Source organism: Leiobunum rupestre, chromosome 11 (assembly GCF_980474605.1).
Source record: "Leiobunum rupestre chromosome 11, qqLeiRupe1.1.hap1, whole genome shotgun sequence".
Taxonomy (NCBI): Eukaryota; Metazoa; Arthropoda; class Arachnida; order Opiliones; family Sclerosomatidae; genus Leiobunum; species Leiobunum rupestre.
The window spans coordinates 21,540,780-21,829,137 of NC_143394.1; positions in this window are offsets into that span (position 1 = coordinate 21,540,780).

Sequence of the window (288,358 nt, forward strand, 5' to 3'; positions counted from 1 at the left end):
CTTATTTATATCAATAATTATTCAAGTTTATTGATTTGTTAATCAATTGCTAGTGTCAATGTTTTTTCAAAACCCTGTTTGACTGAAGAAATTTACCAAAATTTGGCATTTCAACACGGCAATCTGCCAAATAAATGGATTTTGGAGCTGGAATTAATTCAAATTTTTTATTTATTTTCTTAGTGTGGTTAAAAAAACAGAGCTGCCAGGCTTATTTATATCAATAATTATTCAAGTTTATTGATTTGTTAATCAATTGCTAGTGTCAATGTTTTTTCAAAACCGTGTTTGACTGAAGAAATTTACCAAAATTTGGCATTTCAACACGGCAATCTGCCAGATAAATGGATTTTGGAGCTGGAATTAATTCAAAATTTATATTTATTTTCTTAGTGTGATTAACAAAACAGAGCTGCCAGGCTTATTTATATCAATAATTATTCAAGTTTATTGATTTGTTAATCAATTGCTAGTGTCAATGTTTTTTCAAAACCCTGTTTGACTGAAGAAATTTACCAAAATTTGGCATTTCAAAACGGCAATCTGCCAGATAAATGGATTTTGGAGCTGGAATTAATTCAAAATTTATATATTTTTTTCTTAGTGTGGTTAACAAAACAGAGCTGCCAGGCTTATTTATTGCAATAATTATTCAAGTTTATTGATTTGTTAATCAATTGCTAGTGTCAATGTTTCTTCAAAACCATGTTTGACTGAAGAAATTTACCAAAATTTGGCATTTCAACACGGCAATCAGCCAGATAAATTGATTTTGGAGCTGGAATTAATTCAAAATTTATATTTATTTTCTTAGTGTGGTTAACAAAACAGAGCTGCCAGGCTTATTTATATCAATAATTAATCAAGATTATTGATTTGTTAATCAATTGCTAATGTCAATGTTTCTTCAAAACCCTGTTTGACTGAAGAAATTTACCAAAATTTGGCATTTCAACACGGCAATCTGCCAGATAAATGCATTTTGGAGCTGGAAATATTCATTATTCTTAAGAATTAATTCAAAATTTATATTTACTTTCTTAGTGTGGTTAACAAAACAGAGCTGCCAGGCTTATTTATATCAATAATTATTCAAGTTTATTGATTTGTTAATCAATTGCTAGTGTCAATTCTTTTTCAAAACCCTGTTTGACTGAAGAAATTTACCAAAATTTGGCATTTCAACACGGCAATCTGCCAGATAAATGGATTTTGGAGCTGGAATTAATTCAAAATTTATATTTATTTTCTTAGTGTGGTTAACAAAACAGAGCTGCCAGGCTTATTTATATCAATTATTATTCAAGTTTATTGATTTGTTAATCAATTGCTAGTGTCAATGTTTCTTCAAAACCCTGTTTGACTGAAGAAATTTACCAAAATTTGGCATTTCAACACGGCAATCTGCCAGATAAATGGATTTTGGGGCTGGAATTAATTCAAAATTTATATTTATTTTCTTAGTGTGGTTAACAAAACAGAGCTGCCAGGCTTATTTATATCAATAATTAATCAAGTTTATTGATTTGTTAATCAATTGCTAGTGTCAATGTTTTTTCAAAACCCTGTTTGACTGAAGAAATTTACCAAAATTTGGCATTTCAACACGGCAATCTGCCAGATAAATGGATTTTGGAGCTGGAATTAATTCAAAATTTATATTTATTTTCTTAGTGTGGTTAACAAAACAGAGCTGCCAGGCTTATTTATTGCAATAATTATTCAAGTTTATTGATTTGTTAATTAATTGCTAGTGTCAATGTTTCTTCAAAACCATGTTTGACTGAAGAAATTTACCAAAATTTGGCATTTCAACACGGCAATCAGCCAGATAAATTGATTTTGGAGCTGGAATTAATTCAAAATTTATATTTATTTTCTTAGTGTGGTTAACAAAACAGAGCTGCCAGGCTTATTTATATCAATAATTAATCAAGTTTATTGATTTGTTAATCAATTGCTAATGTCAATGTTTCTTCAAAACCCTGTTTGACTGAAGAAATTTACCAAAATTTGGCATTTCAACACGGCAATCTGCCAGATAAATGGATTTTGGAGCTGGAATTAATTCAAAATTTATATTTATTTTCTTAGTGTGATTAACAAAACAGAGCTGCCAGGCTTATTTATATCAATAATTAATCAAGTTTATTGATTTGTTAATCAATTGCTAGTGTCAATGTTTCTTCAAAACCCTGTTTGACTGAAGAAATTTACCAAAATTTGGCATTTCAACACGGCAATCTGCCAGATAAATGGATTTTGGAGCTGGAATTAATTCAAAATTTATATTTATTTTCTTAGTGTGGTTAACAAAACAGAGCTGCCAGGCTTATTTATTGCAATAATTATTCAAGTTTATTGATTTGTTAATCAATTGCTAGTGTCAATGTTTCTGCAAAACCATGTTTGACTGAAGAAATTTACCAAAATTTGGCATTTCAACACGGCAATCAGCCAGATAAATTGATTTTGGAGCTGGAATTAATTCAAAATTTATATTTATTTTCTTAGTGTGGTTAACAAAACAGAGCTGCCAGGCTTATTTATATCAATAATTAATCAAGTTTATTGATTTGTTAATCAATTGCTAGTGTCAATGTTTTTTCAAAACCCTGTTTGACTGAAGAAATTTACCAAAATTTGGCATTTCAACACGGCAATCTGTCAGATAAATGGATTTTGGAGCTGGAATTAATTCAAACTTTATATTTATTTTCTTAGTGTGGTTAACAAAACAGAGCTGCCAGGCTTATTTATTGCAATAATTATTCAAGTTTATTGATTTGTTAATTAATTGCTAGTGTCAATGTTTCTTCAAAACCATGTTTGACTGAAGAAATTTTCCAAAATTTGGCATTTCAACACGGCAATCAGCCAGATAAATTGATTTTGGAGCTGGAATTAATTCAAAATTTATATTTATTTTCTTAGTGTGGTTAACAAAACAGAGCTGCCAGGCTTATTTATATCAATAATTAATCAAGTTTATTGATTTGTTAATCAATTGCTAATGTCAATGTTTCTTCAAAACCCTGTTTGACTGAAGAAATTTACCAAAATTTGGCATTTCAACACGGCAATCTGCCAGATAAATGGATTTTGGAGCTGGAATTAATTCAAAATTTATATTTATTTTCTTAGTGTGATTAACAAAACAGAGCTGCCAGGCTTATTTATATCAATAATTAATCAAGTTTATTGATTTGTTAATCAATTGCTAGTGTCAATGTTTCTTCAAAACCATGTTTGACTGAAGAAATTTACCAAAATTTGGCATTTCAACACGGCAATCTGCCAGATAAATGCATTTTGGAGCTGGAAATATTCATTATTCTTAAGAATTAATTCAAAATTTATATTTACTTTCTTAGTGTGGTTAACAAAACAGAGCTGCCAGGCTTATTTATATCAATAATTATTCAAGTTTATTGATTTGTTAATCAATTGCTAGTGTCAATGTTTTTTCAAAACCCTGTTTGACTGAAGAAATTTACCAAAATTTGGCATTTCAACACGGCAATCTGCCAGATAAATGGATTTTGGAGCTGGAATTAATTCAAAATTTATATTTATTTTCTTAGTGTGGTTAACAAAACAGAGCTGCCAGGCTTATTTATATCAATAATTATTCAAGTTTATTGATTTGTTAATCAATTGCTAGTGTCAATGTTTCTACAAAACCCTGTTTGACTGAAGAAATTTACCAAAATTTGGCATTTCAACACGGCAATGGCAATCTGCCAGATAAATGGATTTTGGAGCTGGAATTAATTCAAAATTTATATTTATTTTCTTAGTGTGGTTAACAAAACAGAGCTGCCAGGCTTATTTATATCAATAATTAATCAAGTTTATTGATTTGTTAATCAATTGCTAGTGTCAATGTTTCTTCAAAACCCTGTTAGACTGAAGAAATTTACCAAAATTTGGCATTTCAACACGGCAATCTGCCAGATAAATGGATTTTGGAGCTGGAAATATTCATTATTCTTAAGAATTAATTCAAAATTTATATTTATTTTCTTAGTGTGATTAACAAAACAGAGCTGCCAGGCTTATTTATATCAATAATTATTCAAGTTTATTGATTTGTTAATCAATTGCTAGTGTCAATGTTTTTTCAAAACCCTGTTTAACTGAAGAAATTTACCAAAATTTGGCATTTCAACACGGCAAACTGCCAGATAAATGGATTTTGGAACTGGAATTAATTCAAAATTTATATTTACTTTCTTAGTGTGGTTAACAAAACAGAGCTGCCAGGCTTATTTATATCAATAATTATTCAAGTTTATTGATTTGTTAATCAATTGCTAGTGTCAATGTTTTTTCAAAACCCTGTTTGACTGAAGAAATTTACCAAAATTTGGCATTTCAACACGGCAATCTGCCATTTAAATGGATTTTGGAGCTGGAATTAATTCAAAATTTATATTTATTTTCTTAGTGTGATTAACAAAACAGAGCTCCCAGGCTTATTTATATCAATAATTAATCAAGTTTATTGATTTGTTAATCAATTGCTAGTGTCAATGTTTCTTCAAAACCATGTTTGACTGAAGAAATTTACCAAAATTTGGCATTTCAACACGGCAATCTGCCAGATAAATGGATTTTGGAGCTGGAAATATTCATTATTCTTAAGAAATAATTCAAAATTTATATTTACTTTCTTAGTGTGGTTAACAAAACAGAGCTGCCAGGCTTATTTATATCAATAATTATTCAAGTTTATTGATTTGTTAATCAATTGCTAGTGTCAATGTTTTTTCAAAACCCTGTTTGACTGAAGAAATTTACCAAAATTTGGCATTTCAACACGGCAATCTGCCAGATAAATGGATTTTGGAGCTGGAATTAATTCAAATTTTTTATTTATTTTCTTAGTGTGGTTAAAAAAACAGAGCTGCCAGGCTTATTTATATCAATAATTATTCAAGTTTATTGATTTGTTAATCAATTGCTAGTGTCAATGTTTTTTCAAAACCGTGTTTGACTGAAGAAATTTACCAAAATTTGGCATTTCAACACGGCAATCTGCCAGATAAATGGATTTTGGAGCTGGAATTAATTCAAAATTTATATTTATTTTCTTAGTGTGATTAACAAAACAGAGCTGCCAGGCTTATTTATATCAATAATTATTCAAGTTTATTGATTTGTTAATCAATTGCTAGTGTCAATGTTTTTTCAAAACCCTGTTTGACTGAAGAAATTTACCAAAATTTGGCATTTCAAAACGGCAATCTGCCAGATAAATGGATTTTGGAGCTGGAATTAATTCAAAATTTATATATTTTTTTCTTAGTGTGGTTAACAAAACAGAGCTGCCAGGCTTATTTATTGCAATAATTATTCAAGTTTATTGATTTGTTAATCAATTGCTAGTGTCAATGTTTCTTCAAAACCATGTTTGACTGAAGAAATTTACCAAAATTTGGCATTTCAACACGGCAATCAGCCAGATAAATTGATTTTGGAGCTGGAATTAATTCAAAATTTATATTTATTTTCTTAGTGTGGTTAACAAAACAGAGCTGCCAGGCTTATTTATATCAATAATTAATCAAGATTATTGATTTGTTAATCAATTGCTAATGTCAATGTTTCTTCAAAACCCTGTTTGACTGAAGAAATTTACCAAAATTTGGCATTTCAACACGGCAATCTGCCAGATAAATGCATTTTGGAGCTGGAAATATTCATTATTCTTAAGAATTAATTCAAAATTTATATTTACTTTCTTAGTGTGGTTAACAAAACAGAGCTGCCAGGCTTATTTATATCAATAATTATTCAAGTTTATTGATTTGTTAATCAATTGCTAGTGTCAATTCTTTTTCAAAACCCTGTTTGACTGAAGAAATTTACCAAAATTTGGCATTTCAACACGGCAATCAGCCAGATAAATTGATTTTGGAGCTGGAATTAATTCAAAATTTATATTTATTTTCTTAGTGTGGTTAACAAAACAGAGCTGCCAGGCTTATTTATATCAATAATTAATCAAGTTTATTGATTTGTTAATCAATTGCTAATGTCAATGTTTCTTCAAAACCCTGTTTGACTGAAGAAATTTACCAAAATAAGGCATTTCAACACGGCAATCTGCCAGATAAATGGATTTTGGAGCTGGAATTAATTCAAAATTTATATTTATTTTCTTAATGTGATTAACAAAACAGAGCAGCCAGGCTTATTTATATCAATAATTAATCAAGTTTATTGATTTGTTAATCAATTACTAGTGTCAATGTTTCTTCAAAACCATGTTTGACTGAAGAAATTTACCAAAATTTAGCATTTCAACACGGCAATCTGCCAGATAAATGCATTTTGGAGCTGGAAATATTCATTATTCTTAAGAATTAATTCAAAATTTATATTTACTTTCTTAGTGTGGTTAACAAAACAGAGCTGCCAGGCTTATTTATATCAATAATTATTCAAGTTTATTGATTTGTTAATCAATTGCTAGTGTCAATTCTTTTTCAAAACCCTGTTTGACTGAAGAAATTTACCAAAATTTGGCATTTCAACACGGCAATCTGCCAGATAAATGGATTTTGGAGCTGGAATTAATTCAAAATTTATATTTATTTTCTTAGTGTGGTTAACAAAACAGAGCTGCCAGGCTTATTTATATCAATAATTATTCAAGTTTATTGATTTGTTAATCAATTGCTAGTGTCAATGTTTCTTCAAAACCCTGTTTGACTGAAGAAATTTACCAAAATTTGGCATTTCAACACGGCAATCTGCCAGATAAATGGATTTTGGGGCTGGAATTAATTCAAAATTTATATTTATTTTCTTAGTGTGGTTAACAAAACAGAGCTGCCAGGCTTATTTATATCAATAATTAATCAAGTTTATTGATTTGTTAATCAATTGCTAGTGTCAATGTTTTTTCAAAACCCTGTTTGACTGAAGAAATTTACCAAAATTTGGCATTTCAACACGGCAATCTGTCAGATAAATGGATTTTGGAGCTGGAATTAATTCAAACTTTATATTTATTTTCTTAGTGTGGTTAACAAAACAGAGCTGCCAGGCTTATTTATTGCAATAATTATTCAAGTTTATTGATTTGTTAATTAATTGCTAGTGTCAATGTTTCTTCAAAACCATGTTTGACTGAAGAAATTTTCCAAAATTTGGCATTTCAACACGGCAATCAGCCAGATAAATTGATTTTGGAGCTGGAATTAATTCAAAATTTATATTTATTTTCTTAGTGTGGTTAACAAAACAGAGCTGCCAGGCTTATTTATATCAATAATTAATCAAGTTTATTGATTTGTTAATCAATTGCTAATGTCAATGTTTCTTCAAAACCCTGTTTGACTGAAGAAATTTACCAAAATTTGGCATTTCAACACGGCAATCTGCCAGATAAATGGATTTTGGAGCTGGAATTAATTCAAAATTTATATTTATTTTCTTAGTGTGATTAACAAAACAGAGCTGCCAGGCTTATTTATATCAATAATTAATCAAGTTTATTGATTTGTTAATCAATTGCTAGTGTCAATGTTTCTTCAAAACCATGTTTGACTGAAGAAATTTACCAAAATTTGGCATTTCAACACGGCAATCTGCCAGATAAATGCATTTTGGAGCTGGAAATATTCATTATTCTTAAGAATTAATTCAAAATTTATATTTACTTTCTTAGTGTGGTTAACAAAACAGAGCTGCCAGGCTTATTTATATCAATAATTATTCAAGTTTATTGATTTGTTAATCAATTGCTAGTGTCAATGTTTTTTCAAAACCCTGTTTGACTGAAGAAATTTACCAAAATTTGGCATTTCAACACGGCAATCTGCCAGATAAATGGATTTTGGAGCTGGAATTAATTCAAAATTTATATTTATTTTCTTAGTGTGGTTAACAAAACAGAGCTGCCAGGCTTATTTATATCAATAATTAATCAAGTTTATTGATTTGTTAATCAATTGCTAGTGTCAATGTTTCTTCAAAACCCTGTTTGACTGAAGAAATTTACCAAAATTTGGCATTTCAACACGGCAATCTGCCAGATAAATGGATTTTGGAGCTGGAATTAATTCAAAATTTATATTTATTTTCTTAGTGTGGTTAACAAAACAGAGCTGCCAGGCTTATTTATATCAATAATTATTCAAGTTTATTGATTTGTTAATCAATTGCTAGTGTCAATGTTTCTTCAAAACCCTGTTTGACTGAAGAAATTTACCAAAATTTGGCATTTCAACACGGCAATCTGCCAGATAAATGGATTTTGGAGCTGGAATTAATTCAAAATTTATATTTATTTTCTTAGTGTGGTTAACAAAACAGAGCTGCCAGGCTTATTTATATCAATAATTAATCAAGTTTATTGATTTGTTAATCAATTGCTAGTGTCAATGTTTTTTCAAAACCCAGTTTGACTGAAGAAATTTACCAAAATTTGGTATTTCAACACGGCAATCTGCCAGATAAATGGATTTTGGAGCTGGAATTAATTCAAAATTTATATTTATTTTCTTAGTGTGGTTAACAAAACAGAGCTGCCAGGCTTATTTATATCAATAATTAATCAAGTTTATTGATTTGTTAATCAATTGCTAGTGTCAAGGTTTCTTCAAAACCCTGTTAGACTGAAGAAATTTACCAAAATTTGGCATTTCAACACGGCAATCTGCTAGATAAATGGATTTTGGAGCTGGAAATATTCATTATTCTTAAGAATTAATTCAAAATTTATATTTATTTTCTAAGTGTGATTAACAAAACAGAGCTGCCAGGCTTATTTATATCAATAATTATTCAAGTTTATTGATTTGTTAATCAATTGCTAGTGTCAATGTTTTTTCAAAACCCTGTTTAACTGAAGAAATTTACCAAAATTTGGCATTTCAACATGGCAAACTGCCAGATAAATGGATTTTGGATCTGGAATTAATTCTTAATTTATATTTATTTTCTTAGTGTGGTTAACAAAACAGAGCTGCCAGGCTTATTTATTGCAATAATTATTCAAGTTTATTGATTTGTTAATCAATTGCTAGTGTCAATGTTTTTTCAAAACCCTGTTTGACTGAAGAAATTTACCAAAATTTGGCATTTCAACACGGCAATCTGCCAGATAAATGGATTTTGGAGCTGGAATTAATTCAAAATTTATATTTATTTTCTTAGTGTGGTTAACAAAACAGAGCTGCCAGGCTTATTTATATCAATAATTAATCAAGTTTATTGATTTGTTAATCAATTGCTAGTGTCAATGTTTCTTCAAAACCCTGTTTGACTGAAGAAATTTACCAAAATTTGGCATTTCAACACGGCAATCTGCCAGATAAATGGATTTTGGAGCTGGAATTAATTCAAAATTTATATTTATTTTCTTAGTGTGGTTAACAAAACAGAGCTGCCAGGCTTATTTATATCAATAATTATTCAAGTTTATTGATTTGTTAATCAATTGCTAGTGTCAATGTTTCTTCAAAACCCTGTTTGACTGAAGAAATTTACCAAAATTTGGCATTTCAACACGGCAATCTGCCAGATAAATGGATTTTGGAGCTGGAATTAATTCAAAATTTATATTTATTTTCTTAGTGTGGTTAACAAAACAGAGCTGCCAGGCTTATTTATATCAATAATTAATCAAGTTTATTGATTTGTTAATCAATTGCTAGTGTCAATGTTTTTTCAAAACCCAGTTTGACTGAAGAAATTTACCAAAATTTGGTATTTCAACACGGCAATCTGCCAGATAAATGGATTTTGGAGCTGGAATTAATTCAAAATTTATATTTATTTTCTTAGTGTGGTTAACAAAACAGAGCTGCCAGGCTTATTTATATCAATAATTAATCAAGTTTATTGATTTGTTAATCAATTGCTAGTGTCAAGGTTTCTTCAAAACCCTGTTAGACTGAAGAAATTTACCAAAATTTGGCATTTCAACACGGCAATCTGCTAGATAAATGGATTTTGGAGCTGGAAATATTCATTATTCTTAAGAATTAATTCAAAATTTATATTTATTTTCTAAGTGTGATTAACAAAACAGAGCTGCCAGGCTTATTTATATCAATAATTATTCAAGTTTATTGATTTGTTAATCAATTGCTAGTGTCAATGTTTTTTCAAAACCCTGTTTAACTGAAGAAATTTACCAAAATTTGGCATTTCAACATGGCAAACTGCCAGATAAATGGATTTTGGATCTGGAATTAATTCTTAATTTATATTTATTTTCTTAGTGTGGTTAACAAAACAGAGCTGCCAGGCTTATTTATTGCAATAATTATTCAAGTTTATTGATTTGTTAATCAATTGCTAGTGTCAATGTTTCTTCAAAACCATGTTTGACTGAAGAAATTTACCAAAATTTGGCATTTCAACACGGCAATCTGCCAGATAAATGGATTTTGGAGCTGGAAATATTCATTATTCTTAAGAATTAATTCAAAATTTATATTTATTTTCTTAGTGTGATTAACAAAACAGAGCTGCCAGGCTTATTTATATCAATAATTAATCAAGTTTATTGATTTGTTAATCAATTGCTAGTGTCAATGTTTCTTCAAAACCATGTTTGACTGAAGAAATTTACCAAAATTTGGCATTTCAACACGGCAATCTGCCAGATAAATGCATTTTGGAGCTGGAAATATTCATTATTCTTAAGAATTAATTCAAAATTTATATTTACTTTCTTAGTGTGGTTAACAAAACAGAGCTGCCAGGCTTATTTATATCAATAATTATTCAAGTTTATTGATTTGTTAATCAATTGCTAGTGTCAATGTTTCTTCAAAACCCTGTTTGACTGAAGAAATTTACCAAAATTTGGCATTTCAACACGGCAATCTGCCAGATAAATGGATTTTGGAGCTGGAATTAATTCAAAATTTATATTTATTTTCTTAGTGTGGTTAACAAAACAGAGCTGCCAGGCTTATTTATATCAATAATTAATCAAGTTTATTGATTTGTTAATCAATTGCTAGTGTCAATGTTTCTTCAAAACCCTGTTAGACTGAAGAAATTTACCAAAATTTGGCATTTCAACACTGCAATCTGCCAGATAAATGGATTTTGGAGCTGGAAATATTCATTATTCTTAAGAATTAATTCAAAATTTATATTTATTTTCTTAGTGTGGTTAACAAAACAGAGCTGCCAGGCTTATTTATATCAATAATTAATCAAGTTTATTGATTTGTTAATCAATTGCTAGTGTCAATGTTTTTTCAAAACCCAGTTTGACTGAAGAAATTTACCAAAATTTGGTATTTCAACACGGCAATCTGCCAGATAAATGGATTTTGGAGCTGGAATTAATTCAAAATTTATATTTATTTTCTTAGTGTGGTTAACAAAACAGAGCTGCCAGGCTTATTTATATCAATAATTAATCAAGTTTATTGATTTGTTAATCAATTGCTAGTGTCAAGGTTTCTTCAAAACCCTGTTAGACTGAAGAAATTTACCAAAATTTGGCATTTCAACACGGCAATCTGCTAGATAAATGGATTTTGGAGCTGGAAATATTCATTATTCTTAAGAATTAATTCAAAATTTATATTTATTTTCTAAGTGTGATTAACAAAACAGAGCTGCCAGGCTTATTTATATCAATAATTATTCAAGTTTATTGATTTGTTAATCAATTGCTAGTGTCAATGTTTTTTCAAAACCCTGTTTAACTGAAGAAATTTACCAAAATTTGGCATTTCAACATGGCAAACTGCCAGATAAATGGATTTTGGATCTGGAATTAATTCTTAATTTATATTTATTTTCTTAGTGTGGTTAACAAAACAGAGCTGCCAGGCTTATTTATTGCAATAATTATTCAAGTTTATTGATTTGTTAATCAATTGCTAGTGTCAATGTTTTTTCAAAACCCTGTTTGACTGAAGAAATTTACCAAAATTTGGCATTTCAACACGGCAATCTGCCAGATAAATGGATTTTGGAGCTGGAATTAATTCAAAATTTATATTTATTTTCTTAGTGTGGTTAACAAAACAGAGCTGCCAGGCTTATTTATATCAATAATTAATCAAGTTTATTGATTTGTTAATCAATTGCTAGTGTCAATGTTTCTTCAAAACCCTGTTTGACTGAAGAAATTTACCAAAATTTGGCATTTCAACACGGCAATCTGCCAGATAAATGGATTTTGGAGCTGGAATTAATTCAAAATTTATATTTATTTTCTTAGTGTGGTTAACAAAACAGAGCTGCCAGGCTTATTTATATCAATAATTATTCAAGTTTATTGATTTGTTAATCAATTGCTAGTGTCAATGTTTCTTCAAAACCCTGTTTGACTGAAGAAATTTACCAAAATTTGGCATTTCAACACGGCAATCTGCCAGATAAATGGATTTTGGAGCTGGAATTAATTCAAAATTTATATTTATTTTCTTAGTGTGGTTAACAAAACAGAGCTGCCAGGCTTATTTATATCAATAATTAATCAAGTTTATTGATTTGTTAATCAATTGCTAGTGTCAATGTTTTTTCAAAACCCAGTTTGACTGAAGAAATTTACCAAAATTTGGTATTTCAACACGGCAATCTGCCAGATAAATGGATTTTGGAGCTGGAATTAATTCAAAATTTATATTTATTTTCTTAGTGTGGTTAACAAAACAGAGCTGCCAGGCTTATTTATATCAATAATTAATCAAGTTTATTGATTTGTTAATCAATTGCTAGTGTCAAGGTTTCTTCAAAACCCTGTTAGACTGAAGAAATTTACCAAAATTTGGCATTTCAACACGGCAATCTGCTAGATAAATGGATTTTGGAGCTGGAAATATTCATTATTCTTAAGAATTAATTCAAAATTTATATTTATTTTCTAAGTGTGATTAACAAAACAGAGCTGCCAGGCTTATTTATATCAATAATTATTCAAGTTTATTGATTTGTTAATCAATTGCTAGTGTCAATGTTTTTTCAAAACCCTGTTTAACTGAAGAAATTTACCAAAATTTGGCATTTCAACATGGCAAACTGCCAGATAAATGGATTTTGGATCTGGAATTAATTCTTAATTTATATTTATTTTCTTAGTGTGGTTAACAAAACAGAGCTGCCAGGCTTATTTATTGCAATAATTATTCAAGTTTATTGATTTGTTAATCAATTGCTAGTGTCAATGTTTCTTCAAAACCATGTTTGACTGAAGAAATTTACCAAAATTTGGCATTTCAACACGGCAATCTGCCAGATAAATGGATTTTGGAGCTGGAAATATTCATTATTCTTAAGAATTAATTCAAAATTTATATTTATTTTCTTAGTGTGATTAACAAAACAGAGCTGCCAGGCTTATTTATATCAATAATTAATCAAGTTTATTGATTTGTTAATCAATTGCTAGTGTCAATGTTTCTTCAAAACCATGTTTGACTGAAGAAATTTACCAAAATTTGGCATTTCAACACGGCAATCTGCCAGATAAATGCATTTTGGAGCTGGAAATATTCATTATTCTTAAGAATTAATTCAAAATTTATATTTACTTTCTTAGTGTGGTTAACAAAACAGAGCTGCCAGGCTTATTTATATCAATAATTATTCAAGTTTATTGATTTGTTAATCAATTGCTAGTGTCAATGTTTCTTCAAAACCCTGTTTGACTGAAGAAATTTACCAAAATTTGGCATTTCAACACGGCAATCTGCCAGATAAATGGATTTTGGAGCTGGAATTAATTCAAAATTTATATTTATTTTCTTAGTGTGGTTAACAAAACAGAGCTGCCAGGCTTATTTATATCAATAATTAATCAAGTTTATTGATTTGTTAATCAATTGCTAGTGTCAATGTTTCTTCAAAACCCTGTTAGACTGAAGAAATTTAGCAAAATTTGGCATTTCAACACTGCAATCTGCCAGATAAATGGATTTTGGAGCTGGAAATATTCATTATTCTTAAGAATTAATTCAAAATTTATATTTATTTTCTTAGTGTGATTAACAAAACAGAGCTGCCAGGCTTATTTATATCAATAATTATTCAAGTTTATTGATTTGTTAATCAATTGCTAGTGTCAATGTTTCTTCAAAACCCTGTTAGACTGAAGAAATTTACCAAAATTTGGCATTTCAACACGGCAATCTGCCAGATAAATGGATTTTGGAGCTGGAAATATTCATTATTCTTAAGAATTAATTCAAAATTTATATTTATTTTCTAAGTGGGATTCACAAAACAGAGCTGCCAGGCTTATTTATATCAATAATTATTCAAGTTTATTGATTTGTTAATCAATTGCTAGTGTCAATGTTTTTTCAAAACCCTGTTTAACTGAAGAAATTTACCAAAATTTGGCATTTCAACACGGCAAACTGCCAGATAAATGGATTTTGGAGCTGGAATTAATTCAAAATTTATATTTATTTTCTTAGTGTGGTTAACAAAACAGAGCTGCCAGGCTTATTTATTGCAATAATTATTCAAGTTTATTGATTTGTTAATCAATTGCTAGTGTCAATGTTTCTTCAAAACCATGTTTGACTGAAGAAATTTACCAAAATTTGGCATTTCAACACGGCAATCTGCCAGATAAATGGATTTTGGAGCTGGAAATATTCATTATTCTTAAGAATTAATTCAAAATTTATATTTATTTTCTTAGTGTGATTAACAAAACAGAGCTGCCAGGCTTATTTATATCAATAATTAATCAAGTTTATTGATTTGTTAATCAATTGCTAGTGTCAATGTTTCTTCAAAACCATGTTTGACTGAAGAAATTTACCAAAATTTGGCATTTCAACACGGCAATCTGCCAGATAAATGCATTTTGGAGCTGGAAATATTCATTATTCTTAAGAATTAATTCAAAATTTATATTTACTTTCTTAGTGTGGTTAACAAAACAGAGCTGCCAGGCTTATTTATATCAATAATTATTCAAGTTTATTGATTTGTTAATCAATTGCTAATGTCAATGTTTCTTCAAAACCCTGTTTGACTGAAGAAATTTACCAAAATTTGGCATTTCAACACGGCAATCTGCCAGATAAATGGATTTTGGAGCTGGAATTAATTCAAAATTTATATTTATTTTCTTAGTGTGATTAACAAAACAGAGCTGCCAGGCTTATTTATATCAATAATTATTCAAGTTTATTGATTTGTTAATCAATTGCTAGTGTCAATGTTTCTTCAAAACCCTGTTAGACTGAAGAAATTTACCAAAATTTGGCATTTCAACACGGCAATCTGCCAGATAAATGGATTTTGGAGCTGGAATTAATTCAAAATTTATATTTTTTTTCTTAGTGTGGTTAACAAAACAGAGCTGCCAGGCTCATTTATTGCAATAATTATTCAAGTTTATTGATTTGTAAATCAATTGCTAGTGTCAATGTTTCTTCAAAACCCTGTTTGACTGAAGAAATTTACCAAAATTTGGCATTTCAACACGGCAATCTGCCAGATAAATGGATTTTGGAGCTGGAATTAATTCAAAATTTATATTTATTTTCTTAGTGTGATTAACAAAACAGAGCTGCCAGGCTTATTTATATCAATAATTATTCAAGTTTATTGATTTGTTAATCAATTGCTAGTGTCAATGTTTCTTCAAAACCATGTTTGACTGAAGAATTTTACCAAAATTTGGCATTTCAACACGGCAATCAGCCAGATAAATTGATTTTGGAGCTGGAATTAATTCAAAATTTATATTTATTTTCTTAGTGTGGTTAACAAAACAGAGCTGCCAGGCTTATTTATATCAATAATTAATCAAGTTTATTGATTTGTTAATCAATTGCTAATGTCAATGTTTCTTCAAAATCCTGTTTGACTGAAGAAATTTACCAAAATTTGGCATTTCAACACGGCAATCTGCCAGATAAATGGATTTTGGAGCTGGAATTAATTCAAAATTTATATTTATTTTCTTAGTGTGATTAACAAAACAGAGCTGCCAGGCTTATTTATATCAATAATTAATCAAGTTTATTGATTTGTTAATCAATTGCTAGTGTCAATGTTTCTTCAAAACCATGTTTGACTGAAGAAATTTACCAAAATTTGGCATTTCAACACGGCAATCTGCCAGATAAATGCATTTTGGAGCTGGAAATATTCATTATTCTTAAGAATTAATTCAAAATTTATATTTACTTTCTTAGTGTGGTTAACAAAACAGAGCTGCCAGGCTTATTTATATCAATAATTATTCAAGTTTATTGATTTGTTAATCAATTGCTAGTGTCAATGTTTCTTCAAAACCCTGTTTGACTGAAGAAATTTACCAAAATTTGGCATTTCAACACGGCAATCTGCCAGATAAATGGATTTTGGAGCTGGAATTAATTCAAAATTTATATTTATTTTCTTAGTGTGGTTAACAAAACAGAGCCTCCAGGCTTATTTATATCAATAATTAATCAAGTTTATTGATTTGTTAATCAATTGCTAGTGTCAATGTTTCTTCAAAACCCTGTTAGACTGAAGAAATTTACCAAAATTTGGCATTTCAACACTGCAATCTGCCAGATAAATGGATTTTGGAGCTGGAAATATTCATTATTCTTAAGAATTAATTCAAAATTTATATTTATTTTCTTAGTGTGATTAACAAAACAGAGCTGCCAGGCTTATTTATATCAATAATTATTCAAGTTTATTGATTTGTTAATCAATTGCTAGTGTCAATGTTTCTTCAAAACCATGTTTGACTGAAGAATTTTACCAAAATTTGGCATTTCAACACGGCAATCAGCCAGATAAATTGATTTTGGAGCTGGAATTAATTCAAAATTTATATTTATTTTCTTAGTGTGGTTAACAAAACAGAGCTGCCAGGCTTATTTATATCAATAATTATTCAAGTTTATTGATTTGTTAATCAATTGCTAGTGTCAATGTTTCTTCAAAACCCTGTTTGACTGAAGAAATTTACCAAAATTTGGCATTTCAACACGGCAATCTGCCAGATAAATGGATTTTGGAGCTGGAATTAATTCAAAATTTATATTTATTTTCTTAGTGTGGTTAACAAAACAGAGCTGCCAGGCTTATTTATATCAATAATTAATCAAGTTTATTGATTTGTTAATCAATTGCTAGTGTCAATGTTTCTTCAAAACCCTGTTAGACTGAAGAAATTTACCAAAATTTGGCATTTCAACACTGCAATCTGCCAGATAAATGGATTTTGGAGCTGGAAATATTCATTATTCTTAAGAATTAATTCAAAATTTATATTTATTTTCTTAGTGTGATTAACAAAACAGAGCTGCCAGGCTTATTTATATCAATAATTATTCAAGTTTATTGATTTGTTAATCAATTGCTAGTGTCAATGTTTCTTCAAAACCATGTTTGACTGAAGAATTTTACCAAAATTTGGCATTTCAACACGGCAATCAGCCAGATAAATTGATTTTGGAGCTGGAATTAATTCAAAATTTATATTTATTTTCTTAGTGTGGTTAACAAAACAGAGCTGCCAGGCTTATTTATATCAATAATTAATCAAGTTTATTGATTTGTTAATCAATTGCTAATGTCAATGTTTCTTCAAAACCCTGTTTGACTGAAGAAATTTACCAAAATTTGGCATTTCAACACGGCAATCTGCCAGATAAATGGATTTTGGAGCTGGAATTAATTCAAAATTTATATTTATTTTCTTAGTGTGATTAACAAAACAGAGCTGCCAGGCTTATTTATATCAATAATTAATCAAGTTTATTGATTTGTTAATCAATTGCTAGTGTCAATGTTTCTTCAAAACCATGTTTGACTGAAGAATTTTACCAAAATTTGGCATTTCAACACGGCAATCTGCCAGATAAATGGATTTTGGAGCTGGAATTAATTCAAAATTTATATTTATTTTCTTAGTGTGGTTAACAAAACAGAGCTGCCAGGCTAATTTATATCAATAATTAATCAAGTTTATTGATTTGTTAATCAATTGCTAGTGTCAATGTTTCTTCAAAACCCTGTTTGACTGAAGAAATTTACAAAAATTTGGCATTTCAACACGGCAATCTGCCAGATAAATGGATTTTGGAGCTGGAAATATTCATTATTCTTAAGAATTAATTCAAAATTTATATTTATTTTCTTAGTGTGGTTAACAAAACAGAGCTGCCAGGCTTATTTATATCAATAATTAATCAAGTTTATTGATTTGTTAATCAATTGCTAATGTCAATGTTTCTTGAAAACCCTGTTTTACTGAAGAAATTTACCAAAATTTGGCATTTCAACACGGCAATCTGCCAGATAAATGGATTTTGGAGCTGGAATTAATTCAAAATTTATATTTATTTTCTTAGTGTGATTAACAAAACAGAGCTGCCAGGCTTATTTATATCAATAATTAATCAAGTTTATTGATTTGTTAATCAATTGCTAGTGTCAATGTTTCTTCAAAACCATGTTTGACTGAAGAAATTTACCAAAATTTGGCATTTCAACACGGCAATCTGCCAGATAAATGGATTTTGGAGCTGGAAATATTCATTATTCTTAAGAATTAATTCAAAATTTATATTTATTTTCTTAGTGTGATTAACAAAACAGAGCTGCCAGGCTTATTTATATCAATAATTAATCAAGTTTATTGATTTGTTAATCAATTGCTAGTGTCAATGTTTCTTCAAAACCCTGTTTGACTGAAGAAATTTACCAAAATTTGGCATTTCAACACGGCAATCTGCAAGATAAATTGATTTTGGAGCTGGAATTAATTCAAAATTTATATTTATTTTCTTAGTGTGATTAACAAAACAGAGCTGCCAGGCTTATTTATATCAATAATTATTCAAGTTTATTGATTTGTTAATCAATTGCTAGTGTCAATGTTTCTTCAAAACCCTGTTAGACTGAAGAAATTTACCAAAATTTGGCATTTCAACACGGCAATCTGCCAGATAAATGGATTTTGGAGCTGGAATTAATTCAAAATTTATATTTATTTTCTTAGTGTGGTTAACAAAACAGAGCTGCCAGGCTTATTTATTGCAATAATTATTCAAGTTTATTGATTTGTTAATCAATTGCTAGTGTCAATGTTTCTTCAAAACCCTGTTTGACTGAAGAAATTTACCAAAATTTGGCATTTCAACACGGCAACTGCTAGATAAATTGATTTTGGAGCTGGAATTAATTCTAAATTTATATTTATTTTCTTAGTGTGGTTAACAAAACAGAGCTGCCAGGCTTATTTATATCAATAATTAATCAAGTTTATTGATTTGTTAATCAATTGCTAATGTCAATGTTTCTTCAAAACCCTGTTTGACTGAAGAAATTTACCAAAATTTGGCATTTCAACACGGCAATCTGCCAGATAAATGGATTTTGGAGATGGAAATATTCATTATTCTTAAGAATTAATTCAAAATTTATATTTATTTTCTTAGTGTGATTAACAAAACAGAGCTGCCAGGCTGATTTATATCAATAATTATTCAAGTTTATTGATTTGTTAATCAATTGCTAGTGTCAATGTTTTTTCAAAACCCTGTTAGACTGAAGAAATTTACCAAAATTTGGCATTTCATCACGGAAATCTGCCAGATAAATTGATTTTGGAGCAGGAATTAATTCAAAATTTATATTTATTTTCTTAGTGTGGTTAACAAAACAGAGCTGCCAGGCTTATTTATTGCAATAATTGTTCAAGTTTATTGATTTGTTAATCAATTGCTAGTGTCAATGTTTCTTCAAAACCCTGTTAGACTGAAGAAATTTACCAAAATTTGGCATTTCAACACGGCAATCAGCCAGATAAATTGATTTTGGAGCTGGAATTAATTCAAAATTTATATTTATTTTCTTGGTGTGGTTAACAAAACAGAGCTGCCAGGCTTATTTATATCAATAATTAATCAAGTTTATTAATTTGTTAATCAATTGCTAATGTCAATGTTTCTTCTAAACCCTGTTTGACTGAAGAAATTTACCAAAATTTGGCATTTCAACACGGCAATCTGCCAGATAAATGGATTTTGGAGCTGGAAATATTCATTATTCTTAAGAATTAATTCAAAATTTATATTTATTTTCTTAGTGTGATTAACAAAACAGAGCTGCCAGGCTTATTTATATCAATAATTATTCAAGTTTATTGATTTGTTAATCAATTGCTAGTGTCAATGTTTTTTCAAAACCCTGTTTGACTGAAGAAATTTACCAAAATTTACATTTCAACACGGCAATCTGCCAGATAAATGGATTTTGGAGCTGGAATTAATTCAAAATTTATATTTATTTTCTTAGTGTGGTTAACAAAACAGAGCTGCCAGGCTAATTTATATCAATAATTAATCAAGTTTATTGATTTGTTAATCAATTGCTAGTGTCAATGTTTCTTCAAAACCCTGTTTGACTGAAGAAATTTACAAAAATTTGGCATTTCAACACGGCAATCTGCCAGATAAATGGATTTTATAGCTGGAAATATTCATTATTCTTAAGAATTAATTCAAAATTTATATTTATTTTCTTAGTGTGGTTAACAAAACAGAGCTGCCAGGCTTATTTATATCAATAATTAATCAAGTTTATTGATTTGTTAATCAATTGCTAATGTCAATGTTTCTTGAAAACCCTGTTTGACTGAAGAAATTTACCAAAATTTGGCATTTCAACACGGCAATCTGCCAGATAAATGGATTTTGGAGCTGGAATTAATTCAAAATTTATATTTATTTTCTTAGTGTGATTAACAAAACAGAGCTGCCAGGCTTATTTATATCAATAATTAATCAAGTTTATTGATTTGTTAATCAATTGCTAGTGTCAATGTTTCTTCAAAACCATGTTTGACTGAAGAAATTTACCAAAATTTGGCATTTCAACACGGCAATCTGCCAGATAAATGGATTTTGGAGCTGGAATTAATTCAAAATTTATATTTATTTTCTTAGTGTGGTTAACAAAACAGAGCTGCCAGGCTTATTTATTGCAATAATTATTCAAGTTTATTGATTTTTTAATCAATTGCTAATGTCAATGTTTCTTGAAAACCCTGTTTGACTGAAGAAATTTACCAAAATTTGGCATTTCAACACGGCAATCTGCCAGATAAATGGATTTTGGAGCTGGAATTAATTCAAAATTTATATTTATTTTCTTAGTGTGATTAACAAAACAGAGCTGCCAGGCTTATTTATATCAATAATTAATCAAGTTTATTGATTTGTTAATCAATTGCTAGTGTCAATGTTTCTTCAAAACCATGTTTGACTGAAGAAATTTACCAAAATTTGGCATTTCAACACGGCAATCTGCCAGATAAATGGATTTTGGAGCTGGAATTAATTCAAAATTTATATTTATTTTCTTAGTGTGATTAACAAAACAGAGCTGCCAGGCTTATTTATATCAATAATTATTCAAGTTTATTAATTTGTTAATCAATTGCTAGTGTCAATGTTTCTTCAAAACCATGTTTGACTGAAGAAATTTACCAAAATTTGGCATTTCAACACGGCAATCAGCCAGATAAATTGATTTTGGAGCTGGAATTAATTCAAAATTTATATTTATTTTCTTAGTGTGGTTAACAAAACAGAGCTGCCAGGCTTATTTATATCAATAATTAATCAAGTTTATTAATTTGTTAATCAATTGCTAATGTCAATGTTTCTTCTAAACCCTGTTTGACTGAATAAATTTACCAAAATTGTGCATTTCAACACGGCAATCTGCCAGATAAATGGATTTTGGAGCTGGAAATATTCATTATTCTTAAGAATTAATTCAAAATTTATATTTATTTTCTTAGTGTGATTAACAAAACAGAGCTGCCAGGCTTATTTATATCAATAATTATTAAAGTTTATTGATTTGTTAATCAATTGCTATTGTCAATGTTTTTTCAAAACCCTGTTTGACTGAAGAAATTTACCAAAATTTACATTTCAACACGGCAATCTGCCAGATAAATGGATTTTGGAGCTGGAATTAATTCAAAATTTATATTTATTTTCTTAGTGTGGTTAACAAAACAGAGCTGCCAGGCTAATTTATATCAATAATTAATCAAGTTTATTGATTTGTTAATCAATTGCTAGTGTCAATGTTTCTTCAAAACCCTGTTTGACTGAAGAAATTTACAAAAATTTGGCATTTCAACACGGCAATCTGCCAGATAAATGGATTTTTGAGCTGGAAATATTCATTATTCTTAAGAATTAATTCAAAATTTATATTTATTTTCTTAGTGTGGTTAACAAAACAGAGCTGCCAGGCTTATTTATATCAATAATTAATCAAGTTTATTGATTTGTTAATCAATTGCTAATGTCAATGTTTCTTGAAAACCCTGTTTGACTGAAGAAATTTACCAAAATTTGGCATTTCAACACGGCAATCTGCCAGATAAATGGATTTTGGAGCTGGAATTAATTCAAAATTTATATTTATTTTCTTAGTGTGATTAACAAAACAGAGCTGCCAGGCTTATTTATATCAATAATTAATCAAGTTTATTGATTTGTTAATCAATTGCTAGTGTCAATGTTTCTTCAAAACCATGTTTGACTGAAGAAATTTACCAAAATTTGGCATTTCAACACGGCAATCTGCCAGATAAATGCATTTTGGAGCTGGAAATATTCATTATTCTTAAGAATTAATTCAAAATTTATATTTACTTTCTTAGTGTGGTTAACAAAACAGAGCTGCCAGGCTTATTTATATCAATAATTATTCAAGTTTATTGATTTGTTAATCAATTGCTAGTGTCAATGTTTCTTCAAAACCCTGTTAGACTGAAGAAATTTACCAAAATTTGGCATTTCAACACGGCAATCTGCAAGATAAATTGATTTTGGAGCTGGAATTAATTCAAAATTTATATTTATTTTCTTAGTGTGGTTAACAAAACAGAGCTGCCAGGCTTATTTATATCAATAATTAATCAAGTTTATTGATTTGTTAATCAATTGCTAATGTCAATGTTTCTTCAAAACCCTGTTTGACTGAAGAAATTTACCAAAATTTGGCATTTCAACACGGCAATCTGCCATTTAAATGGATTTTGGAGCTGGAATTAATTCAAAATTTATATTTATTTTCTTAGTGTGATTAACAAAACAGAGCTGCCAAGCTTATTTATATCAATAATTAATCAAGTTTATTGATTTGCTAATCAATTGCTAGTGTCAATGTTTCTTCAAAACCATGTTTGACTGAAGAAATTTACCAAAATTTGGCATTTCAACACGGCAATCTGCCAGATAAATGGATTTTGGAGCTGGAAATATTCATTATTCTTAAGAATTAATTCAAAATTTATATATACTTTCTTAGTGTGGTTAACAAAACAGAGCTGCCAGGCTTATTTATATCAATAATTATTCAAGTCTATTGATTTGTTAATCAATTGCTAGTGTCAATGTTTTTTCAAAACCCTGTTTGACTGAAGAAATTTACCAAAATTTGGCATTTTAACACGGCAATCAGCCAGATAAATTGATTTTGGAGCTGGAATTAATTCAAAATTTATATTTATTTTCTTAGTGTGGTTAACAAAACAGAGCTGCCAGGCTTATTTATATCAATAATTAATCAAGTTTATTGATTTGTTAATCAATTGCTAATGTCAATGTTTCTTGAAAACCCTGTTTGACTGAAGAAATTTACCAAAATTTGGCATTTCAACACGGCAATCTGCCAGATAAATGGATTTTGGAGCTGGAATTAATTCAAAATTTATATTTATTTTCTTAGTGTGATTAACAAAACAGAGCTGCCAGGCTTATTTATATCAATAATTAATCAAGTTTATTGATTTGTTAATCAATTGCTAGTGTCAATGTTTCTTCAAAACCATGTTTGACTGAAGAAATTTACCAAAATTTGGCATTTCAACACGGCAATCTGCCAGATAAATGCATTTTGGAGCTGGAAATATTCATTATTCTTAAGAATAATTTCAAAATTTATATTTACTTTCTTAGTGTGGTTAACAAAACAGAGCTGCCAGGCTTATTTATATCAATAATTATTCAAGTTTATTGATTTGTTAATCAATTGCTAGTGTCAATGTTTTTTCAAAACCCTGTTTGACTGAAGAAATTTACCAAAATTTGGCATTTCAACACGGCAATCTGCCAGATAAATGGATTTTGGAGCTGGAATTAATTCAAAATTTATATTTATTTTCTTAGTGTGGTTAACAAAACAGAGCTGCCAGGCTTATTTATATCAATAATTAATCAAGTTTATTGATTTGTTAATCAATTGCTAGTGTCAATGTTTCTTCAAAACCCTGTTAGACTGAAGAAATTTACCAAAATTTGGCATTTCAACACGGCAATCTGCAAGATAAATGGATTTTGGAGCTGGAATTAATTCAAAATTTATATTTATTTTCTTAGTGTGGTTAACAAAACAGAGCTGCCAGGCTTATTTATTGCAATAATTATTCAAGTTTATTGATTTGTTAATCAATTGCTAGTGTCAATGTTTCTTCAAAACCCTGTTTGACTGAAGAAATTTACCAAAATTTGGCATTTCAACACGGCAATCTGCCAGATAAATGGATTTTGGAGCTGGAATTAATTCAAAATTTATATTTATTTTCTTAGTGTGGTTAACAAAACAGAGCTGCCAGGCTTATTTATATCAATAATTAATCAAGTTTATTGATTTGTTAATCAATTGCTAATGTCAATGTTTCTTCAAAACCCTGTTTGACTGAAGAAATTTACCAAAATTTGGCATTTCAAAACGGCAATCTGCCATTTAAATGGATTTTGGAGCTGGAATTAATTCAAAATTTATATTTATTTTCTTAGTGTGATTAACAAAACAGAGCTGCCAGGCTTATTTATATCAATAATTTATCAAGTTTATTGATTTGTTAATCAATTGCTAGTGTCAATGTTTCTTCAAAACCATGTTTGACTGAAGAAATTTACCAAAATTTGGCATTTCAACACGGCAATCTGCCAGATAAATGGATTTTGGAGCTGGAAATATTAATTATTCTTAAGAATTAATTCAAAATTTATATTTACTTTCTTAGTGTGGTTAACAAAACAGAGCTGCCAGGCTTATTTATATCAATAATTATTCAAGTTTATTGATTTGTTAATCAATTGCTAGTGTCAATGTTTTTTCAAAACCCTGTTTGACTGAAGAAATTTACCAAAATTTGGCATTTTAACACGGCAATCAGCCAGATAAATTGATTTTGGAGCTGGAATTAATTCAAAATTTATATTTATTTTCTTAGTGTGGTTAACAAAACAGAGCTGCCAGGCTTATTTATATCAATAATTAATCAAGTTTATTGATTTGTTAATCAATTGCTAATGTCAATGTTTCTTGAAAACCCTGTTTGATTGAAGAAATTTACCAAAATTTGGCATTTCAACACGGCAATCTGCCAGATAAATGGATTTTGGAGCTGGAATTAATTCAAAATTTATATTTATTTTCTAAGTGTGATTAACAAAACAGAGCTGCCAGGCTTATTTATATCAATAATTAATCAAGTTTATTGATTTGTTAATCAATTGCTAGTGTCAATGTTTCTTCAAAACCATGTTTGACTGAAGAAATTTACCAAAATTTGGCATTTCAACACGGCAATCTGCCAGATAAATGGATTTTGGAGCTGGAATTAATTCAAAATTTATATTTATTTTCTTAGTGTGATTAACAAAACAGAGCTGCCAGGCTTATTTATATCAATAATTATTCAAGTTTATTAATTTGTTAATCAATTGCTAGTGTCAATGTTTCTTCAAAACCATGTTTGACTGAAGAAATTTACCAAAATTTGGCATTTCAACACGGCAATCAGCCAGATAAATTGATTTTGGAGCTGGAATTAATTCAAAATTTATATTTATTTTCTTAGTGTGGTTAACAAAACAGAGCTGCCAGGCTTATTTATATCAATAATTAATAAAGTTTATTAATTTGTTAATCAATTGCTAATGTCAATGTTTCTTCTAAACCCTGTTTGACTGAAGAAATTTACCAAAATTGTGCATTTCAACACGGCAATCTGCCAGATAAATGGATTTTGGAGCTGGAAATATTCATTATTCTTAAGAATTAATTCAAAATTTATATTTATTTTCTTAGTGTGATTAACAAAACAGAGCTGCCAGGCTTATTTATATCAATAATTATTAAAGTTTATTGATTTGTTAATCAATTGCTATTGTCAATGTTTTTTCAAAACCCTGTTTGACTGAAGAAATTTACCAAAATTTACATTTCAACACGGCAATCTGCCAGATAAATGGATTTTGGAGCTGGAATTAATTCAAAATTTATATTTATTTTCTTAGTGTGGTTAACAAAACAGAGCTGCCAGGCTAATTTATATCAATAATTAATCAAGTTTATTGATTTGTTAATCAATTGCTAGTGTCAATGTTTCTTCAAAACCCTGTTTGACTGAAGAAATTTACAAAAATTTGGCATTTCAACACGGCAATCTGCCAGATAAATGGATTTTGGAGCTGGAAATATTCATTATTCTTAAGAATTAATTCAAAATTTATATTTATTTTCTTAGTGTGGTTAACAAAACAGAGCTGCCAGGCTTATTTATATCAATAATTAATCAAGTTTATTGATTTGTTAATCAATTGCTAATGTCAATGTTTCTTGAAAACCCTGTTTGACTGAAGAAATTTACCAAAATTTGGCATTTCAACACGGCAATCTGCCAGATAAATGGATTTTGGAGCTGGAATTAATTCAAAATTTATATTTATTTTCTTAGTGTGATTAACAAAACAGAGCTGCCAGGCTTATTTATATCAATAATTAATCAAGTTTATTGATTTGTTAATCAATTGCTAGTGTCAATGTTTCTTCAAAACCATGTTTGACTGAAGAAATTTACCAAAATTTGGCATTTCAACACGGCAATCTGCCAGATAAATGCATTTTGGAGCTGGAAATATTCATTATTCTTAAGAATTAATTCAAAATTTATATTTACTTTCTTAGTGTGGTTAACAAAACAGAGCTGCCAGGCTTATTTATATCAATAATTATTCAAGTTTATTGATTTGTTAATCAATTGCTAGTGTCAATGTTTCTTCAAAACCCTGTTAGACTGAAGAAATTTACCAAAATTTGGCATTTCAACACGGCAATCTGCAAGATAAATTGATTTTGGAGCTGGAATTAATTCAAAATTTATATTTATTTTCTTAGTGTGGTTAACAAAACAGAGCTGCCAGGCTTATTTATATCAATAATTAATCAAGTTTATTGATTTGTTAATCAATTGCTAATGTCAATGTTTCTTCAAAACCCTGTTTGACTGAAGAAATTTACGAAAATTTGGCATTTCAACACGGCAATCTGCCATTTAAATGGATTTTGGAGCTGGAATTAATTCAAAATTTATATTTATTTTCTTAGTGTGATTAACAAAACAGAGCTGCCAAGCTTATTTATATCAATAATTAATCAAGTTTATTGATTTGCTAATCAATTGCTAGTGTCAATGTTTCTTCAAAACCATGTTTGACTGAAGAAATTTACCAAAATTTGGCATTTCAACACGGCAATCTGCCAGATAAATGGATTTTGGAGCTGGAAATATTCATTATTCTTAAGAATTAATTCAAAATTTATATATACTTTCTTAGTGTGGTTAACAAAACAGAGCTGCCAGGCTTATTTATATCAATAATTATTCAAGTCTATTGATTTGTTAATCAATTGCTAGTGTCAATGTTTTTTCAAAACCCTGTTTGACTGAAGAAATTTACCAAAATTTGGCATTTTAACACGGCAATCAGCCAGATAAATTGATTTTGGAGCTGGAATTAATTCAAAATTTATATTTATTTTCTTAGTGTGGTTAACAAAACAGAGCTGCCAGGCTTATTTATATCAATAATTAATCAAGTTTATTGATTTGTTAGTCAATTGCTAATGTCAATGTTTCTTGAAAACCCTGTTTGACTGAAGAAATTTACCAAAATTTGGCATTTCAACACGGCAATCTGCCAGATAAATGGATTTTGGAGCTGGAATTAATTCAAAATTTATATTTATTTTCTTAGTGTGATTAACAAAACAGAGCTGCCAGGCTTATTTATATCAATAATTAATCAAGTTTATTGATTTGTTAATCAATTGCTAGTGTCAATGTTTCTTCAAAACCATGTTTGACTGAAGAAATTTACCAAAATTTGGCATTTCAACACGGCAATCTGCCAGATAAATGCATTTTGGAGCTGGAAATTTTCATTATTCTTAAGAATAATTTCAAAATTTATATTTACTTTCTTAGTGTGGTTAACAAAACAGAGCTGCCAGGCTTATTTATATCAATAATTATTCAAGTTTATTGATTTGTTAATCAATTGCTAGTGTCAATGTTTTTTCAAAACCCTGTTTGACTGAAGAAATTTACCAAAATTTGGCATTTCAACACGGCAATCTGCCAGATAAATGGATTTTGGAGCTGGAATTAATTCAAAATTTATATTTATTTTCTTAGTGTGGTTAACAAAACAGAGCTGCCAGGCTTATTTATATCAATAATTAATCAAGTTTATTGATTTGTTAATCAATTGCTAGTGTCAATGTTTCTTCAAAACCCTGTTAGACTGAAGAAATTTACCAAAATTTGGCATTTCAACACGGCAATCTGCAAGATAAATGGATTTTGGAGCTGGAATTAATTCAAAATTTATATTTATTTTCTTAGTGTGGTTAACAAAACAGAGCTGCCAGGCTTATTTATTGCAATAATTATTCAAGTTTATTGATTTGTTAATCAATTGCTAGTGTCAATGTTTCTTCAAAACCCTGTTTGACTGAAGAAATTTACCAAAATTTGGCATTTCAACACGGCAATCTGCCAGATAAATGGATTTTGGAGCTGGAATTAATTCAAAATTTATATTTATTTTCTTAGTGTGGTTAACAAAACAGAGCTGCCAGGCTTATTTATATCAATAATTAATCAAGTTTATTGATTTGTTAATCAATTGCTAATGTCAATGTTTCTTCAAAACCCTGTTTGACTGAAGAAATTTACCAAAATTTGGCATTTCAAAACGGCAATCTGCCATTTAAATGGATTTTGGAGCTGGAATTAATTCAAAATTTATATTTATTTTCTTAGTGTGATTAACAAAACAGAGCTGCCAGGCTTATTTATATCAATAATTTATCAAGTTTATTGATTTGTTAATCAATTGCTAGTGTCAATGTTTCTTCAAAACCATGTTTGACTGAAGAAATTTACCAAAATTTGGCATTTCAACACGGCAATCTGCCAGATAAATGGATTTTGGAGCTGGAAATATTAATTATTCTTAAGAATTAATTCAAAATTTATATTTACTTTCTTAGTGTGGTTAACAAAACAGAGCTGCCAGGCTTATTTATATCAATAATTATTCAAGTTTATTGATTTGTTAATCAATTGCTAGTGTCAATGTTTTTTCAAAACCCTGTTTGACTGAAGAAATTTACCAAAATTTGGCATTTTAACACGGCAATCAGCCAGATAAATTGATTTTGGAGCTGGAATTAATTCAAAATTTATATTTATTTTCTTAGTGTGGTTAACAAAACAGAGCTGCCAGGCTTATTTATATCAATAATTAATCAAGTTTATTGATTTGTTAATCAATTGCTAATGTCAATGTTTCTTGAAAACCCTGTTTGATTGAAGAAATTTACCAAAATTTGGCATTTCAACACGGCAATCTGCCAGATAAATGGATTTTGGAGCTGGAATTAATTCAAAATTTATATTTATTTTCTAAGTGTGATTAACAAAACAGAGCTGCCAGGCTTATTTATATCAATAAATAATCAAGTTTATTGATTTGTTAATCAATTGCTAGTGTCAATGTTTCTTCAAAACCCTGTTAGACTGAATAAATTTACCAAAATTTGGCATTTCAACACGGCAATCTGCCAGATAAATGGATTTTGGAGCTGGAAATATTCATTATTCTTCAGAATTAATTCAAAATTGATATTTATTTTCTTAGTGTGATTAACAAAACAGAGCTGCCAGGCTTATTTATATCAATAATTATTCAAGTTTATTGATTTGTTAATCAATTGCTAGTGTCAATGTTTTTTCAAAACCCTGTTTGACTGAAGAAATTTACCAAAATTTGGCATTTCAACACGGCAAACTGCCAGATAAATGGATTTTGGAGCTGGAATTAATTCAAAATTTATATTTATTTTCTTAGTGTGGTTAACAAAACAGAGCTGCCAAGCTTATTTATATCAATAATTATTCAAGTTTATTGATTTGTTATCAATTGCTAGTGTCAATGTTTCTTCAAAACCCTGTTTGACGGAAAAAATTTACCAAAATTTGGCATTTCAACACGGCAATCTGCCAGATAAATGGATTTTGGAGCTGGAATTAATTCAAAATTTATATTTATTTTCTTAGTGTGGTTAACAAAACAGAGCTGCCAGGCTTATTTATTGCAATAATTATTCAAGTTTATTGATTTGTTAATCAATTGCTAGTGTCCATGTTACTTCAAAACCATGTTTGACTGAAGAAATTTACCAAAATTTGGCATTTCAACACGGCAATCTGCAAGATAAATGGATTTTGGAGCTGGAATTAATTCAAAATTTATATTTATTTTCTTAGTGTGATTAACAAAACAGAGCTGCCAGGCTTATTTATATCAATAATTAATCAAGTTTATTGATTTGTTAATCAATTGCTAGTGTCAATGTTTCTTCAAAACCATGTTTGACTGAAGAAATTTACCAAAATTTGGCATTTCAACACGGCAATCTGCCAGATAAATGCATTTTGGAGCTGGAAATATTCATTATTCTTAAGAATAATTTCAAAATTTATATTTACTTTCTTAGTGTGGTTAACAAAACAGAGCTGCCAGGCTTATTTATATCAATAATTATTCAAGTTTATTGATTTGTTAATCAATTGCTAGTGTCAATGTTTTTTCAAAACCCTGTTTGACTGAAGAAATTTACCAAAATTTGGCATTTCAACACGGCAATCTGCCAGATAAATGGATTTTGGAGCTGGAATTAATTCAAAATTTATATTTATTTTCTTAGTGTGGTTAACAAAACAGAGCTGCCAGGCTTATTTATATCAATAATTATTCAAGTTTATTGATTTGTTAATCAATTGCTAGTGTCAATGTTTCTTCAAAACCCTGTTTGACTGAAGAAATTTACCAAAATTTGGCATTTCAACACGGCAATCTGCCAGATAAATGGATTTTGGAGCTGGAATTAATTCAAAATTTATATTTATTTTCTTAGTGTGGTTAACAAAACAGAGCTGCCAGGCTTATTTATATCAATAATTAATCAAGTTTATTGATTTGTTAATCAATTGCTAGTGTCAATGTTTCTTCAAAACCATGTTTGACTGAAGAAATTTACCAAAATTTGGCATTTCAACACGGCAATCTGCCAGATAAATGGATTTTGGAGCTGGAAATATTCATTATTCTTAAGAATTAATTCAAAATTTATATTTACTTTCTTAGTGTGGTTAACAAAACAGAGCTGCCAGGCTTATTTATATCAATAATTATTCAAGTTTATTGATTTGTTAATCAATTGCTAGTGTCAATGTTTTTTCAAAACCCTGTTTGACTGAAGAAATTTACCAAAATTTGGCATTTTAACACGGCAATCAGCCAGATAAATTGATTTTGGAGCTGGAATTAATTCAAAATTTATATTTATTTTCTTAGTGTGGTTAACAAAACAGAGCTGCCAGGCTTATTTATATCAATAATTAATCAAGTTTATTGATTTGTTAATCAATTGCTAATGTCAATGTTTCTTGAAAACCCTGTTTGACTGAAGAAATTTACCAAAATTTGGCATTTCAACACGGCAATCTGCCAGATAAATGGATTTTGGAGCTGGAATTAATTCAAAATTTATATTTATTTTCTTAGTGTGATTAACAAAACAGAGCTGCCAGGCTTATTTATATCAATAATTAATCAAGTTTATTGATTTGTTAATCAATTGCTAGTGTCAATGTTTCTTCAAAACCATGTTTGACTGAAGAAATTTACCAAAATTTGGCATTTCAACACGGCAATCTGCCAGATAAATGCATTTTGGAGCTGGAAATATTCATTATTCTTAAGAATAATTTCAAAATTTATATTTACTTTCTTAGTGTGGTTAACAAAACAGAGCTGCCAGGCTTATTTATATCAATAATTATTCAAGTTTATTGATTTGTTAATCAATTGCTAGTGTCAATGTTTTTTCAAAACCCTGTTTGACTGAAGAAATTTACCAAAATTTGGCATTTCAACACGGCAATCTGCCAGATAAATGGATTTTGGAGCTGGAATTAATTCAAAATTTATATTTATTTTCTTAGTGTGGTTAACAAAACAGAGCTGCCAGGCTTATTTATATCAATAATTAATCAAGTTTATTGATTTGTTAATCAATTGCTAGTGTCCATGTTACTTCAAAACCATGTTTGACTGAAGAAATTTACCAAAATTTGGCATTTCAACACGGCAATCTGCAAGATAAATTGATTTTGGAGCTGGAATTAATTCAAAATTTATATTTATTTTCTTAGTGTGGTTAACAAAACAGAGCTGCCAGGCTTATTTATATAAATAATTAATCAAGTTTATTGATTTGTTAATCAATTGCTAATGTCCATGTTTCTTGAAAACCCTGTTTGACTGAAGAAATTTACCAAAATTTGGCATTTCAACACGGCAATCTGCCAGATAAATGGATTTTGGAGCTGGAATTAATTCAAAATTTATATTTATTTTCTTAGTGTGATTAACAAAACAGAGCTGCCAGGCTTATTTATATCAATAATTAATCAAGTTAATTGATTTGTTAATCAATTGCTAGTGTCAATGTTTCTTCAAAACCATGTTTGACTGAAGAAATTTACCAAAATTTGGCATTTCAACACGGCAATCTGCCAGATAAATGCATTTTGGAGCTGGAAATATTCATTATTCTTAAGAATAATTTCAAAATTTATATTTACTTTCTTAGTGTGGTTAACAAAACAGAGCTGCCAGGCTTATTTATATCAATAATTATTCAAGTTTATTGATTTGTTAATCAATTGCTAGTGTCAATGTTTTTTCAAAACCCTGTTTGACTGAAGAAATTTACCAAAATTTGGCATTTCAACACGGCAATCTGCCAGATAAATGGATTTTGGAGCTGGAATTAATTCAAAATTTATATTTACTTTCTTAGTGTGGTTAACAAAACAGAGCTGCCAGGCTTATTTATATCAATAATTAATCAAGTTTATTGATTTGTTAATCAATTGCTAATGTCAATGTTTCTTCAAAACCCTGTTTGACTGAAGAAATTTACCAAAATTTGGCATTTCAACACGGCAATCTGCCAGATAAATGGATTTTGGAGCTGGAATTAATTCTAAATTTATATTTATTTTCTTAGTGTGGTTAACAAAACAGAGCTGCCAGGCTTATTTATTGCAATAATTAATCAAGTTTATTGATTTGTTAATCAATTGCTAGTGTCAATGTTTCTTCAAAACCATGTTTGACTGAAGAAATTTACCAAAATTTGGCATTTCAACACGGCAATCTGCCAGATAAATGGATTTTGGAGCTGGAATTAATTCAAAATTTATATTTATTTTCTTAGTGTGGTTAACAAAACAGAGCTGCCAGGCTTATTTATATCAATAATTATTCAAGTTTATTGATTTGTTAATCAATTGCTAGTGTCAATGTTTTTTCAAAACCCTGTTTGACTGAAGAAATTTACCAAAATTTGGCATTTTAACACGGCAATCAGCCAGATAAATTGATTTTGGAGCTGGAATTAATTCAAAATTTATATTTATTTTCTTAGTGTGGTTAACAAAACAGAGCTGCCAGGCTTATTTATATCAATAATTAATCAAGTTTATTGATTTGTTAATCAATTGCTAATGTCAATGTTTCTTGAAAACCCTGTTTGACTGAAGAAATTTAATAAAATTTGGCATTTCAACACGGCAATCTGCCAGATAAATGGATTTTGGAGCTGGAATTAATTCAAAATTTATATTTATTTTCTTAGTGTGATTAACAAAACAGAGCTGCCAGGCTTATTTATATCAATAATTAATCAAGTTTATTGATTTGTTAATCAATTGCTAGTGTCAATGTTTCTTCAAAACCATGTTTGACTGAAAAAATTTACCAAAATTTGGCATTTCAACACGGCAATCTGCCAGATAAATGCATTTTGGAGCTGGAAATATTCATTATTCTTAAGAATAATTTCAAAATTTATATTTACTTTCTTAGTGTGGTTAACAAAACAGAGCTGCCAGGCTTATTTATATCAATAATTATTCAAGTTTATTGATTTGTTAATCAATTGCTAGTGTCAATGTTTTTTCAAAACCCTGTTTGACTGAAGAAATTTACCAAAATTTGGCATTTCAACACGGCAATCTGCCAGATAAATGGATTTTGGAGCTGGAATTAATTCAAAATTTATATTTATTTTCTTAGTGTGGTTAACAAAACAGAGCTGCCAGGCTTATTTATATCAATAATTATTCAAGTTTATTGATTTGTTAATCAATTGCTAGTGTCAATGTTTCTTCAAAATCCTGTTTGACTGAAGAAATTTACCAAAATTTGTCATTTCAACACGGCAATCTGCCAGATAAATGGATTTTGGAGCTGGAATTAATTCAAAATTTATATTTATTTTCTTAGTGTGGTTAACAAAACAGAGCTGCCAGGCTTATTTATATCAATAATTTATCAAGTTTATTGATTTGTTAATCAATTGCTAATGTCAATGTTTCTTCAAAACCCTGTTTGACTGAAGAAATTTACCAAAATTTGGCATTTCAACACGGCAATCTGCCATTTAAATGGATTTTGGAGCTGGAATTAATTCAAAATTTATATTTATTTTCTTAGTGTGATTAACAAAACAGAGCTGCCAAGCTTATTTATATCAATAATTAATCAAGTTTATTGATTTGTTAATCAATTGCTAGTGTCAATGTTTCTTCAAAACCATGTTTGACTGAAGAAATTTACCAAAATTTGGCGTTTCAACACGGCAATCTGCCAGATAAATGGATTTTGGAGCTGGAAATATTCATTATTCTTAAGAATTAATTCAAAATTTATATTTACTTTCTTAGTGTGGTTAACAAAACAGAGCTGCCAGGCTTATTTATATCAATAATTATTCAAGTCTATTGATTTGTTAATCAATTGCTAGTGTCAATGTTTTTTCAAAACCCTGTTTGACTGAAGAAATTTACCAAAATTTGGCATTTTAACACGGCAATCAGCCAGATAAATGGATTTTGGAGCTGGAATTAATTCAAAATTTATATTTATTTTCTTAGTGTGGTTAACAAAACAGAGCTGCCAGGCTTATTTATATCAATAATTAATCAAGTTTATTGATTTGTTAATCAATTGCTAATGTCAATGTTTCTTGAAAACCCTGTTTGACTGAAGAAATTTACCAAAATTTGGCATTTCAACACGGCAATCTGCCAGATAAATGGATTTTGGAGCTGGAATTAATTCAAAATTTATATTTATTTTCTTAGTGTGATTAACAAAACAGAGCTGCCAGGCTTATTTATATCAATAATTAATCAAGTTTATTGATTTGTTAATCAATTGCTAGTGTCAATGTTTCTTCAAAACCATGTTTGACTGAAGAAATTTACCAAAATTTGGCATTTCAACACGGCAATCTGCCAGATAAATGCATTTTGGAGCTGGAAATATTCATTATTCTTAAGAATAATTTCAAAATTTATATTTACTTTCTTAGTGTGGTTAACAAAACAGAGCTGCCAGGCTTATTTATATCAATAATTATTCAAGTTTATTGATTTGTTAATCAATTGCTAGTGTCAATGTTTTTTCAAAACCCTGTTTGACTGAAGAAATTTACCAAAATTTGGCATTTCAACACGGCAATCTGCCAGATAAATGGATTTTGGAGCTGGAATTAATTCAAAATTTATATTTATTTTCTTAGTGTGATTAACAAAACAGAGCTGCCAGGCTTATTTATATCAATAATTAATCAAGTTTATTGATTTGTTAATCAATTGCTAGTGTCAATGTTTCTTCAAAACCCTGTTAGACTGAAGAAATTTACCAAAATTTGGCATTTCAACACGGCAATCTGCAAGATAAATGGATTTTGGAGCTGGAATTAATTCAAAATTTATATTTATTTTCTTAGTGTGGTTAACAAAACAGAGCTGCCAGGCTTATTTATTGCAATAATTATTCAAGTTTATTGATTTGTTAATCAATTGCTAGTGTCAATGTTTCTTCAAAACCCTGTTTGACTGAAGAAATTTACCAAAATTTGGCATTTCAACACGGCAATCTGCCAGATAAATGGATTTTGGAGCTGGAATTAATTCAAAATTTATATTTATTTTCTTAGTGTGGTTAACAAAACAGAGCTGCCAGGCTTATTTATATCAATAATTAATCAAGTTTATTGATTTTTTAATCAATTGCTAATGTCAATGTTTCTTCAAAACCCTGTTTGACTGAAGAAATTTACCAAAATTTGGCATTTCAAAACGGCAATCTGCCATTTAAATGGATTTTGAAGCTGGAATTAATTGAAAATTTATATTTATTTTCTTAGTGTGATTAACAAAACAGAGCTGCCAGGCTTATTTATATCAATAATTAATCAAGTTTATTGATTTGTTAATCAATTGCTAGTGTCAATGTTTCTTCAAAACCATGTTTGACTGAAGAAATTTACCAAAATTTGGCATTTCAACACGGCAATCTGCCAGATAAATGGATTTGGGAGCTGGAAATATTAATTATTCTTAAGAATTAATTCAAAATTTATATTTACTTTCTTAGTGTGGTTAACAAAACAGAGCTGCCAGGCTTATTTATATCAATAATTATTCAAGTTTATTGATTTGTTAATCAATTGCTAGTGTCAATGTTTTTTCAAAACCCTGTTTGACTGAAGAAATTTACCAAAATTTGGCATTTTAACACGGCAATCAGCCAGATAAATTGATTTTGGAGCTGGAATTAATTCAAAATTTATATTTATTTTCTTAGTGTGGTTAACAAAACAGAGCTGCCAGGCTTATTTATATCAATAATTAATCAAGTTTATTGATTTGTTAATCAATTGCTAATGTCAATGTTTCTTGAAAACCCTGTTTGATTGAAGAAATTTACCAAAATTTGGCATTTCAACACGGCAATCTGCCAGATAAATGGATTTTGGAGCTGGAATTAATTCAAAATTTATATTTATTTTCTTAGTGTGATTAACAAAACAGAGCTGCCAGGCTTATTTATATCAATAATAAATCAAGTTTATTGATTTGTTAATCAATTGCTAGTGTCAATGTTTCTTCAAAACCATGTTTGACTGAAGAAATTTACCAAAATTTGGCATTTCAACACGGCAATCTGCCAGATAAATGCATTTTGGAGCTGGAAATATTCATTATTCTTAAGAATAATTTCAAAATTTATATTTACTTTCTTAGTGTGGTTAACAAAACAGAGCTGCCAGGCTTATTTATATCAATAATTATTCAAGTTTATTGATTTGTTAATCAATTGCTAGTGTCAATGTTTTTTCAAAACCCTGTTTGACTGAAGAAATTTACCAAAATTTGGCATTTCAACACGGCAATCTGCCAGATAAATGGATTTTGGAGCTGGAATTAATTCAAAATTTATATTTATTTTCTTAGTGTGGTTAACAAAACAGAGCTGCCAGGCTTATTTATATCAATAATTATTCAAGTTTATTGATTTGTTAATCAATTGCTAGTGTCAATGTTTCTTCAAAACCCTGTTTGACTGAAGAAATTTACCAAAATTTGGCATTTCAACACGGCAATCTGCCAGATAAATGGATTTTGGAGCTGGAATTAATTCAAAATTTATATTTATTTTCTTAGTGTGGTTAACAAAACAGAGCTGCCAGGCTTATTTATATCAATAATTAATCAAGTTTATTGATTTGTTAATCAATTGCTAGTGTCAATGTTTCTTCAAAACCATGTTTGACTGAAGAAATTTACCAAAATTTGGCATTTCAACACGGCAATCTGCCAGATAAATGGATTTTGGAGCTGGAAATATTCATTATTCTTAAGAATTAATTCAAAATTTATATTTACTTTCTTAGTGTGGTTAACAAAACAGAGCTGCCAGGCTTATTTATATCAATAATTATTCAAGTTTATTGATTTGTTAATCAATTGCTAGTGTCAATGTTTTTTCAAAACCCTGTTTGACTGAAGAAATTTACCAAAATTTGGCATTTTAACACGGCAATCAGCCAGATAAATTGATTTTGGAGCTGGAATTAATTCAAAATTTATATTTATTTTCTTAGTGTGGTTAACAAAACAGAGCTGCCAGGCTTATTTATATCAATAATTAATCAAGTTTATTGATTTGTTAATCAATTGCTAATGTCAATGTTTCTTGAAAACCCTGTTTGACTGAAGAAATTTAAAAAAATTTGGCATTTCAACACGGCAATCTGCCAGATAAATGGATTTTGGAGCTGGAATTAATTCAAAATTTATATTTATTTTCTTAGTGTGATTAACAAAACAGAGCTGCCAGGCTTATTTATATCAATAATTAATCAAGTTTATTGATTTGTTAATCAATTGCTAGTGTCAATGTTTCTTCAAAACCATGTTTGACTGAAGAAATTTACCAAAATTTGGCATTTCAACACGGCAATCTGCCAGATAAATGGATTTTGGAGCTGGAAATATTCATTATTCTTAAGAATTAATTCAAAATTTATATTTACTTTCTTAGTGTGGTTAACAAAACAGAGCTGCCAGGCTTATTTATATCAATAATAAATCAAGTTTATTGATTTGTTAATCAATTGCTAGTGTCAATGTTTCTTCAAAACCATGTTTGACTGAAGAAATTTACCAAAATTTGGCATTTCAACACGGCAATCTGCCAGATAAATGCATTTTGGAGCTGGAAATATTCATTATTCTTAAGAATAATTTCAAAATTTATATTTACTTTCTTAGTGTGGTTAACAAAACAGAGCTGCCAGGCTTATTTATATCAATAATTATTCAAGTTTATTGATTTGTTAATCAATTGCTAGTGTCAATGTTTTTTCAAAACCCTGTTTGACTGAAGAAATTTACCAAAATTTGGCATTTCAACACGGCAATCTGCCAGATAAATGGATTTTGGAGCTGGAATTAATTCAAAATTTATATTTATTTTCTTAGTGTGGTTAACAAAACAGAGCTGCCAGGCTTATTTATATCAATAATTATTCAAGTTTATTGATTTGTTAATCAATTGCTAGTGTCAATGTTTCTTCAAAACCCTGTTTGACTGAAGAAATTTACCAAAATTTGGCATTTCAACACGGCAATCTGCCAGATAAATGGATTTTGGAGCTGGAATTAATTCAAAATTTATATTTATTTTCTTAGTGTGGTTAACAAAACAGAGCTGCCAGGCTTATTTATATCAATAATTAATCAAGTTTATTGATTTGTTAATCAATTGCTAGTGTCAATGTTTCTTCAAAACCATGTTTGACTGAAGAAATTTTCCAAAATTTGGCATTTCAACACGGCAATCTGCCAGATAAATGGATTTTGGAGCTGGAAATATTCATTATTCTTAAGAATTAATTCAAAATTTATATTTACTTTCTTAGTGTGGTTAACAAAACAGAGCTGCCAGGCTTATTTATATCAATAATTATTCAAGTTTATTGATTTGTTAATCAATTGCTAGTGTCAATGTTTTTTCAAAACCCTGTTTGACTGAAGAAATTTACCAAAATTTGGCATTTTAACACGGCAATCAGCCAGATAAATTGATTTTGGAGCTGGAATTAATTCAAAATTTATATTTATTTTCTTAGTGTGGTTAACAAAACAGAGCTGCCAGGCTTATTTATATCAATAATTAATCAAGTTTATTGATTTGTTAATCAATTGCTAATGTCAATGTTTCTTGAAAACCCTGTTTGACTGAAGAAATTTACCAAAATTTGGCATTTCAACACGGCAATCTGCCAGATAAATGGATTTTGGAGCTGGAATAAATTCAAAATTTATATTTATTTTCTTAGTGTGATTAACAAAACAGAGCTGCCAGGCTTATTTATATCAATAATTAATCAAGTTTATTGATTTGTTAATCAATTGCTAGTGTCAATGTTTCTTCAAAACCATGTTTGACTGAAGAAATTTACCAAAATTTGGCATTTCAACACGGCATTCTGCCAGATAAATGCATTTTGGAGCTGGAAATATTCATTATTCTTAAGAATAATTTCAAAATTTATATTTACTTTCTTAGTGTGGTTAACAAAACAGAGCTGCCAGGCTTATTTATATCAATAATTATTCAAGTTTATTGATTTGTTAATCAATTGCTAGTGTCAATGTTTTTTCAAAACCCTGTTTGACTGAAGAAATTTACCAAAATTTGGCATTTCAACACGGCAATCTGCCAGATAAATGGATTTTGGAGCTGGAATTAATTCAAAATTTATATTTATTTTCTTAGTGTGGTTAACAAAACAGAGCTGCCAGGCTTATTTATATCAATAATTATTCAAGTTTATTGATTTGTTAATCAATTGCTAGTGTCAATGTTTCTTCAAAACCCTGTTTGACTGAAGAAATTTACCAAAATTTGGCATTTCAACACGGCAATCTGCCAGATAAATGGATTTTGGAGCTGGAATTAATTCAAAATTTATATTTATTTTCTTAGTGTGGTTAACAAAACAGAGCTGCCAGGCTTATTTATATCAATAATTAATCAAGTTTATTGATTTGTTAATCAATTGCTAGTGTCAATGTTTCTTCAAAACCATGTTTGACTGAAGAAATTTTCCAAAATTTGGCATTTCAACACGGCAATCTGCCAGATAAATGGATTTTGGAGCTGGAAATATTCATTATTCTTAAGAATTAATTCAAAATTTATATTTACTTTCTTAGTGTGGTTAACAAAACAGAGCTGCCAGGCTTATTTATATCAATAATTATTCAAGTTTATTGATTTGTTAATCAATTGCTAGTGTCAATGTTTTTTCAAAACCCTGTTTGACTGAAGAAATTTACCAAAATTTGGCATTTTAACACGGCAATCAGCCAGATAAATTGATTTTGGAGCTGGAATTAATTCAAAATTTATATTTATTTTCTTAGTGTGGTTAACAAAACAGAGCTGCCAGGCTTATTTATATCAATAATTAATCAAGTTTATTGATTTGTTAATCAATTGCTAATGTCAATGTTTCTTGAAAACCCTGTTTGACTGAAGAAATTTACCAAAATTTGGCATTTCAACACGGCAATCTGCCAGATAAATGGATTTTGGAGCTGGAATAAATTCAAAATTTATATTTATTTTCTTAGTGTGATTAACAAAACAGAGCTGCCAGGCTTATTTATATCAATAATTAATCAAGTTTATTGATTTGTTAATCAATTGCTAGTGTCAATGTTTCTTCAAAACCATGTTTGACTGAAGAAATTTACCAAAATTTGGCATTTCAACACGGCAATCTGCCAGATAAATGCATTTTGGAGCTGGAAATATTCATTATTCTTAAGAATAATTTCAAAATTTATATTTATTTTCTTAGTGTGGTTAACAAAACAGAGCTGCCAGGCTTATTTATATCAATAATTAATCAAGTTTATTGATTTGTTAATCAATTGCTAGTGTCCATGTTACTTCAAAACCATGTTTGACTGAAGAAATTTACCAAAATTTGGCATTTCAACACGGCAATCTGCAAGATAAATTGATTTTGGAGCTGGAATTAATTCAAAATTTATATTTATTTTCTTAGTGTGGTTAACAAAACAGAGCTGCCAGGCTTATTTATATCAATAATTAATCAAGTTTATTGATTTGTTAATCAATTGCTAATGTCAATGTTTCTTGAAAACCCTGTTTGACTGAAGAAATTTACCAAAATTTGGCATTTCAACACGGCAATCTGCCAGATAAATGGATTTTGGAGCTGGAATTAATTCAAAATTTATATTTATTTTCTTAGTGTGATTAACAAAACAGAGCTGCCAGGCTTATTTATATCAATAATTAATCAAGTTTATTGATTTGTTAATCAATTGCTAGTGTCAATGTTTCTTCAAAACCATGTTTGACTGAAGAAATTTACCAAAATTTGGCATTTCAACACGGCAATCTGCCAGATAAATGCATTTTGGAGCTGGAAATATTCATTATTCTTAAGAATAATTTCAAAATTTATATTTACTTTCTTAGTGTGGTTAACAAAACAGAGCTGCCAGGCTTATTTATATCAATAATTATTCAAGTTTATTGATTTGTTAATCAATTGCTAGTGTCAATGTTTTTTCAAAACCCTGTTTGACTGAAGAAATTTACCAAAATTTGGCATTTCAACACGGCAATCTGCCAGATAAATGGATTTTGGAGCTGGAATTAATTCAAAATTTATATTTATTTTCTTAGTGTGGTTAACAAAACAGAGCTGCCAGGCTTATTTATATCAATAATTAATCAAGTTTATTGATTTGTTAATCAATTGCTAGTGTCCATGTTACTTCAAAACCATGTTTGACTGAAGAAATTTACCAAAATTTGGCATTTCAACACGGCAATCTGCAAGATAAATTGATTTTGGAGCTGGAATTAATTCAAAATTTATATTTATTTTCTTAGTGTGGTTAACAAAACAGAGCTGCCAGGCTTATTTATATCAATAATTAATCAAGTTTATTGATTTGTTAATCAATTGCTAATGTCAATGTTTCTTCAAAACCCTGTTTGACTGAAGAAATTTACCAAAATTTGGCATTTCAACACGGCAATCTGCCAGATAAATGGATTTTGGAGCTGGAATTAATTCAAAATTTATATTTATTTTCTTAGTGTGGTTAACAAAACAGAGCTGCCAGGCTTATTTATTGCAATAATTAATCAAGTTTATTGATTTGTTAATCAATTGCTAGTGTCAATGTTTCTTCAAAACCATGTTTGACTGAAGAAATTTACCAAAATTTGGCATTTCAACACGGCAATCTGCCAGATAAATGGATTTTGGAGCTGGAAATATTCATTATTCTTAAGAATTAATTCAAAATTTATATTTACTTTCTTAGTGTGGTTAACAAAACAGAGCTGCCAGGCTTATTTATATCAATAATTAATCAAGTTTATTGATTTGTTAATCAATTGCTAATGTCAATGTTTCTTCAAAACCCTGTTTGACTGAAGAAATTTACCAAGATTTGGCATTTCAACACGGCAATCTGCCAGATAAATGGATTTTGGAGCTGGAATTAATTCAAAATTTATATTTATTTTCTTAGTGTGGTTAACAAAACAGAGCTGCCAGGCTTATTTATTGCAATAATTAATCAAGTTTATTGATTTGTTAATCAATTGCTAGTGTCAATGTTTCTTCAAAACCATGTTTGACTGAAGAAATTTACCAAAATTTGGCATTTCAACACGTCAATCTGCCAGATAAATGGATTTTGGAGCTGGAAATATTCATTATTCTTAAGAATTAATTCAAAATTTATATTTACTTTCTTAGTGTGGTTAACAAAACAGAGCTGCCAGGCTTATTTATATCAATAATTATTCAAGTTTATTGATTTGTTAATCAATTGCTAGTGTCAATGTTTTTTCAAAACCATGTTTGACTGAAGAAATTTACCAAAATTTGGCATTTTAACACGGCAATCAGCCAGATAAATTGATTTTGGAGCTGGAATTAATTCAAAATTTATATTTATTTTCTTAGTGTGGTTAACAAAACAAAGCTGCCAGGCTTATTTATATCAATAATTAATCAAGTTTATTGATTTGTTAATCAATTGCTAATGTCAATGTTTCTTGAAAACCCTGTTTGACTGAAGAAATTTAATAAAATTTGGCATTTCAACACGGCAATCTGCCAGATAAATGGATTTTGGAGCTGGAATTAATTCAAAATTTATATTTATTTTCTTAGTGTGATTAACAAAACAGAGCTGCCAGGCTTATTTATATCAATAATTAATCAAGTTTATTGATTTGTTAATCAATTGCTAGTGTCAATGTTTCTTCAAAACCATGTTTGACTGAAAAAATTTACCAAAATTTGGCATTTCAACACGGCAATCTGCCAGATAAATGCATTTTGGAGCTGGAAATATTCATTATTCTTAAGAATAATTTCAAAATTTATATTTACTTTCTTAGTGTGGTTAACAAAACAGAGCTGCCAGGCTTATTTATATCAATAATTAATCAAGTTTATTGATTTGTTAATCAATTGCTAGTGTCAATGTTTTTTCAAAACCCTGTTTGACTGAAGAAATTTACCAAAATTTGGCATTTCAACACGGCAATCTCTCAGATAAATGGATTTTGGAGCTGGAATTAATTCAAAATTTATATTTATTTTCTTAGTGTGGTTAACAAAACAGAGCTGCCAGGCTTATTTATATCAATAATTATTCAAGTTTATTGATTTGTTAATCAATTGCTAGTGTCAATGTTTTTTCAAAACCCTGTTTGACTGAAGAAATTTACCAAAATTTGGCATTTTAACACGGCAATCAGCCAGATAAATTGATTTTGGAGCTGGAATTAATTCAAAATTTATATTTATTTTCTTAGTGTGGTTAACAAAACAGAGCTGCCAGGCTTATTTATATCAATAATTAATCAAGTTTATTGATATGTTAATCAATTGCTAATGTCAATGTTTCTTGAAAACCCTGTTTGACTGAAGAAATTTAATAAAATTTGGCATTTCAACACGGCAATCTGCCAGATAAATGGATTTTGGAGCTGGAATTAATTCAAAATTTATATTTATTTTCTTAGTGTGGTTAACAAAACAGAGCTGCCAGGCTTATTTATATCAATAATTAATCAAGTTTATTGATTTGTTAATCAATTGCTAATGTCAATGTTTCTTGAAAACCCTGTATGACTGAAGAAATTTACCAAAATTTGGCATTTCAACACGGCAATCTGCAAGATAAATTGATTTTGGAGCTGGAATTAATTCAAAATTTATATTTATTTTCTTAGTGTGGTTAACAAAACAGAGCTGCCAGGCTTATTTATATCAATAATTAATCAAGTTTATTGATTTGTTAATCAATTGCTAATGTCAATGTTTCTTCAAAACCCTGTTTGACTGAAGAAATTTACCAAAATTTGGCATTTCAACACGGCAATCTGCCAGATAAATGGATTTTGGAGCTGGAAATATTCATTATTCTTAAGAATTAATTCAAAATTTATATTTACTTTCTTAGTGTGGTTAACAAAACAGAGCTGCCAGGCTTATTTATATCAATAATTATTCAAGTTTATTGATTTGTTAATCAATTGCTAGTGTCAATTTTTTTTCAAAACCCTGTTTGACTGAAGAAATTTACCAAAATTTGGCATTTCAACACGGCAATCAGCCAGATAAATTGATTTTGGAGCTGGAATTAATTAAAAATTTATATTTATTTTCTTAGTGTGGTTAACAAAACAGAGCTGCCAGGCTTATTTATATCAATAATTAATCAAGTTTATTGATTTGTTAATCAATTGCTAATGTCAATGTTTCTTCAAAACCCTGTTTGACTGAAGATATTTACCAAAATTTGGCATTTCAACACGGCAATCTGCCAGATAAATGGATTTTGGAGCTGGAATTAATTCAAAATTTATATTTATTTTCTTAGTGTGATTAACAAAACAGAGCTGCCAGGCTTATTTATATCAATAATTATTCAAGTTTATTGATTTGTTAATCAATTATTAGTGTCAATATTTCTTCAAAACCATGTTTGACTGAAGAAATTTACCAAAATTTGGCATTTCAACACGGCAATCTGCTAGATAAATGCATTTTGGAGCTGGAAATATTCATTATTCTTAAGAATTAATTCAAAATTTATATTTACTTTCTTAGTGTGGTTAACAAAACAGAGCTGCCAGGCTTATTTATATCAATAATTATTCAAGTTTATTGATTTGTTAATCAATTGCTAGTGTCAATGTTTTTTCAAAACCCTGTTTGACTGAAGAAATTTACCAAAATTTGGCATTTCAACACGGCAATCTGCCGGATAAATGGATTTTGGAGCTGGAATTAATTCAAAATTTATATTTATTTTCTTAGTGTGGTTAACAAAACAGAGCTGCCAGGCTTATTTATATCAATAATTATTCAAGTTTATTGATTTGTTAATCAATTGCTAGTGTCAATGTTTTTTCAAAACCCTGTTTGACTGAAGAAATTTACCAAAATTTCGCATTTCAACACGGCAAACTGCCAGATAAATGGATTTTGGAGCTGGAATTAATTCAAAATTTATATTGATTTTCTTAGTGTGGTTAACAAAACAGAGCTGCCAGGCTTATTTATATCAATAATTAATCAAGTTTATTGATTTGTTAATCAATTGCTAATGTCAATGTTTCTTCAAAACCCTGTTTGACTGAAGAAATTTACCAAAATTTGCCATTTCAACACGGCAATCTGCCAGATAAATGGATTTTGGAGCTGGAATTAATTCAAAATTTATATTTATTTTCTTAGTGTGGTTAACAAAACAGAGCTGCCAGGCTTATTTATTGCAATAATTAATCAAGTTTATTGATTTGTTAATCAATTGCTAATGTCAATGTTTCTTCAAAACCCTGTTTGACTGAAGAAATTTACCAAAATTTTGCATTTCAACACGGCAATCTGCCAGATAAATGGATTTTGGAGCTGGAAATATTCATTATTCTTAAGAATTAATTCAAAATTTATATTTACTTTCTTAGTGTGGTTAACAAAACAGAGCTGCCAGGCTTATTTATATCAATAATTATTCAAGTTTATTGATTTGTTAATCAATTGCTAGTGTCAATGTTTTTTCAAAACCCTGTTTGACTGAAGAAATTTACCAAAATTTGGCATTTCAACACGGCAATCAGCCAGATAAATTAATTTTGGAGCTGGAATTAATTCAAAATTTATATTTATTTTCTTAGTGTGGTTAACAAAACAGAGCTGCCAGGCTTATTTATATCAATAATTAATCAAGTTTATTGATTTGTTAATCAATTGCTAATGTCAATGTTTCTTCAAAACCCTGTTTGACTGAAGATATTTACCAAAATTTGGCATTTCAACACGGCAATCTGCCAGATAAATGGATTTTGGAGCTGGAATTAATTCAAAATTTATATTTATTTTCTTAGTGTGATTAACAAAACAGAGCTGCCAGGCTTATTTATATCAATAATTAATCAAGTTTATTGATTTGTTAATCAATTGTTAGTGTCAATATTTCTTCAAAACCATGTTTGACCGAAGAAATTTACCAAAATTTGGCATTTCAACACGGCAATCTGCTAGATAAATGCATTTTGGAGCTGGAAATATTCATTATTCTTAAGAATTAATTCAAAATTTATATTTATTTTCTTAGTGTGGTTAACAAAACAGAGCTGCCAAGCTTATTTATATCAATAATTATTCAAGTTTATTGATTTGTTATCAATTGCTAGTGTCAATGTTTCTTCAAAACCCTTTTTGACGGAAAAAATTTACCAAAATTTGGCATTTCAACACGGCAATCTGCCAGATAAATGGATTTTGGAGCTGGAATTAATTCAAAATTTATATTTATTTTCTTAGTGTGGTTAACAAAACAGAGCTGCCAGGCTTATTTATTGCAATAATTAATCAAGTTTATTGATTTGTTAATCAATTGCTAATGTCAATGTTTCTTCAAAACCCTGTTTGACTGAAGAAATTTACCAAAATTTTGCATTTCAACACGGCAATCTGCCAGATAAATGGATTTTGGAGCTGGAAATATTCATTATTCTTAAGAATTAATTCAAAATTTATATTTACTTTCTTAGTGTGGTTAACAAAACAGAGCTGCCAGGCTTATTTATATCAATAATTATTCAAGTTTATTGATTTGTTAATCAATTGCTAGTGTCAATGTTTTTTCAAAACCCTGTTTGACTGAAGAAATTTACCAAAATTTGGCATTTCAACACGGCAATCAGCCAGATAAATTGATTTTGGAGCTGGAATTAATTCAAAATTTATATTTATTTTCTTAGTGTGGTTAACAAAACAGAGCTGCCAGGCTTATTTATATCAATAATTAATCAAGTTTATTGATTTGTTAATCAATTGCTAATGTCAATGTTTCTTCAAAACCCTGTTTGACTGAAGATATTTACCAAAATTTGGCATTTCAACACGGCAATCTACCAGATAAATGGATTTTGGAGCTGGAATTAATTCAAAATTTATATTTATTTTCTTAGTGTGATTAACAAAACAGAGCTGCCAGGCTTATTTATATCAATAATTAATCAAGTTTATTGATTTGTTAATCAATTGTTAGTGTCAATATTTCTTCAAAACCATGTTTGACTGAAGAAATTTACCAAAATTTGGCATTTCAACACGGCAATCTCCTAGATAAATGCATTTTGGAGCTGGAAATATTCATTATTCTTAAGAATTAATTCAAAATTTATATTTATTTTCTTAGTGTGGTTAACAAAACAGAGCTGCCAAGCTTATTTATATCAATAATTATTCAAGTTTATTGATTTTTTATCAATTGCTAGTGTCAATGTTTCTTCAAAACCCTGTTTGACGGAAAAAATTTACCAAAATTTGGCATTTCAACACGGCAATCTGCCAGATAAATGGATTTTGGAGCTGGAATTAATTCAAAATTTATATTTATTTTCTTAGTGTGGTTAACAAAACAGAGCTGCCAGGCTTATTTATTGCAATAATTATTCAAGTTTATTGATTTGTTAATCAATTGCTAGTGTCCATGTTACTTCAAAACCATGTTTGACTGAAGAAATTTACCAAAATTTGGCATTTCAACACGGCAATCTGCAAGATAAATTGATTTTGGAGCTGGAATTAATTCAAAATTTATATTTATTTTCTTAGTGTGGTTAACAAAACAGAGCTGCCAGGCTTATTTATATCAATAATTAATCAAGTTTATTGATTTGTTAATCAATTGCTAATGTCAATGTTTCTTCAAAACCCTGTTTGACTGAAGAAATTTACCAAAATTTGGCATTTCAACACGGCAATCAGCCAGATAAATTGATTTTGGAGCTGGAATTAATTAAAAATTTATATTTATTTTCTTAGTGTGGTTAACAAAACAGAGCTGCCAGGCTTATTTATATCAATAATTAATCAAGTTTATTGATTTGTTAATCAATTGCTAATGTCAATGTTTCTTCAAAACCCTGTTTGACTGAAGATATTTACCAAAATTTGGCATTTCAACACGGCAATCTGCCAGATAAATGGATTTTGGAGCTGGAATTAATTCAAAATTTATATTTATTTTCTTAGTGTGATTAACAAAACAGAGCTGCCAGGCTTATTTATATCAATAATTATTCAAGTTTATTGATTTGTTAATCAATTGTTAGTGTCAATATTTCTTCAAAACCATGTTTGACTGAAAAAATTTACCAAAATTTGGCATTTCAACACGGCAATCTGCTAGATAAATGCATTTTGGAGCTGGAAATATTCATTATTCTTAAGAATTAATTCAAAATTTATATTTACTTTCTTAGTGTGGTTAACAAAACAGAGCTGCAAGGCTTATTTATATCAATAATTATTCAAGTTTATTGATTTGTTAATCAATTGCTAGTGTCAATGTTTTTTCAAAACCCTGTTTGACTGAAGAAATTTACCAAAATTTGGCATTTCAACACGGCAATCTGCCGGATAAATGGATTTTGGAGCTGGAATTAATTCAAAATTTATATTTATTTTCTTAGTGTGGTTAACAAAACAGAGCTGCCAGGCTTATTTATATCAATAATTAATCAAGTTTATTGATTTGTTAATCAATTGCTAATGTCAATGTTTCTTCAAAACACTGTTTGACTGAAGATATTTACCAAAATTTGGCATTTCAACACGGCAATCTGCCAGATAAATGGATTTTGGAGCTGGAATTAATTCAAAATTTATATTTATTTTCTTAGTGTGATTAACAAAACAGAGCTGCCAGGCTTATTTATATCAATAATTAATCAAGTTTATTGATTTGTTAATCAATTGTTAGTGTCAATATTTCTTCAAAACCATGTTTGACTGAAGAAATTTACCAAAATTTGGCATTTCAACACGGCAATCTGCTAGATAAATGCATTTTGGAGCTGGAAATATTCATTATTCTTAAGAATTAATTCAAAATTTATATTTACTTTCTTAGTGTGGTTAACAAAACAGAGCTGCCAGGCTTATTTATATCAATAATTATTCAAGTTTATTGATTTGTTAATCAATTGCTAGTGTCAATGTTTTTTCAAAACCCTGTTTGAGTGAAGAAATTTACCAAAATTTGGCATTTCAACACGGCAAACTGCCAGATAAATGGATTTTGGAGCTGGAATTAATTCAAAATTTATATTGATTTTCTTAGTGTGGTTAACAAAACAGAGCTGCCAAGCTTATTTATATCAATAATTATTCAAGTTTATTGATTTGTTATCAATTGCTAGTGTCAATGTTTCTTCAAAACCCTGTTTGACGGAAAAAATTTACCAAAATTTGGCATTTCAACACGGCAATCTGCCAGATAAATGGATTTTGGAGCTGGAATTAATTCAAAATTTATATTTATTTTCTTAGTGTGGTTAACAAAACAGAGCTGCCAGGCTTATTTATTGCAATAATTATTAAAGTTTATTGATTTGTTAATCAATTGCTAGTGTCCATGTTACTTCAAAACCATGTTTGACTGAAGAAATTTACCAAAATTTGGCATTTCAACACGGCAATCTGCAAGATAAATTGATTTTAAAGCTGGAATTAATTCAAAATTTATATTTATTTTCTTAGTGTGGTTAACAAAACAGAGCTGCCAGGCTTATTTATATCAATAATTAATCAAGTTTATTGATTTGTTAATCAATTGCTAATGTCAATGTTTCTTCAAAACCCTGTTTGACTGAAGAAATTTACCAAAATTTGGCATTTCAACACGGCAATCTGCCAGATAAATGGATTTTGGAGCTGGAAATATTCATTATTCTTAAGAATTAATTCAAAATTTATATTTACTTTCTTAGTGTGGTTAACAAAACAGAGCTGCCAGGCTTATTTATATCAATAATTATTCAAGTTTATTGATTTGTTAATCAATTGCTAGTGTCAATTTTTTTTCAAAACCCTGTTTGACTGAAGAAATTTACCAAAATTTGGCATTTCAACACGGCAATCAGCCAGATAAATTGATTTTGGAGCTGGAATTAATTAAAAATTTATATTTATTTTCTTAGTGTGGTTAACAAAACAGAGCTGCCAGGCTTATTTATATCAATAATTAATCAAGTTTATTGATTTGTTAATCAATTGCTAATGTCAATGTTTCTTCAAAACCCTGTTTGACTGAAGATATTTACCAAAATTTGGCATTTCAACACGGCAATCTGCCAGATAAATGGATTTTGGAGCTGGAATTAATTCAAAATTTATATTTATTTTCTTAGTGTGATTAACAAAACAGAGCTGCCAGGCTTATTTATATCAATAATTATTCAAGTTTATTGATTTGTTAATCAATTGTTAGTGTCAATATTTCTTCAAAACCATGTTTGACTGAAGAAATTTACCAAAATTTGGCATTTCAACACGGCAATCTGCCAGATAAATGGATTTTGGAGCTGGAAATATTCATTATTCTTAAGAATTAATTCAAAATTTATATTTACTTTCTTAGTGTGGTTAACAAAACAGAGCTGCCAGGCTTATTTATATCAATAATTATTCAAGTTTATTGATTTGTTAATCAATTGCTAGTGTCAATTTTTTTTCAAAACCCTGTTTGACTGAAGAAATTTACGAAAATTTGGCATTTCAACACGGCAATCAGCCAGATAAATTGATTTTGGAGCTGGAATTAATTAAAAATTTATATTTATTTTCTTAGTGTGGTTAACAAAACAGAGCTGCCAGGCTTATTTATATCAATAATTAATCAAGTTTATTGATTTGTTAATCAATTGCTAATGTCAATGTTTCTTCAAAACCCTGTTTGACTGAAGATATTTACCAAAATTTGGCATTTCAACACGGCAATCTGCCAGATAAATGGATTTTGGAGCTGGAATTAATTCAAAATTTATATTTATTTTCTTAGTGTGATTAACAAAACAGAGCTGCCAGGCTTATTTATATCAATAATTATTCAAGTTTATTGATTTGTTAATCAATTGTTAGTGTCAATATTTCTTCAAAACCATGTTTGACTGAAGAAATTTACCAAAATTTGGCATTTCAACACGGCAATCTGCTAGATAAATGCATTTTGGAGCTGGAAATATTCATTATTCTTAAGAATTAATTCAAAATTTATATTTACTTTCTTAGTGTGGTTAACAAAACAGAGCTGCCAAGCTTATTTATATCAATAATTATTCAAGTTTATTGATTTGTTATCAATTGCTAGTGTCAATGTTTCTTCAAAACCCTGTTTGACGGAAAAAATTTACCAAAATTTGGCATTTCAACACGGCAATCTGCCAGATAAATGGATTTTGGAGCTGGAATTAATTCAAAATTTATATTTATTTTCTTAGTGTGGTTAACAAAACAGAGCTGCCAGGCTTATTTATTGCAATAATAATTCAAGTTTATTGATTTGTTAATCAATTGCTAGTGTCCATGTTACTTCAAAACCATGTTTGACTGAAGAAATTTACCAAAATTTGGCATTTCAACACGGCAATCTGCCAGATAAATGGATTTTGGAGCTGGAAATATTCATTATTCTTAAGAATTAATTCAAAATTTATATTTACTTTCTTAGTGTGGTTAACAAAACAGAGCTGCCAGGCTTATTTATATCAATAATTATTCAAGTTTATTGATTTGTTAATCAATTGCTAGTGTCAATGTTTTTTCAAAACCCTGTTTGACTGAAGAAATTTACCAAAATTTGGCATTTTAACACGGCAATCAGCCAGATAAATTGATTTTGGAGCTGGAATTAATTCAAAATTTATATTTATTTTCTTAGTGTGGTTAACAAAACAGAGCTGCCAGGCTTATTTATATCAATAATTAATCAAGTTTATTGATTTGTTAATCAATTGCTAATGTCAATGTTTCTTGAAAACCCTGTTTGACTGAAGAAATTTAATAAAATTTGGCATTTCAACACGGCAATCTGCCAGATAAATGGATTTTGGAGCTGGAATTAATTCAAAATTTATATTTATTTTCTTAGTGTGATTAACAAAACAGAGCTGCCAGGCTTATTTATATCAATAATTAAGCAAGTTTATTGATTTGTTAATCAATTGCTAGTGTCAATGTTTCTTCAAAACCATGTTTGACTGAAGAAATTTACCAAAATTTGGCATTTCAACACGGCAATCTGCCAGATAAATGCATTTTGGAGCTGGAAATATTCATTATTCTTAAGAATAATTTCAAAATTTATATTTACTTTCTTAGTGTGGTTAACAAAACAGAGCTGCCAGGCTTATTTATATCAATAATTATTCAAGTTTATTGATTTGTTAATCAATTGCTAGTGTCAATGTTTTTTCAAAACCCTGTTTGACTGAAGAAATTTACCAAAATTTGGCATTTCAACACGGCAATCTGCCAGATAAATGGATTTTGGAGCTGGAATTAATTCAAAATTTATATTTATTTTCTTAGTGTGGTTAACAAAACAGAGCTGCCAGGCTTATTTATATCAATAATTATTCAAGTTTATTGATTTGTTAATCAATTGCTAGTGTCAAGGTTTCTTCAAAACCCTGTTTGACTGAAGAAATTTACCAAAATTTGGCATTTCAACACGGCAATCTGCCAGATAAATGGATTTTGGAGCTGGAATTAATTCAAAATTTATATTTATTTTCTTAGTGTGGTTAACAAAACAGAGCTGCCAGGCTTATTTATATCAATAATTAATCAAGTTTATTGATTTGTTAATCAATTGCTAGTGTCAATGTTTCTTCAAAACCCTGTTAGACTGAAGAAATTTACCAAAATTTGGCATTTCAACACGGCAATCTGCCAGATAAATGGATTTTGGAGCTGGAATTAATTCAAAATTTATATTTATTTTCTTAGTGTGATTAACAAATGAGAGCTGCCAGGCTTATTTATATCAATAATTATTCAAGTTTATTGATTTGTTAATCAATTGCTAGTGTCAATGTTTTTTCAAAACCCTGTTTGACTGAAGAAATTTACCAAAATTTGGCATTTCAACACGGCAAACTGCCAGATAAATGGATTTTGGAGCTGGAATTAATTCAAAATTTATATTTATTTTCTTAGTGTGGTTAACAAAACAGAGCTGCCAAGCTTATTTATATCAATAATTATTCAAGTTTATTGATTTGTTATCAATTGCTAGTGTCAATGTTTCTTCAAAACCCTGTTTGACGGAAAAAATTTACCAAAATTTGGCATTTCAACACGGCAATCTGCCAGATAAATGGATTTTGGAGCTGGAATTAATTCAAAATTTATATTTATTTTCTTAGTGTGATTAACAAAACAGAGCTGCCAGGCTTATTTATATCAATAATTAATCAAGTTTATTGATTTGTTAATCAATTGTTAGTGTCAATATTTCTTCAAAACCATGTTTGACTGAAGAAATTTACCAAAATTTGGCATTTCAACACGGCAATCTGCTAGATAAATGCATTTTGGAGCTGGAAATATTCATTATTCTTAAGAATTAATTCAAAATTTATATTTACTTTCTTAGTGTTGTTAACAAAACAGAGCTGCCAGGCTTATTTATATCAATAATTATTCAAGTTTATTGATTTGTTAATCAATTGCTAGTGTCAATGTTTTTTCAAAACCCTGTTTGACTGAAGAAATTTACCAAAATTTGGCATTTCAACACGGCAATCTGCCAGATAAATGGATTTTGGAGCTGGAATTAATTCAAAATTTATATTTATTTTCTTAGTGTGGTTAACAAAACAGAGCTGCCAGGCTTATTTATATCAATAATTAATCAAGTTTATTGATTTGTTAATCAATTGCTAATGTCAATGTTTCTTCAAAACCCTGTTTGACTGAAGATATTTACCAAAATTTGGCATTTCAACACGGCAATCTGCCAGATAAATGGATTTTGGAGCTGGAATTAATTCAAAATTTATATTTATTTTCTTAGTGTGATTAACAAAACAGAGCTGCCAGGCTTATTTATATCAATAATTATTCAAGTTTATTGATTTGTTAATCAATTGCTAGTGTCAATGTTTTTTCAAAACCCTGTTTGACTGAAGAAATTTACCAAAATTTGGCATTTCAACACGGCAATCTGACCGATAAATGGATTTTGGAGCTGGAATTAATTCAAAATTTATATTTATTTTCTTAGTGTGGTTAACAAAACAGAGCTGCCAGGCTTATTTATATCAATAATTAATCAAGTTTATTGATTTGTTAATCAATTGCTAATGTCAATGTTTCTTCAAAACCCTGTTTGACTGAAGAAATTTACCAAAATTTGGCTTTTCAACACGGCAATCTGCCATTTAAATGGATTTTGGAGCTGGAATTAATTCAAAATTTATATTTATTTTCTTAGTGTGATTAACAAAACAGAGCTGCCAGGCTTATTTTATCAATAATTAATCAAGTTTATTGATTTGTTAATCAATTGCTAGTGTCAATGTTTATTCAAAACCATGTTTGACTGAAGAAATTTACCAAAATTTGGCATTTCAACACGGCAATCTGCCAGATAAATGTATTTTGGAGCTGGAAATATTCATTATTCTTAAGAATTAATTCAAAATTTATATTTACTTTCTTAGTGTCGTTAACAAAACAGAGCTGCCAGGCTTATTTATATCAATAATTATTCAAGTTTATTGATTTGTTAATCAATTGCTAGTGTCAATGTTTTTTCAAAACCCTGTTTGACTGAAGAAATTTACCAAAATTTGGCATTTCAACACGGCAATCAGCCAGATAAATTGATTTTGGAGCTGGAATTAATTCAAAATTTATATTTATTTTCTTAGTGTGGTTAACAAAACAGAGCTGCCAGGCTTATTTATATCAATAATTAATCAAGTTTATTGATTTGTTAATCAATTGCTAATGTCAATGTTTCTTGAAAACCCTGTTTGACTGAAGAAATTTACCAAAATTTGGCATTTCAACACGGCAATCTGCCAGATAAATGGATTTTGGAGCTGGAATTATTTCAAAATTTATATTTATTTTATTAGTGTGATTAACAAAACAGAGCTGCCAGGCTTATTTATATCAATAATTATTCAAGTTTATTGATTTGTTAATCAATTGCTAGTGTCAATGTTTTTTCAAAACCCTGTTTGACTGAAGAAATTTACCAAAATTTGGCATTTCAACACGGCAATCAGCCAGATAAATTGATTTTGGAGCTGGAATTAATTCAAAATTTATATTTATTTTCTTAGTGTGGTTAACAAAACAGAGCTGCCAGGCTTATTTATATCAATAATTAATCAAGTTTATTGATTTGTTAATCAATTGCTAATGTCAATGTTTCTTGAAAACCCTGTTTGACTGAAGAAATTTACCAAAATTTGGCATTTCAACACGGCAATCAGCCAGATAAATGGATTTTGGAGCTGGAATTAATTCAAAATTTATATTTATTTTCTTAGTGTGATTAACAAAACAGAGCTGCCAGGCTTATTTATATCAATAAATAATCAAGTTTATTGATTTGTTAATCAATTGCTAGTGTCAATGTTTCTTCAAAACCATGTTTGACTGAAGAAATTTACCAAAATTTGGCATTTCAACACGGCAATCTGCCAGATAAATGCATTTTGGAGCTGGAAATATTCATTATTCTTAAGAATAATTTCAAAATTTATATTTACTTTCTTAGTGTGGTTAACAAAACAGAGCTGCCAGGCTTATTTATATCAATAATTATTCAAGTTTATTGATTTGTTAATCAATTGCTAGTGTCAATGTTTTTTCAAAACCCTGTTTGACTGAAGAAATTTACCAAAATTTGGCATTTCAACACGGCAATCTGACAGATAAATGGATTTTGGAGCTGGAATTAATTCAAAATTTATATTTATTTTCTTAGTGTGGTTAACAAAACAGAGCTGCCAGGCTTATTTATATCAATAATTAATCAAGTTTATTGATTTGTTAATCAATTGCTAGTGTCAATGTTTCTTCAAAACCCTGTTTGACTGAAGAAATTTACCAAAATTTGTCTTTTGAACACGGCAATCTGCCAGATAAATGGATTTTGGAGCTGGAAATATTCATTATTCTTAAGAATTAATTCAAAATTTATATTTATTTTCTTAGTGTGATTAACAAAACAGAGCTGCCAGGCTTATTTATATCAATAATTATTCAAGTTTATTGATTTGTTAATCAATTGCTAGTGTCAATGTTTTTTCATAACCCTGTTTGACTGAAGAAATTTACCAAAATTTGGCATTTCAACACGGCAATCTGACAGATAAATGGATTTTGGAGCTGGAATTAATTCAAAATTTATATTTATTTTCTTAGTGTGGTTAACAAAACAGAGCTGCCAGGCTTATTTATATCAATAATTAATCAAGTTTATTGATTTGTTAATCAATTGCTAATGTCAATGTTTCTTCAAAACCCTGTTTGACCTAAGAAATTTACCAAAATTTGGCATTTCAACACGGCAATCTGCCAGATAAATGCATTTTGGAGCTGGAAATATTCATTATTCTTAAGAATAATTTCAAAATTTATATTTACTTTCTTAGTGTGGTTAACAAAACAGAGCTGCCAGGCTTATTTATATCAATAATTATTCAAGTTTATTGATTTGTAAATCAATTGCTAGTGTCAATGTTTTTTCAAAACCCTGTTTGACTGAAGAAATTTACCAAAATTTGGCATTTCAACACGGCAATCTGACAGATAAATGGATTTTGGAGCTGGAATTAATTCAAAATTTATATTTATTTTCTTAGTGTGGTTAACAAAACAGAGCTGCCAGGCTTATTTATATCAATAATTAATCAAGTTTATTGATTTGTTAATCAATTGCTAGTGTCAATGTTTCTTCAAAACCCTGTTTGACTGAAGAAATTTACCAAAATTTGGCTTTTGAACACGGCAATCAGCCAGATAAATTGATTTTGGAGCTGGAATTAATTCAAAATTTATATTTATTTTCTTAGTGTGGTTAACAAAACAGAGCTGCCAGGCTTATTTATATCAATAATTAATCAAGTTTATTGATTTGTTAATCAATTGCTAATGTCAATGTTTCTTGAAAACCCTGTTTGACTGAAGAAATTTACCAAAATTTGGCATTTCAACACGGCAATCAGCCAGATAAATGGATTTTGGAGCTGGAATTAATTCAAAATTTATATTTATTTTCTTAGTGTGATTAACAAAACAGAGCTGCCAGGCTTATTTATATCAATAATTAATCAAGTTTATTGATTTGTTAATCAATTGCTAATGTCAATGTTTCTTCAAAACCCTGTTTGACCTAAGAAATTTACCAAAATTTGGCATTTCAACACGGCAATCTGCCAGATAAATGCATTTTGGAGCTGGAAATATTCATTATTCTTAAGAATAATTTCAAAATTTATATTTACTTTCTTAGTGTGGTTAACAAAACAGAGCTGCCAGGCTTATTTATATCAATAATTATTCAAGTTTATTGATTTGTAAATCAATTGCTAGTGTCAATGTTTTTTCAAAACCCTGTTTGACTGAAGAAATTTACCAAAATTTGGCATTTCAACACGGCAATCTGACAGATAAATGGATTTTGGAGCTGGAATTAATTCAAAATTTATATTTATTTTCTTAGTGTGGTTAACAAAACAGAGCTGCCAGGCTTATTTATATCAATAATTAATCAAGTTTATTGATTTGTTAATCAATTGCTAGTGTCAATGTTTCTTCAAAACCCTGTTTGACTGAAGAAATTTACCAAAATTTGGCTTTTGAACACGGCAATCTGCCAGATAAATGGATTTTGGAGCTGGAAATATTCATTATTCTTAAGAATTAATTCAAAATTTATATTTATTTTCTTAGTGTGATTAACAAAACAGAGCTGCCAGGCTTATTTATATCAATAATTATTCAAGTTTATTGATTTGTTAATCAATTGCTAGTGTCAATGTTTTTTCATAACCCTGTTTGACTGAAGAAATTTACCAAAATTTGGCATTTCAACACGGCAATCTGACAGATAAATGGATTTTGGAGCTGGAATTAATTCAAAATTTATATTTATTTTCTTAGTGTGGTTAACAAAACAGAGCTGCCAGGCTTATTTATATCAATAATTAATCAAGTTTATTGATTTGTTAATCAATTGCTAATGTCAATGTTTCTTCAAAACCCTGTTTGACCTAAGAAATTTACCAAAATTTGGCATTTCAACACGGCAATCTGCCATTTAAATGGATTTTGGAGCTGGAATTAATTCAAAATTTATATTTATTTTCTTAGTGTGATTAACAAAACAGAGCTGCCAGGCTTATTTATATCAATAATTAATCAAGTTAATTGATTTGTTAATCAATTGCTAGTGTCAATGTTTCTTCAAAACCATGTTTGACTGAAGAAATTTACCAAAATTTGGCATTTCAACACGGCAATCTGCCAGATAAATGGATTTTGGAGCTGGAAATATTCATTATTCTTAAGAATTAATTCAAAATTTATATTTACTTTCTTAGTGTGGTTAACAAAACAGAGCTGCCAGGCTTATTTATATCAATAATTATTCAAGTTTATTGATTTGTTAATCAATTGCTAGTGTCAATGTTTTTTCAAAACCCTGTTTGACTGAAGAAATTTACCAAAATTTGGCATTTCAACACGGCAATCAGCCAGATAAATTGATTTTGGAGCTGGAATTAATTCAAAATTTATATTTATTTTCTTAGTGTGGTTAACAAAACAGAGCTGCCAGGCTTATTTATATCAATAATTAATCAAGTTTATTGATTTGTTAATCAATTGCTAATGTCAATGTTTCTTGAAAACCCTGTTTGACTGAAGAAATTTACCAAAATTTGGCATTTCAACACGGCAATCTGCCAGATAAATGGATTTTGGAGCTGGAATTAATTCAAAATTTATATTTATTTTCTTAGTGTGATTAACAAAACAGAGCAGCCAGGCTTATTTATATCAATAATTAATCAAGTTTATTGATTTGTTAATCAATTGCTAGTGTCAATGTTTCTTCAAAACCATGTTTGACTGAAGAAATTTACCAAAATTTGGCATTTCAACACGGCAAACTGCCAGATAAATGGATTTTGGAGCTGGAATTAATTCAAAATTTATATTTATTTTCTTAGTGTGGTTAACAAAACAGAGCTGCCAGGCATATTTATATCAATAATTATTCAAGTTTATTGATTTGTTAATCAATTGCTAGTGTCAATGTTTTTTCAAAACCCTGTTTGACTGAAGAAATTTACAAAAATTTGGCATTTCAACACGGCAATCTGCCAGATAAATGGATTTTGGAGCTGGAATTAATTCAAAATTTATATTTATTTTCTTAGTGTGGTTAACAAAACAGAGCTGCCAGGCTTATTTATATCAATAATTAATCAAGTTTATTGATTTGTTAATCAATTGCTAGTGTCAATGTTTTTTCAAAACCCTGTTTGACTGAAGAAATTTACCAAAATTTGGCATTTCAACACGGCAATCTGCCAGATAAATGCATTTTGGAGCTGGAAATATTCATTATTCTTAAGAATAATTTCAAAATTTATATTTACTTTCTTAGTGTGGTTAACAAAACAGAGCTGCCAGGCTTATTTATATCAATAATTATTCAAGTTTATTGATTTGTAAATCAATTGCTAGTGTCAATGTTTTTTCAAAACCCTGTTTGACTGAAGAAATTTACCAAAATTTGGCATTTCAACACGGCAATCTGACAGATAAATGGATTTTGGAGCTGGAATTAATTCAAAATTTATATTTATTTTCTTAGTGTGGTTAACAAAACAGAGCTGCCAGGCTTATTTATATCAATAATTAATCAAGTTTATTGATTTGTTAATCAATTGCTAGTGTCAATGTTTCTTCAAAACCCTGTTTGACTGAAGAAATTTACCAAAATTTGGCTTTTGAACACGGCAATCTGCCAGATAAATGGATTTTGGAGCTGGAAATATTCATTATTCTTAAGAATTAATTCAAAATTTATATTTATTTTCTTAGTGTGATTAACAAAACAGAGCTGCCAGGCTTATTTATATCAATAATTATTCAAGTTTATTGATTTGTTAATCAATTGCTAGTATCAATGTTTTTTCAAAACCCTGTTTGACTGAAGAAATTTACCAAAATTTGGCATTTCAACACGGCAATCTGACAGATAAATGGATTTTGGAGCTGGAATTAATTCAAAATTTATATTTATTTTCTTAGTGTGGTTAACAAAACAGAGCTGCCAGGCTTATTTATATCAATAATTAATCAAGTTTATTGATTTGTTAATCAATTGCTAATGTCAATGTTTCTTCAAAACCCTGTTTGACTGAAGAAATTTACCAAAATTTGGCATTTCAACACGGCAATCTGCCATTTAAATGGATTTTGGAGCTGGAATTAATTCAAAATTTATATTTATTTTCTTAGTGTGATTAACAAAACAGAGCTGCCAGGCTTATTTATATCAATAATTAATCAAGTTAATTGATTTGTTAATCAATTGCTAGTGTCAATGTTTCTTCAAAACCATGTTTGACTGAAGAAATTTACCAAAATTTGGCATTTCAACACGGCAATCTGCCAGATAAATGGATTTTGGAGCTGGAAATATTCATTATTCTTAAGAATTAATTCAAAATTTATATTTACTTTCTTAGTGTGGTTAACAAAACAGAGCTGCCAGGCTTATTTATATCAATAATTATTCAAGTTTATTGATTTGTTAATCAATTGCTAGTGTCAATGTTTTTTCAAAACCCTGTTTGACTGAAGAAATTTACCAAAATTTGGCATTTCAACACGGCAATCAGCCAGATAAATTGATTTTGGAGCTGGAATTAATTCAAAATTTATATTTATTTTCTTAGTGTGGTTAACAAAACAGAGCTGCCAGGCTTATTTATATCAATAATTAATCAAGTTTATTGATTTGTTAATCAATTGCTAATGTCAATGTTTCTTGAAAACCCTGTTTGACTGAAGAAATTTACCAAAATTTGGCATTTCAACACGGCAATCTGCCAGATAAATGGATTTTGGAGCTGGAATTAATTCAAAATTTATATTTATTTTCTTAGTGTGATTAACAAAACAGAGCAGCCAGGCTTATTTATATCAATAATTAATCAAGTTTATTGATTTGTTAATCAATTGCTAGTGTCAATGTTTCTTCAAAACCATGTTTGACTGAAGAAATTTACCAAAATTTGGCATTTCAACACGGCAAACTGCCAGATAAATGGATTTTGGAGCTGGAATTAATTCAAAATTTATATTTATTTTCTTAGTGTGGTTAACAAAACAGAGCTGCCAGGCATATTTATATCAATAATTATTCAAGTTTATTGATTTGTTAATCAATTGCTAGTGTCAATGTTTTTTCAAAACCCTGTTTGACTGAAGAAATTTACAAAAATTTGGCATTTCAACACGGCAATCTGCCAGATAAATGGATTTTGGAGCTGGAATTAATTCAAAATTTATATTTATTTTCTTAGTGTGGTTAACAAAACAGAGCTGCCAGGCTTATTTATATCAATAATTAATCAAGTTTATTGATTTGTTAATCAATTGCTAATGTCAATGTTTCTTCAAAACCCTGTTTGACTGAAGAAATTTACCAAAATTTGGCATTTCAACACGGCAATCTGCCAGATAAATGGATTTTGGAGCTGGAAATATTCATTATTCTTAAGAATTAATTCAAAATTTATATTTACTTTCTTAGTGTGGTTAACAAAACAGAGCTGCCAGGCTTATTTATATCAATAATTATGCAAGTTTATTGATTTGTTAATCAATTGCTAGTGTCAATGTTTTTTCAAAACCCTGTTTGACTGAAGAAATTTACCAAAATTTGGCATTTCAACACGGCAATCAGCCAGATAAATTGATTTTGGAGCTGGAATTAATTCAAAATTTATATTTATTTTCTTAGTGTGGTTAACAAAACAGAGCTGCCAGGCTTATTTATATCAATAATTAATCAAGTTTATTGATTTGTTAATCAATTGCTAATGTCAATGTTTCTTGAAAACCCTGTTTGACTGAAGAAATTTACCAAAATTTGGCATTTCAACACGGCAATCTGCCAGATAAATGGATTTTGGAGCTGGAATTAATTCAAAATTTATATTTATTTTCTTAGTGTGATTAACAAAACAGAGCTGCCAGGCTTATTTATATCAATAATTAATCAAGTTTATTGATTTGTTAATCAATTGCTAGTGTCAATGTTTCTTCAAAACCATGTTTGACTGAAGAAATTTACCAAAATTTGGCATTTCAACACGGCAATCTGCCAGATAAATGGATTTTGGAGCTGGAAATATTCATTATTCTTAAGAATTAATTCAAAATTTATATTTATTTTCTTAGTGTGATTAACAAAACAGAGCTGCCAGGCTTATTTATATCAATAATTATTCAAGTTTATTGATTTGTTAATCAATTGCTAGTGTCAATGTTTTTTCAAAACCCTGTTTGACTGAAGAAATTTACCAAAATTTGGCATTTCAACACGGCAATCTGACATATAAATGGATTTTGGAGCTGGAATTAATTCAAAATTTATATTTATTTTCTTAGTGTGGTTAACAAAACAGAGCTGCCAGGCTTATTTATATCAATAATTAATCAAGTTTATTGATTTGTTAATCAATTACTAATGTCAATGTTTCTTCAAAACCCTGTTTGACTGAAGAAATTTACCAAAATTTGGCATTTCAACACGGCAATCTGCCATTTAAATGGATTTTGGAGCTGGAATTAATTCAAAATTTATATTTATTTTCTTAGTGTGATTAACAAAACAGAGCTGCCAGGCTTATTTATATCAATAATTAATCAAGTTTATTGATTTGTTAATCAATTGCTAGTGTCAATGTTTCTTCAAAACCATGTTTGACTGAAGAAATTTACCAAAATTTGGCATTTCAACACGGCAATCTGCCAGATAAATGGATATTGGAGCTGGAAATATTCATTATTCTTAAGAATTAATTCAAAATTTATATTTACTTTCTTAGTGTGGTTAACAAAACAGAGCTGCCAGGCTTATTTATATCAATAATTATTCAAGGTTATTGATTTGTTAATCAATTGCTAGTGTCAATGTTTTTTCAAAACCCTGTTTGACTGAAGAAATTTACCAAAATTTGGCATTTCAACACGGCAATCAGCCAGATAAATTGATTTTGGAGCTGGAATTAATTCAAAATTTATATTTATTTTCTTAGTGTGATTAACAAAACAGAGCTGCCAGGCTTATTTATATCAATAATTAATCAAGTTTATTGATTTGTTAATCAATTGCTAATGTCAATGTTTCTTGAAAACCCTGTTTGACTGAAGAAATTTACCAAAATTTGGCATTTCAACACGGCAATCTGCCAGATAAATGGATTTTGGAGCTGGAATTAATTCAAAATTTATATTTATTTTCTTAGTGTGATTAACAAAACAGAGCTGCCAGGCTTATTTATATCAATAATTAATCAAGTTTATTGATTTGTTAATCAATTGCTAGTGTCAATGTTTTTTCAAAACCCTGTTTGACTGAAGAAATTTACCAAAATTTGGCATTTCAACACGGCAAACTGCCAGATAAATGGATTTTGGAGCTGGAATTAATTCAAAATTTATATTTATTTTCTTAGTGTGGTTAACAAAACAGAGCTGCCAAGCTTATTTATATCAATAATTATTCAAGTTTATTGATTTGTTATCAATTGCTAGTGTCAATGTTTCTTCAAAACCCTGTTTGACTGAAGAAATTTACCAAAATTTGGCTTTTGAACACGGCAATCTGCCAGATAAATGGATTTTGGAGCTGGAAATATTCATTATTCTTAAGAATTAATTCAAAATTTATATTTATTTTCTTAGTGTGATTAACAAAACAGAGCTGCCAGGCTTATTTATATCAATAATTATTCAAGTTTATTGATTTGTTAATCAATTGCTAGTGTCAATGTTTTTTCAAAACCCTGTTTGACTGAAGAAATTTACCAAAATTTGGCATTTCAACACGGCAATCTGACAGATAAATGGATTTTGGAGCTGGAATTAATTCAAAATTTATATTTATTTTCTTAGTGTGGTTAACAAAACAGAGCTGCCAGGCTTATTTATATCAATAATTAATCAAGTTTATTGATTTGTTAATCAATTGCTAATGTCAATGTTTCTTGAAAACCCTGTTTGACTGAAGAAATTTACCAAAATTTGGCATTTCAACACGGCAATCTGCCAGATAAATGGATTTTGGAGCTGGAATTAATTCAAAATTTATATTTATTTTCTTAGTGTGGTTAACAAAACAGAGCTGCCAAGCTTATTTATATCAATAATTATTCAAGTTTATTGATTTGTTATCAATTCCTAGTGTCAATGTTTCTTCAAAACCCTGTTTGACGGAAAAAATTTACCAAAATTTGGCATTTCAACACGGCAATCTGCCAGATAAATGGATTTTGGAGCTGGAATTAATTCAAAATTTATATTTATTTTCTTAGTGTGGTTAACAAAACAGAGCTGCCAGGCTTATTTATATCAATAATTAATCAAGTTTATTGATTTGTTAATCAATTGCTAATGTCAATGTTTCTTCAAAACCCTGTTTGACTGAAGAAATTTACCAAAATTTGGCATTTCAACACGGCAATCTGCAAGATAAATTGATTTTGGAGCTGGAATTAATTCAAAATTTATATTTATTTTCTTAGTGTGATTAACAAAACAGAGCTGCCAGGCTTATTTATATCAATAATTAATCAAGTTTATTGATTTGTTAATCAATTGCTAGTGTCAATGTTTCTTCAAAACCATGTTTGACTGAAGAAATTTTCCAAAATTTGGCATTTCAACACGGCAAACTGCCAGATAAATGGATTTTGGAGCTGGAATTAATTCAAAATTTATATTTATTTTCTTAGTGTGGTTAACAAAACAGAGCTGCCAAGCTTATTTATATCAATAATTATTCAAGTTTATTGATTTGTTATCAATTCCTAGTGTCAATGTTTCTTCAAAACCCTGTTTGACGGAAAAAATTTACCAAAATTTGGCATTTCAACACGGCAATCTGCCAGATAAATGGATTTTGGAGCTGGAATTAATTCAAAATTTATATTTGTTTTCTTAGTGTGGTTAACAAAACAGAGCTGCCAGGCTTATTTATATCAATAATTAATCAAGTTTATTGATTTGTTAATCAATTGCTAGTGTCAATGTTTCTTCAAAACCATGTTTGACTGAAGAAATTTACCAAAATTTGGCATTTCAACACGGCAATCTGCCAGATAAATGGATTTTGGAGCTGGAAATATTCATTATTCTTAAGAATTAATTCAAATTTTATATTTACTTTCTTAGTGTGGTTAACAAAACAGAGCTGCCAGGCTTATTTATATCAATAATTATTCAAGTTTATTGATTTGTTAATCAATTGCTAGTGTCAATGTTTTTTCAAAACCCTGTTTGACTGAAGAAATTTACCAAAATTTGGCATTTCAACACGGCAATCAGCCACATAAATTGATTTTGGAGCTGGAATTAATTCAAAATTTATATTTATTTTCTTAGTGTGGTTAACAAAACAGAGCTGCCAGGCTTATTTATATCAATAATTAATCAAGTTTATTGATTTGTTAATCAATTGCTAATGTCAATGATTCTTCAAAACTCTGTTTGACTGAAGATATTTACCAAAATTTGGCATTTCAACACGGCAATCTGCCAGATAAATGGATTTTGGAGCTGGAATAATTTCAAAATTTATATTTATTTTCTTAGTGTGGTTAACAAAACAGAGCTGCCAGGCTTATTTATTGCAATAATTATTCAAGTTTATTGATTTGTTAATCAATTGCTAGTGTCAATGTTTCTTCAAAACCCTGTTTGACTGAAGAAATTTACCAAAATTTGGCATTTCAACACGGCAATCTGCAAGATAAATTGATTTTGGAGCTGGAATTTATTCAAAAATTTTATTTATTTTCTTAGTGTGGTTAACAAAACAGAGCTGCCAGGCTTATTTATATCAATAATTAATCAAGTTTATTGATTTGTTAATCAATTGCTAGTGTCAATGTTTCTTCAAAACCATGTTTGACTGAAGAAATTTACCAAAATTTGGCATTTCAACACGGCAATCTGCCAGATAAATGGATTTTGGAGCTGGAAATATTCATTATTCTTAAGAATTAATTCAAAATTTATATTTATTTTCTTAGTGTGGTTAACAAAACAGAGCTGCCAGGCTTATTTATATCAATAATTATTCAAGTTTATTGATTTGTTAATCAATTGCTAGTGTCAATGTTTTTTCAAAACCCTGTTTGACTGAAGAAATTTACCAAAATTTGGCTTTTCAACACGGCAATCTGCCAGATAAATGGATTTTGGAGCTGGAATTAATTCAAAATTTATATTTATTTTCTTAGTGTGGTTAACAAAACAGAGCTGCCAGGCTTATTTATATCAATAATTAATCAAGTTTATTGATTTGTTAATCAATTGCTAGTGTCAATGTTTCTTCAAAACCCTGTTTGACTGAAGAAATTTACCAAAATTTGGCTTTTGAACACGGCAATCTTCCAGATAAATGGATTTTGGAGCTGGAAATATTCATTATTCTTAAGAATTAATTCAAAATTTATATTTATTTTCTTAGTGTGGTTAACAAAACAGAGCTGCCAGGCTTATTTATATCAATAATTAATCAAGTTTATTGATTTGTTAATCAATTGCTAGTGTCAATGTTTTTTCAAAACCCTCTTTGACTGAAGAAATTTACCAAAATTTGGCATTTCAACACGGCAATCAGCCAGATAAATTGATTTTGGAGCTGGAATTAATTCAAAATTTATATTTATTTTCTTAGTGTGGTTAACAAAACAGAGCTGCCAGGCTTATTTATATCAATAATTAATCAAGTTTATTGATTTGTTAATCAATTGCTAATGTCAATGTTTCTTGAAAACCCTGTTTGACTGAAGAAATTTACCAAAATTTGGCATTTCAACACGGCCATCTGCCAGATAAATGGATTTTGGAGCTGGAATTAATTCAAAATTTATATTTATTTTCTTAGTGTGATTAACAAAACAGAGCTGCCAGGCTTATTTATATCAATAATTAATCAAGTTTATTGATTTGTTAATCAATTGCTAGTGTCAATGTTTCTTCAAAACCATGTTTGACTGAAGAAATTTACCAAAATTTGGCATTTCAACACGGCAATCTGCCAGATAAATGCATTTTGGAGCTGGAAATATTCATTATTCTTAAGAATTAATTCAAAATTTATATTTATTTTCTTAGTGTGGTTAACAAAACAGAGCTGCCAGGCTTATTTATATCAATAATTATTCAAGTTTATTGATTTGTTAATCAATTGCTAGTGTCAATGTTTTTTCAAAACCCTGTTTGACTGAAGAAATTTACCAAAATTTGGCATTTCAACACGGCAAACTGCCAGATAAATGGATTTTGGAGCTGGAATTAATTCAAAATTTATATTTATTTTCTTAGTGTGGTTAACAAAACAGAGCTGCCAAGCTTATTTATATCAATAATTATTCAAGTTTATTGATTTGTTATCAATTGCTAGTGTCAATGTTTCTTCAAAACCCTGTTTGACTGAAGAAATTTACCAAAATTTGGCTTTTGAACACGGCAATCTGCCAGATAAATGGATTTTGGAGCTGGAAATATTCATTATTCTTAAGAATTAATTCAAAATTTATATTTATTTTCTTAGTGTGATTAACAAAACAGAGCTGCCTGGCTTATTTATATCAATAATTATTCAAGTTTATTGATTTGTTAATCAATTGCTAGTGTCAATGTTTTTTCAAAACCCTGTTTGACTGAAGAAATTTACCAAAATTTGGCATTTCAACACGGCAATCTGACAGAGAAATGGATTTTGGAGCTGGAATTAATTCAAAATTTATATTTATTTTCTTAGTTTGGTTAACAAAACAGAGCTGCCAGGCTTATTTATATCAATAATTAATCAAGTTTATTGATTTGTTAATCAATTGCTAATGTCAATGTTTCTTCAAAACCCTGTTTGACTGAAGAAATTTACCAAAATTTGGCATTTCAACACGGCAATCTGCCAGATAAATGGATTTTGGAGCTGGAATTAATTCAAAATTTATATTTATTTTCTTAGTGTGGTTAACAAAACAGAGCTGCCAGGCTTATTTATATCAATAATTAATCAAGTTTATTGATTTGTTAATCAATTACTAGTGTCAATGTTTTTTTCAAAACCCTGTTTGACTGAAGAAATTTACCAAAATTTGTTATTTCAACACGGCAATCTGCCAGATAAATGGATTTTGGAGCTGGAATTAATTCAAAATTTATATTTATTTTCTTAGTGTGGTTAACAAAACAGAGTTGCCAGGCTTATTTATATCAATAATTAATCAAGTTTATTGATTTGTTAATCAATTGCTAGTGTCAATGTTTTTTCAAAACCCTGTTTGACTGAAGAAATTTACCAAAATTTGGCATTTCAACACGGCAATCTGCCAGATAAATGGATTTTGGAGCTGGAATTAATTCAAAATTTATATTTATTTTCTTAGTGTGGTTAACAAAACAGAGATGCCAGGCTTATTTATATCAATAATTAATCAAGTTTATTGATTTGTTAATCAATTGCTAGTGTCAATGTTTTTTCAAAACCCTGTTTGACTGAAGAAATTTACCAAAATTTGGCATTTCAACACGGCCATCTGCCAGATAAATGGATTTTGGAGCTGGAATTAATTCAAAATTTATATTTATTTTCTTAGTGTGATTAACAAAACAGAGCTGCCAGGCTTATTTATATCAATAATTAATCAAGTTTATTGATTTGTTAATCAATTGCTAGTGTCAATGTTTCTTCAAAACCATGTTTGACTGAAGAAATTTACCAAAATTTGGCATTTCAACACGGCAAACTGCCAGATAAATGGATTTTGGAGCTGGAATTAATTCAAAATTTATATTTATTTTCTTAGTGTGGTTAACAAAACAGAGCTGCCAAGCTTATTTATATCAATAATTATTCAAGTTTATTGATTTGTTATCAATTGCTAGTGTCAATGTTTCTTCAAAACCCTGTTTGACTGAAGAAATTTACCAAAATTTGGCATTTCAACACGGCAAACTGCCAGATAAATGGATTTTGGAGCTGGAATTAATTCAAAATTTATATTTATTTTCTTAGTGTGGTTAACAAAACAGAGCTGCCAGGCTTATTTATATCAATAATTATTCAAGTTTATTGATTTGTTAATCAATTGCTAGTGTCAATGTTTTTTCAAAACCCTGTTTGACTGAAGAAATTTACCAAAATTTGGCATTTCAACACGGCAAACTGCCAGATAAATGGATTTTGGAGCTGGAATTAATTCAAAATTTATATTTATTTTCTTAGTGTGGTTAACAAAACAGAGCTGCCAAGCTTATTTATATCAATAATTATTCAAGTTTATTGATTTGTTATCAATTGCTAGTGTCAATGTTTCTTCAAAACCCTGTTTGACTGAAGAAATTTACCAAAATTTGGCTTTTGAACACGGCAATCTGCCAGATAAATGGATTTTGGAGCTGGAAATATACATTATTCTTAAGAATTAATTCAAAATTTATATTTATTTTCTTAGTGTGATTAACAAAACAGAGCTGCCAGGCTTATTTATATCAATAATTATTCAAGTTTATTGATTTGTTAATCAATTGCTAGTGTCAATGTTTTTTCAAAACCCTGTTTGACTGAAGAAATTTACCAAAATTTGGCATTTCAACACGGCAATCTGCCAGATAAATGGATTTTGGAGCTGGAATTAATTCAAAATTTATATTTATTTTCTTAGTGTGGTTAACAAAACAGAGATGCCAGGCTTATTTATATCAATAATTAATCAAGTTTATTGATTTGTTAATCAATTGCTAGTGTCAATGTTTTTTCAAAACCCTGTTTGACTGAAGAAATTTACCAAAATTTGGCATTTCAACACGGCCATCTGCCAGATAAATGGATTTTGGAGCTGGAATTAATTCAAAATTTATATTTATTTTCTTAGTGTGATTAACAAAACAGAGCTGCCAGGCTTATTTATATCAATAATTAATCAAGTTTATTGATTTGTTAATCAATTGCTAGTGTCAATGTTTCTTCAAAACCATGTTTGACTGAAGAAATTTACCAAAATTTGGCATTTAAACACGGCAATCTGCCAGATAAATGCATTTTGGAGCTGGAAATATTCATTATTCTTAAGAATTAATTCAAAATTTATATTTATTTTCTTAGTGTGGTTAACAAAACAGAGCTGCCAGGCTTATTTATATCAATAATTATTCAAGTTTATTGATTTGTTAATCAATTGCTAGTGTCAATGTTTTTTCAAAACCCTGTTTGACTGAAGAAATTTACCAAAATTTGGCATTTCAACACGGCAAACTGCCAGATAAATGGATTTTGGAGCTGGAATTAATTCAAAATTTATATTTATTTTCTTAGTGTGGTTAACAAAACAGAGCTGCCAAGCTTATTTATATCAATAATTATTCAAGTTTATTGATTTGATATCAATTGCTAGTGTCAATGTTTCTTCAAAACCCTGTTTGACTGAAGAAATTTACCAAAATTTGGCTTTTGAACACGGCAATCTGCCAGATAAATGGATTTTGGAGCTGGAAATATACATTATTCTTAAGAATTAATTCAAAATTTATATTTATTTTCTTAGTGTGATTAACAAAACAGAGCTGCCAGGCTTATTTATATCAATAATTATTCAAGTTTATTGATTTGTTAATCAATTGCTAGTGTCAATGTTTTTTCAAAACCCTGTTTGACTGAAGAAATTTACCAAAATTTGGCATTTCAACACGGCAAACTGCCAGATAAATGTATTTTGGAGCTGGAATTAATTCAAAATTTATATTTATTTTCTTAGTGTGGTTAACAAAACAGAGCTGCCAAGCTTTGTTATATCAATAATTATTCAAGTTTATTGATTTGTTATCAATTGCTAGTGTCAATGTTTCTTCAAAACCCTGTTTGACTGAAGAAATTTACCAAAATTTGGCTTTTGAACACGGCAATCTGCCAGATAAATGGATTTTGGAGCTGGAAATATTCATTATTCTTAAGAATTAATTCAAAATTTATATTTATTTTCTTAGTGTGATTAACAAAACAGAGCTGCCAGGCTTATTTATATCAATAATTATTCAAGTTTATTGATTTGTTAATCAATTGCTAGTGTCAATGTTTTTTCAAAACCCTGTTTGACTGAAGAAATTTACCAAAATTTGGCATTTCAACACGGCAATCTGACAGATAAATGGATTTTGGAGCTGGAATTAATTCAAAATTTATATTTATTTTCTTAGTTTGGTTAACAAAACAGAGCTGCCAGGCTTATTTATATCAATAATTAATCAATTTTATTGATTTGTTAATCAATTGCTAATGTCAATGTTTCTTCAAAACCCTGTTTGACTGAAGAAATTTACCAAAATTTGGCATTTCAACACGGCAATCTGCCAGATAAATGGATTTTGGAGCTGGAATTAATTCAAAATTTATATTTATTTTCTTAGTGTGGTTAACAAAACAGAGCTGCCAGGCTTATTTATATCAATAATTAATCAAGTTTATTGATTTGTTAATCAATTGCTAGTGTCAATGTTTTTTCAAAACCCTGTTTGACTGAAGAAATTTACCAAAATTTGGTATTTCAACACGGCAATCTGCCAGATAAATGGATTTTGGAGCTGGAATTAATTCAAAATTTATATTTATTTTCTTAGTGTGGTTAACAAAACAGAGCTGCCAGGCTTATTTATATCAATAATTAATCAAGTTTATTGATTGGTTAATCAATTGCTAGTGTCAATGTTTTTTCAAAACCCTGTTTGACTGAAGAAATTTACCAAAATTTGGCATTTCAACACGGCAATCTGCCAGATAAATGGATTTTGGAGCTGGAATTAATTCAAAATTTATATTTATTTTCTTAGTGTGGTTAACAAAACAGAGATGCCAGGCTTATTTATATCAATAATTAATCAAGTTTATTGATTTGTTATCAATTGCTAGTGTCAATGTTTCTTCAAAACCCTGTTTGACTGAAGAAATTTACCAAAATTTGGCTTTTGAACACGGCAATCTGCCAGATAAATGGATTTTGGAGCTGGAAATATTCATTATTCTTAAGAATTAATTCAAAATTTATATTTTTTTTTTAGTGTGATTAACAAAACAGAGCTGCCTGGCTTATTTATATCAATAATTATTCAAGTTTATTGATTTGTTAATCAATTGCTAGTGTCAATGTTTTTTCAAAACCCTGTTTGACTGAAGAAATTTACCAAAATTTGGCATTTCAACACGGCAATCTGACAGATAAATGGATTTTGGAGCTGGAATTAATTCAAAATTTATATTTATTTTCTTAGTTTGGTTAACAAAACAGAGCTGCCAGGCTTATTTATATCAATAATTAATCAAGTTTATTGATTTGTTAATCAATTGCTAATGTCAATGTTTCTTCAAAACCCTGTTTGACTGAAGAAATTTACCAAAATTTGGCATTTCAACACGGCAATCTGCCAGATAAATGGATTTTGGAGCTGGAATTAATTCAAAATTTATATTTATTTTCTTAGTGTGGTTAACAAAACAGAGCTGCCAGGCTTATTTATATCAATAATTAATCAAGTTTATTGATTTGTTAATCAATTGCTAGTGTCAATGTTTTTTCAAAACCCTGTTTGACTGAAGAAATTTACCAAAATTTGGTATTTCAACACGGCAATCTGCCAGATAAATGGATTTTGGAGCTGGAATTAATTCAAAATTTATATTTATTTTCTTAGTGTGGTTAACAAAACAGAGCTGCCAGGCTTATTTATATCAATAATTATACAAGTTTATTGATTTGTTAATCAATTGCTAGTGTCAATTTTTTTTCAAAACCCTGTTTGACTGAAGAAATTTACCAAAATTTGGCATTTCAACACGGCCATCTGCCAGATAAATGGATTTTGGAGCTGGAATTAATTCAAAATTTATATTTATTTTCTTAGTGTGATTTACAAAACAGAGCTGCCAGGCTTATTTATATCAATAATTAATCAAGTTTATTGATTTGTTAATCAATTGCTAGTGTCAATGTTTCTTCAAAACCATGTTTGACTGAAGAAATTTACCAAAATTTGGCATTTCAACACGGCAATCTGCCAGATAAATGCATTTTGGAGCTGGAAATATTCATTATTCTTAAGAATTAATTCAAAATTTATATTTATTTTCTTAGTGTGGTTAACAAAACAGAGCTGCCAGGCTTATTTATATCAATAATTATTCAAGTTTATTGATTTGTTAATCAATTGCTAGTGTCAATGTTTTTTCAAAACCCTGTTTGACTGAAGAAATTTACCAAAATTTGGCATTTCAACACGGCAAACTGCCAGATAAATGGATTTTGGAGCTGGAATTAATTCAAAATTTATATTTATTTTCTTAGTGTGGTTAACAAAACAGAGCTGCCAAGCTTATTTATATCAATAATTATTCAAGTTTATTGATTTGTTATCAATTGCTAGTGTCAATGTTTCTTCAAAACCCTGTTTGACTGAAGAAATTTACCAAAATTTGGCTTTTGAACACGGCAATCTGCCAGATAAATGGATTTTGGAGCTGGAAATATTCATTATTCTTAAGAATTAATTCAAAATTTATATTTATTTTCTTAGTGTGATTAACAAAACAGAGCTGCCAGGCTTATTTATATCAATAATTATTCAAGTTTATTGATTTGTTAATCAATTGCTAGTGTCAATGTTTTTTCAAAACCCTGTTTGACTGAAGAAATTTACCAAAATTTGGCATTTCAACACGGCAAACTGCCAGATAAATGTATTTTGGAGCTGGAATTAATTCAAAATTTATATTTATTTTCTTAGTGTGGTTAACAAAACAGAGCTGCCAAGCTTTGTTATATCAATAATTATTCAAGTTTATTGATTTGTTAATCAATTGCTAGTGTCAATGTTTTTTCAAAACCCTGTTTGACTGAAGAAATTTACCAAAATTTGGCATTTCAACACGGCAATCTGACAGATAAATGGATTTTGGAGCTGGAATTAATTCAAAATTTATATTTATTTTCTTAGTTTGGTTAACAAAACAGAGCTGCCAGGCTTATTTATATCAATAATTAATCAAGTTTATTGATTTGTTAATCAATTGCTAATGTCAATGTTTCTTCAAAACCCTGTTTGACTGAAGAAATTTACCAAAATTTGGCATTTCAACACGGCAATCTGCCAGATAAATGGATTTTGGAGCTGGAATTAATTCAAAATTTATATTTATTTTCTTAGTGTGGTTAACAAAACAGAGCTGCCAGGCTTATTTATATCAATAATTAATCAAGTTTATTGATTTGTTAATCAATTGCTAGTGTCAATGTTTTTTCAAAACCCTGTTTGACTGAAGAAATTTACCAAAATTTGGTATTTCAACACGGCAATCTGCCAGATAAATGGATTTTGGAGCTGGAATTAATTCAAAATTTATATTTATTTTCTTAGTGTGGTTAACAAAACAGAGCTGCCAGGCTTATTTATATCAATAATTAATCAAGTTTATTGATTGGTTAATCAATTGCTAGTGTCAATGTTTTTTCAAAACCCTGTTTGACTGAAGAAATTTACCAAAATTTGGCATTTCAACACGGCAATCTGCCAGATAAATGGATTTTGAAGCTGGAATTAATTCAAAATTTATATTTATTTTCTTAGTGTGGTTAACAAAACAGAGATGCCAGGCTTATTTATATCAATAATTAATCAAGTTTATTGATTTGTTAATCAATTGCTAGTGTCAATGTTTTTTCAAAACCCTGTTTGACTGAAGAAATTTACCAAAATTTGGTATTTCAACACGGCAATCTGCCAGATAAATGGATTTTGGAGCTGGAATTAATTCAAAATTTATATTTATTTTCTTAGTGTGGTTAACAAAACAGAGCTGCCAGGCTTATTTATATCAATAATTAATCAAGTTTATTGATTTGTTAATCAATTGCTAGTGTCAATGTTTTTTCAAAACCCTGTTTGACTGAAGAAATTTATAAAAATTTAGCATTTCAACACGGCAATCAGCCAGATAAATTGATTTTGGAGCTGGAATTAATTCAAAATTTATATTTATTTTCTTAGTGTGGTTAACAAAACAGAGCTGCCAGGCTTATTTATATCAATAATTAATCAAGTTTATTGATTTGTTAATCAATTGCTAGTGTCAATGTTTTTTCAAAACCCTGTTTGACTGAAGAAATTTACCAAAATTTGGCATTTCAACACGGCAAACTGCCAGATAAATGGATTTTGGAGCTGGAATTAATTCAAAATTTATATTTATTTTCTTAGTGTGATTAACAAAACAGAGCTGCCAGGCTTATTTATATCAATAATTATTCAAGTTTATTGATTTGTTAATCAATTGCTAGTGTCAATGTTTCTACAAAACCCTGTTTGACTGAAGAAATTTACCAAAATTTGGCATTTCAACACGGCAATCTGACAGATAAATGGATTTTGGAGCTGGAATTAATTCAAAATTTATATTTATTTTCTTAGTGTGGTTAACAAAACAGAGCTGCCAGGCTTATTTATATCAATAATTAATCAAGTTTATTGATTTGTTAATCAATTGCTAGTGTCAATGTTTTTTCAAAACCCTGTTTGACTGAAGAAATTTACCAAAATTAGGTATTTCAACACGGCAATCTGCCAGATAAATGGATTTTGGAGCTGGAATTAATTCAAAATTTATATTTATTTTCTTAGTGTGGTTAACAAAACAGAGCTGCCAGGCTTATTTATATCAATAATTAATCAAGTTTATTGATTTGTTAATCAATTGCTAGTGTCAATGTTTTTTCAAAACCCTGTTTGACTGAAGAAATTTACCAAAATTTGGTATTTCAACACGGCAATCTGCCAGATAAATGGATTTTGGAGCTGGAATTAATTCAAAATTTATATTTATTTTCTTAGTGTGGTTAACAAAACAGAGCTGCCAGGCTTATTTATATCAATAATTAATCAAGTTTATTGATTGGTTAATCAATTGCTAGTGTCAATGTTTTTTCAAAACCCTGTTCGACTGAAGAAATTTACCAAAATTTGGCATTTCAACACGGCAATCTGCCAGATAAATGGATTTTGAAGCTGGAATTAATTCAAAATTTATATTTATTTTCTTAGTGTGGTTAACAAAACAGAGATGCCAGGCTTATTTATATCAATAATTAATCAAGTTTATTGATTTGTTAATCAATTGCTAGTGTCAATGTTTTTTCAAAACCCTGTTTGACTGAAGAAATTTACCAAAATTTGGTATTTCAACACGGCAATCTGCCAGATAAATGGATTTTGGAGCTGGAATTAATTCAAAATTTATATTTATTTTCTTAGTGTGGTTAACAAAACAGAGCTGCCAGGCTTATTTATATCAATAATTAATCAAGTTTATTGATTTGTTAATCAATTGCTAGTGTCAATGTTTTTTCAAAACCCTGTTTGACTGAAGAAATTTATAAAAATTTAGCATTTCAACACGGCAATCAGCCAGATAAATTGATTTTGGAGCTGGAATTAATTCAAAATTTATATTTATTTTCTTAGTGTGGTTAACAAAACAGAGCTGCCAGGCTTATTTATATCAATAATTAATCAAGTTTATTGATTTGTTAATCAATTGCTAGTGTCAATGTTTTTTCAAAACCCTGTTTGACTGAAGAAATTTACCAAAATTTGGCATTTCAACACGGCAAACTGCCAGATAAATGGATTTTGGAGCTGGAATTAATTCAAAATTTATATTTATTTTCTTAGTGTGATTAACAAAACAGAGCTGCCAGGCTTATTTATATCAATAATTATTCAAGTTTATTGATTTGTTAATCAATTGCTAGTGTCAATGTTTCTACAAAACCCTGTTTGACTGAAGAAATTTACCAAAATTTGGCATTTCAACACGGCAATCTGACAGATAAATGGATTTTGGAGCTGGAATTAATTCAAAATTTATATTTATTTTCTTAGTGTGGTTAACAAAACAGAGCTGCCAGGCTTATTTATATCAATAATTAATCAAGTTTATTGATTTGTTAATCAATTGCTAGTGTCAATGTTTTTTCAAAACCCTGTTTGACTGAAGAAATTTACCAAAATTAGGTATTTCAACACGGCAATCTGCCAGATAAATGGATTTTGGAGCTGGAATTAATTCAAAATTTATATTTATTTTCTTAGTGTGGTTAACAAAACAGAGCTGCCAGGCTTATTTATATCAATAATTAATCAAGTTTATTGATTTGTTAATCAATTGCTAGTGTCAATGTTTTTTCAAAACCCTGTTTGACTGAAGAAATTTACCAAAATTTGGCATTTCAACACGGCAATCAGCCAGATAAATTGATTTTGGAGCTGGAATTAATTCAAAATTTATATTTATTTTCTTAGTGTGGTTAACAAAACAGAGCTGCCACGCTTATTTATATCAATAATTAATCAAGTTTATTGATTTGTTAATCAATTGCTAATGTCAATGTTTCTTGAAAACCCTGTTTGACTGAAGAAATTTACCAAAATTTGGCATTTCAACACGGCCATCTGCCAGATAAATGGATTTTGGAGCTGGAATTAATTCAAAATTTATATTTATTTTCTTAGTGTGGTTAACAAAACAGAGCTGCCAGGCTTATTTATATCAATACTTAATCAAGTTTATTGATTTGTTAATCAATTGCTAGTGTCAATGTTTCTTCAAAACCCTGTTTGACTGAAGAAATTTACCAAAATTTGGCTTTTGAACACGGCAATTTGCCAGATAAATGGATTTTGGAGCTGGAAATATTCATTATTCTTAAGAATTAATTCAAAATTTATATTTATTTTCTTAGTGTGATTAACAAAACAGAGCTGCCAGGCTTATTTATATCAATAATTATTCAAGTTTATTGATTTGTTAATCAATTGCTAGTGTCAATGTTTTTTCAAAACCCTGTTTGACTGAAGAAATTTACCAAAATTTGGCATTTCAACACGGCAATCTGACAGATAAATGGATTTTGGAGCTGGAATTAATTCAAAATTTATATTTATTTTCTTAGTGTGGTTAACAAAACAGAGCTGCCAGGCTTATTTATATCAATAATTAATCAAGTTTATTGATTTGTTAATCAATTGCTAATGTCAATGTTTCTTCAAAACCCTGTTTGACTAAAGAAATTTACCAAAATTTGGCATTTCAACACGGCAATCTGCCATTTAAATGGATTTTGGAGCTGGAATTAATTCAAAATTTATATTTATTTTCTTAGTGTGATTAACAAAACAGAGCTGCCAGGCTTATTTATATCAATAATTAATCAAGTTTATTGATTTGTTAATCAATTGCTAATGTCAATGTTTCTTCAAAACCATGTTTGACTGAAGAAATTTACCAAAATTTGGCATTTCAACACGGCAATCTGCCAGATAAATGGATTTTGGAGCTGGAAATATTCATTATTCTTAAGAATTAATTCAAAATTTATATTTACTTTCTTAGTTTGGTTAACAAAACAGAGCTGCCAGGCTTATTTATATCAATAATTATTCAAGTTTATTGATTTGTTAATCAATTGCTAGTGTCAATGTTTTTTCAAAACCCTGTTTGACTGAAGAAATTTACCAAAATTTGGCATTTCAACACGGCAATCAGCCAGATAAATTGATTTTGGAGCTGGAATTAATTCAAAATTTATATTTATTTTCTTAGTGTGGTTAACAAAACAGAGCTGCCAGGCTTATTTATATCAATAATTAATCAAGTTTATTGATTTGTTAATCAATTGCTAATGTCAATGTTTCTTGAAAACCCTGTTTGACTGAAGAAATTTACCAAAATTTGGCATTTCAACACGGCAATCTGCCAGATAAATGGATTTTGGAGCTGGAATTAATTCAAAATTTATATTTATTTTCTTAGTGTGATTAACAAAACAGAGCTGCCAGGCTTATTTATATCAATAATTAATCAAGTTTATTGATTTGTTAATCAATTGCTAGTGTCAATGTTTCTTCAAAACCATGTTTGACTGAAGAAATTTACCAAAATTTGGCATTTCAACACGGCAATCTGCCAGATAAATGCATTTTGGAGCTGGAAATATTCATTATTCTTAAGAATAATTTCAAAATTTATATTTACTTTCTTAGTGTGGTTAACAAAACAGAGCTGCCAGGCTTATTTATATCAATAATTATTCAAGTTTATTGATTTGTTAATCAATTGCTAGTGTCAATGTTTCTTCAAAACCCTGTTTGACTGAAGAAATTTACCAAAATTTTGCTTTTGAACACGGCAATCTGCCAGATAAATGGATTTTGGAGCTGGAAATATTCATTATTCTTAAGAATTAATTCAAAATTAATATTTATTTTCTTAGTGTGATTAACAAAACAGAGCTGCCAGGCTTATTTATATCAATAATTATTCAAGTTTATTGATTTGTTAATCAATTGCTAGTGTCAATGTTTTTTCAAAACCCTGTTTGACTGAAGAAATTTACCAAAATTTGGCATTTCAACACGGCAATCTGACAGATAAATGGATTTTGGAGCTGGAATTAATTCAAAATTTATATTTATTTTCTTAGTGTGGTTAACAAAACAGAGCTGCCAGGCTTATTTATATCAATAATTAATCAAGTTTATTGATTTGTTAATCAATTGCTAATGTCAATGTTTCTTCAAAACCCTGTTTGACTAAAGAAATTTACCAAAATTTGGCATTTCAACACGGCAATCTGCCATTTAAATGGATTTTGGAGCTGGAATTAATTCAAAATTTATATTTATTTTCTTAGTGTGATTAACAAAACAGAGCTGCCAGGCTTATTTATATCAATAATTAATCAAGTTTATTGATTTGTTAATCAATTGCTAGTGTCAATGTTTCTTCAAAACCATGTTTGACTGAAGAAATTTACCAAAATTTGGCATTTCAACACGGCAATCTGCCAGATAAATGGATTTTGGAGCTGGAAATATTCATTATTCTTAAGAATTAATTCAAAATTTATATTTACTTTCTTAGTGTGGTTAACAAAACAGAGCTGCCAGGCTTATTTATATCAATAATTATTCAAGTTTATTGATTTGTTAATCAATTGCTAGTGTCAATGTTTTTTCAAAACCCTGTTTGACTGAAGAAATTTACCAAAATTTGGCATTTCAACACGGCAATCAGCCAGATAAATTGATTTTGGAGCTGGAATTAATTCAAAATTTATATTTATTTTCTTAGTGTGGTTAACAAAACAGAGCTGCCAGGCTTATTTATATCAATAATTAATCAAGTTTATTGATTTGTTAATCAATTGCTAATGTCAATGTTTCTTGAAAACCCTGTTTGACTGAAGAAATTTACCAAAATTTGGCATTTCAACACGGCAATCTGCCAGATAAATGGATTTTGGAGCTGGAATTAATTCAAAATTTATATTTATTTTCTTAGTGTGATTAACAAAACAGAGCTGCCAGGCTTATTTATATCAATAATTAATCAAGTTTATTGATTTGTTAATCAATTGCTAGTGTCAATGTTTCTTCAAAACCATGTTTGACTGAAGAAATTTACCAAAATTTGGCATTTCAACACGGCAATCTGCCAGATAAATGCATTTTGGAGCTGGAAATATTCATTATTCTTAAGAATAATTTCAAAATTTATATTTACTTTCTTAGTGTGGTTAACAAAACAGAGCTGCCAGGCTTATTTATATCAATAATTATTCAAGTTTATTGATTTGTTAATCAATTGCTAGTGTCAATGTTTCTTCAAAACCCTGTTTGACTGAAGAAATTTACCAAAATTTTGCTTTTGAACACGGCAATCTGCCAGATAAATGGATTTTGGAGCTGGAAATATTCATTATTCTTAAGAATTAATTCAAAATTTATATTTATTTTCTTAGTGTGATTAACAAAACAGAGCTGCCAGGCTTATTTATATCAATAATTATTCAAGTTTATTGATTTGTTAATCAATTGCTAGTGTCAATGTTTTTTCAAAACCCTGTTTGACTAAAGAAATTTACCAAAATTTGGCATTTCAACACGGCAATCTGACAGATAAATGGATTTTGGAGCTGGAATTAATTCAAAATTTATATTTATTTTCTTAGTGTGGTTAACAAAACAGAGCTGCCAGGCTTATTTATATCAATAATTAATCAAGTTTATTGATTTGTTAATCAATTGCTAATGTCAATGTTTCTTCAAAACCCTGTTTGACTGAAGAAATTTACCAAAATTTGGCATTTCAACACGGAAATCTGCCATTTAAATGGATTTTGGAGCTGGAATTAATTCAAAATTTATATTTATTTTCTTAGTGTGATTAACAAAACAGAGCTGCCAGGCTTATTTATATCAATAATTAATCAAGTTTATTGATTTGTTAATCAATTGCTAGTGTCAATGTTTCTTCAAAACCATGTTTGACTAAAGAAATTTACCAAAATTTGGCATTTCAACACGGCAATCTGCCAGATAAATGGATTTTGGAGCTGGAAATATTCATTATTCTTAAGAATTAATTCAAAATTTATATTTACTTTCTTAGTGTGGTTAACAAAACAGAGCTGCCAGGCTTATTTATATCAATAATTATTCAAGTTTATTGATTTGTTAATCAATTGCTAGTGTCAATGTTTTTTCAAAACCCTGTTTGACTGAAGAAATTTACCAAAATTTGGCATTTCAACACGGCAAACTGCCAGATAAATGGATTTTGGAGCTGGAATTAATTCAAAATTTATATTTATTTTCTTAGTGTGGTTAACAAAACAGAGCTGCCAAGCTTATTTATATCAATAATTATTCAAGTTTATTGATTTGTTATCAATTGCTAGTGTCAATGTTTCTTCAAAACCCTGTTTGACGGAAAAAATTTACCAAAATTTGGCATTTCAACACGGCAATCTGCCAGATAAATGGATTTTGGAGCTGGAATTAATTCAAAATTTATATTTATTTTCTTAGTGTGGTTAACAAAACAGAGCTGCCAGGCTTATTTATATCAATAATTAATCAAGTTTATTGATTTGTTAATCAATTGCTAATGTCAATGTTTCTTCAAAACCCTGTTTGACTGAAGAAATTTACCAAAATTTGGCATTTCAACACGGCAATCTGCCAGATAAATGGATTTTGGAGCTGGAATTAATTCAAAATTTATATTTATTTTCTTAGTGTGGTTAACAAAACAGAGCTGCCAGGCTTATTTATTGCAATAATTATTCAAGTTTATTGATTTGTTAATCAATTGCTAGTGTCAATGTTTCTTCAAAACCCTGTTTGACTGAAGAAATTTACCAAAATTTGGCATTTCAACACGGCAATCTGCAAGATAAATTGATTTTGGAGCTGGAATTAATTCAAAATTTATATTTATTTTCTTAGTGTGGTTAACAAAACAGAGCTGCCAGGCTTATTTATATCAATAATTAATCAAGTTTATTGATTTGTTAATCAATTGCTAGTGTCAATGTTTCTTCAAAACCATGTTTGACTGAAGAAATTTACCAAAATTTGGCATTTCAACACGGCAATCTGCCAGATAAATGGATTTTGGAGCTGGAAGTATTCATTATTCTTAGGAATTAATTCAAAATTTATATTTACTTTCTTAGTGTGGTTAACAAAACAGAGCTGCCAGGCTTATTTATATCAATAATTATTCAAGTTTATTGATTTGTTAATCAATTGCTAGTGTCAATGTTTTTTCAAAACCCTGTTTGACTGAAGAAATTTACCAAAATTTGGCATTTCAACACGGCAATCAGCCACATAAATTGATTTTGGAGCTGGAATTAATTCAAAATTTATATTTATTTTCTTAGTGTGGTTAACAAAACAGAGCTGCCAGGCTTATTTATATCAATAATTAATCAAGTTTATTGATTTGTTAATCAATTGCTAATGTCAATGTTTCTTCAAAACCCTGTTTGACTGAAGATATTTACCAAAATTTGGCATTTCAAAACGGCAATCTGCCAGATAAATGGATTTTGGAGCTGGAATTAATTCAAAATTTATATTTATTTTCTTAGTGTGGTTAACAAAACAGAGCTGCCAGGCTTATTTATTGCAATAATTATTCAAGTTTATTGATTTGTTAATCAATTGCTAGTGTCAATGTTTCTTCAAAACCCTGTTTGACTGAAGAAATTTACCAAAATTTGGCATTTCAACACGGCAATCTGCAAGATAAATTGATTTTGGAGCTGGAATTAATTTAAAATTTATATTTATTTTCTTAGTGTGGTTAACAAAACAGAGCTGCCAGGCTTATTTATATCAATAATTAATCAAGTTTATTGATTTGTTAATCAATTGCTAGTGTCAATGTTTCTTCAAAACCATGTTTGACTGAAGAAATTTACCAAAATTTGGCATTTCAACACGGCAATCTGCCAGATAAATGGATTTTGGAGCTGGAAATATTCATTATTCTTAAGAATTAATTCAAAATTTATATTTATTTTCTTAGTGTGGTTAACAAAACAGAGCTGCCAGGCTTATTTATATCAATAATTATTCAAGTTTATTGATTTGTTAATCAATTGCTAGTGTCAATGTTTTTTCAAAACCCTGTTTGACTGAAGAAATTTACCAAAATTTGGCATTTCAACACGGCAATCAGCCACATAAATTGATTTTGGAGCTGGAATTAATTCAAAATTTATATTTATTTTCTTAGTGTGGTTAACAAAACAGAGCTGCCAGGCTTATTTATATCAATAATTATTCAAGTTTATTGATTTGTTAATCAATTGCTAGTGTCAATGTTTTTTCAAAACCCTGTTTGACTGAAGAAATTTACCAAAATTTGGCATTTCAACACGGCAATCTGACAGATAAATGGATTTTGGAGCTGGAATTAATTCAAAATTTATATTTATTTTCTTAGTGTGGTTAACAAAACAGAGCTGCCAGGCTTATTTATATCAATAATTAATCAAGTTTATTGATTTGTTAATCAATTGCTAATGTCAATGTTTCTTCAAAACCCTGTTTGACTGAAGATATTTACCAAAATTTGGCATTTCAACACGGCAATCTGCCAGATAAATGGATTTTGGAGCTGGAATTAATTCAAAATTTATATTTATTTTCTTAGTGTGGTTAACAAAACAGAGCTGCCAGGCTTATTTATTGCAATAATTATTCAAGTTTATTGATTTGTTAATCAATTGCTAGTGTCAATGTTTCTTCAAAACCCTGTTTGACTGAAGAAATTTACCAAAATTTGGCATTTCAACACGGCAATCTGCAAGATAAATTGATTTTGGAGCTGGAATTAATTTAAAATTTATATTTATTTTCTTAGTGTGGTTAACAAAACAGAGCTGCCAAGCTTATTTATATCAATAATTATTCAAGTTTATTGATTTGTTATCAATTGCTAGTGTCAATGTTTCTTCAAAACCCTGTTTGACGGAAAAAATTTACCAAAATTTGGCATTTCAACACGGCAATCTGCCAGATAAATGGATTTTGGAGCTGGAATTAATTCAAAATTTATATTTATTTTCTTAGTGTGGTTAACAAAACAGAGCTGCCAGGCTTATTTATATCAATAATTAATCAAGTTTATTGATTTGTTAATCAATTGCTAATGTCAATGTTTCTTCAAAACCCTGTTTGACTGAAGAAATTTACCAAAATTTGGCATTTCAACACGGCAATCTGCCAGATAAATGGATTTTGGAGCTGGAATTAATTCAAAATTTATATTTATTTTCTTAGTGTGGTTAACAAAACAGAGCTGCCAGGCTTATTTATTGCAATAATTATTCAAGTTTATTGATTTGTTAATCAATTGCTAGTGTCAATGTTTCTTCAAAACCCTGTTTGACTGAAGAAATTTACCAAAATTTGGCATTTCAACACGGCAATCTGCAAGATAAATTGATTTTGGAGCTGGAATTAATTCAAAATTTATATTTATTTTCTTAGTGTGGTTAACAAAACAGAGCTGCCAGGCTTATTTATATCAATAATTAATCAAGTTTATTGATTTGTTAATCAATTGCTAGTGTCAATGTTTCTTCAAAACCATGTTTGACTGAAGAAATTTACCAAAATTTGGCATTTCAACACGGCAATCTGCCAGATAAATGGATTTTGGAGCTGGAAGTATTCATTATTCTTAGGAATTAATTCAAAATTTATATTTACTTTCTTAGTGTGGTTAACAAAACAGAGCTGCCAGGCTTATTTATATCAATAATTATTCAAGTTTATTGATTTGTTAATCAATTGCTAGTGTCAATGTTTTTTCAAAACCCTGTTTGACTGAAGAAATTTACCAAAATTTGGCATTTCAACACGGCAATCAGCCACATAAATTGATTTTGGAGCTGGAATTAATTCAAAATTTATATTTATTTTCTTAGTGTGGTTAACAAAACAGAGCTGCCAGGCTTATTTATATCAATAATTAATCAAGTTTATTGATTTGTTAATCAATTGCTAATGTCAATGTTTCTTCAAAACCCTGTTTGACTGAAGATATTTACCAAAATTTGGCATTTCAAAACGGCAATCTGCCAGATAAATGGATTTTGGAGCTGGAATTAATTCAAAATTTATATTTATTTTCTTAGTGTGGTTAACAAAACAGAGCTGCCAGGCTTATTTATTGCAATAATTATTCAAGTTTATTGATTTGTTAATCAATTGCTAGTGTCAATGTTTCTTCAAAACCCTGTTTGACTGAAGAAATTTACCAAAATTTGGCATTTCAACACGGCAATCTGCAAGATAAATTGATTTTGGAGCTGGAATTAATTTAAAATTTATATTTATTTTCTTAGTGTGGTTAACAAAACAGAGCTGCCAGGCTTATTTATATCAATAATTAATCAAGTTTATTGATTTGTTAATCAATTGCTAGTGTCAATGTTTCTTCAAAACCATGTTTGACTGAAGAAATTTACCAAAATTTGGCATTTCAACACGGCAATCTGCCAGATAAATGGATTTTGGAGCTGGAAATATTCATTATTCTTAAGAATTAATTCAAAATTTATATTTATTTTCTTAGTGTGGTTAACAAAACAGAGCTGCCAGGCTTATTTATATCAATAATTATTCAAGTTTATTGATTTGTTAATCAATTGCTAGTGTCAATGTTTTTTCAAAACCCTGTTTGACTGAAGAAATTTACCAAAATTTGGCATTTCAACACGGCAATCAGCCACATAAATTGATTTTGGAGCTGGAATTAATTCAAAATTTATATTTATTTTCTTAGTGTGGTTAACAAAACAGAGCTGCCAGGCTTATTTATATCAATAATTATTCAAGTTTATTGATTTGTTAATCAATTGCTAGTGTCAATGTTTTTTCAAAACCCTGTTTGACTGAAGAAATTTACCAAAATTTGGCATTTCAACACGGCAATCTGACAGATAAATGGATTTTGGAGCTGGAATTAATTCAAAATTTATATTTATTTTCTTAGTGTGGTTAACAAAACAGAGCTGCCAGGCTTATTTATATCAATAATTAATCAAGTTTATTGATTTGTTAATCAATTGCTAATGTCAATGTTTCTTCAAAACCCTGTTTGACTGAAGATATTTACCAAAATTTGGCATTTCAACACGGCAATCTGCCAGATAAATGGATTTTGGAGCTGGAATTAATTCAAAATTTATATTTATTTTCTTAGTGTGGTTAACAAAACAGAGCTGCCAGGCTTATTTATTGCAATAATTATTCAAGTTTATTGATTTGTTAATCAATTGCTAGTGTCAATGTTTCTTCAAAACCCTGTTTGACTGAAGAAATTTACCAAAATTTGGCATTTCAACACGGCAATCTGCAAGATAAATTGATTTTGGAGCTGGAATTAATTTAAAATTTATATTTATTTTCTTAGTGTGGTTAACAAAACAGAGCTGCCAGGCTTATTTATATCAATAATTAATCAAGTTTATTGATTTGTTAATCAATTGCTAGTGTCAATGTTTCTTCAAAACCATGTTTGACTGAAGAAATTTACCAAAATTTGGCATTTCAACACGGCAATCTGCCAGATAAATGGATTTTGGAGCTGGAAATATTCATTATTCTTAAGAATTAATTCAAAATTTATATTTATTTTCTTAGTGTGGTTAACAAAACAGAGCTGCCAGGCTTATTTATATCAATAATTATTCAAGTTTATTGATTTGTTAATCAATTGCTAGTGTCAATGTTTTTTCAAAACCCTGTTTGACTGAAGAAATTTACCAAAATTTGGCATTTCAACACGGCAATCAGCCACATAAATTGATTTTGGAGCTGGAATTAATTCAAAATTTATATTTATTTTCTTAGTGTGGTTAACAAAACAGAGCTGCCAGGCTTATTTATATCAATAATTATTCAAGTTTATTGATTTGTTAATCAATTGCTAGTGTCAATGTTTTTTCAAAACCCTGTTTGACTGAAGAAATTTACCAAAATTTGGCATTTCAACACGGCAATCTGACAGATAAATGGATTTTGGAGCTGGAATTAATTCAAAATTTATATTTATTTTCTTAGTGTGGTTAACAAAACAGAGCTGCCAGGCTTATTTATATCAATAATTAATCAAGTTTATTGATTTGTTAATCAATTGCTAATGTCAATGTTTCTTCAAAACCCTGTTTGACTGAAGAAATTTACCAAAATTTGGCATTTCAACACGGAAATCTGCCATTTAAATGGATTTTGGAGCTGGAATTAATTCAAAATTTATATTTATTTTCTTAGTGTGATTAACAAAACAGAGCTGCCAGGCTTATTTATATCAATAATTAATCAAGTTTATTGATTTGTTAATCAATTGCTAGTGTCAATGTTTCTTCAAAACCATGTTTGACTAAAGAAATTTACCAAAATTTAGCATTTCAACACGGCAATCTGCCAGATAAATGGATTTTGGAGCTGGAAATATTCATTATTCTTAAGAATTAATTCAAAATTTATATTTACTTTCTTAGTGTGGTTAACAAAACAGAGCTGCCAGGCTTATTTATATCAATAATTATTCAAGTTTATTGATTTGTTAATCAATTGCTAGTGTCAATGTTTTTTCAAAACCCTGTTTGACTGAAGAAATTTACCAAAATTTGGCATTTCAACACGGCAAACTGCCAGATAAATGGATTTTGGAGCTGGAATTAATTCAAAATTTATATTTATTTTCTTAGTGTGGTTAACAAAACAGAGCTGCCAAGCTTATTTATATCAATAATTATTCGAGTTTATTGATTTGTTATCAATTGCTAGTGTCAATATTTCTTCAAAACCCTGTTTGACGGAAAAAATTTACCAAAATTTGGCATTTCAACACGGCAATCTGCCAGATAAATGGATTTTGGAGCTGGAATTAATTCAAAATTTATATTTATTTTCTTAGTGTGGTTAACAAAACAGAGCTGCCAGGCTTATTTATATCAATAATTAATCAAGTTTATTGATTTGTTAATCAATTGCTAATGTCAATGTTTCTTCAAAACCCTGTTTGACTAAAGAAATTTACCAAAATTTGGCATTTCAACACGGCAATCTGCCAGATAAATGGATTTTGGAGCTGGAAATATTCATTATTCTTAAGAATTAATTCAAAATTTATATTTACTTTCTTAGTGTGGTTAACAAAACAGAGCTGCCAGGCTTATTTATATCAATAATTATTCAAGTTTATTGATTTGTTAATCAATTGCTAGTGTCAATGTTTTTTCAAAACCCTGTTTGACTGAAGAAATTTACCAAAATTTGGCATTTCAACACGGCAAACTGCCAGATAAATGGATTTTGGAGCTGGAATTAATTCAAAATTTATATTTATTTTCTTAGTGTGGTTAACAAAACAGAGCTGCCAAGCTTATTTATATCAATAATTATTCAAGTTTATTGATTTGTTATCAATTGCTAGTGTCAATGTTTCTTCAAAACCCTGTTTGACGGAAAAAATTTACCAAAATTTGGCATTTCAACACGGCAATCTGCCAGATAAATGGATTTTGGAGCTGGAATTAATTCAAAATTTATATTTATTTTCTTAGTGTGGTTAACAAAACAGAGCTGCCAGGCTTATTTATATCAATAATTAATCAAGTTTATTGATTTGTTAATCAATTGCTAATGTCAATGTTTCTTCAAAACCCTGTTTGACTGAAGAAATTTACCAAAATTTGGCATTTCAACACGGCAATCTGCCAGATAAATGGATTTTGGAGCTGGAATTAATTCAAAATTTATATTTATTTTCTTAGTGTGGTTAACAAAACAGAGCTGCCAGGCTTATTTATTGCAATAATTATTCAAGTTTATTGATTTGTTAATCAATTGCTAGTGTCAATGTTTCTTCAAAACCCTGTTTGACTGAAGAAATTTACCAAAATTTGGCATTTCAACACGGCAATCTGCAAGATAAATTGATTTTGGAGCTGGAATTAATTCAAAATTTATATTTATTTTCTTAGTGTGGTTAACAAAACAGAGCTGCCAGGCTTATTTATATCAATAATTAATCAAGTTTATTGATTTGTTAATCAATTGCTAATGTCAATGTTTCTTCAAAACCCTGTTTGACTGAAGAAATTTACCAAAATTTGGCATTTCAACACGGCAATCTGCCAGATAAATGGATTTTGGAGCTGGAATTATTCATTATTCTTAAGAATTAATTCAAAATTTATATTTACTTTCTTAGTGTGGTTAACAAAACAGAGCTGCCAGGCTTATTTATATCAATAATTATTCAAGTTTATTGATTTGTTAATCAATTGCTAGTGTCAATGTTTTTTCAAAACCCTGTTTGACTGAAGAAATTTACCAAAATTTGGCATTTCAACACGGCAATCAGCCACATAAATTGATTTTGGAGCTGGAATTAATTCAAAATTTATATTTATTTTCTTAGTGTGGTTAACAAAACAGAGCTGCCAGGCTTATTTATATCAATAATTAATCAAGTTTATTGATTTGTTAATCAATTGCTAATGTCAATGTTTCTTCAAAACCCTGTTTGACTGAAGATATTTACCAAAATTTGGCATTTCAACACGGCAATCTGCCAGATAAATGGATTTTGGAGCTGGAATTAATTCAAAATTTATATTTATTTTCTTAGTGTGGTTAACAAAACAGAGCTGCCAGGCTTATTTATTGCAATAATTATTCAAGTTTATTGATTTGTTAATCAATTGCTAGTGTCAATGTTTCTTCAAAACCCTGTTTGACTGAAGAAATTTACCAAAATTTGGCATTTCAACACGGCAATCTGCAAGATAAATTGATTTTGGAGCTGGAATTAATTTAAAATTTATATTTATTTTCTTAGTGTGGTTAACAAAACAGAGCTGCCAGGCTTATTTATATCAATAATTATTCAAGTTTATTGATTTGTTAATCAATTGCTAGTGTCAATGTTTTTTCAAAACCCTGTTTGACTGAAGAAATTTACCAAAATTTGGCATTTCAACACGGCAATCAGCCACATAAATTGATTTTGGAGCTGGAATTAATTCAAAATTTATATTTATTTTCTTAGTGTGGTTAACAAAACAGAGCTGCCAGGCTTATTTATATCAATAATTATTCAAGTTTATTGATTTGTTAATCAATTGCTAGTGTCAATGTTTTTTCAAAACCCTGTTTGACTGAAGAAATTTACCAAAATTTGGCATTTCAACACGGCAATCTGACAGATAAATGGATTTTGGAGCTGGAATTAATTCAAAATTTATATTTATTTTCTTAGTGTGGTTAACAAAACAGAGCTGCCAGGCTTATTTATATCAATAATTAATCAAGTTTATTGATTTGTTAATCAATTGCTAATGTCAATGTTTCTTCAAAACCCTGTTTGACTGAAGAAATTTACCAAAATTTGGCATTTCAACACGGAAATCTGCCATTTAAATGGATTTTGGAGCTGGAATTAATTCAAAATTTATATTTATTTTCTTAGTGTGATTAACAAAACAGAGCTGCCAGGCTTATTTATATCAATAATTAATCAAGTTTATTGATTTGTTAATCAATTGCTAGTGTCAATGTTTCTTCAAAACCATGTTTGACTAAAGAAATTTACCAAAATTTGGCATTTCAACACGGCAATCTGCCAGATAAATGGATTTTGGAGCTGGAAATATTCATTATTCTTAAGAATTAATTCAAAATTTATATTTACTTTCTTAGTGTGGTTAACAAAACAGAGCTGCCAGGCTTATTTATATCAATAATTATTCAAGTTTATTGATTTGTTAATCAATTGCTAGTGTCAATGTTTTTTTCAAAACCCTGTTTGACTGAAGAAATTTACCAAAATTTGGCATTTCAACACGGCAAACTGCCAGATAAATGGATTTTGGAGCTGGAATTAATTCAAAATTTATATTTATTTTCTTAGTGTGGTTAACAAAACAGAGCTGCCAGGCTTATTTATATCAATAATTATTCAAGTTTATTGATTTGTTAATCAATTGCTAGTGTCAATGTTTTTTCAAAACCCTGTTTGACTGAAGAAATTTACCAAAATTTGGCATTTCAACACGGCAATCTGACAGATAAATGGATTTTGGAGCTGGAATTAATTCAAAATTTATATTTATTTTCTTAGTGTGGTTAACAAAACAGAGCTGCCAGGCTTATTTATATCAATAATTAATCAAGTTTATTGATTTGTTAATCAATTGCTAATGTCAATGTTTCTTCAAAACCCTGTTTGACTGAAGAAATTTACCAAAATTTGGCATTTCAACACGGAAATCTGCCATTTAAATGGATTTTGGAGCTGGAATTAATTCAAAATTTATATTTATTTTCTTAGTGTGATTAACAAAACAGAGCTGCCAGGCTTATTTATATCAATAATTAATCAAGTTTATTGATTTGTTAATCAATTGCTAGTGTCAATGTTTCTTCAAAACCATGTTTGACTAAAGAAATTTACCAAAATTTGGCATTTCAACACGGCAATCTGCCAGATAAATGGATTTTGGAGCTGGAAATATTCATTATTCTTAAGAATTAATTCAAAATTTATATTTACTTTCTTAGTGTGGTTAACAAAACAGAGCTGCCAGGCTTATTTATATCAATAATTAATCAAGTTTATTGATTTGTTAATCAATTGCTAATGTCAATGTTTCTTCAAAACCCTGTTTGACTGAAGAAATTTACCAAAATTTGGCATTTCAACACGGAAATCTGCCATTTAAATGGATTTTGGAGCTGGAATTAATTCAAAATTTATATTTATTTTCTTAGTGTGATTAACAAAACAGAGCTGCCAGGCTTATTTATATCAATAATTAATCAAGTTTATTGATTTGTTAATCAATTGCTAGTGTCAATGTTTCTTCAAAACCATGTTTGACTAAAGAAATTTACCAAAATTTGGCATTTCAACACGGCAATCTGCCAGATAAATGGATTTTGGAGCTGGAAATATTCATTATTCTTAAGAATTAATTCAAAATTTATATTTACTTTCTTAGTGTGGTTAACAAACAGAGCTGCCAGGCTTATTTATATCAATAATTAATCAAGTTTATTGATTTGTTAATCAATTGCTAATGTCAATGTTTCTTCAAAACCCTGTTTGACTGAAGAAATTTACCAAAATTTGGCATTTCAACACGGCAATCTGCCAGATAAATGGATTTTGGAGCTGGAATTAATTCAAAATTTATATTTATTTTCTTAGTGTGGTTAACAAAACAGAGCTGCCAGGCTTATTTATTGCAATAATTATTCAAGTTTATTGATTTGTTAATCAATTGCTAGTGTCAATGTTTCTTCAAAACCCTGTTTGACTGAAGAAATTTACCAAAATTTGGCATTTCAACACGGCAATCTGCAAGATAAATTGATTTTGGAGCTGGAATTAATTCAAAATTTATATTTATTTTCTTAGTGTGGTTAACAAAACAGAGCTGCCAGGCTTATTTATATCAATAATTAATCAAGTTTATTGATTTGTTAATCAATTGCTAGTGTCAATGTTTCTTCAAAACCATGTTTGACTGAAGAAATTTACCAAAATTTGGCATTTCAACACGGCAATCTGCCAGATAAATGGATTTTGGAGCTGGAAGTATTCATTATTCTTAAGAATTAATTCAAAATTTATATTTACTTTCTTAGTGTGGTTAACAAAACAGAGCTGCCAGGCTTATTTATATCAATAATTATTCAAGTTTATTGATTTGTTAATCAATTGCTAGTGTCAATGTTTTTTCAAAACCCTGTTTGACTGAAGAAATTTACCAAAATTTGGCATTTCAACACGGCAATCAGCCACATAAATTGATTTTGGAGCTGGAATTAATTCAAAATTTATATTTATTTTCTTAGTGTGGTTAACAAAACAGAGCTGCCAGGCTTATTTATATCAATAATTAATCAAGTTTATTGATTTGTTAATCAATTGCTAATGTCAATGTTTCTTCAAAACCCTGTTTGACTGAAGATATTTACCAAAATTTGGCATTTCAACACGGCAATCTGCCAGATAAATGGATTTTGGAGCTGGAATTAATTCAAAATTTATATTTATTTTCTTAGTGTGGTTAACAAAACAGAGCTGCCAGGCTTATTTATTGCAATAATTATTCAAGTTTATTGATTTGTTAATCAATTGCTAGTGTCAATGTTTCTTCAAAACCCTGTTTGACTGAAGAAATTTACCAAAATTTGGCATTTCAACACGGCAATCTGCAAGATAAATTGATTTTGGAGCTGGAATTAATTTAAAATTTATATTTATTTTCTTAGTGTGGTTAACAAAACAGAGCTGCCAGGCTTATTTATATCAATAATTAATCAAGTTTATTGATTTGTTAATCAATTGCTAGTGTCAATGTTTCTTCAAAACCATGTTTGACTGAAGAAATTTACCAAAATTTGGCATTTCAACACGGCAATCTGCCAGATAAATGGATTTTGGAGCTGGAAATATTCATTATTCTTAAGAATTAATTCAAAATTTATATTTATTTTCTTAGTGTGGTTAACAAAACAGAGCTGCCAGGCTTATTTATATCAATAATTATTCAAGTTTATTGATTTGTTAATCAATTGCTAGTGTCAATGTTTTTTCAAAACCCTGTTTGACTGAAGAAATTTACCAAAATTTGGCATTTCAACACGGCAATCAGCCACATAAATTGATTTTGGAGCTGGAATTAATTCAAAATTTATATTTATTTTCTTAGTGTGGTTAACAAAACAGAGCTGCCAGGCTTATTTATATCAATAATTAATCAAGTTTATTGATTTGTTAATCAATTGCTAATGTCAATGTTTCTTCAAAACCCTGTTTGACTGAAGAAATTTACCAAAATTTGGCATTTCAACACGGCAATCTGCCAGATAAATGGATTTTGGAGCTGGAAATATTCATTATTCTTAAGAATTAATTCAAAATTTATATTTACTTTCTTAGTGTGGTTAACAAAACAGAGCTGCCAGGCTTATTTATATCAATAATTAATCAAGTTTATTGATTTGTTAATCAATTGCTAATGTCAATGTTTCTTCAAAACCCTGTTTGACTGAAGAAATTTACCAAAATTTGGCATTTCAACACGGAAATCTGCCATTTAAATGGATTTTGGAGCTGGAATTAATTCAAAATTTATATTTATTTTCTTAGTGTGATTAACAAAACAAAGCTGCCAGGCTTATTTATATCAATAATTAATCAAGTTTATTGATTTGTTAATCAATTGCTAGTGTCAATGTTTCTTCAAAACCATGTTTGACTAAAGAAATTTACCAAAATTTGGCATTTCAACACGGCAATCTGCCAGATAAATGGATTTTGGAGCTGGAAATATTCATTATTCTTAAGAATTAATTCAAAATTTATATTTACTTTCTTAGTGTGGTTAACAAAACAGAGCTGCCAGGCTTATTTATATCAATAATTAATCAAGTTTATTGATTTGTTAATCAATTGCTAATGTCAATGTTTCTTCAAAACCCTGTTTGACTGAAGAAATTTACCAAAATTTGGCATTTCAACACGGCAATCTGCCAGATAAATGGATTTTGGAGCTGGAATTAATTCAAAATTTATATTTATTTTCTTAGTGTGGTTAACAAAACAGAGCTGCCAGGCTTATTTATTGCAATAATTATTCAAGTTTATTGATTTGTTAATCAATTGCTAGTGTCAATGTTTCTTCAAAACCCTGTTTGACTGAAGAAATTTACCAAAATTTGGCATTTCAACACGGCAATCTGCAAGATAAATTGATTTTGGAGCTGGAATTAATTCAAAATTTATATTTATTTTCTTAGTGTGGTTAACAAAACAGAGCTGCCAGGCTTATTTATATCAATAATTAATCAAGTTTATTGATTTGTTAATCAATTGCTAGTGTCAATGTTTCTTCAAAACCATGTTTGACTGAAGAAATTTACCAAAATTTGGCATTTCAACACGGCAATCTGCCAGATAAATGGATTTTGGAGCTGGAAGTATTCATTATTCTTAAGAATTAATTCAAAATTTATATTTACTTTCTTAGTGTGGTTAACAAAACAGAGCTGCCAGGCTTATTTATATCAATAATTATTCAAGTTTATTGATTTGTTAATCAATTGCTAGTGTCAATGTTTTTTCAAAACCCTGTTTGACTGAAGAAATTTACCAAAATTTGGCATTTCAACACGGCAATCAGCCACATAAATTGATTTTGGAGCTGGAATTAATTCAAAATTTATATTTATTTTCTTAGTGTGGTTAACAAAACAGAGCTGCCAGGCTTATTTATATCAATAATTAATCAAGTTTATTGATTTGTTAATCAATTGCTAATGTCAATGTTTCTTCAAAACCCTGTTTGACTGAAGATATTTACCAAAATTTGGCATTTCAACACGGCAATCTGCCAGATAAATGGATTTTGGAGCTGGAATTAATTCAAAATTTATATTTATTTTCTTAGTGTGGTTAACAAAACAGAGCTGCCAGGCTTATTTATTGCAATAATTATTCAAGTTTATTGATTTGTTAATCAATTGCTAGTGTCAATGTTTCTTCAAAACCCTGTTTGACTGAAGAAATTTACCAAAATTTGGCATTTCAACACGGCAATCTGCAAGATAAATTGATTTTGGAGCTGGAATTAATTTAAAATTTATATTTATTTTCTTAGTGTGGTTAACAAAACAGAGCTGCCAGGCTTATTTATATCAATAATTAATCAAGTTTATTGATTTGTTAATCAATTGCTAGTGTCAATGTTTCTTCAAAACCATGTTTGACTGAAGAAATTTACCAAAATTTGGCATTTCAACACGGCAATCTGCCAGATAAATGGATTTTGGAGCTGGAATTAATTCAAAATTTATATTTATTTTCTTAGTGTGGTTAACAAAACAGAGCTGCCAGGCTTATTTATATCAATAATTAATCAAGTTTATTGATTTGTTAATCAATTGCTAGTGTCAATGTTTCTTCAAAACCCTGTTAGACTGAAGAAATTTACCAAAATTTGGCATTTCAACACGGCAATCTGCCAGATAAATGGATTTTGGAGCTGGAATTAATTCAAAATTTATATTTATTTTCTTAGTGTGATTAACAAAACAGAGCTGCCAGGCGTATTTATATCAATAATTATTCAAGTTTATTGATTTGTTAATCAATTGCTAGTGTCAATGTTTTTTCAAAACCCTGTTTGACTGAAGAAATTTACCAAAATTTGGCATTTCAACACGGCAAACTGCCAGATAAATGGATTTTGGAGCTGGAATTAATTCAAAATTTATATTTATTTTCTTAGTGTGGTTAACAAAACAGAGCTGCCAAGCTTATTTATATCAATAATTATTCAAGTTTATTGATTTGTTATCAATTGCTAGTGTCAATGTTTCTTCAAAACCCTGTTTGACTGAAGAAATTTACCAAAATTTGGCATTTCAACACGGCAATCTGCCAGATAAATGGATTTTGGAGCTGGAATTAATTCAAAATTTATATTTATTTTCTTAGTGTGGTTAACAAAACAGAGCTGCCAGGCTTATTTATTGCAATAATTATTCAAGTTTATTGATTTGTTAATCAATTGCTAGTGTCAATGTTTCTTCAAAACCCTGTTTGACTGAAGAAATTTACTAAATTTGGCATTTCAACACGGCAATCAGCCACATAAATTGATTTTGGAGCTGGAATTAATTCAAAATTTATATTTATTTTCTTAGTGTGGTTAACAAAACAGAGCTGCCAGGCTTATTTATATCAATAATTAATCAAGTTTATTGATTTGTTAATCAATTGCTAATGTCAATGTTTCTTCAAAACCCTGTTTGACTGAAGAAATTTACCAAAATTTGGCATTTCAACACGGCAATCTGCCAGATAAATGAATTTTGGAGCTGGAATTAATTCAAAATTTATATTTATTTTCTTAGTGTGATTAACAAAACAGAGCTGCCAGGCTTATTTATATCAATAATTAATCAAGTTTATTGATTTGTTAATCAATTGCTAGTGTCAATGTTTCTTCAAAACCATGTTTGACTGAAGAAATTTACCAAAATTTGATATTTCAACACGGCAATCTGCCAGATAAATGCATTTTGGAGCTGGAAATATTCATTATTCTTAAGAATAATTTCAAAATTTATATTTACTTTCTTAGTGTGGTTAACAAAACAGAGCTGCCAGGCTTATTTATATCAATAATTATTCAAGTTTATTGATTTGTTAATCAATTGCTAGTGTCAATGTTTTTTCAAAACCCTGTTTGACTGAAGAAATTTACCAAAATTTGGCATTTTAACACGGCAAACTGCCAGATAAATGGATTTTGGAGCTGGAATTAATTCAAAATTTATATTTATTTTCTTAGTGTGGTTAACAAAACAGAGCTGCCAAGCTTATTTATATCAATAATTATTCAAGTTTATTGATTTGTTATCAATTGCTAGTGTCAATGTTTCTTCAAAACCCTGTTTGACGGAAAAAATTTACCAAAATTTGGCATTTCAACACGGCAATCTGCCAGATAAATGGATTTTGGAGCTGGAATTAATTCAAAATTTATATTTATTTTCTTAGTGTGGTTAACAAAACAGAGCTGCCAGGCTTATTTATATCAATAATTAATCAAGTTTATTGATTTCTTAATCAATTGCTAATGTCAATGTTTCTTCAAAACCCTGTTTGACTGAAGAAATTTACCAAAATTTGGCATTTCAACACGGCAATCTGCCAGATAAATGGATTTTGGAGCTGGAATTAATTCAAAATTTATATTTATTTTCTTAGTGTGGTTAACAAAACAGAGCTGCCAGGCTTATTTATTGCGATAATTATTCAAGTTTATTGATTTGTTAATCAATTGCTAGTGTCAATGTTTCTTCAAAACCCTGTTTGACTGAAGAAATTTACCAAAATTTGGCATTTCAACACGGCAATCTGCAAGATAAATTGAATTTGGAGATGGAATTAATTCAAAATTTATATTTATTTTCTTAGTGTGGTTAACAAAACAGAGCTGCCAGGCTTATTTATATCAATAATTAATCAAGTTTATTGATTTGTTAATCAATTGCTAATGTCAATGTTTCTTCAAAACCCTGTTTGACTGAAGAAATTTACCAAAATTTGGCATTTCAACACGGCAATCTGCCAGATAAATGGATTTTGGAGCTGGAATTAATTCAAAATTTATATTTATTTTCTTAGTGTGGTTAACAAAACAGAGCTGCCAGGCTTATTTATTGCAATAATTATTCAAGTTTATTGATTTGTTAATCAATTGCTAGTGTCAATGTTTCTTCAAAACCATGTTTGACTGAAGAAATTTAACAAAATTTGGCATTTCAACACGGCAATCTGCCAGATAAATGGATTTTGGAGCTGGAAATATTCATTATTCTTAAGAATTAATTCAAAATTTATATTTACTTTCTTAGTGTGGTTAACAAAACAGAGCTGCCAGGCTTATTTATATCAATAATTATTCAAGTTTATTGATTTGTTAATCAATTGCTAGTGTCAATGTTTTTTCAAAACCCTGTTTGACTGAAGAAATTTACCAAAATTTGGCATTTCAACACGGCAAACTGCCAGATAAATGGATTTTGGAGCTGGAATTAATTCAAAATTTATATTTATTTTCTTAGTGTGGTTAACAAAACAGAGCTGCCAAGCTTATTTATATCAATAATTATTCAAGTTTATTGATTTGTTATCAATTGCTAGTGTCAATGTTTCTTCAAAACCCTGTTTGACGGAAAAAATTTACCAAAATTTGGCATTTCAACACGGCAATCTGCCAGATAAATGGATTTTGGAGCTGGAATTAATTCAAAATTTATATTTATTTTCTTAGTGTGGTTAACAAAACAGAGCTGCCAGGCTTATTTATATCAATAATTAATCAAGTTTATTGATTTGTTAATAAATTGCTAATGTCAATGTTTCTTCAAAACCCTGTTTGACTGAAGAAATTTACCAAAATTTGGCATTTCAACACGGCAAACTGCCAGATAAATGGATTTTGGAGCTGGAATTAATTCAAAATTTATATTTATTTTCTTAGTGTGGTTAACAAAACAGAGCTGCCAGGCTTATTTATTGCGATAATTATTCAAGTTTATTGATTTGTTAATCAATTGCTAGTGTCAATGTTTCTTCAAAACCCTGTTTGACTGAAGAAATTTACCAAAATTTGGCATTTCAACACGGCAATCTGCCAGATAAATGGATTTTGGAGCTGGAAATATTCATTATTCTTAAGAATTAATTCAAAATTTATATTTACTTTCTTAGTGTGGTTAACAAAACAGAGCTGCCAGGCTTACTTATATCAATAATTAATCAAGTTTATTGATTTGTTAATCAATTGCTAGTGTCAATGTTTCTTCAAAACCCTGTTTGACTGAAGAAATTTACCAAAATTTGGCATTTCAACACGGCAATCTGCAAGATAAATTGATTTTGGAGCTGGAATTAATTCAAAATTTATATTTATTTTCTTAGTGTGGTTAACAAAACAGAGCTGCCAGGCTTATTTATATCAATAATTAATCAAGTTTATTGATTTGTTAATCAATTGCTAGTGTCAATGTTTCTTCAAAACCATGTTTGACTGAAGAAATTTACCAAAATTTGGCATTTCAACACGGCAATCTGCCAGATAAATGGATTTTGGAGCTGGAAATATTCATTATTCTTAAGAATTAATTCAAAATTTATATTTACTTTCTTAGTGTGGTTAACAAAACAGAGCTGCCAGGCTTATTTATATCAATAATTATTCAAGTTTATTGATTTGTTAATCAATTGCTAGTGTCAATGTTTTTTCAAAACCCTGTTTGACTGAAGAAATTTACCAAAATTTGGCATTTCAACACGGCAATCAGCCACATAAATTGATTTTGGAGCTGGAATTAATTCAAAATTTATATTTATTTTCTTAGTGTGGTTAACAAAACAGAGCTGCCAGGCTTATTTATATCAATAATTAATCAAGTTTATTGATTTGTTAATCAATTGCTAATGTCAATGTTTCTTCAAAACCCTGTTTGACTGAAGATATTTACCAAAATTTGGCATTTCAACACGGCAATCTGCCAGATAAATTGATTTTGGAGCTGGAATTAATTCAAAATTTATATTTATTTTCTTAGTGTGATTAACAAAACAGAGCTGCCAGGCTTATTTATATCAATAATTAATCAAGTTTATTGATTTGTTAATCAATTGCTAGTGTCAATGTTTCTTCAAAACCATGTTTGACTGAAGAAATTTACCAAAATTTGGCATTTCAACACGGCAATCTGCCAGATAAATGGATTTTGGAGCTGGAAATATTCATTATTCTTAAGAATTAATTCAAAATTTATATTTATTTTCTTAGTGTGGTTAACAAAACAGAGCTGCCAGGCTTATTTATATCAATAAGTATTCAAGTTTATTGATTTGTTAATCAATTGCTAGTGTCAATGTTTTTTCAAAACCCTGTTTGACTGAAGAAATTTACCAAAATTTGGCATTTCAACACGGCAATCAGCCACATAAATTGATTTTGGAGCTGGAATTAATTCAAAATTTATATTTATTTTCTTAGTGTGGTTAACAAAACAGAGCTGCCAGGCTTATTTATATCAATAATTAATCAAGTTTATTGATTTGTTAATCAATTGCTAATGTCAATGTTTCTTCAAAACCCTGTTTGACTGAAGAAATTTACCAAAATTTGGCATTTCAACACGGCAATCTGCCAGATAAATGGATTTTGGAGCTGGAATTAATTCAAAATTTATATTTATTTTCTTAGTGTGATTAACAAAACAGAGCTGCCAGGCTTATTTATATCAATAATTAATCAAGTTTATTGATTTGTTAATCAATTGCTAGTGTCAATGTTTCTTCAAAACCATGTTTGACTGAAGAAATTTACCAAAATTTGATATTTCAACACGGCAATCTGCCAGATAAATGCATTTTGGAGCTGGAAATATTCATTATTCTTAAGAATAATTTCAAAATTTATATTTACTTTCTTAGTGTGGTTAACAAAACAGAGCTGCCAGGCTTATTTATATCAATAATTATTCAAGTTTATTGATTTGTTAATCAATTGCTAGTGTCAATGTTTTTTCAAAACCCTGTTTGACTGAAGAAATTTACCAAAATTTGGCATTTCAACACGGCAATCTGCCAGATAAATGGATTTTGGAGCTGGAATTAATTCAAAATTTATATTTATTTTCTTAGTGTGGTTAACAAAACAGAGCTGCCAGGCTTATTTATATCAATAATTAATCAAGTTTATTGATTTGTTAATCAATTGCTAATGTCAATGTTTCTTCAAAACCCTGTTTGACTGAAGAAATTTACCAAAATTTGGCATTTCAACACGGCAATCTGCCAGATAAATGGATTTTGGAGCTGGAATTAATTCAAAATTTATATTTATTTTCTTAGTGTGGTTAACAAAACAGAGCTGCCAGGCTTATTTATTGCAATAATTATTCAAGTTTATTGATTTGTTAATCAATTGCTAGTGTCAATGTTTCTTCAAAACCCTGTTTGATTGAAGAAATTTACCAAAATTTGGCATTTCAACACGGCAATCAGCCACATAAATTGATTTTGGAGCTGGAATTAATTCAAAATTTATATTTATTTTCTTAGTGTGGTTAACAAAACAGAGCTGCCAGGCTTATTTATATCAATAATTAATCAAGTTTATTGATTTGTTAATCAATTGCTAATGTCAATGTTTCTTCAAAACCCTGTTTGACTGAAGAAATTTACCAAAATTTGGCATTTCAACACGGCAATCTGCCAGATAAATGGATTTTGGAGCTGGAATTAATTCAAAATTTATATTTATTTTCTTAGTGTGATTAACAAAACAGAGCTGCCAGGCTTATTTATATCAATAATTAATCAAGTTTATTGATTTGTTAATCAATTGCTAGTGTCAATGTTTCTTCAAAACCATGTTTGACTGAAGAACTTTACCAAAATTTGATATTTCAACACGGCAATCTGCCAGATAAATGCATTTTGGAGCTGGAAATATTCATTATTCTTAAGAATAATTTCAAAATTTATATTTACTTTCTTAGTGTGGTTAACAAAACAGAGCTGCCAGGCTTATTTATATCAATAATTATTCAAGTTTATTGATTTGTTAATCAATTGCTAGTGTCAATGTTTTTTCAAAACCCTGTTTGACTGAAGAAATTTACCAAAATTTGGCATTTCAACACGGCAAACTGCCAAATAAATGGATTTTGGAGCTGGAATTAATTCAAAATTTATATTTATTTTCTTAGTGTGGTTAACAAAACAGAGCTGCCAAGCTTATTTATATCAATAATTATTCAAGTTTATTGATTTGTTATCAATTGCTAGTGTCAATGTTTCTTCAAAACCCTGTTTGACGGAAAAAATTTACCAAAATTTGGCATTTCAACACGGCAATCTGCCAGATAAATGGATTTTGGAGCTGGAATTAATTCAAAATTTATATTTATTTTCTTAGTGTGGTTAACAAAACAGAGCTGCCAGGCTTATTTATATCAATAATTAATCAAGTTTATTGATTTGTTAATCAATTGCTAATGTCAATGTTTCTTCAAAACCCTGTTTGACTGAAGAAATTTACCAAAATTTGGCATTTCAACACGGCAATCTGCCAGATAAATGGATTTTGGAGCTGGAATTAATTCAAAATTTATATTTATTTTCTTAGTGTGGTTAACAAAACAGAGCTGCCAGGCTTATTTATTGCGATAATTATTCAAGTTTATTTATTTGTTAATCAATTGCTAGTGTCAATGTTTCTTCAAAACCCTGTTTGACTGAAGAAATTTACCAAAATTTGGCATTTCAACACGGCAATCTGCAAGATAAATTGAATTTGGAGATGGAATTAATTCAAAATTTATATTTATTTTCTTAGTGTGGTTAACAAAACAGAGCTGCCAGGCTTATTTATATCAATAATTAATCAAGTTTATTGATTTGTTAATCAATTGCTAATGTCAATGTTTCTTCAAAACCCTGTTTGACTGAAGAAATTTACCAAAATTTGGCATTTCAACACGGCAATCTGCCAGATAAATGGATTTTGGAGCTGGAATTAATTCAAAATTTATATTTATTTTCTTAGTGTGGTTAACAAAACAGAGCTGCCAGGCTTATTTATTGCGATAATTATTCAAGTTTATTGATTTGTTAATCAATTGCTAGTGTCAATGTTTCTTCAAAACCCTGTTTGACTGAAGAAATTTACCAAAATTTGGCATTTCAACACAGCAATCTGCAAGATAAATTGAATTTGGAGATGGAATTAATTCAAAATTTATATTTATTTTCTTAGTGTGGTTAACAAAACAGAGCTGCCAGGCTTATTTATATCAATAATTATTCAAGTTTATTGATTTGTTAATCAATTGCTAGTGTCAATGTTTCTTCAAAACCATGTTTGACTGAAGAAATTTAACAAAATTTGGCATTTCAACACGGCAATCTGCCAGATATATGGATTTTGGAGCTGGAAATATTCATTATTCTTAAGAATTAATTCAAAATTTATATTTACTTTCTTAGTGTGGTTAACAAAACAGAGCTGCCAGGCTTATTTATATCAATAATTATTCAAGTTTATTGATTTGTTAATCAATTGCTAGTGTCAATGTTTTTTCAAAACCCTGTTTGACAGAAGAAATTTACCAAAATTTGGCATTTCAACACGGCAAACTGCCAGATAAATGGATTTTGGAGCTGGAATTAATTCAAAATTTATATTTATTTTCTTAGTGTGGTTAACAAAACAGAGCTGCCAAGCTTATTTATATCAATAATTATTCAAGTTTATTGATTTGTTATCAATTGCTAGTGTCAATGTTTCTTCAAAACCCTGTTTGACGGAAAAAATTTACCAAAATTTGGCATTTCAACACGGCAATCTGCCAGATAAATGGATTTTGGAGCTGGAATTAATTCAAAATTTATATTTATTTTCTTAGTGTGGTTAACAAAACAGAGCTGCCAGGCTTATTTATATCAATAATTAATCAAGTTTATTGATTTGTTAATCAATTGCTAATGTCAATGTTTCTTCAAAACCCTGTTTGACTGAAGAAATTTACCAAAATTTGGCATTTCAACACGGCAATCTGCCAGATAAATGGATTTTGGAGCTGGAATTAATTCAAAATTTATATTTATTTTCTTAGTGTGGTTAACAAAACAGAGCTGCCAGGCTTATTTATTGCGATAATTATTCAAGTTAATTGATTTGTTAATCAATTGCTAGTGTCAATGTTTCTTCAAAACCCTGTTTGACTGAAGAAATTTACCAAAATTTGGCATTTCAACACGGCAATCTGCAAGATAAATTGATTTTGGAGATGGAATTAATTCAAAATTTATATTTATTTTCTTAGTGTGGTTAACAAAACAGAGCTGCCAGGCTTATTTATATCAATAATTAATCAAGTTTATTGATTTGTTAATCAATTGCTAATGTCAATGTTTCTTCAAAACCCTGTTTGACTGAAGAAATTTACCAAAATTTGGCATTTCAACACGGCAATCTGCCAGATAAATGGATTTTGGAGCTGGAAATATTCATTATTCTTAAGAATTAATTCAAAATTTATATTTACTTTCTTAGTGTGGTTAACAAAACAGAGCTGCCAGGCTTACTTATATCAATAATTAATCAAGTTTATTGATTTGTTAATCAATTGCTAGTGTCAATGTTTCTTCAAAACCCTGTTTGACTGAAGAAATTTACCAAAATTTGGCATTTCAAGACGGCAATCTGCAAGATAAATTGATTTTGGAGCTGGAATTAATTCAAAATTTATATTTATTTTCTTAGTGTGGTTAACAAAACAGAGCTGCCAGGCTTATTTATATCAATAATTAATCAAGTTTATTGATTTGTTAATCAATTGCTAGTGTCAATGTTTCTTCAAAACCATGTTTGACTGAAGAAATTTACCAAAATTTGGCATTTCAACACGGCAATCTGCCAGATAAATGGATTTTGGAGCTGGAAATATTCATTATTCTTAAGAATTAATTCAAAATTTATATTTACTTTCTTAGTGTGGTTAACAAAACAGAGCTGCCAGGCTTATTTATATCAATAATTATTCAAGTTTATTGATTTGTTAATCAATTGCTAGTGTCAATGTTTTTTCAAAACCCTGTTTGACTGAAGAAATTTACCAAAATTTGGCATTTCAACACGGCAATCAGCCACATAAATTGATTTTGGAGCTGGAATTAATTCAAAATTTATATTTATTTTCTTAGTGTGGTTAACAAAACAGAGCTGCCAGGCTTATTTATATCAATAATTAATCAAGTTTATTGATTTGTTAATCAATTGCTAATGTCAATGTTTCTTCAAAACCCTGTTTGACTGAAGATATTTACCAAAATTTGGCATTTCAACACGGCAATCTGCCAGATAAATGGATTTTGGAGCTGGAATTAATTCAAAATTTATATTTATTTTCTTAGTGTGATTAACAAAACAGAGCTGCCAGGCTTATTTATATCAATAATTAATCAAGTTTATTGATTTGTTAATCAATTGCTAGTGTCAATGTTTCTTCAAAACCATGTTTGACTGAAGAAATTTACCAAAATTTGATATTTCAACACGGCAATCTGCCAGATAAATGCATTTTGGAGCTGGAAATATTCATTATTCTTAAGAATAATTTCAAAATTTATATTTACTTTCTTAGTGTGGTTAACAAAACAGAGCTGCCAGGCTTATTTATATCAATAATTATTCAAGTTTATTGATTTGTTAATCAATTGCTAGTGTCAATGTTTTTTCAAAACCCTGTTTGACTGAAGAAATTTACCAAAATTTGGCATTTCAACACGGCAATCTGCCAGATAAATGGATTTTGGAGCTGGAATTAATTCAAAATTTATATTTATTTTCTTAGTGTGGTTAACAAAACAGAGCTGCCAGGCTTATTTATATCAATAATTAATCAAGTTTATTGATTTGTTAATCAATTGCTAATGTCAATGTTTCTTCAAAACCCTGTTTGACTGAAGAAATTTACCAAAATTTGGCATTTCAACACGGCAATCTGCCAGATAAATGGATTTTGGAGCTGGAATTAATTCAAAATTTATATTTATTTTCTTAGTGTGGTTAACAAAACAGAGCTGCCAGGCTTATTTATTGCAATAATTATTCAAGTTTATTGATTTGTTAATCAATTGCTAGTGTCAATGTTTCTTCAAAACCATGTTTGACTGAAGAAATTTAACAAAATTTGGCATTTCAACACGGCAATATGCCAGATAAATGGATTTTGGAGCTGGAAATATTCATTATTCTTAAGAATTAATTCAAAATTTATATTTACTTTCTTAGTGTGGTTAACAAAACAGAGCTGCCAGGCTTATTTATATCAATAATTATTCAAGTTTATTGATTTGTTAATCAATTGCTAGTGTCAATGTTTTTTCAAAACCCTGTTTGACTGAAGAAATTTACCAAAATTTGGCATTTCAACACGGCAAACTGCCAGATAAATGGATTTTGGAGCTGGAATTAATTCAAAATTTATATTTATTTTCTTAGTGTGGTGAACAAAACAGAGCTGCCAAGCTTATTTATATCAATAATTATTCAAGTTTATTGATTTGTTATCAATTGCTAGTGTCAATGTTTCTTCAAAACCCTGTTTGACGGAAAAAATTTACCAAAATTTGGCATTTCAACACGGCAATCTGCCAGATAAATGGATTTTGGAGCTGGAATTAATTCAAAATTTATATTTATTTTCTTAGTGTGGTTAACAAAACAGAGCTGCCAGGCTTATTTATATCAATAATTAATCAAGTTTATTGATTTGTTAATCAATTGCTAATGTCAATGTTTCTTCAAAACCCTGTTTGACTGAAGAAATTTACCAAAATTTGGCATTTCAACACGGCAATCTGCCAGATAAATGGATTTTGGAGCTGGAATTAATTCAAAATTTATATTTATTTTCTTAGTGTGGTTAACAAAACAGAGCTGCCAGGCTTATTTATTGCGATAATTATTCAAGTTTATTGATTTGTTAATCAATTGCTAGTGTCAATGTTTCTTCAAAACCCTGTTTGACTGAAGAAATTTACCAAAATTTGGCATTTCAACACGGCAATCTGCAAGATAAATTGATTTTGGAGATGGAATTAATTCAAAATTTATATTTATTTTCTTAGTGTGGTTAACAAAACAGAGCTGCCAGGCTTATTTATATCAATAATTAATCAAGTTTATTGATTTGTTAATCAATTGCTAATGTCAATGTTTCTTCAAAACCCTGTTTGACTGAAGAAATTTACTAAAATTTGGCATTTCAACACGGCAATCTGCCAGATAAATGGATTTTGGAGCTGGAAATATTCATTATTCTTAAGAATTAATTCAAAATTTATATTTACTTTCTTAGTGTGGTTAACAAAACAGAGCTGCCAGGCTTACTTATATCAATAATTAATCACGTTTATTGATTTGTTAATCAATTGCTAGTGTCAATGTTTCTTCAAAACCCTGTTTGACTGAAGAAATTTACCAAAATTTGGCATTTCAAGACGGCAATCTGCAAGATAAATTGATTTTGGAGCTGGAATTAATTCAAAATTTATATTTATTTTCTTAGTGTGGTTAACAAAACAGAGCTGCCAGGCTTATTTATATCAATAATTAATCAAGTTTATTGATTTGTTAATCAATTGCTAATGTCAATGTTTCTTCAAAACCCTGTTTGACTGAAGAAATTTACCAAAATTTGGCATTTCAACACGGCAATCTGCCAGATAAATGGATTTTGGAGCTGGAAATATTCATTATTCTTAAGAATTAATTCAAAATTTATATTTACTTTCTTAGTGTGGTTAACAAAACAGAGCTGCCAGGCTTATTTATATCAATAATTATTCAAGTTTATTGATTTGTTAATCAATTGCTAGTGTCAATGTTTTTTCAAAACCCTGTTTGACTGAAGAAATTTACCAAAATTTGGCATTTCAACACGGCAATCAGCCACATAAATTGATTTTGGAGCTGGAATTAATTCAAAATTTATATTTATTTTCTTAGTGTGGTTAACAAAACAGAGCTGCCAGGCTTATTTATATCAATAATTAATCAAGTTTATTGATTTGTTAATCAATTGCTAATGTCAATGTTTCTTCAAAACCCTGTTTGACTGAAGATATTTACCAAAATTTGGCATTTCAACACGGCAATCTGCCAGATAAATGGATTTTGGAGCTGGAATTAATTCAAAATTTATATTTATTTTCTTAGTGTGATTAACAAAACAGAGCTGCCAGGCTTATTTATATCAATAATTAATCAAGTTTATTGATTTGTTAATCAATTGCTAGTGTCAATGTTTCTTCAAAACCATGTTTGACTGAAGAAATTTACCAAAATTTGATATTTCAACACGGCAATCTGCCAGATAAATGGATTTTGGAGCTGGAATTAATTCAAAATTTATATTTACTTTCTTAGTGTGGTTAACAAAACAGAGCTGCCAGGCTTATTTATATCAATAATTATTCAAGTTTATTGATTTGTTAATCAATTGCTAGTGTCAATGTTTTTTCAAAACCCTGTTTGACTGAAGAAATTTACCAAAATTTGGCATTTCAACACGGCAAACTGCCAGATAAATGGATTTTGGAGCTGGAATTAATTCAAAATTTATATTTATTTTCTTAGTGTGATTAACAAAACAGAGCTGCCAGGCTTATTTATATCAATAATTAATCAAGTTTATTGATTTGTTAATCAATTGCTAGTGTCAATGTTTCTTCAAAACCATGTTTGACTGAAGAAATTTACCAAAATTTGATATTTCAACACGGCAATCTGCCAGATAAATGCATTTTGGAGCTGGAAATATTCATTATTCTTAAGAATAATTTTAAAATTTATATTTACTTTCTTAGTGTGGTTAACAAAACAGAGCTGCCAGGCTTATTTATATCAATAATTAATCAAGTTTATTGATTTGTTAATCAATTGCTAATGTCAATGTTTCTTCAAATTCCTGTTTGACTGAAGAAATTTACCAAAATTTGGCATTTCAACACGGCAATCTGCCAGATAAATGGATTTTGGAGCTGGAATTAATTCAAAATTTATATTTATTTTCTTAGTGTGGTTAACAAAACAGAGCTGCCAGGCTTATTTATTGCAATAATTATTCAAGTTTATTGATTTGTTAATCAATTGCTAGTGTCAATGTTTCTTCAAAACCATGTTTGACTGAAGAAATTTAACAAAATTTGGCATTTCAACACGGCAATCTGCCAGATAAATGGATTTTGGAGCTGGAAATATTCATTATTCTTAAGAATTAATTCAAAATTTATATTTACTTTCTTAGTGTGGTTAACAAAACAGAGCTGCCAGGCTTATTTATATCAATAATTATTCAAGTTTATTGATTTGTTAATCAATTGCTAGTGTCAATGTTTTTTCAAAACCCTGTTTGACTGAAGAAATTTACCAAAATTTGGCATTTCAACACGGCAAACTGCCAGATAAATGGATTTTGGAGCTGGAATTAATTCAAAATTTATATTTATTTTCTTAGTGTGGTTAACAAAACAGAGCTGCCAAGCTTATTTATATCAATAATTATTCAAGTTTATTGATTTGTTATCAATTGCTAGTGTCAATGTTTCTTCAAAACCCTGTTTGACGGAAAAAATTTACCAAAATTTGGCATTTCAACACGGCAATCTGCCAGATAAATGGATTTTGGAGCTGGAATTAATTCAAAATTTATATTTATTTTCTTAGTGTGGTTAACAAAACAGAGCTGCCAGGCTTATTTATATCAATAATTAATCAAGTTTATTGCTTTGTTAATCAATTGCTAATGTCAATGTTTCTTCAAAACCCTGTTTGACTGAAGAAATTTACCAAAATTTGGCATTTCAACACGGCAATCTGCCAGATAAATGGATTTTGGAGCTGGAATTAATTCAAAATTTATATTTATTTTCTTAGTGTGGTTAACAAAACAGAGCTGCCAGGCTTATTTATTGCGATAATTATTCAAGTTTATTGATTTGTTAATCAATTGCTAGTGTCAATGTTTCTTCAAAACCCTGTTTGACTGAAGAAATTTACCAAAATTTGGCATTTCAACACGGCAATCTGCAAGATAAATTGATTTTGGAGATGGAATTAATTCAAAATTTATATTTATTTTCTTAGTGTGGTTAACAAAACAGAGCTGCCAGGCTTATTTATATCAATAATTAATCAAGTTTATTGATTTGTTAATCAATTGTTAATGTCAATGTTTCTTCAAAACCCTGTTTGACTGAAGAAATTTACCAAAATTTGGCATTTCAACACGGCAATCTGCCAGATAAATGGATTTTGGAGCTGGAAATATTCATTATTCTTAAGAATTAATTCAAAATTTATATTTACTTTCTTAGTGTGGTTAACAAAACAGAGCTGCCAGGCTTACTTATATCAATAATTAATCAAGTTTATTGATTTGTTAATCAATTGCTAGTGTCAATGTTTCTTCAAAACCCTGTTTGACTGAAGAAATTTACCAAAATTTGGCATTTCAAGACGGCAATCTGCAAGATAAATTGATTTTGGAGCTGGAATTAATTCAAAATTTATATTTATTTTCTTAGTGTGGTTAACAAAACAGAGCTGCCAGGCTTATTTATATCAATAATTAATCAAGTTTATTGATTTGTTAATCAATTGCTAGTGTCAATGTTTTTTCAAAACCCTGTTTGACTGAAGAAATTTACCAAAATTTGGCATTTCAACACGGCAATCTGCAAGATAAATTGATTTTGGAGCTGGAATTAATTCAAAATTTATATTTATTTTCTTAGTGTGGTTAACAAAACAGAGCTGCCAGGCTTATTTATATCAATAATTAATCAAGTTTATTGATTTGTTAATCAATTGCTAGTGTCAATGTTTCTTCAAAACCATGTTTGACTGAAGAAATTTACCAAAATTTGATATTTCAACACGGCAATCTGCCAGATAAATGCATTTTGGAGCTGGAAATATTCATTATTCTTAAGAATAATTTTAAAATTTATATTTACTCTCTTAGTGTGGTTAACAAAACAGAGCTGCCAGGCTTATTTATATCAATAATTATTCAAGTTTATTGATTTGTTAATCACTTGCTAGTGTCAATGTTTTTTCAAAACCCTGTTTGACTGAAGAAATTTACCAAAATTTGGCATTTCAACACGGCAATCTGCCAGATAAATGGATTTTGGAGCTGGAATTAATTTAAAAATTTATATTTATTTTCTTAGTGTGGTTAACAAAACAGAGCTGCCAGGCTTATTTATATCAATAATTAATCAAGTTTATTGATTTGTTAATCAATTGCTAATGTCAATGTTTCTTCAAATTCCTGTTTGACTGAAGAAATTTACCAAAATTTGGCATTTCAACACGGCAATCTGCCAGATAAATGGATTTTGGAGCTGGAATTAATTCAAAATTTATATTTATTTTCTTAGTGTGGTTAACAAAACAGAGCTGCCAGGCTTATTTATTGCAATAATTATTCAAGTTTATTGATTTGTTAATCAATTGCTAGTGTCAATGTTTCTTCAAAACCATGTTTGACTGAAGAAATTTAACAAAATTTGGCATTTCAACACGGCAATCTGCCAGATAAATGGATTTTGGAGCTGGAAATATTCATTATTCTTAAGAATTAATTCAAAATTTATATTTACTTTCTTAGTGTGGTTAACAAAACAGAGCTGCCAGGCTTATTTATATCAATAATTATTCAAGTTTATTGATTTGTTAATCAATTGCTAGTGTCAATGTTTTTTCAAAACCCTGTTTGACTGAAGAAATTTACCAAAATTTGGCATTTCAACACGGCAAACTGCCAGATAAATGGATTTTGGAGCTGGAATTAATTCAAAATTTATATTTATTTTCTTAGTGTGGTTAACAAAACAGAGCTGCCAAGCTTATTTATATCAATAATTAATCAAGTTTATTGCTTTGTTAATCAATTGCTAATGTCAATGTTTCTTCAAAACCCTGTTTGACTGAAGAAATTTACCAAAATTTGGCATTTCAACACGGCAATCTGCCAGATAAATGGATTTTGGAGCTGGAATTAATTCAAAATTTATATTTATTTTCTTAGTGTGGTTAACAAAACAGAGCTGCCAGGCTTATTTATTGCGATAATTATTCAAGTTTATTGATTTGTTAATCAATTGCTAGTGTCAATGTTTCTTCAAAACCCTGTTTGACTGAAGAAATTTACCAAAATTTGGCATTTCAACACGGCAATCTGGAAGATAAATTGATTTTGGAGATGGAATTAATTCAAAATTTATATTTATTTTCTTAGTGTGGTTAACAAAACAGAGCTGCCAGGCTTATTTATATCAATAATTAATCAAGTTTATTGATTTGTTAATCAATTGCTAATGTCAATGTTTCTTCAAAACCCTGTTTGACTGAAGAAATTTACCAAAATTTGGCATTTCAACACGGCAATCTGCCAGATAAATGGATTTTGGAGCTGGAAATATTCATTATTCTTAAGAATTAATTCAAAATTTATATTTACTTTCTTAGTGTGGTTAACAAAACAGAGCTGCCAGGCTTACTTATATCAATAATTAATCAAGTTTATTGATTTGTTAATCAATTGCTAGTGTCAATGTTTCTTCAAAACCCTGTTTGACTGAAGAAATTTACCAAAATTTGGCATTTCAAGACGGCAATCTGCAAGATAAATTGATTTTGGAGCTGGAATTAATTCAAAATTTATATTTATTTTCTTAGTGTGGTTAACAAAACAGAGCTGCCAGGCTTATTTATATCAATAATTAATCAAGTTTATTGATTTGTTAATCAATTGCTAATGTCAATGTTTCTTCAAAACCCTGTTTGACTGAAGATATTTACCAAAATTTGGCATTTCAACACGGCAATCTGCCAGATAAATGGATTTTGGAGCTGGAATTAATTCAAAATTTATATTTATTTTCTTAGTGTGATTAACAAAACAGAGCTGCCAGGCTTATTTATATCAATAATTAATCAAGTTTATTGATTTGTTAATCAATTGCTAGTGTCAATGTTTCTTCAAAACCATGTTTGACTGAAGAAATTTACCAAAATTTGATATTTCAACACGGCAATCTGCCAGATAAATGCATTTTGGAGCTGGAAATATTCATTATTCTTAAGAATAATTTCAAAATTTATATTTACTTTCTTAGTGTGGTTAACAAAACAGAGCTGCCAGGCTTATTTATATCAATAATTATTCAAGTTTATTGATTTGTTAATCAATTGCTAGTGTCAATGTTTTTTCAAAACCCTGTTTGACTGAAGAAATTTACCAAAATTTGGCATTTCAACACGGCAATCTGCCAGATAAATGGATTTTGGAGCTGGAATTAATTCAAAATTTATATTTATTTTCTTAGTGTGGTTAACAAAACAGAGCTGCCAGGCTTATTTATATCAATAATTAATCAAGTTTATTGATTTGTTAATCAATTGCTAATGTCAATGTTTCTTCAAAACCCTGTTTGACTGAAGAAATTTACCAAAATTTGGCATTTCAACACGGCAATCTGCCAGATAAATGGATTTTGGAGCTGGAATTAATTCAAAATTTATATTTATTTTCTTAGTGTGGTTAACAAAACAGAGCTGCCAGGCTTATTTATTGCAATAATTATTCAAGTTTATTGATTTGTTAATCAATTGCTTGTGTCAATGTTTCTTCAAAACCCTGTTTGACTGAAGAAATTTACCAAAATTTGGCATTTCAACACGGCAATCAGCCACATAAATTGATTTTGGAGCTGGAATTAATTCAAAATTTATATTTATTTTCTTAGTGTGGTTAACAAAACAGAGCTGCCAGGCTTATTTATATCAATAATTAATCAAGTTTATTGATTTGTTAATCAATTGCTAATGTCAATGTTTCTTCAAAACCCTGTTTGACTGAAGAAATTTACCAAAATTTGGCATTTCAACACGGCAATCTGCCAGATAAATGGATTTTGGAGCTGGAATTAATTCAAAATTTATATTTATTTTCTTAGTGTGGTTAACAAAACAGAGCTGCCAGGCTTATTTATTGCAATAAATATTCTAGTTTATTGATTTGTTAATCAATTGCTAGTGTCAATGTTTCTTCAAAACCATGTTTGACTAAAGAAATTTACCAAAATTTGGCATTTCAACACGGCAATCTGCCAGATAAATGGATTTTGGAGCTGGAAATATTCATTATTCTTAAGAATTAATTAAAAATTTATATTTACTTTCTTAGTGTGGTTAACAAAACAGAGCTGCCAGGCTTACTTATATCAATAATTAATCAAGTTTATTGATTTGTTAATCAATTGCTAGTGTCAATGTTTCTTCAAAACCCTGTTTGACTGAAGAAATTTACCAAAATTTGGCATTTCAACACGGCAATCTGCAAGATAAATTGATTTTGGAGCTGGAATTAATTCAAAATTTATATTTATTTTCTTAGTGTGGTTAACAAAACAGAGCTGCCAGGCTTATTTATATCAATAATTAATCAAGTTTATTGATTTGTTAATCAATTGCTAGTGTCAATGTTTCTTCAAAACCATGTTTGACTGAAGAAATTTACCAAAATTTGATATTTCAACACGGCAATCTGCCAGCTAAATGCATTTTGGAGCTGGAAATATTCATTATTCTTAAGAATAATTTCAAAATTTATATTTACTTTCTTAGTGTGGTTAACAAAACAGAGCTGCCAGGCTTATTTATATCAATAATTATTCAAGTTTATTGATTTGTTAATCAATTGCTAGTGTCAATGTTTTTTCAAAACCCTGTTTGACTGAAGAAATTTACCAAAATTTGGCATTTCAACACGGCAATCTGCCAGATAAATGGATTTTGGAGCTGGAATTAATTCAAAATTTATATTTATTTTCTTAGTGTGGTTAACAAAATAGAGCTGCCAGGCTTATTTATTGCAATAATTATTCAAGTTTATTGATTTGTTAATCAATTGCTAGTGTCAATGTTTCTTCAAAACCCTTTTTGACTGAAGAAATTTACCAAAATTTGGCATTTCAACACGGCAATCTGCAAGATAAATTGATTTTGGAGCTGGAATTAATTCAAAATTTATATTTATTTTCTTAGTGTGGTTAACAAAACAGAGCTGCCAGGCTTATTTATATCAATAATTAATCAAGTTTATTGATTTGTTAATCAATTGCTAATGTCAATGTTTCTTCAAAACCCTGTTTGACTGAAGAAATTTACCAAAATTTGGCATTTCAACACGGCAATCTGCCAGATAAATGGATTTTGGAGCTGGAATTAATTCAAAATTTATATTTATTTTCTTAGTGTGGTTAACAAAACAGAGCTGCCAGGCTTATTTATTGCAATAATTATTCAAGTTTATTGATTTGTTAATCAATTGCTAGTGTCAATGTTTCTTCAAAACCCTTTTTGACTGAAGAAATTTACCAAAATTTGGCATTTCAACACGGCAATCTGCAAGATAAATTGATTTTGGAGCTGGAATTAATTCAAAATTTATATTTATTTTCTTAGTGTGGTTAACAAAACAGAGCTGCCAGGCTTATTTATATCAATAATTAATCAAGTTTATTGATTTGTTAATCAATTGCTAATGTCAATGTTTCTTCAAAACCCTGTTTGACTGAAGAAATTTACCAAAATTTGGCATTTCAACACGGCAATCTGCCAGATAAATGGATTTTGGAGCTGGAATTAATTCAAAATTTATATTTATTTTCTTAGTGTGGTTAACAAAACAGAGCTGCCAGGCTTATTTATTGCAATAATTAATCAAGTTTATTGATTTGTTAATCAATTGCTAGTGTCAATGTTTCTTCAAAACCCTGTTTGACTGAAGAAATTTACCAAAATTTGGCATTTCAACACGGCAATCTGCAAGATAAATTGATTTTGGAGCTGGAATTAATTCAAAATTTATATTTATTTTCTTAGTGTGGTTAACAAAACAGAGCTGCCAGGCTTATTTATATCAATAATTAATCAAGTTTATTGATTTGTTAATCAATTGCTAGTGTCAATGTTTCTTCAAAACCATGTTTGACTGAAGAAATTTACCAAAATTTGATATTTCAACACGGCAATCTGCCAGATAAATGCATTTTGGAGCTGGAAATATTCATTATTCTTAAGAATAATTTCAAAATTTATATTTACTTTCTTAGTGTGGTTAACAAAACAGAGCTGCCAGGCTTATTTATATCAATAATTATTCAAGTTTATTGATTTGTTAATCAATTGCTAGTGTCAATGTTTTTTCAAAACCCTGTTTGACTGAAGAAATTTACCAAAATTTGGCATTTCAACACGGCAATCTGCCAGATAAATGGATTTTGGAGCTGGAATTAATTCAAAATTTATATTTATTTTCTTAGTGTGGTTAACAAAACAGAGCTGCCAGGCTTATTTATATCAATAATTAATCAAGTTTATTGATTTGTTAATCAATTGCTAATGTCAATGTTTCTTCAAAACCCTGTTTGACTGAAGAAATTTACCAAAATTTGGCATTTCAACACGGCAATCTGCCAGATAAATGGATTTTGGAGCTGGAATTAATTCAAAATTTATATTTATTTTCTTAGTGTGGTTAACAAAACAGAGCTGCCAGTTTTATTTATTGCAATAATTATTCAAGTTTATTGATTTGTTAATCAATTGCTAGTGTCAATGTTTCTTCAAAACCCTGTTTGACTGAAGAAATTTACCAAAATTTGGCATTTCAACACGGCAATCAGCCACATAAATTGATTTTGGAGCTGGAATTAATTCAAAATTTATATTTATTTTCTTAGTGTGGTTAACAAAACAGAGCTGCCAGGCTTATTTATATCAATAATTAATCAAGTTTATTGATTTGTTAATCAATTGCTAATGTCAATGTTTCTTCAAAACCCTGTTTGACTGAAGAAATTTACCAAAATTTGGCATTTCAACACGGCAATCTGCCAGATAAATGGATTTTGGAGCTGGAATTAATTCAAAATTTATATTTATTTTCTTAGTGTGGTTAACAAAACAGAGCTGCCAGGCTTATTTATTGCAATAATTATTCAAGTTTATTGATTTGTTAATCAATTGCTAGTGTCAATGTTTCTTCAAAACCCTGTTTGACTGAAGAAATTTACCAAAATTTGGCATTTCAACACGGCAATCTGCAAGATAAATTGATTTTGGAGCTGGAATTAATTCAAAATTTATATTTATTTTCTTAGTGTGGTTAAAAAAACAGAGCTGCCAGGCTTATTTATATCAATAATTAATCAAGTTTATTGATTTGTTAATCAATTGCTAATGTCAATGTTTCTTCAAAACCCAGTTTGACTGAAGAAATTTACCAAAATTTGGCATTTCAACACGGCAATCTGCCAGATAAATGGATTTTGGAGCTGGAATTAATTCAAAATTTATATTTATTTTCTTAGTGTGGTTAACAAAACAGAGCTGCCAGGCTTATTTATTGCAATAATTATTCAAGTTTATTGATTTGTTAATCAATTGCTAGTGTCAATGTTTCTTCAAAACCATGTTTGACTGAAGAAATTTACCAAAATTTGGCATTTCAACACGGCAATCTGCCAGATAAATGGATTTTGGAGCTGGAAATATTCATTATTCTTAAGAATTAATTCAAAATTTATATTTACTTTCTTAGTGTGGTTAACAAAACAGAGCTGCCAGGCTTACTTATATCAATAATTAATCAAGTTTATTGATTTGTTAATCAATTGCTAGTGTCAATGTTTCTTCAAAACCCTGTTTGACTGAAGAAATTTACCAAAATTTGGCATTTCAACACGGCAATCTGCAAGATAAATTGATTTTGGAGCTGGAATTAATTCAAAATTTATATTTATTTTCTTAGTGTGGTTAACAAAACAGAGCTGCCAGGCTTATTTATATCAATAATTAATCAAGTTTATTGATTTGTTAATCAATTGCTAGTGTCAATGTTTCTTCAAAACCATGTTTGACTGAAGAAATTTACCAAAATTTGGCATTTCAACACGGCAATCTGCCAGATAAATGGATTTTGGAGCTGGAAATATTCATTATTCTTAAGAATTAATTCAAAATTTATATTTACTTTCTTAGTGTGGTTAACAAAACAGAGCTGCCAGGCTTATTTATATCAATAATTATTCAAGTTTATTGATTTGTTAATCAATTGCTAGTGTCAATGTTTTTTCAAAACCCTGTTTGACTGAAGAAATTTACCAAAATTTGGCATTTCAACACGGCAATCAGCCACATAAATTGATTTTGGAGCTGGAATTAATTCAAAATTTATATTTATTTTCTTAGTGTGGTTAACAAAACAGAGCTGCTAGGCTTATTTATATCAATAATTAATCAAGTTTATTGATTTGTTAATCAATTGCTAATGTCAATGTTTCTTCAAAACCCTGTTTGACTGAAGATATTTACCAAAATTTGGCATTTCAACACGGCAATCTGCCAGATAAATGGATTTTGGAGCTGGAATTAATTCAAAATTTATATTTATTTTCTTAGTGTGATTAACAAAACAGAGCTGCCAGGCTTATTTATATCAATAATTAATCAAGTTTATTGATTTGTTAATCAATTGTTAGTGTCAATATTTCTTCAAAACCATGTTTGACTGAAGAAATTTACCAAAATTTGGCATTTCAACACGAAAATCTGCTAGATAAATGCTTTTTGGAGCTGGAAATATTCATTATTCTTAAGAATTAATTCAAAATTTATATTTACTTTCTTAGTGTGGTTAACAAAACAGAGCTGCCAGGCTTACTTATATCAATAATTATTCAAGTTTATTGATTTGTTAATCAATTGCTAGTGTCAATGTTTTTTTCAAAACCCTGTTTGACTGAAGAAATTTACCAAAATTTGGCATTTCAACACGGCAATCTGCCAGATAAATGGATTTTGGAGCTGGAATTAATTCAAAATTTATATTTATTTTCTTAGTGTGGTTAACAAAACGGAGCTGCCAGGCTTATTTATATCAATAATTAATCAAGTTTATTGATTTGTTAATCAATTGCTAGTGTCAATGTTTCTTCAAAACCCTGTTAGACTGAAGAAATTTACCAAAATTTGGCATTTCAACACGGCAATCTGCCAGATAAATGGATTTTGGAGCTGGAAATATTCATTATTCTTAAGAATTAATTCAAAATTTATATTTATTTTCTTAGTGTGATTAACAAAACAGAGCTGCCAGGCTTATTTATTGCAATAATTATTCAAGTTTATTGATTTGTTAATCAATTGCTAGTGTCAATGTTTCTTCAAAACCATGTTTGACTGAAGAAATTTACCAAAATTTGGCATTTCAACACGGCAATCTGCCAGATAAATGGATTTTGGAGCTGGAATTAATTCAAAATTTATATTTATTTTCTAAGTGTGGTTAACAAAACAGAGCTGCCAGGCTTATTTATTGCAATAATTAATCAAGTTTATTGATTTGTTAATCAATTGCTAATGTCAATGTTTCTTCAAAACCCTGTTTGACTGAAATATTTACCAAAATTTGGCATTTCAACACGGCAATCTGCCAGATAAATGGATTTTGGAGCTGGAATTAATTCAAAATTTATAATTATTTTCTTAGTGTGATTAACAAAACAGAGCTGCCAGGCTTATTTATATCAATAATTAATCAAGTTTATTGATTTGTTAATCAATTGTTAGTGTCAATATTTCTTCAAAACCATGTTTGACTGAAGAAATTTACCAAAATTTGGCATTTCAACACGGCAATCTGCTAGATAAATGCTTTTTGGAGCTGGAAATATTCATTATTCTTAAGAATTAATTCAAAATTTATATTTACTTTCTTAGTGTGGTTAACAAAACAGAGCTGCCAGGCTTACTTATATCAATAATTATTCAAGTTTATTGATTTGTTAATCAATTGCTAGTGTCAATGTTTTTTTCAAAACCCTGTTTGACTGAAGAAATTTACCAAAATTTGGCATTTCAACACGGCAATCTGCCAGATAAATGGATTTTGGAGCTGGAATTAATTCAAAATTTATATTTATTTTCTTAGTGTGGTTAACAAAACGGAGCTGCCAGGCTTATTTATATCAATAATTAATCAAGTTTATTGATTTGTTAATCAATTGCTAGTGTCAATGTTTCTTCAAAACCCTGTTAGACTGAAGAAATTTACCAAAATTTGGCATTTCAACACGGCAATCTGCCAGATAAATGGATTTTGGAGCTGGAAATATTCATTATTCTTAAGAATTAATTCAAAATTTATATTTATTTTCTTAGTGTGATTAACAAAACAGAGCTGCCAGGCTTATTTATTGCAATAATTATTCAAGTTTATTGATTTGTTAATCAATTGCTAGTGTCAATGTTTCTTCAAAACCATGTTTGACTGAAGAAATTTACCAAAATTTGGCATTTCAACACGGCAATCTGCCAGATAAATGGATTTTGGAGCTGGAATTAATTCAAAATTTATATTTATTTTCTAAGTGTGGTTAACAAAACAGAGCTGCCAGGCTTATTTATTGCAATAATTAATCAAGTTTATTGATTTGTTAATCAATTGCTAATGTCAATGTTTCTTCAAAACCCTGTTTGACTGAAATATTTACCAAAATTTGGCATTTCAACACGGCAATCTGCCAGATAAATGGATTTTGGAGCTGGAATTAATTCAAAATTTATATTTACTTTCTTAGTGTGGTTAACAAAACAGAGCTGCCAGGCTTATTTATATCAATAATTATTCAAGTTTATTGATTTGTTAATCAATTGCTAGTGTCAATGTTTTTTCAAAACCCTGTTTGACTGAAGAAATTTACCAAAATTTGGCGTTTCAACACGGCAATCTGCCAGATAAATGGATTTTGGAGCTGGAATTAATTCAAAATTTATATTTATTTTCTTAGTGTGGTTAACAAAACGGAGCTGCCAGGCTTATTTATATCTATAATTAATCAAGTTTATTGATTTGTTAATCAATTGCTAGTGTCAATGTTTCTTCAAAACCCTGTTAGACTGAAGAAATTTACCAAAATTTGGCATTTCAACACGGCAATCTGCCAGATAAATGGATTTTGGAGCTGGAAATATTCATTATTCTTAAGAATTAATTCAAAATTTATATTTATTTTCTTAGTGTGATTAACAAAACAGAGCTGCCAGGCTTATTTATATCAATTATTATTCAAGTTTATTGATTTGTTAATCAATTGCTAGTGTCAATGTTTTTTCAAAACCCTGTTTGACTGAAGAAATTTACCAAAATTTGGCATTTCAACACGGCAATCTGCCAGATAAATGGATTTTGGAGCTGGAATTAATTCAAAATTTATATTTATTTTCTTAGTGTGGTTAACAAAACGGAGCTGCCAGGCTTATTTATATCAATAATTAATCAAGTTTATTGATTTGTTAATCAATTGCTAGTGTCAATGTTTCTTCAAAACCCTGTTAGACTGAAGAAATTTACCAAAATTTGGCATTTCAACACGGCAATCTGCCAGATAAATGGATTTTGGAGCTGGAAATATTCATTATTCTTAAGAATTAATTCAAAATTTATATTTATTTTCTTAGTGTGATTAACAAAACAGAGCTGCCAGGCTTATTTATATCAATAATTATTCAAGTTTATTGATTTGTTAATCAATTGCTAGTGTCAATGTTTTTTCAAAACCCTGTTTGACTGAAGAAATTTACCAAAATTTGGCATTTCAACACGGCAATCTGCCAGATAAATGGATTTTGGAGCTGGAATTAATTCAAAATTTATATTTATTTTCTTAGTGTGGTTAACAAAACAGAGCTGCCATGCTTATTTATATCAATAATTAATCAAGTTTATTGATTTGTTAATCAATTGCTAGTGTCAATGTTTCTTCAAAACCCTGTTTGACTGAAGAAATTTACCAAAATTTGGCATTTGAACACGGCAATTTGCCAGATAAATGGATTTTGGAGCTGGAAATATTCATTATTCTTAAGAATTAATTCAAAATTTATATTTATTTTCTTAGTGTGATTAACAAAACAGAGCTGCCAGGCTTATTTATATCAATAATTATTCAAGTTTATTGATTTGTTAATCAATTGCTAGTGTCAATGTTTTTTCAAAACCCTGTTTGACTGAAGAAATTTACCAAAATTTGGCATTTCAACACGGCAATCTGACAGATAAATGGATTTTGGAGCTGGAATTAATTCAAAATTTATATTTATTTTCTTAGTGTGGTTAACAAAACAGGGCTGCCAGGCTTATTTATATCAATAATTTATCAAGTTTATTGATTTGTTAATCAATTGCTAGTGTCAATGTTTCTTCAAAACCCTGTTAGACTGAAGAAAATTACCAAAATTTGGCATTTCAACACGGCAATCTGCCAGATAAATGGATTTTGGAGCTGGAATTATTTCAAAATTTATATTTATTTTCTTAGTGTGGTTAACAAAACAGAGCTGCCAGGCTTATTTATATCAATAATTATTCAAGTTTATTGATTTGTTATCAATTGCTAGTGTCAATGTTTCTTCAAAACCCTGTTTGACTGAAGAAATTTACCAAAATTTGGCATTTCAACACGGCAATCTGCCAGATAAATGGATTTTGGAGCTGGAATTAATTCAAAATTTATATTTATTTTCTTAGTGTGATTAACAAAACAGAGCTGCCAGGCTTATTTATATCAATAATTAATCAAGTTTATTGATTTGTTAATCAATTGTTAGTGTCAATATTTCTTCAAAACCATGTTTGACTGAAGAAATTTACCAAAATTTGGCATTTCAACACGGCAATCTGCTAGATAAATGCTTTTTGGAGCTGGAAATATTCATTATTCTTAAGAATTAATTCAAAATTTATATTTACTTTCTTAGTGTGGTTAACAAAACAGAGCTGCCAGGCTTACTTATATCAATAATTATTCAAGTTTATTGATTTGTTAATCAATTGCTAGTGTCAATGTTTTTTTCAAAACCCTGTTTGACTGAAGAAATTTACCAAAATTTGGCATTTCAACACGGCAATCTGCCAGATAAATGGATTTTGGAGCTGGAATTAATTCAAAATTTATATTTATTTTCTTAGTGTGGTTAACAAAACGGAGCTGCCAGGCTTATTTATATCAATAATTAATCAAGTTTATTGATTTGTTAATCAATTGCTAGTGTCAATGTTTCTTCAAAACCCTGTTAGACTGAAGAAATTTACCAAAATTTGGCATTTCAACACGGCAATCTGCCAGATAAATGGATTTTGGAGCTGGAAATATTCATTATTCTTAAGAATTAATTCAAAATTTATATTTATTTTCTTAGTGTGATTAACAAAACAGAGCTGCCAGGCTTATTTATTGCTATAATTATTCAAGTTTATTGATTTGTTAATCAATTGCTAGTGTCAATGTTTCTTCAAAACCATGTTTGACTGAAGAAATTTACCAAAATTTGGCATTTCAACACGGCAATCTGACAGATAAATGGATTTTGGAGCTGGAATTAATTCAAAATTTATATTTATTTTCTTAGTGTGGTTAACAAAACAGAGCTGCCAGGCTTATTTATATCAATAATTATTCAAGTTTATTGATTTGTTATCAATTGCTAGTGTCAATGTTTCTTCAAAACCCTGTTTGACTGAAGAAATTTACCAAAATTTGGCATTTCAACACGGCAATCTGCCAGATAAATGGATTTTGGAGCTGGAATTAATTCAAAATTTATATTTATTTTCTTACTGTGATTAACAAAACAGAGCTGCCAGGCTTATTTATATCAATAATTAATCAAGTTTATTGATTTGTTAATCAATTGTTAGTGTCAATATTTCTTCAAAACCATGTTTGACTGAAGAAATTTACCAAAATTTGGCATTTCAACACGGCAATCTGCTAGATAAATGCTTTTTGGAGCTGGAAATATTCATTATTCTTAAGAATTAATTCAAAATTTATATTTACTTTCTTAGTGTGGTTAACAAAACAGAGCTGCCAGGCTTACTTATATCAATAATTATTCAAGTTTATTGATTTGTTAATCAATTGCTAGTGTCAATGTTTTTTTCAAAACCCTGTTTGACTGAAGAAATTTACCAAAATTTGGCATTTCAACACGGCAATCTGCCAGATAAATGGATTTTGGAGCTGGAATTAATTCAAAATTTATATTTATTTTCTTAGTGTGGTTAACAAAACGGAGCTGCCAGGCTTATTTATATCAATAATTAATCAAGTTTATTGATTTGTTAATCAATTGCTAGTGTCAATGTTTCTTCAAAACCCTGTTAGACTGAAGAAATTTACCAAAATTTGGCATTTCAACACGGCAATCTGCCAGATAAATGGATTTTGGAGCTGGAAATATTCATTATTCTTAAGAATTAATTCAAAATTTATATTTATTTTCTTAGTGTGATTAACAAAACAGAGCTGCCAGGCTTATTTATTGCAATAATTATTCAAGTTTATTGATTTGTTAATCAATTGCTAGTGTCAATGTTTCTTCAAAACCATGTTTGACTGAAGAAATTTACCAAAATTTGGCATTTCAACACGGCAATCTGCCAGATAAATGGATTTTGGAGCTGGAATTAATTCAAAATTTATATTTATTTTCTAAGTGTGGTTAACAAAACAGAGCTGCCAGGCTTATTTATTGCAATAATTAATCAAGTTTATTGATTTGTTAATCAATTGCTAATGTCAATGTTTCTTCAAAACCCTGTTTGACTGAAATATTTACCAAAATTTGGCATTTCAACACGGCAATCTGCCAGATAAATGGATTTTGGAGCTGGAATTAATTCAAAATTTATATTTATTTTCTTAGTGTGATTAACAAAACAGAGCTGCCAGGCTTATTTATATCAATAATTAATCAAGTTTATTGATTTGTTAATCAATTGTTAGTGTCAATATTTCTTCAAAACCATGTTTGACTGAAGAAATTTACCAAAATTTGGCATTTCAACACGGCAATCTGCTAGATAAATGCTTTTTGGAGCTGGAAATATTCATTATTCTTAAGAATTAATTCAAAATTTATATTTACTTTCTTAGTGTGGTTAACAAAACAGAGCTGCCAGGCTTACTTATATCAATAATTATTCAAGTTTATTGATTTGTTAATCAATTGCTAGTGTCAATGTTTTTTTCAAAACCCTGTTTGACTGAAGAAATTTACCAAAATTTGGCATTTCAACACGGCAATCTGCCAGATAAATGGATTTTGGAGCTGGAATTAATTCAAAATTTATATTTATTTTCTTAGTGTGGTTAACAAAACGGAGCTGCCAGGCTTATATATATCAATAATTAATCAAGTTTATTGATTTGTTAATCAATTGCTAGTGTCAATGTTTCTTCAAAACCCTGTTAGACTGAAGAAATTTACCAAAATTTGGCATTTCAACACGGCAATCTGCCAGATAAATGGATTTTGGAGCTGGAAATATTCATTATTCTTAAGAATTAATTCAAAATTTATATTTATTTTCTTAGTGTGATTAACAAAACAGAGCTGCCAGGCTTATTTATTGCAATAATTATTCAAGTTTATTGATTTGTTAATCAATTGCTAGTGTCAATGTTTCTTCAAAACCATGTTTGACTGAAGAAATTTACCAAAATTTGGCATTTCAACACGGCAATCTGCCAGATAAATGGATTTTGGAGCTGGAATTAATTCAAAATTTATATTTACTTTCTTAGTGTGGTTAACAAAACAGAGCTGCCAGGCTTATTTATATCAATAATTATTCAAGTTTATTGATTTGTTAATCAATTGCTAGTGTCAATGTTTTTTCAAAACCCTGTTTGACTGAAGAAATTTACCAAAATTTGGCGTTTCAACACGGCAATCTGCCAGATAAATGGATTTTGGAGCTGGAATTAATTCAAAATTTATATTTATTTTCTTAGTGTGGTTAACAAAACGGAGCTGCCAGGCTTATTTATATCTATAATTAATCAAGTTTATTGATTTGTTAATCAATTGCTAGTGTCAATGTTTCTTCAAAACCCTGTTAGACTGAAGAAATTTACCAAAATTTGGCATTTCAACACGGCAATCTGCCAGATAAATGGATTTTGGAGCTGGAAATATTCATTATTCTTAAGAATTAATTCTAAATTTATATTTATTTTCTTAGTGTGATTAACAAAACAGAGCTGCCAGGCTTATTTATATCAATTATTATTCAAGTTTATTGATTTGTTAATCAATTGCTAGTGTCAATGTTTTTTCAAAACCCTGTTTGACTGAAGAAATTTACCAAAATTTGGCATTTCAACACGGCAATCTGCCAGATAAATGGATTTTGGAGCTGGAATTAATTCAAAATTTATATTTATTTTCTTAGTGTGGTTAACAAAACGGAGCTGCCAGGCTTATTTATATCAATAATTAATCAAGTTTATTGATTTGTTAATCAATTGCTAGTGTCAATGTTTCTTCAAAACCCTGTTAGACTGAAGAAATTTACCAAAAGTTGGCATTTCAACACGGCAATCTGCCAGATAAATGGATTTTGGAGCTGGAAATATTCATTATTCTTAAGAATTAATTCAAAATTTATATTTATTTTCTTAGTGTGATTAACAAAACAGAGCTGCCAGGCTTATTTATATCAATAATTATTCAAGTTTATTGATTTGTTAATCAATTGCTAGTGTCAATGTTTTTTCAAAACCCTGTTTGACTGAAGAAATTTACCAAAATTTGGCATTTCAACACGGCAATCTGCCAGATAAATGGATTTTGGAGCTGGAATTAATTCAAAATTTATATTTATTTTCTTAGTGTGGTTAACAAAACAGAGCTGCCATGCTTATTTATATCAATAATTAATCAAGTTTATTGATTTGTTAATCAATTGCTAGTGTCAATGTTTCTTCAAAACCCTGTTTGACTGAAGAAATTTACCAAAATTTGGCATTTGAACACGGCAATTTGCCAGATAAATGGATTTTGGAGCTGGAAATATTCATTATTCTTAAGAATTAATTCAAAATTTATATTTATTTTCTTAGTGTGATTAACAAAACAGAGCTGCCAGGCTTATTTATATCAATAATTATTCAAGTTTATTGATTTGTTAATCAATTGCTAGTGTCAATGTTTTTTCAAAACCCTGTTTGACTGAAGAAATTTACCAAAATTTGGCATTTCAACACGGCAATCTGACAGATAAATGGATTTTGGAGCTGGAATTAATTCAAAATTTATATTTATTTTCTTAGTGTGGTTAACAAAACAGGGCTGCCAGGCTTATTTATATCAATAATTTATCAAGTTTATTGATTTGTTAATCAATTGCTAGTGTCAATGTTTCTTCAAAACCCTGTTAGACTGAAGAAAATTACCAAAATTTGGCATTTCAACACGGCAATCTGCCAGATAAATGGATTTTGGAGCTGGAATTATTTCAAAATTTATATTTATTTTCTTAGTGTGGTTAACAAAACAGAGCTGCCAGGCTTATTTATATCAATAATTATTCAAGTTTATTGATTTGTTATCAATTGCTAGTGTCAATGTTTCTTCAAAACCCTGTTTGACTGAAGAAATTTACCAAAATTTGGCATTTCAACACGGCAATCTGCCAGATAAATGGATTTTGGAGCTGGTATTAATTCAAAATTTATATTTTTTTTCTTAGTGTGGTTAACAAAACAGAGCTGCCAGGCTTATTTATTGCAATAATTATTCAAGTTTATTGATTTGTTAATCAAATGCTAGTGTCAATGTTTCTTCAAAACCATGTTTGACTGAAGAAATTTACCAAAATTTGGCATTTCAACACGGCTATCAGCCAGATAAATTGATTTTGGAGCTGGAATTAATTCAAAATTTATATTTATTTTCTTAGTGTGGTTAACAAAACAGAGCTGCCAGGCTTATTTATATCAATAATTAATCAAGTTTATTGATTTGTTAATCAATTGCTAATGTCAATGTTTCTTCAAAACCCTGTTTGACTGAAGAAATTTACCAAAATTTGGCATTTCAACACGGCAATCTGCCAGATAAATGGATTTTGGAGCTGGAATTAATTCAAAATTTATATTTATTTTCTTAGTGTGATTAACAAAACAGAGCTGCCAGGCTTATTTATATCAATAATTAATAAGGTTTATTGATTTGTTAATCAATTGCTAGTGTCAATGTTTCTTCAAAACCATGTTTGACTGAAGAAATTTACCAAAATTTGGCATTTCAACACGGCAATCTGCCAGATAAATGCATTTTGGAGTTGGAAATATTCATTATTCTTAAGAATTAATTCAAAATTTATATTTATTTTCTTAGTGTGATTAACAAAACAGAGCTGCCAGGCTTATTTATATCAATAATTATTCAAGTTTATTGATTTGTTAATCAATTGCTAGTGTCAATGTTTTTTCAAAACCCTGTTTGACTGAAGAAATTTACCAAAATTTGGCATTTCAACACGGCAATCTGACAGATAAATGGATTTTGGAGCTGGAATTAATTCAAAATTTATATTTATTTTCTTAGTGTGGTTAACAAAACAGAGCTGCCAGGCTTATTTATTGCAATAATTATTCAAGTTTATTGATTTGTTATCAATTGCTAGTGTCAATGTTTCTTCAAAACCCTGTTTGACTGAAGAAATTTACCAAAATTTGGCATTTCAACACGGCAATCTGCCAGATAAATGGATTTTGGAGCTGGAATTAATTCAAAATTTATATTTTTTTTCTTAGTGTGGTTAACAAAACAGAGCTGCCAGGCTTATTTATTGCAATAATTATTCAAGTTTATTGATTTGTTAATCAAATGCTAGTGTCAATGTTTCTTCAAAACCATGTTTGACTGAAGAAATTTACCAAAATTTGGCATTTCAACACGGCTATCAGCCAGATAAATTGATTTTGGAGCTGGAATTAATTCAAAATTTATATTTATTTTCTTAGTGTGGTTAACAAAACAGAGCTGCCAGGCTTATTTATATCAATAATTAATCAAGTTTATTGATTTGTTAATCAATTGCTAATGTCAATGTTTCTTCAAAACCCTGTTTGACTGAAGAAATTTACCAAAATTTGGCATTTCAACACGGCAATCTGCCAGATAAATGGATTTTGGAGCTGGAATTAATTCAAAATTTATATTTATTTTCTTAGTGTGATTAACAAAACAGAGCTGCCAGGCTTATTTATATCAATAATTAATAAGGTTTATTGATTTGTTAATCAATTGCTAGTGTCAATGTTTCTTCAAAACCATGTTTGACTGAAGAAATTTACCAAAATTTGGCATTTCAACACGGCAATCTGCCAGATAAATGCATTTTGGAGTTGGAAATATTCATTATTCTTAAGAATTAATTCAAAATTTATATTTATTTTCTTAGTGTGATTAACAAAACAGAGCTGCCAGGCTTATTTATATCAATAATTATTCAAGTTTATTGATTTGTTAATCAATTGCTAGTGTCAATGTTTTTTCAAAACCCTGTTTGACTGACTGAAGAAATTTACCAAAATTTGGCATTTCAACACGGCAATCTGCCAGATAAATGGATTTTGGAGCTGGAATTAATTCAAAATTTATATTTATTTTCTTAGTCTGGTTAACAAAACGGAGCTGCCAGGCTTATTTATATCAATATTTAATCAAGTTTATTGATTTGTTAATCAATTGCTAGTGTCAATGTTTCTTCAAAACCCTGTTAGACTGAAGAAATTTACCAAAATTTGGCATTTCAACACGGCAATCTGCCAGATAAATGGATTTTGGAGCTGGAAATATTCATTATTCTTAAGAATTAATTCAAAATTTATATTTATTTTCTTAGTGTGATTAACAAAACAGAGCTGCCAGGCTTATTTATATCAATAATTATTCAAGTTTATTGATTTGTTAATCAATTGCTAGTGTCAATGTTTTTTCAAAACCCTGTTTGACTGAAGAAATTTACCAAAATTTGGCATTTCAACACGGCAATCTGCCAGATAAATGGATTTTGGAGCTGGAATTAATTCAAAATTTATATTTATTTTCTTAGTGTGGTTAACAAAACAGAGCTGCCAGGCTTATTTATATCAATAATTAATCAAGTTTATTGATTTGTTAATCAATTTCTAGTGTCAATGTTTCTTCAAAACCCTGTTTGACTGAAGAAATTTACCAAAATTTGGCATTTGAACACGGCAATCTGCCAGATAAATGGTTTTTGGAGCTGGAAATATTCATTATTCTTAAGAATTAATTCAAAATTTATATTTATTTTCTTAGTGTGATTAACAAAACAGAGCTGCCAGGCTTATTTATATCAATAATTATTCAAGTTTATTGATTTGTTAATCAATTGCTAGTGTCAATGTTTTTTCAAAACCCTGTTTGACTGAAGAAATTTACCAAAATTTGGCATTTCAACACGGCAATCTGACAGATAAATGGATTTTGGAGCTGGAATTATTTCAAAATTTATATTTATTTTCTTAGTGTGGTTAACAAAACAGAGCTGCCAGGATTATTTATATCAATAATTATTCAAGTTTATTGATTTGTTAATCAATTGCTAATGTCAATGTTTCTTCAAAACCCTGTTTGACTGAAGAAATTTACCAAAATTTGGCATTTCAACACGGCAATCTGCCAGATAAATGGATTTTGGAGCTGGAATTAATTCAAAATTTATATTTATTTTCTTAGTGTGATTAACAAAACAGAGCTGCCATGCTTATTTATATCAATAATTAATCAAGTTTATTGATTTGTTAATCAATTGCTATTGTCAATATTTCTTCAAAACCATGTTTGACTGAAGAAATTTACCAAAATTTGGCATTTCAACACGGCAATCTGCCAGATAAATGCATTTTGGAGCTGGAAATATTCATTATTCTTAAGAATTAATTCAAAATTTATATTTACTTTCTTAGTGTGGTTAACAAAACAGAGCTGCCAGGCTTATTTATATCAATAATTAGTCAAGTTTATTGATTTGTTAATCAATTGCTAGTGTCAATGTTTTTTCAAAACCCTGTTTGACTGAAGAAATTTACCAAAATTTGGCATTTCAACACGGCAATCTGCCAGATAAATGGATTTTGGAGCTGGAATTAATTCAAAATTTATATTTATTTTCTTAGTGTGGTTAACAAAACGGAGCTGCCAGGCTTATTTATATCAATAATTAATCAAGTTTATTGATTTGTTAATCAATTGCTAGTGTCAATGTTTCTTCAAAACCCTGTTAGACTGAAGAAATTTACCAAAATTTGGCATTTCAACACGGCAATCTGCCAGATAAATGGATTTTGGAGCTGGAAATATTCATTATTCTTAAGAATTAATTCAAAATTTATATTTATTTTCTTAGTGTGGTTAACAAAACAGAGCTGCCAGGCTTATTTATATCAATAATTATTCAAGTTTATTGATTTGTTAATCAATTGCTAGTGTCAATGTTTTTTCAAAACCCTGTTTGACTGAAGAAATTTACCAAAATTTGGCATTTCAACACGGCAATCTGCCAGATAAATGGATTTTGGAGCTGGAATTAATTCAAAATTTATATTTATTTTCTTAGTCTGGTTAACAAAACGGAGCTGCCAGGCTTATTTATATCAATATTTAATCAAGTTTATTGATTTGTTAATCAATTGCTAGTGTCAATGTTTCTTCAAAACCCTGTTAGACTGAAGAAATTTACCAAAATTTGGCATTTCAACACGGCAATCTGCCAGATAAATGGATTTTGGAGCTGGAAATATTCATTATTCTTAAGAATTAATTCAAAATTTATATTTATTTTCTTAGTGTGATTAACAAAACAGAGCTGCCAGGTTTATTTATATCAATAATTATTCAAGTTTATTGATTTGTTAATCAATTGCTAGTGTCAATGTTTTTTCAAAACCCTGTTTGACTGAAGAAATTTACCAAAATTTGGCATTTCAACACGGCAATCTGCCAGATAAATGGATTTTGGAGCTGGAATTAATTCAAAATTTATATTTATTTTCTTAGTGTGGTTAACAAAACAGAGCTGCCAGGCTTATTTATATCAATAATTAATCAAGTTTATTGATTTGTTAATCAATTTCTAGTGTCAATGTTTCTTCAAAACCCTGTTTGACTGAAGAAATTTACCAAAATTTGGCATTTGAACACGGCAATCTGCCAGATAAATGGATTTTGGAGCTGGAAATATTCATTATTCTTAAGAATTAATTCAAAATTTATATTTATTTTCTTAGTGTGATTAACAAAACAGAGCTGCCAGGCTTATTTATATCAATAATTATTCAAGTTTATTGATTTGTTAATCAATTGCTAGTGTCAATGTTTTTTCAAAACCCTGTTTGACTGAAGAAATTTACCAAAATTTGGCATTTCAACACGGCAATCTGACAGATAAATGGATTTTGGAGCTGGAATTATTTCAAAATTTATATTTATTTTCTTAGTGTGGTTAACAAAACAGAGCTGCCAGGATTATTTATATCAATAATTATTCAAGTTTATTGATTTGTTAATCAATTGCTAATGTCAATGTTTCTTCAAAACCCTGTTTGACTGAAGAAATTTACCAAAATTTGGCATTTCAACACGGCAATCTGCCAGATAAATGGATTTTGGAGCTGGAATTAATTCAAAATTTATATTTATTTTCTTAGTGTGATTAACAAAACAGAGCTGCCATGCTTATTTATATCAATAATTAATCAAGTTTATTGATTTGTTAATCAATTGCTATTGTCAATATTTCTTCAAAACCATGTTTGACTGAAGAAATTTACCAAAATTTGGCATTTCAACACGGCAATCTGCCAGATAAATGCATTTTGGAGCTGGAAATATTCATTATTCTTAAGAATTAATTCAAAATTTATATTTACTTTCTTAGTGTGGTTAACAAAACAGAGCTGCCAGGCTTATTTATATCAATAATTAGTCAAGTTTATTGATTTGTTAATCAATTGCTAGTGTCAATGTTTTTTCAAAACCCTGTTTGACTGAAGAAATTTACCAAAATTTGGCATTTCAACACGGCAATCTGCCAGATAAATGGATTTTGGAGCTGGAATTAATTCAAAATTTATATTTATTTTCTTAGTGTGGTTAACAAAACGGAGCTGCCAGGCTTATTTATATCAATAATTAATCAAGTTTATTGATTTGTTAATCAATTGCTAGTGTCAATGTTTCTTCAAAACCCTGTTAGACTGAAGAAATTTACCAAAATTTGGCATTTCAACACGGCAATCTGCCAGATAAATGGATTTTGGAGCTGGAAATATTCATTATTCTTAAGAATTAATTCAAAATTTATATTTATTTTCTTAGTGTGGTTAACAAAACAGAGCTGCCAGGCTTATTTATATCAATAATTAATCAAGTTTATTGATTTGTTAATCAATTGCTAGTGTCAATGTTTCTTCAAAACCCTGTTTGACTGAAGAAATTTACCAAAATTTGGCATTTGAACACGGCAATCTGCCAGATAAATGGATTTTGGAGCTGGAATTAATTCAAAATTTATATTTATTTTCTTAGTGTGGTTAACAAAACAGAGCTGCCAGGCTTATTTATATCAATAATTAATCAAGTTAATTGATTTGTTAATTGCTAGTGTCAATGTTTTTTCAAAACCCTGTTTGACTGAAGAAATTTACCAAAATTTGGCATTTCAACACGGCAATCTGACAGATAAATGGATTTTGGAGCTGGAATTAATTCAAAATTTATATTTATTTTCTTAGTGTGGTTAACAAAACAGAGCTGCCAGGCTTATTTATATCAATAATTATTCAAGTTTATTGATTTGTTAATCAATTGCTAGTGTCAATGTTTCTTCAAAACCCTGTTTGACTGAAGAAATTTACCAAAATTTGGCATTTCAACACGGCAATCTGCCAGATAAATGGATTTTGGAGCTGGAATTAATTCAAAATTTATATTTATTTTCTTAGTGTGATTAACAAAACAGAGCTGCCAGGCTTATTTATATCAATAATTAATCAAGTTTATTGATTTGTTAATCAATTGCTAGTGTCAATATTTCTTCAAAACCATGTTTGACTGAAGAAATTTACCAAAATTTGGCATTTCAACACGGCAATCTGAAAGATAAATGCATTTTGGAGCTGGAAATATTCATTATTCTTAAGAATTAATTCAAAATTTATATTTATTTTCTTAGTGTGATTAACAAAACAGAGCTGCCAGGCTTATTTATATCAATAATTATTCAAGTTTATTGATTTGTTAATCAATTGCTAGTGGCAATGTTTTTTCAAAACCCTGTTTGACTGAAGAAATTTACCAAAATTTGGCATTTCAACACGGCAATCTGCCAGATAAATGGATTTTGGAGCTGGAATTAATTCAAAATTTATATTTATTTTCTTAGTGTGGTTAACAAAACAGAGCTGCCAGGCTTATTTATATCAATAATTAATCAAGTTTATTGATTTGTTAATCAATTGCTAATGTCAATGTTTCTTCAAAACCCTGTTTGACTGAAGAAATTTACCAAAATTTGGCATTTCAACACGGCAATCTGCCAGATAAATGGATTTTGGAGCTGGAATTAATTCAAAATTTATATTTATTTTCTTAGTGTGGTTAACAAAACAGAGCTGCCAGGCTTATTTATTGCAATAATTATTCAAGTTTATTGATTTGTTAATCAATTGCTAGTGTCAATGTTTCTTCAAAACCCTGTTTGACTGAAGAAATTTACCAAAATTTGGCATTTGAACACGGCAATCAGCCACATAAATTGATTTTGGAGCTGGAATTAATTCAAAATTTATATTTATTTTCTTAGTGTGGTTAACAAAACAGAGCTGCCAGGCTTATTTATATCAATAATTAATCAAGTTTATTGATTTGTTAATCAATTGCTAATGTCAATGTTTCTTCAAAACCCTGTTTGACTGAAGAAATTTACCAAAATTTGGCATTTCAACACGGCAATCTGCCAGATAAATGGATTTTGGAGCTGGAATTAATTCAAAATTTATATTTATTTTCTTAGTGTGGTTAACAAAACAGAGCTGCCAGGCTTATTTATTGCAATAATTATTCAAGTTTATTGATTTGTTAATCAATTGCTAGTGTCAATGTTTCTTCAAAACCCTGTTTGACTGAAGAAATTTACCAAAATTTGGCATTTCAACACGGCAATCTGCAAGATAAATTGATTTTGGAGCTGGAAATATTCATTATTCTTAAGAATTAATTCAAAATTTATATTTACTTTCTTAGTGTGGTTAACAAAACAGAGCTGCCAGGCTTATTTATATCAATAATTATTCAAGTTTATTGATTTGTTAATCAATTGCTAGTGTCAATGTTTTTTCAAAACCCTGTTTGACTGAAGAAATTTACCAAAATTTGGCATTTCAACACGGCAATCAGCCACATAAATTGATTTTGGAGCTGGAATTAATTCAAAATTTATATTTATTTTCTTAGTGTGGTTAACAAAACAGAGCTGCTAGGCTTATTTATATCAATAATTAATCAAGTTTATTGATTTGTTAATCAATTGCTAATGTCAATGTTTCTTCAAAACCCTGTTTGACTGAAGATATTTACCAAAATTTGGCATTTCAACACGGCAATCTGCCAGATAAATGGATTTTGGAGCTGGAATTAATTCAAAATTTATATTTATTTTCTTAGTGTGATTAACAAAACAGAGCTGCCAGGCTTATTTATATCAATAATTAATCAAGTTTATTGATTTGTTAATCAATTGTTAGTGTCAATATTTCTTCAAAACCATGTTTGACTGAAGAAATTTACCAAAATTTGGCATTTCAACACGGCAATCTGCTAGATAAATGCTTTTTGGAGCTGGAAATATTCATTATTCTTAAGAATTAATTCAAAATTTATATTTACTTTCTTAGTGTGGTTAACAAAACAGAGCTGCCAGGCTTACTTATATCAATAATTATTCAAGTTTATTGATTTGTTAATCAATTGCTAGTGTCAATGTTTTTTTCAAAACCCTGTTTGACTGAAGAAATTTACCAAAATTTGGCATTTCAACACGGCAATCTGCCAGATAAATGGATTTTGGAGCTGGAATTAATTCAAAATTTATATTTATTTTCTTAGTGTGATTAACAAAACAGAGCTGCCAGGCTTATTTATTGCAATAATTATTCAAGTTTATTGATTTGTTAATCAATTGCTAGTGTCAATGTTTCTTCAAAACCATGTTTGACTGAAGAAATTTACCAAAATTTGGCATTTCAACACGGCAATCTGCCAGATAAATGGATTTTGGAGCTGGAATTAATTCAAAATTTATATTTATTTTCTAAGTGTGGTTAACAAAACAGAGCTGCCAGGCTTATTTATTGCAATAATTAATCAAGTTTATTGATTTGTTAATCAATTGCTAATGTCAATGTTTCTTCAAAACCCTGTTTGACTGAAATATTTACCAAAATTTGGCATTTCAACACGGCAATCTGCCAGATAAATGGATTTTGGAGCTGGAATTAATTCAAAATTTATATTTACTTTCTTAGTGTGGTTAACAAAACAGAGCTGCCAGGCTTATTTATATCAATAATTATTCAAGTTTATTGATTTGTTAATCAATTGCTAGTGTCAATGTTTTTTCAAAACCCTGTTTGACTGAAGAAATTTACCAAAATTTGGCGTTTCAACACGGCAATCTGCCAGATAAATGGATTTTGGAGCTGGAATTAATTCAAAATTTATATTTATTTTCTTAGTGTGGTTAACAAAACGGAGCTGCCAGGCTTATTTATATCTATAATTAATCAAGTTTATTGATTTGTTAATCAATTGCTAGTGTCAATGTTTCTTCAAAACCCTGTTAGACTGAAGAAATTTACCAAAATTTGGCATTTCAACACGGCAATCTGCCAGATAAATGGATTTTGGAGCTGGAAATATTCATTATTCTTAAGAATTAATTCAAAATTTATATTTATTTTCTTAGTGTGATTAACAAAACAGAGCTGCCAGGCTTATTTATATCAATTATTATTCAAGTTTATTGATTTGTTAATCAATTGCTAGTGTCAATGTTTTTTCAAAACCCTGTTTGACTGAAGAAATTTACCAAAATTTGGCATTTCAACACGGCAATCTGCCAGATAAATGGATTTTGGAGCTGGAATTAATTCAAAATTTATATTTATTTTCTTAGTGTGGTTAACAAAACGGAGCTGCCAGGCTTATTTATATCAATAATTAATCAAGTTTATTGATTTGTTAATCAATTGCTAGTGTCAATGTTTCTTCAAAACCCTGTTAGACTGAAGAAATTTACCAAAATTTGGCATTTCAACACGGCAATCTGCCAGATAAATGGATTTTGGAGCTGGAAATATTCATTATTCTTAAGAATTAATTCAAAATTTATATTTTTTTCTTAGTGTGATTAACAAAACAGAGCTGCCAGGCTTATTTATATCAATAATTATTCAAGTTTATTGATTTGTTAATCAATTGCTAGTGTCAATGTTTTTTCAAAACCCTGTTTGACTGAAGAAATTTACCAAAATTTGGCATTTCAACACGGCAATCTGCCAGATAAATGGATTTTGGAGCTGGAATTAATTCAAAATTTATATTTATTTTCTTAGTGTGGTTAACAAAACAGAGCTGCCATGCTTATTTATATCAATAATTAATCAAGTTTATTGATTTGTTAATCAATTGCTAGTGTCAATGTTTCTTCAAAACCCTGTTTGACTGAAGAAATTTACCAAAATTTGGCATTTGAACACGGCAATTTGCCAGATAAATGGATTTTGGAGCTGGAAATATTCATTATTCTTAAGAATTAATTCAAAATTTATATTTATTTTCTTAGTGTGATTAACAAAACAGAGCTGCCAGGCTTATTTATATCAATAATTATTTAAGTTTATTGATTTGTTAATCAATTGCTAGTGTCAATGTTTTTTCAAAACCCTGTTTGACTGAAGAAATTTACCAAAATTTGGCATTTCAACACGGCAATCTGACAGATAAATGGATTTTGGAGCTGGAATTAATTCAAAATTTATATTTATTTTCTTAGTGTGGTTAACAAAACAGGGCTGCCAGGCTTATTTATATCAATAATTTATCAAGTTTATTGATTTGTTAATCAATTGCTAGTGTCAATGTTTCTTCAAAACCCTGTTAGACTGAAGAAAATTACCAAAATTTGGCATTTCAACACGGCAATCTGCCAGATAAATGGATTTTGGAGCTGGAATTATTTCAAAATTTATATTTATTTTCTTAGTGTGGTTAACAAAACAGAGCTGCCAGGCTTATTTATATCAATAATTATTCAAGTTTATTGATTTGTTATCAATTGCTAGTGTCAATGTTTCTTCAAAACCCTGTTTGACTGAAGAAATTTACCAAAATTTGGCATTTCAACACGGCAATCTGCCAGATAAATGGATTTTGGAGCTGGAATTAATTCAAAATTTATATTTTTTTTCTTAGTGTGGTTAACAAAACAGAGCTGCCAGGCTTATTTATTGCAATAATTATTCAAGTTTATTGATTTGTTAATCAAATGCTAGTGTCAATGTTTCTTCAAAACCATGTTTGACTGAAGAAATTTACCAAAATTTGGCATTTCAACACGGCTATCAGCCAGATAAATTGATTTTGGAGCTGGAATTAATTCAAAATTTATATTTATTTTCTTAGTGTGGTTAACAAAACAGAGCTGCCAGGCTTATTTATATCAATAATTAATCAAGTTTATTGATTTGTTAATCAATTGCTAATGTCAATGTTTCTTCAAAACCCTGTTTGACTGAAGAAATTTACCAAAATTTGGCATTTCAACACGGCAATCTGCCAGATAAATGGATTTTGGAGCTGGAATTAATTCAAAATTTATATTTATTTTCTTAGTGTGATTAACAAAACAGAGCTGCCAGGCTTATTTATATCAATAATTAATAAGGTTTATTGATTTGTTAATCAATTGCTAGTGTCAATGTTTCTTCAAAACCATGTTTGACTGAAGAAATTTACCAAAATTTGGCATTTCAACACGGCAATCTGCCAGATAAATGCATTTTGGAGTTGGAAATATTCATTATTCTTAAGAATTAATTCAAAATTTATATTTATTTTCTTAGTGTGATTAACAAAACAGAGCTGCCAGGCTTATTTATATCAATAATTATTCAAGTTTATTGCTTTGTTAATCAATTGCTAGTGTCAATGTTTTTTCAAAACCCTGTTTGACTGAAGAAATTTACCAAAATTTGGCATTTCAACACGGCAATCTGACAGATAAATGGATTTTGGAGCTGGAATTAATTCAAAATTTATATTTATTTTCTTAGTGTGGTTAACAAAACAGGGCTGCCAGGCTTATTTATATCAATAATTTATCAAGTTTATTGATTTTTTAATCAATTGCTAGTGTCAATGTTTCTTCAAAACCCTGTTAGACTGAAGAAAATTACCAAAATTTGGCATTTCAACACGGCAATCTGCCAGATAAATGAATTTTGGAGCTGGAATTATTTCAAAATTTATATTTATTTTCTTAGTGTGGTTAACAAAACAGAGCTGCCAGGCTTATTTATATCAATAATTATTCAAGTTTATTGATTTGTTATCAATTGCTAGTGTCAATGTTTCTTCAAAACCCTGTTTGACTGAAGAAATTTACCAAAATTTGGCATTTCAACACGGCAATCTGCCAGATAAATGGATTTTGGAGCTGGAATTAATTCAAAATTTATATTTATTTTCTTAGTCTGGTTAACAAAACGGAGCTGCCAGGCTTATTTATATCAATATTTAATCAAGTTTATTGATTTGTTAATCAATTGCTAGTGTCAATGTTTCTTCAAAACCCTGTTAGACTGAAGAAATTTACCAAAATTTGGCATTTCAACACGGCAATCTGCCAGATAAATGGATTTTGGAGCTGGAAATATTCATTATTCTTAAGAATTAATTCAAAATTTATATTTATTTTCTTAGTGTGATTAACAAAACAGAGCTGCCAGGCTTATTTATATCAATAATTATTCAAGTTTATTGATTTGTTAATCAATTGCTAGTGTCAATGTTTTTTCAAAACCCTGTTTGACTGAAGAAATTTACCAAAATTTGGCATTTCAACACGGCAATCTGCCAGATAAATGGATTTTGGAGCTGGAATTAATTCAAAATTTATATTTATTTTCTTAGTGTGGTTAACAAAACAGAGCTGCCAGGCTTATTTATATCAATAATTAATCAAGTTTATTGATTTGTTAATCAATTTCTAGTGTCAATGTTTCTTCAAAACCCTGTTTGACTGAAGAAATTTACCAAAATTTGGCATTTGAACACGGCAATCTGCCAGATAAATGGATTTTGGAGCTGGAAATATTCATTATTCTTAAGAATTAATTCAAAATTTATATTTATTTTCTTAGTGTGATTAACAAAACAGAGCTGCCAGGCTTATTTATATCAATAATTATTCAAGTTTATTGATTTGTTAATCAATTGCTAGTGTCAATGTTTTTTCAAAACCCTGTTTGACTGAAGAAATTTACCAAAATTTGGCATTTCAACACGGCAATCTGACAGATAAATGGATTTTGGAGCTGGAATTATTTCAAAATTTATATTTATTTTCTTAGTGTGGTTAACAAAACAGAGCTGCCAGGATTATTTATATCAATAATTATTCAAGTTTATTGATTTGTTAATCAATTGCTAGTGTCAATGTTTCTTCAAAACCCTGTTTGACTGAAGAAATTTACCAAAATTTGGCATTTCAACACGGCAATCTGCCAGATAAATGGATTTTGGAGCTGGAATTAATTCAAAATTTATATTTATTTTCTTAGTGTGGTTAACAAAACAGAGCTGCCAGGCTCATTTATTGCAATAATTATTCAAGTTTATTGATTTGTTAATCAATTGCTAGTGTCAATGTTTCTTCAAAACCCTGTTTGACTGAAGAAATTTACCAAAATTTGGCATTTCAACACGGCAATCAGCCAGATAAATTGATTTTGGAGCTGGAATTAATTCAAAATTTATATTTATTTTCTTAGTGTGGTTAACAAAACAGAGCTGCCAGGCTTATTTATATCAATAATTAATCAAGTTTATTGATTTGTTAATCAATTGCTAGTGTCAATGTTTCTTCAAAACCATGTTTGACTGAAGAAATTTACCAAAATTTGGCATTTCAACACGGCAATCAGCCAGATAAATGGATTTTGGAGCTGGAATTAATTCAAAATTTATATTTATTTTCTTAGTGTGATTAACAAAACAGAGCTGCCAGGCTTATTTATATCAATAATTAATCAAGTTTATTGATTTGTTAATCAATTGCTAGTGTCAATATTTCTTCAAAACCATGTTTGACTGAAGAAATTTACCAAAATTTGGCATTTCAACACGGCAATCTGCCAGATAAATGCATTTTGGAGCTGGAAATATTCATTATTCTTAAGAATTAATTCAAAATTTATATTTACTTTCTTAGTGTGGTTAACAAAACAGAGCTGCCAGGCTTATTTATATCAATAATTATTCAAGTTTATTGATTTGTTAATCAATTGCTAGTGTCAATGTTTTTTCAAAACCCTGTTTGACTGAAGAAATTTACCAAAATTTGGCATTTCAACACGGCAATCTGCCAGATAAATGGATTTTGGAGCTGGAATTAATTCAAAATTTATATTTATTTTCTTAGTGTGGTTAACAAAACAGAGTTGCCAGGCTTATTGATATCAATAATTAATCAAGTTTATTGATTTGTTAATCAATTGCTAATGTCAATGTTTCTTCAAAACCCTGTTTGACTGAAGAAATTTACCAAAATTTGGCATTTCAACACGGCAATCTGCCAGATAAATGGATTTTGGAGCTGGAATTAATTCAAAATTTATATTTATTTTCTTAGTGTGATTAACAAAACAGAGCTGCCATGCTTATTTATATCAATAATTAATCAAGTTTATTGATTTGTTAATCAATTGCTATTGTCAATATTTCTTCAAAACCATGTTTGACTGAAGAAATTTACCAAAATTTGGCATTTCAACACGGCAATCTGCCAGATAAATGCATTTTGGAGCTGGAAATATTCATTATTCTTAAGAATTAATTCAAAATTTATATTTACTTTCTTAGTGTGGTTAACAAAACAGAGCTGCCAGGCTTATTTATATCAATAATTATTCAAGTTTATTGATTTGTTAATCAATTGCTAGTGTCAATGTTTTTTCAAAACCCTGTTTGACTGAAGAAATTTACCAAAATTTGGCATTTCAACACGGCAATCTGCCAGATAAATGGATTTTGGAGCTGGAATTAATTCAAAATTTATATTTATTTTCTTAGTGTGGTTAACAAAACGGAGCTGCCAGGCTTATTTATATCAATAATTAATCAAGTTTATTGATTTGTTAATCAATTGCTAGTGTCAATGTTTCTTCAAAACCCTGTTAGACTGAAGAAATTTACCAAAATTTGGCATTTCAACACGGCAATCTGCCAGATAAATGGATTTTGGAGCTGGAAATATTCATTATTCTTAAGAATTAATTCAAAATTTATATTTATTTTCTTAGTGTGGTTAACAAAACAGAGCTGCCAGGCTTATTTATATCAATAATTAATCAAGTTTATTGATTTGTTAATCAATTGCTAGTGTCAATGTTTCTTCAAAACCCTGTTTGACTGAAGAAATTTACCAAAATTTGGCATTTGAACACGGCAATCTGCCAGATAAATGGATTTTGGAGCTGGAAATATTCATTATTCTTAAGAATTAATTCAAAATTTATATTTATTTTCTTAGTGTGATTAACAAAACAGAGCTGCCAGGCTTATTTATATCAATAATTATTCAAGTTTATTGATTTGTTAATCAATTGCTAGTGTCAATGTTTTTTCAAAACCCTGTTTGACTGAAGAAATTTACCAAAATTTGGCATTTCAACACGGCAATCTGACAGATAAATGGATTTTGGAGCTGGAATTAATTCAAAATTTATATTTATTTTCTTAGTGTGGTTAACAAAACAGAGCTGCCAGGCTTATTTATATCAATAATTATTCAAGTTTATTGATTTGTTAATCAATTGCTAGTGTCAATGTTTCTTCAAAACCCTGTTTGACTGAAGAAATTTACCAAAATTTGGCATTTCAACACGGCAATCTGCCAGATAAATGGATTTTGGAGCTGGAATTAATTCAAAATTTATATTTATTTTCTTAGTGTGGTTAACAAAACAGAGCTGCCAGGCTTATTTATATCAATAATTAATCAAGTTAATTGATTTGTTAATTGCTAGTGTCAATGTTTTTTCAAAACCCTGTTTGACTGAAGAAATTTACCAAAATTTGGCATTTCAACACGGCAATCTGACAGATAAATGGATTTTGGAGCTGGAATTAATTCAAAATTTATATTTATTTTCTTAGTGTGGTTAACAAAACAGAGCTGCCAGGCTTATTTATATCAATAATTATTCAAGTTTATTGATTTGTTAATCAATTGCTAGTGTCAATGTTTCTTCAAAACCCTGTTTGACTGAAGAAATTTACCAAAATTTGGCATTTCAACACGGCAATCTGCCAGATAAATGGATTTTGGAGCTGGAATTAATTCAAAATTTATATTTATTTTCTTAGTGTGATTAACAAAACAGAGCTGCCAGGCTTATTTATATCAATAATTAATCAAGTTTATTGATTTGTTAATCAATTGCTAGTGTCAATATTTCTTCAAAACCATGTTTGACTGAAGAAATTTACCAAAATTTGGCATTTCAACACGGCAATCTGAAAGATAAATGCATTTTGGAGCTAGAAATATTCATTATTCTTAAGAATTAATTCAAAATTTATATTTATTTTCTTAGTGTGATTAACAAAACAGAGCTGCCAGGCTTATTTATATCAATAATTATTCAAGTTTATTGATTTGTTAATCAATTGCTAGTGGCAATGTTTTTTCAAAACCCTGTTTGACTGAAGAAATTTACCAAAATTTGGCATTTCAACACGGCAATCTGCCAGATCAATGGATTTTGGAGCTGGAATTAATTCAAAATTTATATTTATTTTCTTAGTGTGGTTAACAAAACAGAGCTGCCAGGCTTATTTATATCAATAACTAATCAAGTTTATTGATTTGTTAATCAATTGCTAGTGTCAATGTTTCTTCAAAACCATGTTTGACTGAAGAAATTTACCAAAATTTGGCATTTCAACACGGCAATCTGCCAGATAAATGGATTTTGGAGCTGGAATTATTTCAAAATTTATATTTATTTTCTTAGTGTGGTTAACAAAACAGAGCTGCCAGGCTTATTTATATCAATAATTAATCAAGTTTATTGATTTGTTAATCATTTGCTAGTGTCAATATTTCTTCAAAACCATGTTTGACTGAAGAAATTTACCAAAATTTGGCATTTCAAAACGGCAATCTGCCAGATAAATGGATTTTGGAGCTGGAATTAATTCAAAATTTATATTTATTTTCTTAGTGTGATTAACAAAACAGAGCTGCCATGCTTATTTATATCAATAATTAATCAAGTTTATTGATTTGTTAATCAATTGCTATTGTCAATATTTCTTCAAAACCATGTTTGACTGAAGAAATTTACCAAAATTTGGCATTTCAACACGGCAATCTGCCAGATAAATGCATTTTGGAGCTGGAAATATTCATTATTCTTAAGAATTAATTCAAAATTTATATTTACTTTCTTAGTGTGGTTAACAAAACAGAGCTGCCAGGCTTATTTATATCAATAATTATTCAAGTTTATTGATTTGTTAATCAATTGCTAGTGTCAATGTTTTTTCAAAACCCTGTTTGACTGAAGAAATTTACCAAAATTTGGCATTTCAACACGGCAATCTGCCAGATAAATGGATTTTGGAGCTGGAATTAATTCAAAATTTATATTTATTTTCTTAGTGTGGTTAACAAAACGGAGCTGCCAGGCTTATTTATATCAATAATTAATCAAGTTTATTGATTTGTTAATCAATTGCTAGTGTCAATGTTTCTTCAAAACCCTGTTAGACTGAAGAAATTTACCAAAATTTGGCATTTCAACACGGCAATCTGCCAGATAAATGGATTTTGGAGCTGGAAATATTCATTATTCTTAAGAATTAATTCAAAATTTATATTTATTTTCTTAGTGTGGTTAACAAAACAGAGCTGCCAGGCTTATTTATATCAATAATTAATCAAGTTTATTGATTTGTTAATCAATTGCTAGTGTCAATGTTTCTTCAAAACCCTGTTTGACTGAAGAAATTTACCAAAATTTGGCATTTGAACACGGCAATCTGCCAGATAAATGGATTTTGGAGCTGGAAATATTCATTATTCTTAAGAATTAATTCAAAATTTATATTTATTTTCTTAGTGTGATTAACAAAACAGAGCTGCCAGGCTTATTTATATCAATAATTATTCAAGTTTATTGATTTGTTAATCAATTGCTAGTGTCAATGTTTTTTCAAAACCCTGTTTGACTGAAGAAATTTACCAAAATTTGGCATTTCAACACGGCAATCTGACAGATAAATGGATTTTGGAGCTGGAATTAATTCAAAATTTATATTTATTTTCTTAGTGTGGTTAACAAAACAGAGCTGCCAGGCTTATTTATATCAATAATTATTCAAGTTTATTGATTTGTTAATCAATTGCTAGTGTCAATGTTTCTTCAAAACCCTGTTTGACTGAAGAAATTTACCAAAATTTGGCATTTCAACACGGCAATCTGCCAGATAAATGGATTTTGGAGCTGGAATTAATTCAAAATTTATATTTATTTTCTTAGTGTGGTTAACAAAACAGAGCTGCCAGGCTTATTTATATCAATAATTAATCAAGTTAATTGATTTGTTAATTGCTAGTGTCAATGTTTTTTCAAAACCCTGTTTGACTGAAGAAATTTACCAAAATTTGGCATTTCAACACGGCAATCTGACAGATAAATGGATTTTGGAGCTGGAATTAATTCAAAATTTATATTTATTTTCTTAGTGTGGTTAACAAAACAGAGCTGCCAGGCTTATTTATATCAATAATTATTCAAGTTTATTGATTTGTTAATCAATTGCTAGTGTCAATGTTTCTTCAAAACCCTGTTTGACTGAAGAAATTTACCAAAATTTGGCATTTCAACACGGCAATCTGCCAGATAAATGGATTTTGGAGCTGGAATTAATTCAAAATTTATATTTATTTTCTTAGTGTGATTAACAAAACAGAGCTGCCAGGCTTATTTATATCAATAATTAATCAAGTTTATTGATTTGTTAATCAATTGCTAGTGTCAATATTTCTTCAAAACCATGTTTGACTGAAGAAATTTACCAAAATTTGGCATTTCAACACGGCAATCTGAAAGATAAATGCATTTTGGAGCTAGAAATATTCATTATTCTTAAGAATTAATTCAAAATTTATATTTATTTTCTTAGTGTGATTAACAAAACAGAGCTGCCAGGCTTATTTATATCAATAATTATTCAAGTTTATTGATTTGTTAATCAATTGCTAGTGGCAATGTTTTTTCAAAACCCTGTTTGACTGAAGAAATTTACCAAAATTTGGCATTTCAACACGGCAATCTGCCAGATCAATGGATTTTGGAGCTGGAATTAATTCAAAATTTATATTTATTTTCTTAGTGTGGTTAACAAAACAGAGCTGCCAGGCTTATTTATATCAATAACTAATCAAGTTTATTGATTTGTTAATCAATTGCTAGTGTCAATGTTTCTTCAAAACCATGTTTGACTGAAGAAATTTACCAAAATTTGGCATTTCAACACGGCAATCTGCCAGATAAATGGATTTTGGAGCTGGAATTATTTCAAAATTTATATTTATTTTCTTAGTGTGGTTAACAAAACAGAGCTGCCAGGCTTATTTATATCAATAATTAATCAAGTTTATTGATTTGTTAATCATTTGCTAGTGTCAATATTTCTTCAAAACCATGTTTGACTGAAGAAATTTACCAAAATTTGGCATTTCAAAACGGCAATCTGCCAGATAAATTGATTTTGGAGCTGGAATTAATTCAAAATTTATATGTATTTTCTAAGTGTGATTAACAAAACAGAGCTGCCAGGCTTATTTATATCAATAATTAATCAAGTTTATTGATTTGTTAATCATTTGCTAGTGTCAATATTTCTTCAAAACCATGTTTGACTGAAGAAATTTACCAAAATTTGGCATTTCAAAACGGCAATCTGCCAGATAAATGGATTTTGGAGCTGGAATTAATTCAAAATTTATATGTATTTTCTTAGTGTGATTAACAAAACAGAGCTGCCAGGCTTATTTATATCAATAATTAATCAAGTTTATTGATTTGTTAATCAATTGCTAGTGTCAATATTTCTTCAAAACCATGTTTGACTGAAGAAATTTACCAAAATTTGGCATTTCAACACGGCAATCTGCCAGATAAATGCATTTTGGAGCTGGAAATATTCATTATTCTTAAGAATTAATTCAAAATTTATATTTACTTTCTTAGTGTGGTTAACAAAACAGAGCTGCCAGGCTTATTTATATCAATAATTATTCAAGTTTATTGATTTGTTAATCAATTGCTAGTGTCAATGTTTTTTCAAAACCCTGTTTGACTGAAGAAATTTACCAAAATTTGGCATTTCAACACGGCAAACTGCCAGATAAATGGATTTTGGAGCTGGAATTAATTCAAAATTTATATTTATTTTCTTAGTGTGGTTAACAAAACAGAGCTGCCAAGCTTATTTATATCAATAATTATTCAAGTTTATTGATTTGTTATCAATTGCTAGTGTCAATGTTTCTTCAAAACCCTGTTTGACTGCAGAAATTTACCAAAATTTGGCATTTCAACACGGCAATCTGCCAGATAAATGGATTTTGGAGCTGGAAATATTCGTTATTCTTAAGAATTAATTCAAAATTTATATTTACTTTCTTAGTCTGGTTAACAAAACAGAGCTGCCAGGCTTATTTATATCAATAATTATTCAAGTTTATTGATTTGTTAATCAATTGCTAGTGTCAATGTTTTTTCAAAACCCTGTTTGACTGAAGAAATTTACCAAAATTTGGCATTTCAACACGGCAATCTGCCAGATAAATGGATTTTGGAGCTGGAATTAATTCAAAATTTATATTTATTTTCTTAGTGTGGTTAACAAAACAGAGCTGCCAGGCTTATTTATATCAATAATTATTAAAGTTTATTTATTTGTTAATCAATTGCTAGTGTCAATGTTTCTTCAAAACCCTGTTTGACTGAAGAAATTTACCAAAATTTGGCATTTCAACACGGCAATCTGCCAGATAAATGGATTTTGGAGCTGGAATTAATTCAAAATTTATATTTTTTTTCTTAGTGTGGTTAACAAAACAGAGCTGCCAGGCTTATTTATATCAATAATTAATCAAGTTATTTGATTTGTTAATCCATTGCTAAGGTCAATGTTTCTTCAAAGTCATGTTTGACTGAAGAAATTTACCAAAATTTGACATTTCAACACGGCAATCTGCCAGATAAATGGATTTTGGAGCTGGAAATATTCATTATTCTTACGAATTAATTCAAAATTTATATTTACTTTCTTAGTGTGGTTAACAAAACAGAGCTGCCAGACTTATTTATATCAATAATTATTCAAGTTTATTGATTTGTTAATCAATTGCTAGTGTCAATGTTTTTTCAAAACCCTGTTTGACTGAAGAAATTTACCAAAATTTGGCATTTGAACACGGCAATCTGCCAGATAAATGGATTTTGGAGCTGGAAATATTCATTATTCTTAAGAATTAATTCAAAATTTATATTTATTTTCTTAGTGTGGTTAACAAAACAGAGCTGCCAGGCTTATTTATATCAATAATTAATCAAGTTTATTGATTTGTTAATCAATTGCTAGTGTCAATGTTTCTTCAAAACCCTGTTTGACTGAAGAAATTTACCAAAATTTGGCATTTGAACACGGCAATCTGCCAGATAAATGGATTTTGGAGCTGGAAATATTCATTATTCTTAAGAATTAATTCAAAATTTATATTTATTTTCTTAGTGTGATTAACAAAACAGAGCTGCCAGGCTTATTTATATCAATAATTATTCAAGTTTATTGATTTGTTAATCAATTGCTAGTGTCAATGTTTTTTCAAAACCCTGTTTGACTGAAGAAATTTACCAAAATTTGGCATTTCAACACGGCAATCTGACAGATAAATGGATTTTGGAGCTGGAATTAATTCAAAATTTATATTTATTTTCTTAGTGTGGTTAACAAAACAGAGCTGCCAGGCTTATTTATATCAATAATTATTCAAGTTTATTGATTTGTTAATCAATTGCTAGTGTCAATGTTTCTTCAAAACCCTGTTTGACTGAAGAAATTTACCAAAATTTGGCATTTCAACACGGCATTCTGCCAGATAAATGGATTTTGGAGCTGGAATTAATTCAAAATTTATATTTATTTTCTTAGTGTGGTTAACAAAACAGAGCTGCCAGGCTTATTTATATCAATAATTAATCAAGTTAATTGATTTGTTAATTGCTAGTGTCAATGTTTTTTCAAAACCCTGTTTGACTGAAGAAATTTACCAAAATTTGGCATTTCAACACGGCAATCTGACAGATAAATGGATTTTGGAGCTGGAATTAATTCAAAATTTATATTTATTTTCTTAGTGTGGTTAACAAAACAGAGCTGCCAGGCTTATTTATATCAATAATTATTCAAGTTTATTGATTTGTTAATCAATTGCTAGTGTCAATGTTTCTTCAAAACCCTGTTTGACTGAAGAAATTTACCAAAATTTGGCATTTCAACACGGCAATCTGCCAGATAAATGGATTTTGGAGCTGGAATTAATTCAAAATTTATTTTTATTTTCTTAGTGTGATTAACAAAACAGAGCTGCCAGGCTTATTTATATCAATAATTAATCAAGTTTATTGATTTGTTAATCAATTGCTAGTGTCAATATTTCTTCAAAACCATGTTTGACTGAAGAAATTTACCAAAATTTGGCATTTCAACACGGCAATCTGAAAGATAAATGCATTTTGGAGCTGGAAATATTCATTATTCTTAAGAATTAATTCAAAATTTATATTTATTTTCTTAGTGTGATTAACAAAACAGAGCTGCCAGGCTTATTTATATCAATAATTATTCAAGTTTATTGATTTGTTAATCAATTGCTAGTGGCAATGTTTTTTCAAAACCCTGTTTGACTGAAGAAATTTACCAAAATTTGGCATTTCAACACGGCAATCTGCCAGATAAATGGATTTTGGAGCTGGAATTAATTCAAAATTTATATTTATTTTCTTAGTGTGGTTAACCAAACAGAGCTGCCAGGCTTATTTATATCAATAATTATTCAAGTTTATTGATTTGTTAATCAATTGCTAGTGTCAATGTTTCTTCAAAACCCTGTTTGACTGAAGAAATTTACCAAAATTTAGCATTTCAACACGGCAATCAGCCACATAAATTGATTTTGGAGCTGGAATTAATTCAAAATTTATATTTATTTTCTTAGTGTGGTTAACAAAACAGAGCTGCCAGGCTTATTTATATCAATAATTAATCAAGTTTATTGATTTGTTAATCAATTGCTAATGTCAATGTTTCTTCAAAACCCTGTTTGACTGAAGAAATTTACCAAAATTTGGCATTTCAACACGGCAATCTGCCAGATAAATGCATTTTGGAGCTGGAAATATTCATTATTCTTAAGAATTAATTCAAAATTTATATTTACTTTCTTAGCGTGGTTAACAAAACAGAGCTGCCAGGCTTATTTATATCAATAATTATTCAAGTTTATTGATTTGTTAATCAATTGCTAGTGTCAATGTTTTTTCAAAACCCTGTTTGACTGAAGAAATTTACCAAAATTTGGCATTTCAACACGGCAATCTGCCAGATCAATGGATTTTGGAGCTGGAATTAATTCAAAATTTATATTTATTTTCTTAGTGTGGTTAACAAAACAGAGCTGCCAGGCTTATTTATATCAATAACAAATCAAGTTTATTGATTTGTTAATCAATTGCTAGTGTCAATGTTTCTTCAAAACCATGTTTGACTGAAGAAATTTACCAAAATTTGGCATTTCAACACGGCAATCTGCCAGATAAATGGATTTTGGAGCTGGAATTATTTCAAAATTTATATTTATTTTCTTAGTGTGGTTAACAAAACAGAGCTGCCAGGCTTATTTATATCAATAATTAATCAAGTTTATTGATTTGTTAATCAATTGCTAGTGTCAATATTTCTTCAAAACCATGTTTGACTGAAGAAATTTACCAAAATTTGGCATTTCAAAACGGCAATCTGCCAGATAAATGGATTTTGGAGCTGGAATTAATTCAAAATTTATATGTATTTTCTTAGTGTGATTAACAAAACAGAGCTGCCAGGCTTATTTATATCAATAATTAATCAAGTTTATTGATTTGTTAATCAATTGCTAGTGTCAATATTTCTTCAAAACCATGTTTGACTGAAGAAATTTACCAAAATTTGGCATTTCAACACGGCAATCTGCCAGATAAATGCATTTTGGAGCTGGAAATATTCGTTATTCTTAAGAATTAATTCAAAATTTATATTTACTTTCTTAGTCTGGTTAACAAAACAGAGCTGCCAGGCTTATTTATATCAATAATTATTCAAGTTTATTGATTTGTTAATCAATTGCTAGTGTCAATGTTTTTTCAAAACCCTGTTTGACTGAAGAAATTTACCAAAATTTGGCATTTCAACACGGCAATCTGCCAGATAAATGGATTTTGGAGCTGGAATTAATTCAAAATTTATATTTATTTTCTTAGTGTGGTTAACAAAACAGAGCTGCCAGGCTTATTTATATCAATAATTATTAAAGTTTATTTATTTGTTAATCAATTGCTAGTGTCAATGTTTCTTCAAAACCCAGTTTGACTGAAGAAATTTACCAAAATTTGGCATTTCAACACGGCAATCTGCCAGATAAATGGATTTTGGAGCTGGAATTAATTCAAAATTTATATTTTTTTTCTTAGTGTGGTTAACAAAACAGAGCTGCCAGGCTTATTTATATCAATAATTAATCAAGTTATTTGATTTGTTAATCCATTGCTAAGGTCAATGTTTCTTCAAAGTCATGTTTGACTGAAGAAATTTACCAAAATTTGACATTTCAACACGGCAATCTGCCAGATAAATGGATTTTGGAGCTGGAAATATTCATTATTCTTACGAATTAATTCAAAATTTATATTTACTTTCTTAGTGTGGTTAACAAAACAGAGCTGCCAGACTTATTTATATCAATAATTATTCAAGTTTATTGATTTGTTAATCAATTGCTAGTGTCAATGTTTTTTCAAAACCCTGTTTGACTGAAGAAATTTACCAAAATTTGGCATTTGAACACGGCAATCTGCCAGATAAATGGATTTTGGAGCTGGAAATATTCATTATTCTTAAGAATTAATTCAAAATTTATATTTATTTTCTTAGTGTGGTTAACAAAACAGAGCTGCCAGGCTTATTTATATCAATAATTAATCAAGTTTATTGATTTGTTAATCAATTGCTAGTGTCAATGTTTCTTCAAAACCCTGTTTGACTGAAGAAATTTACCAAAATTTGGCATTTGAACACGGCAATCTGCCAGATAAATGGATTTTGGAGCTGGAAATATTCATTATTCTTAAGAATTAATTCAAAATTTATATTTATTTTCTTAGTGTGATTAACAAAACAGAGCTGCCAGGCTTATTTATATCAATAATTATTTAAGTTTATTGATTTGTTAATCAATTGCTAGTGTCAATGTTTTTTCAAAACCCTGTTTGACTGAAGAAATTTACCAAAATTTGGCATTTCAACACGGCAATCTGACAGATAAATGGATTTTGGAGCTGGAATTAATTCAAAATTTATATTTATTTTCTTAGTGTGGTTAACAAAACAGAGCTGCCAGGCTTATTTATATCAATAATTAATCAAGTTTATTGATTTGTTAATCAATTGCTAGTGTCAATATTTCTTCAAAACCATGTTTGACTGAAGAAATTTACCAAAATTGGGCATTTCAAAACGGCAATCTGCCAGATAAATGGATTTTGGAGCTGGAATTAATTCAAAATTTATATGTATTTTCTTAGTGTGATTAACAAAACAGAGCTGCCAGGCTTATTTATATCAATAATTAATCAAGTTTATTGATTTGTTAATCAATTGCTAGTGTCAATATTTCTTCAAAACCATGTTTGACTGAAGAAATTTACCAAAATTTGGCATTTCAACACGGCAATCTGCCAGATAAATGCATTTTGGAGCTGGAAATATTCATTATCCTTAAGAATTAATTCAAAATTTATATTTACTTTCTTAGTGTGGTTAACAAAACAGAGCTGCCAGGCTTATTTATATCAATAATTATTCAAGTTTATTGATTTGTTAATCAATTGCTAGTGTCAATGTTTTTTCAAAACCCTGTTTGACTGAAGAAATTTACCAAAATTTGGCATTTGAACACGGCAATCTGCCAGATAAATGGATTTTGGAGCTGGAAATATTCATTATTCTTAAGAATTAATTCAAAATTTATATTTATTTTCTTAGTGTGATTAACAAAACAGAGCTGCCAGGCTTATTTATATCAATAATTATTTAAGTTTATTGATTTGTTAATCAATTGCTAGTGTCAATGTTTTTTCAAAACCCTGTTTGACTGAAGAAATTTACCAAAATTTGGCATTTCAACACGGCAATCTGACAGATAAATGGATTTTGGAGCTGGAATTAATTCAAAATTTATATTTATTTTCTTAGTGTGGTTAACAAAACAGAGCTGCCAGGCTTATTTATATCAATAATTAATCAAGTTTATTGATTTGTTAATCAATTGCTAGTGTCAATATTTCTTCAAAACCATGTTTGACTGAAGAAATTTACCAAAATTGGGCATTTCAAAACGGCAATCTGCCAGATAAATGGATTTTGGAGCTGGAATTAATTCAAAATTTATATGTATTTTCTTAGTGTGATTAACAAAACAGAGCTGCCAGGCTTATTTATATCAATAATTAATCAAGTTTATTGATTTGTTAATCAATTGCTAGTGTCAATATTTCTTCAAAACCATGTTTGACTGAAGAAATTTACCAAAATTTGGCATTTCAACACGGCAATCTGCCAGATAAATGCATTTTGGAGCTGGAAATATTCATTATCCTTAAGAATTAATTCAAAATTTATATTTACTTTCTTAGTGTGGTTAACAAAACAGAGCTGCCAGGCTTATTTATATCAATAATTATTCAAGTTTATTGATTTGTTAATCAATTGCTAGTGTCAATGTTTTTTCAAAACCCTGTTTGACTGAAGAAATTTACCAAAATTTGGCATTTCAACACGGCAAACGGCCAGATAAATGGATTTTGGAGCTGGAATTAATTCAAAATATATATTTATTTTCTTAGTGTGGTTAACAAAACAGAGCTGCCAAGCTTATTTATATCAATAATTATTCAAGTTTATTGATTTGTTATCAATTGCTAGGGTCAATGTTTCTTCAAAACCCTGTTTGACTGCAGAAATTTACCAAAATTTGGCATTTCAACACGGCAATCTGCCAGATAAATGGATTTTGGAGCTGGAAATATTCGTTATTCTTAAGAATTAATTCAAAATTTATATTTACTTTCTTAGTCTGGTTAACAAAACAGAGCTGCCAGGCTTATTTATATCAATAATTATTCAAGTTTATTGATTTGTTAATCAATTGCTAGTGTCAATGTTTTTTCAAAACCCTGTTTGACTGAAGAAATTTACCAAAATTTGGCATTTCAACACGGCAATCTGCCAGATAAATGGATTTTGGAGCTGGAATTAATTCAAAATTTATATTTATTTTCTTAGTGTGGTTAACAAAACAGAGCTGCCAGGCTTATTTATATCAATAATTATTCAAGTTTATTTATTTGTTAATCAATTGCTAGTGTCAATGTTTCTTCAAAACCCTGTTTGACTGAAGAAATTTACCAAAATTTGGCATTTCAACACGGCAATCTGCCAGATAAATGGATTTTGGAGCTGGAATTAATTCAAAATTTATATTTATTTTCTTAGTGTGGTTAACAAAACAGAGCTGCCAGGCTTATTTATATCAATAATTAATCAAGTTTATTGATTTGTTAATCAATTGCTAGTGTCAATGTTTCTTCAAAACCCTGTTTGACTGAAGAAATTTACCAAAATTTGGCATTTCAACACGGCAATCTGCCAGATAAATGAATTTTGGAGCTGGAATTAATTCAAAATTTATATTTTTTTTCTTAGTGTGGTTAACAAAACAGAGCTGCCAGGCTTATTTATATCAATAATTAATCAAGTTATTTGATTTGTTAATCCATTGCTAAGGTCAATGTTTCTTCAAAGTCATGTTTGACTGAAGAAATTTACCAAAATTTGACATTTCAACACGGCAATCTGCCAGATAAATGGATTTTGGAGCTGGAAATATTCATTATTCTTACGAATTAATTCAAAATTTATATTTACTTTCTTAGTGTGGTTAACAAAACAGAGCTGCCAGGCTTATTTATATCAATAATTATTCAAGTTTATTGATTTGTTAATCAATTGCTAGTGGCAATGTTTTTTCAAAACCCTGTTTGACTGAAGAAATTTACCAAAATTTGGCATTTCAACACGGCAATCTGCCAGATAAATGGATTTTGGAGCTGGAATTAATTCAAAATTTATATTTATTTTCTTAGTGTGGTTAACAAAACAGAGCTGCGAAGCTTATTTATATCAATAATTATTCAAGTTTATTGATTTGTTATCAATTGCTAGTGTCAATGTTTCTTCAAAACCCTGTTTGACTGCAGAAATTTACCAAAATTTGGCATTTCAACACGGCAATCTGCCAGATAAATGGATTTTGGAGCTGGAATTAATTCAAAATTTATATTTATTTTCTTAGTGTGGTTAACAAAACAGAGCTGCCAGGCTTATTTATATCAATAATTAATCAAGTTTATTGATTTGTTAATCAATTGCTAATGTCAATGTTTCTTCAAAACCCTGTTTGACTGAAGAAATTTACCAAAATTTGGCATTTCAACACGGCAATCTGCCAGATAAATGCATTTTGGAGCTGGAAATATTCATTATTCTTAAGAATTAATTCAAAATTTATATTTACTTTCTTAGTGTAATTAACAAAACAGAGCTGCCAGGCTTATTTATATCAATAATTATTCAAGTTTATTGATTTGTTAATCAATTGCTAGTGTCAATGTTTTTTCAAAACCCTGTTTGACTGAAGAAATTTACCAAAATTTGGCATTTCAACACGGCAATCTGCCAGATAAATGGATTTTGGAGCTGGAATTAATTCAAAATTTATATTTATTTTCTTAGTGTGGTTAACAAAACAGAGCTGCCAGGCTTATTTATATCAATAATTATTCAAGTTTATTTATTTGTTAATCAATTGCTAGTATCAATGTTTCTTCAAAACCCTGTTTGACTGAAGAAATTTACCAAAATTTGGCATTTCAACACGGCAATCTGCCAGATAAATGGATTTTGGAGCTGGAATTAATTCAAAATTTATATTTATTTTCTTAGTGTGGTTAACAAAACAGAGCTGCCAGGCTTATTTATATCAATAATTAATCAAGTTTATTGATTTGTTAATCAATTGCTAGTGTCAATGTTTCTTCAAAACCCTGTTTGACTGAAGAAATTTACCAAAATTTGGCATTTCAACACGGCAATCTGCCAGATAAATGGATTTTGGAGCTGGAATTAATTCAAAATTTATATTTTTTTTCTTAGTGTGGTTAACAAAACAGAGCTGCCAGGCTTATTTATATCAATAATTAATCAAGTTATTTGATTTGTTAATCCATTGCTAAGGTCAATGTTTCTTCAAAGTCATGTTTGACTGAAGAAATTTACCAAAATTTGACATTTCAACACGGCAATCTGCCAGATAAATGGATTTTGGAGCTGGAAATATTCATTATTCTTACGAATTAATTCAAAATTTATATTTACTTTCTTAGTGTGGTTAACAAAACAGAGCTGCCAGGCTTATTTATATCAATAATTATTCAAGTTTATTGATTTGTTAATCAATTGCTAGTTTCAATGTTTTTTCAAAACCCTGTTTGACTGAAGAAATTTACCAAAATTTGGCATTTCAACACGGCAATCTGCCAGATAAATGGATTTTGGAGCTGGAATTAATTCAAAATTTATATTTATTTTCTTAGTGTGGTTAACAAAACAGAGCTGCCAAGCTTATTTATATCAATAATTATTCAAGTTTATTGATTTGTTATCAATTGCTAGTGTCAATGTTTCTTCAAAACCCTGTTTGACTGCAGAAATTTACCAAAATTTGGCATTTCAACACGGCAATCTGCCAGATAAATGGATTTTGGAGCTGGAATTAATTCAAAATTTATATTTATTTTCTTAGTGTGGTTAACAAAACAGAGCTGCCAGGCTTATTTATATCAATAATTAATCAAGTTTATTGATTTGTTAATCAATTGCTAATGTCAATGTTTCTTCAAAACCCTGTTTGACTGAAGAAATTTACCAAAATTTGGCATTTCAACACGGCAATCTGCCAGATAAATGCATTTTGGAGCTGGAAATATTCATTATTCTTAAGAATTAATTCAAAATTTATATTTACTTTCTTAGTGTGGTTAACAAAACAGAGCTGCCAGGCTTATTTATATCAATAATTATTCAAGTTTATTGATTTGTTAATCAATTGCTAGTGTCAATGTTTTTTCAAAACCCTGTTTGACTGAAGAAATTTACCAAAATTTGGCATTTCAACACGGCAATCTGCCAGATAAATGGATTTTGGAGCTGGAATTAATTCAAAATTTATATTTATTTTCTTAGTGTGGTTAACAAAACAGAGCTGCCAGGCTTATTTATATCAATAACTAATCAAGTTTATTGATTTGTTAATCAATTGCTAGTGTCAATGTTTCTTCAAAACCATGTTTGACTGAAGAAATTTACCAAAATTTGGCATTTCAACACGGCAATCTGCAAGATAAATTGATTTTGGAGCTGGAATTAATTCAAAATTTATATTTATTTTCTTAGTGTGGTTAACAAAACAGAGCTGCCAGGCTTATTTATATAAATAATTAATCAAGTTTATTGATTTGTTAATCAATTGCTAATGTCAATGTTTCTTCAAAACCCTGTTTGACTGAAGAAATTTAACAAAATTTGGCATTTCAACACGGCAATCTGCCAGATGAATGGATTTTGGAGCTGGAATTAATTCAAAATTTATATTTATTTTCTTAGTGTGATTAACAAAACAGAGCTGCCAGGCTTATTTATATCAATAATTAATCAAGTTTATTGATTTTTTAATCAATTGCTAGTGTCAATATTTCTTCAAAACCATGTTTGACTGAAGAAATTTACCAAAATTTGGCATTTCAACACGGCAATCTGCCAGATAAATGCATTTTGGAGCTGGAAATATTCATTATTCTTAAGAATTAATTCAAAATTTATATTTACTTTCTTAGTTTGGTTAACAAAACAGAGCTGCCAGGCTTATTTATATCAATAATTATTCAAGTTTATTGATTTGTTAATCAATTGCTAGTGTCAATGTTTTTTCAAAACCCTGTTTGACTGAAGAAATTTACCAAAATTTGGCATTTCAACACGGCAAACTGCCAGATAAATGGATTTTGGAGCTGGAATTAATTCAAAATTTATATTTATTTTCTTAGTGTGGTTAACAAAACAGAGCTGCCAAGCTTATTTATATCAATAATTATTCAAGTTTATTGATTTGTTATCAATTGCTAGTGTCAATGTTTCTTCAAAACCCTGTTTGACTGCAGAAATTTACCAAAATTTGGCATTTCAACACGGCAATCTGCCAGATAAATGGATTTTGGAGCTGGAAATATTCGTTATTCTTAAGAATTAATTCAAAATTTATATTTACTTTCTTAGTCTGGTTAACAAAACAGAGCTGCCAGGCTTATTTATATCAATAATTATTATGTTTATTGATTTGTTAATCAATTGCTAGTGTCAATGTTTTTTCAAAACCCTGTTTGACTGAAGAAATTTACCAAAATTTGGCATTTCAACACGGCAATCTGCCAGATAAATGGATTTTGGAGCTGGAATTAATTCAAAATTTATATTTATTTTCTTAGTGTGGTTAACAAAACAGAGCTGCCAGGCTTATTTATATCAATAATTATTCAAGTTTATTTATTTGTTAATCAATTGCTAGTGTCAATGTTTCTTCAAAACCCTGTTTGACTGAAGAAATTTACCAAAATTTGGCATTTCAACACGGCAATCTGCCAGATAAATGGATTTTGGAGCTGGAATTAATTCAAAATTTATATTTATTTTTTTAGTGTGGTTAACAAAACAGAGCTGCCAGGCTTATTTATATCAATAATTAATCAAGTTTATTTTGTTTTGTTAATCAATTGCTAGTGTCAATGTTTCTTCAAAACCCTGTTTGACTGAAGAAATTTACCAAAATTTGGCATTTCAACACGGCAATCTGCCAGATAAATGGATTTTGGAGCTGGAATTAATTCAAAATTTATATTTTTTTTCTTAGTGTGGTTAACAAAACAGAGCTGCCAGGCTTATTTATATCAATAATTAATCAAGTTATTTGATTTGTTAATCAATTGCTAGTGTCAATGTTTCTTCAAAGTCATGTTTGACTGAAGAAATTTACCAAAATTTGACATTTCAACACGGCAATCTGCCAGATAAATGGATTTTGGAGCTGGAAATATTCATTATTCTTAAGAATTAATTCAAAATTTATATTTACTTTCTTAGTGTGGTTAACAAAACAGAGCTGCCAGGCTTATTTATATCAATAATTATTCAAGTTTATTTATTTGTTAATCAATTGCTAGTGTCAATGTTTCTTCAAAACCCTGTTTGACTGAAGAAATTTACCAAAATTTGGCATTTCAACACGGCAATCTGCCAGATAAATGGATTTTGGAGCTGGAATTAATTCAAAATTTATATTTATTTTTTTAGTGTGGTTAACAAAACAGAGCTGCCAGGCTTATTTATATCAATAATTAATCAAGTTTATTGATTTGTTAATCAATTGCTAGTGTCAATGTTTCTTCAAAACCCTGTTTGACTGAAGAAATTTACCAAAATTTGGCATTTCAACACGGCAAACTGCCAGATAAATGGATTTTGGAGCTGGAATTAATTCAAAATTTATATTTATTTTCTTAGTGTGGTTAACAAAACAGAGCTGCCAAGCTTATTTATATCAATAATTATTCAAGTTTATTGATTTGTTATCAATTGCTAGTGTCAATGTTTCTTCAAAACCCTGTTTGACTGCAGAAATTTACCAAAATTTGGCATTTCAACACGGCAATCTGCCAGATAAATGGATTTTGGAGCTGGAAATATTCGTTATTCTTAAGAATTAATTCAAAATTTATATTTACTTTCTTAGTCTGGTTAACAAAACAGAGCTGCCAGGCTTATTTATATCAATAATTATTATGTTTATTGATTTGTTAATCAATTGCTAGTGTCAATGTTTTTTCAAAACCCTGTTTGACTGAAGAAATTTACCAAAATTTGGCATTTCAACACGGCAATCTGCCAGATAAATGGATTTTGGAGCTGGAATTAATTCAAAATTTATATTTATTTTCTTAGTGTGGTTAACAAAACAGAGCTGCCAGGCTTATTTATATCAATAATTATTCAAGTTTATTTATTTGTTAATCAATTGCTAGTGTCAATGTTTCTTCAAAACCCTGTTTGACTGAAGAAATTTACCAAAATTTGGCATTTCAACACGGCAATCTGCCAGATAAATGGATTTTGGAGCTGGAATTAATTCAAAATTTATATTTATTTTTTTAGTGTGGTTAACAAAACAGAGCTGCCAGGCTTATTTATATCAATAATTAATCAAGTTTATTTTGTTTTGTTAATCAATTGCTAGTGTCAATGTTTCTTCAAAACCCTGTTTGACTGAAGAAATTTACCAAAATTTGGCATTTCAACACGGCAATCTGCCAGATAAATGGATTTTGGAGCTGGAATTAATTCAAAATTTATATTTTTTTTCTTAGTGTGGTTAACAAAACAGAGCTGCCAGGCTTATTTATATCAATAATTAATCAAGTTATTTGATTTGTTAATCAATTGCTAGTGTCAATGTTTCTTCAAAGTCATGTTTGACTGAAGAAATTTACCAAAATTTGACATTTCAACACGGCAATCTGCCAGATAAATGGATTTTGGAGCTGGAAATATTCATTATTCTTAAGAATTAATTCAAAATTTATATTTACTTTCTTAGTGTGGTTAACAAAACAGAGCTGCCAGGCTTATTTATATCAATAATTATTCAAGTTTATTTATTTGTTAATCAATTGCTAGTGTCAATGTTTCTTCAAAACCCTGTTTGACTGAAGAAATTTACCAAAATTTGGCATTTCAACACGGCAATCTGCCAGATAAATGGATTTTGGAGCTGGAATTAATTCAAAATTTATATTTATTTTTTTAGTGTGGTTAACAAAACAGAGCTGCCAGGCTTATTTATATCAATAATTAATCAAGTTTATTGATTTGTTAATCAATTGCTAGTGTCAATGTTTCTTCAAAACCCTGTTTGACTGAAGAAATTTACCAAAATTTGGCATTTCAACACGGCAATCTGCCAGATAAATGGATTTTGGAGCTGGAATTAATTCAAAATTTATATTTTTTTTCTTAGTGTGGTTAACAAAACAGAGCTGCCAGGCTTATTTATATCAATAATTAATCAAGTTATTTGATTTGTTAATCAATTGCTAGTGTCAATGTTTCTTCAAAGTCATGTTTGACTGAAGAAATTTACCAAAATTTGACATTTCAACACGGCAATCTGCCAGATAAATGGATTTTGGAGCTGGAAATATTCATTATTCTTAAGAATTAATTCAAAATTTATATTTACTTTCTTAGTGTGGTTAACAAAACAGAGCTGCCAGGCTTATTTATATCAATAATTATTCAAGTTTATTGATTTGTTAATCAATTGCTAGTGGCAATGTTTTTTCAAAACCCTGTTTGACTGAAGAAATTTACCAAAATTTGGCATTTCAACACGGCAATCTGCCAGATAAATGGATTTTGGAGCTGGAATTAATTCAAAATTTATATTTATTTTCTTAGTGTGGTTAACAAAACAGAGCTGCCAAGCTTATTTATATCAATAATTATTCAAGTTTATTGATTTGTTATCAATTGCTAGTGTCAATGTTTCTTCAAAACCCTGTTTGACTGCAGAAATTTACCAAAATTTGGCATTTCAACACGGCAATCTGCCAGATAAATGGATTTTGGAGCTGGAATTAATTCAAAATTTATATTTATTTTCTTAGTGTGGTTAACAAAACAGAGCTGCCAGGCTTATTTATATCAATAATTAATCAAGTTTATTGATTTGTTAATCAATTGCTAATGTCAATGTTTCTTCAAAACCCTGTTTGACTGAAGAAATTTACCAAAATTTGGCATTTCAACACGGCAATCTGCCAGATAAATGCATTTTGGAGCTGGAAATATTCATTATTCTTAAGAATTAATTCAAAATTTATATTTACTTTCTTAGTGTGGTTAACAAAACAGAGCTGCCAGTCTTATTTATATCAATAATTATTCAAGTTTATTGATTTGTTAATCAATTGCTAGTGTCAATGTTTTTTCAAAACCCTGTTTGACTGAAGAAATTTACCAAAATTTGGCATTTCAACACGGCAATCTGCCAGATAAATGGATTTTGGAGCTGGAATTAATTCAATATTTATATTTATTTTCTTAGTGTGGTTAACAAAACAGAGCTGCCAGGCTTATTTATATCAATAACTAATCAAGTTTATTGATTTGTTAATCAATTGCTAGTGTCAATGTTTCTTCAAAACCATGTTTGACTGAAGAAATTTACCAAAATTTGGCATTTCAACACGGCAATCTGCAAGATAAATTGATTTTGGAGCTGGAATTAATTCAAAATTTATATTTATTTTCTTAGTGTGGTTAACAAAACAGAGCTGCCAGGCTTATTTATATCAATAATTAATCAAGTTTATTGATTTGTTAATCAATTGCTAATGTCAATGTTTCTTCAAAACCCTGTTTGACTGAAGAAATTTACCAAAATTTGGCATTTCAACACGGCAATCTGCCATTTAAATGGATTTTGGAGCTGGAATTAATTCAAAATTTATATTTATTTTCTTAGTGTGATTAACAAAACAGAGCTGCCAGGCTTATTTATATCAATAATTAATCAAGTTTATTGATTTGTTAATCAATTGCTAGTGTCAATGTTTCTTCAAAACCATGTTTGACTGAAGAAATTTACCAAAATTTGGCATTTCAACACGGCAATCTGCCAGATAAATGGATTTTGGAGCTGGAAATATTCATTATTCTTAAGAATTAATTCAAAATTTATATTTACTTTCTTAGTGTGGTTAACAAAACAGAGCTGCCAGGCTTATTTATATCAATAATTATTCAAATTTATTGATTTGTTAATCAATTGGTAGTGTCAATGTTTTTTCAAAACCCTGTTTGACTGAAGAAATTTACCAAAATTTGGCATTTCAACACGGCAATCTGCCAGATAAATGGATTTTGGAGCTGGAATTAATTCAAAATTTATATTTATTTTCTTAGTGTGGTTAACCAAACAGAGCTGCCAGGCTTATTTATATCAATAATTATTCAAGTTTATTGATTTGTTAATCAATTGCTAGTGTCAATGTTTCTTCAAAACCCTGTTTGACTGAAGAAATTTACCAAAATTTAGCATTTCAACACGGCAATCAGCCAGATAAATTGATTTTGGAGCTGGAATTAATTCAAAATTTATATTTATTTTCTTAGTGTGGTTAACAAAACAGAGCTGCCAGGCTTATTTATATCAATAACTAATCAAGTTTATTGATTTGTTAATCAATTGCTAGTGTCAATGTTTCTTCAAAACCATGTTTGACTGAAGAAATTTACCAAAATTTGGCATTTCAACACGGCAATCTGCAAGATAAATTGATTTTGGAGCTGGAATTAATTCAAAATTTATATTTATTTTCTTAGTGTGGTTAACAAAACAGAGCTGCCAGGCTTATTTATATCAATAATTAATCAAGTTTATTGATTTGTTAATCAATTGCTAGTGTCAATGTTTCTTCAAAACCATGTTTGACTGAAGAAATTTACCAAAATTTGGCATTTCAACACGGCAATCTGCCAGATAAATGGATTTTGGAGCTGGAAATATTCATTATTCTTAAGAATTAATTCAAAATTTATATTTACTTTCTTAGTGTGGTTAACAAAACAGAGCTGCCAGGCTTATTTATATCAATAATTATTCAAATTTATTGATTTGTTAATCAATTTTTTTTTTTTTTTTTTTTACAATAATTAATCAAGTTTATTGATTTGTTAATCAATTGCTAGTGTCAATGTTTCTTCAAAACCATGTTTGACTGAAGAAATTTACCAAAATTTGGCATTTCAACACGGCAATCTGCCAGATAAATGGATTTTGGAGCTGGAAATATTCATTATTCTTAAGAATTAATTCAAAATTTATATTTACTTTCTTAGTGTGGTTAACAAAACAGAGCTGCCAGGCTTATTTATATCAATAATTATTCAAATTTATTGATTTGTTAATCAATTGGTAGTGTCAATGTTTTTTCAAAACCCTGTTTGACTGAAGAAATTTACCAAAATTTGGCATTTCAACACGGCAATCTGCCAGATAAATGGATTTTGGAGCTGGAATTAATTCAAAATTTATATTTATTTTCTTAGTGTGGTTAACAAAACAGAGCTGCCAGGCTTATTTATATCAATAACTAATCAAGTTTATTGATTTGTTAATAAATTGCTAGTGTCAATGTTTCTTCAAAACCATGTTTGACTGAAGAAATTTACCAAAATTTGGCATTTCAACACGGCAATCTGCAAGATAAATTGATTTTGGAGCTGGAATTAATTCAAAATTTATATTTATTTTCTTAGTGTGGTTAACAAAACAGAGCTGCCAGGCTTATTTATATCAATAATTAATCAAGTTTATTGATTTGTTAATCAATTGCTAGTGTCAATGTTTCTTCAAAACCATGTTTGACTGAAGAAATTTACCAAAATTTGGCATTTCAACACGGCAATCTGCAAGATAAATTGATTTTGGAGCTGGAATTAATTCAAAATTTATATTTATTTTCTTAGTGTGGTTAACAAAACAGAGCTGCCAGGCTTATTTATATCAATAATTAATCAAGTTTATTGATTTGTTAATCAATTGCTAGTGTCAATGTTTCTTCAAAACCATGTTTGACTGAAGAAATTTACCAAAATTTGGCATTTCAACACGGCAATCTGCCAGATAAATGGATTTTGGAGCTGGAAATATTCATTATTCTTAAGAATTAATTCAAAATTTATATTTACTTTCTTAGTGTGGTTAACAAAACAGAGCTGCCAGGCTTATTTATATCAATAATTATTCAAATTTATTGATTTGTTAATCAATTGCTAGTGTCAATGTTTCTTCAAAACCCTGTTTGACTGAAGAAATTTACCAAAATTTGGCATTTCAACACGGCAATCTGCAAGATAAATTGATTTTGGAGCTGGAAATATTCATTATTCTTAAGAATTAATTCAAAATTTATATTTACTTTCTTAGTGTGGTTAACAAAACAGAGCTGCCAGGCTTATTTATATCAATAATTATTCAAGTTTATTGATTTGTTAATCAATTGCTAATGTCAATGTTTCTTCAAAACCCTGTTTGACTGAAGAAATTTAACAAAATTTGGCATTTCAACACGGCAATCTGCCATTTAAATGGATTTTGGAGCTGGAATTAATTCAAAATTTATATTTATTTTCTTAGTGTGATTAACAAAACAGAGCTGCCAGGCTTATTTATATCAATAATTAATCAAGTTTATTGATTTGTTAATCAATTGCTAGTGTCAATGTTTCTTCAAAACCATGTTTGACTGAAGAAATTTACCAAAATTTGGCATTTCAACACGGCAATGTTTCTTCAAAACCATGTTTGACTGAAGAAATTTACCAAAATTTGGCATTTCAACACGGCAATCTGCCAGATAAATGGATTTTGGAGCTGGAAATATTCATTATTCTTAAGAATTAATTCAAAATTTATATTTACTTTCTTAGTGTGGTTAACAAAACAGAGCTGCCAGGCTTATTTATATCAATAATTATTCAAATTTATTGATTGGTTAATCAATTTTTTTTTTATTTTTTTTTTACAATAATTAATCAAGTTTATTGATTTGTTAATCAATTGCTAATGTCAATGTTTCTTCAAAACCCTGTTTGACTGAAGAAATTTACCAAAATTTGGCATTTCAACACGGCAATCTGCCATTTAAATGGATTTTGGAGCTGGAATTAATTCAAAATTTATATTTATTTTCTTAGTGTGATTAACAAAACAGAGCTGCCAGGCTTATTTATATCAATAATTAATCAAGTTTATTGATTTGTTAATCAATTGCTAGTGTCAATGTTTCTTCAAAACCATGTTTGACTGAAGAAATTTACCAAAATTTGGCATTTCAACACGGCAATCTGCCAGATAAATGGATTTTGGAGCTGGAAATATTCATTATTCTTAAGAATTAATTCAAAATTTATATTTACTTTCTTAGTGTGGTTAACAAAACAGAGCTGCCAGGCTTATTTATATCAATAATAATTCAAATTTATTGATTTGTTAATCAATTGGTAGTGTCAATGTTTTTTCAAAACCCTGTTTGACTGAAGAAATTTACCAAAATTTGGCATTTCAACACGGCAATCTGCCAGATAAATGGATTTTGGAGCTTGAATTAATTCAAAATTTATATTTATTTTCTTAGTGTGGTTAACCAAACAGAGCTGCCAGGCTTATTTATATCAATAATTATTCAAGTTTATTGATTTGTTAATCAATTGCTAGTGTCAATGTTTCTTCAAAACCCTGTTTGACTGAAGAAATTTACCAAAATTTAGCATTTCAACACGGCAATCAGCCAGATAAATTGATTTTGGAGTTGGAATTAATTCAAAATTTATATTTATTTTCTTAGTGTGATTAACAAAACAGAGCTGCCAGGCTTATTTATATCAATAATTAATCAAGTTTATTGATTTGTTAATCAATTGCTAGTGTCAATGTTTCTTCAAAACCATGTTTGACTGAAGAAATTTACCAAAATTTGGCATTTCAACACGGCAATCTGCCAGATAAATGCATTTTGGAGCTGGAAATATTCATTATTCTTAAGAATTAATTCAAAATTTATATTTACTTTCTTAGTGTGGTTAACAAAACAGAGCTGCCAGGCTTATTTATATCAATAATTATTCAATTTTATTGATTTGTTAATCAATTGCTAGTGTCAATGTTTTTTCAAAACCCTGTTTGACTGAAGAAATTTACCAAAATTTGGCATTTCAACACGGCAATCTGCCAGATAAATGGATTTTGGAGCTGGAATTAATTCAAAATTTATATTTATTTTCTTAGTGTGGTTAACAAAACAGAGCTGCCAGGCTTATTTATATCAATAATTATTCAAGTTTATTGATTTGTTAATCAATTGCTAGTGTCATGGTTTCTTCAAAACCCTGTTTGACTGTAGAAATTTACCAAAATTTGGCATTTCAACACGGCAATCTGCCAGATAAATGGATTTTGGAGCTGGAATTAATTCAAAATTTATATTTATTTTCTTAGTGTGGTTAACAAAACAGAGCTGCCAGGCTTATTTATATCAATAATTAATCAAGTTTATTGATTTGTTAATCAATTGCTAATGTCAATGTTTCTTCAAAACCCTGTTTGACTGAAGAAATTTACCAAAATTTGGCATTTCAACACGGCAATCTGCCATTTAAATGGATTTTGGAGCTGGAATTAATTCAAAATTTATATTTATTTTCTTAGTGTGATTAACAAAACAGAGCTGCCAGGCTTATTTATATCAATAATTAATCAAGTTTATTGATTTGTTAATCAATTGCTAGTGTCAATGTTTCTTCAAAACCATGTTTGACTGAAGAAATTTACCAAAATTTGGCATTTCAACACGGCAATCTGCCAGATAAATGGATTTTGGAGCTGGAATTAATTCAAAAATTATATTTATTTTCTTAGTGTGGTTAACAAAACAGAGCTGCCAGGCTTATTTATATCAATAATTAATCAAGTTTATTGATTTGTTAATCAATTGCTAGTGTCAATGTTTCTTCAAAACCATGTTTGACTGAAGAAATTTACCAAAATTTGGCATTTCAACACGGCAATCTGCCAGATAAATGCATTTTGGAGCTGGAAATATTCATTATTCTTAAGAATTAATTCAAAATTTATATTTATTTTCTTAGTGTGATTAACAAAACAGAGCTGCCAGGCTTATTTATATCAATAATTATTCAAGTTTATTGATTTGTTAATCAATTGCTAGTGTCAATGTTTTTTCAAAACCCTGTTTGACTGAAGAAATTTACCAAAATTTGGCATTTCAACACGGCAATCTGCCAGATAAATGGATTTTGGAGCTGGAATTAATTCAAAATTTATATTTATTTTCTTAGTGTGGTTAACAAAACAGAGCTGCCAGGCTTATTTATATCAATAATTATTCAAGTTTATTGATTTGTTAATCAATTGCTAGTGTCAATGTTTCTTCAAAACCATGTTTGACTGAAGAAATTTACCAAAATTTGGCATTTCAACACGGCAATCAGCCAGATAAATTGATTTTGGAGCTGCAATTAATTCAAAATTTATATTTATTTTCTTAGTGTGGTTAACAAAACAGAGCTGCCAGGCTTATTTATATCAATAATTATTCAAGTTTATTTATTTGTTAATCAATTGCTAGTGTCAATGTTTCTTCAAAACCCTGTTTGACTGAAGAAATTTACCAAAATTTGGCATTTCAACATGGCAATCTGCCAGATAAATGGATTTTGGAGCTGGAATTAATTCAAAATTTATATTTATTTTCTTAGTGTGGTTAACAAAACAGAGCTGCCAGGCTTATTTATATCAATAATTAATCAAGTTTATTGATTTGTTAATCAATTGCTAGTGTCAATGTTTCTTCAAAACCCTGTTTGACTGAAGAAATTTACCAAAATTTGGCATTTCAACACGGCAATCTGCCAGATAAATGGATTTTGGAGCTGGAATTAATTCAAAATTTATATTTTTTTTCTTAGTGTGGTTATCAAAACAGAGCTGCCAGGCTTATTTATATCAATAATTAATCAAGTTATTTGATTTGTTAATCAATTGCTCGTGTCAATGTTTCTTCAAAGTCATGTTTGACTGAAGAAATTTACCAAAATTTGGCATTTCAACACGGCAATCTGCCAGATAAATGGATTTTGGAGCTGGAAATATTCATTATTCTTAAGAATTAATTCAAAATTTATATTTACTTTCTTAGCGTGGTTAACAAAACAGAGCTGCCAGGCTTATTTATATCAATAATTATTCAAGTTTATTGATTTGTTAATCAATTGCTAGTGTCAATGTTTTTTCAAAACCCTGTTTGACTGAAGAAATTTACCAAAATTTGGCATTTCAACACGGCAATCTGCCAGATCAATGGATTTTGGAGCTGGAATTAATTCAAAATTTATATTTATTTTCTTAGTGTGGTTAACAAAACAGAGCTGCCAGGCTTATTTATATCAATAACTAATCAAGTTTATTGATTTGTTAATCAATTGCTAGTGTCAATGTTTCTTCAAAACCATGTTTGACTGAAGAAATTTACCAAAATTTGGCATTTCAACACGGCAATCTGCCAGATAAATGGATTTTGGAGCTGGAATTAATTCAAAATTTATATTTATTTTCTTAGTGTGGTTAACAAAACAGAGCTGCCAGGCTTATTTATATCAATAATTAATCAAGTTTATTTATTTGTTAATCAATTGCTAGTGTCAATGTTTCTTCAAAACCCTGTTTGACTGAAGAAATTTACCAAAATTTGGCATTTCAACACGGCAATCTGCCAGATAAATGGATTTTGGAGCTGGAATTAATTCAAAATTTATATTTATTTTCTTAGTGTGGTTAACAAAACAGAGCTGCCAGGCTTATTTATATCAATAATTAATCAAGTTTATTGATTTGTTAATCAATTGCTAGTGTCAATGTTTCTTCAAAACCCTGTTTGACTGAAGAAATTTACCAAAATTTGGCATTTCAACACGGCAATCTGCCAGATAAATGGATTTTGGAGCTGGAATTAATTCAAAATTTATATTTTTTTTCTTAGTGTGGTTAACAAAACAGAGCTGCCAGGCTTATTTATATCACTAATTAATCAAGTTATTTGATTTGTTAATCAATTGCTAGTGTCAATGTTTCTTCAAAGTCATGTTTGACTGAAGAAATTTACCAAAATTTGACATTTCAACACGGCAATCTGCCAGATAAATGGATTTTGGAGCTGGAAATATTCATTATTCTTAAGAATTAATTCAAAATTTATATTTACTTTCTTAGTGTGGTTAACAAAACAGAGCTGCCAGGCTTATTTATATCAATAATTATTCAAGTTTATTGATTTGTTAATCAATTGCTAGTGGCAATGTTTTTTCAAAACCCTGTTTGACTGAAGAAATTTACCAAAATTTGGCATTTCAACACGGCAATCTGCCAGATAAATGGATTTTGGAGCTGGAATTAATTCAAAATTTATATTTATTTTCTTAGTGTGGTTAACAAAACAGAGCTGCCAGGCTTATTTATATCAATAATTAATCAAGTTTATTGATTTGTTAATCAATTGCTAGTGTCAATATTTCTTCAAAACCATGTTTGACTGAAGAAATTTACCAAAATTTGGCATTTCAAAACGGCAATCTGCCAGATAAATGGATTTTGGAGCTGGAATTAATTCAAAATTTATATGTATTTTCTTAGTGTGATTAACAAAACAGAGCTGCCAGGCTTATTTATATCAATAATTAATCAAGTTTATTGATTTGTTAATCAATTGCTAGTGTCAATATTTCTTCAAAACCATGTTTGACTGAAGAAATTTACCAAAATTTGGCATTTCAACACGGCAATCTGCCAGATAAATGCATTTTGGAGCTGGAAATATTCATTATTCTTAAGAATTAATTCAAAATTTATATTTACTTTCTTAGTTTGGTTAACAAAACAGAGCTGCCAGGCTTATTTATATCAATAATTATTCAAGTTTATTGATTTGTTAATCAATTGCTAGTGTCAATGTTTTTTCAAAACCCTGTTTGACTGAAGAAATTTACCAAAATTTGGCATTTCAACACGGCAAACTGCCAGATAAATGGATTTTGGAGCTGGAATTAATTCAAAATTTATATTTATTTTCTTAGTGTGGTTAACAAAACAGAGCTGCCAAGCTTATTTATATCAATAATTATTCAAGTTTATTGATTTGTTATCAATTGCTAGTGTCAATGTTTCTTCAAAACCCTGTTTGACTGCAGAAATTTACCAAAATTTGGCATTTCAACACGGCAATCTGCCAGATAAATGGATTTTGGAGCTGGAAATATTCGTTATTCTTAAGAATTAATTCAAAATTTATATTTACTTTCTTAGTCTGGTTAACAAAACAGAGCTGCCAGGCTTATTTATATCAATAATTATTCAAGTTTATTGATTTGTTAATCAATTGCTAGTGTCAATGTTTTTTCAAAACCCTGTTTGACTGAAGAAATTTACCAAAATTTGGCATTTCAACACGGCAATCTGCCAGATAAATGGATTTTGGAGCTGGAATTAATTCAAAATTTATATTTATTTTCTTAGTGTGGTTAACAAAACAGAGCTGCCAGGCTTATTTATATCAATAATTATTCAAGTTTATTTATTTGTTAATCAATTGCTAGTGTCAATGTTTCTTCAAAACCCTGTTTGACTGAAGAAATTTACCAAAATTTGGCATTTCAACACGGCAATCTGCCAGATAAATGGATTTTGGAGCTGGAATTAATTCAAAATTTATATTTATTTTCTTAGTGTGGTTAACAAAACAGAGCTGCCAGGCTTATTTATATCAATAATTAATCAAGTTTATTGATTTGTTAATCAATTGCTAGTGTCAATGTTTCTTCAAAACCCTGTTTGACTGAAGAAATTTACCAAAATTTGGCATTTCAACACGGCAATCTGCCAGATAAATGGATTTTGGAGCTGGAATTAATTCAAAATTTATATTTTTTTTCTTAGTGTGGTTAACAAAACAGAGCTGCCAGGCTTATTTATATCAATAATTAATCAAGTTATTTGATTTGTTAATCAATTGCTAGTGTCAATGTTTCTTCAAAGTCATGTTTGACTGAAGAAATTTACCAAAATTTGACATTTCAACACGGCAATCTGCCAGATAAATGGATTTTGGAGCTGGAAATATTCATTATTCTTAAGAATTAATTCAAAATTTATATTTACTTTCTTAGTGTGGTTAACAAAACAGAGCTGCCAGGCTTATTTATATCAATAATTATTCAAGTTTATTGATTTGTTAATCAATTGCTAGTGGCAATGTTTTTTCAAAACCCTGTTTGACTGAAGAAATTTACCAAAATTTGGCATTTCAACACGGCAATCTGCCAGATAAATGGATTTTGGAGCTGGAATTAATTCAAAATTTATATTTATTTTCTTAGTGTGGTTAACAAAACAGAGCTGCCAAGCTTATTTATATCAATAATTATTCAAGTTTATTGATTTGTTATCAATTGCTAGTGTCAATGTTTCTTCAAAACCCTGTTTGACTGCAGAAATTTACCAAAATTTGGCATTTCAACACGGCAATCTGCCAGATAAATGGATTTTGGAGCTGGAATTAATTCAAAATTTATATTTATTTTCTTAGTGTGGTTAACAAAACAGAGCTGCCAGGCTTATTTATATCAATAATTAATCAAGTTTATTGATTTGTTAATCAATTGCTAATGTCAATGTTTCTTCAAAACCCTGTTTGACTGAAGAAATTTACCAAAATTTGGCATTTCAACACGGCAATCTGCCAGATAAATGCATTTTGGAGCTGGAAATATTCATTATTCTTAAGAATTAATTCAAAATTTATATTTACTTTCTTAGTGTGGTTAACAAAACAGAGCTGCCAGGCTTATTTATATCAATAATTATTCAAGTTTATTGATTTGTTAATCAATTGCTAGTGTCAATGTTTTTTCAAAACCCTGTTTGACTGAAGAAATTTACCAAAATTTGGCATTTCAACACGGCAATCTGCCAGATAAATGGATTTTGGAGCTGGAATTAATTCAAAATTTATATTTATTTTCTTAGTGTGGTTAACAAAACAGAGCTGCCAGGCTTATTTATATCAATAACTAATCAAGTTTATTGATTTGTTAATCAATTGCTAGTGTCAATGTTTCTTCAAAACCATGTTTGACTGAAGAAATTTACCAAAATTTGGCATTTCAACACGGCAATCTGCAAGATAAATTGATTTTGGAGCTGGAATTAATTCAAAATTTATATTTATTTTCTTAGTGTGGTTAACAAAACAGAGCTGCTAGGCTTATTTATATCAATAATTAATCAAGTTTATTGATTTGTTAATCAATTGCTAATGTCAATGTTTCTTCAAAACCCTGTTTGACTGAAGAAATTTACCAAAATTTGGCATTTCAACACGGCAATCTGCCATTTAAATGGATTTTGGAGCTGGAATTAATTCAAAATTTATATTTATTTTCTTAGTGTGATTAACAAAACAGAGCTGCCAGGCTTATTTATATCAATAATTAATCAAGTTTATTGATTTGTTAATCAATTGCTAGTGTCAATGTTTCTTCAAAACCATGTTTGACCGAAGAAATTTACCAAAATTTGGCATTTCAACACGGCAATCTGCCAGATAAATGGATTTTGGAGCTGGAAATATTCATTATTCTTAAGAATTAATTCAAAATTTATATTTACTTTCTTAGTGTGGTTAACAAAACAGAGCTGCCAGGCTTATTTATATCAATAATTATTCAAATTTATTGATTTGTTAATCAATTGGTAGTGTCAATGTTTTTTCAAAACCCTGTTTGACTGAAGAAATTTACCAAAATTTGGCATTTCAACACGGCAATCTGCCAGATAAATGGATTTTGGAGCTGGAATTAATTCAAAATTTATATTTATTTTCTTAGTGTGGTTAACCAAACAGAGCTGCCAGGCTTATTTATATCAATAATTATTCAAGTTTATTGATTTGTTAATCAATTGCTAGTGTCAATGTTTCTTCAAAACCCTGTTTGACTGAAGAAATTTACCAAAATTTGGCATTTCAACACGACAATCTGCCAGATAAATAAATTTTGGAGCTGGAATTAATTCAAAATTTATATTTATTTACTTAATGTGGTTAACAAAACAGAGCTGCCAGGCTTATTTATATCAATAATTATTCAAGTTTATTGATTTGTTAATCAATTGCTAGTGTCAATGTATCTTCAAAACCCTGTTTGACTGAAGAAATTTACCAAAATTTGGAATTTTAACACGGCAATCTGCCAGATAAATGGATTTTGGAGCTGGAAATATTCATAATTCTTAAGAATTAATTAAAAATTTATATTTATTTTCATAGTGTGGTTAACAAAACAGAGCTGCCAGGCTTATTTATATCAATAATTAATCAAGTTAATTGATTTGTTAATCTATTGCTAGTGTCAATGTTTCTTCAAAACCCTGTTTGACTGAAGAAATTTACCAAAATTTGGCATTTCAACACGGCAAACTGCCAGATAAATGGATTTTGGAGCTGGAATTAATTCAAAATTTATATTTATTTTCTTAGTGTGGTTAACAAAACAGAGCTGCCAAGCTTATTTATATCAATAATTATTCAAGTTTATTGATTTGTTATCAATTGCTAGTGTCAATGTTTCTTCAAAACCCTGTTTGACTGCAGAAATTTACCAAAATTTGGCATTTCAACACGGCAATCTGCCAGATAAATGGATTTTGGAGCTGGAAATATTCGTTATTCTTAAGAATTAATTCAAAATTTATATTTACTTTCTTAGTCTGGTTAACAAAACAGAGCTGCCAGGCTTATTTATATCAATAATTATTCAAGTTTATTGATTTGTTAATCAATTGCTAGTGTCAATGTTTTTTCAAAACCCTGTTTGACTGAAGAAATTTACCAAAATTTGGCATTTCAACACGGCAATCTGCCAGATAAATGGATTTTGGAGCTGGAATTAATTCAAAATTTATATTTATTTTCTTAGTGTGGTTAACAAAACAGAGCTGCCAGGCTTATTTATATCAATAATTATTCAAGTTTATTTATTTGTTAATCAATTGCTAGTGTCAATGTTTCTTCAAAACCCTGTTTGACTGAAGAAATTTACCAAAATTTGGCATTTCAACACGGCAATCTGCCAGATAAATGGATTTTGGAGCTGGAATTAATTCAAAATTTATATTTATTTTCTTAGTGTGGTTAACAAAACAGAGCTGCCAGGCTTATTTATATCAATAATTAATCAAGTTTATTGATTTGTTAATCAATTGCTAGTGTCAATGTTTCTTCAAAACCCTGTTTGACTGAAGAAATTTACCAAAATTTGGCATTTCAACACGGCAATCTGCCAGATAAATGGATTTTGGAGCTGGAATTAATTCAAAATTTATATTTTTTTTCTTAGTGTGGTTAACAAAACAGAGCTGCCAGGCTTATTTATATCAATAATTAATCAAGTTATTTGATTTGTTAATCAATTGCTAGTGTCAATGTTTCTTCAAAGTCATGTTTGACTGAAGAAATTTACCAAAATTTGACATTTCAACACGGCAATCTGCCAGATAAATGGATTTTGGAGCTGGAAATATTCATTATTCTTAAGAATTAATTCAAAATTTATATTTACTTTCTTAGTGTGGTTAACAAAACAGAGCTGCCAGGCTTATTTATATCAATAATTATTCAAGTTTATTGATTTGTTAATCAATTGCTAGTGGCAATGTTTTTTCAAAACCCTGTTTGACTGAAGAAATTTACCAAAATTTGGCATTTCAACACGGCAATCTGCCAGATAAATGGATTTTGGAGCTGGAATTAATTCAAAATTTATATTTATTTTCTTAGTGTGGTTAACAAAACAGAGCTGCCAAGCTTATTTATATCAATAATTATTCAAGTTTATTGATTTGTTATCAATTGCTAGTGTCAATGTTTCTTCAAAACCCTGTTTGACTGCAGAAATTTACCAAAATTTGGCATTTCAACACGGCAATCTGCCAGATAAATGGATTTTGGAGCTGGAATTAATTCAAAATTTATATTTATTTTCTTAGTGTGGTTAACAAAACAGAGCTGCCAGGCTTATTTATATCAATAATTAATCAAGTTTATTGATTTGTTAATCAATTGCTAATGTCAATGTTTCTTCAAAACCCTGTTTGACTGAAGAAATTTACCAAAATTTGGCATTTCAACACGGCAATCTGCCAGATAAATGCATTTTGGAGCTGGAAATATTCATTATTCTTAAGAATTAATTCAAAATTTATATTTACTTTCTTAGTGTGGTTAACAAAACAGAGCTGCCAGGCTTATTTATATCAATAATTATTCAAGTTTATTGATTTGTTAATCAATTGCTAGTGTCAATGTTTTTTCAAAACCCTGTTTGACTGAAGAAATTTACCAAAATTTGGCATTTCAACACGGCAATCTGCCAGATAAATGGATTTTGGAGCTGGAATTAATTCAAAATTTATATTTATTTTCTTAGTGTGGTTAACAAAACAGAGCTGCCAGGCTTATTTATATCAATAACTAATCAAGTTTATTGATTTGTTAATCAATTGCTAGTGTCAATGTTTCTTCAAAACCATGTTTGACTGAAGAAATTTACCAAAATTTGGCATTTCAACACGGCAATCTGCAAGATAAATTGATTTTGGAGCTGGAATTAATTCAAAATTTATATTTATTTTCTTAGTGTGGTTAACAAAACAGAGCTGCTAGGCTTATTTATATCAATAATTAATCAAGTTTATTGATTTGTTAATCAATTGCTAATGTCAATGTTTCTTCAAAACCCTGTTTGACTGAAGAAATTTACCAAAATTTGGCATTTCAACACGGCAATCTGCCATTTAAATGGATTTTGGAGCTGGAATTAATACAAAATTTATATTTATTTTCTTAGTGTGATTAACAAAACAGAGCTGCCAGGCTTATTTATATCAATAATTAATCAAGTTTATTGATTTGTTAATCAATTGCTAGTGTCAATGTTTCTTCAAAACCATGTTTGACCGAAGAAATTTACCAAAATTTGGCATTTCAACACGGCAATCTGCCAGATAAATGGATTTTGGAGCTGGAAATATTCATTATTCTTAAGAATTAATTCAAAATTTATATTTACTTTCTTAGTGTGGTTAACAAAACAGAGCTGCCAGGCTTATTTATATCAATAATTATTCAAATTTATTGATTTGTTAATCAATTGGTAGTGTCAATGTTTTTTCAAAACCCTGTTTGACTGAAGAAATTTACCAAAATTTGGCATTTCAACACGGCAATCTGCCAGATAAATGGATTTTGGAGCTGGAATTAATTCAAAATTTATATTTATTTTCTTAGTGTGGTTAACCAAACAGAGCTGCCAGGCTTATTTATATCAATAATTATTCAAGTTTATTGATTTGTTAATCAATTGCTAGTGTCAATGTTTCTTCAAAACCCTGTTTGACTGAAGAAATTTACCAAAATTTAGCATTTCAACACGGCAATCAGCCAGATAAATTGATTTTGGAGCTGGAATTAATTCAAAATTTATATTTATTTTCTTAGTGTGGTTAACAAAACAGAGCTGCCAGGCTTATTTATATCAATAACTAATCAAGTTTATTGATTTGTTAATCAATTGCTAGTGTCAATGTTTCTTCAAAACCATGTTTGACTGAAGAAATTTACCAAAATTTGGCATTTCAACACGGCAATCTGCAAGATAAATTGATTTTGGAGCTGGAATTAATTCAAAATTTATATTTATTTTCTTAGTGTGGTTAACAAAACAGAGCTGCCAGGCTTATTTATATCAATAATTAATCAAGTTTATTGATTTGTTAATCAATTGCTAATGTCAATGTTTCTTCAAAACCCTGTTTGACTGAAGAAATTTACCAAAATTTGGCATTTCAACACGGCAATCTGCCATTTAAATGGATTTTGGAGCTGGAATTAATTCAAAATTTATATTTATTTTCTTAGTGTGATTAACAAAACAGAGCTGCCAGGCTTATTTATATCAATAATTAATCAAGTTTATTGATTTGTTAATCAATTGCTAGTGTCAATGTTTCTTCAAAACCATGTTTGACTGAAGAAATTTACCAAAATTTGGCATTTCAACACGGCAATCTGCCAGATAAATGGATTTTGGAGCTGGAAATATTCATTATTCTTAAGAATTAATTCAAAATTTATATTTACTTTCTTAGTGTGGTTAACAAAACAGAGCTGCCAGGCTTATTTATATCAATAATTATTCAAATTTATTGATTTGTTAATCAATTGGTAGTGTCAATGTTTTTTCAAAACCCTGTTTGACTGAAGAAATTTACCAAAATTTGGCATTTCAACACGGCAATCTGCCAGATAAATGGATTTTGGAGCTGGAATTAATTCAAAATTTATATTTATTTTCTTAGTGTGGTTAACCAAACAGAGCTGCCAGGCTTATTTATATCAATAATTATTCAAGTTTATTGATTTGTTAATCAATTGCTAGTGTCAATGTTTCTTCAAAACCCTGTTTGACTGAAGAAATTTACCAAAATTTAGCATTTCAACACGGCAATCAGCCAGATAAATTGATTTTGGAGCTGGAATTAATTCAAAATTTATATTTATTTTCTTAGTGTGGTTAACAAAACAGAGCTGCCAGGCTTATTTATATCAATAATTAATCAAGTTTATTGATTTGTTAATCAATTGCTAATGTCAATGTTTCTTCAAAACCCTGTTTGACTGAAGAAATTTACCAAAATTTGGCATTTCAACACGGCAATCTGCCAGATAAATGGATTTTGGAGCTGGAATTAATTCAAAATTTATATTTATTTTCTTAGTGTGATTAGCAAAACAGAGCTGCCAGGCTTATTTATATCAATAATTAATCAAGTTTATTGATTTGTTAATCAATTGCTAGTGTCAATGTTTCTTCAAAACCATGTTTGACTGAAGAAATTTACCAAAATTTGGCATTTCAACACGGCAATCTGCCAGATAAATGCATTTTGGAGCTGGAAATATTCATTATTCTTAAGAATTAATTCAAAATTTATATTTACTTTCTTAGTGTGGTTAACAAAACAGAGCTGCCAGGCTTATTTATATCAATAATTATTCAAGTTTATTGATTTGTTAATCAATTGCTAGTGTCAATGTTTTTTCAAAACCCTGTTTGACTGAAGAAATTTACCAAAATTTGGCATTTCAACACGGCAATCTGCCAGATAAATGGATTTTGGAGCTGGAATTAATTCAAAATTTATATTTATTTTCTTAGTGTGGTTAACAAAACAGAGCTGCCAGGCTTATTTATATCAATAATTATTCAAGTTTATTGATTTGTTAATCAATTGCTAGTGTCATTGTTTCTTCAAAACCCTGTTTGACTGTAGAAATTTACCAAAATTTGGCATTTCAACACGGCAATCTGCCAGATAAATGGATTTTGGAGCTGGAATTAATTCAAAATTTATATTTATTTTCTTAGTGTGGTTAACAAAACAGAGCTGCCAGGCTTATTTATATCAATAATTAATCAAGTTTATTGATTTGTTAATCAATTGCTAATGTCAATGTTTCTTCAAAACCCTGTTTGACTGAAGAAATTTACCAAAATTTGGCATTTCAACACGGCAATCTGCCATTTAAATGGATTTTGGAGCTGGAATTAATTCAAAATTTATATTTATTTTCTTAGTGTGATTAACAAAACAGAGCTGCCAGGCTTATTTATATCAATAATTAATCAAGTTTATTGATTTGTTAATCAATTGCTAGTGTCAATGTTTCTTCAAAACCATGTTTGACTGAAGAAATTTACCAAAATTTGGCATTTCAACACGGCAATCTGCCAGATAAATGGATTTTGGAGCTGGAATTAATTCAAAATTTATATTTATTTTCTTAGTGTGATTAACAAAACAGAGCTGCCAGGCTTATTTATATCAATAATTAATCAAGTTTATTGATTTGTTAATCAATTGCTAGTGTCAATGTTTCTTCAAAACCATGTTTGACTGAAGAAATTTACCAAAATTTGGCATTTCAACACGGCAATCTGCCAGATAAATGCATTTTGGAGCTGGAAATATTCATTATTCTTAAGAATTAATTCAAAATTTATATTTACTTTCTTAGTGTGGTTAACAAAACAGAGCTGCCAGGCTTATTTATATCAATAATTATTCAAGTTTATTGATTTGTTAATCAATTGCTAGTGTCAATGTTTTTTCAAAACCCTGTTTGACTGAAGAAATTTACCAAAATTTGGCATTTCAACACGGCAATCTGCCAGATAAATGGATTTTGGAGCTGGAATTAATTCAAAATTTATATTTATTTTCTTAGTGTGGTTAACAAAACAGAGCTGCCAGGCTTATTTATATCAATAATTAATCAAGTTTATTGATTTGTTAATCAATTGCTAGTGTCAATGTTTTTTCAAAACCCTGTTTGACTGAAGAAATTTACCAAAATTTGGCATTTCAACACGGCAATCTGCCATTTAAATGGATTTTGGAGCTGGAATTAATTCAAAATTTATATTTATTTTCTTAGTGTGATTAACAAAACAGAGCTGCCAGGCTTATTTATATCAATAATTAATCAAGTTTATTGATTTGTTAATCAATTGCTAGTGTCAATGTTTCTTCAAAACCATGTTTGACTGAAGAAATTTACCAAAATTTGGCATTTCAACACGGCAATCTGCCAGATAATTGGATTTTGGAGCTGGAATTAATTCAAAATTTATATTTATTTTCTTAGTGTGATTAACAAAACAGAGCTGCCAGGCTTATTTATATCAATAATTAATCAAGTTTATTGATTTGTTAATCAATTGCTAGTGTCAATGTTTCTTCAAAACCCTGTTAGACTGAAGAAATTTACCAAAATTTGGCATTTCAACACGGCAATCTGCAAGATAAATTGATTTTGGAGCTGGAATTAATTCAAAATTTATATTTATTTTCTTAGTGTGATTAACAAAACAGAGCTGCCAGGCTTATTTATATCAATAATTATTCAAGTTTATTAATTTGTTAATCAATTGCTAGTGTCAATGTTTCTTCAAAACCCTGTTTGACTGTAGAAATTTACCAAAATTTGGCATTTCAACACGGCAATCTGCCAGATAAATGGATTTTGGAGCTGGAATTAATTCAAAATTTATATTTATTTTCTTAGTGTGGGTAACAAAACAGAGCTGCCAGGCTTATTTATATCAATAATTATTCAAGTTTATTGATTTGTTAATCAATTGCTAGTGTCAATGTTTCTTCAAAACCCTGTTTGACTGAAGAAATTTACCAAAATTTGGCATTTCAACACGGCAATCTGCCAGATAAATGGATTTTGGAGCTGGAATTAATTCAAAATTTATATTTATTTTCTTAGTGTGATTAACAAAACAGAGCTGCCAGGCTTATTTATATCAATAATTAATCAAGTTTATTGATTTGTTAATCAATTGCTAGTGTCAATATTTCTTCAAAACCATGTTTGACTGAAGAAATTTACCAAAATTTGGCATTTCAACACGGCAATCTGCCAGATAAATGCATTTTGGAGCTGGAAATATTCATTATTCTTAAGAATTAATTCAAAATTTATATTTATTTTCTTAGTGTGATTAACAAAACAGAGCTGCCAGGCTTATTTATATCAATAATTATTCAAGTTTATTGATTTGTTAATCAATTGCTAGTGTCAATGTTTTTTCAAAACCCTGTTTGACTGAAGAAATTTACCAAAATTTGGCATTTCAACACGGCAATCTGCCAGATAAATGGATTTTGGAGCTGGAATTAATTCAAAATTTATATTTATTTTCTTAGTGTGGTTAACAAAACAGAGCTGCCAGGCTTATTTATATCAATAATTATTCAAGTTTATTGATTTGTTAATCAATTGCTAGTGTCAATGTTTCTTCAAAACCATGTTTGACTGAAGAAATTTACCAAAATTTGGCATTTCAACACGGCAATCAGCCAGATAAATTGATTTTGGAGCTGGAATTAATTCAAAATTTATATTTATTTTCTTAGTGTGGTTAACAAAACAGAGCTGCCAGGCTTATTTATATCAATAATTATTCAAGTTTATTTATTTGTTAATCAATTGCTAGTGTCAATGTTTCTTCAAAACCCTGTTTGACTGAAGAAATTTACCAAAATTTGGCATTTCAACACGGCAATCTGCCAGATAAATGGATTTTGGAGCTGGAATTAATTCAAAATTTATATTTATTTTCTTAGTGTGGTTAACAAAACAGAGCTGCCAGGCTTATTTATATCAATAATTAATCAAGTTTATTGATTTGTTAATCAATTGCTAGTGTCAATGTTTCTTCAAAACCCTGTTTGACTGAAGAAATTTACCAAAATTTGGCATTTCAACACGGCAATCTGCCAGATAAATGGATTTTGGAGCTGGAATTAATTCAAAATTTATATTTTTTTTTCTTAGTGTGGTTATCAAAACAGAGCTGCCAGGCTTATTTATATCAATAATTAATCAAGTTATTTGATTTGTTAATCAATTGCTCGTGTCAATGTTTCTTCAAAGTCATGTTTGACTGAAGAAATTTACCAAAATTTGGCATTTCAACACGGCAATCTGCCAGATAAATGGATTTTGGAGCTGGAAATATTCATTATTCTTAAGAATTAATTCAAAATTTATATTTACTTTCTTAGCGTGGTTAACAAAACAGAGCTGCCAGGCTTATTTATATCAATAATTATTCAAGTTTATTGATTTGTTAATCAATTGCTAGTGTCAATGTTTTTTCAAAACCCTGTTTGACTGAAGAAATTTACCAAAATTTGGCATTTCAACACGGCAATCTGCCAGATCAATGGATTTTGGAGCTGGAATTAATTCAAAATTTATATTTATTTTCTTAGTGTGGTTAACAAAACAGAGCTGCCAGGCTTATTTATATCAATAACTAATCAAGTTTATTGATTTGTTAATCAATTGCTAGTGTCAATGTTTCTTCAAAACCCTGTTTGACTGAAGAAATTTACCAAAATTTGGCATTTCAACACGGCAATCTGCCAGATAAATGGATTTTGGAGCTGGAATTAATTCAAAATTTATATTTATTTTCTTAGTGTGGTTAACAAAACAGAGCTGCCAGGCTTATTTATATCAATAATTAATCAAGTTTATTTATTTGTTAATCAATTGCTAGTGTCAATGTTTCTTCAAAACCCTGTTTGACTGAAGAAATTTACCAAAATTTGGCATTTCAACACGGCAATCTGCCAGATAAATGGATTTTGGAGCTGGATTTAATTCAAAATTTATATTTATTTTCTTAGTGTGGTTAACAAAACAGAGCTGCCAGGCTTATTTATATCAATAATTAATCAAGTTTATTGATTTGTTAATCAATTGCTAGTGTCAATGTTTCTTCAAAACCCTGTTTGACTGAAGAAATTTACCAAAATTTGGCATTTCAACACGGCAATCTGCCAGATAAATGGATTTTGGAGCTGGAATTAATTCAAAATTTATATTTTTTTTCTTAGTGTGGTTAACAAAACAGAGCTGCCAGGCTTATTTATATCACTAATTAATCAAGTTATTTGATTTGTTAATCAATTGCTAGTGTCAATGTTTCTTCAAAGTCATGTTTGACTGAAGAAATTTACCAAAATTTGACATTTCAACACGGCAATCTGCCAGATAAATGGATTTTGGAGCTGGAAATATTCATTATTCTTAAGAATTAATTCAAAATTTATATTTACTTTCTTAGTGTGGTTAACAAAACAGAGCTGCCAGGCTTATTTATATCAATAATTATTCAAGTTTATTGATTTGTTAATCAATTGCTAGTGGCAATGTTTTTTCAAAACCCTGTTTGACTGAAGAAATTTACCAAAATTTGGCATTTCAACACGGCAATCTGCCAGATAAATGGATTTTGGAGCTGGAATTAATTCAAAATTTATATTTATTTTCTTAGTGTGGTTAACAAAACAGAGCTGCCAGGCTTATTTATATCAATAATTAATCAAGTTTATTGATTTGTTAATCAATTGCTAGTGTCAATATTTCTTCAAAACCATGTTTGACTGAAGAAATTTACCAAAATTTGGCATTTCAAAACGGCAATCTGCCAGATAAATGGATTTTGGAGCTGGAATTAATTCAAAATTTATATGTATTTTCTTAGTGTGATTAACAAAACAGAGCTGCCAGGCTTATTTATATCAATAATTAATCAAGTTTATTGATTTGTTAATCAATTGCTAGTGTCAATATTTCTTCAAAACCATGTTTGACTGAAGAAATTTACCAAAATTTGGCATTTCAACACGGCAATCTGCCAGATAAATGCATTTTGGAGCTGGAAATATTCATTATTCTTAAGAATTAATTCAAAATTTATATTTACTTTCTTAGTTTGGTTAACAAAACAGAGCTGCCAGGCTTATTTATATCAATAATTATTCAAGTTTATTGATTTGTTAATCAATTGCTAGTGTCAATGTTTTTTCAAAACCCTGTTTGACTGAAGAAATTTACCAAAATTTGGCATTTCAACACGGCAAACTGCCAGATAAATGGATTTTGGAGCTGGAATTAATTCAAAATTTATATTTATTTTCTTAGTGTGGTTAACAAAACAGAGCTGCCAAGCTTATTTATATCAATAATTATTCAAGTTTATTGATTTGTTATCAATTGCTAGTGTCAATGTTTCTTCAAAACCCTGTTTGACTGCAGAAATTTACCAAAATTTGGCATTTCAACACGGCAATCTGCCAGATAAATGGATTTTGGAGCTGGAAATATTCGTTATTCTTAAGAATTAATTCAAAATTTATATTTACTTTCTTAGTCTGGTTAACAAAACAGAGCTGCCAGGCTTATTTATATCAATAATTATTCAAGTTTATTGATTTGTTAATCAATTGCTAGTGTCAATGTTTTTTCAAAACCCTGTTTGACTGAAGAAATTTACCAAAATTTGGCATTTCAACACGGCAATCTGCCAGATAAATGGATTTTGGAGCTGGAATTAATTCAAAATTTATATTTATTTTCTTAGTGTGGTTAACAAAACAGAGCTGCCAGGCTTATTTATATCAATAATTATTCAAGTTTATTTATTTGTTAATCAATTGCTAGTGTCAATGTTTCTTCAAAACCCTGTTTGACTGAAGAAATTTACCAAAATTTGGCATTTCAACACGGCAATCTGCCAGATAAATGGATTTTGGAGCTGGAATTAATTCAAAATTTATATTTATTTTCTTAGTGTGGTTAACAAAACAGAGCTGCCAGGCTTATTTATATCAATAATTAATCAAGTTTATTGATTTGTTAATCAATTGCTAGTGTCAATGTTTCTTCAAAACCCTGTTTGACTGAAGAAATTTACCAAAATTTGGCATTTCAACACGGCAATCTGCCAGATAAATGGATTTTGGAGCTGGAATTAATTCAAAATTTATATTTTTTTTCTTAGTGTGGTTAACAAAACAGAGCTGCCAGGCTTATTTATATCAATAATTAATCAAGTTATTTGATTTGTTAATCAATTGCTAGTGTCAATGTTTCTTCAAAGTCATGTTTGACTGAAGAAATTTACCAAAATTTGACATTTCAACACGGCAATCTGCCAGATAAATGGATTTTGGAGCTGGAAATATTCATTATTCTTAAGAATTAATTCAAAATTTATATTTACTTTCTTAGTGTGGTTAACAAAACAGAGCTGCCAGGCTTATTTATATCAATAATTATTCAAGTTTATTGATTTGTTAATCAATTGCTAGTGGCAATGTTTTTTCAAAACCCTGTTTGACTGAAGAAATTTACCAAAATTTGGCATTTCAACACGGCAATCTGCCAGATAAATGGATTTTGGAGCTGGAATTAATTCAAAATTTATATTTATTTTCTTAGTGTGGTTAACAAAACAGAGCTGCCAGGCTTATTTATATCAATAATTAATCAAGTTTATTGATTTGTTAATCAATTGCTAATGTCAATGTTTCTTCAAAACCCTGTTTGACTGAAGAAATTTACCAAAATTTGGCATTTCAACACGGCAATCTGCCAGATAAATGCATTTTGGAGCTGGAAATATTCATTATTCTTAAGAATTAATTCAAAATTTATATTTACTTTCTTAGTGTGGTTAACAAAACAGAGCTGCCAGGCTTATTTATATCAATAATTATTCAAGTTTATTGATTTGTTAATCAATTGCTAGTGTCAATGTTTTTTCAAAACCCTGTTTGACTGAAGAAATTTACCAAAATTTGGCATTTCAACACGGCAATCTGCCAGATAAATGGATCTTGGAGCTGGAATTAATTCAAAATTTATATTTATTTTCTTAGTGTGGTTAACAAAACAGAGCTGCCAGGCTTATTTATATCAATAATTAATCAAGTTTATTGATTTGTTAATCAATTGCTAGTGTCAATGTTTCTTCAAAACCCTGTTAGACTTAAGAAATTTACCAAAATTTGGCATTTCAACACGGCAATCTGCAAGATAAATTGATTTTGGAGCTGGAATTAGTTCAAAATTTATATTTATTTTCTTAGTGTGGTTAACAAAACAGAGCTGCCAGGCTTATTTATATCAATAATTAATCAAGTTTATTGATTTGTTAATCAATTGCTAATGTCAATGTTTCTTCAAAACCCTGTTAGACTGAAGAAATTTACCAAAATTTGGCATTTCAACACGGCAATCTGCCATTTAAATGGATTTTGGAGCTGGAATTAATTCAAAATTTATATTTATTTTCTTAGTGTGATTAACAAAACAGAGCTGCCAGGCTTATTTATATCAATTATTAATCAAGTTTATTGATTTGTTAATCAATTGCTAGTGTCAATGTTTCTTCAAAACCATGTTTGACTGAAGAAATTTACCAAAATTTGGCATTTCAACACGGCAATCTGCCAGATAAATGGATTTTGGAGCTGGAAATATTCATTATTCTTAAGAATTAATTCAAAATTTATATTTACTTTCTTAGTGTGGTTAACAAAATAGAGCTGCCAGGCTTATTTATATCAATAATTATTCAAGTTTATTGATTTGTTAATCAATTGCTAGTGTCAATGTTTTTTCAAAACCCTGTTTGACTGAAGAAATTTACCAAAATTTGGCATTTCAACACGGCAATCTGCCAGATAAATGGATTTTGGAGCTGGAATTAATTCAAAATTTATATTTATTTTCTTAGTGTGGTTAACAAAACAGAGCTGCCAGGCTTATTTATATCAATAATTAATCAAGTTTATTGATTTGTTAATCAATTTCTAGTGTCAATGTTTCTTCAAAACCCTGTTAGACTGAAGAAATTTACCAAAATTTGGCATTTCAACACGGCAATCTGCAAGATAAATTGATTTTGGAGCTGGAATTAATTCAAAATTTATATTTATTTTCTTAGTGTGGTTAACAAAACAGAGCTGCCAGGCTTATTTATATCAATAACTAATCAAGTTTATTGATTTGTTAATCAATTGCTAGTGTCAATGTTTCTTCAAAACCATGTTTGACTGAAGAAATTTACCAAAATTTGGCATTTCAACACGGCAATCTGCAAGATAAATTGATTTTGGAGCTGGAATTAATTCAAAATTTATATTTATTTTCTTAGTGTGGTTAACAAAACAGAGCTGCCAGGCTTATTTATATCAATAATTAATCAAGTTTATTGATTTGTTAATCAATTGCTAATGTCAATGTTTCTTCAAAACCCTGTTTGACTGAAGAAATTTACCAAAATTTGGCATTTCAACACGGCAATCTGCCATTTAAATGGATTTTGAAGCTGGAATTAATTCAAAATTTATATTTATTTTCTTAGTGTGATTAACAAAACAGAGCTGCCAGGCTTATTTATATCAATAATTAATCAAGTTTATTGATTTGTTAATCAATTGCTAGTGTCAATGTTTCTTCAAAACCATGTTTGACTGAAGAAATTTACCAAAATTTGGCATTTCAACACGGCAATCTGCCAGATAAATGGATTTTGGAGCTGGAAATATTCATTATTCTTAAGAATTAATTCAAAATTTATATTTACTTTCTTAGTGTGGTTAACAAAACAGAGCTGCCAGGCTTATTTATATCAATAATTATTCAAATTTATTGATTTGTTAATCAATTGGTAGTGTCAATGTTTTTTCAAAACCCTGTTTGACTGAAGAAATTTACCAAAATTTGGCATTTCAACACGGCAATCTGCCAGATAAATGGATTTTGGAGCTGGAATTAATTCAAAATTTATATTTATTTTCTTAGTGTGGTTAACCAAACAGAGCTGCCAGGCTTATTTATATCAATAATTATTCAAGTTTATTGATTTGTTAATCAATTGCTAGTGTCAATGTTTCTTCAAAACCCTGTTTGACTGAAGAAATTTACCAAAATTTAGCATTTCAACACGGCAATCAGCCAGATAAATTGATTTTGGAGCTGGAATTAATTCAAAATTTATATTTATTTTCTTAGTGTGGTTAACAAAACAGAGCTGCCAGGCTTATTTATATCAATAATTAATCAAGTTTATTGATTTGTTAATCAATTGCTAATGTCAATGTTTCTTCAAAACCCTGTTTGACTGAAGAAATTTACCAAAATTTGGCATTTCAACACGGCAATCTGCAAGATAAATTGATTTTGGAGCTGGAATTAATTCAAAATTTATATTTATTTTCTTAGTGTGGTTAACAAAACAGAGCTGCCAGGCTTATTTATATCAATAACTAATCAAGTTTATTGATTTGTTAATCAATTGCTAGTGTCAATGTTTCTTCAAAACCATGTTTGACTGAAGAAATTTACCAAAATTTGGCATTTCAACACGGCAATCTGCAAGATAAATTGATTTTGGAGCTGGAATTAATTCAAAATTTATATTTATTTTCTTAGTGTGGTTAACAAAACAGAGCTGCCAGGCTTATTTATATCAATAATTAATCAAGTTTATTGATTTGTTAATCAATTGCTAATGTCAATGTTTCTTCAAAACCCTGTTTGACTGAAGAAATTTACCAAAATTTGGCATTTCAACACGGCAATCTGCCATTTAAATGGATTTTGAAGCTGGAATTAATTCAAAATTTATATTTATTTTCTTAGTGTGATTAACAAAACAGAGCTGCCAGGCTTATTTATATCAATAATTAATCAAGTTTATTGATTTGTTAATCAATTGCTAGTGTCAATGTTTCTTCAAAACCATGTTTGACTGAAGAAATTTACCAAAATTTGGCATTTCAACACGGCAATCTGCCAGATAAATGGATTTTGGAGCTGGAAATATTCATTATTCTTAAGAATTAATTCAAAATTTATATTTACTTTCTTAGTGTGGTTAACAAAACAGAGCTGCCAGGCTTATTTATATCAATAATTATTCAAATTTATTGATTTGTTAATCAATTGGTAGTGTCAATGTTTTTTCAAAACCCTGTTTGACTGAAGAAATTTACCAAAATTTGGCATTTCAACACGGCAATCTGCCAGATAAATGGATTTTGGAGCTGGAATTAATTCAAAATTTATATTTATTTTCTTAGTGTGGTTAACCAAACAGAGCTGCCAGGCTTATTTATATCAATAATTATTCAAGTTTATTGATTTGTTAATCAATTGCTAGTGTCAATGTTTCTTCAAAACCCTGTTTGACTGAAGAAATTTACCAAAATTTAGCATTTCAACACGGCAATCAGCCAGATAAATTGATTTTGGAGCTGGAATTAATTCAAAATTTATATTTATTTTCTTAGTGTGGTTAACAAAACAGAGCTGCCAGGCTTATTTATATCAATAATTAATCAAGTTTATTGATTTGTTAATCAATTGCTAATGTCAATGTTTCTTCAAAACCCTGTTTGACTGAAGAAATTTACCAAAATTTGGCATTTCAACACGGCAATCTGCCAGATAAATGGATTTTGGAGCTGGAATTAATTCAAAATTTATATTTATTTTCTTAGTGTGATTAGCAAAACAGAGCTGCCAGGCTTATTTATATCAATAATTAATCAAGTTTATTGATTTGTTAATCAATTGCTAGTGTCAATGTTTCTTCAAAACCATGTTTGACTGAAGAAATTTACCAAAATTTGGCATTTCAACACGGCAATCTGCCAGATAAATGCATTTTGGAGCTGGAAATATTCATTATTCTTAAGAATTAATTCAAAATTTATATTTACTTTCTTAGTGTGGTTAACAAAACAGAGCTGCCAGGCTTATTTATATCAATAATTATTCAAGTTTATTGATTTGTTAATCAATTGCTAGTGTCAATGTTTTTTCAAAACCCTGTTTGACTGAAGAAATTTACCAAAATTTGGCATTTCAACACGGCAATCTGCCAGATAAATGGATTTTGGAGCTGGAATTAATTCAAAATTTATATTTATTTTCTTAGTGTGGTTAACAAAACAGAGCTGCCAGGCTTATTTATATCAATAATTATTCAAGTTTATTGATTTGTTAATCAATTGCTAGTGTCATTGTTTCTTCAAAACCCTGTTTGACTGTAGAAATTTACCAAAATTTGGCATTTCAACACGGCAATCTGCCAGATAAATGGATTTTGGAGCTGGAATTAATTCAAAATTTATATTTATTTTCTTAGTGTGGTTAACAAAAAAGAGCTGCCAGGCTTATTTATATCAATAATTAATCAAGTTTATTGATTTGTTAATCAATTGCTAATGTCAATGTTTCTTCAAAACCCTGTTTGACTGAAGAAATTTACCAAAATTTGGCATTTCAACACGGCAATCTGCCATTTAAATGGATTTTGGAGCTGGAATTAATTCAAAATTTATATTTATTTTCTTAGTGTGATTAACAAAACAGAGCTGCCAGGCTTATTTATATCAATAATTAATCAAGTTTATTGATTTGTTAATCAATTGCTAGTGTCAATGTTTCTTCAAAACCATGTTTGACTGAAGAAATTTACCAAAATTTGGCATTTCAACACGGCAATCTGCCGGATAAATGGATTTTGGAGCTGGAATTAATTCAAAATTTATATTTATTTTCTTAGTGTGATTAACAAAACAGAGCTGCCAGGCTTATTTATATCAATAATTAATCAAGTTTATTGATTTGTTAATCAATTGCTAGTGTCAATGTTTCTTCAAAACCATGTTTGACTGAAGAAATTTACCAAAATTTGGCATTTCAACACGGCAATCTGCCAGATAAATGCATTTTGGAGCTGGAAATATTCATTATTCTTAAGAATTAATTCAAAATTTATATTTACTTTCTTAGTGTGGTTAACAAAACAGAGCTGCCAGGCTTATTTATATCAATAATTATTCAAGTTTATTGATTTGTTAATCAATTGCTAGTGTCAATGTTTTTTCAAAACCCTGTTTGACTGAAGAAATTTACCAAAATTTGGCATTTCAACACGGCAATCTGCCAGATAAATGGATTTTGGAGCTGGAATTAATTCAAAATTTATATTTATTTTCTTAGTGTGGTTAACAAAACAGAGCTGCCAGGCTTATTTATATCAATAATTATTCAAGTTTATTGATTTGTTAATCAATTGCTAGTGTCATTGTTTCTTCAAAACCCTGTTTGACTGTAGAAATTTACCAAAATTTGGCATTTCAACACGGCAATCTGCCAGATAAATGGATTTTGGAGCTGGAATTAATTCAAAATTTATATTTATTTTCTTAGTGTGGTTAACAAAACAGAGCTGCCAGTTTTATTTATATCAATAACTAATCAAGTTTATTGATTTGTTAATTAATTGCTAGTGTCAATGTTTCTTCAAAACCATGTTTGACTGAAGAAATTTACCAAAATTTGGCATTTCAACACGGCAATCTGCAAGATAAATTGATTTTGGAGCTGGAATTAATTCAAAATTTATATTTATTTTCTTAGTGTGGTTAACAAAACAGAGCTGCCAGGCTTATTTATATCAATAATTAATCAAGTTTATTGATTTGTTAATCAATTGCTAATGTCAATGTTTCTTCAAAACCCTGTTTGACTGAAGAAATTTACCAAAATTTGGCATTTCAACACGGCAATCTGCCATTTAAATGGATTTTGGAGCTGGAATTAATTCAAAATTTATATTTATTTTCTTAGTGTGATTAACAAAACAGAGTTGCCAGGCTTATTTATATCAATAATTAATCAAGTTTATTGATTTGTTAATCAATTGCTAGTGTCAATGTTTCTTCAAAACCATGTTTGACTGAAGAAATTTACCAAAATTTGGCATTTCAACACGGCAATCTGCCAGATAAATGGATTTTGGAGCTGGAAATATTCATTATTCTTAAGAATTAATTCAAAATTTATATTTACTTTCTTAGTGTGGTTAACAAAACAGAGCTGCCAGGCTTATTTATATCAATAATTATTCAAGTTTATTGATTTGTTAATCAATTGCTAGTGTCAATGTTTTTTCAAAACCCTGTTTGACTGAAGAAATTTACCAAAATTTGGCATTTCAACACGGCAATCAGCCAGATAAATTGATTTTGGAGCTGGAATTAATTCAAAATTTATATTTATTTTCTTAGTGTGGTTAACAAAACAGAGCTGCCAGGCTTATTTATATCAATAATTATTCAAGTTTATTGATTTGTTAATCAATTGCTAGTGTCAATGTTTTTTCAAAACCCTGTTTGACTGAAGAAATTTACCAAAATTTGGCATTTCAACACGGCAATCTGCCAGATAAATGGATTTTGGAGCTGGAATTAATTCAAAATTTATATTTATTTTCTTAGTGTGGTTAACAAAACAGAGCTGCCAGGCTTATTTATATCAATAATTAATCAAGTTTATTGATTTGTTAATCAATTGCTAATGTCAATGTTTCTTCAAAACCCTGTTTGACTGAAGAAATTTACCAAAATTTGGCATTTCAACACGGCAATCTGCCATTTAAATGGATTTTGGAGCTGGAATTAATTCAAAATTTATATTTATTTTCTTAGTGTGATTAACAAAACAGAGCTGCCAGGCTTATTTATATCAATAATTAATCAAGTTTATTGATTTGTTAATCAATTGCTAGTGTCAATGTTTCTTCAAAACCATGTTTGACTGAAGAAATTTACCAAAATTTGGCATTTCAACACGGCAATCTGCCAGATAAATGGATTTTGGAGCTGGAATTAATTCAAAATTTATATTTATTTTCTTAGTGTGATTAACAAAACAGAGCTGCCAGGCTTATTTATATCAATAATTAATCAAGTTTATTGATTTGTTAATCAATTGCTAGTGTCAATGTTTCTTCAAAACCCTGTTAGACTGAAGAAATTTACCAAAATTTGGCATTTCAACACGGCAATCTGCAAGATAAATTGATTTTGGAGCTGGAATTAATTCAAAATTTATATTTATTTTCTTAGTGTGATTAACAAAACAGAGCTGCCAGGCTTATTTATATCAATAATTATTCAAGTTTATTGATTTGTTAATCAATTGCTAGTGTCAATGTTTCTTCAAAACCCTGTTTGACTGTAGAAATTTACCAAAATTTGGCATTTCAACACGGCAATCTGCCAGATAAATGGATTTTGGAGCTGGAATTAATTCAAAATTTATATTTATTTTCTTAGTGTGGTTAACAAAACAGAGCTGCCAGGCTTATTTATATCAATAATTAATCAAGTTTATTGATTTGTTAATCAATTGCTAATGTCAATGTTTCTTCAAAACCCTGTTTGACTGAAGAAATTTACCAAAATTTGGCATTTCAACACGGCAATCTGCCATTTAAATGGATTTTGGAGCTGGAACTAATTCAAAATTTATATTTATTTTCTTAGTGTGATTAACAAAACAGAGCTGCCAGGCTTATTTATATCAATAATTAATCAAGTTTATTGATTTGTTAATCAATTGCTAGTGTCAATGTTTCTTCAAAACCATGTTTGACTGAAGAAATTTACCAAAATTTGGCATTTCAACACGGCAATCTGCCAGATAAATGGATTTTGGAGCTGGAATTAATTCAAAATTTATATTTATTTTCTTAGTGTGATTAACAAAACAGAGCTGCCAGGCTTATTTATATCAATAATTAATCAAGTTTATTGATTTGTTAATCAATTGCTAGTGTCAATGTTTCTTCAAAACCATGTTTGACTGAAGAAATTTACCAAAATTTGGCATTTCAACACGGCAATCTGCCAGATAAATGCATTTTGGAGCTGGAAATATTCATTATTCTTAAGAATTAATTCAAAATTTATATTTTCTTTCTTAGTGTGGTTAACAAAACAGAGCTGCCAGGCTTATTTATATCAATAATTATTCAAGTTTATTGATTTGTTAATCAATTGCTAGTGTCATTGTTTCTTCAAAACCCTGTTTGACTGTAGAAATTTACCAAAATTTGGCATTTCAACACGGCAATCTGCCAGATAAATGGATATTGGAGCTGGAATTAATTCAAAATTTATATTTATTTTCTTAGTGTGGTTAACAAAACAGAGCTGCCAGTTTTATTTATATCAATAACTAATCAAGTTTATTGATTTGTTAATTAGTTGCTAGTGTCAATGTTTCTTCAAAACCATGTTTGACTGAAGAAATTTACCAAAATTTGGCATTTCAACACGGCAATCTGCAAGATAAATTGATTTTGGAGCTGGAATTAATTCAAAATTTATATTTATTTTCTTAGTGTGATTAACAAAACAGAGCTGCCAGGCTTATTTATATCAATAATTAATCAAGTTTATTGATTTGTTAATCAATTGCTAGTGTCAATGTTTCTTCAAAACCATGTTTGACTGAAGAAATTTACCAAAATTTGGCATTTCAACACGGCAATCTGCCAGATAAATGGATTTTGGAGCTGGAAATATTCATTATTCTTAAAAATTAATTCAAAATTTATATTTACTTTCTTAGTGTGGTTAACAAAACAGAGCTGCCAGGCTTATTTATATCAATAATTATTCAAGTTTATTGATTTGTTAATCAATTACTAGTGTCAATGTTTTTTCAAAACCCTGTTTGACTGAAGAAATTTACCAAAATTTGGCATTTCAACACGGCAATCTGCCAGATAAATGGATTTTGGAGCTGGAATTAATTCAAAATTTATATTTATTTTCTTAGTGTGGTTAACCAAACAGAGCTGCCAGGCTTATTTATATCAATAATTATTCAAGTTTATTGATTTGTTAATCAATTGCTAGTGTCAATGTTTCTTCAAAACCCTGTTTGACTGAAGAAATTTACCAAAATTTAGCATTTCAACACGGCAATCTGCCAGATAAATGGATTTTGGAGCTGGAATTAATTCAAAATTTATATTTATTTTCTTAGTGTGGTTAACAAAACAGAGCTGCCAGGCTTATTTATATCAATAATTAATCAAGTTTATTGATTTGTTAATCAATTGCTAATGTCAATGTTTCTTCAAAACCCTGTTTGACTGAAGAAATTTACCAAAATTTGGCATTTCAACACGGCAATCTGCCAGATAAATGGATTTTGGAGCTGGAATTAAGTCAAAATTTATATTTATTTTCTTAGTGTGGTTAACAAAACAGAGCTGCCAGGCTTATTTATATCAATACTTAATCAAGTTTATTGATTTGTTAATCAATTGCTAGTGTCAATGTTTCTTCAAAACCCTGTTAGACTGAAGAAATTTACCAAAATTTGGCATTTCAACACGGCAATCTGCCAGATAAATGGATTTTGGAGCTGGAAATATTCATTATTCTTAAGAATTAATTCAAAATTTATATTTATTTTCTTAGTGTGATTAACAAAACAGAGCTGCCAGGCTTATTTATATCAATAATTATTCAAGTTTATTGATTTGTTAATCAATTGCTAGTGTCAATGTTTTTTCAAAACCCTGTTTGACTGAAAAAATTTACCAAAATTTGGCATTTCAACACGGCAAACTGCCAGATAAATGAATTTTGGAGCTGGAATTAATTCAAAATTTATATTTATTTTCTTAGTGTGGTTAACAAAACAGAGCTGCCAGGCTTATTTTATCAATAATTAATCAAGTTTATTGATTTGTTAATCAATTGCTAATGTCAATGTTTCTTCAAAACCCTGTTTGACTGAAGAAATTTACCAAAATTTGGCATTTCAACACGGCAATCTGCCAGATAAATGGATTTTGGAGCTGGAAATATTCATTATTCTTAAGAATTAATTCAAAATTTATATTTACTTTCTTAGTGTGGTTAACAAAACAGAGCTGCCAGGCTTATTTATTGCAATAATTATTCAAGTTTATTGATTTGTTACTCAATTGCTAGTATCAATGTTTTTTCAAAACCCTGTTTGACTGAAGAAATTTACCAAAATTTGGCATTTCAACACGGCAATCTACCAGATAAATGGATTTTGGAGCTGGAATTAATTCAAAATTTTTATTTATTTTCTTAGTGTGGTTAACAGAACAGAGCTGCCAGGCTTATTTATATCAATAATTATTCAAGTTTATTGATTTGTTAATCAATTGCTAGTTTCAATGTTTTTTCAAAACCCTGTTTGACTGAAGAAATTTACCAAAATTTGGCATTTCAACACGGCAATTAGCCAGATAAATTGATTTTGGAGATGGAATTAATTCAAAATTTATATTTATTTTCTTAGTGTGGTTAACAAAACAGAGCTGCCAGGCTTATTTATATCAATAATTAATCAAGTTTATTGATTTGTTAATCAATTGCTAATGTCAATGTTTCTTCAAAACCCTGTTTGACTGAAGAAATTTAACAAAATTTGGCATTTCAACACGGCAATCTGCCAGATGAATGGATTTTGGAGCTGGAATTAATTCAAAATTTATATTTATTTTCTTAGTGTGATTAACAAAACAGAGCTGCCAGGCTTATTTATATCAATAATTAATCAAGTTTATTGATTTTTTAATCAATTGCTAGTGTCAATATTTCTTCAAAACCATGTTTGACTGAAGAAATTTACCAAAATTTGGCATTTCAACACGGCAATCTGCCAGATAAATGCATTTTGGAGCTGGAAATATTCATTATTCTTAAGAATTATTTCAAAATTTATATTTACTTTCTTAGTGTGGTTAACAAAACAGAGCTGTTAGGCTTATTTATATCAATAATTATTCAAGTTTATTGATTTGTTAATCAATTGCTAGTGTCAATGTTTTTTCAAAACCCTGTTTGACTGAAGAAATTTACCAAAATTTGGCATTTCAACACGGCAATCTGCCAGATAAATGGATTTTGGAGCTGGAATTAATTCAAAATTTATATTTATTTTCTTAGTGTGGTTAACCAAACAGAGCTGCCAGGCTTATTTATATCAATAATTATTCAAGTTTATTGATTTGTTAATCAATTCCTAGTGTCAATGTTTCTTCAAAACCCTGTTTGACTGTAGAAATTTACCAAAAATTTAGCATTTCAACACGGCAATCTGCCAGATAAATGGATTTTGGAGCTGGAATTAATTCAAAATTTATATTTATTTTCTTAGTGTGGTTAACAAAACAGAGCTGCCAGGCTTATTTATTGCAATAATTATTCAAGTTTATTGATTTGTTAATCAATTGCTAGTGTCAATGTTTCTTCAAAACCATGTTTGACTGAAGAAATTTACCAAAATTTGGCATTTCAACACGGCAATCAGCCAGATAAATTGATTTTGGAGCTGGAATTAATTCAAAATTTATATTTATTTTCTTAGTGTGGTTAACAAAACAGAGCTGCCAGGCTTATTTATATCAATAATTAATCAAGTTTATTGATTTGTTAATCAATTGCTAATGTCAATGTTTCTTCAAAACCCTGTTTGACTGAAGAAATTTACCAAAATTTGGCATTTCAACACGGCAATCTGCCAGATAAATGGATTTTGGAGCTGGAATTAATTCAAAATTTATATTTATTTTCTTAGTGTGGTTAACAAAACAGAGCTGCCAGGCTTATTTATATCAATACTTAATCAAGTTTATTGATTTGTTAATCAATTGCTAGTGTCAATGTTTCTTCAAAACCCTGTTAGACTGAAGAAATTTACCAAAATTTGGCATTTCAACACGGCAATCTGCCAGATAAATGGATTTTGGAGCTGGAAATATTCATTATTCTTAAGAATTAATTCAAAATTTATATTTATTTTCTTAGTGTGATTAACAAAACAGAGCTGCCAGGCTTATTTATATCAATAATTATTCAAGTTTATTGATTTGTTAATCAATTGCTAGTGTCAATGTTTTTTCAAAACCCTGTTTGACTGAAGAAATTTACCAAAATTTGGCATTTCAACACGGCAAACTGCCAGATAAATGAATTTTGGAGCTGGAATTAATTAAAAATTTATATTTATTTTCTTAGTGTGGTTAACAAAACAGAGCTGCCAGGCTTATTTTATCAATAATTAATCAAGTTTATTGATTTGTTAATAAATTGCTAATGTCAATGTTTCTTCAAAACCCTGTTTGACTGAAGAAATTTACCAAAATTTGGCATTTCAACACGGCAATCTGCCAGATAAATGGATTTTGGAGCTGGAAATATTCATTATTCTTAAGAATTAATTCAAAATTTATATTTACTTTCTTAGTGTGGTTAACAAAACAGAGCTGCCAGGCTTATTTATTGCAATAATTATTCAAGTTTATTGATTTGTTAATCAATTGCTAGTGTCAATGTTTTTTCAAAACCCTGTTTGACTGAAGAAATTTACCAAAATTTGGCATTTCAACACGGCAATCTACCAGATAAATGGATTTTGGAGCTGGAATTAATTCAAAATTTATATTTATTTTCTTAGTGTGGTTAACAAAACAGAGCTGCCAGGCTTATTTATATCAATAATTATTCAAGGTTATTGATTTGTTAATCAATTGCTAGTGTCAATGTTTTTTCAAAACCCTGTTTGACTGAAGAAATTTACCAAAATTTGGCATTTCAACACGGCAATCAGCCAGATAAATTGATTTTGGAGCTGGAATTAATTCAAAATTTATATTTATTTTCTTAGTGTGGTTAACAAAACAGAGCTGCCAGGCTTATTTATATCAATAATTAATCAAGTTTATTGATTTGTTAATCAATGGCTAATGTCAATGTTTCTTCAAAACCCTGTTTGACTGAAGAAATTTAACAAAATTTGGCATTTCAACACGGCAATCTGCCAGATAAATGGATTTTGGAGCTGGAATTAATTCAAAATTTATATTTATTTTCTTAGTGTGATTAACAAAACAGAGCTGCCAGGCTTATTTATATCAATAATTAATCAAGTTTATTGATTTTTTAATCAATTGCTAGTGTCAATATTTCTTCAAAACCATGTTTGACTAAAGAAATTTACCAAAATTTGGCATTTCAACACGGCAATCTGCCAGATAAATGCATTTTGGAGCTGGAAATATTCATTATTCTTAAGAATTAATTCAAAATTTATATTTACTTTCTTAGTGTGGTTAACAAAACAGAGCTGCCAGGCTTATTTATATCAATAATTATTCAAGTTTATTGATTTGTTAATCAATTGCTAGTGTCAATGTTTTTTCAAAACCCTGTTTGACTGAAGAAATTTACCAAAATTTGGCATTTCAACACGGCAATCTGCCAGATAAATGGATTTTGGAGCTGGAATTAATTCAAAATTTATATTTATTTTCTTAGTGTGGTTAACAAAACAGAGCTGCCAGGCTTATTTATATCAATAATTAATCAAGTTTATTGATTTGTTAATCAATTGCTAGTGTCAATGTTTTTTCAAAACCCTGTTTGACTGAAGAAATTTACCAAAATTTGGCATTTCAACACGGCAAACTGCCAGATAAATGGATTTTGGAGCTGGAATTAATTTAAAATTTATATTTATTTTCTTAGTGTGGTTAACAAAACAGAGCTGCCAGGCTTATTTATATCAATAATTAATCAAGTTTATTGATTTGTTAATCAATTGCTAATGTCAATGTTTCTTCAAAACCCTGTTAGACTGAAGAAATTTACCAAAATTTGGCATTTCAACACGGCAATCTGCCAGATAAATGGATTTTGGAGCTGGAAATATTCATTATTCTTAAGAATTAATTCAAAATTTATATTTACTTTCTTAGTGTGGTTAACAAAACAGAGCTGCCAGGCTTATTTATATCAATAATTATTCAAGTTTATTGATTTGTTAATCAATTGCTAGTGTCAATGTTTTTTCAAAACCCTGTTTGACTGAAGAAATTTACCAAAATTTGGCATTTCAACACGGCAATCTGCCAGATAAATGGATTTTGGAGCTGGAATTAATTCAAAATTTATATTTATTTTCTTAGTGTGGTTAACAAAACAGAGCTGCCAGGCTTATTTATATCAATAATTATTCAAGGTTATTGATTTGTTAATCAATTGCTAGTGTCAATGTTTTTTCAAAACCCTGTTTGACTGAAGAAATTTACCAAAATTTGGCATTTCAACACGGCAATCAGCCAGATAAATTGATTTTGGAGCTGGAATTAATTCAAAATTTATATTTATTTTCTTAGTGTGGTTAACAAAACAGAGCTGCCAGGCTTATTTATATCAATAATTAATCAAGTTTATTGATTTGTTAATCAATGGCTAATGTCAATGTTTCTTCAAAACCCTGTTTGACTGAAGAAATTTAACAAAATTTGGCATTTCAACACGGCAATCTGCCAGATAAATGGATTTTGGAGCTGGAATTAATTCAAAATTTATATTTATTTTCTTAGTGTGATTAACAAAACAGAGCTGCCAGGCTTATTTATATCAATAATTAATCAAGTTTATTGATTTTTTAATCAATTGCTAGTGTCAATATTTCTTCAAAACCATGTTTGACTAAAGAAATTTACCAAAATTTGGCATTTCAACACGGCAATCTGCCAGATAAATGCATTTTGGAGCTGGAAATATTCATTATTCTTAAGAATTAATTCAAAATTTATATTTACTTTCTTAGTGTGGTTAACAAAACAGAGCTGCCAGGCTTATTTATATCAATAATTATTCAAGTTTATTGATTTGTTAATCAATTGCTAGTGTCAATGTTTTTTCAAAACCCTGTTTGACTGAAGAAATTTACCAAAATTTGGCATTTCAACACGGCAATCTGCCAGATAAATGGATTTTGGAGCTGGAATTAATTCAAAATTTATATTTATTTTCTTAGTGTGGTTAACAAAACAGAGCTGCCAGGCTTATTTATATCAATAATTAATCAAGTTTATTGATTTGTTAATCAATTGCTAGTGTCAATGTTTTTTCAAAACCCTGTTTGACTGAAGAAATTTACCAAAATTTGGCATTTCAACACGGCAAACTGCCAGATAAATGGATTTTGGAGCTGGAATTAATTTAAAATTTATATTTATTTTCTTAGTGTGGTTAACAAAACAGAGCTGCCAGGCTTATTTATATCAATAATTAATCAAGTTTATTGATTTGTTAATCAATTGCTAATGTCAATGTTTCTTCAAAACCCTGTTAGACTGAAGAAATTTACCAAAATTTGGCATTTCAAAACGGCAATCTGCCAGATAAATGGATTTTGGAGCTGGAAATATTCATTATTCTTAAGAATTAATTCAAAATTTATATTTACTTTCTTAGTGTGGTTAACAAAACAGAGCTGCCAGGCTTATTTATATCAATAATTATTCAAGTTTATTGATTTGTTAATCAATTGCTAGTGTCAATGTTTTTTCAAAACCCTGTTTGACTGAAGAAATTTACCAAAATTTGGCATTTCAACACGGCAATCTGCCAGATAAATGGATTTTGGAGCTGGAATTAATTCAAAATTTATATTTATTTTCTTAGTGTGGTTAACAAAACAGAGCTGCCAGGCTTATTTATATCAATAATTAATCAAGTTTATTGATTTGTTAATCAATTGATAGTGTCAATGTTTCTTCAAAACCCTGTTAGACTGAAGAAATTTACCAAAATTTGGCATTTCAACACGGCAATCTGCCAGATAAATGGATTTTGGAGCTGGAAATATTCGTTATTCTTAAGAATTAATTCAAAATTTATATTTACTTTCTTAGTCTGGTTAACAAAACAGAGCTGCCAGGCTTATTTATATCAATAATTATTCAAGTTTATTGATTTGTTAATCAATTGCTAGTGTCAATGTTTTTTCAAAACCCTGTTTGACTGAAGAAATTTACCAAAATTTGGCATTTCAACACGGCAAACTGCCAGATAAATGGATTTTGGAGCTGGAATTAATTCAAAATTTATATTTACTTTCTTAGTCTGGTTAACAAAACAGAGCTGCCAGGCTTATTTATATCAATAATTATTCAAGTTTATTGATTTGTTAATCAATTGCTAGTGTCAATGTTTTTTCAAAACCCTGTTTGACTGAAGAAATTTACCAAAATTTGGCATTTCAACACGGCAATCTGCCAGATAAATGGATTTTGGAGCTGGAATTAATTCAAAATTTATATTTATTTTCTTAGTGTGGTTAACAAAACAGAGCTGCCAGGCTTATTTATATCAATAATTAATCAAGTTTATTGATTTGTTAATCAATTGCTAATGTCAATGTTTCTTCAAAACCCTGTTTGACTGAAGAAATTTACCAAAATTTGGCATTTCAACACTACAATCTGCAAGATAAATTGATTTTGGAGCTGGAATTAATTCAAATTTATATTTATTTTCTTAGTGTGATTAACAAAACAGAGCTGCCAGGCTTATTTATATCAATAATTATTCAAGTTTATTGATTTGTTAATCAATTGCTAGTGTCAATGTTTTTTCAAAACCCTGTTTGACTGAAGAAATTTACCAAAATTTGGCATTTCAACACGGCAATCTGCCAGATAAATGGATTTTGGAGCTGGAATTAATTCAAAATTTATATTTATTTTCTTAGTGTGGTTAACAAAACAGAGCTGCCAGGCTTATTTATTGCAATAATTATTCAAGTTTATTGATTTGTTAATCAATTGCTAGTGTCAATGTTTCTTCAAAACCCTGTTTGACTGAAGAAATTTACCAAAATTTGGCATTTCAACACGGCAATCTGCAAAATAAATTGATTTTGGAGCTGGAATTAATTCAAAATTTATATTTATTTTCTTAGTGTGATTAACAAAACAGAGCTGCCAGGCTTATTTATATCAATAATTATTTAAGTTTATTGATTTGTTAATCAATTGCTAGTGTCAATGTCTCTTCAAAACCATGTTTGACTGAAGAAATTTACCAAAATTTGGCATTTCAACACGGCAATCTGCAAAATAAATTGATTTTGGAGCTGGAATTAATTCAAAATTTATATTTATTTTCTTAGTGTGATTAACAAAACAGAGCTGCCAGGCTTATTTATATCAATAATTATTCAAGTTTATTGATTTGTTAATCAATTGCTAGTGTCAATGTTTTTTCAAAACCCTGTTTGACTGAAGAAATTTACCAAAATTTGGCATTTCAACACGGCAATCTGCAAGATAAATTGATTTTGGAGCTGGAATTAATTCAAAATTTATATTTATTTTCTTAGTGTGATTAACAAAACAGAGCTGCCAGGCTTATTTATATCAATAATTATTCAAGTTTGTTGATTTGTTAATCAATTGCTAGTGTCAATGTATCTTCAAAACCATGTTTGACTGAAGAAATTTACCAAAATTTGGCATTTCAACACGGCAATCTGAAAGATAAATGGATTTTGGAGCTGGAAATATTCGTTATTATTAAGAATTAATTCAAAATTTATATTTACTTTCTTAGTGTGATTAACAAAACAGAGCTGCCAGGCTTATTTATATCAATAATTATTCAAGTTTATTGATTTGTTAATCAATTGCTAGTGTCAATGTTTTTTCAAAACCCTGATTGACTGAAGAAATTTACCAAAATTTGGCATTTCAACACGGCAATCTGCAAGATAAATGGATTTTGGAGCTGGAATTAATTCAAAATTTATATTTATTTTCTTAGTGTGGTTAACAAAACAGAGCTGCCAGGCTTATTTATATCAATAATTAATCAAGTTTATTGATTTGTTAATCAATTGCTAGTTTCAATGTCTCTTCAAAACCATGTTTGACTGAAGAAATTTACCAAAATTTGGCATTTCAACACGGCAATCTGCCAGATAAATGGATTTTGGAGCTGGAAATATTCGTTATTCTTAAGAATTAATTCAAAATTTATATACTTTCTTAGTCTGGTTAACAAAACAGAGCTGCCAGGCTTTTTTATATCAATAATTATTCAAGTTTATTGATTTGTTAATCAATTGCTAGTGTCAATTTTTTTTCAAAACCCTGTTTGACTGAAGAAATTTACCAAAATTTGGCATTTCAACACGGCAATCTGCCAGATAAATGGATTTTGGAGCTGGAATAAATCAAAATTTATATTTATTTTCTTAGTGTGGTTAACAAAACAGAGCTGCCAATCTTATTTATATCAATAATTAATCAAGTTTATTGATTTGTTAATCAATTGCTAGTGTCAATGTTTCTTCAAAACCCTGTTTGACTGAAGAAATTTACCAAAATTTGGCATTTCAACACGGCAATCTGCCATTTAAATGGATTTTGGAGCTGGAATTAATTCAAAATTTATATTTATTTTCTTAGTGTGATTAACAAAACAGAGCTGCCAGGCTTATTTATATCAATAATTAATCAAGTTTATTGATTTGTTAATCAATTGCTAGTGTCAATGTTTCTTCAAAACCATGTTTGACTGAAGAAATTTACCAAAATTTGGCATTTCAACACGGCAATCTGCCAGATAAATGGATTTTGGAGCTGGAAATATTCGTTATTCTTAAGAATTAATTTAAAATTTATATTTACTTTCTTAGTCTGGTTAACAAAACAGAGCTGCCAGGCTTATTTATATCAATAATTATTCAAGTTTATTGATTTGTTAATCAATTGCTAGTGTCAATGTTTTTTCAAAACCCTGTTTGACTGAAGAAATTTACCAAAATTTGGCATTTCAACACGGCAATCTGCAAGATAAATTGATTTTGGAGCTGGAATTAATTCAAAATTTATATTTATTTTCTTAGTGTGATTAACAAAACAGAGCTGCCAGGCTTATTTATATCAATAATTATTCAAGTTTGTTGATTTGTTAATCAATTGCTAGTGTCAATGTATCTTCAAAACCATGTTTGACTGAAGAAATTTACCAAAATTTGGCATTTCAACACGGCAATCTGAAAGATAAATGGATTTTGGAGCTGGAAATATTCGTTATTATTAAGAATTAATTCAAAATTTATATTTACTTTCTTAGTGTGATTAACAAAACAGAGCTGCCAGGCTTATTTATATCAATAATTATTCAAGTTTATTGATTTGTTAATCAATTGCTAGTGTCAATGTTTTTTCAAAACCCTGATTGACTGAAGAAATTTACCAAAATTTGGCATTTCAACACGGCAATCTGCAAGATAAATGGATTTTGGAGCTGGAATTAATTCAAAATTTATATTTATTTTCTTAGTGTGGTTAACAAAACAGAGCTGCCAGGCTTATTTATATCAATAATTAATCAAGTTTATTGATTTGTTAATCAATTGCTAGTTTCAATGTCTCTTCAAAACCATGTTTGACTGAAGAAATTTACCAAAATTTGGCATTTCAACACGGCAATCTGCCAGATAAATGGATTTTGGAGCTGGAAATATTCGTTATTCTTAAGAATTAATTCAAAATTTATATTTACTTTCTTAGTCTGGTTAACAAAACAGAGCTGCCAGGCTTTTTTATATCAATAATTATTCAAGTTTATTGATTTGTTAATCAATTGCTAGTGTCAATTTTTTTTCAAAACCCTGTTTGACTGAAGAAATTTACCAAAATTTGGCATTTCAACACGGCAATCTGCCAGATAAATGGATTTTGGAGCTGGAATAAATCAAAATTTATATTTATTTTCTTAGTGTGGTTAACAAAACAGAGCTGCCAATCTTATTTATATCAATAATTAATCAAGTTTATTGATTTGTTAATCAATTGCTAGTGTCAATGTTTCTTCAAAACCCTGTTTGACTGAAGAAATTTACCAAAATTTGGCATTTCAACACGGCAATCTGCCATTTAAATGGATTTTGGAGCTGGAATTAATTCAAAATTTATATTTATTTTCTTAGTGTGATTAACAAAACAGAGCTGCCAGGCTTATTTATATCAATAATTAATCAAGTTTATTGATTTGTTAATCAATTGCTAGTGTCAATGTTTCTTCAAAACCATGTTTGCTGAAGAAATTTACCAAAATTTGGCATTTCAACACGGCAATCTGCCAGATAAATGGATTTTGGAGCTGGAAATATTCGTTATTCTTAAGAATTAATTCAAAATTTATATTTACTTTCTTAGTCTGGTTAACAAAACAGAGCTGCCAGGCTTATTTATATCAATAATTATTCAAGTTTATTGATTTGTTAATAAATTGCTAGTGTCAATGTTTCTTCAAAACCATGTTTGACTGAAGAAATTTACCAAAATTTGGCATTTCAACACGGCAATCTGCCAGATAAATGGTTTTTGGAGCTGGAAATATTCGTTATTCTTAAGAATTAATTCAAAATTTATATTTACTTTCTTAGTCTGGTTAACAAAACAGAGCTGCCAGGCTTATTTATATCAATAATTATTCAAGTTTATTGATTTGTTAATCAATTGCTAGTGTCAATGTTTTTTCAAAACCCTGTTTGACTGAAGAAATTTACCAAAATTTGGCATTTCAACACGGCAATCTGCAAGATAAATTGATTTTGGAGCTGGAATTAATTCAAAATTTATATTTATTTTCTTAGTGTGATTAACAAAACAGAGCTGCCAGGCTTATTTATATCAATAATTATTCAAGTTTATTGATTTGTTAATCAATTGCTAGTGTCAATGTATCTTCAAAACCATGTTTGACTGAAGAAATTTACCAAAATTTGGCATTTCAACACGGCAATCTGAAAGATAAATGGATTTTGGAGCTGGAAATATTCGTTATTATTAAGAATTAATTCAAAATTTATATTTACTTTCTTAGTCTGGTTAACAAAACAGAGCTGCCAGGCTTATTTATATCAATAATTATTCAAGTTTATTGATTTGTTAATCAAATGCTAGTGTCAATGTTTTTTCAAAACCCTGTTTGACTGAAGAAATTTACCAAAATTTGGCATTTCAACACGGCAATCTGCCAGATAAATGGATTTTGGAGCTGGAATTAATTCAAAATTTATATTTATTTTCTTAGTGTGATTAACAAAACAGAGCTGCCAGGCTTATTTATATCAATAATTATTCAAGTTTATTGATTTGTTAATCAATTGCTAGTGTCAATGTATCTTCAAAACCATGTTTGACTGAAGAAATTTACCAAAATTTGGCATTTCAACACGGCAATCTGCCAGATAAATGGATTTTGGAGCTGGAATTAATTCAAAATTTATATTTACTTTCTTAGTCTGGTTAACAAAACAGAGCTGCCAGGCTTATTTATATCAATAATTATTCAAGTTCATTGATTTGTTAATCAAATGCTAGTGTCAATGTTTTTTCAAAACCCTGTTTGACTGAAGAAATTTACCAAAATTTGGCATTTCAACACGGCAATCTGCCAGATAAATGGATTTTGGAGCTGGAATTAATTCAAAATTTATATTTATTTTCTTAGTGTGGTTAACAAAACAGAGCTTCCAGGCTTATTTATATCAATAATTAATCAAGTTTATTGATTTGTTAATCAATTGCTAGTGTCAATGTTTCTTCAAAACCCTGTTAGACTGAAGAAATTTACCAAAATTTGGCATTTCAACACGGCAATCTGCAAGATAAATTGATTTTGGAGCTGGAATTAATTCAAAATTTATATTTATTTTCTTAGTGTGATTAACAAAACAGAGCTGCCAGGCTTATTTATATCAATAATTATTCAAGTTTATTGATTTGTTAATCAATTGCTAGTGTCAATGTTTTTTCAAAACCCTGTTTGACTGAAGAAATTTACCAAAATTTGGCATTTCAACACGGCAATCTGCAAGATAAATGGATTTTGGAGCTGGAATTAATTCAAAATTTATATTTATTTTCTTAGTGTGGTTAACAAAACAGAGCTGCCAGGCTTATTTATATCAATAATTAATCAAGTTTATTGATTTGTTAATCAATTGCTAGTTTCAATGTCTCTTCAAAACCATGTTTGACTGAAGAAATTTACCAAAATTTGGCATTTCAACACGGCAATCTGCCAGATAAATGAATTTTGGAGCTGGAAATATTCGTTATTCTTAAGAATTAATTCAAAATTTATATTTACTTTCTTAGTCTGGTTAACAAAACAGAGCTGCCAGGCTTATTTATATCCATAATTAATCAAGTTTATTGATTTGTTAATCAATTGCTAGTGTCAATGTTTCTTCAAAACCCTGTTAGACTGAAGAAATTTACCAAAATTTGGCATTTCAACACGGCAATCTGCAAGATAAATTGATTTTGGAGCTGGAATTAATTCAAAATTTATATTTATTTTCTTAGTGTGATTAACAAAACAGAGCTGCCAGGCTTATTTATATCAATAATTATTCAAGTTTATTGATTTGTTAATCAATTGCTAATGTCAATGTTTCTTCAAAACCCTGTTTGACTGAAGAAATTTACCAAAATTTGGCATTTCAACACGGCAAACTGCCAGATAAATGGATTTTGGAGCTGGAATTAATTTAAAATTTATATTTATTTTCTTAGTGTGGTTAACAAAACAGAGCTGCCAGGCTTATTTATATCAATAATTAATCAAGTTTATTGATTTGTTAATCAATTGCTAATGTCAATGTTTCTTCAAAACCCTGTTAGACTGAAGAAATTTACCAAAATTTGGCATTTCAAAACGGCAATCTGCCAGATAAATGGATTTTGGAGCTGGAAATATTCATTATTCTTAAGAATTAATTCAAAATTTATATTTACTTTCTTAGTGTGGTTAACAAAACAGAGCTGCCAGGCTTATTTATATCAATAATTATTCAAGTTTATTGATTTGTTAATCAATTGCTAGTGTCAATGTTTTTTCAAAACCCTGTTTGACTGAAGAAATTTACCAAAATTTGGCATTTCAACACGGCAATCTGCCAGATAAATGGATTTTGGAGCTGGAATTAATTCAAAATTTATATTTATTTTCTTAGTGTGGTTAACAAAACAGAGCTGCCAGGCTTATTTATATCAATAATTAATCAAGTTTATTGATTTGTTAATCAATTGCTAGTGTCAATGTTTCTTCAAAACCCTGTTAGACTGAAGAAATTTACCAAAATTTGGCATTTCAACACGGCAATCTGCAAGATAAATTGATTTTGGAGCTGGAATTAATTCAAAATTTATATTTATTTTCTTATTGTGGTTAACAAAACAGAGCTGCCAGGCTTATTTATATCAATAATTAATCAAGTTTATTGATTTGTTAATCAATTGCTAATGTCAATGTTTCTTCAAAACCCTGTTTGACTGAAGAAATTTACCAAAATTTGGCATTTCAAAACGGCAATCTGCCATATAAATGGATTTTGGAGCTGGAATTAATTCAAAATTTATATTTATTTTCTTAGTGTGGTTAACAAAACAGAGCTGCCAGGCTTATTTATTGCAATAATTATTCAAGTTTATTGATTTGTTAATCAATTGATAGTGTCAATGTTTCTTCAAAACCATGTTTGACTGAAGAAATTTACCAAAATTTGGCATTTCAACACGGCAATCTGCCAGATAAATGGATTTTGGAGCTGGAAATATTCGTTATTCTTAAGAATTAATTCAAAATTTATATTTACTTTCTTAGTCTGGTTAACAAAACAGAGCTGCCAGGCTTATTTATATCAAAAATTATTCAAGTTTATTGATTTGTTAATCAATTGCTAGTGTCAATGTTTTTTCAAAACCCTGTTTGACTGAAGAAATTTACCAAAATTTGGCATTTCAACACGGCAATCTGCCAGATAAATGGATTTTGGAGCTGGAATTAATTCAAAATTTATATTTATTTTCTTAGTGTGGTTAACAAAACAGAGCTGCCAGGCTTATTTATATCAATAATTAATCAAGTTTATTGATTTGTTAATCAATTGCTAATGTCAATGTTTCTTCAAAACCCTGTTTGACTGAAGAAATTTACCAAAATTTGGCATTTCAACACTACAATCTGCAAGATAAATTGATTTTGGAGCTGGAATTAATTCAAAATTTATATTTATTTTCTTAGTGTGATTAACAAAACAGAGCTGCCAGGCTTATTTATATCAATAATTATTCAAGTTTATTGATTTGTTAATCAATTGCTAGTGTCAATGTTTTTTCAAAACCCTGTTTGACTGAAGAAATTTACCAAAATTTGGCATTTCAACACGGCAATCTGCCAGATAAATGGATTTTGGAGCTGGAATTAATTCAAAATTTATATTTATTTTCTTAGTGTGGTTAACAAAACAGAGCTGCCAGGCTTATTTATTGCAATAATTATTCAAGTTTATTGATTTGTTAATCAATTGCTAGTGTCAATGTTTCTTCAAAACCCTGTTTGACTGAAGAAATTTACCAAAATTTGGCATTTCAACACGGCAATCTGCAAGATAAATTGATTTTGGAGCTGGAATTAATTCAAAATTTATATTTATTTTCTTAGTGTGATTAACAAAACAGAGCTGCCAGGCTTATTTATATCAATAATTATTTAAGTTTATTGATTTGTTAATCAATTGCTAGTGTCAATGTCTCTTCAAAACCATGTTTGACTGAAGAAATTTACCAAAATTTGGCATTTCAACACGGCAATCTGCCAGATAAATGGATTTTGGAGCTGGAAATATTCGTTATTCTTAAGAATTAATTCAAAATTTATATTTACTTTCTTAGTGTGGTTAACAAAACAGAGCTGCCAGGCTTATTTATATCAATAATTATTCAAGTTTATTGATTTGTTAATCAATTGCTAGTGTCAATGTTTTTTCAAAACCCTGTTTGACTGAAGAAATTTACCAAAATTTGGCATTTCAACACGGCAATCTGCAAGATAAATTGATTTTGGAGCTGGAATTAATTCAAAATTTATATTTATTTTCTTAGTGTGATTAACAAAACAGAGCTGCCAGGCTTATTTATATCAATAATTATTCAAGTTTGTTGATTTGTTAATCAATTGCTAGTGTCAATGTATCTTCAAAACCATGTTTGACTGAAGAAATTTACCAAAATTTGGCATTTCAACACGGCAATCTGAAAGATAAATGGATTTTGGAGCTGGAAATATTCGTTATTATTAAGAATTAATTCAAAATTTATATTTACTTCCTTAGTGTGATTAACAAAACAGAGCTGCCAGGCTTATTTATATCAATAATTATTCAAGTTTATTGATTTGTTAATCAATTGCTAGTGTCAATGTTTTTTCAAAACCCTGATTGACTGAAGAAATTTACCAAAATTTGGCATTTCAACACGGCAATCTGCAAGATAAATGGATTTTGGAGCTGGAATTAATTCAAAATTTATATTTATTTTCTTAGTGTGGTTAACAAAACAGAGCTGCCAGGCTTATTTATATCAATAATTAATCAAGTTTATTGATTTGTTAATCAATTGCTAGTTTCAATGTCTCTTCAAAACCATGTTTGACTGAAGAAATTTACCAAAATTTGGCATTTCAACACGGCAATCTGCCAGATAAATGGATTTTGGAGCTGGAAATATTCGTTATTCTTAAGAATTAATTCAAAATTTATATTTACTTTCTTAGTCTGGTTAACAAAACAGAGCTGCCAGGCTTTTTTATATCAATAATTATTCAAGTTTATTGATTTGTTAATCAATTGCTAGTGTCATTTTTTTTCAAAACCCTGTTTGACTGAAGAAATTTACCAAAATTTGGCATTTCAACACGGCAATCTGCCAGATAAATGGATTTTGGAGCTGGAATAAATCAAAATTTATATTTATTTTCTTAGTGTGGTTAACAAAACAGAGCTGCCAATCTTATTTATATCAATAATTAATCAAGTTTATTGATTTGTTAATCAATTGCTAGTGTCAATGTTTCTTCAAAACCATGTTTGACTGAAGAAATTTACCAAAATTTGGCATTTCAACACGGCAATCTGCCAGATAAATGGATTTTGGAGCTGGAAATATTCGTTATTCTTAAGAATTAATTCAAAATTTATATTTACTTTCTTAGTCTGGTTAACAAAACAGAGCTGCCAGGCTTATTTATATCAATAATTATTCAAGTTTATTGATTTGTTAATCAATTGCTAGTGTCAATGTTTTTTCAAAACCCTGTTTGACTGAAGAAATTTACCAAAATTTGGCATTTCAACACGGCAATCTGCCAGATAAATGGATTTTGGAGCTGGAATTAATTCAAAATTTATATTTATTTTCTTAGTGTGGTTAACAAAATAGAGCTGCCAGGCTTATTTATATCAATAATTAATCAAGTTTATTGATTTGTTAATCAATTGCTAGTGTCAATGTTTCTTCAAAACCATGTTTGACTGAAGAAATTTACCAAAATTTGGCATTTCAACACGGCAATCTGAAAGATAAATGGATTTTGGAGCTGGAAATATTCGTTATTATTAAGAATTAATTCAAAATTTATATTTACTTTCTTAGTCTGGTTAACAAAACAGAGCTGCCAGGCTTATTTATATCAATAATTATTCAAGTTTATTGATTTGTTAATCAAATGCTAGTGTCAATGTTTTTTCAAAACCCTGTTTGACTGAAGAAATTTACCAAAATTTGGCATTTCAACACGGCAATCTGCCAGATAAATGGATTTTGGAGCTGGAATTAATTCAAAATTTATATTTATTTTCTTAGTGTGGTTAACAAAACAGAGCTGCCAGGCTTATTTATATCAATAATTAATCAAGTTTATTGATTTGTTAATCAATTGCTAGTGTCAATGTTTCTTCAAAACCCTGTTAGACTGAAGAAATTTACCAAAATTTGGCATTTCAACACGGCAATCTGCAAGATAAATTGATTTTGGAGCTGGAATTAATTCAAAATTTATATTTATTTTCTTAGTGTGATTAACAAAACAGAGCTGCCAGGCTTATTTATATCAATAATTATTCAAGTTTATTGATTTGTTAATCAATTGCTAGTGTCAATGTTTTTTCAAAACCCTGTTTGACTGAAGAAATTTACCAAAATTTGGCATTTCAACACGGCAATCTGCCATTTAAATGGATTTTGGAGCTGGAATTAATTCAAAATTTATATTTATTTTCTTAGTGTGATTAACAAAACAGAGCTGCCAGGCTTATTTATATCAATAATTAATCAAGTTTATTGATTTGTTAATCAATTGCTAGTGTCAATGTTTCTTCAAAACCATGTTTGACTGAAGAAATTTACCAAAATTTGGCATTTCAACACGGCAATCTGCCAGATAAATGGATTTTGGAGCTGGAAATATTCGTTATTCTTAAGAATTAATTCAAAATTTATATTTACTTTCTTAGTCTGATTAACAAAACAGAGCTGCCAGGCTTATTTATATCAATAATTATTCAAGTTTATTGATTTGTTAATCAATTGCTAGTGTCAATGTTTTTTCAAAACCCTGTTTGACTGAAGAAATTTACCAAAATTTGGCATTTCAACACGGCAATCTGCCAGATAAATGGATTTTGGAGCTGGAATTAATTCAAAATTTATATTTATTTTCTTAGTGTGGTTAACAAAATAGAGCTGCCAGGCTTATTTATATCAATAATTAATCAAGTTTATTGATTTGTTAATCAATTGCTAGTGTCAATGTTTCTTCAAAACCATGTTTGACTGAAGAAATTTACCAAAATTTGGCATTTCAACACGGCAATCTGCCAGATAAATGGATTTTGGAGCTGGAAATATTCGTTATTCTTAAGAATTAATTCAAAATTTATATTTACTTTCTTAGTCTGGTTAACAAAACAGAGCTGCCAGGCTTATTTATATCAATAATTATTCAAGTTTATTGATTTGTTAATCAATTGCTAGTGTCAATGTTTTTTCAAAACCCTGTTTGACTGAAGAAATTTACCAAAATTTGGCATTTCAACACGGCAATCTGCAAGATAAATTGATTTTGGAGCTGGAATTAATTCAAAATTTATATTTATTTTCTTAGTGTGATTAACAAAACAGAGCTGCCAGGCTTATTTATATCAATAATTATTCAAGTTTATTGATTTGTTAATCAATTGCTAGTGTCAATGTATCTTCAAAACCATGTTTGACTGAAGAAATTTACCAAAATTTGGCATTTCAACACGGCAATCTGAAAGATAAATGGATTTTGGAGCTGGAAATATTCGTTATTATTAAGAATTAATTCAAAATTTATATTTACTTTCTTAGTCTGGTTAACAAAACAGAGCTGCCAGGCTTATTTATATCAATAATTATTCAAGTTTATTGATTTGTTAATCAAATGCTAGTGTCAATGTTTTTTCAAAACCCTGTTTGACTGAAGAAATTTACCAAAATTTGGCATTTCAACACGGCAATCTGCCAGATAAATGGATTTTGGAGCTGGAATTAATTCAAAATTTATATTTATTTTCTTAGTGTGGTTAACAAAACAGAGCTGCCAGGCTTATTTATATCAATAATTAATCAAGTTTATTGATTTGTTATTCAATTGCTAGTGTCAATGTTTCTTCAAAACCCTGTTAGACTGAAGAAATTTACCAAAATTTGGCATTTCAACACGGCAATCTGCAAGATAAATTGATTTTGGAGCTGGAATTAATTCAAAATTTATATTTATTTTCTTAGTGTGATTAACAAAACAGAGCTGCCAGGCTTATTTATATCAATAATTATTCAAGTTTATTGATTTGTTAATCAATTGCTAGTGTCAATGTTTTTTCAAAACCCTGTTTGACTGAAGAAATTTACCAAAATTTGGCATTTCAACACGGCAATCTGCAAGATAAATGGATTTTGGAGCTGGAATTAATTCAAAATTTATATTTATTTTCTTAGTGTGGTTAACAAAACAGAGCTGCCAGGCTTATTTATATCCATAATTAATCAAGTTTATTGATTTGTTAATCAATTGCTAGTGTCAATGTTTCTTCAAAACCCTGTTAGACTGAAGAAATTTACCAAAATTTGGCATTTCAACACGGCAATCTGCAAGATAAATTGATTTTGGAGCTGGAATTAATTCAAAATTTATATTTATTTTCTTAGTGTGATTAACAAAACAGAGCTGCCAGGCTTATTTATATCAATAATTATTCAAGTTTATTGATTTGTTAATCAATTGCTAATGTCAATGTTTCTTCAAAACCCTGTTTGACTGAAGAAATTTACCAAAATTTGGCATTTCAACACGGCAATCTGCCAGATAAATGGATTTTGGAGCTGGAATTAATTCAAAATTTATATTTATTTTCTTAGTGTGGTTAACAAAACAGAGCTGCCAGGCTTATTTATATCAATAATTAATCAAGTTTATTGATTTGTTAATCAATTGCTAGTGTCAATGTTTCTTCAAAACCCTGTTAGACTGAAGAAATTTACCAAAATTTGGCATTTCAACACGGCAATCTGCAAGATAAATTGATTTTGGAGCTGGAATTAATTCAAAATTTATATTTATTTTCTTAGTGTGATTAACAAAACAGAGCTGCCAGGCTTATTTATATCAATAATTATTCAAGTTTATTGATTTGTTAATCAATTGCTAGTGTCAATGTTTTTTCAAAACCCTGATTGACTGAAGAAATTTACCAAAATTTGGCATTTCAACACGGCAATCTGCAAGATAAATGAATTTTGGAGCTGGAAATATTCGTTATTATTAAGAATTAATTCAAAATTTATATTTACTTTCTTAGTCTGGTTAACAAAACAGAGCTGCCAGGCTTATTTATATCAATATTTATTCAAGTTTATTGATTTGTTAATCAAATGCTAGTGTCAATGTTTTTTCAAAACCCTGTTTGACTGAAGAAATTTACCAAAATTTGGCATTTCAACACGGCAATCTGCCAGATAAATGGATTTTGGAGCTGGAATTAATTCAAAATTTATATTTATTTTCTTAGTGTGGTTAACAAAACAGAGCTGCCAGGCTTATTTATATCAATAATTAATCAAGTTTATTGATTTGTTAATCAATTGCTAGTGTCAATGTTTCTTCAAAACCCTGTTAGACTGAAGAAATTTACCAAAATTTGGCATTTCAACACGGCAATCTGCAAGATAAATTGATTTTGGAGCTGGAATTAATTCAAAATTTATATTTATTTTCTTAGTGTGATTAACAAAACAGAGCTGCCAGGCTTATTTATATCAATAATTATTCAAGTTTATTGATTTGTTAATCAATTGCTAGTGTCAATGTTTTTTCAAAACCCTGTTTGACTGAAGAAATTTACCAAAATTTGGCATTTCAACACGGCAATCTGCAAGATAAATGGATTTTGGAGCTGGAATTAATTCAAAATTTATATTTATTTTCTTAGTGTGGTTAACAAAACAGAGCTGCCAGGCTTATTTATATCAATAATTAATCAAGTTTATTGATTTGTTAATCAATTGCTAGTTTCAATGTCTCTTCAAAACCATGTTTGACTGAAGAAATTTACCAAAATTTGGCATTTCAACACGGCAATCTGCAAGATAAATTGATTTTGGAGCTGGAATTAATTCAAAATTTATATTTATTTTCTTAGTGTGGTTAACAAAATAGAGCTGCCAGGCTTATTTATATCAATAATTATTCAAGTTTATTGATTTGTTAATCAATTGCAAATGTCAATGTTTCTTCAAAACCCTGTTTGACTGAAGAAATTTACCAAAATTTGGCATTTCAACACGGCAATCTGCCATTTAAATGGATTTTGGAGCTGGAATTAATTCAAAATTTATATTTATTTTCTTAGTGTGATTAACAAAATAGAGCTGCCAGGCTTATTTATATCAATAATTATTCAAGTTTATTGATTTGTTAATCAATTGCAAATGTCAATGTTTCTTCAAAACCCTGTTTGACTGAAGAAATTTACCAAAATTTGGCATTTCAACACGGCAATCTGCCAGATAAATGGATTTTGGAGCTGGAAATATTCATTATTCTTAAGAATTAATTCAAAATTTATATTTACTTTCTTAGTCTGGTTAACAAAACAGAGCTGCCAGGCTTATTTATATCAATAATTAATCAAGTTTATTGATTTGTTAATCAATTGCTAGTGTCAATGTTTCTTCAAAACCCTGTTAGACTGAAGAAATTTACCAAAATTTGGCATTTCAACACGGCAATCTGCAAGATAAATTGATTTTGGAGCTGGAATTAATTCAAAATTTATATTTATTTTCTTAGTGTGGTTAACAAAATATAGCTGCCAGGCTTATTTATATCAATAATTAATCAAGTTTATTGATTTGTTAATCAATTGCTAGTGTCAATGTTTTTTCAAAACCCTGTTTGACTGAAGAAATTTACCAAAATTTGGCATTTCATCACGGCAATCTGCCAGATAAATTGATTTTGGAGCTGGAATTAATTCAAAATTTATATTTATTTTCTTAGTGTGATTACCAAAATAGAGCTGCCAGGCTTATTTATATCAATAATTAATCAAGTTTATTGATTTGTTAATCAATTGCTAGTGTCAATGTTTCTTCAAAACCATGTTTGACTGAAGAAATTTACCAAAATTTGGCATTTCAACACGGCAATCTGCCAGATAAATGGATTTTGGAGCTGGAAATATTCATTATTCTTAAGAATTAATTCAAAATTTATATTTACTTTCTTAGTCTGGTTAACAAAACAGAGCTGCCAGGCTTATTTATATCAATAATTATTCAAGTTTATTGATTTGTTAATCAATTGCTAATGTCAATGTTTCTTCAAAACCCTGTTTGACTGAAGAAATTTACCAAAAATGGCATTTCAACACGGCAATCTGCCAGATAAATGGATTTTGGAGCTGGAATTAATTCAAAATTTATATTTATTTTCTTAGTGTGGTTAACAAAACAGAGCTGCCAGGCTTATTTATATCAATAATTAATCAAGTTTATTGATTTGTTAATCAATTGCTAGTGTCAATGTTTCTTCAAAACCCTGTTAGACTGAAGAAATTTACCAAAATTTGGCATTTCAACACGGCAATCTGCAAGATAAATTGATTTTGGAGCTGGAATTAATTCAAAATTTATATTTATTTTCTTAGTGTGATTAACAAAACAGAGCTGCCAGGCTTATTTATATCAATAATTATTCAAGTTTATTGATTTGTTAATCAATTGCTAGTGTCAATGTTTTTTCAAAACCCTGATTGACTGAAGAAATTTACCAAAATTTGGCATTTCAACACGGCAATCTGCAAGATAAATGAATTTTGGAGCTGGAAATATTCGTTATTATTAAGAATTAATTCAAAATTTATATTTACTTTCTTAGTCTGGTTAACAAAACAGAGCTGCCAGGCTTATTTATATCAATATTTATTCAAGTTTATTGATTTGTTAATCAAATGCTAGTGTCAATGTTTTTTCAAAACCCTGTTTGACTGAAGAAATTTACCAAAATTTGGCATTTCAACACGGCAATCTGCCAGATAAATGGATTTTGGAGCTGGAATTAATTCAAAATTTATATTTATTTTCTTAGTGTGGTTAACAAAACAGAGCTGCCAGGCTTATTTATATCAATAATTAATCAAGTTTATTGATTTGTTAATCAATTGCTAGTGTCAATGTTTCTTCAAAACCCTGTTAGACTGAAGAAGTTTACCAAAATTTGGCATTTCAACACGGCAATCTGCAAGATAAATTGATTTTGGAGCTGGAATTAATTCAAAATGTATATTTATTTTCTTAGTGTGATTAACAAAACAGAGCTGCCAGGCTTATTTATATCAATAATTATTCAAGTTTATTGATTTGTTAATCAATTGCTAGTGTCAATGTTTTTTCAAAACCCTGTTTGACTGAAGAAATTTACCAAAATTTGGCATTTCAACACGGCAATCTGCAAGATAAATGGATTTTGGAGCTGGAATTAATTCAAAATTTATATTTATTTTCTTAGTGTGGTTAACAAAACAGAGCTGCCAGGCTTATTTATATCAATAATTAATCAAGTTTATTGATTTGTTAATCAATTGCTAGTTTCAATGTCTCTTCAAAACCATGTTTGACTGAAGAAATTTACCAAAATTTGGCATTTCAACACGGCAATCTGCAAGATAAATTGATTTTGGAGCTGGAATTAATTCAAAATTTATATTTATTTTCTTAGTGTGGTTAACAAAATAGAGCTGCCAGGCTTATTTATATCAATAATTATTCAAGTTTATTGATTTGTTAATCAATTGCAAATGTCAATGTTTCTTCAAAACCCTGTTTGACTGAAGAAATTTACCAAAATTTGGCATTTCAACACGGCAATCTGCCATTTAAATGGATTTTGGAGCTGGAATTAATTCAAAATTTATATTTATTTTCTTAGTGTGATTAACAAAATAGAGCTGCCAGGCTTATTTATATCAATAATTATTCAAGTTTATTGATTTGTTAATCAATTGCAAATGTCAATGTTTCTTCAAAACCCTGTTTGACTGAAGAAATTTACCAAAATTTGGCATTTCAACACGGCAATCTGCCAGATAAATGGATTTTGGAGCTGGAAATATTCATTATTCTTAAGAATTAATTCAAAATTTATATTTACTTTCTTAGTCTGGTTAACAAAACAGAGCTGCCAGGCTTATTTATATCAATAATTATTCAAGTTTATTGATTTGTTAATCAATTGCTAGTGTCAATGTTTTTTTTAAAACCCTGTTTGACTGAAGAAATTTACCAAAATTTGGCATTTCAACACGGCAATCTGCCAGATAAATGGATTTTGGAGCTGGAATTAATTCAAAATTTATATTTATTTTCTTAGTGTGGTTAACAAAACAGAGCTGCCAGGCTTATTTATATCAATAATTAATCAAGTTTATTGATTTGTTAATCAATTGCTAGTGTCAATGTTTTTTTTAAAACCCTGTTTGACTGAAGAAATTTACCAAAATTTGGCATTTCAACACGGCAATCTGCAAGATAAATTGATTTTGGAGCTGGAATTAATTCAAAATTTATATTTATTTTCTTAGTGTGGTTAACAAAATAGAGCTGCCAGGCTTATTTATATCAATAATTATTCAAGTTTATTGATTTGTTAATCAATTGCAAATGTCAATGTTTCTTCAAAACCCTGTTTGACTGAAGAATTTTACCAAAATTTGGAATTTCAACACGGCAATCTGCCATTTAAATGGATTTTGGAGCTGGAATTAATTCAAAATTTATATTTATTTTCTTAGTGTGATTAACAAAACAGAGCTGCCAGGCTTATTTATATCAATAATTAATCAAGTTTATTGATTTGTTAATCAATTGCTAGTGTCAATGTTTCTTCAAAACCATGTTTGACTGAAGAAATTTACCAAAATTTGGCATTTCAACACGGCAATCTGCCAGATAAATGGATTTTGGAGCTGGAAATATTCGTTATTCTTAAGAATTAATTCAAAATTTATATTTACTTTCTTAGTCTGGTTAACAAAACAGAGCTGCCAGGTTTATTTATATCAATAATTATTCAAGTTTATTGATTTGTTAATCAATTGCTAGTGTCAATGTTTTTTCAAAACCCTGTTTGACTGAAGAAATTTACCAAAATTTGGCATTTCAACACGGCAATCTGCCAGATAAATGGATTTTGGAGCTGGAATTAATTCAAAATTTATATTTATTTTCTTAGTGTGGTTAACAAAATATAGCTGCCAGGCTTATTTATATCAATAATTAATCAAGTTTATTGATTTGTTAATCAATTGCTAGTGTCAATGTTTCTTCAAAACCCTGTTAGACTGAAGAAATTTACCAAAATTTGGCATTTCAACACGGCAATCTGCAAGATAAATTGATTTTGGAGCTGGAATTAATTCAAAATTTATATTTATTTTCTTAGTGTGGTTAACAAAATATAGCTGCCAGGCTTATTTATATCAATAATTAATCAAGTTTATTGATTTGTTAATCAATTGCTAGTGTCAATGTTTCTTCAAAACCATGTTTGACTGAAGAAATTTACCAAAATTTGGCATTTCAACACGGCAATCTGCCAGATAAATGGATTTTGGAGCTGGAAATATTCGTTATTCTTAAGAATTAATTCAAAATTTATATTTACTTTCTTAGTCTGGTTAACAAAACAGAGCTGTCAGGCTTATTTATATCAATAATTATTAGGGTTTATTGATTTGTTAATCAATTGCTAGTGTCAATGTTTTTTCAAAACCCTGTTTGACTGAAGAAATTTACCAAAATTTGGCATTTCAACACGGCAATCTGCCAGATAAATGGATTTTGGAGCTGGAATTAATTCAAAATTTATATTTATTTTCTTAGTGTGGTTAACAAAATATAGCTGCCAGGCTTATTTATATCAATAATTAATCAAGTTTATTGATTTGTTAATCAATTGCTAGTGTCAATGTTTCTTCAAAACCCTGTTAGACTGAAGAAATTTACCAAAATTTGGCATTTCAACACGGCAATCTGCAAGATAAATTGATTTTGGAGCTGGAATTAATTCAAAATTTATATTTATTTTCTTAGTGTGGTTAACAAAATATAGCTGCCAGGCTTATTTATATCAATAATTAATCAAGTTTATTGATTTGTTAATCAATTGCTAGTGTCAATGTTTTTTCAAAACCCTGTTTGACTGAAGAAATTTACCAAAATTTGGCATTTCAACACGGCAATCTGCCAGATAAATTGATTTTGGAGCTGGAATTAATTCAAAATTTATATTTATTTTCTTAGTGTGATTACCAAAATAGAGCTGCCAGGCTTATTTATATCAATAATTAATCAAGTTTATTGATTTGTTAATCAATTGCTAGTGTCAATGTTTCTTCAAAACCATGTTTGACTGAAGAAATTTACCAAAATTTGGCATTTCAACACGGCAATCTGCCAGATAAATGGATTTTGGAGCTGGAAATATTCATTATTCTTAAGAATTAATTCAAAATTTATATTTACTTTCTTAGTCTGGTTAACAAAACAGAGCTGCCAGGCTTATTTATATCAATAATTATTCAAGTTTATTGATTTGTTAATCAATTGCTAGTGTCAATGTTTTTTTCAAAACCCTGTTTGACTGAAGAAATTTACCAAAATTTGGCATTTCAACACGGCAATCTGCCAGATAAATGGATTTTGGAGCTGGAATTAATTCAAAATTTATATTTATTTTCTTAGTGTGGTTAACAAAACAGAGCTGCCAGGCTTATTTATATCAATAATTAATCAAGTTTATTGATTTGTTAATCAATTGCTAGTGTCAATGTTTATTCAAAACCCTGTTAGACTGAAGAAATTTACCAAAATTTGGCATTTCAACACGGCAATCTGCAAGATAAATTGATTTTGGAGCTGGAATTAATTCAAAATTGATATTTATTTTCTTAGTGTGGTTAACAAAATAGAGCTGCCAGGCTTATTTATATCAATAATTATTCAAGTTTATTGATTTGTTAATCAATTGCAAATGTCAATGTTTCTTCAAAACCCTGTTTGACTGAAGAAATTTACAAAAATTTGGCATTTCAACACGGCAATCTGCCATTTAAATGGATTTTGGAGCTGGAATTAATTCAAAATTTATATTTATTTTCTTAGTGTGATTAACAAAATAGAGCTGCCAGGCTTATTTATATCAATAATTATTCAAGTTTATTGATTTGTTAATCAATTGCAAATGTCAATGTTTCTTCAAAACCCTGTTTGTCTGAAGAAATTTACCAAAATTTGGCATTTCAACACGGCAATCTGCCAGATAAATGGATTTTGGAGCTGGAAATATTCATTATTCTTAAGAATTAATTCAAAATTTATATTTATTTTCTAAGTGTGGTTAACAAAACAGAGCTGCCAGGCTTATTTATATCAATAATTAATCAAGTTTATTGATTTGTTAATCAATTGCTAGTGTCAATGTTTCTTCAAAACCCTGTTAGACTGAAGAAATTTACCAAAATTTGGCATTTCAACACGGCAATCTGCAAGATAAATTGATTTTGGAGCTGGATTTAATTCAAAATTTATATTTATTTTCTTAGTGTGGTTAACAAAATAGAGCTGCCAGGCTTATTTATATCAATAATTATTCAAGTTTATTGATTTGTTAATCAATTGCAAATGTCAATGTTTCTTCAAAACCCTGTTTGACTGAAGAATTTTACCAAAATTTGGAATTTCAACACGGCAATCTGCCATTTAAATGGATTTTGGAGCTGGAATTAATTCAAAATTTATATTTATTTTCTTAGTGTGATTAACAAAACAGAGCTGCCAGGCTTATTTATATCAATAATTAATCAAGTTTATTGATTTGTTAATCAATTGCTAGTGTCAATGTTTCTTCAAAACCATGTTTGACTGAAGAAATTTACCAAAATTTGGCATTTCAACACGGCAATCTGCCAGATAAATGGATTTTGGAGCTGGAAATATTCGTTATTCTTAAGAATTAATTCAAAATTTATATTTACTTTCTTAGTCTGGTTAACAAAACAGAGCTGCCAGGCTTATTTATATCAATAATTATTCAAGTTTATTGATTTGTTAATCAATTGCTAGTGTCAATGTTTTTTCAAAACCCTGTTTGACTGAAGAAATTTACCAAAATTTGGCATTTCAACACGGCAATCTGCCAGATAAATGGATTTTGGAGCTGGAATTAATTCAAAATTTATATTTATTTTCTTAGTGTGGTTAACAAAATATAGCTGCCAGGCTTATTTATATCAATAATTAATCAAGTTTATTGATTTGTTAAACAATTGCTAGTGTCAATGTTTCTTCAAAACCCTGTTAGACTGAAGAAATTTACCAAAATTTGGCATTTCAACACGGCAATCTGCAAGATAAATTGATTTTGGAGCTGGAATTAATTCAAAATTTATATTTATTTTCTTAGTGTGGTTAACAAAATATAGCTGCCAGGCTTATTTATATCAATAATTAATCAAGTTTATTGATTTGTTAATCAATTGCTAGTGTCAATGTTTCTTCAAAACCATGTTTGACTGAAGAAATTTACCAAAATTTGGCATTTCAACACGGCAATCTGCCAGATAAATGGATTTTGGAGCTGGAAATATTCGTTATTCTTAAGAATTAATTCAAAATTTATATTTACTTTCTTAGTCTGGTTAACAAAACAGAGCTGCCAGGCTTATTTATATCAATAATTATTCAAGTTTATTGATTTGTTAATAAATTCCTAGTGTCAATGTTTTTTCAAAACCCTGTTTGACTGAAGAAATTTACCAAAATTTGGCATTTCAACACGGCAATCTGCCAGATAAATGGATTTTGGAGCTGGAATTAATTCAAAATTTATATTTATTTTCTTAGTGTGGTTAACAAAATATAGCTGCCAGGCTTATTTATATCAATAATTAATCAAGTTTATTGATTTGTTAATCAATTGCTAGTGTCAATGTTTCTTCAAAACCCTGTTAGACTGAAGAAATTTACCAAAATTTGGCATTTCAACACGGCAATCTGCAAGATAAATTGATTTTGGAGCTGGAATTAATTCAAAATTTATATTTATTTTCTTAGTGTGGTTAACAAAATATAGCTGCCAGGCTTATTTATATCAATAATTAATCAAGTTTATTGATTTGTTAATCAATTGCTAGTGTCAATGTTTCTTCAACACCATGTTTGACTGAAGAAATTTACCAAAATTTGGCATTTCAACACGGCAATCTGCAAGATAAATTGATTTTGGAGCTGGAATTAATTCAAAATTGATATTTATTTTCTTAGTGTGGTTAACAAAATAGAGCTGCCAGGCTTATTTATATCAATAATTATTCAAGTTTGTTGATTTGTTAATCAATTGCAAATGTCAATGTTTCTTCAAAACCCTGTTTGACTGAAGAAATTTACAAAAATTTGGCATTTCAACACGGCAATCTGCCATTTAAATGGATTTTGGAGCTGGAATTAATTCAAAATTTATATTTATTTTCTTAGTGTGATTAACAAAATAGAGCTGCCAGGCTTATTTATATCAATAATTATTCAAGTTTATTGATTTGTTAATCAATTGCAAATGTCAATGTTTCTTCAAAACCCTGTTTGACTGAAGAAATTTACCAAAATTTGGCATTTCAACACGGCAATCTGCCAGATAAATGGATTTTGGAGCTGGAAATATTCATTATTCTTAAGAATTAATTCAAAATTTATATTTATTTTCTAAGTGTGGTTAACAAAACAGAGCTGCCAGGCTTATTTATATCAATAATTAATCAAGTTTATTGATTTGTTAATCAATTGCTAGTGTCAATGTTTCTTCAAAACCCTGTTAGACTGAAGAAATTTACCAAAATTTGGCATTTCAACACGGCAATCTGCAAGATAAATTGATTTTGGAGCTGGAATTAATTCAAAATTTATATTTATTTTCTTAGTGTGGTTAACAAAATAGAGCTGCCAGGCTTATTTATATCAATAATTATTCAAGTTTATTGATTTGTTAATCAATTGCAAATGTCAATGTTTCTTCAAAACCCTGTTTGACTGAAGAATTTTACCAAAATTTGGAATTTCAACACGGCAATCTGCCATTTAAATGGATTTTGGAGCTGGAATTAATTCAAAATTTATATTTATTTTCTTAGTGTGATTAACAAAACAGAGCTGCCAGGCTTATTTATATCAATAATTAATCAAGTTTATTGATTTGTTAATCAATTGCTAGTGTCAATGTTTCTTCAAAACCATGTTTGACTGAAGAAATTTACCAAAATTTGGCATTTCAACACGGCAATCTGCCAGATAAATGGATTTTGGAGCTGGAAATATTCGTTATTCTTAAGAATTAATTCAAAATTTATATTTACTTTCTTAGTCTGGTTAACAAAACAGAGCTGCCAGGCTTATTTATATCAATAATTATTCAAGTTTATTGATTTGTTAATCAATTGCTAGTGTCAATGTTTTTTCAAAACCCTGTTTGACTGAAGAAATTTACCAAAATTTGGCATTTCAACACGGCAATCTGCCAGAGAAATGGATTTTGGAGCTGGAATTAATTCAAAATTTATATTTATTTTCTTAGTGTGGTTAACAAAATATAGCTGCCAGGCTTATTTATATCAATAATTAATCAAGTTTATTGATTTGTTAATCAATTGATAGTGTCAATGTTTCTTCAAAACCCTGTTAGACTGAAGAAATTTACCAAAATTTGGCATTTCAACACGGCAATCTGCAAGATAAATTGATTTTGGAGCTGGAATTAATTCAAAATTTATATTTATTTTCTTAGTGTGGTTAACAAAATATAGCTGCCAGGCTTATTTATATCAATAATTAATCAAGTTTATTGATTTGTTAATCAATTGCTAGTGTCAATGTTTCTTCAAAACCATGTTTGACTGAAGAAATTTACCAAAATTTGGCATTTCAACACGGCAATCTGCCAGATAAATGGATTTTGGAGCTGGAAATATTCGTTATTCTTAAGAATTAATTCAAAATTTATATTTACTTTCTTAGTCTGGTTAACAAAACAGAGCTGCCAGGCTTATTTATATCAATAATTATTCAAGTTTATTGATTTGTTAATCAATTGCTAGTGTCAATGTTTTTTCAAAACCCTGTTTGACTGAAGAAATTTACCAAAATTTGGCATTTCAACACGGCAATCTGCCAGATAAATGGATTTTGGAGCTGGAATTAATTCAAAATTTATATTTATTTTCTTAGTGTGGTTAACAAAATATAGCTGCCAGACTTATTTATATCAATAATTAATCAAGTTTATTGATTTGTTAATCAATTGCTAGTGTCAATGTTTCTTCAAAACCCTGTTAGACTGAAGAAATTTACCAAAATTTGGCATTTCAACACGGCAATCTGCAAGATAAATTGATTTTGGAGCTGGAATTAATTCAAAATTTATATTTATTTTCTTAGTGTGGTTAACAAAATATAGCTGCCAGGCTTATTTATATCAATAATTAATCAAGTTTATTGATTTGTTAATCAATTGCTAGTGTCAATGTTTTTTCAAAACCCTGTTTGACTGAAGAAATTTACCAAAATTTGGCATTTCAACACGGCAATCTGCCAGATAAATTGATTTTGGAGCTGGAATTAATTCAAAATTTATATTTATTTTCTTAGTGTGATTACCAAAATAGAGCTGCCAGGCTTATTTATATCAATAATTAATCAAGTTTATTGATTTGTTAATCAATTGCTAGTGTCAATGTTTCTTCAAAACCATGTTTGACTGAAGAAATTTACCAAAATTTGGCATTTCAACACGGCAATCTGCCAGATAAATGGATTTTGGAGCTGGAAATATTCGTTATTCTTAAGAATTAATTCAAAATTTATATTTACTTTCTTAGTCTGGTTAACAAAACAGAGCTGCCAGGCTTATTTATATCAATAATTATTCAAGTTTATTGATTTGTTAATCAATTCCTAGTGTCAATGTTTTTTCAAAACCCTGTTTGACTGAAGAAATTTACCAAAATTTGGCATTTCAACACGGCAATCTGCCAGATAAATGGATTTTGGAGCTGGAATTAATTCAAAATTTATATTTATTTTCTTAGTGTGGTTAACAAAATATAGCTGCCAGGCTTATTTATATCAATAATTAATCAAGTTTATTGATTTGTTAATCAATTGCTAGTGTCAATGTTTCTTCAAAACCCTGTTAGACTGAAGAAATTTACCAAAATTTGGCATTTCAACACGGCAATCTGCAAGATAAATTGATTTTGGAGCTGGAATTAATTCAAAATTTATATTTATTTTCTTAGTGTGGTTAACAAAATATAGCTGCCAGGCTTATTTATATCAATAATTAATCAAGTTTATTGATTTGTTAATCAATTGCTAGTGTCAATGTTTCTTCAAAACCATGTTTGACTGAAGAAATTTACCAAAATTTGGCATTTCAACACGGCAATCTGCAAGATAAATTGATTTTGGAGCTGGAATTAATTCAAAATTGATATTTATTTTCTTAGTGTGGTTAACAAAATAGAGCTGCCAGGCTTATTTATATCAATAATTATTCAAGTTTGTTGATTTGTTAATCAATTGCAAATGTCAATGTTTCTTCAAAACCCTGTTTGACTGAAGAAATTTACAAAAATTTGGCATTTCAACACGGCAATCTGCCATTTAAATGGATTTTGGAGCTGGAATTAATTCAAAATTTATATTTATTTTCTTAGTGTGATTAACAAAATAGAGCTGCCAGGCTTATTTATATCAATAATTATTCAAGTTTATTGATTTGTTAATCAATTGCAAATGTCAATGTTTCTTCAAAACCCTGTTTGACTGAAGAAATTTACCAAAATTTGGCATTTCAACACGGCAATCTGCCAGATAAATGGATTTTGGAGCTGGAAATATTCATTATTCTTAAGAATTAATTCAAAATTTATATTTATTTTCTAAGTGTGGTTAACAAAACAGAGCTGCCAGGCTTATTTATATCAATAATTAATCAAGTTTATTGATTTGTTAATCAATTGCTAGTGTCAATGTTTCTTCAAAACCCTGTTAGACTGAAGAAATTTACCAAAATTTGGCATTTCAACACGGCAATCTGCAAGATAAATTGATTTTGGAGCTGGAATTAATTCAAAATTTATATTTATTTTCTTAGTGTGGTTAACAAAATAGAGCTGCCAGGCTTATTTATATCAATAATTATTCAAGTTTATTGATTTGTTAATCAATTGCAAATGTCAATGTTTCTTCAAAACCCTGTTTGACTGAAGAATTTTACCAAAATTTGGAATTTCAACACGGCAATCTGCCATTTAAATGGATTTTGGAGCTGGAATTAATTCAAAATTTATATTTATTTTCTTAGTGTGATTAACAAAACAGAGCTGCCAGGCTTATTTATATCAATAATTAATCAAGTTTATTGATTTGTTAATCAATTGCTAGTGTCAATGTTTCTTCAAAACCATGTTTGACTGAAGAAATTTACCAAAATTTGGCATTTCAACACGGCAATCTGCCAGATAAATGGATTTTGGAGCTGGAAATATTCGTTATTCTTAAGAATTAATTCAAAATTTATATTTACTTTCTTAGTCTGGTTAACAAAACAGAGCTGCCAGGCTTATTTATATCAATAATTATTCAAGTTTATTGATTTGTTAATCAATTGCTAGTGTCAATGTTTTTTCAAAACCCTGTTTGACTGAAGAAATTTACCAAAATTTGGCATTTCAACACGGCAATCTGCCAGATAAATGGATTTTGGAGCTGGAATTAATTCAAAATTTATATTTATTTTCTTAGTGTGGTTAACAAAATATAGCTGCCAGGCTTATTTATATCAATAATTAATCAAGTTTATTGATTTGTTAATCAATTGCTAGTGTCAATGTTTCTTCAAAACCCTGTTAGACTGAAGAAATTTACCAAAATTTGGCATTTCAACACGGCAATCTGCAAGATAAATTGATTTTGGAGCTGGAATTAATTCAAAATTTATATTTATTTTCTTAGTGTGGTTAACAAAATATAGCTGCCAGGCTTATTTATATCAATAATTAATCAAGTTTATTGATTTGTTAATCAATTGCTAGTGTCAATGTTTCTTCAAAACCATGTTTGACTGAAGAAATTTACCAAAATTTGGCATTTCAACACGGCAATCTGCCAGATAAATGGATTTTGGAGCTGGAAATATTCGTTATTCTTAAGAATTAATTCAAAATTTATATTTACTTTCTTAGTCTGGTTAACAAAACAGAGCTGCCAGGCTTATTTATATCAATAATTATTAAAGTTTATTGATTTGTTAATCAATTGCTAGTGTCAATGTTTTTTCAAAACCCTGTTTGACTGAAGAAATTTACCAAAATTTGGCATTTCAACACGGCAATCTGCCAGATAAATGGATTTTGGAGCTGGAATTAATTCAAAATTTATATTTATTTTCTTAGTGTGGTTAACAAAATATAGCTGCCAGACTTATTTATATCAATAATTAATCAAGTTTATTGATTTGTTAATCAATTGCTAGTGTCAATGTTTCTTCAAAACCCTGTTAGACTGAAGAAATTTACCAAAATTTGGCATTTCAACACGGCAATCTGCAAGATAAATTGATTTTGGAGCTGGAATTAATTCAAAATTTATATTTATTTTCTTAGTGTGGTTAACAAAATATAGCTGCCAGGCTTATTTATATCAATAATTAATCAAGTTTATTGATTTGTTAATCAATTGCTAGTGTCAATGTTTTTTCAAAACCCTGTTTGACTGAAGAAATTTACCAAAATTTGGCATTTCAACACGGCAATCTGCCAGATAAATTGATTTTGGAGCTGGAATTAATTCAAAATTTATATTTATTTTCTTAGTGTGATTACCAAAATAGAGCTGCCAGGCTTATTTATATCAATAATTAATCAAGTTTATTGATTTGTTAATCAATTGCTAGTGTCAATGTTTCTTCAAAACCATGTTTGACTGAAGAAATTTACCAAAATTTGGCATTTCAACACGGCAATCTGCCAGATAAATGGATTTTGGAGCTGGAAATATTCATTATTCTTAAGAATTAATTCAAAATTTATATTTACTTTCTTAGTCTGGTTAACAAAACAGAGCTGCCAGGCTTATTTATATCAATAATTATTCAAGTTTATTGATTTGTTAATCAATTGCAAATGTCAATGTTTCTTCAAAACCCTGTTTGACTGAAGAAATTTACCAAAATTTGGCATTTCAACACGGCAATCTGCCAGATAAATTGATTTTGGAGCTGGAATTAATTCAAAATTTATATTTATTTTCTTAGTGTGATTACCAAAATAGAGCTGCCAGGCTTATTTATATCAATAATTAATCAAGTTTATTGATTTGTTAATCAATTGCTAGTGTCAATGTTTCTTCAAAACCATGTTTGACTGAAGAAATTTACCAAAATTTGGCATTTCAACACGGCAATTTGCCAGATAAATGGATTTTGGAGCTGGAAATATTCATTATTCTTAAGAATTAATTCAAAATTTATATTTACTTTCTTAGTCTGGTTAACAAAACAGAGCTGCCAGGCTTATTTATATCAATAATTATTCAAGTTTATTGATTTGTTAATCAATTGCTAGTGTCAATGTTTTTTTCAAAACCCTGTTTGACTGAAGAAATTTACCAAAATTTGGCATTTCAACACGGCAATCTGCCAGATAAATGGATTTTGGAGCTGGAATTAATTCAAAATTTATATTTATTTTCTTAGTGTGGTTAACAAAACAGAGCTGCCAGGCTTATTTATATCAATAATTAATCAAGTTTATTGATTTGTTAATCAATTGCTAGTGTCAATGTTTCTTCAAAACCCTGTTAGACTGAAGAAATTTACCAAAATTTGGCATTTCAACACGGCAATCTGCAAGATAAATTGATTTTGGAGCTGGAATTAATTCAAAATTGATATTTATTTTCTTAGTGTGGTTAACAAAATAGAGCTGCCAGGCTTATTTATATCAATAATTATTCAAGTTTATTGATTTGTTAATCAATTGCAAATGTCAATGTTTCTTCAAAACCCTGTTTGACTGAAGAAATTTACCAAAATTTGGCATTTCAACACGGCAATCTGCCATTTAAATGGATTTTGGAGCTGGAATTAATTCAAAATTTATATTTATTTTCTTAGTGTGATTAACAAAATAGAGCTGCCAGGCTTATTTATATCAATAATTATTCAAGTTTATTGATTTGTTAATCATTTGCAAATGTCAATGTTTCTTCAAAACCCTGTTTGACTGAAGAAATTTACCAAAATTTGGCATTTCAACACGGCAATCTGCCAGATAAATGGATTTTGGAGCTGGAAATATTCATTATTCTTAAGAATTAATTCAAAATTTATATTTACTTTCTTAGTCTGGTTAACAAAACAGAGCTTCCAGGCTTATTTATATCAATAATTATTCAAGTTTATTGATTTGTTAATCAATTGCTAGTGTCAATGTTTTTTTCAAAACCCTGTTTGACTGAAGAAATTTACCAAAATTTGGCATTTCAACACGGCAATCTGCCAGATAAATGGATTTTGGAGCTGGAAATATTCATAATTCTTAAGAATTAATTCAAAATTTATATTTATTTTCTAAGTGTGGTTAACAAAACAGAGCTGCCAGGCTTATTTATATCAATAATTAATCAAGTTTATTGATTTGTTAATCAATTGCTAGTGTCAATGTTTCTTCAAAACCCTGTTAGACTGAAGAAATTTACCAAAATTTGGCATTTCAACACGGCAATCTGCAAGATAAATTGATTTTGGAGCTGGAATTAATTCAAAATTTATATTTATTTTCTTAGTGTGGTTAACAAAATAGAGCTGCCAGGCTTATTTATATCAATAATTATTCAAGTTTATTGATTTGTTAATCAATTGCAAATGTCAATGTTTCTTCAAAACCCTGTTTGACTGAAGAATTTTACCAAAATTTGGCATTTCAACACGGCAATCTGCCATTTAAATGGATTTTGGAGCTGGAATTAATTCAAAATTTATATTTATTTTCTTAGTGTGATTAACAAAACAGAGCTGCCAGGCTTATTTATATCAATAATTAATCAAGTTTATTGATTTGTTAATCAATTGCTAGTGTCAATGTTTCTTCAAAACCATGTTTGACTGAAGAAATTTACCAAAATTTGGCATTTCAACACGGCAATCTGCCAGATAAATGGATTTTGGAGCTGGAAATATTCATTATTCTTAAGAATTAATTCAAAATTTATATTTACTTTCTTAGTGTGGTTAACAAAACAGAGCTGCCAGGCTTATTTATATCAATAATTATTCAAGTTTATTGATTTGTTAATCAATTGCTAGTGTCAATGTTTTTTCAAAACCCTGTTTGACTGAAGAAATTTACCAAAATTTGGCATTTCAACACGGCAATCTGCCAGATAAATTGATTTTGGAGCTGGAATTAATTCAAAATTTATATTTATTTTCTTAGTGTGATTAACAAAACAGAGCTGCCAGGCTTATTTTTATCAATAATTAATCAAGTTTATTGATTTGTTAATCAATTGCTAGTGTCAATGTTTCTTCAAAACCATGTTTGACTGAAGAAATTTACCAAAATTTGGCATTTCAACACGGCAATCTGCCAGATAAAAGGATTTTGGAGCTGGAAATATTCGTTATTCTTAAGAATTAATTCAAAATTTATATTTACTTTCTTAGTCTGGTTAACAAAACAGAGCTGCCAGGCTTATTTATATCAATAATTATTCAAGTTTATTGATTTGTTAATCAATTGCTAGTGTCAATGTTTTTTCAAAACCCTGTTTGACTGAAGAAATTTACCAAAATTTGGCATTTCAACACGGCAATCTGCCAGATAAATGGATTTTGGAGCTGGAATTAATTCAAAATTTATATTTATTTTCTTAGTGTGGTTAACAAAATATAGCTGCCAGGCTTATTTATATCAATAATTAATCAAGTTTATTGATTTGTTAATCAATTGCTAGTGTCAATGTTTCTTCAAAACCCTGTTAGACTGAAGAAATTTACCAAAATTTGGCATTTCAACACGGCAATCTGCAAGATAAATTGATTTTGGAGCTGGAATTAATTCAAAATTTATATTTATTTTCTTAGTGTGGTTAACAAAATAGAGCTGCCAGGCTTATTTATATCAATAATTAATCAAGTTTATTGATTTGTTAATCAATTGCTAGTGTCAATGTTTCTTCAAAACCCTGTTAGACTGAAGAAATTTACCAAAATTTGGCATTTCAACACGGCAATCTGCAAGATAAATTGATTTTGGAGCTGGAATTAATTAAAAATTTATATTTATTTTCTTAGTGTGGTTAACAAAACAGAGCTGCCAGGCTTATTTATATCAATAATTATTCAAGTTTATTGATTTGTTAATATATTGCTAGTGTCAATGTTTCTTCAAAACCATGTTTGACTGAAGAAATTTACCAAAATTTGGCATTTCAACACGGCAATCTGCCAGATAAATGGATTTTGGAGCTGGAAAAATTCATTATTCTTAAGAATTAATTCAAAATTTATATTTACTTTCTTAGTGTGGTTAACAAAACAGAGCTGCCAGGCTTATTTATATCAATAATTAATCAAGTTTATTGATTTGTTAATCAATTGCTAGTGTCAATGTTTCTTCAAAACCCTGTTAGACTGAAGAAATTTACCAAAATTTGGCATTTCAACACGGCAATCTGCAAGATAAATTGATTTTGGAGCTGGAATTAATTCAAAATTTATATTTATTTTCTTAGTGTGATTAACAAAATAGAGCTGCCAGGCTTATTTATATCAATAATTATTCAAGTTTATTGATTTGTTAATCAATTGCAAATGTCAATGTTTCTTCAAAACCCTGTTTGACTGAAGAAATTTACCAAAATTTGGCATTTCAACACGGCAATCTGCCAGATAAATGGATTTTGGAGCTGGAAATATTCATTATTCTTAAGAATAAATTCAAAATTTATATTTACTTTCTTAGTCTGGTTAACAAAACAGAGCTTCCAGGCTTATTTATATCAATAATTATTCAAGTTTATTGATTTGTTAATCAATTGCTAGTGTCAATGTTTTTTTCAAAACCCTGTTTGACTGAAGAAATTTACCAAAATTTGGCATTTCAACACGGCAATCTGCCAGATAAATGGATTTTGGAGCTGGAAATATTCATTATTCTTAAGAATTAATTCAAAATTTATATTTACTTTCTTAGTCTGGTTAACAAAACAGAGCTTCCAGGCTTATTTATATCAATAATTATTCAAGTTTATTGATTTGTTAATCAATTGCTAGTGTCAATGTTTTTTTCAAAACCCTGTTTGACTGAAGAAATTTACCAAAATTTGGCATTTCAACACGGCAATCTGCCAGATAAATGGATTTTGGAGCTGGAAATATTCATAATTCTTAAGAATTAATTCAAAATTTATATTTATTTTCTAAGTGTGGTTAACAAAACAGAGCTGCCAGGCTTATTTATATCAATAATTATTCAAGTTTATTGATTTGTTAATCAATTGAAAATGTCAATGTTTCTTCAAAACCCTGTTTGACTGAAGAATTTTACCAAAATTTGGCATTTCAACACGGCAATCTGCCAGATAAATGGATTTTGGAGCTGGAAATATTCATAATTCTTAAGAATTAATTCAAAATTTATATTTATTTTCTAAGTGTGGTTAACAAAACAGAGCTGCCAGGCTTATTTATATCAATAATTATTCAAGTTTATTGATTTGTTAATCAATTGCAAATGTCAATGTTTCTTCAAAACCCTGTTTGACTGAAGAATTTTACCAAAATTTGGCATTTCAACACGGCAATCTGCCAGATAAATGGATTTTGGAGCTGGAATTAATTCAAAATTTATATTTATTTTCTTAGTGTGGTTAACAAAATAGAGCTGCCAGGCTTATTTATATCAATAATTAATCAAGTTTATTGATTTGTTAATCAATTGCTAGTGTCAATGTTTCTTCAAAACCCTGTTAGACTGAAGAAATTTACCAAAATTTGGCATTTCAACACGGCAATCTGCAAGATAAATTGATTTTAGAGCTGGAATTAATTCAAAATTTATATTTATTTTCTTAGTGTGGTTAACAAAACAGAGCTGCCAGGCTTATTTATATCAATAATTAATCAAGTTTATTGATTTGTTAATCAATTGCTAGTGTCCATGTTTCTTCAAAACCATGTTTGACTGAAGAAATTTACCAAAATTTGGCATTTCAACACGGCAATCTGCCAGATAAATGGATTTTGGAGCTGGAAATATTCATTATTCTTAAGAATTAATTCAAAATTTATATTTACTTTCTTAGTCTGGTTAACAAAACAGAGCTGCCAGGCTTATTTATATCAATAATTATTCAAGTTTATTGATTTGTTAATCAATTGCTAGTGTCAATGTTTTTTCAAAACCCTGTTTGACTGAAGAAATTTACCAAAATTTGGCATTTCAACACGGCAATCTGCCAGATAAATGGATTTTGGAGCTTGAATTAATTCAAAATTTATATTTATTTTCTTAGTGTGGTTAACAAAACAGAGCTGCCAGGCTTATTTATATCAATAATTAATCAAGTTTATTGATTTGTTAATCAATTGCTAGTGTCAATGTTTCTTCAAAACCCTGTTAGACTGAAGAAATTTACCAAAATTTGGCATTTCAACACGGCAATCTGCAAGATAAATTGATTTTAGAGCTGGAATTAATTCAAAATTTATATTTATTTTCTTAGTGTGGTTAACAAAACAGAGCTGCCAGGCTTATTTATATCAATAATTATTCAAGTTTATTGATTTGTTAATCAATTGCTAGTGTCAATGTTTTTTCAAAACCCTGTTTGACTGAAGAAATTTACCAAAATTTGGCATTTCAACACGGCAATCTGCCAGATAAATTGATTTTGGAGCTGGAATTAATTCAAAATTTATATTTATTTTCTTAGTGTGATTAACAAAACAGAGCTGCCAGGCTTATTTATATCAATAATTAATCAAGTTTATTGATTTGTTAATCAATTGCTAGTGTCCATGTTTCTTCAAAACCATGTTTGACTGAAGAAATTTACCAAAATTTGGCATTTCAACACGGCAATCTGCCAGATAAATGGATTTTGGAGCTGGAAATATTCGTTATTCTTAAGAATTAATTCAAAATTTATATTTACTTTCTTAGTCTGGTTAACAAAACAGAGCTGCCAGGCTTATTTATATCAATAATTATTCAAGTTTATTGATTTGTTAATCAATTGCTAGTGTCAATGTTTTTTCAAAACCCTGTTTGACTGAAGAAATTTACCAAAATTTGGCATTTCAACACGGCAATCTGCCAGATAAATGGATTTTGGAGCTTGAATTAATTCAAAATTTATATTTATTTTCTTAGTGTGGTTAACAAAACAGAGCTGCCAGGCTTATTTATATCAATAATTAATCAAGTTTATTGATTTGTTAATCAATTGCTAGTGTCAATGTTTCTTCAAAACCCTGTTAGACTGAAGAAATTTACCAAAATTTGGCATTTCAACACGGCAATCTGCAAGATAAATTGATTTTGGAGCTGGAATTAATTCAAAATTTATATTTATTTTCTTAGTGTGATTAACAAAACAGAGCTGCCAGGCTTATTTATATCGGTCCTTTCGCCACAACTCTTCAATTTATATGTAAATGACGTCACAGAAACCATCAAAACTGGTTTAGTATTGTACGCGGACGATACGCTACTGCTATATGGTGGGAAAACTATCGATTGGGTTATTCAAAAAGTAAATAATCGTTTAGAGAAAATTAATATGTGGCTAAGGAAAAATAGTTTAAACCTGAATCTGACCAAAACGGAATTTATTGTATTTAGTAATAAAGGAAAAGATATAAATACTGTGGAAAAAATTACAATCGACAACCATCAATTAAATAGAGTTAAAACGTATAAATATCTAGAATATTGTTTGATGAAAGTCTCAACTGGAACGCCCATGTCGACATACTTTGTAAATCATTAAGATCAGTTTGTGGTATTATGTACAAATGCAATACAATTATGACCCATAAAATATTAAAAGAAATATATTTTTCTCTATTCCATTCTAAATTAAACTACGGTTACTGTATCTGGGGTAACACGACAATGCATAATTTAAAAAGAATAAATGTCTTTCAAAAAAGAGCCATCCGCGCAATAAATAAAGTACCCTTTTTAACCCACACCAAAGAATTATTTATTAAAGACTCGATATTAAATATCTTCCAGCTACGAGACTATTCATCAATATTATTTCTATATAAAGACTATCACGGAAAAAGGAAATTATTGCAATCAAACACATTCCCAAAAATAACTAGATCAACTAAATTGTTTAAATTACCTCTCTGTACGACTTCAAAAAAATTTACATCGATATTTTATAGCGGAGTTAAACTCTTTAACTCCATAATTGAAAAACTAAACATTTCTGAAAAATACCACCATTTTAAACGTAGCTTAAAGTCCCTCTTGTTATTGAATGACATTTAAATATACCCCAAATCAAATATAAATCTTCCAATCGCACTGATCCCGTTACTTATTTGTTATTTCTTATCCCTAATTTTACTTTTATTGAGTATATTTAAATTAAGAAAGTTTCAATAATCATTACTTTTTTATGTAATATTTTTTTTTTGTTTGTTATTTTTTAAATATGTTTTTTAATATTGCTAAAATTCTAAAAATAAGAGAACAACACGCAAGGGCTTACAAGTCAATTATGACTTAGCCCTACAACTCATGTAACCTTAAAAGATATATTTAATAAAATAATTGAATTGAAATTGAATAATTATTCAAGTTTATTGATTTGTTAATCAATTGCTAGTGTCAATGTTTTTTCAAAACCCTGTTTGACTGAAGAAATTTACCAAAATTTGGCATTTCAACACGGCAATCTGCAAGATAAATTGATTTTGGAGCTGGAATTAATTCAAAATTTATATTTATTTTCTTAGTGTGATTAACAAAACAGAGCTGCCAGGCTTATTTATATCAATAATTAATCAAGTTTATTGATTTGTTAATCAATTGCTAATGTCAATGTTTCTTCAAAACCCTGTTTGACTGAAGAAATTTACCAAAATTTGGCATTTCAACACGGCAATCTGCCATATAAATGGATTTTGGAGCTGGAATTAATTCAAAATTTATATTTATTTTCTTAGTGTGGTTAACAAAACAGAGCTGCCAGGCTTATTTATATCAATAATTAATCAAGTTTATTGATTTGTTAATCAATTGCTAATGTCAATGTTTCTTCAAAACCCTGTTTGACTGAAGAAATTTACCAAAATTTGGCATTTCAACACGGCAATCTGCCATATAAATGGATTTTGGAGCTGGAATTAATTCAAAATTTATATTTATTTTCTTAGTGTGGTTAACAAAACAGAGCTGCCAGGCTTATTTATATCAATAATTAATCAAGTTTATTGATTTGTTAATCAATTGCTAATGTCAATGTTTCTTCAAAACCCTGTTTGACTGAAGAAATTTACCAAAATTTGGCATTTCAACACGGCAATCTGCCATATAAATGGATTTTGGAGCTGGAATTAATTCAAAATTAATATTTATTTTCTTAGTGTGGTTAACAAAACAGAGCTGCCAGGCTTATTTATATCAATAATTAATCAAGTTTATTGATTTGTTAATCAATTGCTAATGTCAATGTTTCTTCAAAACCCTGTTTGACTGAAGAAATTTACCAAAATTTGGCATTTCAACACGGCAATCTGCCATATAAATGGATTTTGGAGCTGGAATTAATTCAAAATTAATATTTATTTTCTTAGTGTGGTTAACAAAACAGAGCTGCCAGGCTTATTTATTGCAATAATTATTCAAGTTTATTGATTTGTTAATCAATTGCTAGTGTCAATGTTTCTTCAAAACCCTGTTTGACTGAAGAAATTTACCAAAATTTGGCATTTCAGCACGGCAATCTGCAAGATAAATTGATTTTGGAGCTGGAATTAATTCAAAATTTATATTTATTTTCTTAGTGTGATTAACAAAACAGAGCTGCCAGGCTTATTTATATCAATAATTAATCAAGTTTATTGATTTGTTAATCAATTGCTAGTGTCAATGTTTCTTCAAAACCATGTTTGACTGAAGAAATTTACCAAAATTTGGCATTTCAACACGGCAATCTGCCAGATAAATGGATTTTGGAGCTGGAAATATTCGTTATTCTTAAGAATTAATTCAAAATTTATATTTACTTTCTTAGTCTGGTTAACAAAACAGAGCTGCCAGGCTTATTTATATCAATAATTATTCAAGTTTATTGATTTGTTAATCAATTGCTAGTGTCAATGTTTTTTCAAAACCCTGTTTGACTGAAGAAATTTACCAAAATTTGGCATTTCAACACGGCAATCTGCAAGATAAATTGATTTTGGAGCTGGAATTAATTCAAAATTTATATTTATTTTCTTAGTGTGATTAACAAAACAGAGCTGCCAGGCTTATTTATATCAATAATTATTCAAGTTTATTGATTTGTTAATCAATTGCTAGTGTCAATGTCTCTTCAAAACCATGTTTGACTGAAGAAATTTACCAAAATTTGGCATTTCAACGCGGGAATCTGCCAGATAAATGGATTTTGGAGCTGGAAATATTCGTTATTCTTAAGAATTAATTCAAAATTTATATTTACTTTCTTAGTCTGGTTAACAAAACAGAGCTGCCAGGCTTATTTATATCAATAATTATTCAAGTTTATTGATTTGTTAATCAATTGCTAGTGTCAATGTTTTTTCAAAACCCTGTTTGACTGAAGAAATTTACCAAAATTTGGCATTTCAACACGGCAATCTGCCAGATAAATGGATTTTGGAGCTGGAATTAATTCAAAATTAATATTTATTTTCTTAGTGTGGTTAACAAAACAGAGCTGCCAGGCTTATTTATATCAATAATTAATCAAGTTTATTGATTTGTTAATCAATTGCTAGTGTCAATGTTTCTTCAAAACCCTGTTAGACTGAAGAAATTTACCAAAATTTGGCATTTCAACACGGCAATCTGCAAGATAAATTGATTTTGGAGCTGGAATTAATTCAAAATTTATATTTATTTTCTTAGTGTGATTAACAAAACAGAGCTGCCAGGCTTATTTATATCAATAATTATTCAAGTTTATTGATTTGTTAATCAATTGCTATTGTCAATGTTTTTTCAAAACCCTGTTTGACTGAAGAAATTTACCAAAATTTGGCATTTCAACACGGCAATCTGCCATTTAAATGGATTTTGGAGCTGGAATTAATTCAAAATTTATATTTATTTTCTTAGTGTGATTAACAAAACAGAGCTGCCAGGCTTATTTATATCAATAATTAATCAAGTTTATTGATTTGTTAATCAATTGCTAGTGTCAATGTTTCTTCAAAACCCTGTTAGACTGATGAAATTTACCAAAATTTGGCATTTCAACACGACAATCTGCAAGATAAATTGATTTTGGAGCTGGAATTAATTCAAAATTTATATTTATTTTCTTAGTGTGGTTAACAAAACAGAGCTGCCAGGCTTATTTATATCAATAATTAATCAAGTTTATTGATTTGTTAATCAATTGCTAATGTCAATGTTTCTTCAAAACCCTGTTTGACTGAAGAAATTTACCAAAATTTGGCATTTCAACACGGCAATCTGCCATATAAATGGATTTTGGAGCTGGAATTAATTCAAAATTTATATTTATTTTCTTAGTGTGGTTAACAAAACAGAGCTGCCAGGCTTATTTATTGCAATAATTATTCAAGTTTATTGATTTGTTAATCAATTGTTAGTGTCAATGTTTCTTCAAAACCATGTTTGACTGAAGAAATTTACCAAAATTTGGCATTTCAACACGGCAATCTGCAAGATAAATTGATTTTGGAGCTGGAATTAATTCAAAATTTATATTTATTTTCTTAGTGTGGTTAACAAAACAGAGCTGCCAGGCTTATTTATATCAATAATTAATCAAGTTTATTGATTTGTTTATTAATTGCTAGTGTCAATGTTTCTTCAAAACCATGTTTGACTGAAGAAATTTATCAAAATTTGGCATTTCAACACGGCAATCTGCCATTTAAATGGATTTTGGAGCTGGAATTAATTCAAAATTTATATTTATTTTCTTAGTGTGGTTAACAAAACAGAGCTGCCAGGCTTATTTATATCAATAATTAATCAAGTTTATTGATTTGTTAATCAATTGCTAATGTAAATGTTTCTTCAAAACCCTGTTTGACTGAAGAAATTTACCAAAATTTGGCATTTCAACACGGCAATCGGCCATATAAATGGATTTTGGAGCTGGAATTAATTCAAAATTTATATTTATTTTCTTAGTGTGGTTAACAAAACAGAGCTGCCAGGCTTATTTATATCAATAATTAATCAAGTTTATTGATTTGTTAATCAATTGCTAGTGTCAATGTTTCTTCAAAACCATGTTTGACTGAAGAAATTTACAAAAAATTTGGCATTTCAACACGGCAATCTGAAAGATAAATGGATTTTGGAGCTGGAAATATTCGTTATTATTAAGAATTAATTCAAAATTTATATTTACTTTCTTAGTCTGGTTAACAAAACAGAGCTGCCAGGCTTATTTATATCAATAATTATTCAAGTTTATTGATTTGTTAATCAAATGCTAGTGTCAATGTTTTTTCAAAACCCTGTTTGACTGAAGAAATTTACCAAAATTTGGCATTTCAACACGGCAATCTGCCAGATAAATGGATTTTGGAGCTGGAATTAATTCAAAATTTATATTTATTTTCTTAGTGTGGTTAACAAAACAGAGCTGCCAGGCTTATTTATTGCAATAATTATTCAAGTTTATTGATTTGTTAATCAATTGCTAGTGTCAATGTTTCTTCAAAACCCTGTTTGACTGAAGAAATTTACCAAAATTTGGCATTTCAACACGGCAATCTGCAAGATAAATTGATTTTGGAGCTGGAATTAATTCAAAATTTATATTTATTTTCTTAGTGTGATTAACAAAACAGAGCTGCCAGGCTTATTTATATCAATAATTAATCAAGTTTATTGATTTGTTAATCAATTGCTAGTGTCAATGTTTCTTCAAAACCATGTTTGACTGAAGAAATTTACCAAAATTTGGCATTTCAACACGGCAATCTGCCAGATAAATGGATTTTGGAGCTGGAAATATTCGTTATTCTTAAGAATTAATTCAAAATTTATATTTACTTTCTTAGTCTGGTTAACAAAACAGAGCTGCCAGGCTTATTTATATCAATAATTATTCAAGTTTATTGATTTGTTAATCAATTGCTAGTGTCAATGTTTTTTCAAAACCCTGTTTGACTGAAGAAATTTACCAAAATTTGGCATTTCAACACGGCAATCTGCCAGATAAATGGATTTTGGAGCTGGAATTAATTCAAAATTTATATTTATTTTCTTAGTGTGGTTAACAAAACAGAGCTGCCAGGCTTATTTATATCAATAATTAATCAAGTTTATTGATTTGTTAATCAATTGCTAATGTCAATGTTTCTTCAAAACCCTGTTTGACTGAAGAAATTTACCAAAATTTGGCATTTCAACACGGCAATCTGCCATATAAATGGATTTTGGAGCTGGAATTAATTCAAAATTTATATTTATTTTCTTAGTGTGGTTAACAAAACAGAGCTGCCAGGCTTATTTATTGCAATAATTATTCAAGTTTATTGATTTGTTAATCAATTGCTAGTGTCAATGTTTCTTCAAAACCCTGTTTGACTGAAGAAATTTACCAAAATTTGGCATTTCAACACGGCAATCTGCAAGATAAATTGATTTTGGAGCTGGAATTAATTCAAAATTTATATTTATTTTCTTAGTGTGATTAACAAAACAGAGCTGCCAGGCTTATTTATATCAATAATTAATCAAGTTTATTGATTTGTTAATCAATTGCTAGTGTCAATGTTTCTTCAAAACCATGTTTGACTGAAGAAATTTACCAAAATTTGGCATTTCAACACGGCAATCTGCCAGATAAATGGATTTTGGAGCTGGAAATATTCGTTATTCTTAAGAATTAATTCAAAATTTATATTTACTTTCTTAGTCTGGTTAACAAAACAGAGCTGCCAGGCTTATTTATATCAATAGTTATTCAAGTTTATTGATTTGTTAATCAATTGCTAGTGTCAATGTTTTTTCAAAACCCTGTTTGACTGAAGAAATTTACCAAAATTTGGCATTTCAACACGGCAATCTGCCAGATAAATGGATTTTGGAGCTGGAATTAATCAAAATTTATATTTATTTTCTTAGTGTGGTTAACAAAACAGAGCTGCCAGGCTTATTTATATCAATAATTAATCAAGTTTATTGATTTGTTAATCAATTGCTAGTGTCAATGTTTCTTCAAAACCCTGTTAGACTGAAGAAATTTACCAAAATTTGGCATTTCAACACGGCAATCTGCAAGATAAATTGATTTTGGAGCTGGAATTAATTCAAAATTTATATTTATTTTCTTAGTGTGATTAACAAAACAGAGCTGCCAGGCTTATTTATATCAATAATTATTTAAGTTTATTGATTTGTTAATCAATTGCTAGTGTCAATGTTTTTTCAAAACCCTGTTTGACTGAAGAAATTTACCAAAATTTGGCATTTCAACACGGCAATCTGCAAGATAAATGGATTTTGGAGCTGGAATTAATTCAAAATTTATATTTATTTTCTTAGTGTGGTTAACAAAACAGAGCTGCCAGGCTTATTTATATCAATAATTAATCAAGTTTATTGATTTGTTAATCAATTGCTAATGTCAATGTTTCTTCAAAACCTTGTTTGACTGAAGAAATTTACCAAAATTTGGCATTTCAACACGGCAATCTGCCATTTAAATGGATTTTGGAGCTGGAATTAATTCAAAATTTATATTTATTTTCTTAGTGTGGTTAACAAAACAGAGCTGCCAGGCTTATTTATATCAATAATTAATCAAGTTTATTGATTTGTTAATCAATTGCTAGTGTCAATGTTTCTTCAAAACCATGTTTGACTTAAGAAATTTACCAAAATTTGGCATTTCATCACGGCAATCTGCCAGATAAATGGATTTTGGAGCTGGAAATATTCGTTATTCTTAAGAATTAATTCAAAATTTATATTTACTTTCTTAGTCTGGTTAACAAAACAGAGCTGCCAGGCTTATTTATATCAATAATTATTCAAGTTTATTGATTTGTTAATCAATTGCTAGTGTCAATGTTTTTTCAAAACCCTGTTTGACTGAAGAAATTTACCAAAATTTGGCATTTCAACACGGCAATCTGCCAGATAAATGGATTTTGGAGCTGGAATTAATTCAAAATTTATATTTATTTTCTTAGTGTGGTTAACAAAACAGAGCTGCCAGGCTTATTTATATCAATAATTAATCAAGTTTATTGATTTGTTAATCAATTGCTAATGTCAATGTTTCTTCAAAACCCTGTTTGACTGAAGAAATTTACCAAAATTTGGCATTTCAACACGGCAATCTGCCATATAAATGGATTTTGGAGCTGGAATTAAATCAAAATTTATATTTATTTTCTTAGTGTGGTTAACAAAACAGAGCTGCCAGGCTTATTTATTGCAATAATTATTCAAGTTTATTGATTTGTTAATCAATTGCTAGTGTCAATGTTTCTTCAAAACCCTGTTTGACTGAAGAAATTTACCAAAATTTGGCATTTCAACACGGCAATCTGCAAGATAAATTGATTTTGGAGCTGGAATTAATTCAAAATTTATATTTATTTTCTTAGTGTGATTAACAAAACAGAGCTGCCAGGCTTATTTATATCAATAATTAATCAAGTTTATTGATTTGTTAATCAATTGCTAGTGTCAATGTTTCTTCAAAACCATGTTTGACTGAAGAAATTTACCAAAATTTGGCATTTCAACACGGCAATCTGCCAGATAAATGGATTTTGGAGCTGAAAATATTCGTTATTCTTAAGAATTAATTCAAAATTTATATTTACTTTCTTAGTCTGGTTAACAAAACAGAGCTGCCAGGCTTATTTATATCAATAATTATTCAAGTTTATTGATTTGTTAATCAATTGCTAGTGTCAATGTTTTTTCAAAACCCTGTTTGACTGAAGAAATTTACCAAAATTTGGCATTTCAACACGGCAATCTGCCAGATAAATGGATTTTGGAGCTGGAATTAATCAAAATTTATATTTATTTTCTTAGTGTGGTTAACAAAACAGAGCTGCCAGGCTTATTTATATCAATAATTAATCAAGTTTATTGATTTGTTAATCAATTGCTAGTGTCAATGTTTCTTCAAAACCCTGTAAGACTGAAGAAATTTACCAAAATTTGGCATTTCAACACGGCAATCTGCAAGATAAATTGATTTTGGAGCTGGAATTAATTCAAAATTTATATTTATTTTCTTAGTGTGATTAACAAAAAAGAGCTGCCAGGCTTATTTATATCAATAATTATTTAAGTTTATTGATTTGTTAATCAATTGCTAGTGTCAATGTTTTTTCAAAACCCTGTTTGACTGAAGAAATTTACCAAAATTTGGCATTTCAACACGGCAATCTGCAAGATAAATGGATTTTGGAGCTGGAATTAATTCAAAATTTATATTTATTTTCTTAGTGTGGTTAACAAAACAGAGCTGCCAGGCTTATTTATATCAATAATTAATCAAGTTTATTGATTTGTTAATCAATTGCTAATGTCAATGTTTCTTCAAAACCTTGTTTGACTGAAGAAATTTACCAAAATTTGGCATTTCAACACGGCAATCTGCCATTTAAATGGATTTTGGAGCTGGAATTAATTCAAAATTTATATTTATTTTCTTAGTGTGGTTAACAAAACAGAGCTGCCAGGCTTATTTATTGCAATAATTATTCAAGTTTATTGATTTGTTTATCAATTGCTAGTGTCAATGTTTCTTCAAAACCATGTTTGACTGAAGAAATTTACCAAAATTTGGCATTTCAACACGGCAATCTGCCAGATAAATGGATTTTGGAACTGGAAATATTCATTATTGTAAGAATTAATTCAGAATTTATATTTACTTTCTTAGTGTGGTTAACAAAACAGAGCTGCCAGGCTTATTTATATCAATAATTATTCAAGTTTATTGATTTGTTAATCAATTGCTAGTGTCAATGTTTTTTCAAAACCCTGTTTGACTGAAGAAATTTACCAAAATTTGGCATTTCAACACGGCAATCTGCCAGATAAATGGATCTTGGAGCTGGAATTAATTCAAAATTTATATTTATTTTCTTAGTGTGGTTAACAAAACAGAGCTGCCAGGCTTATTTATATCAATAATTAATCAAGTTTATTGATTTGTTAATCAATTGCTAGTGTCAATGTTTCTTCAAAACCCTGTTAGACTTAAGAAATTTACCAAAATTTGGCATTTCAACACGGCAATCTGCAAGATAAATTGATTTTGGAGCTGGAATTAATTCAAAATTTATATTTATTTTCTTAGTGTGGTTAACAAAACAGAGCTGCCAGGCTTATTTATTGCAATAATTATTCAAGTTTATTGATTTGTTAATCAATTGCTAGTGTCAATGTTTCTTCAAAACCCTGTTTGACTGAAGAAATTTACCAAAATTTGGCATTTCAACACGGCAATCTGCAAGATAAATTGATTTTGGAGCTGGAATTAATTCAAAATTTATATTTATTTTCTTAGTGTGATTAACAAAACAGAGCTGCCAGGCTTATTTATATCAATAATTAATCAAGTTTATTGATTTGTTAATCAATTGCTAGTGTCAATGTTTCTTCAAAACCATGTTTGACTGAAGAAATTTACCAAAATTTGGCATTTCAACACGGCAATCTGCCAGATAAATGGATTTTGGAGCTGAAAATATTCGTTATTCTTAAGAATTAATTCAAAATTTATATTTACTTTCTTAGTCTGGTTAACAAAACAGAGCTGCCAGGCTTATTTATATCAATAATTATTCAAGTTTATTGATTTGTTAATCAATTGCTAGTGTCAATGTTTTTTCAAAACCCTGTTTGACTGAAGAAATTTACCAAAATTTGGCATTTCAACACGGCAATCTGCCAGATAAATGGATTTTGGAGCTGGAATTAATCAAAATTTATATTTATTTTCTTAGTGTGGTTAACAAAACAGAGCTGCCAGGCTTATTTATATCAATAATTAATCAAGTTTATTGATTTGTTAATCAATTGCTAGTGTCAATGTTTCTTCAAAACCCTGTAAGACTGAAGAAATTTACCAAAATTTGGCATTTCAACACGGCAATCTGCAAGATAAATTGATTTTGGAGCTGGAATTAATTCAAAATTTATATTTATTTTCTTAGTGTGATTAACAAAAAAGAGCTGCCAGGCTTATTTATATCAATAATTATTTAAGTTTATTGATTTGTTAATCAATTGCTAGTGTCAATGTTTTTTCAAAACCCTGTTTGACTGAAGAAATTTACCAAAATTTGGCATTTCAACACGGCAATCTGCAAGATAAATGGATTTTGGAGCTGGAATTAATTCAAAATTTATATTTATTTTCTTAGTGTGGTTAACAAAACAGAGCTGCCAGGCTTATTTATATCAATAATTAATCAAGTTTATTGATTTGTTAATCAATTGCTAATGTCAATGTTTCTTCAAAACCTTGTTTGACTGAAGAAATTTACCAAAATTTGGCATTTCAACACGGCAATCTGCCATTTAAATGGATTTTGGAGCTGGAATTAATTCAAAATTTATATTTATTTTCTTAGTGTGGTTAACAAAACAGAGCTGCCAGGCTTATTTATTGCAATAATTATTCAAGTTTATTGATTTGTTTATCAATTGCTAGTGTCAATGTTTCTTCAAAACCATGTTTGACTGAAGAAATTTACCAAAATTTGGCATTTCAACACGGCAATCTGCCAGATAAATGGATTTTGGAACTGGAAATATTCATTATTGTAAGAATTAATTCAGAATTTATATTTACTTTCTTAGTGTGGTTAACAAAACAGAGCTGCCAGGCTTATTTATATCAATAATTATTCAAGTTTATTGATTTGTTAATCAATTGCTAGTGTCAATGTTTTTTCAAAACCCTGTTTGACTGAAGAAATTTACCAAAATTTGGCATTTCAACACGGCAATCTGCCAGATAAATGGATCTTGGAGCTGGAATTAATTCAAAATTTATATTTATTTTCTTAGTGTGGTTAACAAAACAGAGCTGCCAGGCTTATTTATATCAATAATTAATCAAGTTTATTGATTTGTTAATCAATTGCTAGTGTCAATGTTTCTTCAAAACCCTGTTAGACTTAAGAAATTTACCAAAATTTGGCATTTCAACACGGCAATCTGCAAGATAAATTGATTTTGGAGCTGGAATTAATTCAAAATTTATATTTATTTTCTTAGTGTGGTTAACAAAACAGAGCTGCCAGGCTTATTTATATCAATAATTAATCAAGTTTATTGATTTGTTAATCAATTGCTAGTGTCAATGTTTCTTCAAAACCATGTTTGACTGAAGAAATTTACAAAAAATTTGGCATTTCAACACGGCAATCTGAAAGATAAATGGATTTTGGAGCTGGAAATATTCGTTATTATTAAGAATTAATTCAAAATTTATATTTACTTTCTTAGTCTGGTTAACAAAACAGAGCTGCCAGGCTTATTTATATCAATAATTATTCAAGTTTATTGATTTGTTAATCAAATGCTAGTGTCAATGTTTTTTCAAAACCCTGTTTGACTGAAGAAATTTACCAAAATTTGGCATTTCAACACGGCAATCTGCCAGATAAATGGATTTTGGAGCTGGAATTAATTCAAAATTTATATTTATTTTCTTAGTGTGGTTAACAAAACAGAGCTGCCAGGCTTATTTATATCAATAATTAATCAAGTTTATTGATTTGTTAATCAATTGCTAATGTCAATGTTTCTTCAAAACCCTGTTTGACTGAAGAAATTTACCAAAATTTGGCATTTCAACACGGCAATCTGCCATATAAATGGATTTTGGAGCTGGAATTAATTCAAAATTTATATTTATTTTCTTAGTGTGGTTAACAAAACAGAGCTGCCAGGCTTATTTATTGCAATAATTATTCAAGTTTATTGATTTGTTAATCAATTGCTAGTGTCAATGTTTCTTCAAAACCCTGTTTGACTGAAGAAATTTACCAAAATTTGGCATTTCAACACGGCAATCTGCAAGATAAATTGATTTTGGAGCTGGAATTAATTCAAAATTTATATTTATTTTCTTAGTGTGATTAACAAAACAGAGCTGCCAGGCTTATTTATATCAATAATTAATCAAGTTTATTGATTTGTTAATCAATTGCTAGTGTCAATGTTTCTTCAAAACCATGTTTGACTGAAGAAATTTACCAAAATTTGGCATTTCAACACGGCAATCTGCCAGATAAATGGATTTTGGAGCTGGAAATATTCATTATTGTAAGAATTAATTCAAAATTTATATTTACTTTCTTAGTGTGGTTAACAAAACAGAGCTGCCAGGCTTATTTATATCAATAATTATTCAAGTTTATTGATTTGTTAATCAATTGCTAGTGTCAATGTTTTTTCAAAACCCTGTTTGACTGAAGAAATTTACCAAAATTTGGCATTTCAACACGGCAATCTGCCAGATAAATGGATCTTGGAGCTGGAATTAATTCAAAATTTATATTTATTTTCTTAGTGTGGTTAACAAAACAGAGCTGCCAGGCTTATTTATATCAATAATTAATCAAGTTTATTGATTTGTTAATCAATTGCTAGTGTCAATGTTTCTTCAAAACCCTGTTAGACTTAAGAAATTTACCAAAATTTGGCATTTCAACACGGCAATCTGCAAGATAAATTGATTTTGGAGCTGGAATTAATTCAAAATTTATATTTATTTTCTTAGTGTGGTTAACAAAACAGAGCTGCCAGGCTTATTTATATCAATAATTAATCAAGTTTATTGATTTGTTAATCAATTGCTAGTGTCAATGTTTCTTCAAAACCATGTTTGACTGAAGAAATTTACAAAAAATTTGGCATTTCAACACGGCAATCTGAAAGATAAATGGATTTTGGAGCTGGAAATATTCGTTATTATTAAGAATTAATTCAAAATTTATATTTACTTTCTTAGTCTGGTTAACAAAACAGAGCTGCCAGGCTTATTTATATCAATAATTATTCAAGTTTATTGATTTGTTAATCAAATGCTAGTGTCAATGTTTTTTCAAAACCCTGTTTGACTGAAGAAATTTACCAAAATTTGGCATTTCAACACGGCAATCTGCCAGATAAATGGATTTTGGAGCTGGAATTAATTCAAAATTTATATTTATTTTCTTAGTGTGGTTAACAAAACAGAGCTGCCAGGCTTATTTATATCAATAATTAATCAAGTTTATTGATTTGTTAATCAATTGCTAATGTCAATGTTTCTTCAAAACCCTGTTTGACTGAAGAAATTTACCAAAATTTGGCATTTCAACACGGCAATCTGCCATATAAATGGATTTTGGAGCTGGAATTAATTCAAAATTTATATTTATTTTCTTAGTGTGGTTAACAAAACAGAGCTGCCAGGCTTATTTATTGCAATAATTATTCAAGTTTATTGATTTGTTAATCAATTGCTAGTGTCAATGTTTCTTCAAAACCCTGTTTGACTGAAGAAATTTACCAAAATTTGGCATTTCAACACGGCAATCTGCAAGATAAATTGATTTTGGAGCTGGAATTAATTCAAAATTTATATTTATTTTCTTAGTGTGATTAACAAAACAGAGCTGCCAGGCTTATTTATATCAATAATTAATCAAGTTTATTGATTTGTTAATCAATTGCTAGTGTCAATGTTTCTTCAAAACCATGTTTGACTGAAGAAATTTACCAAAATTTGGCATTTCAACACGGCAATCTGCCAGATAAATGGATTTTGGAGCTGGAAATATTCATTATTGTAAGAATTAATTCAAAATTTATATTTACTTTCTTAGTGTGGTTAACAAAACAGAGCTGCCAGGCTTATTTATATCAATAATTATTCAAGTTTATTGATTTGTTAATCAATTGCTAGTGTCAATGTTTTTTCAAAACCCTGTTTGACTGAAGAAATTTACCAAAATTTGGCATTTCAACACGGCAATCTGCCAGATAAATGGATCTTGGAGCTGGAATTAATTCAAAATTTATATTTATTTTCTTAGTGTGGTTAACAAAACAGAGCTGCCAGGCTTATTTATATCAATAATTAATCAAGTTTATTGATTTGTTAATCAATTGCTAGTGTCAATGTTTCTTCAAAACCCTGTTAGACTTAAGAAATTTACCAAAATTTGGCATTTCAACACGGCAATCTGCAAGATAAATTGATTTTGGAGCTGGAATTAATTCAAAATTTATATTTATTTTCTTAGTGTGGTTAACAAAACAGAGCTGCCAGGCTTATTTATATCAATAATTAATCAAGTTTATTGATTTGTTAATCAATTGCTAGTGTCAATGTTTCTTCAAAACCATGTTTGACTGAAGAAATTTACAAAAAATTTGGCATTTCAACACGGCAATCTGAAAGATAAATGGATTTTGGAGCTGGAAATATTCGTTATTATTAAGAATTAATTCAAAATTTATATTTACTTTCTTAGTCTGGTTAACAAAACAGAGCTGCCAGGCTTATTTATATCAATAATTATTCAAGTTTATTGATTTGTTAATCAAATGCTAGTGTCAATGTTTTTTCAAAACCCTGTTTGACTGAAGAAATTTACCAAAATTTGGCATTTCAACACGGCAATCTGCCAGATAAATGGATTTTGGAGCTGGAATTAATTCAAAATTTATATTTATTTTCTTAGTGTGGTTAACAAAACAGAGCTGCCAGGCTTATTTATATCAATAATTAATCAAGTTTATTGATTTGTTAATCAATTGCTAATGTCAATGTTTCTTCAAAACCCTGTTTGACTGAAGAAATTTACCAAAATTTGGCATTTCAACACGGCAATCTGCCATATAAATGGATTTTGGAGCTGGAATTAATTCAAAATTTATATTTATTTTCTTAGTGTGGTTAACAAAACAGAGCTGCCAGGCTTATTTATTGCAATAATTATTCAAGTTTATTGATTTGTTAATCAATTGCTAGTGTCAATGTTTCTTCAAAACCCTGTTTGACTGAAGAAATTTACCAAAATTTGGCATTTCAACACGGCAATCTGCAAGATAAATTGATTTTGGAGCTGGAATTAATTCAAAATTTATATTTATTTTCTTAGTGTGATTAACAAAACAGAGCTGCCAGGCTTATTTATATCAATAATTAATCAAGTTTATTGATTTGTTAATCAATTGCTAGTGTCAATGTTTCTTCAAAACCATGTTTGACTGAAGAAATTTACCAAAATTTGGCATTTCAACACGGCAATCTGCCAGATAAATGGATTTTGGAGCTGGAAATATTCATTATTGTAAGAATTAATTCAAAATTTATATTTACTTTCTTAGTGTGGTTAACAAAACAGAGCTGCCAGGCTTATTTATATCAATAATTATTCAAGTTTATTGATTTGTTAATCAATTGCTAGTGTCAATGTTTTTTCAAAACCCTGTTTGACTGAAGAAATTTACCAAAATTTGGCATTTCAACACGGCAATCTGCCAGATAAATGGATCTTGGAGCTGGAATTAATTCAAAATTTATATTTATTTTCTTAGTGTGGTTAACAAAACAGAGCTGCCAGGCTTATTTATATCAATAATTAATCAAGTTTATTGATTTGTTAATCAATTGCTAGTGTCAATGTTTCTTCAAAACCCTGTTAGACTTAAGAAATTTACCAAAATTTGGCATTTCAACACGGCAATCTGCAAGATAAATTGATTTTGGAGCTGGAATTAATTCAAAATTTATATTTATTTTCTTAGTGTGGTTAACAAAACAGAGCTGCCAGGCTTATTTATATCAATAATTAATCAAGTTTATTGATTTGTTAATCAATTGCTAGTGTCAATGTTTCTTCAAAACCATGTTTGACTGAAGAAATTTACAAAAAATTTGGCATTTCAACACGGCAATCTGAAAGATAAATGGATTTTGGAGCTGGAAATATTCGTTATTATTAAGAATTAATTCAAAATTTATATTTACTTTCTTAGTCTGGTTAACAAAACAGAGCTGCCAGGCTTATTTATATCAATAATTATTCAAGTTTATTGATTTGTTAATCAAATGCTAGTGTCAATGTTTTTTCAAAACCCTGTTTGACTGAAGAAATTTACCAAAATTTGGCATTTCAACACGGCAATCTGCCAGATAAATGGATTTTGGAGCTGGAATTAATTCAAAATTTATATTTATTTTCTTAGTGTGGTTAACAAAACAGAGCTGCCAGGCTTATTTATATCAATAATTAATCAAGTTTATTGATTTGTTAATCAATTGCTAATGTCAATGTTTCTTCAAAACCCTGTTTGACTGAAGAAATTTACCAAAATTTGGCATTTCAACACGGCAATCTGCCATATAAATGGATTTTGGAGCTGGAATTAATTCAAAATTTATATTTATTTTCTTAGTGTGGTTAACAAAACAGAGCTGCCAGGCTTATTTATTGCAATAATTATTCAAGTTTATTGATTTGTTAATCAATTGCTAGTGTCAATGTTTCTTCAAAACCCTGTTTGACTGAAGAAATTTACCAAAATTTGGCATTTCAACACGGCAATCTGCAAGATAAATTGATTTTGGAGCTGGAATTAATTCAAAATTTATATTTATTTTCTTAGTGTGATTAACAAAACAGAGCTGCCAGGCTTATTTATATCAATAATTAATCAAGTTTATTGATTTGTTAATCAATTGCTAGTGTCAATGTTTCTTCAAAACCATGTTTGACTGAAGAAATTTACCAAAATTTGGCATTTCAACACGGCAATCTGCCAGATAAATGGATTTTGGAGCTGGAAATATTCGTTATTCTTAAGAATTAATTCAAAATTTATATTTACTTTCTTAGTCTGGTTAACAAAACAGAGCTGCCAGGCTTATTTATATCAATAATTATTCAAGTTTATTGATTTGTTAATCAATTGCTAGTGTCAATGTTTTTTCAAAACCCTGTTTGACTGAAGAAATTTACCAAAATTTGGCATTTCAACACGGCAATCTGCCAGATAAATGGATTTTGGAGCTGGAATTAATTCAAAATTTATATTTATTTTCTTAGTGTGGTTAACAAAACAGAGCTGCCAGGCTTATTTATATCAATATTTAATCAAGTTTATTGATTTGTTAATCAATTGCTAATGTCAATGTTTCTTCAAAACCCTGTTTGACTGAAGAAATTTACCAAAATTTGGCATTTCAACACGGCAATCTGCCATATAAATGGATTTTGGAGCTGGAATTAATTCAAAATTTATATTTATTTTCTTAGTGTGGTTAACAAAACAGAGCTGCCAGGCTTATTTATATCAATAATTAATCAAGTTTATTGATTTGTTAATCAATTGCTAATGTCAATGTTTCTTCAAAACCCTGTTTGACTGAAGAAATTTACCAAAATTTGGCATTTCAACACGGCAATCTGCCATATAAATGGATTTTGGAGCTGGAATTAATTCAAAATTTATATTTATTTTCTTAGTGTGGTTAACAAAACAGAGCTGCCAGGCTTATTTATTGCAATAATTATTCAAGTTTATTGATTTGTTAATCAATTGCTAGTGTCAATGTTTCTTCAAAACCCTGTTTGACTGAAGAAATTTACCAAAATTTGGCATTTCAACACGGCAATCTGCAAGATAAATTGATTTTGGAGCTGGAATTAATTCAAAATTTATATTTATTTTCTTAGTGTGATTAACAAAACAGAGCTGCCAGGCTTATTTATATCAATAATTAATCAAGTTTATTGATTTGTTAATCAATTGCTAGTGTCAATGTTTCTTCAAAACCATGTTTGACTGAAGAAATTTACCAAAATTTGGCATTTCAACACGGCAATCTGCCAGATAAATGGATTTTGGAGCTGGAATTAATCAAAATTTATATTTATTTTCTTAGTGTGGTTAACAAAACAGAGCTGCCAGGCTTATTTATATCAATAATTAATCAAGTTTAATGATTTGTTAATCAATTGCTAGTGTCAATGTTTCTTCAAAACCCTGTTAGACTGAAGAAATTTACCAAAATTTGGCATTTCAACACGGCAATCTGCAAGATAAATTGATTTTGGAGCTGGAATTAATTCAAAATTTATATTTATTTTCTTAGTGTGATTAACAAAACAGAGCTGCCAGGCTTATTTATATCAATAATTATTTAAGTTTATTGATTTGTTAATCAATTGCTAGTGTCAATGTTTTTTCAAAACCCTGTTTGACTGAAGAAATTTACCAAAATTTGGCATTTCAACACGGCAATCTGCAAGATAAATGGATTTTGGAGCTGGAATTAATTCAAAATTTATATTTATTTTCTTAGTGTGGTTAACAAAACAGAGCTGCCAGGCTTATTTATATCAATAATTAATCAAGTTTATTGATTTGTTAATCAATTGCTAATGTCAATGTTTCTTCAAAACCTTGTTTGACTGAAGAAATTTACCAAAATTTGGCATTTCAACACGGCAATCTGCCATTTAAATGGATTTTGGAGCTGGAATTAATTCAAAATTTATATTTATTTTCTTAGTGTGGTTAACAAAACAGAGCTGCCAGGCTTATTTATATCAATAATTAATCAATTTTATTGATTTGTTAATCAATTGCTAGTGTCAATGTTTCTTCAAAACCATGTTTGACTTAAAAAATTTACCAAAATTTGGCATTTCATCACGGCAATCTGCCAGATAAATGGATTTTGGAGCTGGAAATATTCGTTATTCTTAAGAATTAATTCAAAATTTATATTTACTTTCTTAGTCTGGTTAACAAAACAGAGCTGCCAGGCTTATTTATATCAATAATTATTCAAGTTTATTGATTTGTTAATCAATTGCTAGTGTCAATGTTTTTTCAAAACCCTGTTTGACTGAAGAAATTTACCAAAATTTGGCATTTCAACACGGCAATCTGCCAGATAAATGGATTTTGGAGCTGGAATTAATTCAAAATTTATATTTATTTTCTTAGTGTGGTTAACAAAACAGAGCTGCCAGGCTTATTTATATCAATAATTAATCAAGTTTATTGATTTGTTAATCAATTGCTAATGTCAATGTTTCTTCAAAACCCTGTTTGACTGAAGAAATTTACCAAAATTTGGCATTTCAACACGGCAATCTGCCATATAAATGGATTTTGGAGCTGGAATTAATTCAAAATTTATATTTATTTTCTTAGTGTGGTTAACAAAACAGAGCTGCCAGGCTTATTTATTGCAATAATTATTCAAGTTTATTGATTTGTTAATCAATTGCTAGTGTCAATGTTTCTTCAAAACCCTGTTTGACTGAAGAAATTTACCAAAATTTGGCATTTCAACACGGCAATCTGCAAGATAAATTGATTTTGGAGCTGGAATTAATTCAAAATTTATATTTATTTTCTTAGTGTGATTAACAAAACAGAGCTGCCAGGCTTATTTATATCAATAATTAATCAAGTTTATTGATTTGTTAATCAATTGCTAGTGTCAATGTTTCTTCAAAACCATGTTTGACTGAAGAAATTTACCAAAATTTGGCATTTCAACACGGCAATCTGCCAGATAAATGGATTTTGGAGCTGAAAATATTCGTTATTCTTAAGAATTAATTCAAAATTTATATTTACTTTCTTAGTCTGGTTAACAAAACAGAGCTGCCAGGCTTATTTATATCAATAATTATTCAAGTTTATTGATTTGTTAATCAATTACTAGTGTCAATGTTTTTTCAAAACCCTGTTTGACTGAAGAAATTTACCAAAATTTGGCATTTCAACACGGCAATCTGCCAGATAAATGGATTTTGGAGCTGGAATTAATCAAAATTTATATTTATTTTCTTAGTGTGGTTAACAAAACAGAGCTGCCAGGCTTATTTATATCAATAATTAATCAAGTTTATTGATTTGTTAATCAATTGCTAGTGTCAATGTTTCTTCAAAACCCTGTTAGACTGAAGAAATTTACCAAAATTTGGCATTTCAACACGGCAATCTGCAAGATAAATTGATTTTGGAGCTGGAATTAATTCAAAATTTATATTTATTTTCTTAGTGTGATTAACAAAACAGAGCTGCCAGGCTTATTTATATCAATAATTATTTAAGTTTATTGATTTGTTAATCAATTGCTAGTGTCAATGTTTTTTCAAAACCCTGTTTGACTGAAGAAATTTACCAAAATTTGGCATTTCAACACGGCAATCTGCAAGATAAATGGATTTTGGAGCTGGAATTAATTCAAAATTTATATTTATTTTCTTAGTGTGGTTAACAAAACAGAGCTGCCAGGCTTATTTATATCAATAATTAATCAAGTTTATTGATTTGTTAATCAATTGCTAATGTCAATGTTTCTTCAAAACCTTGTTTGACTGAAGAAATTTACCAAAATTTGGCATTTCAACACGGCAATCTGCCATTTAAATGGATTTTGGAGCTGGAATTAATTCAAAATTTATATTTATTTTCTTAGTGTGGTTAACAAAACAGAGCTGCCAGGCTTATTTATTGCAATAATTATTCAAGTTTATTGATTTGTTTATCAATTGCTAGTGTCAATGTTTCTTCAAAACCATGTTTGACTGAAGAAATTTAACAAAATTTGGCATTTCAACACGGCAATCTGCCAGATAAATGGATTTTGGAGCTGGAAATATTCATTATTGTAAGAATTAATTCAAAATTTATATTTACTTTCTTAGTGTGGTTAACAAAACAGAGCTGCCAGGCTTATTTATATCAATAATTATTCAAGTTTATTGATTTGTTAATCAATTGCTAGTGTCAATGTTTTTTCAAAACCCTGTTTGACTGAAGAAATTTACCAAAATTTGGCATTTCAACACGGCAATCTGCCAGATAAATGGATCTTGGAGCTGGAATTAATTCAAAATTTATATTTATTTTCTTAGTGTGGTTAACAAAACAGAGCTGCCAGGCTTATTTATATCAATTATTAATCAAGTTTATTGATTTGTTAATCAATTGCTAGTGTCAATGTTTCTTCAAAACCATGTTTGACTGAAGAAATTTACCAAAATTTGGCATTTCAACACGGCAATCTGCCAGATAAATGGATTTTGGAGCTGGAAATATTCATTATTCTTAAGAATTAATTCAAAATTTATATTTACTTTCTTAGTGTGGTTAACAAAATAGAGCTGCCAGGCTTATTTATATCAATAATTATTCAAGTTTATTGATTTGTTAATCAATTGCTAGTGTCAATGTTTTTTCAAAACCCTGTTTGACTGAAGAAATTTACCAAAATTTGGCATTTCAACACGGCAATCTGCCAGATAAATGGATTTTGGAGCTGGAATTAATTCAAAATTTATATTTATTTTCTTAGTGTGGTTAACAAAACAGAGCTGCCAGGCTTATTTATATCAATAATTAATCAAGTTTATTGATTTGTTAATCAATTTCTAGTGTCAATGTTTCTTCAAAACCCTGTTAGACTGAAGAAATTTACCAAAATTTGGCATTTCAACACGGCAATCTGCAAGATAAATTGATTTTGGAGCTGGAATTAATTCAAAATTTATATTTATTTTCTTAGTGTGGTTAACAAAACAGAGCTGCCAGGCTTATTTATATCAATAATTAATCAAGTTTATTGATTTGTTAATCAATTGCTAATGTCAATGTTTCTTCAAAACCCTGTTTGACTGAAGAAATTTACCAAAATTTGGCATTTCAACACGGCAATCTGCCATTTAAATGGATTTTGGAGCTGGAATTAATTCAAAATTTATATTTATTTTCTTAGTGTGTTTAACAAAACAGAGCTGCCAGGCTTATTTATTGCAATAATTATTCAAGTTTATTGATTTGTTAATCAATTGCTGATGTCAATGTTTCTTCAAAACCCTGTTTGACTGAAGAAATTTACCAAAATTTGGCATTTCAACACGGCAATCTGCCATTTAAATGGATTTTGGAGCTGGAATTAATTCAAAATTTATATTTATTTTCTTAGTGTGATTAACAAAACAGAGCTGCCAGGCTTATTTATATCAATAATTAATCAAGTTTATTGATTTGTTAATCAATTGCTAGTGTCAATGTTTCTTCAAAACCATGTTTGACTGAAGAAATTTACCAAAATTTGGCATTTCAACACGGCAATCTGCCAGATAAATGGATTTTGGAACTGGAAATATTCATTATTCTTAAGAATTAATTCAAAATTTATATTTACTTTCTTAGTGTGGTTAACAAAATAGAGCTGCCAGGCTTATTTATATCAATAATTATTCAAGTTTATTGATTTGTTAATCAATTGCTAGTGTCAATGTTTTTTCAAAACCCTGTTTGACTGAAGAAATTTACCAAAATTTGGCATTTCAACACGGCAATCTGCCAGATAAATGGATTTTGGAGCTGGAATTAATTCAAAATTTATATTTATTTTCTTAGTGTGGTTAACAAAACAGAGCTGCCAGGCTTATTTATATCAATAATTAATCAAGTTTATTGATTTGTTAATCAATTTCTAGTGTCAATGTTTCTTCAAAACCCTGTTAGACTGAAGAAATTTGCCAAAATTTGGCATTTCAACACGGCAATCTGCAAGATAAATTGATTTTGGAGCTGGAATTAATTCAAAATTTATATTTATTTTCTTAGTGTGATTAACAAAACAGAGCTGCCAGGCTTATTTATATCAATAATAAATCAAGTTTATTGTGTTGTTAATCAATTGCTAGTGTCAATGTTTCTTCAAAACTCTGTTAGACTGAAGAAATTTACCAAAATTTGGCATTTCAACACGGCAATCTGCCAGATAAATGGATTTTGTAGCTGGAATTTATTCAAAATTTATATTTATTTTCTTAGTGTGGTTAACAAAACAGAGCTGCCAGGCTTATTTATATCAATAATTAATCAAGTTTATTGATTTGTTAATCAATTGCTAGTGTCAATGTTTCTTCAAAACCCTGTTAGACTGAAGAAATTTACCAAAATTTGGCATTTCAACACGGCAATCTGCCAGATAAATGGATTTTGGAGCTGGAAATATTAATTATTCTTAAGAATTAATTCAAAATTTATATTTATTTTCTTAGTGTGGTTAACAAAACAGAGCTGCCAGGCTTATTTATATCAATAATTAGTCAAGTTTATTGATTTGTTAATCAATTGCTAGTGTGATTGTTTCTTCAAAACCCTGTTTGACTGAAGAAATTTACCAAAATTTGGCATTTCAACACGGCAATCTGCCAGATAAATGGATTTTGTAGCTGGAATTAATTCAAAATTTATATTTTTTTTCTTAGTGTGGTTAACAAAACAGAGCTGCCAGGCTTATTTATTGCAATAATTATTCAAGTTTATTGATTTGTTAATCAATTGCTAGTGTCAATGTTTCTTCAAAACCCTGTTTGACTGAAGAAATTTACCAAAATTTGGCATTTCAACACGGCAATCTGCCAGATAAATGGATTTTGGAGCTGGAAAAATTCATAATTCTTAAGAATTAATTCAAAATTTATATTTATTTTCTTAGTGTGGTTAACAAAACAGAGCTGCCAGGCTTATTTATATCAATAATTATTCAAGTTTATTGATTTGTTAATCAATTGCTAGTGTGATTGTTTCTTCAAAACCCTGTTTGACTGAAGAAATTTACCAAAATTTGGCATTTCAACACGGCAATCTACCAGATAAATGGATTTTGTAGCTGGAATTAATTCAAAATTTATATTTATTTTCTTAGTGTGGTTAACAAAACAGAGCTGCCAGGCTTATTTATATCAATAATTAATCAAGTTTATTGATTTGTTAATCAATTGCTAGTGTCAATGTTTCTTCAAAACCCTGTTAGACTGAAGAAATTTACCAAAATTTGGCATTTCAACACGGCAATCTGCCAGATAAATGGATTTTGGAGCTGGAAAAATTCATGATTCTTAAGAATTAATTCAAAATTTATATTTATTTTCTTAGTGTGGTTAACAAAACAGAGCTGCCAGGCTTATTTATATCAATAATTATTCAAGTTTATTGATTTGTTAATCAATTGCTAGTGTGATTGTTTCTTCAAAACCCTGTTTGACTGAAGAAGTTTACCAAAATTACGCATTTCAACACGGCAATCTGCCAGATAAATTGATTTTGGAGCTGGAATTAATTCTAAATTTATATTTATTTTCTTAGTGTGGTTAACAAAACAGAGCTTCCAGGCTTATTTATTGCAATAATTATTCAAGTTTATTGATTTGTTAATCAATTGCTAGTGTCAATGTTTCTTCAAAACCCTGTTTGATTGAAGAAATTTACCAAAATTTGGCATTTCAACACGGCAATCTGCCAGATAAATTGATTTTGGAGCTGGAATTAATTCAAAATTTATATTTATTTTCTTAGTGTGGTTAACAAAACAGAGCTGTAAGGCTTATTTATATCAATAATTAATCAAGTTTATTGATTTGTTAATCAATTGCTAGTGTCAATGTTTCTTCAAAACCCTGTTTGACTGAAGAAATTTACCAAAATTTGGCATTTCAACACGGCAATCTGCCAGATAAATGGATTTTGGAGCTGGAAAAATTCATAATTCTTAAGAATTAATTCAAAATTTATATTTATTTTCTTAGTGTGGTTAACAAAACAGAGCTGCCAGGCTGATTTATATCAATAATTATTCAAGTTTATTGATTTGTTAATCAATTGCTAGTGTGATTGTTTCTTCAAAACCCTGTTTGACTGAAGAAATTTACCAAAATTTGGCATTTCAACACGGCAATCTGCCAGATAAATGGATTTTGTAGCTGGAATTTATTCAAAATTTATATTTATTTTCTTAGTGTGGTTAACAAAACAGAGCTGCCAGGCTTATTTATATCAATAATTAATCAAGTTTATTGATTTGTTAATCAATTGCTAGTGTCAATGTTTCTTCAAAACCCTGTTTGACTGAAGAAATTTACCAAAATTTGGCATTTCAACACGGCAATCTGCCAGATAAATGGATTTTGGAGCTGGAAAAATTCATAATTCTTAAGAATTAATTCAAAATTTATATTTATTTTCTTAGTGTGGTTAACAAAACAGAGCTGCCAGGCTTATTTATATCAATAATTATTCAAGTTTATTGATTTGTTAATCAATTGCTAGTGTGATTGTTTCTTCAAAACCCTGTTTGACTGAAGAAATTTACCAAAATTTGGCATTTTAACACGGCAATCTGCCAGATAAATGGATTTTGTAGCTGGAATTAATTCAAAATTTATATTTATTTTCTTAGTGTGGTTAACAAAACAGAGCTGCCAGGCTTATTTATATCAATAATTAATCAAATTTATTGATTTGTTAATCAATTGCTAGTGTCAATGTTTCTTCAAAACCCTGTTAGACTGAAGAAATTTACACAAATTTTGCATTTCAACACGGCAATCTGCCAGATAAATGGATTTTGGAGCTGGAAATATTCATTATTCTTAAGAATTAATTCAAAATTTATATTTATTTTCTTAGTGTGGTTAACAAAACAGAGCTGCCAGGCTTATTTATATCAATAATTAATCAAGTTTATTGATTTGTTAATCAATTGCTAGTGTGATTGTTTCTTCAAAACCCTGTTTGACTGAAGAAATTTACCAAAATTTGGCATTTCAACACGGCAATCTGCCAGATAAATGGATTTTGTAGCTGGAATTAATTCAAAATTTATATTTATTTTCTTAGTGTGGTTAACAAAACAGAGCTTCCAGGCTTATTTATTGCAATAATTATTCAAGTTTATTGATTTGTTAATCAATTGCTAGTGTCAATGTTTCTTCAAAACCCTGTTTGATTGAAGAAATTTACCAAAATTTGGCATTTCAACACGGCAATCTGCAAGATAAATTGATTTTGGAGCTGGAATTAATTCAAAATTTATATTTATTTTCTTAGTGTGATTAACAAAACAGAGCTGCCAGGCTTATTTATATCAATAATTATTTAAGTTTATTGATTTGTTAATCAATTGCTAGTGTCAATGTTTTTTCAAAACCCTGTTTGACTGAAGAAATTTACCAAAATTTGGCATTTCAACACGGCAATCTGCAAGATAAATGGATTTTGGAGCTGGAATTAATTCAAAATTTATATTTATTTTCTTAGTGTGGTTAACAAAACAGAGCTGCCAGGCTTATTTATATCAATAATTAATCAAGTTTATTGATTTGTTAATCAATTGCTAATGTCAATGTTTCTTCAAAACCTTGTTTGACTGAAGAAATTTACCAAAATTTGGCATTTCAACACGGCAATCTGCCATTTAAATGGATTTTGGAGCTGGAATTAATTCAAAATTTATATTTATTTTCTTAGTGTGGTTAACAAAACAGAGCTGCCAGGCTTATTTATATCAATAATTAATCAAGTTTATTGATTTGTTAATCAATTGCTAGTGTCAATGTTTTTTCAAAACCCTGTTTGACTGAAGAAATTTACCAAAATTTGGCATTTCAACACGGCAATCTGCAAGATAAATGGATTTTGGAGCTGGAATTAATTCAAAATTTATATTTATTTTCTTAGTGTGGTTAACAAAACAGAGCTGCCAGGCTTATTTATATCAATAATTAATCAAGTTTATTGATTTGTTAATCAATTGCTAATGTCAATGTTTCTTCAAAACCTTGTTTGACTGAAGAAATTTACCAAAATTTGGCATTTCAACACGGCAATCTGCCATTTAAATGGATTTTGGAGCTGGAATTAATTCAAAATTTATATTTATTTTCTTAGTGTGGTTAACAAAACAGAGCTGCCAGGCTTATTTATATCAATAATTAATCAAGTTTATTGATTTGTTAATCAATTGCTAGTGTCAATGTTTCTTCAAAACCATGTTTGACTTAAGAAATTTACCAAAATTTGGCATTTCATCAAGGCAATCTGCCAGATAAATGGATTTTGGAGCTGGAAATATTCGTTATTCTTAAGAATTAATTCAAAATTTATATTTACTTTCTTAGTCTGGTTAACAAAACAGAGCTGCCAGGCTTATTTATATCAATAATTATTCAAGTTTATTGATTTGTTAATCAATTGCTAGTGTCAATGTTTCTTCAAAACCTTGTTTGACTGAAGAAATTTACCAAAATTTAACATTTCAACACGGCAATCTGCCATTTAAATGGATTTTGGAGCTGGAATTAATTCAAAATTTATATTTATTTTCTTAGTGTGGTTAACAAAACAGAGCTGCCAGGCTTATTTATATCAATAATTAATCAAGTTTATTGATTTGTTAATCAATTGCTAGTGTCAATGTTTCTTCAAAACCATGTTTGACTTAAGAAATTTACCAAAATTTGGCATTTCATCAAGGCAATCTGCCAGATAAATGGATTTTGGAGCTGGAAATATTCGTTATTCTTAAGAATTAATTCAAAATTTATATTTACTTTCTTAGTCTGGTTAACAAAACAGAGCTGCCAGGCTTATTTATATCAATAATTATTCAAGTTTATTGATTTGTTAATCAATTGCTAGTGTCAATGTTTCTTCAAAACCCTGTTTGATTGAAGAAATTTACCAAAATTTGGCATTTCAACACGGCAATCTGCCAGATAAATTGATTTTGGAGCTGGAATTAATTCAAAATTTATATTTATTTTCTTAGTGTGGTTAACAAAACAGAGCTGTAAGGCTTATTTATATCAATAATTAATCAAGTTTATTGATTTGTTAATCAATTGCTAGTGTCAATGTTTCTTCAAAACCCTGTTTGACTGAAGAAATTTACCAAAATTTGGCATTTCAACACGGCAATCTGCCAGATAAATGGATTTTGGAGCTGGAAAAATTCATAATTCTTAAGAATTAATTCAAAATTTATATTTATTTTCTTAGTGTGGTTAACAAAACAGAGCTGCCAGGCTGATTTATATCAATAATTATTCAAGTTTATTGATTTGTTAATCAATTGCTAGTGTGATTGTTTCTTCAAAACCCTGTTTGACTGAAGAAATTTACCAAAATTTGGCATTTCAACACGGCAATCTGCCAGATAAATGGATTTTGTAGCTGGAATTTATTCAAAATTTATATTTATTTTCTTAGTGTGGTTAACAAAACAGAGCTGCCAGGCTTATTTATATCAATAATTAATCAAGTTTATTGATTTGTTAATCAATTGCTAGTGTCAATGTTTCTTCAAAACCCTGTTTGACTGAAGAAATTTACCAAAATTTGGCATTTCAACACGGCAATCTGCCAGATAAATGGATTTTGGAGCTGGAAAAATTCATAATTCTTAAGAATTAATTCAAAATTTATATTTATTTTCTTAGTGTGGTTAACAAAACAGAGCTGCCAGGCTAATTTATATCAATAATTATTCAAGTTTATTGATTTGTTAATCAATTGCTAGTGTGATTGTTTCTTCAAAACCCTGTTTGACTGAAGAAATTTACCAAAATTTGGCATTTTAACACGGCAATCTGCCAGATAAATGGATTTTGTAGCTGGAATTAATTCAAAATTTATATTTATTTTCTTAGTGTGGTTAACAAAACAGAGCTGCCAGGCTTATTTATATCAATAATTAATCAAATTTATTGATTTGTTAATCAATTGCTAGTGTCAATGTTTCTTCAAAACCCTGTTAGACTGAAGAAATTTACAAAAATTTTGCATTTCAACACGGCAATCTGCCAGATAAATGGATTTTGGAGCTGGAAATATTCATTATTCTTAAGAATTAATTCAAAATTTATATTTATTTTCTTAGTGTGGTTAACAAAACAGAGCTGACAGGCTTATTTATATCAATAATTAATCAAGATTATTGATTTGTTAATCAATTGCTAGTGTGATTGTTTCTTCAAAACCCTGTTTGACTGAAGAAATTTACCAAAATTTGGCATTTCAACACGGCAATCTGCCAGATAAATGGATTTTGTAGCTGGAATTAATTCAAAATTTATATTTATTTTCTTAGTGTGGTTAACAAAACAGAGCTTCCAGGCTTATTTATTGCAATAATTATTCAAGTTTATTGATTTGTTAATCAATTGCTAGTGTCAATGTTTCTTCAAAACCCTGTTTGATTGAAGAAATTTACCAAAATTTGGCATTTCAACACGGCAATCTGCAAGATAAATTGATTTTGGAGCTGGAATTAATTCAAAATTTATATTTATTTTCTTAGTGTGATTAACAAAACAGAGCTGCCAGGCTTATTTATATCAATAATTATTTAAGTTTATTGATTTGTTAATCAATTGCTAGTGTCAATGTTTTTTCAAAACCCTGTTTGACTGAAGAAATTTACCAAAATTTGGCATTTCAACACGGCAATCTGCAAGATAAATGGATTTTGGAGCTGGAATTAATTCAAAATTTATATTTATTTTCTTAGTGTGGTTAACAAAACAGAGCTGCCAGGCTTATTTATATCAATAATTAATCAAGTTTATTGATTTGTTAATCAATTGCTAATGTCAATGTTTCTTCAAAACCTTGTTTGACTGAAGAAATTTACCAAAATTTGGCATTTCAACACGGCAATCTGCCATTTAAATGGATTTTGGAGCTGGAATTAATTCAAAATTTATATTTATTTTCTTAGTGTGGTTAACAAAACAGAGCTGCCAGGCTTATTTATATCAATAATTAATCAAGTTTATTGATTTGTTAATCAATTGCTAGTGTCAATGTTTCTTCAAAACCATGTTTGACTTAAGAAATTTACCAAAATTTGGCATTTCATCAAGGCAATCTGCCAGATAAATGGATTTTGGAGCTGGAAATATTCGTTATTCTTAAGAATTAATTCAAAATTTATATTTACTTTCTTAGTCTGGTTAACAAAACAGAGCTGCCAGGCTTATTTATATCAATAATTATTCAAGTTTATTGATTTGTTAATCAATTGCTAGTGTCAATGTTTTTTCAAAACCCTGTTTGACTGAAGAAATTTACCAAAATTTGGAATTTCAACACGGCAATCTGCCAGATAAATGGATTTTGGAGCTGGAATTAATTCAAAATTTATATTTATTTTCTTAGTGTGGTTAACAAAACAGAGCTGCCAGGCTTATTTATATCAATAATTAATCAGTTTATTGATTTGTTAATCAATTGCTAATGTCAATGTTTCTTCAAAACCCTGTTTGACTGAAGAAATTTACCAAAATTTGGCATTTCAACACGGCAATCTGCCATATAAATGGATTTTGGAGCTGGAATTAATTCAAAATTTATATTTATTTTCTTAGTGTGGTTAACAAAACAGAGCTGCCAGGCTTATTTATTGCAATAATTATTCAAGTTTATTGATTTGTTAATCAATTGCTAGTGTCAATGTTTCTTCAAAACCCTGTTTGACTGAAGAAATTTACCAAAATTTGGCATTTCAACACGGCAATCTGCAAGATAAATTGATTTTGGAGCTGGAATTAATTCAAAATTTATATTTATTTTCTTAGTGTGATTAACAAAACAGAGCTGCCAGGCTTATTTATATCAATAATTAATCAAGTTTATTGATTTGTTAATCAATTGCTAGTGTCAATGTTTCTTCAAAACCATGTTTGACTGAAGAAATTTACCAAAATTTGGCATTTCAACACGGCAATCTGCCAGATAAATGGATCTTGGAGCTGAAAATATTCGTTATTCTTAAGAATTAATTCAAAATTTATATTTACTTTCTTAGTCTGGTTAACAAAACAGAGCTGCCAGGCTTATTTATATCAATAATTATTCAAGTTTATTGATTTGTTAATCAATTGCTAGTGTCAATGTTTTTTCAAAACCCTGTTTGACTGAAGAAATTTACCAAAATTTGGCATTTCAACACGGCAATCTGCCAGATAAATGGATTTTGGAGCTGGAATTAATCAAAATTTATATTTATTTTCTTAGTGTGGTTAACAAAACAGAGCTGCCAGGCTTATTTATATCAATAATTAATCAAGTTTATTGATTTGTTAATCAATTGCTAGTGTCAATGTTTCTTCAAAACCCTGTTAGACTGAAGAAATTTACCAAAATTTGGCATTTCAACACCGCAATCTGCAAGATAAATTGATTTTGGAGCTGGAATTAATTCAAAATTTATATTTATTTTCTTAGTGTGATTAACAAAACAGAGCTGCCAGGCTTATTTATATCAATAATTATTTAAGTTTATTGATTTGTTAATCAATTGCTAGTGTCAATGTTTTTTCAAAACCCTGTTTGACTGAAGAAATTTACCAAAATTTGGCATTTCAACACGGCAATCTGCAAGATAAATGGATTTTGGAGCTGGAATTAATTCAAAATTTATATTTATTTTCTTAGTGTGGTTAACAAAACAGAGCTGCCAGGCTTATTTATATCAATAATTAATCAAGTTTATTGATTTGTTAATCAATTGCTAATGTCAATGTTTCTTCAAAACCTTGTTTGACTGAAGAAATTTACCAAAATTTGGCATTTCAACACGGCAATCTGCCATTTAAATGGATTTTGGAGCTGGAATTAATTCAAAATTTATATTTATTTTCTTAGTGTGGTTAACAAAACAGAGCTGCCAGGCTTATTTATTGCAATAATTATTCAAGTTTATTGATTTGTTTATCAATTGCTAGTGTCAATGTTTCTTCAAAACCATGTTTGACTGAAGAAATTTACCAAAATTTGGCATTTCAACACGGCAATCTGCCAGATAAATGGATTTTGGAGCTGGAAATATTCATTATTGTAAGAATTAATTCAAAATTTATATTTACTTTCTTAGTGTGGTTAACAAAACAGAGCTGCCAGGCTTATTTATATCAATAATTATTCAAGTTTATTGATTTGTTAATCAATTGCTAGTGTCAATGTTTTTTCAAAACCCTGTTTGACTGAAGAAATTTACCAAAATTTGGCATTTCAACACGGCAATCTGCCAGATAAATGGATCTTGGAGCTGGAATTAATTCAAAATTTATATTTATTTTCTTAGTGTGGTTAACAAAACAGAGCTGCCAGGCTTATTTATATCAATAATTAATCAAGTTTATTGATTTGTTAATCAATTGCTAGTGTCAATGTTTCTTCAAAACCCTGTTAGACTTAAGAAATTTACCAAAATTTGGCATTTCAACACGGCAATCTGCAAGATAAATTGATTTTGGAGCTGGAATTAGTTCAAAATTTATATTTATTTTCTTAGTGTGGTTAACAAAACAGAGCTGCCAGGCTTATTTATATCAATAATTAATCAAGTTTATTGATTTGTTAATCAATTGCTAATGTCAATGTTTCTTCAAAACCCTGTTAGACTGAAGAAATTTACCAAAATTTGGCATTTCAACACGGCAATCTGCCATTTAAATGGATTTTGGAGCTGGAATTAATTCAAAATTTATATTTATTTTCTTAGTGTGATTAACAAAACAGAGCTGCCAGGCTTATTTATATCAATTATTAATCAAGTTTATTGATTTGTTAATCAATTGCTAGTGTCAATGTTTCTTCAAAACCATGTTTGACTGAAGAAATTTACCAAAATTTGGCATTTCAACACGGCAATCTGCCAGATAAATGGATTTTGGAGCTGGAAATATTCATTATTCTTAAGAATTAATTCAAAATTTATATTTACTTTCTTAGTGTGGTTAACAAAATAGAGCTGCCAGGCTTATTTATATCAATAATTATTCAAGTTTATTGATTTGTTAATCAATTGCTAGTGTCAATGTTTTTTCAAAACCCTGTTTGACTGAAGAAATTTACCAAAATTTGGCATTTCAACACGGCAATCTGCCAGATAAATGGATTTTGGAGCTGGAATTTATTCAAAATTTATATTTATTTTCTTAGTGTGGTTAACAAAACAGAGCTGCCAGGCTTATTTATATCAATAATTAATCAAGTTTATTGATTTGTTAATCAATTTCTAGTGTCAATGTTTCTTCAAAACCCTGTTAGACTGAAGAAATTTACCAAAATTTGGCATTTCAACACGGCAATCTGCAAGATAAATTGATTTTGGAGCTGGAATTAATTCAAAATTTATATTTATTTTCTTAGTGTGGTTAACAAAACAGAGCTGCCAGGCTTATTTATATCAATAATTAATCAAGTTTATTGATTTGTTAATCAATTGCTAATGTCAATGTTTCTTCAAAACCCTGTTTGACTGAAGAAATTTACCAAAATTTGGCATTTCAACACGGCAATCTGCCATTTAAATGGATTTTGGAGCTGGAATTAATTCAAAATTTATATTTATTTTCTTAGTGTGGTTAACAAAACAGAGCTGCCAGGCTTATTTATATCAATAATTAATCAAGTTTATTGATTTGTTAATCAATTGCTAGTGTCAATGTTTCTTCAAAACCATGTTTGACTGAAGAAATTTACCAAAATTTGGCATTTCAACACGGCAATCTGCCAGATAAATGGATTTTGGAGCTGGAAATATTCATTATTCTTAAGAATTAATTCAAAATTTATATTTACTTTCTTAGTGTGGTTAACAAAATAGAGCTGCCAGGCTTATTTATATCAATAATTATTCAAGTTTATTGATTTGTTAATCAATTGCTAGTGTCAATGTTTTTTCTAAACCCTGTTTGACTGAAGAAATTTACCAAAATTTGGCATTTCAACACGGCAATCTGCCAGATAAATGGATTTTGGAGCTGGAATTAATTCAAAATTTATATTTATTTTCTTAGTGTGGTTAACAAAACAGAGCTGCCAGGCTTATTTATATCAATAATTAATCAAGTTTATTGATTTGTTAATCAATTTCTAGTGTCAATGTTTCTTCAAAACCCTGTTAGAATGAAAAATTTGCCAAAATTTGGCATTTCAACACGGCAATCTGCAAGATAAATTGATTTTGGAGCTGGAATTAATTCAAAATTTATATTTATTTTCTTAGTGTGATTAACAAAACAGAGCTGCCAGGCTTATTTATATCAATAATAAATCAAGTTTATTGTGTTGTTAATCAATTGCTAGTGTCAATGTTTCTTCAAAACTCTGTTAGACTGAAGAAATTTACCAAAATTTGGCATTTCAACACGGCAATCTGCCAGATAAATGGATTTTGTAGCTGGAATTTATTCAAAATTTATATTTTTTTTCTTAGTGTGGTTAACAAAACAGAGCTGCCAGGCTTATTTATATCAATAATTAATCAAGTTTATTGATTTGTTAATCAATTGCTAGTGTCAATGTTTCTTCAAAACCCTGTTAGACTGAAGAAATTTACCAAAATTTGGCATTTCAACACGGCAATCTGCCAGATAAATGGATTTTGGAGCTGGAAATATTAATTATTCTTAAGAATTAATTCAAAATTTATATTTATTTTCTTAGTGTGGTTAACAAAACAGAGCTGCCAGGCTTATTTATATCAATAATTAGTCAAGTTTATTGATTTGTTAATCAATTGCTAGTGTGATTGTTTCTTCAAAACCCTGTTTGACTGAAGAAATTTACCAAAATTTGGCATTTCAACACGGCAATCTGCCAGATAAATGGATTTTGTAGCTGGAATTAATTCAAAATTTATATTTTTTTTCTTAGTGTGGTTAACAAAACAGAGCTGCCAGGCTTATTTATTGCAATAATTATTCAAGTTTATTGATTTGTTAATCAATTGCTAGTGTCAATGTTTCTTCAAAACCCTGTTTGACTGAAGAAATTTACCAAAATTTGGCATTTCAACACGGCAATCTGCCAGATAAATGGATTTTGGAGCTGGAAAAATTCATAATTCTTAAGAATTAATTCAAAATTTATATTTATTTTCTTAGTGTGGTTAACAAAACAGAGCTGCCAGGCTTATTTATATCAATAATTATTCAAGTTTATTGATTTGTTAATCAATTGCTAGTGTGATTGTTTCTTCAAAACCCTGTTTGACTGAAGAAATTTACCAAAATTTGGCATTTCAACACGGCAATCTGCCAGATAAATGGATTTTGGAGCTGGAATTAATTCAAAATTTATATTTATTTTCTTAGTGTGGTTAACAAAACAGAGCTGCCAGGCTTATTTATTGCAATAATTATTCAAGTTTATTGATTTGTTAATCAATTGCTAGTGTCGATGTTTCTTCAAAACCCTGTTTGACTGAAGAAATTTACCAAAATTTTGCATTTCAACACGACAATCTGCCAGATAAATTGATTTTGGAGCTGGAAAAATTCATAATTCTTAAGAATTAATTCAAAATTTATATTTATTTTCTTAGTGTGGTTAACAAAACAGTGCAGCCAGGCTTATTTATATCAATAATTATTCAAGTTTATTGATTTGTTAATCAATTGCTAGTGTGATTGTTTTTTCAAAACCCTGTTTGACTGAAGAAATTTACCAAAATTTGGCATTTCAACACGGCAATCTACCAGATAAATGGATTTTGTAGCTGGAATTAATTCAAAATGTATATTTATTTTCTTAGTGTGGTTAACAAAACAGAGCTGCCAGGCTTATTTATATCAATAATTAATCAAGTTTATTGATTTGTTAATCAATTGCTAGTGTCAATGTTTCTTCAAAACCCTGTTAGACTGAAGAAATTTACCAAAATTTGGCATTTCAACACGGCAATCTGCCAGATAAATGGATTTTGGAGCTGGAAAAATTCATGATTCTTAAGAATTAATTCAAAATTTATATTTATTTTCTTAGTGTGGTTAACAAAACAGAGCTGCCAGGCTTATTTATATCAATAATTATTCAAGTTTATTGATTTGTTAATCAATTGCTAGTGTGATTGTTTCTTCAAAACCCTGTTTGACTGAAGAAGTTTACCAAAATTACGCATTTCAACACAACAATCTGCCAGATAAATTGATTTTGGAGCTGGAATTAATTCTAAATTTATATTTATTTTCTTAGTGTGGTTAACAAAACAGAGCTTCCAGGCTTATTTATTGCAATAATTATTCAAGTTTATTGATTTGTTAATCAATTGCTAGTGTCAATGTTTCTTCAAAACCCTGTTTGATTGAAGAAATTTACCAAAATTTGGCATTTCAACACGGCAATCTGCCATTTAAATGGATTTTGGAGCTGGAATTAATTCAAAATTTATATTTATTTTCTTAGTGTGGTTAACAAAACAGAGCTGCCAGGCTTATTTATATCAATAATTAATCAAGTTTATTGATTTGTTAATCAATTGCTAGTGTCAATGTTTCTTCAAAACCATGTTTGACTGAAGAAATTTACCAAAATTTGGCATTTCAACACGGCAATCTGCCAGATAAATGGATTTTGGAGCTGGAAATATTCATTATTCTTAAGAATTAATTCAAAATTTATATTTACTTTCTTAGTGTGGTTAACAAAATAGAGCTGCCAGGCTTATTTATATCAATAATTATTCAAGTTTATTGATTTGTTAATCAATTGCTAGTGTCAATGTTTTTTCAAAACCCTGTTTGACTGAAGAAATTTACCAAAATTTGGCATTTCAACACGGCAATCTGCCAGATAAATGGATTTTGGAGCTGGAATTAATTCAAAATTTATATTTATTTTCTTAGTGTGGTTAACAAAACAGAGCTGCCAGGCTTATTTATATCAATAATAAATCAAGTTTATTGATTTGTTAATCAATTTCTAGTGTCAATGTTTCTTCAAAACCCTGTTAGAATGAAAAATTTGCCAAAATTTGGCATTTCAACACGGCAATCTGCAAGATAAATTGATTTTGGAGCTGGAATTAATTCAAAATTTATATTTATTTTCTTAGTGTGATTAACAAAACAGAGCTGCCAGGCTTATTTATATCAATAATAAATCAAGTTTATTGTGTTGTTAATCAATTGCTAGTGTCAATGTTTCTTCAAAACTCTGTTAGACTGAAGAAATTTACCAAAATTTGGCATTTCAACACGGCAATCTGCCAGATAAATGGATTTTGTAGCTGGAATTTATTCAAAATTTATATTTATTTTCTTAGTGTGGTTAACAAAACAGAGCTGCCAGGCTTATTTATATCAATAATTAATCAAGTTTATTGATTTGTTAATCAATTGCTAGTGTCAATGTTTCTTCAAAACCCTGTTAGACTGAAGAAATTTACCAAAATTTGGCATTTCAACACGGCAATCTGCCAGATAAATGGATTTTGGAGCTGGAAATATTAATTATTCTTAAGAATTAATTCAAAATTTATATTTATTTTCTTAGTGTGGTTAACAAAACAGAGCTGCCAGGCTTATTTATATCAATAATTAGTCAAGTTTATTGATTTGTTAATCAATTGCTAGTGTGATTGTTTCTTCAAAACCCTGTTTGACTGAAGAAATTTACCAAAATTTGGCATTTCAACACGGCAATCTGCCAGATAAATGGATTTTGTAGCTGGAATTAATTCAAAATTTATATTTTTTTTCTTAGTGTGGTTAACAAAACAGAGCTGCCAGGCTTATTTATTGCAATAATTATTCAAGTTTATTGATTTGTTAATCAATTGCTAGTGTCAATGTTTCTTCAAAACCCTGTTTGACTGAAGAAATTTACCAAAATTTGGCATTTCAACACGGCAATCTGCCAGATAAATGGATTTTGGAGCTGGAAAAATTCATAATTCTTAAGAATTAATTCAAAATTTATATTTATTTTCTTAGTGTGGTTAACAAAACAGAGCTGCCAGGCTTATTTATATCAATAATTATTCAAGTTTATTGATTTGTTAATCAATTGCTAGTGTGATTGTTTCTTCAAAACCCTGTTTGACTGAAGAAATTTACCAAAATTTGGCATTTCAACACGGCAATCTGCCAGATAAATGGATTTTGGAGCTGGAATTAATTCAAAATTTATATTTATTTTCTTAGTGTGGTTAACAAAACAGAGCTGCCAGGCTTATTTATTGCAATAATTATTCAAGTTTATTGATTTGTTAATCAATTGCTAGTGTCGATGTTTCTTCAAAACCCTGTTTGACTGAAGAAATTTACCAAAATTTTGCATTTCAACACGACAATCTGCCAGATAAATTGATTTTGGAGCTGGAAAAATTCATAATTCTTAAGAATTAATTCAAAATTTATATTTATTTTCTTAGTGTGGTTAACAAAACAGAGCAGCCAGGCTTATTTATATCAATAATTATTCAAGTTTATTGATTTGTTAATCAATTGCTAGTGTGATTGTTTTTTCAAAACCCTGTTTGACTGAAGAAATTTACCAAAATTTGGCATTTCAACACGGCAATCTACCAGATAAATGGATTTTGTAGCTGGAATTAATTCAAAATGTATATTTATTTTCTTAGTGTGGTTAACAAAACAGAGCTGCCAGGCTTATTTATATCAATAATTAATCAAGTTTATTGATTTGTTAATCAATTGCTAGTGTCAATGTTTCTTCAAAACCCTGTTAGACTGAAGAAATTTACCAAAATTTGGCATTTCAACACGGCAATCTGCCAGATAAATGGATTTTGGAGCTGGAAAAATTCATGATTCTTAAGAATTAATTCAAAATTTATATTTATTTTCTTAGTGTGGTTAACAAAACAGAGCTGCCAGGCTTATTTATATCAATAATTATTCAAGTTTATTGATTTGTTAATCAATTGCTAGTGTGATTGTTTCTTCAAAACCCTGTTTGACTGAAGAAGTTTACCAAAATTACGCATTTCAACACGGCAATCTGCCAGATAAATTGATTTTGGAGCTGGAATTAATTCTAAATTTATATTTATTTTCTTAGTGTGGTTAACAAAACAGAGCTTCCAGGCTTATTTATTGCAATAATTATTCAAGTTTATTGATTTGTTAATCAATTGCTAGTGTCAATGTTTCTTCAAAACCCTGTTTGATTGAAGAAATTTACCAAAATTTGGCATTTCAACACGGCAATCTGCCAGATAAATTGATTTTGGAGCTGGAATTAATTCAAAATTTATATTTATTTTCTTAGTGTGGTTAACAAAACAGAGCTGTAAGGCTTATTTATATCAATAATTAATCAAGTTTATTGATTTGTTAATCAATTGCTAGTGTCAATGTTTCTTCAAAACCCTGTTTGACTGAAGAAATTTACCAAAATTTGGCATTTCAACACGGCAATCTGCCAGATAAATGGATTTTGGAGCTGGAAAAATTCATAATTCTTAAGAATTAATTCAAAATTTATATTTATTTTCTTAGTGTGGTTAACAAAACAGAGCTGCCAGGCTGATTTATATCAATAATTATTCAAGTTTATTGATTTGTTAATCAATTGCTAGTGTGATTGTTTCTTCAAAACCCTGTTTGACTGAAGAAATTTACCAAAATTTGGCATTTTAACACGGCAATCTGCCAGATAAATGGATTTTGTAGCTGGAATTAATTCAAAATTTATATTTATTTTCTTAGTGTGGTTAACAAAACAGAGCTGCCAGGCTTATTTATATCAATAATTAATCAAGTTTATTGATTTGTTAATCAATTGCTAGTGTCAATGTTTCTTCAAAACCCTGTTTGACTGAAGAAATTTACCAAAATTTGGCATTTCAACACGGCAATCTGCCAGATAAATGGATTTTGGAGCTGGAAAAATTCATAATTCTTAAGAATTAATTCAAAATTTATATTTATTTTCTTAGTGTGGTTAACAAAACAGAGCTGCCAGGCTGATTTATATCAATAATTATTCAAGTTTATTGATTTGTTAATCAATTGCTAGTGTGATTGTTTCTTCAAAACCCTGTTTGACTGAAGAAATTTACCAAAATTTGGCATTTTAACACGGCAATCTGCCAGATAAATGGATTTTGTAGCTGGAATTAATTCAAAATTTATATTTATTTTCTTAGTGTGGTTAACAAAACAGAGCTGCCAGGCTTATTTATATCAATAATTAATCAAATTTATTGATTTGTTAATCAATTGCTAGTGTCAATGTTTCTTCAAAACCCTGTTAGACTGAAGAGAAATTTACACAAATTTTGCATTTCAACACGGCAATCTGCCAGATAAATGGATTTTGGAGCTGGAAATATTCATTATTCTTAAGAATTAATTCAAAATTTATATTTATTTTCTTAGTGTGGTTAACAAAACAGAGCTGCCAGGCTTATTTATATCAATAATTAATCAAGTTTATTGATTTGTTAATCAATTGCTAGTGTGATTGTTTCTTCAAAACCCTGTTTGACTGAAGAAATTTACCAAAATTTGGCATTTCAACACGGCAATTGCCAGATAAATTGATTTTGGAGCTGGAATTAATTCAAAATTTATATTTATTTTCTTAGTGTGGTTAACAAAACAGAGATTCCAGGCTTATTTATTGCAATGATTATTCAAGTTTATTGATTTGTTAATCAATTGCTAGTGTCAATGTTTCTTCAAAACCCTGTTTGACTGAAGAAATTTACCAAAATTTGGCATTTCAACACGGCAATCTGCCAGATAAATGGATTTTGGAGCTGGAATTAATTCAAAATTTATATTTATTTTCTTAGTGTGGTTAACAAAACAGAGATTCCAGGCTTATTTATTGCAATGATTATTCAAGTTTATTGATTTGTTAATCAATTGCTAGTGTCAATGTTTCTTCAAAACCCTGTTTGACTGAAGAAATTTACCAAAATTTGGCATTTCAACACGGCAATCTGCCAGATAAATGGATTTTGGAGCTGGAATTAATTCAAAATTTATATTTATTTTCTTAGTGTGGTTAACAAAACAGAGCTGTAAGGCTTATTTATATCAATAATTAATCAAGTTTATTGATTTGTTAATCAATTGCTAGTGTCAATGTTTCTTCAAAACCCTGTTTGACTGAAGAAATTTACCAAAATTTGGCATTTCAACACGGCAATCTGCCAGATAAATGGATTTTGGAGCTGGAAAAATTCATAAATCTTAAGAATTAATTCAAAATTTATATTTATTTTCTTAGTGTGGTTAACAAAACAGAGCTGCCAGGCTGATTTATATCAATAATTATTCAAGTTTATTGATTTGTTAATCAATTGCTAGTGTGATTGTTTCTTCAAAACCCTGTTTGACTGAAGAAATTTACCAAAATTTGGCATTTCAACACGGCAATCTGCCAGATAAATGGATTTTGTAGCTTGAATTTATTCAAAATTTATATTTATTTTCTTAGTGTGGTTAACAAAACAGAGCTGCCAGGCTTATTTATATCAATAATTATTCAAGTTTATTGATTTGTTAATCAATTGCTAGTGTGATTGTTTCTTCAAAACCCTGTTTGACTGAAGAAATTTACCAAAATTTGGCATTTCAACACGGCAATCTGCCAGATAAATGGATTTTGTAGCTGGAATTTATTCAAAATTTATATTTATTTTCTTAGTGTGGTTAACAAAACAGAGCTGCCAGGCTTATTTATATCAATAATTAATCAAGTTTATTGATTTGTTAATCAATTGCTAGTGTCAATGTTTCTTCAAAACCCTGTTTGACTGAAGAAATTTACCAAAATTTGGCATTTCAACACGGCAATCTGCCAGATAAATGGATTTTGGAGCTGGAAAAATTCATAATTCTTAAGAATTAATTCAAAATTTATATTTATTTTCTTAGTGTGGTTAACAAAACAGAGCTGCCAGGCTTATTTATATCAATAATTATTCAAGTTTATTGATTTGTTAATCAATTGCTAGTGTGATTGTTTCTTCAAAACCCTGTTTGACTGAAGAAATTTACCAAAATTTGGCATTTTAACACGGCAATCTGCCAGATAAATGGATTTTGTAGCTGGAATTAATTCAAAATTTATATTTATTTTCTTAGTGTGGTTAACAAAACAGAGCTGCCAGGCTTATTTATATCAATAATTAATCAAATTTATTGATTTGTTAATCAATTGCTAGTGTCAATGTTTCTTCAAAACCCTGTTAGACTGAAGAAATTTACACAAATTTTGCATTTCAACACGGCAATCTGCCAGATAAATGGATTTTGGAGCTGGAAATATTCATTATTCTTAAGAATTAATTCAAAATTTATATTTATTTTCTTAGTGTGGTTAACAAAACAGAGCTGCCAGGCTTATTTATATCAATAATTAATCAAGTTTATTGATTTGTTAATCAATTGCTAGTGTGATTGTTTCTTCAAAACCCTGTTTGACTGAAAAAATTTACCAAAATTTGGCATTTCAACACGGCAATCTGCCAGATAAATGGATTTTGTAGCTGGAATTAATTCAAAATTTATATTTATTTTCTTAGTGTGGTTAACAAAACAGAGCTTCCAGGCTTATTTATTGCAATGATTATTCAAGTTTATTGATTTGTTAATCAATTGCTAGTGTCAATGTTTCTTCAAAACCCTGTTTGACTGAAGAAATTTACCAAAATTTGGCATTTCAACACGGCAATCTGCCAGATAAATGGATTTTGGAGCTGGAAAAATTCATAATTCTTAAGAATTAATTCAAAATTTATATTTATTTTCTAAGTGTGGTTAACAAAACAGAGCTGCCAGGCTTATTTATATCAATAATTATTCAAGTTTATTGATTTGTTAATCAATTGCTAGTGTGATTGTTTCTTCAAAACCCTGTTTGACTGAAGAAATTTACCAAAATTTGGCATTTCAACACGGCAATCTGCCAGATAAATGGATTTTGTAGCTGGAATTAATTCAAAATTTATATTTATTTTCTTAGTGTGGTTAACAAAACAGAGCTTCCAGGCTTATTTATATCAATAATTAATCAAGTTTATTGATTTGTTAATCAATTGCTAGTGTCAATGTTTCTTCAAAACCCTGTTTGATTGAAGAAATTTACCAAAATTTGGCATTTCAACACGGCAATTGCCAGATAAATTGATTTTGGAGCTGGAATTAATTCAAAATTTATATTTATTTTCTTAGTGTGGTTAACAAAACAGAGATTCCAGGCTTATTTATTGCAATGATTATTCAAGTTTATTGATTTGTTAATCAATTGCTAGTGTCAATGTTTCTTCAAAACCCTGTTTGACTGAAGAAATTTACCAAAATTTGGCATTTCAACACGGCAATCTGCCAGATAAATGGATTTTGGAGCTGGAATTAATTCAAAATTTATATTTATTTTCTTAGTGTGGTTAACAAAACAGAGCTGTAAGGCTTATTTATATCAATAATTAATCAAGTTTATTGATTTGTTAATCAATTGCTAGTGTCAATGTTTCTTCAAAACCCTGTTTGACTGAAGAAATTTACCAAAATTTGGCATTTCAACACGGCAATCTGCCAGATAAATGGATTTTGGAGCTGGAAATATTCATTATTCTTAAGAATTAATTCAAAATTTATATTTACTTTCTTAGTGTGGTTAACAAAATAGAGCTGCCAGGCTTATTTATATCAATAATTATTCAAGTTTATTGATTTGTTAATCAATTGCTAGTGTCAATGTTTTTTCAAAACCCTGTTTGACTGAAGAAATTTACCAAAATTTGGCATTTCAACACGGCAATCTGCCAGATAAATGGATTTTGGAGCTGGAATTAATTCAAAATTTATATTTATTTTCTTAGTGTGGTTAACAAAACAGAGCTGCCAGGCTTATTTATATCAATAATTAATCAAGTTTATTGATTTGTTAATCAATTTCTAGTGTCAATGTTTCTTCAAAACCCTGTTAGAATGAAAAATTTGCCAAAATTTGGCATTTCAACACGGCAATCTGCAAGATAAATTGATTTTGGAGCTGGAATTAATTCAAAATTTATATTTATTTTCTTAGTGTGATTAACAAAACAGAGCTGCCAGGCTTATTTATATCAATAATAAATCAAGTTTATTGTGTTGTTAATCAATTGCTAGTGTCAATGTTTCTTCAAAACTCTGTTAGACTGAAGAAATTTACCAAAATTTGGCATTTCAACACGGCAATCTGCCAGATAAATGGATTTTGTAGCTGGAATTTATTCAAAATTTATATTTATTTTCTTAGTGTGGTTAACAAAACAGAGCTGCCAGGCTTATTTATATCAATAATTAATCAAGTTTATTGATTTGTTAATCAATTGCTAGTGTCAATGTTTCTTCAAAACCCTGTTAGACTGAAGAAATTTACCAAAATTTGGCATTTCAACACGGCAATCTGCCAGATAAATGGATTTTGGAGCTGGAAATATTAATTATTCTTAAGAATTAATTCAAAATTTATATTTATTTTCTTAGTGTGGTTAACAAAACAGAGCTGCCAGGCTTATTTATATCAATAATTAGTCAAGTTTATTGATTTGTTAATCAATTGCTAGTGTGATTGTTTCTTCAAAACCCTGTTTGACTGAAGAAATTTACCAAAATTTGGCATTTCAACACGGCAATCTGCCAGATAAATGGATTTTGTAGCTGGAATTAATTCAAAATTTATATTTTTTTTCTTAGTGTGGTTAACAAAACAGAGCTGCCAGGCTTATTTATTGCAATAATTATTCAAGTTTATTGATTTGTTAATCAATTGCTAGTGTCAATGTTTCTTCAAAACCCTGTTTGACTGAAGAAATTTACCAAAATTTGGCATTTCAACACGGCAATCTGCCAGATAAATGGATTTTGGAGCTGGAAAAATTCATAATTCTTAAGAATTAATTCAAAATTTATATTTATTTTCTTAGTGTGGTTAACAAAACAGAGCTGCCAGGCTTATTTATATCAATAATTATTCAAGTTTATTGATTTGTTAATCAATTGCTAGTGTGATTGTTTCTTCAAAACCCTGTTTGACTGAAGAAATTTACCAAAATTTGGCATTTCAACACGGCAATCTGCCAGATAAATGGATTTTGGAGCTGGAATTAATTCAAAATTTATATTTATTTTCTTAGTGTGGTTAACAAAACAGAGCTGCCAGGCTTATTTATTGCAATAATTATTCAAGTTTATTGATTTGTTAATCAATTGCTAGTGTCGATGTTTCTTCAAAACCCTGTTTGACTGAAGAAATTTACCAAAATTTTGCATTTCAACACGACAATCTGCCAGATAAATTGATTTTGGAGCTGGAAAAATTCATAATTCTTAAGAATTAATTCAAAATTTATATTTATTTTCTTAGTGTGGTTAACAAAACAGAGCAGCCAGGCTTATTTATATCAATAATTATTCAAGTTTATTGATTTGTTAATCAATTGCTAGTGTGATTGTTTTTTCAAAACCCTGTTTGACTGAAGAAATTTACCAAAATTTGGCATTTCAACACGGCAATCTACCAGATAAATGGATTTTGTAGCTGGAATTAATTCAAAATGTATATTTATTTTCTTAGTGTGGTTAACAAAACAGAGCTGCCAGGCTTATTTATATCAATAATTAATCAAGTTTATTGATTTGTTAATCAATTGCTAGTGTCAATGTTTCTTCAAAACCCTGTTAGACTGAAGAAATTTACCAAAATTTGGCATTTCAACACGGCAATCTGCCAGATAAATGGATTTTGGAGCTGGAAAAATTCATGATTCTTAAGAATTAATTCAAAATTTATATTTATTTTCTTAGTGTGGTTAACAAAACAGAGCTGCCAGGCTTATTTATATCAATAATTATTCAAGTTTATTGATTTGTTAATCAATTGCTAGTGTGATTGTTTCTTCAAAACCCTGTTTGACTGAAGAAGTTTACCAAAATTACGCATTTCAACACGGCAATCTGCCAGATAAATTGATTTTGGAGCTGGAATTAATTCTAAATTTATATTTATTTTCTTAGTGTGGTTAACAAAACAGAGCTTCCAGGCTTATTTATTGCAATAATTATTCAAGTTTATTGATTTGTTAATCAATTGCTAGTGTCAATGTTTCTTCAAAACCCTGTTTGATTGAAGAAATTTACCAAAATTTGGCATTTCAACACGGCAATCTGCCAGATAAATTGATTTTGGAGCTGGAATTAATTCAAAATTTATATTTATTTTCTTAGTGTGGTTAACAAAACAGAGCTGTAAGGCTTATTTATATCAATAATTAATCAAGTTTATTGATTTGTTAATCAATTGCTAGTGTCAATGTTTCTTCAAAACCCTGTTTGACTGAAGAAATTTACCAAAATTTGGCATTTCAACACGGCAATCTGCCAGATAAATGGATTTTGGAGCTGGAAAAATTCATAATTCTTAAGAATTAATTCAAAATTTATATTTATTTTCTTAGTGTGGTTAACAAAACAGAGCTGCCAGGCTGATTTATATCAATAATTATTCAAGTTTATTGATTTGTTAATCAATTGCTAGTGTGATTGTTTCTTCAAAACCCTGTTTGACTGAAGAAATTTACCAAAATTTGGCATTTTAACACGGCAATCTGCCAGATAAATGGATTTTGTAGCTGGAATTAATTCAAATTTTATATTTATTTTCTTAGTGTGGTTAACAAAACAGAGCTGCCAGGCTTATTTATATCAATAATTAATCAAGTTTATTGATTTGTTAATCAATTGCTAGTGTCAATGTTTCTTCAAAACCCTGTTTGACTGAAGAAATTTACCAAAATTTGGCATTTCAACACGGCAATCTGCCAGATAAATGGATTTTGGAGCTGGAAAAATTCATAATTCTTAAGAATTAATTCAAAATTTATATTTATTTTCTTAGTGTGGTTAACAAAACAGAGCTGCCAGGCTGATTTATATCAATAATTATTCAAGTTTATTGATTTGTTAATCAATTGCTAGTGTGATTGTTTCTTCAAAACCCTGTTTGACTGAAGAAATTTACCAAAATTTGGCATTTTAACACGGCAATCTGCCAGATAAATGGATTTTGTAGCTGGAATTAATTCAAAATTTATATTTATTTTCTTAGTGTGGTTAACAAAACAGAGCTGCCAGGCTTATTTATATCAATAATTAATCAAATTTATTGATTTGTTAATCAATTGCTAGTGTCAATGTTTCTTCAAAACCCTGTTAGACTGAAGAAATTTACACAAATTTTGCATTTCAACACGGCAATCTGCCAGATAAATGGATTTTGGAGCTGGAAATATTCATTATTCTTAAGAATTAATTCAAAATTTATATTTATTTTCTTAGTGTGGTTAACAAAACAGAGCTGCCAGGCTTATTTATATCAATAATTAATCAAGTTTATTGATTTGTTAATCAATTGCTAGTGTGATTGTTTCTTCAAAACCCTGTTTGACTGAAGAAATTTACCAAAATTTGGCATTTCAACACGGCAATCTGCCAGATAAATGGATTTTGTAGCTGGAATTAATTCAAAATTTATATTTATTTTCTTAGTGTGGTTAACAAAACAGAGCTTCCAGGCTTATTTATTGCAATAATTATTCAAGTTTATTGATTTGTTAATCAATTGCTAGTGTCAATGTTTCTTCAAAACCCTGTTTGATTGAAGAAATTTACCAAAATTTGGCATTTCAACACGGCAATTGCCAGATAAATTGATTTTGGAGCTGGAATTAATTCAAAATTTATATTTATTTTCTTAGTGTGGTTAACAAAACAGAGATTCCAGGCTTATTTATTGCAATGATTATTCAAGTTTATTGATTTGTTAATCAATTGCTAGTGTCAATGTTTCTTCAAAACCCTGTTTGACTGAAGAAATTTACCAAAATTTGGCATTTCAACACGGCAATCTGCCAGATAAATGGATTTTGGAGCTGGAATTAATTCAAAATTTATATTTATTTTCTTAGTGTGGTTAACAAAACAGAGCTGTAAGGCTTATTTATATCAATAATTAATCAAGTTTATTGATTTGTTAATCAATTGCTAGTGTCAATGTTTCTTCAAAACCCTGTTTGACTGAAGAAATTTACCAAAATTTGGCATTTCAACACGGCAATCTGCCAGATAAATGGATTTTGGAGCTGGAAAAATTCATAAATCTTAAGAATTAATTCAAAATTTATATTTATTTTCTTAGTGTGGTTAACAAAACAGAGCTGCCAGGCTGATTTATATCAATAATTATTCAAGTTTATTGATTTGTTAATCAATTGCTAGTGTGATTGTTTCTTCAAAACCCTGTTTGACTGAA